This window comes from Uranotaenia lowii, chromosome 3 (genome assembly GCF_029784155.1).
Source record: "Uranotaenia lowii strain MFRU-FL chromosome 3, ASM2978415v1, whole genome shotgun sequence".
Taxonomy (NCBI): domain Eukaryota; kingdom Metazoa; phylum Arthropoda; class Insecta; order Diptera; family Culicidae; genus Uranotaenia; species Uranotaenia lowii.
The window spans coordinates 189040894-189266933 of NC_073693.1; the positions used below are offsets into that span (position 1 = coordinate 189040894).

Sequence of the window (226040 nt, forward strand, 5' to 3'; positions counted from 1 at the left end):
TTTTTTACCAAATGTTTTTGTCACCGATGATCTGTAGGTACCCTCTTTATTATAGACTTCGTGAGCTTCGAATCCGACAAGACTGCACTAAACCGCTTTTGTGCCTTGCCATTTTTTTACACAAAAATTGCAACAAAATGAATTTTAACAACACTTCCATCTTAAGTTGACATCAATTGTTTACTGTTTTTGTGGTACTTGCATCATTTTCAGCCAACTAATACACATACACAAAATAAACAAAAGAAAAAACATTACCCGGGTCGATGTATCACTCACCCACATGCTGTCAACTTCTACGATTTGCCACTGCTAGCTTTCAGTGCAAAACTCGTACAAAAACTGGTGGCTTATAGAATAGATAAACAAACGCGATGACAGAAGTTAGTGCAAAACTCGGAACAAAAAAGTAGGTTGCTACCATAGTACATGGAAATAACAGGTAGGCCATTGCGCTTATGTACACAGCATGCTTGCATACCAACAAAAATAGTTATGAATATTTGGCAGTTTTATATTGCTTATTTTCATAGCACTTCGTCTCACGACTTAACTTGACGAATATAATCACTCTAAAAATCACTCGGTCTATGGTAAGGTTGCCAGAATATTTTCCACTCCCATCCGGGCCTAGCAATTCCGGGCATTTTTTTCAAAAAAACCTGGCAAAATCCGGGCATGGATTTCAATTTTTCAAATCCAAAAACCGGGCAAAAACCGGCCAAAATTTAGGTGTTATTGGCGATTTGCAGCTCGAAACGACACTCAGAAGGCGCTGCGATCAAAATGATGATGTTATGGGTGAAAATGTCATTGTGCGTACAACTTTTCCAAAACAAAACGGAAAATTTTAAAATTTCAGTGTTTATTGGAATATTATTCAAGGTTTTATTGGCGAATATGGTAAGAAAAAGTGAACTTCACAATCGACTATGTTTATAAAACCCGTTTATGGCTCAATGTATATTACTTTTTAGTTTTGCGGAAAAGCTGTGTTTTGCTAACATGCAACAGCGCGAAAGAACTATTCGGAGTTAACGTTACGCTGAAACCAAATCCATCAAAATAGACTCTCTTCGAAATCTGGAGGGCCAAGGTGTTTATCCAGCTACTTCGGAACATCTTGTAGAGGAACCCAGATCCAGAACTCGGAATCAATCATTTTTTCGGATACAAATGTACTTAGTTGGGAAATTTCGTCAGTGATTCCACAAATCACCTAGTATTCCAACTCCAGGAGCTGAAGCATATCAATGTTACCAATCTTTGAGGATCAGAAAAACCCCAGTGCGATATGAGCAATGTCAGATAAAAAAAACGGGAAGATTTGGTTCGAACGAAGGTGCTTTCAACGATCAACTGATGGCTTTCCATGTAACGGAAGTTATTCAATTAGACCAAAAATGCATGTTAAAAAACTTCATTTCTGATCGATATTTGAAATAAATATTGATTGAATATCCAAAGAATTTGCGTCTGAATATTTAGATATTTAGCCATTTTACAAGAACAAATAGTTTCGGACAGGAGTTTCAAAGAAAATTTCCTATTTGAAGGGAACCATAGAAAATTCTCTCCCCAGAAATAAACGATTAGTCGTTCAACTTAGAAAACTGATATCGATAAAAAGTTTAATGAATAAAACAATTAAACTACTATCTAAAAATTTATTAACTACATATCTTGGAAGCAAATTTCGGTTTTAGAATATGCCTACCAGATTTTTTTGATACATTTCCTTCAATTTTAGTTTTCTTCCAGCTTTAGAATTGGTGATTCAATTTTTTTTAAATAAGTTTTTATCAGAAGAAAACCATAAAAATTGTATTCGCTTTTGCGAAAATCATTAAAATTAGTAGAAAGGTGATTTTCTAACCCAACTTAGTAATTGTTACTGTCCGAAATTAAACACTTTCTGCAAAAAACTTAATTTTAAAACATTTTCATATTCATCGCCATGTTAAAAAGCAGCTATCATCACCCTTTTGTTAGTTCCGAATGTGAAAGATAGTTGGCACTGCATGTCAAAAAGTTTTGCTGCAAATCGCCAATTATATATAAAAGCAAAGAAAAAATGCAAAAAAAAATTAAATTAATATTTTATTAATGTAATTGCAAACTTCCAAAAACTTTTTGGAACAATTAAATATTTAAAGGTTTATAAAAGTAAATCAGCGAAATTATTTGAAACAACCGTTGAAAATTTCCATACTGTCAATCGATTTTGCTGAAATTTACTCAAAAATTTTGATTTTTTTGGTTTCTTGGTGAAAATTGTGAAAAAATCCGGGCAATATCCGGACTTTTTTCACGATATCCGGGCAACCGGGCCGGACCGGACTTTCTCGAAATTTTGCATCGAATATCCGGGCAAACCCGGATAAAACCGGGCAATCTGGCAAGCTTAGTCTATGGCAACCGCTCTCCAATTTCTCGGACATCTAACATTTGCCAGATATCACTCCACTTGGTCTAACCACCTCGCTCGTTGCGCCCCTGCTCGCCTCGTTCCTACTGGATTCATACCGAGCACCTGTTTTGCAGGACAGTTGTCCGGCATTTTCGCAACATGTCCTACCCAGCGTATCCGGCCAGCCTTCACCACCTTCTGGATACTAGGTTCGCCGTAGAGTCGCGCGAGCTAGTGGTTCATCCTTTGCCTCTACAATCCATTCTTCAGCAGTATTATATAGAATGGGAATCCAAATTATTAATTTCTTCGTCGACAGCTATGCGATTCGTTTGTAAAGGGCTTCAGATTAAAGATTGATTTTTCAAGTCTCGTCGGAATTATTTTCGGATCTGGATAGGATTTTTTTCATCGTCGTCCCTCTTTGTTGAAAGCAAACAACGTAAATAATATTTTCTTCTGTCTATGTTGATAAATGGTCTAACCTAGTTAATATTTCTGTGATGGAAAGTCATTTTTTTTAAATCGCCCAAGAAAAAAGTCACACAAATCAAAAGTATCGCTAAATTTTGATTTCAAATCCCTAAAAATTATAGCTGTTTTGAAAAGTTAAATATGGTTCGTTGCATTAAAATGCATATTTTTTCATAATTTGAATGCTTGTGTATTTTTAGAATAAAAAAAGTTTTTCTGATAAGTTCTTTAGATTTTCCATAAGTATTTTTCGGGGTCAGTCTGGTCAGCTTCCTGGAGAAGCCGTTCTCGTCCATGATTTTATATAGCTAGTCACGGTCGATTAATTAAGTCGATAAGTAGATGATGCGTAGAGACTTGGTGTTCACGGCATTTTTGGAGGATTTGCCGTAGTGTGGAGGTTAAGTCCGTCGTAGACCGCCCCTCTATGAAGCCGGCCTGAATCTGTTTGCTTGTGGCGTTAGGCGGCGGAGTAGGATTCGGGACTGTGGTAACTCTTCTTTGAAAGTGCCGTTTACAAAACGTTTCAATGTAAACAAGTGACGTCATTACTATCTTCGAATAGCGAGCCAAGCAAAAAGTTTTGCGCGTGTAAGATAATGCTGCATACACCGAGGATCACTAGATGGATAGTAATGACGACATTATCGGGAAGATATCACCTTATTATATTGTACACCGTGACCTACCCAAGCAACCAAAAGTCTCATATGTACTTAAACTCGTTCCTCCAAAGTTCGAATTTCGCTGAACAAAGGTTTCAAAGGGAATTGGTACCGAATTTCTCGAATGTGAGCATGAAAGTTACAAAAGTTTCCTCAAATAGCCTTCTATGGACTTGAAGTTCCAAAAAGTTCCTCAAATAGCCTTTTTTGTGTCAATCGCATCCATACAGTATAAAATTTACAAATTAGGTCTCAAATAGCCTTCTGTGGACTTCAAGTTTAAAGAAGTTCCTCAAAAAACCTCCAGCGAACTTCAAGCTCCAAGAAGTTTCTCAATTACCCTATGTTGTGACATGTCAATAGCATCCACACGGTATAAAAGTTACAAATTAGGTCTCGAATAGCCTTCTGATAACTTCAAGTTCCAAGAAGTTCCTCAAATAGCCTTTTCTGTGACATGTCAATCGCATCATTCAGAATAAAAGTTACAAATTGGGTCTCAAATAGCCTTCTATGGACTCGAAGTTCCAAAATGTTCCTCATATAGCCTTCTTTGAGACATGTCCACCATTTCATGAATATGTAATGTGAACGAACATCACAAAAGGGCATATAATAAATAAATCATTTTTTGGAGCTTGGAAATTGTTGAAATGTATAATTTATATTGTAACTTCAACTCAGAACAAAAAAAAGAGTAAATACTTTGACTTTATAAAATTTCGTACAACTGTATTTACTAACCACGAATTTATCACACATTGACAGTCAGTTGAAGCAATTCATTATTTATATATCAAGATAAAATCCAGAATTTGTATAATTTTATGCTGAACAGTTATAAACATGGAATTTAATTTTTTTTTAAACCGATGTTATTTTAACGGATGATTGATTTATATGCCGTTTCGTAATGATTCTTAGTAATAATCAACATGCGTCTTTGCTGCTGGCCGCTGGCTGCCTTTGCGGGTATTCTAGGAAGCTAGAACCACTTCGAATTTTAGCTGCCGGTAAGGCAACATCTAGGCGTGGCGTCGTGGCAGCGTTTTCGGCTATCATCTCGGAGAATCGGGTTCAAATCTGGTACCAGTACTAATTTTTTCGATTAGGTTGTTTGATTGCTTGAGTAAAGCAAATCAAATAATTGTGTAGCAGAACTGGCGTGCGTGCTGGCGTGTATCGAACAAAGTTAAAAACAAAGCAATTAAGTAAGATCAATTGAGGGAGGTGATGGGAGGAATAAAGATGGATGCCGAGAAACCGGCAGCACCACATGGGCTTGGTGGTGACCAAAGTAAGAGAGGAGAGGAAAATTATTTTTTTTTGTTTTCGCTGATTAAGCGTTTACTTGTGGGCTGATTAGAAGGCCGTTCAAATCTGTCTTGGAACTTCAAAGTTTCAATAAGAACTTAAATTTCGGGCTGAATAAAAGGAATTTTAGCACATTGATTATGCTGATTAAGCTGTGTTCGACCTTTTTAACGAGACTTTTGGTTGCTTGGGTATCCTCTTCAAATTTGGATCAGAGAATCATTATCATTCACCAATCTAATCCCGTCAATTGACTCTCCTTTTCTCTCTCTCTTCTCTTTTTTTCGTTTGAAAGCTGTTCTGAAAACCTTATATTAATTCTAGAGCAAACTTTCTGAAATCTCGCGAGCACACACAAGAGACAGTGAGCATTGCGCCTTTGTTCTCTTTTCTCTCCCAGCCGCGACGAGCTGCGTACCGTGTACGGACGAGAAAAAAATTAGCCGAGTGAGACGTGTATTAAGGCATTAGGATTTCTGTTGCGATGCGAAAATCGGTTGCTCGTCCCTTGTTACGTTGTGCGAGGTACATGAGATACATGTACATGCGACAGCTCGTGCGCATTTTCTCGCGAGACGTCTCGTGTAGGGGAAAACTGTACAAGACGCACCAGTTAAGCATAATTTGCTTTTTACAGCGATACCAATCATTTAAGAACCAAGTTGAAAGTTGATGACGATTCAGGGATCAGATTTACGTATTATCGTAGAGAAAAAGTATGATGAAAACACGATTTTGACTGTATTTTTGAAAAAAACTAAAACAGCCAGAAAACAAACCGCGGGGTAGAACGCCAAAGCTAGTGGACAGAACGCACCAAACATGAAGGGTGGTAAGAAATGGAACAACGATTATACGGAATGTAATTATTGAAACATCAAATGTTTGATTACATGTTCATCGTATTTTTGTAAACTAACTATTCTTTGGCTAAAAATCATTAAGTATTGCTAAACTCTACGAAAATTGCGCTTTTCAAAATACACTTTTTAATACCCTTATTTATAAAACGCCTTAAAGTAGGCAATGAAATTCAATTTTTTAGACTGATATAGTGATATCGCGGCAAACATGGCGGCCGATAATTTTTTCGAGTCGAAATTGGTGCACCGTTTTAACTCAAACAAGGACGAAATTTGTTATAATTATGCATTGTTATCGTAATTTGGGAGTCAGCAAATAATAAGAATGGCATTTTGTTTTGATATTCGGGTTTTCTCAAAAGTTAACAGCATTCCAAATGTGAGCGTAAAACACGTGGTCTTGTGGGCATTCTGCCCCAGTTTCCGTATGAACGATTTTTGATAAAATTTTGTAGGAAGTTAATAAAATACAACAAAAATTTTATAGTCTTCCGAAAGTGCACATGAGTGGATAAACGATAAGCTGTAGTTTTATCAGATTGCGCAGGCTGTTTTACCATAAAACCTTATTTGTTACTTATAAAAAATAACAAGTTTCACGCTGATTCCATTAATTCTTCTGTTTCTAAGAGCTGAAGTAGTTTTTGTGAACTTTTCATCAATTGAATGATGAAAAAGCTTGTTTGCTGCAATATAAATGAAGAAAAACACAATTCGAAGCCGTTGTTTAGTGTATATTTGAGAAATAATGGCATCGGCCATCTGACCCCGCTGGTGCGTCTTGTACAGTTTTACCCTACTTTTCTCGTTTAGTAGAAAATTTGATTCTGTTCGCGGCGCTGCGTTTAAAGCCACGGCTTGCTCGTCAAACTGGTTAAACCAAAAGGTCGATGTCGTGTGGCGCATGGCAAACAATCAATGCATCTGACGGTGACATCCAACAGATGCCGCTGCCCTGCAGCTGATAGTAAAGAGAATTTTATAGTGTGAGATGAATCAGAAAAACGAAAATATTTTCAAAATACTCAGCTTTTTTGGAAATATGAGATTTCAAAAAGCCCTAATGCATTTCAAGATAGTTTACAACCAGCCCCATATAAACGAAAGCTGCTCGCTATCTAGTGCGAAGTTTTTATTATATTTTTGTGCTGTCTTAGATATTTGATTGAAGGGTTCTAACGATATACAGTTGTCCGAGAAGCAATCGTAGCGTATTTTAATCTGATTATCCAACATAGTTTTAAGTTCACTCATAAAAAAACGTCTTTCACTTGGTGTCATTGTAAATATTTATCAGTAATGACAATAAAGAGCCATGATCCTGAATCGACTTTTAATTTAAATAACAACTTAGCGCTAATTATTTTCTCTGGCCTTCTATTCATTCATTCAATTCTTCTCACTCAGCATAAGAAACATGTCATTAAACGTGTTTAAAAAACCGTGGTGCTTAACTGATTTAAAAAAAAACTATAAATCACTGGTTTTACTAAAAATACTCGCTTGTTCACCAAATTCATTTTCTGTCATCCTCCAACAGCATAGTGCTAGGTTCAGACAACAGCGTTGTCGTAATATAGGAAAACTTGATGAAATAGTAATGAATCCAATGTACACTGAAAATCATGCATTATTTTAAACACGATTCATGCTATGTGATGTTGACTGTATTCTTTACGCAGTATTGCATGAGGTTGAATTGCAAGTGTATTTTTCGGATTTCATAGAAAAATAGTTATTTGCTCGAATTGATAAATGCGAAATTCATTTATTTTATTTCAGTCAAACAATAACTGCAGAAACAAGTACAAAAATATCCATGTTAAAATCAAATTTAGGGGGGGGGGGGGGGGGGGGATTCAATTTAACATCATTTATTCAAACTGTTGAACAATTAAGAATTCATTACTTTTACTTTGTAAGTAGTTGAAAATAATAAAATGTAAATACAAAAACAAAATGAGTCAAATTTTCTTTTCAGGTTTTACAAAAATCAACTTTCTTTAGCAGTTCCTGGTTGAGTCGAATAAACAAAATGTTCTGTAGATTTTCCTCGCCAAGCAACGTCCGATGTTTAGTCAGGATTAGGGCCAATTGACTAAACGAGCGCTCCACGCTGACCTGAGTGCATGGTATAGCCAGAATAGCCGCATCTAACTTATACAATTCTGGTTTTGAGTTTTTGAGGGCGTACCACCATTCTAGGATCGATTGTTCTTGCTTCCGCAGAACTTTCACCATCTTCCGTATCTCCGTAAGCTTTTCTTTTATATTGGCCTCTTTTAGGGTATCACTTACTGCTAATTGCAGCGTGTGTTCGGCACAGCGTACACCTTTCAGGATGGGTTCAATCTGGGTCTTCGTGGGTTTCCACTTCATTTCCACCATCATCGTCATTCTCGTTATCATTGACCTCGCCAAACAAACCGGAATCGTTCAAATCCAGTTCTTGGGTCATCCTGAGGCGGTCAATAGTAGCTCGCATATTTGTTGCGTTATCCGTCGTTACGGTCAGCAGTCAGCGGATGCCTATCCCATAGGGGTCCAAAAGTTTCAGCACCTCTTCTGTCAAGTTTAGAGCTGTATGCCGGTCGTGTAGCTCAATAATTTTCAGTGTACGAATTTTAATTATCTTTTTGTCGACGAATTGTATATTGACACCCAGGAACTCGCGCTCCATCCGGGTGGCCGCGTCTATTTTGAGGCAGATCAATTTGTTGGCAATTTCGGACTTTATTATAAGCTGTATTTGGGCCGCCACCTTCGTAAGAACTCCACGAATTGAGTCCGGATCCAAATGCTTCAGTTTTAGACCTTCCTCGATGGGTCTGGCAATCCGTTGAAAAGCGGGATACTTCAGCAGATTGAGAGGCAGACCGTTAACCGTAATCAGCTCGACTATCGATGAAGTAAACGTTTTTTGGTCCATTCTCACCTCAATCTTGGCAAGTTTCCTGGAGGGACCAGGCTCTGGTTCCCCATCCTCCTCCAGAAGTCCATGTTGCCTGGCAAAATCCTTGTGGAGCGTTTTATAATGTCGATGGTAGCTGAACTTTCGTAGATCTGTTATTTTTTTATTGCACAGCAAGCAAATGGCAACTTTTGCTGCAATGTTTATATTAAACAATTCGTCATCATTTATGATTTTATGCGCCATTTTTCAAGAGAAAATCACTGATCACTACAAAAAAAAAACAACTTCTTTCTACAGAACGAATGTTGCACTGATTTATTCCGTTTGCTTTGCACGTCTCACGTGCATTGTCTCGCGAGCTCTCTCGTGTACATCCAGTACACAGAGCTCGCTCGTGTCAGAAAGAGACGATATATTCCTGAACGCATCGCATTATTTTCCGAATGAGAAGAAAACAAGCAAGCAACAAATCTCATGTGACATGCACAGTCGCAACGCTTGCGAATAAAAAAGCTGTGAGCGAGAGCAAACATTTTCTCGTCACACGAAAAAGCAGCGCGCGTACAGAAAGACTGTTCTAGAGTTTGTTTTGATTAGGTCGTATGAGCCACTTTTAATTCTTATTTCGGGAATACTGGTCTAATTCATCTGTAAATTTTAAAGTCAAAGTAGAACTGTGAGGAGAACATGTTGATGTACTTGAAACTTGCATTAGTTGAGTAATGAGTTATTATCAATGAAAATGTACTTACGACTCAAGAGAATAATGAGATGAAATAAAAAAGAACAAACATATTTCAAAAACCTAAGGATTGAGCATTTGAACAGACCTGTTCTGAGTCACGATACATACTTTTTAGTATTTGAAAGAAAAAGAGAAATAAATCTCTCTCTGGTTCATAGCCTTGAGCCGAGAGTGTAAGGAATTTTCAATTCAACGGCAACGGCATTCGGGTTAGGACTTTTGTCTAGAACGGATGTTCGAGCAAGTTTGAGTTCAGTAAATAACTCATAATAGAAAAATTAAATAAAATCCACTACAACGACCTGTTGCATTTTCCATTTGGTGCAAACGTCCTTCACTTCAATCGATAAGTTTGATTGAAAAATCTTATTCCTTGAGCCCGAATCTTTGCTATTTTCTTTCAGAGTTGCTTGAAGAAATGTTTTAACAAGATATCTCCAATGAATACGTAGAAATTACCGCTGAAGCGCATCCGAATTTATGTCTTTGTGAGACTCACCATTTGATATTTACCTGGAACTTCCAGACTGGAAGTTTCCGGTCATCATTGGCCGTTCCACGAGTGCAAAAAGATATCCAGCGCTTTTCATTATTTTAGCTGCCTCTGTAAATTACAAAATAATACTGGTTATTCACATAATGAAAAATTAAGCTTCGTTGTACACACTCAACAACAATTTGGAGCCATTAATCATGGATGCTTAACATCGTACAAACCAACCCGCCGAAATGTTTTTTTTTGTGACCAGTTGCATCACGGCAATACACGGCAACGCAAAACGACGCAATAACACTCGAAAATGAGAAAGTCATCATACGTCCTGAATTCAAATCAACTAAATAAAGTTATTCATTGATCAAATGAAAACCAGTTTCTACCTAACAAGGAATGTATCTTTATCAATCATTTGCCGTCAATAACTTAGTTTTGGTCATGTTGGTTCATACGACCTAATCAAAACAAACTCTAGAATTATTTTAATTAAATTCTTTCTCCTAACTAACACAGGGACAACACTTTGTAGGCGGCATTGAGGACAGTAGTTCTCACAGTCCAATTTGTCGATAGAACTTTCGGGTTTCCTGGGAACAATGCAACTACTACAGCTCCTTGAGCTCCTCTTCCTCCAGGCGGCGCTTTTTCTCCTTCGCCCATTAGTCCCTACACTCCTGGCGAACCAGTTGTTCTGACGTGTTCGTTCCATATGCCCGATGACGTTCTCCGCAACGTTGTTGATGCCTGTCTTGATGCGCGCAGTCTGCTGCGACCTCAGGCTTCAGTCATGCGATATTTAATCGAGGCAGGCGTCAGTCGCGTATGTTGTTCACTACGGAGAGTTCTGGGCGTATCTGCACCATTAACAGGTCTGACTCGATGTTGGCGCCCCAACAGAATGTGACACCGATGAAGTCCGAGAAGTGTCGATCTGTAATTGCGTTTGGTACGGGGATCTCCAGGAGTACTTGTGTGGAAGGCGAAGCTGGCAATAGGTACTTCGTACGGTCATTCGTTTGGAGGCGGTGAAATATATGAGCTGTAGGCCGTTTTCGTTGGTCAGCTCGTGCGCGCTGAACCTTTCAATTGTCGGTTTGGATTCCTCCTCCTGGCCGACCATAGCGTTAAAACTACGATGGCGATCTTGATATCATGTTTTGAACAGCGGTAGAATTCGTCTTACTTCCGAGGTGAGGGCTGTGCACGTTTATGATGCTGATGTTGAAGAAGTGGCCCTTGATTCTCAACCGGCACACGTGGGTCGATCGGCCACCACCCGATCACGCGCTCTTGCATCTTCCCCATCACTATGAAAGCTGCTCCAACGCGTATAAAATTGTTCCAGCTTGTCATATGTTTACTGATTTTGTATGGGAAAAGGCATTCTGTTTAATAAATCAATCTCTTTAAAAAAACTACTTGTGAGTTGAACCAGTTCAAAGTATGTTTTGAACTGAATTTTGAAAAAAAGTCTTTGGGTAAAGTCTTTCAATGAAATGAATACCCAAGCAACCAAAATTCACTTATTTACTTGAATATAGGCATTGGAAGTTACATTTTGGCTGACAAAGAGAATAAACTGCCTAATTTCCGTAAGTGAACTTTATGTACTCATTAATGAACTTGAAAGTTGCAAAAGTGATTAATATGTACGTTGTATGTGACTTGTTTTGCCAAATTCCCATGAGTGAACTATATGTACTCATTAACGAACTTGAAAGCTACAAAAGTGATCTATGCGTACGTTATACGGGACTAAGTCACATAAAGGGCACACAAGTGCTCAATACGGGATTTGGTAAGTCACATAAAGGGCACAAAAGTGTTCAAAACGGGATTTGGTAATTCACAAAAAGTGCGTTGAAGTGCTTTCAAAATTAAATCACCACTTCAAGTTTTGGTTTCAGTTAGAACAACATCTAGGCGTGGTCTTGTGGTAGCGTGTTCGATTCTCACCACGAAGGTCGGGGTTTGATCCCCAAGCCGGGCAAGTTTTTTTTTCAATAAGTGATTTAGTAATTGAGTGACCATTCTGATGGGATATATGTAGGAAATGTAGAAAAGAAGCAATTGAGCAATTTGTCGAGTTTGGAATCCGGCGCGTGGCATCATGGCGGAACCAGTACAGAACACAGTAAATAATCAAGGCTGAGTAAGCGTTTTTGTACCTGTTTTATGGGACTTTTGGATGCTTGAGTTGTCGTTAAGTCAAAGTCCACTTGTGTCGTTTTTTATATTGATAATGTATGTTAACCTATTCCATTTCAAATGAGAACCACTTTTGTATAATAAATAGAGGTGGATATATAATGCTTTGAATATTTCATTGAGTTTCTATGAAAATCACTGGAATATTGCTTTAGTCGTATTACAAATAGATTTTGTATGGGATCTCCTATAAGAGCGGAAGAGCTCTTTCAATGTTAAAAATCAGCTCGTTATGTTAAAACTTTCTTGCGTTCCGAACTCAATATTTTACATATGTACATGCTGAGTTCTGTTTTTTTTTTTTTGGGAGAGACCAGTTGTTTGATCCTTTTTAGCATAACCAGCACACTTATACGTTTAATCCTACGTGTAACCTTACGTTCCCTTCGTTCACACTTATTAGATCCTAATTACAACTTTTTGTTCCCTTAGGTCGCTAGCTAATCTGACTTGTTTGTGTTCTAAATTTAATGTGAATTATCTGTTAATTAATTGTTTTTTTTGTTGATTTATGTGACACCCTTTCAAAAAAGGGAGGTTGCTTAGAAAAATGATGATTCCATCATGTTTTTTAAAACTAATTTAATTTCTTTTTTTTCAAAACAAGTGTGAAAAATTTAATTTAATTAATTTGAAATAAATCAGTTTTTGTCGAATTTCATATTGATTTTGTAAGGGACCCCCTTTTTTGTTAGTGGGAGGAGTTGTTTGGTACAATCATCTTTTTAAGTCTAAATATACATGTGTACCAAGTTTAACGAATATTACATGAAAATTGTAAGAGTTATGTCGTTTTTTCTATAATTTTGTATGGACCTCTACCGTTATAGTATAGTACAGTAGAAGAGGTCCGTCATCAAAGTTAATCATCTCGTTTTGCCAAATCTTGGTTATGTGCTAATTTTCAATCCAAAATTGTTCGAGTTGTCTCGCCTTATACGTTGGTTTTGTACGGGAGTTCCCTCCCATTTGAGTCGGAGGGTCCTAAGGCTATTACACAGATCATTCTTGCCTAAAAAAAAAATTCTCGGGTACCAAATTTCAAGTCATTCTCACCACCCTTCTAAAGGGGATGATGCTATTCACTAAGAATACGCCTCCAAAGATTTATATTGGCATACAGATAGATGACATGGTTAAAGTTTTGCATCGTCCATAGCACGTTTAAGTAGATTGATTCTCAATGAACTTATCTATTAATGGGTTTCATCCTTTTTCTCAAGGTTGATTACTTTTTTTAATTGCCTTTACTAGGATTCAGTTTTGTATAATATTTATACATATTCCATGCATGTGTTGTTCCATCCGTCTAGTTTAGTCTGACAATTGTTTATTCCATCGTTGAGCGTTTCTTGTTAAGGCATGTGCGGCAAACTTGGCGGTCGAAAGATCATTAAATTATCAAACTCGGATGTCAACGATGGTGACTTTTTAATCTCTTGAAATTATTCCGAGAGTCTTTTGAGATTTTTCTGAGGAACTTTTGAATGTTTTTTTTATATTTTTTTGAATGTCTCTTAAGTCTTTTCAGAGTTATTAGAGTCTTTTGAACACGTTTGTGAACATTTTAGATTTTCTAGAGATTCTATTGAAAGTCTTTTGAAAATGTTTTTAAAAGTTTTGTAAAAGTTTCTGTGAAAATTTATACAGTCTTTTGTGGGTGTTTTGAAAGCCTTCTGAACGTCTTTCGTAAGATTGTCGTAGAAAATGTCAAATTTATAGCGAATCAATTACTTTTTCATTCTCTGCCGAATGATAAAGTCTGCTTCATTTAATATTGGAACAAATTCTTTTGCTCATTGTGGCGCTCCTAGTGGACGGATTTGGAAACTTTTTTCACCCACGTGTCGGGAAATTCATTACCTTTCACCATGTATTTATGTCATAACACCAAACGATAGCATTTTGTAAACAACCGCCATGGAATCCGAACGGAGAAATCAAATTGTGCACAGTTTTCTTGAAAATCCATTGTTGTCGGCATCGAAGCTAGCTAAACAGCTTAAAATGCCCAGAAATACCGTATGGCGTGTTATCAAGCAGTACAAGGAAACATTGACGACGGCTCGGAAGCCGCATTCGAAGCGTCGGAGTGGAACTGTCGACCGGAAACTGCGTGGGAAAGTCATCAAGGTCGTCAAGAGGAATCCCAATCTTTCAGACCGCGATTTGGCCAATAAGTTCCAGGCCGCTCACAGTACGGTGCGACGAATTCGTCTCCGGGAAGGAATAAGGTCATTCCGAGCCAGCAAACAGCCAAATCGGACGCTGAAGCAGAACAATGTGGCCAGAATCCGTGCTCAAAAGCTGTACGACCAAGTGCTGACCAAGTTCGACGGATGTAAAGTCTGCTTCATTTAATATTGGAACACAAACAATTGCGTGTAGTTCAGTCATTTATTAACGAATTCATAATTTGTTTTTCATACAAATGTAGCATTTTCTTTACTCTTTCATAAAAAAAATTAAAAAAATTATTCATTGCTGTTTCGAAGAAATTCTCGTACTCGTACTCGTAAGAAAACTGTGCACAATTTGATCTCTCCGTTCGGCTTCCATGGCGGTTGTTTACAAAATGCTATCGTTTGGTGTTATGACATAAATACATGGTGAAAGGTAATGAATTTCCCGACACGTGGGTGAAAAAAGTTTCCAAATCCGTCCACTAGGAGCGCCAGAATGAGCAAAAGAATTTGTTCCAATATTAAATGAAGCAGACTTTATTTTAAAAGACCTTCGCACACTGTACAAACTTTTCAACCTTTTTCGAAGCACCCTAGGGTGTGCTCCATTCATGTATGCCTGAATGAAGATTTAGCCTCAATGTTCTCGGAAAGCATACTGCACTTAATGCCGAAAAATCGTCCACCTATCGCCTCATCAAATCGGGTGTTTTTTCCACTCAGATCAAGAGAATGAAGGTTGGCTCTTTCGATTTCGCTTAAACGGCCGGTTTTTAAAACCCAATAATTTTGCCAATTTTTTTTCCTGTACCGTACGACACGGAATTTCGCACTATACAACTAGATTTTAGAGCCTCTTACAGAAACGTCCGCAGTTCAACATCGTACGGTGCTCGAGGTATGCATGGCTTAAACATTGTTCTTTTCGCAGCATAAATGCAAGCGATATGTTTATGTTTCTTTTCCTCCAGTTTCCCGTCGTGAATGGGCAATCGAAGCTGTATACGTCGAAGATCGGCGCATTGATATGCGCGATGTTGCCCGTCCGTAGTCGATAGGTTTTAAGGCGTTTTATTGTAGAGCTCAGTCATATCATAAAACCAAAAAAAAAAATTGAGCGGGAAAATTGTGCTCTTTTGACTTAACACACACGCATCAGTTAAGCCCAGAGGACGCTTTTTCTCTCTCTTTTGTCGCGTTCCTAAATTCCGTTCAGCCAGACACGCCGCGATCCAACGGGTTCTGTAACACGCGTCCATACATTTCTTTCTTCTTGTCTCGCCCTATCTGAGCGATGCACCGGATTGATCTTTTCTGCGCTGCTGCAACTGCAATGGGAAACTTTTTGTGAGAAGAGCCAATGCAACAGGATCGCAACATTCTGCTTATTTATTCGGGCTTATGTTTTGCAGTCTGCTTCTCGACTATCGGAAGGAGTGGGAACATTCACGTGGGTTCGTTCTTCTTCGTTTCGGCGATCGAGAGCTGGTACTTTTCCACTACACATGTTACGCAAGAAAAGGTTCTGAGAAAAAATATCTTCAGCGATTCTTCAACCACATATCAATGCCCGTTGCCTAGCAGGGAGAAAGATTATGGAAACAGATTTTGGGCTATCAAAATCAGCGAATGGCACTGATTACCATTAGATGACTGAATGAATGTTATCTTGTACGGCCGAGCCGATTTTATTGTCCTCATATGATGTCAGTGCCATCGTTCATGCATTGATTTTTACGATGAATTGGCCTAACTTTTGGAATAAACTGATAATAGATGCCATGACTGAAGATAGGTAGTAATTCCATGTTTGGTGATAATACTAACGAGCGGGAGGTTCGTGTTTTGAAGATTTGTTTTATTGCTGACGAGAATAATACGAAATAGAACGTTTCTGAATGAAAAATTACAGATTAGATGAACTTATTTTAAAGGATTTAATCTAAATTTCAGTTATTTTAAGTAACGTGTTCACATGTTTTAAGTCTTTACATGTTCTTACCAGTGATGATTCCTGTACAGAAAAAAATTATTGACTCATTCGATGTTAACAAAATATCTGGAAATACCAAAGATCACCGTGGAATTTAGCTTAGCTTGATTAACTACTCACATCCACCTTTAATCATTGAACCCGAAACACAGAGAACAGACGTACAAGCTAGCCCACGAAACTTGTGTAAAAATCCCAACACCCTTTTTGAACTAATTTTAGTTTTTTGCCTACAATTACGCCTTTTCGAAAACTGGGCACTTTAAAGCTGATTTGTAACTCCAATTCTTTTTTCCATTTTTATTAACGACTTACCGTCAGTCTTAAAAAACTGTAGCATTCAGATGTTTGTAGATGATGTGCAAATTTATTTCTGTTCTGAAAAATCGTTGCCAACGAACGTTGTTAGTGACAAAATAAATTATGACTTACGAAAAATTGATGAATGGTCCCTTCTGAATCTTTTGCCTATTAACCCAGTTAAAACCAAAGCATTATTATTTAGCAGATCAAATAGGATTATCGAAGTTCCATCACTATTCTTAGCAAATTCGGAAATTGCTTTTACAGATCATGCTGAAAGCCTTGGTGTAATTTTTGACCGTGAATTATCATGGAGCAGACAGGTTAATAGACAATGTGGCAAAATCTATGGTTCATTGAAAAGGTTGAACCTTACCACAAGACACCTTGACATTGACACTAAGTTAAAACTATTCAAAACCTGTATAGGTATACCCCTTGTTTATTTACGGAGATTTCGCTTATTCAAATTGTTCTGTTAGGTCCATGAACAGACTTCGTGTAGCACTGAACTCATGCGTTCGATATGTTTACAACTTGTCAAGGTTTTAAAGCGTTTCTCACCTCCAAAAAATGCTAATCGGTTGTCCGTTTGATAGTTTTTATAAATATAGATCTTGCGTTATTATCCACAGAATACTTACTAGAGGAGGCCCAGATTATATAAAAAGCTTATTTGTTCTTGTGAGAAACCCAAGAACTATCAATTTCGTTATCCCACCGCATGTTTCCGTCTATTATAACAATTCGTTCCTCGTTAGAGGCATCTCAATTTGGAATAATCTTCCTACCCAATTAAAATCCATCAAAACGAAATCAGAGTTCAAGAAAGCTTCACTAATAAGATTTGCATAAATAATGTAACAATCGGATATAAGTAGTTGAGTTGATATGAAAGTCATCAGAAACTTTTTGTAGTAGTTAAGTAGTTGAAATTGAAATCAAAACTTGCCCTAAATGTAACAAATTAAAAAGATTTTGTCTTAAGTTACATGAATAAACAAACAAAAGAAATAAACAAAAGAAATAACTCTTGAACGGCGCAATAGATGGCACTGTTGAATCCGGTAGGAACAAGACGAGCGGGGGCGCAACGAGCGAGGTGGTTAGACCAAGTGGAGCGTGATCTGGCGAACGTGGGGTGCCCGAGAAATTGGAGAACGGTTGCCATGGACCGAGTGAATTATAGGAATTATGTTCGTCAAGTTATGTCGTGAGACGGAATACTATGTAAATAAAATAATAGATAGCACAGTTTGCAGTCAGTTTCTAACGTATTTTTTGGGTGATAGCATTTGAAATTTTACACACTTTTTTGACGGTTTTTTGTTCGAGCTTGTACGTCTGTTTTCTGTGCCCGAAATGCTTCATTGAGTAAATATGAATGAAAGTGTATTGATTTTTTAAAAGATCGCTATGCACAAGTTTTTAATGAAATTTTTGTTACTATGAAAGCATTCCAAATCCCACAATAGCAGGCGTGGCTCAGTAGAACGAATTCCACATCGCTAATGGTTGATCGAGGCCATCAGTGTTGTTCGAAGGTAAAAAAAATGGTGCCTGGGATTGACAACACATTCAAAATGCTCAAAACTGATGCTCTCTTTTTAAGCATCAATAACGGCGCCAGCCACGTCCTAGTAGTTAAAAGATAGATGGAAAAGAGAGAGTAGGGATTTCAAGATTCAAATTTCATGATTTAGGACCGAAGTTACTTCTCATTCTAGCAAAACCATTTTTTGTTGGGAAATGGGTCAAGGGATTTGATCAGTGGACACTTTTGATTGTGATCTTGAAATAAGCATTATCTTCTATTTTTTGTTTTGTACATCAGTTCAAAAGAGCTCAAAATGTTTTATACGTCAATCACCAATTATTCTTTTTATTTTTTCTCGAATATCTAGTTATTCGTAACTTAAAATCAAAGATCATCATGAAATTTTTGTACAAATTCACATTACCACCAAGACAAAAGAACCTCGAATTTTAAAATTTTGTTTTTAGAATTTTTCAATTATGTCGAACATTTCTTCTAAGCTTTAAGTAGTTCATCTTTCAGATATATTTTTTTTATCTTTTTGCTTATACTAATTTATATGGAAAATTGTAGAACTTGAAATGTCTTAAGAGTATTGAAAGTCGCGCTTAAGCAGCTTTGGCTCTGAGGAATTTCTTTCCTACGGAGTGTTGTGGAGTCTTTCTTACCCTCCATTAACTCAAAATTAAACGCACAGAATGGAATGATTTTTCTTCAAAATAACTGCGTCCGATGATTTTAAGACGATCTGTTGCATTGACACTATCAAACTGACGTACCAAGTATCAACTCCTTAGGCCCATTAGTTGCTGAGTCTTTCGGAAACTTGTAAGATGTGCACAAAAAAAATGGAAAAACATCAAATTTACGTTTGCCAATATTGAACACAGACAACCTTTGTTTTATCGATTTCTTTTTATATCAATCATTTCGAACAATAGCAATTATAGCCAATTCGATCGATATGAGTAATCAAGGGTATGCAACGATTGTCAAATCCCCCTACAGAACAGATTGGCGTGAAAAATGGCATGAGATAGTTTTTGAGGCCAAGAGTTGTTCTTGTGAAGTTTGGAGCCCCATTTATTTCTAAAAATGAGGACTCCATACGGATTTAAGGAGGGTTTGAGTAAAACATATAAGCTAACTTCATGTTTTATTAGGAAAGATTGAAATGATTAAAAACCACAAACTGTTAATGATAATGACTGGATGGAGTGCCTTTATCAAAATATGTCCAATATTTGGTTTGGCATTGAGTCAATTGGATTATCCACGGTTTTTTGAGACTTTTTGTTCTAGCCGACTAAAAAATTGCTAATCTCTAAGCTCCTTCGTATCTTTCACATGTTTGCAACTCATAAAATGATCCAAATTTCTGATAATCATTTTAGACACATCTGGCAAAGATATTCCTGAGATCTAAAATGGAATTTAGATCTAGATTAGAGCTCCGGAAAATGATTCTTTTTTTGGAGATCCCTACCACTTTTTTCATGGGGCCATGAATTATGACATTATTTAGCGAAATATAAAGTTTTTATCCATAATTTCGGTAAATAGGATCAGAAGAGGAGGCCATGATTTGTTGGCAACGGACGCGTTTTATTTTCACTCCGTCGGGGAAAATGTTTTTTTTTAAATTTGAGTGGTTAAATAAATTTTCAAAACTTGAAAAAAAAGAATTGAAATATCGTACTTCCAAATGTGTCAATCGTTAAATGTGATCGTCAGGAAGGCAACAGTCTTCCTCGGCGAAGTAAAGGCTTTGAGCATCGTTTTCCTTAGACGCTGTGTAGAGCGGGAATCCGTCAAGAGCTGACTGGAAAGTCGAATCAATCAACGACTATCAGGGGCCCAAAGATTATTTGGTGAGTTCGTTCCATGATAATTTTTAAACGTTAATTCAAAGAAGTGAATGTTTTTGGGAAATTTCTCATGGAAATCTCCTAATTTTTAATACATTTTATCGTCTCAGTTTTTCGAAAATAGTTAGCTGAGAAAAGGTTGTAAGTTTCAGCATTACGCTTTTTTTTTTCTTCAACCAAATTGAAAACCATTCAATTTCAATTTTTTTGTGTTTTTAAAGTAAATTTTCTATTTCTGGTGGCTTTTCGTTTAATTCATGTTTATCACTTGTTTGTGATCCACCTGCGCTTGTATGAAATCTTTTCGGAGTGCTGTGATTGAAAAAAATCTGCGATAGTAGGGCAACGAACTTAACGCATTTATTATTAAGGTTGTAGTATAGGAAAGTGAGCTTTCAAAGAAATTTTTGGTTCCGTTATACGTACCTAAGTATAAAAGTTTGTCTGATAAATTCTTTTATATTTACCATCAAATCTTTGGAAAAGGTAAAGTTCCAAAGATTGCATGGATTTTACAATAACGTTCTTTATGTTTATTTTTTTCTTAACAAGAGCGAGCAAAGGCGCTATGTCGATGTCCAGGGGCCAGGGATGGAGAGCAAAAAAAAACAACAAAATTAATATGTTCTAAAATTTGGAATTTCTTTGTTAAATAACCCCTTTCTCATCCATATGAGAAATATTTGTCGGGGATCCGAGACTAGGAGAACACTACTTTCTATCATTTGTGCTCCCAACCTAAAAATTATTAAATTATGGGAACGCATGATACTGTTCTAAGTTTCTTCCTCCCTGTGTTCCAATTGTTTTTGCGTCCAATACTGCTCAGTGATGGGTAGTAAATGTACTTTTCCTCTGACTAAGATGCTGACAAGATCTGGCTGTATCATAAGCATATTTAAGCACAGTTTCGGTAAATGGGATCAGCTTTGAAAACTTGTATGCAAGACTCAAATTTTAGTCCCTTTTAATGGTCTATCTTATCCGATTGAGTTATAATCTTGACATAATGCTATGAAGAGGCAATGTTATAGTTATTCTTGCAAAGACTTTTGTTATAATTTGAGATATTTTAACATCCTACGAGTACTAAATTATATCCCATATTGATATGAAAAAAAAATATTAATATATGTCATCTGGATATAATTGTGTTTTTCTCCTTTGCTCCGCAGCTGTATATTTCTTGCCAAATCATAATTTTTCCGCAAATTTATCAATAAAAGCAAAATTAAACCATTTCATGCCGTTAACATGAAGAAATTTTTTACTCTGAAGCTTTCCGAAATGCATCTTGACAAACAGTAAAGTTGAAAAAAAGATTGAAATCACGCGGAGCAACAAACATCCTTCAACATTGACAACATTTCTTACACAGGTCAACTTTCTCATGAAACACAAGCTCGTTTAACTTATAAATTGATCGATTATTGAATTTTGAACATTTGGCATGCACTTGAAAGACAAATAAAGCTATTTTTGTTTAAAAATGGAAACCTTGAGATTGCTTCACTAAATTAGCTGTAACGTTTCTTAATTTTATCGGCCTTATCGGTGAAAAGTGATGTCCTTTTTATTAAGGGCTTCTTAAGATTTTGAAATTTTCATAGACGGAAAGAAGGTTAGAAGAAATGATGGTTGGTGAAAAATCAGCGGGTACAATTTATTTAAAAGCATTATCATCACATACCGAATTCTCGTTCAACTTCAAATTACGATGATTTATCTCTTCATAAAATTAGCTGTAACTTAGCTGTAGCTTAACTGTAAATTAGCAAATTTAATCTCAAAATTTTGTGAAACTATGTTAAAAAGTATATTCTACCCCCTGGCCAAATTTTATCAAAATCGATCAACGTTTTCAATGTTATTGTGGTTTTTATCGCAGATTATCAACGTCGGTTACAAAAGATGAATTAAATATTTGTGCCGGCCTAATAGGATTTGGCAAAATATTTATATCTATATCGTAATCACGAAGGTCGCTGAATGACATCATGCATCGAACAAAATTTTAATGATTCATATGCCTGTGGATCCTTTGGAGACACTCTTTTAATAAATCAATTAAAAAAATTGAGGTCACTACAAATATTAAAAAAAAAACTTAATCGCTTTTAAATAGAATTAACAGCCTATTCGCAGGCAGTTAATTTTAACTTCTTATTATCATACTGAGTACGACAAAAAAAAACCCTACAATGACAGGTTCCTGGAAGGTTCGAAGTCAAATTATACACTGAAGGTCCCTTTTTATGGTCAACAATAATGCCCAGCATTCCATAAGTTTGCCAAGCTGGAGAAGGGCTGTCAAGGTTTATTCTTTGCTTTTATTTATGTCTCGGTGCTTTCTTGAAACTGAATAGCACCATTAAAGGTACTTAACAGCGATGCCACATGCCTGTGGGAAAAGACAGTGGCAAATTCCTTGTGGTAGGATCCCGCTGCGAGAAAAAGATAAATTCCGAAGGTAGTAGCAAGTTCCTACCAAAAAATATGTATATATTCGGAAGATACCAGACGTCCCACTTCCAGAGATTCTTCGGTTGATTTATATGTGGCTGAGACAAATTGTAAAAGTATTCAAAAGACAGTTTTTTTCCCAATACAAATATGTTGTAGGTATGCAGTTGCTATTCATTTATAAAATTGTTTAACAGTTAACATTCTGCGGTCACAGCTGATAACAGACGATAAAAATGTTTACGATTCAATAATATGTTTTCGTGAAGTTGCTCTTGGCATGATGTTGAAATTTGGTTTCTTCTATGAATTCAAGCTAGAGTTAGCCGTAAGTAAGTCAACTTGTCCTCTCTGTCTGCAATGCAATTGGCTATTTTTAAACGTGGCATTCTCTAACATGCCCCCAACATGCGGCGCGACGCATCTCACAAGTAGGTTCAGCTTCGTGCATATGTTGGATCTTCACAACCAGTTAGCTGCCTGCCGGTGCAAATTCTGTTCTGCTTTCAGAAACTTATGCTAATCTACACCTAGCAAGCAAATCGGCTTGGTTTGGTTTAGTTTGGTTTCACCACGCAATGACAAGACGAAACTGAATCATCTGGGGCCGCAAAAGAACCACAACAAAGCCGGGGGAATATGTTAGTTTATTCAACCTGTTTTGAGAGCGTGTTTGCTACTTTTCAATATTTGAATTATAATGACGATGTACCCTGAATGAATAAGTAAGTCATCCCGGGTGCCAAGTGTTTGGATCAGTAGTGCCGGGAAACAGACACAGAATTCAGCTGTTCTCATTTGATTATGGCAACTGATTTGGCGTCGCTCGTCGGAGAATTGCTGACCCTTGAACTGATAAGACAGCATTTGCTGGAATAGCTATTCCATTATCAATTTGTTCGAAAATTTGAAACATCAGTTTTATGATTTGCTTGTTCTTCCGTTTTAATGTTGATACTATAGAGTTTAGTACCATCTTTCTAGTCACAAAATATGAAGTTTCAAAACAAGGGTTGTTTATTCTATCGGGAAGTTATTTCTGTTTAGGTAACATTTGGGAAAGAATCAGAATTTTCTAAGTCGTTTCCAGGATTTGAAGGTTGGTAGAATATGGCAATGAATTTGTTACATTTAATTCTATGTTTAGAAATTTTGATACGATGTTAGGAGCAAATACGCAAACAACTACTTGAAATGCACACTAGACTGAGTCGATTTGGGGTCATTTTTGAATTTCTCAAACCCTGGGGTCTTAAAAGCTTCGTTTTGGTCCAAAACTCATCCATGATTTTTTGCAGAATTTTTAAGTAACGTTTACATGAGTAAATTTGAACTTTCAGGTTTGTATGGGAAAATTGAATATTTTGTACTGAAAAATCAACATCATTCTTGTTTCTTCTGTGGAACCGAGCCGGCTGATGGTTTTTGTGCCAATTTATAAATTTCTTACAGGAAATTTTCCGCTGAACAACTTTGTCGAATATCATAACTTCGTATCTTTTTCGACAAAAAAGTTATTAGCTGTTTAACAGGTGTATGTCTTTTTGGATTGATAAACCATGAATTCAATTGACACCACTGCTGGGTGCCTAGCGAAGTATTGCAAGACCACTTTTCATGCCATACTTCGTGGGGCACAAGCAGTGGTGTTAATTTAATTCATGGTTTATCAATCCAAAAAGACATACACCTGTTAAACAGCTAATAACTTTTTTGTCTAAAAAGATACGAAGTTATGATATTCGATAAAGTTGTTCAGCGGAAAATTTCCTATAAGAAATTTATAAATTGGCACAAAAACCATTAGCAGGCTCGGTTCTACAGAAGAAACAAAAATTATGTTGATTTTTTTTGTAGAGAAATGAATCCAACTTAGATGAAATTTCAGGGACTAGATAAGAGAAAATCGATGTTGAAAAACATGCGAAAAAAATTCGCCTTGTCTCCCGGTGAGACTTGAACCCACATCTTGCGCCTCTCCGGGGCCCATGTATTAACATTCTACTACAGGAGACCAACCTGGCGTATGAATATTATACTGGTTGAGTGTCGATGTCTATCGGAATGAAGGGAATAGTTCTCCCATGTGATCATAATCATTTTTCTTGGTCTATTTCTATTCCCATCATTTCATCTCACGGTAGTTGGAATCAAGTTTGGACATTTTTAGGCACGGCAAGATTTGCATTGCCTTCTCATATCCTGCACGGGTTGTCAGTTATGATGAGAAATGATGCGTTTGCCGTATTTGGATATCCAGCCAATTTCGGTGTTTGGTACCGCCTTATTTCTATTTTTAGAGGCGCAAGATGTGGGTTCAAGTCTCACCGGGAGACAAGGCGAATTTTTTTCGCATGTTTTTCAACATCGATTTTCTCTTATCTAGTCCCTGAAATTTCATCTAAGTTGGATTCATTTCTCTACAAAAAAAAAAAAAAAGTTTCGCTGACTGAATGTTTGAGTCAAGACCCATCTCTGGGTCGCAATTTAAAAAAAAAAAGATTATGTTGATTTTTCAGTACAAAATATTTAATTTTCCCATACAAACCTGAAAGTTCAAATTTACTCATTTAAACATTACTTAAAAATTCTGCAAAAAATCATGGATGAGTTTTGGACCAAAAAGAAGCTTTTAAGACCCCAGGGTTTGAGAAATTCAAAAATGACCCCAAATCGACTCAGTCTAATGCACACCCAAGTAAAAGCCGTTAAAATTGGCCCTACTTCAGCCTTATAGTCGAAGATATAACCTGCTTACAAAGCCTATCAAGCTCTTTATTCTACTATAGGGCTGCCCAAAGGCCACTTTTGGCGTGTATTTCGGCCGATATACTGCTTGTCAAAATATTTTTCCAGTGGGTACAACCCACAGTACAAAACACCAAAAAATAAAAAAAAGTTATTTATGTTTTTGTCCTTTTCTACCTTATGCTATTTGTTTCTTTAGTCCTTTCATCCCTTCTTTCCCCATCTGCTGATTTTTTTTAGAATGGAACATTGTTGCTCCAGGCACAGGAATCGAACTCTTGTCGTGGCAGTTGCTAGTATTTATCAGCAATTCTGCTCCTTGGTCTAATCCAGCAATGTTGTCAACCTGGAAAAAAAGTTGTATTTAAATTGTAATGCTTTATGGGTACCCTGAACTCATATTATTTTATCTGTTTCATACAATACAAAAATGATAAATTAACAAATTCGTAGAGCTTATTGATCGAAGAAAAGAAACTTCAGTATATGACTGTTTAATTTTAAGAATTCTTTATTTTGAACGAGCATATGACTGTTATAACATTTTTTTTATTCATTCTCATAAACTACGTTGACCTACATCGCTTTCGACCTCGCCTATGTGGTTGCTTATTGCCTTTTTCGATTGCAACCTATCTGGTTGTCCGCCTTTGTCCGATAGTGGTCTGGATGCATGCCTGATAGCTTGGGAAAGGAAGTATCACTTTTCTAGTATGTTAGAGGAGTTCCAAAATACTTAGCTTGGAATGTTGGATGCTGATCTGATGCTCCTAACCACGATCAGCGCCCTGATGCCGATTCTTTTGCTGTTTGCGTCCGAAATATCCCCGGACCTCCAAATTCTGAGCCCTCCAAGCTCTCTGACTTCCAGCAACTGACTTGAGCCGAACATGCTAGTTCCCAAGCTCTTCCGACACATATCAGACCAAAACACAAACACATAAAATACTGACTCAAACATAAATTTCATTACGACTCAATTCTGACTTTTTGACCAACTGTATTACTGACTTTTTCTCAAAATGTTTTCCCAACAACCAATTCTGAGTAATTTTCCAACAATGTTCTCAGACTGTTTTTCTGACCAGTTTTTTGAATGATTTTCCGAATGTTTTTCTGACCGTGTTTCTGAATGGGTTTCCGACTTGCTTTCTGAAAAAGTTTCACAGACAAAAAATCTGACTCCGAAAAAAACTGACACATGCCCAAGTGACTTCTCTCCAATAGTCAAACCGTATCATAACTGACTCAGATTCCGATAGCTTCATTCCGATTGATTTGTGTGAGTGTATGTGTGTGTGTGATGCAGAGTTGCGTTAGAGAGTCCTGGTACTTAATCCAGGATGATGCTTGATGAGAAACCGCCAAATGCTAGTCCTGATCCCGTCGATCAGAGTATCCGAAAACCGAAATCCAACGCAACTCTGAAGTGTACCGAACCGAATATTTGAATCTCAAAGTTTCCCGAAAACTCCTGATGGCGGAGTGACTGCACAAAAAACTTCCGGAAGTAATTTTTGTGTTCGGAGGCGCACTGGAAAGCCCTGGTATTGCCATGCCCGATTGCAGCAGAAAAGACACAGCAGAAAAAAAACCGTCACATGAATGTCCTGATCCCGCGATCAGGTTAACCGAAAAACGAATTCCAACGCCTACTCCGAACATTTCCGAATGTTAATACAAATGATTGATTTTCCGAATTGAATTTTTACCGAATAAAACCCCTTTATGATTTTGTATAGTGTATTGTACAAGTGTGTTGAAGTTAATCTGAATGATTCGCTGGCCGATTTCCGAATGACTGGTGGACTGACTGTGACCCCAAATGATTTTTGGACCGATTTGAACCCAACTGGTTCCCGAAAAATATCAATGGTTTGCCGATTGATACCGAATATGAATCCAATTGATTCACGTAAAACTAAATGATTTGCTGACATTTTCGAGGCGCACCTGGTCCGCTCCAGGCCCCTCTACACTGAATGGTTACTGACTTTTTCCCGACTCAAAAGCTGACAAATTACCGACTGATTATCAACATAATCCAGACCTCAACGATTCCGACTTGAGTGAGTTCCGCCAGTAGGTAGCATGTTCCCGAACTTGAATGATAATACAAATGAAAATCCAATTACCTATGCAAGTATGTATGAAATTCCAAAAATAATCACAGTACAAGGCAATATAATAATAAACACAAAAAAAAGACTTCAATCAAATTTTTAAAACAACTTTGACAAGCTATGAATGTGTCTCTGATCAATCTTCATCATAAAAATGACTGAAGTACCGGCAATACTTGATTCAGCTTCAACCTGAATCCTGACCTGATCGCCATTCACTATGAACAAATTACCATTAACAAACTTTCCATGAAATACCGCAATCAACATAGGGTAATTAACAATGCATTAATTAGTGCGATTGGGATTTGTTTCCTTTAGATTTGAGTTTTGTAGTAACAGATGTCAACCAACACAAGGTTTTTTCAATTGAATTTTGGCAATATTCAAATCATCCGAATAATGATCGTTTGTAAATCAACGTACCTTTAATGTTTTGAGCTTCATCAATTGACCCTCAATCGTGCTCTTGCCAATCCCAATGTAAGATTTTTCCAGATCGTGTAAGTTGTGTCCATGTTGACGAAATATGCACCACATAGTCAGTGTCAGGTCCAACTTCTTTTTCACAATCACTAAATACAATTCTCAAAACCGAACTGATGCACATAAATACTATGCTTATCAATATAAACGACAGCATTTTTGTACATAAACCACTCTCTTTTTGTGGAAAAAACTAGTCAACTTGGGAAGAAAATCCAATCCGACCGAAACCACAGATTGATGTTTTTTACATTTGCCTTCTTTGTCCATCTTCTGACAGTTCGAATTCGTTTCATTTTTCGATTGTTCCCTCAGTTTTATAGAAGCGTGTTGAATTTAGCAAAGACGGTGGATTCTTAAGACTGGACTGCAAAACTGTTTTCACGAAATTCACTTGGAGGGTGGGATTGAACCCGGATGTAGTTTTTGAAGTATTACCGTTGACATTGATTTGCGTAACAAATATGTTAAAACCAGAAAATTATTCGTCGGGTATAGGTCAGACATATCTATCACAAAAACATGTTATCGCAAAGTTTTTATGCACATAGAGGATAACATTAAGTGGACCAACCATGGTATTTGAATCGTTCAGAATTATGGCAAAAGGTGGTGAATTGTGGAGTTGTCAACCTCTTTAACACTTTGTTATTATTTGTAACATAAAATGCGTCTTGGAATTAACTTTTGATTCGTTGTAGATTTTTCACTAAATGAAGATGAGTTTCCGACTGACAGCATGACAAGTATCGGGAGTTCAACGAAAAGGTAAAGTATACACATTGAATGGAAGATTGAGGTGGAATCGGCTACTTATTTATGATGTTGATAACTGTGGACGCAATCGCATAATAGTTGTCGGAATTTTTTTTCTTATATGCTGAACGAATGAAGGTACAGGTTTGAGATGTTTTTGGACATATTTTGTGGTGGATAAATAAGTAGCTTGGAGTTGGCAGGCACTCGAATGCAATTTTCTGGACTGTGATTTTAGGTATACTACACGCATGATATGATTCAATTGACTATGGTAGGTCGAACAAGATCTTCCGATTAATGACTTGGTTGACTCAAGTGGACAATGCTTTCACACGCTTGAACACATACATTTTACAGGACTAACGACTTTAACGACTTTCACATTAACTTCCTTGATAGATGATGCAGTTTTTTTTTTTTTTTTTTTATTAAGGACCTTTTTAACTTTCGGTCCATACAGTTTGAAATCCTCACACACGCTCATACATACCGTACCGTACATACCGTCTGATGCTTCGATTTGGTTTATGATCTGGCTCGATAGGACCATGTTCAGGATCGCCCCTGATGGCAGGATCGATAGCATCAGATTTTCTTTACCGAATAAAAACGCACTCATTCTCAAAACATTACAACAACTTTAGTGGACTGTATTTTACTTCGATAGACTAAGACTTTTAACAATTATGGACTTCTCACAAACTATGGTCCCCTTGGACCTCTGACACTGGCCATTCCGGCCTCTGACTCTGGCCACTTAGGCCTCTGATTTCGTTACCGTCTCCGCTGGTGGTTGGCTGGGAAAAGAGACCGAGCCTTGGGCTGGATTTGGTTGGACCCTTCGGAAAACCCGAGGCCCGAGGAAAACCGATGATAATTTGGCGCGCAATGCCAACCGTTAATGCTAGCAGCATGGCGATGCTGCTACTGAGCCTTTTCTGGTATTAGGGTGGTTCAATGAAACTCGTTCGTTCCAGAACAGAAGGGTACGTAGAAGTTTGTTATGATTTTGGATAATGTTGATTTTTGTTTTTTTTTGGTAAATGACACCCACAAAGGCACTGACGTTTACTATCTAAGCTCATATAGAGCTTAGTTGAAGTTTGAATGTCACAGGGCCAATTAGCATTTGTAAACGTTTTTTACGGATAATAGACACTGAAATGCTGATATACTGCCCATACGCGGCTTGTAACAGTGCTTGATGGTTTGTTGGGCATGATCACCCCAAGGTTGCTGATCTTCGCTCAGAATGGTTTTTCACCCCGATCCTAGTCGCCAACGAGTTTACTCCTCAACATAGAAAGTGTGTTTTCTTTAGAAACGACGCTTTTCAGCATCGAACGGCGCAAACCTAGTTTGTTTTTCTTCCCCTCTTTAGTGATCCGTTATTTTCTGAGTTACTATCGGTAACCACCAAACAATCATCATTCGATTCTGATGAAAATATAGCGCGTAGACGGCGTCGAATACTCCACATCTACTCGACTCGCTGACGATCATGCTTCGCCGCGAACGCTTCATGAAGGAAAACGAGTTAATTCTTGGAACGCAAGAGATGCCCAAAAACCAAATTTATGCCTAAATTGCCTTTTTTTCCTCTCAAGGTGTGTTAATTATCTTATTAAATATCGGCCTTAGTTTTTATCCCAGGAATTGATCCCTTGTAGCATTCTTCCTTAAAGGCCTGATTTTGGGCATGAATCGTCATCAACTCGCGCCGAATCAACTCGCAAAGAAATCATTCAGTAGCGAAGCGAATGATTGCTGGAGTAAACAATGACTGAAAATCGGAAGGAGAAAATCAACAAGGAACGCTAGGCAACACAAACAGAACGAAAATTCATAGTACATGGTTCACTAGGACGGCGTTCTTATGTTGTATGTTTTGATTCGTTCGCGAGTCAATGTTGCAGCGTCGTTACTGTGGTTGCGTCGGTAACGATTAGAAATTTTGAAGCAAACGAAGCGATTATCAGTAACCCTGGATCACCCCTAGGGGATGATAAACAAACATTCAAACACTGGGCCAAAACAGCTGAGAGAAATTCAGAAGGATGAGGGCTTGTCAGCCAAACATCGGAACACTGTTGAATTGAACAAAACGAATATCGGCCATATCCCAGCAAACATTTTTGCAGGTATATTTCTCAACAACTTTGTTATACGTTTCATATACATTATAGAATGATCGTATGAAACACGAAAAAACAGCCTTTACCTACCAAAGTGGAGGCAATATACATATATAGAAAGAATGCAAGAGAGTACAAGTTTTTTCTCTCATCGCATGCGAACCGTTGCCAGCGACAATATTTGCTGTTTCTGTCGTTGGGCAATTCTTGCAAATACACCATCCGATTTTCATCAATCTGGTTGCACTGCTGGACGCAGAGAGAACAAAGAAGGTGTTCTCTCACTTAACCCACGCGGGAGAAAAAAAAGTAACGAAATCGTCTTTATAATCTGCAAACATGGCAGACTTTTTATCATATCCGATTTAAACCATTTAATACGAGTTCAAGTAACTGTCGTAACCGGTGGTCTCAGGACATCACATCCGATTCAATTTTCAACCTCTAAATCACGAAACATCCAGAACATATGTCCTATCTCTTGTACAATCTAGTTCAAACTGATCTTTCATCTAATTTTCTTTTACATGAACGGAACCTATTTGAATAGCTCTCTCTTTCTCTCAACTTGAAAGCGGACTCTCGAATTCATGCTCGAATTGCATGAATGCTGGAACTCTATTCCTCTCTTTCTAACACCGGTGTATCTTTATTTTTACACTGATGCAAATCACCAGATATTTCCTATTTCTACAAAACACATAAAATTTATTTATTTTCTTTAATTACTCATTATTACCCATACTCACTACATTCATCTCCTCCTCTACTCCCAATACAAAAATTAGGATCCAAGAAAAAAATTGTTTACTAAAACAAAATTATAATTTGTCATCTAGGCAACGATCAGTGCTATTCTTAAGAAGTATAAGTAGCCTTTGATCTACTTTGTTATAGATCTACATTAGAAATCCACATTATAAATCTTGCTAATTTTGCTCTTCATTTGCCATACACCATTTGCTGTTCTGTCCTATTCATAATAAACGAAGGTAGTTCAAGTCACAGATCTACAAAACACAGTTTTTTTACGAAGGGAAATAACTTCTAGACGTCCCAGGAGCTTAATTTGGATTATCCAACGGCTGTTCTGCCTTCAATTTATTCTACATAGTCGCAGATTGCCATTTTCATAACGAATTTTCAGGTGGCATTGCCTACCAGCGCAATTCGATTTTTTTTACTTGCAAATACATTTACTACATTAATCCAATCATTGTGAACTTAACGGACTTATCATTGCTTAGAATTGATTCGAATTTAACGGACTTATCATTGAACAAAATTGAATACAATTATTTCTGCATCACCGTGAGGATCATTTACTCATATTTGTAGATTTGCAGCTAATCGTGTATTTAAATATGTAACGCAAATAACGGTTGTTTGACACTTGCAAGCTCGAGCCAAAATTCATGACAATAACAGGACATAACAACAAGTAACATATTGATAGTGATATGCGATATTTGCTTCATTCGTCAATCAACAGGTTAAAAATCGGATTCGGATGCCTTAAATATTTATCAGGAAGGTTTCATAGTTTAGTGCTTCAGGCAGCAGAGAAACTGAACACCGATAGAAACCAAGTCGGGCCGAAACAAAATACCTATGCTTAAAGAAAGGAACCGGACAACGGGATGTTTCATTGTTCTGTCATTACGAACGGACAGATAGACTTCCAACATGATTCTCATTTTCTTCATTTTCGTTCCTAGCAAGCTTGAACAACTGTGAAATGTATTCGTCCTTTACAATAAACCAGGACACAGGATCCTGTAGGAATCTCTTCGATATCGTCATATCGTGGAATTAGCGTTGGTTCCATGCCAACGCTAAATTAGCGCTGAACAACCTGCTTTTATATTTCTGTATCTTCAACTAATCAAACCAAACAGTTTTCTATGAGTAAGTACCTATATTATCATTAGATAAGGATGTTTATCTGCATTGCATTTAACACAGGGTTATTACGTGCCGAAAAAACACCCAGCCCATCAAGATTCAACTTGACGACTCCAATGTTGATGTTATATCAGTTTCAGATTATGATTTATTTATTTGTTTAAGAGTTGAACAGATTTAATCTTTCAGACAAATGACTACTCAAATTCAGATTTATGTCTCGAATAGAGAAACCATCACTCCGTTTGTGACTCAGATTCAGATTAGCAAATGATTGATTACAACACTTACTAAGAAAAATTTCAATGAACTTGTCAACTCAAATTTTAATTTTTCAAGATTACAAGATTACAACACTGACTTTAGCCACAATTAAATAGAATTCAATTCTAGTGAACTCTTTAACTTCTGAACAATAAATATTTTCAGATTTGGTTTGATCTCTGCATTCAGGTTTAGATTGAATAATCAGTTGTTTTAAAATAAGATTTTAAATGAAATTTTGGATTTCACACTGAGATCATAGAAAATCTTTTCTCAGAACGTAATTATAAAGAACCCTTTCTCCGAAACAAATTTTACTGTATTGTATTGTAAACTTGGACTCACGAGTACATTTTCAAAAAGTTCAGTTTCTATTTTCTGATGTTGCACTCAAGCTTCAAATATTACTTAAGGGTAATTTTTCAGGTACAAATTATATACAACATTTTCATAACCCTTATTTCAAGTGAAATATCAGAGCTTACACCGATTTCAATAACAAAACTATCTTCTGAATAAATTCAAACAATAGATCCAATCCTAGAGTGACGTTCAATGTTAATAACCATTCAAATTACAAATTTAGACTCAGACTTTAATTCCTCGTATAAAGGCCAACTCGAATTTCTGATCTGAATTTAGTGCTCAAACTGCAGTATGAAGCATATAAAGTTTCTATTTTCTGTACCTACTACATTTTTTATACTTCAGAGTTCAGCTCCATAGTAAGGTTTTCGATTCCAATCTCGGACTTAGGCTTCAGATTCAGATTTTAAACTACTATTCGAAATGTTTACTCAGATTTTTCACAACCTTTAAAAATTAATGTTCAAGATGAATTTCTGATCTCTAAATCAATCTTTAAATAGTCCATTAAGGAATGTATTCGCTGTACGTACTTCAATGCACAATTACTATCAATTAGAAGCTTTAGAGTTTATATTTTTCCAATTCATAGCAATCGAATTTATCTGGTCATTAGCTCTTGTCATCCAAATATGATCACGTTTGTCTTTTTCTGTTTTGCAAATAGTCATCTCCAGCAAAACTTTCATTATTTACCGTCATCTTCCTGGAGCTATTCAGCTCATGATGATTTCTTCCGACTTACTTCTCGTACAGTTTTGTGAAGAAGTTTCAAAAAAAAATTTCATATCTCACACTGATTTCAAAACCAGTTCTTAGGGTCAAATTACAGAATTTATTTTTGAGTTGCTTCTTTATTATGATTTATTTATAAGGACTATACTCAGACTCACTTTTGATGTTTTTTTTTTAAATTTCTAACACAATGTTTTTTCTGCTAACATTATAAATTCAGATTCGGGATTTAATTCTATATATAAATGCAAATTTGACCTGAATTTTGTTCTCAGAATGAAATTTGAAGATTCCACATTTCTTACCACATTTCATATTCAAACCGCACAATTTAGTTTTATATTTATGTCTCAAATTCAAATCTTCAAATTTGGCTTCAGATCCAGATTTTAAACTTCAATTCGATTGTTTTTTTTAACGATTTTTCACAACACTGAAAACTGATTGTTCAGGCAAAATTGTTCATATCTTAAACGCAATCTTTAGATAGCCATTCAAGGAAGACGTTTCAAATTCAGATCTTATTTGATTTAATCAAAGAAAAGATGGATTATGATCTAACATAGATTCAAGCCAAATTTAACGATACCGATTCATACATCGAAATCATTTTATTCATCATTAAACTTTTTTTTTTTACTAGTAGTGTATGCATGTAAAGAATCAACGATCAGACCGAAAATATTACAATACAGATTCAAACATTACAATCATTTCGAGCGCATCAATATATTATTTCTATCAATACTATAAATAAGTTGCACCTGGCTTTAATTCTCTGACTGAAGTATGAAGATCCAGATTTAGATTTCTAATCTAAATGATGTTTTGATGCTTAATCAATTTTCTGATACAGAGGCCGCAGTGGAATTTCAGATCTCACTCCGATATTATATCAAGTTCTCAGATTCAAATTACAATTTCTTAATAAAACTTATATCATGATTAATTTATTCAAATTGTAGTCAGACTCACATTCAATGTCATGTTTCTAACACAATGTTTGAACAATCGAAGTTTACGAATTTAGACTTAGAGTTCAGTTCTATCCACTAATGCCAATTTAAATTTCTGACCTTGAAGTTTTGAAGTTCTGGTTCAATTTTCCGATCTCTAATTCAATCTGGTGGTTATTATTTAAGGCATTTATTCCGAATTTCAATTTTCCTTTTTAAAAGTCAAACCAAGGATGGGCTTAGATCTAAGACAGATTCAGACCGAAAATTTTACGATACCGATTTTATTATCAAAACAATTTTTAGTGCTGCAAAGATTTACAGTTAACTGTCGGAGCTACTTTGCTAAGTAAGACTTGCTTCTCTTCAGCCTCATAATCTATACTTGGGCAACATAGTCAGTACGCGAATAAATAAGTAAAAAATCAGATTTCAATTCTGTTTTGAAAATCGATTTCAGGTTCATATAAACATTCATAGGGTACCTTATACGTTTCAATTTCATATCAAACTACCGATATAAACTCCTTTTTTTTTTAAGCTTCAATTCACTTTAATAGTAATCAATGGAATTTTTTCGTCTAATTTTCTCAGCTTTTTTTTGCTATATTGGTTATATTTATTCACTATCAGGTATTTTAATCGTCCTGTGGAACTTAAGAAAATTACTTCAATTTTGATAAGAGATCCTCGCAGGGGAATTACTATCATTCTCACAAGGGAACGACTTTCATCCTCCCAGGGGGTGACTAATCTTCACAGGGATATTGTTTCAAGTATTCTTATAGAAGAACTGGTATTATCTTCACAAGGGAATGATTTTCATCATCTTAAGGAGATTACTCTTATCCTCACAGTGGAATTACTATTATTCTTTCTGGAGAATTTCTATTAACCTCACAAGGAAATTACTTTCAGCTTCATAGGGGAATGCTATTATTCTTGCAAGGGAATTACTCTAACTCTCTTTACTATCCTCACAATTTTTTTTTTTTTTTTTTTTTGGCGATCCTAACAGATGATTACTAATATTCTCATCATCCTCATAATGAAATTACTATTTTCCTCTCGGGGGTATTTTAATTGTCGGAACAAGGGCATTAGTTTAATCTTCACAGAGGGAATGTCAATTATCCTCATAATGGAATTTCTATTATCCTCTTTGGTGTTTACTATCATTCTCGCGGGATTTCTCCATCCTCACAGGGATTGGGTAATCCTCTCAGGGATTGATCTAATCCTCTCAGGGATTGGTCTAATCCTCCCAGGGATTGGTCTCATCCTCTCAGGGATTGGTCTTATCCTCACAGGAATTGGTCAAATCCTCTCAGGGATTGGTCGAATCCTCACAGGGATTGGTTTCATCTTCTCAGGGATTGGTCTTATCCTCCCAGGGATTGGTTCCATCCTCTCAGGGATTGATCTAATCCTCACGGGGATTGGTCTAATCCTCACAGGGATTTGTCTAACCCTCACAGGGATTGGTCTAATCCTCTCAGGGATGTCTAATCCTCACAGGGATTGGTCTAGTCCTCACAGGGATTGGTCTAGTCCTCACAGGGATTGGTCTTATCATAACAAGGGTCACTATCATTTTTATAAGAATTACTATAATTCGCAATTATCTTTTCAATAAATCAAAAATAACAGAAGCTTTGCCAGAGCTGTTAATCCTCCCAGAGATTACTGATAACTTCCCAGATTTTTCTGCTTTCACTGAAAAAAATTCACAAGAACATCACTTTGAAAAATTTCACCATTTCACCATTTAAAAAAAAAAATATTTTCAGTCTTGGCAAGTCAGATGAAAGAATTTTAAAATGTTTCTGAATAAAGTACAGTTAATTATATTAACATCTCTGAATTTTCTCAATTTCTCCATGGCGTCCTTTCTGTACCGCCATTTTTCAATTTTCAAGCAATCTAGTTTAATCATATTCCCAGGTGATCTTCCTTTCAACGCATATTTACCTTCTTTTAAGATATTTGGGAGGCTCAACCACGCCATTTTGTTTGTCGTAACCGGTGGTCTCAGGACATCACATCCGATTCAATTTTCAACCTCTAAATCACGAAACATCCAGAACATATGTCCTATCTCTTGTACAATCTAGTTCAAACTGATCTTTCATCTAATTTTCTTTTACATGAACGGAACCTATTTGAATAGCTCTCTCTTTCTCTCAACTTGAAAGCGGACTCTCGAATTCATGCTCGAATTGCATGAATGCTGGAACTCTATTCCTCTCTTTCTAACACCGGTGTATCTTTATTTTTACACTGATGCAAATCACCAGATATTTCCTATTTCTACAAAACACATAAAATTTATTTATTTTCTTTAATTACTCATTATTACCCATACTCACTACAGTAACGATTATTACGACCTTTTACTTGAGTTAGTTGGAGTTACGATTCGCAGTAATGTTTTTAATGACTTGAGTTATCATTTTTAATGCGATTTCATGTTTGCTGGGATGAAGAAGGGGAGGAAAATTTTACCCGTGGAGGAATTTGGTTTCTTCAGTTGGCAAAACTGACGCGTCGGTCACAGAAGTGCCGGGATCGAACCGCGGAAAAAGCCATCCGTAGTGGCAATGTGAAAGGGCCATAGTCCCACCAAGCTAGCCATCCAGGGCTCGAGAAATTCCCCGACGGGAAAAGGGCCAATAGGAGCCATACGGAGACAGGTAAGCGGCCGAAAATTAAAAGCCCCGGCATATACTACAGCAGCCCTCAATTCCAGACAGACTACCACGTTGGCTACTCAGGGATCGAGCAAATTCCCCGAGGGAAAAAGACCCAGTAAGCAGCATACGAAGAAGGACAGGGCTACCACGCTAGCTACCCAGGTCATTCAAATCTCAAATTTCCCGAAAGGAAAAGGGCCAAAAAGCACCATCCGATAAAAGGTAAGCGGCAAAAGTGTGAAGCCCCAGCGCATCCTATAACAGCCCTCACACGTTAGCCCCCAGGGCTCAAGCAAATTTCTTAAAGGGAGAAGTGCCGAAAAGCACCACACGCTAGAAGGCTCCGGCGACAACATTCGGCCACATTCCGCCAACATATCAGCATCCAAAAGGGGTCGGAAGTAAGCTGAGGTTTGATTCCCGTGTTTTTCTAACCCCACTTATCCGTCCGACTAGGACCCCTTTTTTTTTCTTTTTGTCACCCTTTGGTGATATTTCCGCTTCTCGGATTAAACACTTGGTGCCCTATCATCCTCGTCAGTCGTGGGAGCGTTTGTTGGTGCAAACAGCCACTTTTCCGGACATTCTGCAGCAAGTTTTTGCTGTACTTGCAGTTTCCGCACACAAGGCGACGAGTAGCGCCAAAGTTACCCCCAAGGGAAGGTGCGTGCGAGAGGGCGAGTGGCATCGAGGGATCGGCAAAATCAGGAAAACCACGTGCGGGAAGCGGAAGGCGTTCCCGGTTGCAACCGGGGAAAACATCTTTTGTCATCGGATGACAACCCAGCAAGAGCACATCTTCCGGAGAATATCCGGAACAACAGGATTGTCGTCTAGAACGAGGATCTGCGCGTTCAGCGGCCCAAACCGGAACGTGCAGAGTCGCCAGCACAGGCTAGCAAACCAGGAGTTGCGTGGCATGAGCGTGGGTGTGCAGCGGCTCTGGCACAGAGTGCACCAAGGCTTCGCTCGTCAACAATCTTCAGCAAGCCAAAAGGGCATTATTGACTTTGTTTTGGACAGCCTCCAGATGGCAAGGCACTCGGAGATGTGCATCGATAAAAGGTAGGGGAAAAGTTCATATAACGCCCCATGTGACGATCTAAATTTTAAAACACTTTTAATAAGGTGTCACCAAGCAGAGAAAAACGAATAAGACAATATTTTCTGACACATCGATAGAGGAGAATCTAAATTACGATTTTATGCTAAAAAATCATACTGAACTCGCTAAGGTATGCTTCTCATGGGTGTGTTCTATCACGTCCCATGCGCTCTTTATAACGCGCCAATCGTAGTAGGCTGAAATAGCATTAATTTTTCAAAAAAGCCAATTTTCATTGAAAATGCACAAAAAGTCTAAAACCATATTTTGAGCGTAAATTCAGCTCAAAAAATCTATTTTTCAATTTTTGTTAAATTTTTATTAGTCCATTTTGATTTTCTTTTCAGTCAAAGTGTCTGTAAGTAGGGGAACATGCCCTATTATGCGCCACCTAAGCGAATCGCTGATTTCCTATGTATCCCACGTACAAATTGTGGTAAAAATGGGTGTAATCGTTGAAGAAAAGTGTTTTCTACAAATGCCTTTGATTTTTTAATACTCAAATTGCTATAGTTGCTTCAAAAACTTGATTTTTAAAAAGCATATTAAAAGCCACAGAACAAAACTGTGTTACAAATACGCGCCGCTGTGTATTCAATACGCGCCTACCAGCCGAACGCACCCGAAAGCAGCCGAAGACCGAAAACACACCAATACTTACAGACACTTTGACTGAAAAGAAAATCAAAATGGACTAATCAAAAATTAAAAAAAATGAAAAGTAGATTTTTTCAGGTGAATAACGCTCAAAATATGGTTTTAGACTTTTTGTTCATTTTTATTGAAAATTGGCCTTTTTGAAAAATTTATGCTATTTTCAGCCTACTACGATTGGCGCGACATAACGAGCGCATGGGCCGTGATAGAACATACCCATAAAAAGCATACCTTAGCAAGTTCAGTATGATTTTTTAGCATAAAATCATAGTTTAGATTCTCCTCTATCCATGTGTCAGAAAATATTGTCTTATTCGTGTTTCTCTACTTGTTGACACCTTATTGAAAGTGTTTTAAAATTTAGATCCAAATGAAGAAAAACGTAAATTGTGAAATTATCACGACACAGGGGCATGTTAAGGAAAAATTCATACTTGCCATGACCAATCACAACATTCAAAACAAATTGGTAATATTTTGCAGGCTTTAAATGTTTCAGATTCTTCAAAACAAGGGTGGCGCGTATTAGCCACATGGGGCGTTATATGAACTTTTCCCCTATTGGTGTGTTTTCGGTGTTCGGCTGCTCTCGGGTGTGTTCGGCTGCTAGGCGCGTATTGAATACACAGCGGCGCGTATTCGCAACACAGTTTTGTTCTGTGGCTTTGAATATGGTTTTTAAAAATCATGTTTTTGAAGAAACTATAGCAATTTGAGTAATGAAAAATCATAGGAATTTGTAGAAAACACTTTTCTTCAACGATTTACACCCATTTTTAACACAATTTCTACGTGGAATACTTAGAAAATCAGCGATTCGCTTAGGTGGCGCATAATAGGGCATGTTCCCCAACCCGGAATTTGGGTCAGCAGCACGCAGCAAGGAACTGATGTAAGTCGCTCTTTTAAATCATTATATTTGAGGAAAATAAAGTGGGTCTTTTCCTATAGTAGCAACGCATTAGTGTTGCACAAATGTTTATGTTTGCGTTTATTTATTTTGTGGCACCAAAGCCATTACGTCACAAATTTTTGTCCTTCAAACTTCTATGAGTGTTAATTTGCCACTCCTGACTAAAACCGCTCTGAGTATTTCTTTTGTTTCACATCAGATTTTTTTTTACTATATTAATAGTTAACAGAAGATAGAAACCTTGTAGTCTAACTGAAATATGATTCTTTTACAATTTTCAGCTAGTATAATTTATTCTCCCGTCATTCGAAGTAGAATTTTAGTTTTCAAAAATATTCTTCCAATCATGGGGGATATAATTCGCTTTCCAAACGGATACTATGAGATGATTTAACTCTTTTAGGGTGTCTTCGTCACAATATTTGGAATACTCCGCATTAATGTGATCTATTCCTGGAGTTTTGCCGTTTTTATATTTTGAAGAATAGATCCAATCGCTCCAAGTGTTGGTGAAAGTGGTGAAGAGTCATGCGTCTCCGGTATTAATTCGAGCACATAGCTTCCAGAACAGGTGGATTGGGATGACCAATCCGAGAGATTAATAAAAATATATCTCGATTGTTTCTTTCCAAACCTCTTTAGGTAGCGGTGGGTTCTATTAACACCTTCTCCAACAGGATAACGGTGGAAATTTTTGAATAAATCCAAGATTTTTTTTTCTTTGGATTGCCTTAAACGTTTTTTAAGCTCATCTTTTGCTTTTAATAGTTTATACCTCCATTTGGGGTGGTCCGAACGCTTCACTCAGAACGATTTTTTTAAGGCGAGCCATTAGGATTCGACTCTCACGATCTGTGGTTGTTATTACAGAAGATCTTCCTGAAACTCTTTTTGCGGTAGAGAGTATCCGCTCATTGAGCCGGCTACACTGAGCATACACAGGAGTCATTTCCAACACGACTTGTGAACAAATCCTTTTAAAACCGGTTACTTATCTTCTCGTTTAATAATAATTTAGGATCGACACGTTCGGTCGATCTGATTGATTAATCCACGGAATGGCTAATGGGGCACATCGGTTCCTCATAATATTACAGAAGAGAATCCTGTGGATAGTTTTAGGGGGACACACTTGTATCTTCGCAGGTTTATTTGACTACATTTGTTCCCATTAGTCCATGTCACCTTGAAAAGGGGTGTGGGGATACACAAAGTTGTGCATAGAGTGTACATTCAAAAACGTTCTCATTTGTAATACATTTTCGTTAAAGCTCTCGTATGCAGCGTTCTTTCCGATCAGTATTTGTTCTTCCTTGGTCAAATTGTTGCAGATAAATGGAAATTAAAATCTCTTGCAATGATCCGATCCAACCATCGCTTTTCCCAACCTGCCAAAGAATCTCGTAACAATTTTATTCGGAGCATGAACGTTTATTTCTTGCAAAAATTGCCGCTACTTCCAAACCTAAAAATTAAAAGCCTTATAGTAATAGAACAGTTTCAACATTTATAATAATTAATTACATTGTACTCCAAGTCCGTCAGTATGATGTCAGAGCTGAAGGATCTTTGCTCTGTTATGTCGAAGTTTACCCCCTGTCGAACCAGTAAAGCTAAACCTCGTTTTTCATTCCCTTTCATGGATCCCATGTGCCAAATGTAATTGGATGTTGTCTCTTGCAATACAACTAACTGAACTCCATGGTGTGGTAAACGCAAAGTATTTCTTTCGCGATCGATTTATGTATATATTTTTAAAACGTGCTATGAATAACCACAACTTTTGTTCCCAAACATCGTTGAGAGAATGACGATATCCAGCTTGACATCATAACACGCACATCCGTTTGCACGTAAACTGTTAAATAATATTCACACGATTGGAAACAATCACTTGAGTTTTAATTAATTTTCAATCGTTCAAAAGTTTCGCGTTAGAAAATTAGACATAACCGGAAAGGAAAGCTTAGTTATTAATTTAATGGTTAATAAACCATTTGTCAAAAAATAATTTTATAGTTTCATAGATTTCAATGATTCTAACTTTTGTCCACCTCACATGGGAATAAAAATACATGTTACAATCCTGGAATGGACGTTTTAGATGGGGCCTGAAACAATGCCTATGACGCTGCCATAACCTGGAGGATGCACAGTGTAGTCATACAGCTGTAAAGTTATGACCACAGGTCGATTCTGCCCACTACGAAAACGTCGACTAACGAAACAACGACTATGTAAGATCATATCCACCCTAAATATTTCGGACAAGGCAGCGACTATCTCAATAGGTGAAGAATTTGCAAGTCTTCCGGTAACATGATTGGAGGCTAAATTCCAAAAACTTTGTATCTGGATAAAAGTTGCATCTCCCGCGTCGAGTTGATGTTTGAAGGCCCGTAGTAAAAGTCCACTCCCGCAACCTTTGAAACTTATTGTCCGTCTAACTAGATTGTCCATCAGTTGTTTATTTGTATTTCCTCGGTTTCGGATGCATTTAAGACCCAATCGTTTGGGCGAAAAACAGCCACACTATCATAATGGCAATTGTTGCTATAGAACAGGGCATAATGAGAAGCAAATTCTGGTTTCCCTACAAAGGCGGGTGCATAATTCAGTAGCATGGTGAAGCAGATAGGGAAACTACTCAACTGATTTCCCCAAGATCTCCTATATCCCGCCGCAATGTCGCGCAAGAACTTAAATAGTCAACGTCTGTGGATGCCACTCCATACAATTAACGGACAAGTGAGCTAAAAAGACAATTTTCATCGCCTAGAATTGCCTGGATCCAAAATGTGTTCCCTAAATAATCTTGAATGAGATCCAAGGCTAGGAACGGATGCGATAATGCTAAAAATCTTTTTGGTCTTATTTGTTTAATTGTCTACTTATTTTGCTATGACAAAAGTCCTAAAATTTGCAGCTACCTAAGTTGCTCGAGAAGACCGGAGACGCAATCAGCACTAGACGTATTGACAGAATGAAAGAAATGATATTGGGGAAAGGTTTCCTAAATGGGCCTATCGGGTTAAATGACCATACGGCTGTTTGATGAAATGGCTGACTAGACAGCTTATCTGACCAATGCATTTTGAGGGTGATATGCTTAGAACATAAGGCAAGAAAGAGTTTTATGAATTTACAAACTCAAAAAAATTTAAAAAATCATACAAGGTTTTGAAACATTTTGATGTAATATTTCGACTTTTCAAAATAATACGTAAAGAAGCTTAAAACTAAAACTAGGATGGTTTTTGTTTCTTACTCAAATGAACTTAAGAAATTAAACATATTTCAGCTTTTGTGGAGGTTTAATAATGATTATATAGTGGAATGATAGAGTGTTTTTGTATGCCCCCATCATGTTTGTAAAATGCCTCCATCGTAAAATAACAGGTTGAATAGAATAAATAAATGATTTTTATCATTGAACCTTCAAATCTTAGCTCTGAATAACATCTTAAGAGAGAATTGAAGATCTAAAAACAGATTTGATAAAGTTTTCCTCATGGATGAACTGCCTCCATAGTATGGCAACCCTAACTTTTGTTTTATTCCATATAATTATAATATACATAGATTTTTATAAAACTTCAGCTTTGTCGTACGAAAATTATTACTTTCTAGCAGTTTCAATGAAATTATACGGAAATATTGCCCAAAATACAAAAATTTTGTTCAAAACATAAATAGGCGCATTTAGCCCGCACGGTTAGAAGGTTCGGCATTTTAGACAACATTTATAATAAAATCATTTTCTTGTAAACAGAAGAAAATTTAAACATAAAATTTACTCCAATGTATAGAAAACAAATGCCTGCACACGTCTATATAGTTTTTGTACACGTGTTCGATGTGATATTTAATTAAATCAGTGTTCTGCTTAGTAGGCGCATATAGCCCGCTCCTCCCCTTCTTCGGGAGCGAAAGAACCCGATTCTGAATCGTCATGGCAACGAGCATTGCGGATTGCTTTGATCAAAATTTGAAAATAACTTTCATCTGTCGGGTAACGGAGGTAGGCTCATCGACTGACGTATGCGGTTAGCCTAGGGTTACCATATCCCGCAATGTTAAAAAGAGTACAATTAAAAAAAATCCAAAAGAGTAAGGGAAACTCTATTTTAATAAAAACAGTGTTATTCGAATACTGCCAATTTGTTGGGAGCAATAGGTATAACTAAGCATTCCAGATTGCCTGCTATTTCAAGAAAAAGAAAATGAGGAAAACTGTCCCGGTTGCCCAGTTATCGAGTACAAATGCCGAGATTTGTCCAAAATTTAAGCAAAATCCAAAACAAAACTACAGACCTTGCTGCAGACCACTGAACTAAATTTGAGCAACCGCAGTCTCTATGGATAAATTGAGCAAATTGCACCCACCATGATTCAAAACGAGCGTTTGATACTTGAAAGAAATCGAGTTTGAAGATTTCGTGTATGGAAAAAAATTAGATACAAATTGTTGTTTGGATAAATTTACGTTTTATTTGAATAGTCCATGTCATATAACTTTGGGGAATTTAATTTTCAGTGTTGTTATGAATTCATACTTTTGGTGTGACCAAAAAAAAGTGCAAAATTACATCACTTATGATGTAATTAAAAAGAAGCATCATATATGACGGAATTTTACATTTAGAAACCGTGTTCTGTGTAATGTAAAATTAGTGTGATTCAATTTCAGTGCTGTTAATGGTTCAAATATTTTTCATTGTGTAATTTTACATTACAATATCGCGTTCTATGCCTTGTAATATCACGGGTTTTCAATTTCAGTGCTTTGAGGGATTCAGATTTTTTTGCTGTGTAGGTAAACCCAGAGTAAATATAAGGAAAATAATATGCATTGCGGTAAAAGAAGTAGAATATCTATTTTTTGCAATGTTTTGTTCTGTTTTTTGTTGTTATTTGTTTCATGGTTGTTTACACTCGGTTACAGAGAAACAGTTTAGATTCCTTAGAGTTAAAATGTGATTAAAGTTCAATCATATAGTTTAATAATTCATTATTCATGTTCATGTGAATTCATTAGAAGGCCTCAATAGGAGCAAATAGGAATTTCAATTGAATACGTAGGAAGTTTAGGAGACTAGGAGCATAGGTTCAAAGTGGTTACTTTACCTACTAAGGTAATTTCCCATGCCTCATTACCCTTACCCCCAAACACTCAATCTATTGAACAACCCATCCAATCATCTCAAATGACATGATTATGACAATGAACTATTGCTGGATTGGTCGAGAGGTTGGTAGTTTCATTGCAATCTAGAGAGAACCGGTTCAATTCTCTAAGCGTAAGTAGCGTTAGCAATCAAAACTATTGGTCGGAATGAATCATCCCTAAGGATGAAAATCCCAAAAAAAGGTAATCGTAACTATTTAATCAAATTCAAATCAATGAGATAGACCATGATAGACCGGCAATCTAGCAATTTGTCATCTAGTTGTCAGTGCAATCCATCAACCGGATTTTTTCGGCGTGAAGAAGTTTTTTGACATTCTCTTAGAGGCTGATTAGCATTCTCTTCAGCCACATAAACGAGCTTCAAAGTAGCTTTAAGAACTTAAAATTTAGGCTCATTAGTATTCTCTTCAGACAGAAACAAGAGCTGATTACGCATGATTAAGCTGAACCCTTTTTATGAAAATTCGGGTTGCTTGGGATGATACGGTATCATTTCGACGAGGAGCACTGTCAACAATATAAACAGCCGACGGAGAAGTATGATTCGTAAGCCGATCGGTTCGATGTTCTGTATCCTACATCGGGCAACCTTCTACTTTGTACCCAATCCCTTCTAAAATTGTCATACAACTGCAAGGAATAGTTATTTTTACAAAATAAATCGCTAAATGATTCAAAGATGTTGTTCCAAGATTTCGTAATGGTGACAACAGTTCGACATGCACGTGGCATTCGCTATAGCTAAGAGAAGCTTCAAAACCAATAAAAACGAGAAAATATCCCATTTCAGCAAAAGTCATAATATTCGAAGTCTCTGAAAAAATAGTTTCATATAGTTTATCGTTCTGAAAAAAAAAAACATAAATATAGCCCTAAATGAATCAAAGAGAATATATTTTGGAAATTATTCAACCGTTGTTGAATCAAAGAATTTGTTTTGATTCTTTGAAATAAAGGAAAATAGATTAGAAACAAAGGATTTTTTATTTGTCCCAGAATCAAATTAATTTTCCTTTGTTTGGATACTAAACAAAGGAAAATTCCTTTGTCCTTAAAAACTTTTTCGCTGCGTGTAATTTAAAAGTTAAACTATCCGACGTTATTTTTATTTCTCAATAAATCATATCGTAAAAATTAAGAATAGTTTAGAATTTTCTTTCAGTATGTTTAACGGAGAAATTTTCCTATATTGGATTCTTCTGTTCTCGTACAAGTATGTGCATTTGTTTACAGTTTCCGGTCCAAAATGACACAAGAAACTTCTGGACAATCGATTCAGCACATTCTTCAGATGCTTTCACGTTCACGTTTGGACTGCAAAGCGGGTTGGTCTAGAAGAAATGTGGTAAAAAGGGGTTTAAACACATGTAACATTTTGATAAATTTTTGGAAATTCTTAAGAATTATCAAATTTCTGTTCATTCCCGGAGAGATAACCGTTGAGAAACCAAAAAATGCGCTAAAATCAGTTCACAAAATGAGACTTGGTTTTTTTGCTATCCTTAAACTGAGTTTTGAGTTAAATTTCTTGACCGTGCAGCTACAAGAAAAATTTCGCCGCACTCCATTTCTTCTTCGTAAAATTCTGTAAAAAGGACGTGCGTACTGTCACCACAAAAGGGAACATACGTCATTGTGAATTTTCCCATATGTATAAAGCTCAGCCGTCTTAAGACCTAGAGAGCTGAAATTTGGCATAGGTGCTCATGATACTAGGAATGATGATAAATATTTACAGATTTTCGAGTGACCTCTTTCAAATGGAGGGGGTCAGGGATCGGCCAAAGGGATCACCCATATAAGCTATTAACTGGTTTTGCTTTATTGACGTTATTATGCATTTGATCGAGATGAAAATTTGGACCCATGGATTTTAAAAGACGGCTAATCGATTCCAGTTATCAAATTTGTATGAGGGGTCGGCAAAAGGGGTCATCCATATTCACAGTTCACTGTTTTTGAGATATTGACGTTATTATGCATTGTATTGAGATGAAAAAGTTTTAAAAGGCTTCAAATTATCGAGCAATCGATTTCAGGTATCCTATTTTTACTAAAGAGTTTTGCTCTATTATGGAAAGAGATTGATATGAAAATTTACACATGTAGAATAGAGTGCCCCAAATGACCCGACTTTTGAAAAAGTTATGCGCTGCAGGCTAAAATTGATCCTAGGCCTAGTACAAGATCTCATGCCAAATTTGGGCCAGATCGAATTTTTCATCAATAACTTTGGTTCCCGTCGGCCGATTTCTTTCAAAAACGGGTTTTCTTAAAGCCTAAATTATGAAAAACATTTCATCCGAAGACTGCATATCGATAAGAGTTAGGACAAAAAAGTTATTGGACTTCCAAAATGGGCTAACTTTTTTTACGGTGGTATTCATCACTGCTAATGAGGCGTCAATAAGTTCGACCGCCCCGACTCATTTACAGTGATGAATACCATCCTTAAAAAAGTTAGCCCATTTTGGAAGCCTAATAACTTTTTTGTCTTTGAGATTTGGCATGAGATCTAGTACTAGGCCTAGGATCAATTTCAGCCTGCAGCGCATAACATTTCACAGGTTTTTTTTTTTTTTTTTTATAATTTTTTATTTGAAACGGCTCATACGTTTAAGTTTTAAGGAGCCACACTCGTTTTTTGTTTTTCACAATCATTTTCTTAGTCTAGCACTTTTTTTTAAAGAAAAAAGAAGATAGAAAGGGAAATATGAAAATAAAATAGGGTTATAGACGGAGATCGATAGCTTTTAGATAGAAGTAGATTTCGAACATGTAGTCCAAATCTAGCACAGCTAGCACGTCTCTCACTGGAACGTTAGGTGGTTTTCCTCGGGCCCGAAGGGAATCTATGAAAGTCGTTCTGGCGACAAGATGGACCTCACACGACCAAACAATATGCTCGATGTCGTGATAACCTTGGCCGCAACTGCACAAATTGCTGCCAGCAATACCCAAACGAAAGAGTACCGCGTCTAAGGGATAATGATTGGACATGAGACGGGAAAATATACGAATAAAATCCCGACTCAGGTCCAACCTATTAAACCAGGGTTTGAGGCTTACCTTTGGGATAATCGAGTGAAGCCACCGACCCAACTCATCCTCGTCCCATTTGCGCTGCCAGTTGACAAGAGAGTTTCTTCGAACCAAAAAGTAAAATTCGTTGAAGACGATTTCACGCTGAAACGTGTCGCCTTCCATTGCCCCCACCTTTGCTAGCGAGTCTGCTCTCTCATTGCCCACTATCGAACAATGTGAGGGGACCCAAACAAAGGTGACGACAAAGCATCGACTTGATAAAGCACTCAAAACATCCCGTATCTTCCCGAGGAAATACGGTGAGTGCTTTCCTGGTCTTATCGAACGGATAGCTTCAACAGAGCTGAGACTGTCAGTTACAATATAGTAATGTTCAACGGGTCGTGAGGCTACATTTTCTAGTGCCCAATAAATCGCTGCTAACTCCGCAATGTATACTGAGCATGGAGATTGAAGACAGTACGAAGCACTAGTAATCTGGTTGAACACTCCAAATCCCGTTGATTCTTCGATAAGGGACCCGTCGGTAAAGTACATTTTGTCAGCATCGACGTGTCTATATTTAGCATCGAAAATTCTTGGAATCATAAGTGGACGATGCGAATCAGGGATTCCACGAATTTCTTGCTGCATAGACAAATCAAACTGGACAGAAGAGTTGTCGTAGTTTGGGATGTAAACACGAGTTGGAGAATACAAAGAAGGATTTACCTGCATGGACATGAAGACATGGTATATAGACATAAATCTGGTTTGAAGATTTTGCTCAAGTAGCCTTTCAAAATTAGCGATCACCAATGGATTCATGACCTCACATCTGGTGAGGAACCGGAGTGATAATAAGCTGAATCGATCTTTTAATGGGAGTATGCCTGCCAAAACTTCAAGGCTCATGTTATGCGTTGAGGGCATGCAACCCAAAGCAATGCGGAGGCAACGATATTGAATACGTTCGAGTTTTATCAGGTGTGTTTTGGCAGCCGATTGGAAACAAAAACTGCCATACTCCATCACTGAGAGAACAGTGGTTCTATATAACCTTATTAAATCTTCCGGATGAGCTCCCCACCAGGTGCCGGTAATTGAACGTAGAAAATTGATTCTTTGCTGGCATTTTCCTTTCAGATACTCAATGTGAGCTCGCCAAGTGCCTTTGGAATCAAACCAAACTCCAAGATACTTGAAACATCTCGATTGAGTGATCGTTCTGCCTAGGAGTTGAAGCTTAGGTTGAGCAGGTCGGCGTTTCTTGGAGAAAACAACCATCTCCGTTTTCTGTGGGGAAAACTCAATCCCAAGTCCCAACGCCCAGGAAGATAATCTGTCTAAAGTATCTTGTAAAGGTCTGTGCAGATGCGACTCAGTAGATCCTGTGACAGACACCACGCTGTCATCTGCAAGTTGTCTTAGAGTGCAGCCTTCAGAGAGACAACAATCGATGTCACTTACGTAAAAGTTGTACAAAAGTGGGCTCAAACATGAACCCTGCGGGAGGCCCATGTAAGAGGTTCTTCTGATTGCAATATCTCCGTGAGCAAAGTTCAGATGTTTCTCACAAAGCAAGCTGTATAAGATGTTGTTCAAAAGAGGAGGCAGACCCCGGGAGTGCAACTTGTCTGCCAAAACCTCTATTGAAACTGCATCAAAAGCTCCCTTTATGTCTAGAAACACTGAAGCCATTTGCTCACGTTTCGCGTACGCCATTTGTATCTCTGAAGACAGCAAAGCCAGGCAATCGTTTGTCCCTTTGCCCCTGCGAAACCCAAATTGAGTATCTGAAAGGAGACCATTTGTTTCCACCCACTTATCCAAACGGAACAAAATCATTTTCTCCATCAATTTCCGAATGCAAGACAACATCGCTATTGGTCGGTACGAATTAAAATCGGACGCAGGTTTCCCAGGCTTTTGAATAGCAATAACTCTCACTTGTCTCCAATCTTCGGGAACAATGTTAAGCTCCAAGAATTGATTAAATAAATTCAACAAGCGAAATTTGGCAGCATCCGGAAGGTTTTTCAACAAGTTGAATTTTATTTTATCAACTCCCGGAGCTGAATTGTTACAAGAAAGGAGAGCAAGTGAGAATTCCACCATTGAAAAGCTAGAATCCAGATCGCATCTATTCGGAGGCACACTTCGGACAATTTTTTGCACAGGTGTGGAATCTGGACAGATTTTCCGTGCGAAATTGAAAATCCATTTATGCGAATGTTCTTCACTTTCGTTCGTGGAAGAACGATTACGCATGCTCCGTGCCACATTCCACAAAGTGCCTAAGGACGTTTCCCGCGACAAACCTTCAACAAAATTTCGCCAATGCGCACGTTTTTTCCCCTTGATTAGGTTTTTGAATTGCTGCTCAAGAGAAAAATACGTGTTGAAATTATCAAGGGTACCGTGTTTCCGAAATATTTTGAAAGCATTCGATTTGTCCACGTATAGTTTAGTACATTGACTATCCCACCATGGATTGGGAGGCCTTCGACGAACAGATGGATCTGGGATGGGTTTCGTTTGAGATTGAACTGCACTTTCATAAATCAAGCGAGCAAGAAAGGTATATTCCTCCATCGGAGGTAAAATATCAACGGAATGGATGGCTGAGACAATTGTGTCTGAGTACTTTTTCCAGTCGATGTGTCTAGTGAGGTCATATGCTATATTTGTTGAGTTTGAAGAGTTGACTCCATTGGTGATTGTAATTTTGATAGGCAAGTGGTCACTACCATTGGGATCAGGAATTACCTTCCACTGGCAATCCAATGATAGTGAGTTTGAGCAGAGTGAGAGGTCAATTGCACTTGGTCTTGCAGGAGGTTTGGGTACTCGTGTTTTTTCACCCGTGTTCAAAATTGTTAAATTGAAACTGTCACAAATGTCATAGATAAGAGAAGAACGACTATCGTCAATTTGTTCTCCCCAGACAGTTCCATGAGAATTGAAGTCACCCAGGATCAACCTTGGCTCAGGGAGCACTGAGCACAGGTCCTCTAGGTGACTTCGATCCACTGCAACTCTCTGAGGCCAGTACAAACTGACAATGCTTAAGTCCTTACCTCTTATAGTTGTATGACAAGCAACAGCTTCAATTCCGCCTGATAATGGAAGGTGAATTCTATAAAAGGAGTGGCGCTTATTGATCCCCAAAAGCACCCCTCCGTAAGAATCGTCACGATCCAGACGGATGATATTAAAATCGTGGAAAGAGATGATAGAATGAGAAGCAAGCCAAGTTTCGGATAACGCAAAAATATCGCAATTTGTTTCATGAAGAAGAAATTTGAACGGATCCAATTTAGGGATTATACTACGACAATTCCACTGTAGAACAGTGATATCTCCGACCTCTCGGCTTAAATTAGCCATCGAGAGAGATAAACACTGAAAGAAGGGGCCAAGTTTGCATCAATTGCTTTAAAAATGTCTTTACTACAGGAAGCAACGCGGAAACGATGCCTCTTATCGATTCAGATACGTTGAAGAACGATAATATTCCATTTAAGATGTCGCTCAACTTAAAAATTCCCGATTGAGTTGATGGCTCAGCCGAAACTGTGTTAGATTTTGGGGGTTCCGAAGTCTCCGCTGGTTTTGGTTTATTTCGGGTAACAAAATTAATGGGAAATCCTGGCGGAATTGATTTTTCTTTTCCCGAAGTAGATGGTTTTTGTCCATCATCGATTGAAGAGCTAAATGTAGGAATTTTTTTTGGAATTTGCCGGTTCTTCGGAGCTGGTTTAGAACGTTTTCGAGAGTTCGCAACAAAAACAATAGGATGTTCTTCATCAGTCGTGTCAGTATCTCCATTGTCAACTGGCAGCACTGAGAAAATGTTACTTATCGGAGGCTGAATCGGGGGAGAAGCGCTCTTTAAAATAGCGGCGTAAGAGCGATTGGATCGTTCTTTCAAAGAGCGCCTCTCCTTATCCCAGCGACTCTTAAATGCCTCGCACACAGAGATATCATGAGGAGAGCCCCCGCAATAGATACATTTCTGCTCTATTGCTGAGCACGCTCCTTCCTCATGATCCTCTCCGCAACGAGAGCACCGTGCTTTATTGCAACAATGGGACTCGGTATGGCCCAATTTGATGCACCTTTTGCAACTCATTGGGCGAGGCACAAAGAGTCGCACAGGAAGCCTCAACATTCCGTCAATCAAGACGTAGTGAGGGAGGGCGGTTCCCGCGAAGGTAACACGAAATGAGGCTGAAGGCGAATACCCTTTAACTCCATTTATGACGTTGGCAGTTTTAAGTTGACGACAATCCAAGATTTCGACCGAAGCCGAATCAAGGCCTTTAAACTTACCAACGCCCTTGGATTTAATGTAGTCTTCCTCCAGACTCATTTCCGTTATCACGCCCTCGATCTCTACGTTTCGAGACGGAATGAAAATGTTGTACTCTAGCCTAAAGAAATTGCTGACAACAATTTCATTGGCAGCTTTCCGGTCAGCCACAACAACGCGCAACTTGTCTGGTCGCACCTTAGTTATGCTGGTCACGGAGGTCCATCTCGCCAGATCTTTAGTTATCTGAATCAAATTAAGTCGTTTTCCACCGGTTTTGGGCCGGATGAAAACCACCCAAGGCCCATTGAAAGTTGAACCATCTGTGTAGGTTCGGAGCCGGGTGGGTCTACTATTAACTGTGGGTGATATAAGATTATCCTCCATCAGAGCATGGGAAGCATTTGATGGACCAGCAACAGCCGATTCCTCCAAATACTCCTCATCCTCGTAGGTGACACTTTCGTCATCCACAGTTAACGGGTAAAGCCCCCCGCCTTCGCTCATATTTTCCAACGGGGACACGAATGCCTTCCGTGTGGAAAATATAAGCAAAGCTTACAACTGTTGAAATCAACTAAAGGGAAAAAGATAGAGGAGAAAAAGATAAAAAAGAATAAAAAGAACTCACAGTTATTTTTTTTAGACTTAAGCGAGTGTTTTTCTTCAGTTTCGGCACCGGCTCTACCACGTTGTCGTCCTTCGTTGGTTGAAGGTGGCGACGATCAATCAATTGCTGGGTCCTCCCTGTATCCCGATTACGGCAATCAGAACCAGAATCCTCGGTACGCCCTCCTCGGTATGCAAACCCGTATGTTCAGAGCGAACAAAGAGCACCCTTTTGATGATGATGATGATGGCCTTGGCGATGTTGGTGACAATGGCGAAAAACAATCCGCAGCTTCCGACCAAATTGGCGACTGCACCCTCGCACCGGTTGTTTGTTGGCGGTGTACGGCAATTGACAACCGTACCAGCAGGAAAAACTCTGTGGCAAACTGCAGGAAAACCACCGTTCGTGGCAAATTCAGCCAAATTTCGATTTTGCGATAGAAAAAATTCACTTCGAGACGGTCGTGAAAAAATGACATCCGCACTAGTCGAGCTACTTGGATGGAATGATTTCACAGGTTTTGAATTTCCCATACAAATTTGGGGCAGTCTAATGTAGAATCATGAATTCAAAGTTTATGAAAATGGGTCATCCATATCAACCGTTTATTGCTTTTGCAAAAATAACTTGAAAATTCAACGCATCGATATGAAAATTTGTACACAAGAATCAAGTGAGAAAATCAATTTGTTTTGAGTACTGAACTTTGGATTATGGTTAAACACATTTTTTATGCCCCGTTCTCGCTAAATTGTCATCAAAATGAAACTAGTCAATGTGCGAATTGAAGAACGGATTTTGGAAAAAATCTGAATAAAAATACTCTTCAGTGAAAGAAATATCGAGATTTTACATTCATTAAAATAATAACATCTTATAATATCAAATTTTCCCAGTTGCCAGCGAAACGAAGTTCGTACGGGATCAGCAAGTTTTACATAAAATCAACGAAATCCTAGTACTTATAATTATATAATTATATAATCATCAATCGTAAAATGAAGTTCCTCATTGTTGAATCAACCTCATGATGGCAAATTTTTCAAAAGTTAGTTCAGATTCAGTTCAGATAGCGGTCGATCACGATCAGCATGTCATCAGTCACTTCTGAGTTTTGCGAATTCTATGATTTGTTCATTTCTTTGAGTTTTGATAATATTCAGAAATGTTTATTTCCATAGAACGCGCTCCTAATTAGTCTGCTTGTTCCGAATTTCTGCAGGGAATGACCATGAGCCCGAGCCCGAGCCCGATCCTGAATGCAATGAATCAAACCCATTGAAATATATTTCCACTGACCTTTACTCATGTAGGACTACATAAAATAGAAAAAGGCATTCGATTAACGCCCATTGATCAGTGATTATATAATTAATATTGAATGAGGAATCGGTTGGAAAATTACAATCGGAGAAAATGAGAACAAAAATGTTTATAATGATGAAGTTCATCCAAACAATTTTATTGCTGACAAAGGCAAAACAAAGGCAAGTCTTCTGCATCTAGCTATTGAAACAAATCAACCAAATTCTATTTGATGAATCCTTATATTTAACCCATTAATGCATGACTTTTTTCAAATGATAATTGCAGTTATTGATTCAGTGAAATAATAATATTTAAATTCGAAAAACAAAACTCAACAGGTTTGGATTCGCTATTTTGAGTATTATAAAAGTTATGACCCATCATAGTTAAAAAATATTTTTCGAAATTCTTAGTTTATTTCAAAACGGTTTTACTAATTTCTTCAAAACCTTGTAAATTGGGTGCAGGAAGGTGTTTGTGATTGATTGAGATTAAAAAAAATGTTAGAATTTGCAAATCTGCAGAAATAACAGCAATTTTCCAAAAACTATTTTTTTCAAAAAAATAAATAAATTCAATTTTTGCAATTTTTTGGCATACTTTGTCCGATATCTCACACACACAATTAAATATTGTAATAAAAATACCATGGGCTAATTTCTTTTAATCTCTAGGATATTTTTTGTGAATATATCACTCAAAAATATTAACGCGTTTTCGAGGTATTTGGATTTGGATTAGTGTTGTTTTAAAACAACACTATGCATTAAAAGGTTAACGACTCAAAAAGGTTAGTTAAAAAGGCAAAAATATTGCACAGGAGATGGAAATCTGACTGGGGGTAAGACTGTTGAATTTCATCTCACATGATCCCCAAGATTTCACCTGTTATCTTCAGAATTGTGCAAACGCTGGTGGCCCCCGTGTGTTGACAAGCACCATCAGCGGTTGACTTTTTTTTTGTTCTTCCCAACGCGATAGCTGGACTCATACTTTAATCCACCAATATGTACCTAATGGCTTTTTAACAATGCCATATGAACTGGACTGTATCTTGCTCTTCCCATGTAGTAGCTGATAATGAAAAGCTAGCGTCTCATCTGTTTTGGGAGGATGTGTTGCTGAATGGACGACTTACTTAGTAGCATCTTGTTATTCCGATCTGAGAGAATGAGGAGACCAAGCGCTGATAACGTCAAGATCGTCAAATAGCAACACAGCTGTTTGTAAGCGTTCTGTTCTCGTATTATTTGGCTTTAATTTACGAAGTTCATGTGAACCAAACAGAGGTATGGGAAGGGGATGGGATTCGAAATGGCGTTCACAGATTTCATGAAATTATCACGTTTTTAACAAGAAATTGTCTTGAAAGTCTTAAGACTGGAGATTGATTTTTTTATGTTTATCAAACACGCAAAAATTCTAGATGATTTGAAACCTGTGGTTATATCAGACATTCGATCGTTACAGAAAATTATGTTTTTAACGTTTTAAATCAAATCAATATTTTCATCAAACTGGGAAACTCTGAAAAAAAAAACACCTAAAAAAGCGGTGTGTGCATTCGTATACCCTTGCATACCTTTAGGCGTTTTCTAGCGACGGAGGCAATGATCTGATGAAAGAAACATTCCAATTCTCAGCAGAGCGTAGTCAAAATGCAATTATCATCCGAAATTTGTTTTGTAATGAAGTTCAAATTTCAAACATTTTAATTAAATGTAATGTTCAGAATCCATTTTTTGGAACACTTTTTTGCAAACTTGTAATTTGAATTATTGATAATGATAACATGAACTCATAAACTGTGTTTTTCTTCTTCTCAAATTAAGAAGCAAATACTGTGGGAATCTTTTGAAATCATACTTGAGAACGGAGATCAGGGCTTTGTTCTGAAAGGAGATAGACTTTTGTTCTTGGTTTCGATTTTATTTTCAACAAACTAATTCTGCCTTCATATGTAGCGTTTATTAGGAGTGTTTTTCTTCATTAGGTTTTGTTGTTTGGTTTCCAATTTGAGTGTAGCATCGGGTCATAGGATAATTAACTACAGTCCATAGCTCGAACTGATCGTCACCGTGCACAAGTACGCGCCTTGATGTATCTATAAGCGATAGCTTAACGAATGGTGATGAATGAAATAACTGGATATGTTTCAATCAACAATTTAAGAACCAAACAGGAAAATCATAAATGAGCAACATAGAAAACTAAAACTTAACGATGTGAATAAACGAAACACGATTTAAAATCATGCGCATGACTATGAATGAATTTTTAAAACTAACGACAGTTATTCAGCGTGCAGAATCGGTGACGATACCAGCTGAAATGTTAGCGCATCACGTTGTTAGCATAACTAGCTATTATTATTTGTTTGAATTTGTTACAGTGTCTATGGATCAACTACTTGGTATAATCCGATAACTTTGTATCCTAATATCAAAATAATGTTACAATAGTTTCTCTGTTACCTTACACAAAAGTATCTTCTTTGTAGGTGTATAAACCATTCAAGATTTCTGCGACCGAGCGTGATTCACTTGAGTGCTATCGGATTTTGTTTCGCTATAGAATCTCCATAGCCACTATCGAAGTTAAAACCTTTGTTAAATCCTATCATCACCTAACTTGAATCGACTTTTGGATCTCATTTTCACATTTCCTTCCGCTATGTACAGCTTAGAAACAACTAATACTCGTTTTCCACTTGAGAAAGCTTTAGTTACCGATTCAAACTATTAAAAATTGGCTTCAGATTTTTCAATGGCATTACGTGAACTAGCTTGGTAATTTGTTTTCCGAATCTTTTCGATCACTAGTAAGTTTCTTAACCAAAATTAAAACGAAAAAAAATACTAAAATTAAGAAACATCGCTCACAAAGGCTAACAATCTTACACACATACAACACAGTCGTACACAATACACAATAAACGCGGATTCGCACAATCTCAGGTTCTATTCGATCCTAATAAACTCTGATTGATAACCTCACAGACATTTACTTTACAACTTTGTATGACACTGTTCTCTTTTTAGTTTCTTTTTAGATGGAACAAAATTCCTTTCATTCGAAGGTTCTTTGCAGAGCACAAAGCACAAAAGCGCACGAGAAAAAAAAACTAGTGCATTTGCTCAGTATGTATAAGAGGTTCGTGTGCTACCCACTACATATTATTGGTGGCGGCCTTTTGGTGCGCGATCAGGAATCGAAGATGCGTTGATGATTTGTATAAAGAATCAATCTAGAGCACAGATTCCATCTGACTAATTTCCTTTCCGTTGCTTCCGTTGGCAGGAGGATGTTTGCTGCTGCTATTATTGTTGTTGACCGTGGACGATGATGTGAGTATCGAGGAGCTGATCGGTTGTTCCGTTGATGGACTCGGTGCCGTTTGGACGATCTTCGGCACCATCGTAATCGGTTTGTCGTCATCATCAGCCATGTCATCCTCCTGGCCCTCGTCGATCGGGGTCAGCACTTCGACGTGGACCGGAGTTTCGTCTGTTTTGCGGAATCTGGGGACGGAAAAAAAATTAAAATATTTACTTTAATTGCATAACAACAGGGGTTAAAAGCACTTAATTTTCGATTGCAGTTACTGCCAATATTATTTTCAGATCGAAAAACACACGGAAGAATTATATTCCCTTTTGGATGCTCCTCTTGACAAGCTTAATATTTCATTTTGTCCATTGAGAACGAGGTTAAACGGAAAAATTTAATTCCTAGTCCCTGGTTACAGTTTTACGTCGAGAATCGGACAAACATCACAACGAAGTTATTCCCGAAGAATGAAAATGGTTATTACGGGAATTTCAATTCAGTAATTCCATTTTCGCTCAAGAAAAATACAATTGAGGCTCTTGGGATCAGAGGGGTGCAAGTGCCTGAATGATAGTTTCGAGAAAACGCGCTTCAAAGTTGTGAAGGTGCTCGATTTTCCATATATTTTTCGAATTCGAGCAGTTTAATTCAATCAAAAAAACTGTTCAAAAAATTATAAAAAAATCTGAGGTTTGCACCAGATGTACATTGAAACATGAAGAATCGTTAGGTATACTTAACTCAAAATTTATGATTTTGGCACTTGCACCCCTCTGATCCTGAGGGCCTCAATTGTATCATTAGTGGATTGAACAATCAAGCTGATTGAAAATATAGCGAAAATATCATCAAAACAGTAAAAAAGACATGCTTAACATAATTGAGGCTCTCAGGATCAGAGGGGTGCAAGTGCCAAAATCATCAATTTTGAGTTAAGTATACCTAACGATTCTTCATGTTTCAATGTACATCTGGTGCAAAACTCAGATTTTTTATAATTTCTTTGGAAATGTCCACGCTTGTCCACGGAGAGGGGGGTAGGGGTTTGGGTCATGTCCACCTGGACATTTTTTTTTCCTTGTAGGGGAGAGCCCACTGCGACCAGTAGTTGATCTATTGTGGTAATAACCCCGCGTTACTGTATGCTATCAGGCTCACCTGCACTATGGGTTGAAGTGACAGTTGATTGCTGACTAAGCATTTTATCCCAATCAGGTATGATATCAAAGATGTATGATATAACCTTCTTAGGGCTGATATGCAACCATATGTCTTGTGCGCTTATTAACTTTGCCCCAAGAACACGCTCTCTTCCTTAAGGAGGGCGCAGCAGTTGCATAAGAGATGCTCTGCAGTTTCTTTTTCGAACCCGCAGAACCGACATTCGTCGTTTTGAATAATGTTTATCCTTTTGAGATGCTGTTTTGTTGGACAGTGTCCTGTAAATAGACCAGTGTAAGTACTTAACTCGTGCTTACTTAAGTTCAACATGTTTTTGGAGAGTCGTGCGCTTGGTTCAATGAATCTTTTCGCCTGAGTTGCTCCCTCTGCTGTTCTCCAGTTGGAGACAATAGTGGTGCTTTCCCAGTTCTTGAGTTCCATATTCAAGGCACTCCTAGATACTCCGCAGAAAGGTTCAGGTCCAATTAACAGGCCCTGAGATCCTTCCCTAGCCACAGGGACATACTTACTTTTAAAATATTTTCTAAAGGTGAATAAATATTAAGATGTTTAAATCAAAATCTTCAAATGGCATACCTTTCTAGTTTAAGTTTAAACAATAAGAAGCTACTTGAAAGCAAGTGATAAATATAATAATAAAGAATTTTAAAATTTTCATTTTGTTTTTATATCAGTAAATTCTTATTCGGTTTTACAAAATCAGCAAAAAACGAAACAAACTGTTTAAATCATAGTAGTTTAGACAGTGGCCAGTAATTTGTAAGTTCTAATTAATATGTGTCTTTTAGACTGTCCCAAATTTGTATGAGAAATTTCAAGCTTGTGAAATGTTTTGCGCTGCAGGCTTAAATTGATCCTAGGCCTAGTACAAGGTCTCATGCCAAATTTGGGCCAGATTGAGATCGGATCACGGGAAGGGGTCGCTCGAGGAGCCTAAAGTTTGTATGGGATTTTGGGACATTTTGTTCGGCAGGATCACGAAAATCCAGTTTTTTATGAATAACGTTGGTCCCCTTCGGCCGATTCCTTTTGAAAACGGTGTTTCTTAAAGCCTAAACAATGACCAATATTTCATCCGAAGACTGCATTTCGATTCCACTTATGATAAAAAACTTATTAAACTTAAAAAATGGGGTATCTTTTTTCAGGGTGGTATTCATCACTAATTATGCTGCGTAAAAATGTTTGAAGCAGTGTCTCTCATGAATAGTGATGAATATCACCCTTAAAAAAGATAACTACTTTTTGAAACTTAATAACTTTTAAGTCTTCACTTTAATCGAAATGCAGTTTTCGGATGAAATATTTGTCATAGTTTAGGCTTTAAGAAAAAAAAACCATTTTCAAAAGAAATCGGCCGAAGGGGACCAAAGTTATGTATGAAAAACTGGATTTTCGTGTTCTTCCCGAACAAAATGTCCCAAAATCCCATACAAACTTTTGGCTCGTTGAGCAACCTCTTCCCGTGATCCGATCTGGCCCAAATTTGGCATGAGACCTTGTACTAGGCCTAGGATCAATTTAGGCCTGCAGCGCATAACTTTTTCAAATGTCGGGTCATTTGGGGCACTCTAGTGTCTGTATAGGTGATCATACATTATTGATTGTTTGATAGTACCATGACTAGTTTGGTTTTTATACTGTTTCAACCCAATATTTGTACGTTTAGTGAATTTCTACAATTACGTGCAACAAAACCTGCGTCGAGGAATTGTTCGAGTTTTGCCAACAAATATATTAGGTGGTATGAATAAGAAAATAGCCATTGCTTCGATAACTTTACTTAGCTCTAACATTAGAATGGCAAATTTGAAAGCATTTGCTCAACTAGAAAAGCAGAGTAGAATTTACTTTCATCCAGTTCCGTATAAAAAATATGCATGCCATTCGAAGTATTTGGTTCACAAAACTGCTCGAAAATGGCAAAAGCAATTAGGTACTACAGCTTTATTCATATCAGCCATTGTCAAATCATATTTTGCCTCTCGAGTCTCAACATCTCCAGATAGAATTATTTACACACTTTGTCCGGTAAATTGGCGGCATCGTCTATCTGTTTTTTTTTTCTGTGCGAACGACTTTAAGAAAGAAGACTAAGTGATCAGTCTTCGTTGAGATTCGGAAACGAGCACACGTTTTAAAGCTGAGCTCCGTTTTAACAAACACGTTGCGTTATCGCGTGGTGATCAATTTTTTTTGCTTTCAAACGGAAACTTCTAGTGCCGAAGTTAAAATGGATTCTACTCGCAAGAATACTTTGAAAATAGTGTTTTCTGATGTGATAAAGGTTCCAGCCCGTTTGGTTGTGTTGCAATTTGTTACAATTAATCTTTTCTGTTATATTTAAGATACGATATGAGCGCATTAGCAAACACTTTTTATTTTTAAACCCATTCCCTCATAAATGATTTGAAGCTTGCTTACACGAAGCAAGCAAATAATTCATATTTGCAATCATCAAACCGTTTAACACTGGAAAAAAACGGAACAACCTGCCTGGCATAGAACAACCTGGTCTTAAAAAGGTCGAAAAAACAAATTGGCACCGAAAAGTTGGCAGCATTTTTTTTCACTTGTCAATTGGAGGGAAGTTTCCGGAAAAAAGAGGACAAGTGCGGTGGCTCGTGCGTCGTGGGCCGGAAAGATTGGGTTGTTCCCCGAGCACCCCGAGTGTTGATTGGCCGTCGAAGATAAAGTTGCAAAAGTCCGGAATTCGCGATTTGTTGCACGCGATTTCATTTTGCCGGGCCGTTTTCGGGAAAAGTAATACGCGCAGAACGAAGCGGGCATAAGCAACCGAGCCGAGACGGGCCGAATCTGGAGGAAATTTTTTTCTCTTGAAGCCCGGAGTGTGGTGTGTTTGCTTGCCAGGGAAATAGTATTTCCCAATGGGAAAAGTGTTGCTGGCCACGTCGTTCAAGTTGGATCCTCGGTGATTTCGACCATCTCAGGGCAGGAGTGTCGTCTGCGTCGGAAAATTGAATTTCAACTCGCACGTTTTGCTTCGCCAACATTCCTCATCGTCCGGAAGGAGGAGCCTCTCGGATAGCGGCTCTCATTGGTGTTCTCCGTCAACCGGAGGGCACACCCATCAACTTTCCAGCCCATTGTGCGGCAGTTCCGGGAAGCGCGCCGGATCTCAGCGTTTCTTTTGGTACTGATGACAAGTCATCAGCAAGGTGCTATGACGGGATTGTCCGAAGCGAAGCTGTCGGCGAAGCGCGAAGACAGAAGGAGGTTCGGTCCGGAATGGCAAGGAGCCAAGAAACGAGCGTTGGGTGCGGCACGGGTGAGGTCATCCGAAGCGTGTCGCACAGCCCGGGAGAGACAAATCGCAGCCTGGCAAATACGGCGCAAGTCGGTGCTGGCAGCCCGAATCAAGCATGCCGCATCATCAAAGGAATCTTCGTGGGAGGCGTGATAGAAATACACGTAAGTCGCTAAAATCTTTAATTTTATGGGGGGAACTACAAAATGGGTTCATTCAAAATGCAACTAAATTGAAGTTTCCCACAAGATGTTTGCTATTATGTCATTTTTATTTTTGTGGCATCGACCACAGAAAGCCTCCGTCACAAATTTACAATGAACGAACTTAAATTTCCTGCAACTTGTGTACATACGATATATAAAGACGAGTACGATCATAGTTTCTTTATAAAATTTTTGGATGACCTTGGTTTCAACTAATTTACGGCCAACATGGAAGAAGAATATTTATTCTTGTACAGCGATGGTCAGAGTGCACCTGTAAAATTGGAAGTAGCTAGTCGTTTGTTTCGATACGTCAGGATATTCAATCTGCCGCCAGAAACTGACGACGAGGAAATAGCAGCTGTTATGAGCAGGTTTGGCGTGGTACGACAGCAGGTAAGGAAACGTTACCAATTGGAATACGTCTATCCGGTGTACAGCGGAATACCAGGGGTGCATATCGAAATAGCGAAGGAGATCCCAGCTAACCTACACATAGGGCATTTCAAAGTGCGGGTATACTTTGACGGCCTTAAGAATAAATGCTTCATATGTAGGCAAGAGGGGCACATGAAAGCCGAGTGTCCAAAGTTAACAGCAACATGACATCAACCAGGCGTCGACTCAAGCTCTAGTACCTCCAGTACCAGCACAACGAACGTAGATAAAACACCCAATCCTGCATCGTACCGTAGCATTGTGGCCGCAGCCTTAAGGAATAACCAACCAGAGGAATCGATATTGGCGTCGAAAATGACTCCCATGATCAAAAAAACCGAACGAACCGATGGAAGCTCTTCGAAAAAACCAGATCAGCGAATCAAGATCCGAACCCAAACGGATTCAAGATGAGACGGCACATGAAGCGGCAACACCGGAAGAATCAGCGACAATTCGCATCGCCGAACGGCTCGACGAAATGAACACCGACGATTTTCTGTTAGTTACGAAAAAACGTGGGAAGCAGTCTTCATCGGAAAGAAGCACCGGCTTGGAAGAATCTCCTAGTGGACGGTCAAAAACGAAGAAAGCGCTCACAAATACTACCAGAGCAGCGCGAACAAAATCTAGTTTCGAATCACGCACTCTAACGATAATAAGTTGTATTATAAAATTATTCTGCTTTTTCCTCATGAAAGAGCGTTTTACAAAGTGATCTAAAAGTAATTAGCATGTAGCAGTATTTGGTAAAAAAACAACGAAAAAATAATATGTTGAAATGAAAAAACGACGTTTAAGACATTTTATTTCTATTATTTAGAAATAATCAGCGCACTTATTTTTGATAAGTTCGTTAGAGCAGTAATAGAATACTTTATCAGCTTTGCCTATATATTTGTAAATTTGAGTTATTGTAAAGTAAGGTCTATTTTGTCGTAACCAAAAATGTAATTCTTGAAAAAAACAAAAGTGATAGCCCGCCAGGATTTCTTCTTCTTCTTCTTCCTTCTACTTGAACTGCTTGCAGCATCGATGATCTGCCGCAGTTCTGGATTAAGCGCCAGTAACTTAGACTATATATCCTTGGTGGATCCTTGGTGGAATACTGAACTGAGGAATTGCCGTAACCGGCTACGGAAAATCAGGAAAATCTTTTTTGCTTTTCGAAATAAACCAAATAATCTTCTACTGCACGAGCGTACAAGGAGCTGAACTCGAGCAAATTCAACGAGTACCTACATACAACGCAAGAATCAACACCTTAAACCGATCCGAAATCGTGTTAATAATTCATTGATCAACAGAAATCGAGCAACGGGATTCCAGCTACCGTGTCCTACCATGACAAGATCGCCACCGATCCGAAGGATGCGGCAAACCTATTCAAGACGTTCTCCCGAAGCGTGTTAAGAAACAATTTACCACCTTCGGAGGAAGCGTACTTGAGTAGTTTGCCAGTGTACAACATGAACCTACCGCAGTTTCAAATCACCGAGAACTATGTGTTAACCGAACTTGAAGCATTGGACACATCTAAAGGAGCAGGGCCTGATCAACTACCCCGCCTTTAGCTGAGCTTAGCTTGATTGACTACTCACATCCACCTTAAGTCATTGAACCCGAAATGCCGTTAAAAATTCTGAATTATATTTTTAAAATGATATAAAGTTCTTGTTTTCAATAGTTTATTCCATCATAATAGTAATAAAGCATTTCGAATTCCATAACCGCAGGTGTGGCTCAGTAGAATGAATTCTACATCACCAATTCGCTTCAGTCCAGCTGCACTGCTGCCAGCTGTGAAATTTACGAACAGAGTGAGCTCAAGTGTACACAAAGTGAGTATATTTATGAGGTTTTTCAAACAGTTTTTCAATAGTTTAAAAAGGTTTTTTTGGTACGTTTCTTCTACAAGTTCGTTGTTTAACGTAAGTAGATTCAAATTTCGTATAGTTTGTAAATTTTTTTCCAACGATATAGTTACAGATGATTAAAATAAAATGCATGTTTAATTCATCGCTTTATGGAACCCCACAGAAAACATTATTTTATGGGGAATTTTTGCTTGGACCCTCCCCGTTTTTTTCACTAAAAGTTAATAGAGATATAACTAGTTGCAAAACGATTTTTGGTAGAATTTTGAAATTTGAAACTACCTAATTTTTTTACATATAAAAATCACTGATTTTATTGACCAAAACAAGCATATAAGAACAAAACGAATTCTCTATGGGAACTGCTTTGATCGTTCTGGAATGTAAATAAAGATGAAACGACCTAGAGTGTATTCTAATTTATTTACTTTAACAGTTTTGCAGAAGCCAAAAAAAAAATCAATAAAGTGTTTTTAAGCTTAAAGATACATGCAGTTCGAGTAAGCGAATAACGACTATATGCAAATGGAAGGCTACAGTTTGTGTTGTCTATGCACTAAGTTCATTCGGTTACAATTTGGTTATTTATTAAGATCTCATTTCCGAACACTTAATAAGTTTAGAAAAAGTTATAATAGTTATCAGGAATGAATGGAAAAAAAGTTAAGAAATTAAACATACTTTTATTTGAGAACGTTATTTCATCACATCTGATAATCAATTTAATAAGGCCTCACAATATGTTGGGCAAAAAAATTATGAAAAAAAAATCAAACAATCGGTTCAATATTAAATTACTTATAAATGAGATTCGTTTTTAAATTTGACATCAAGTATAACAAATAAGCATGTCTAAAATTTGTTGATATTATGGTTTTAAAATTATTTAATAATTTAGACATGAAAAGTACATTGTTTGAGTGAAGTATATAGTTTAATATTAAAGTAATAATAATTTTGTATGATGAATGCTGATTTTTTTTTATTAATTAACTTACCTTTGTGCATTTTTTCAATTGAATCAATCCAAAAATAACAAAGAAAACCAAAAAAAAAAAAAAGTCAACTTTCAAGTCGATTTGCCATACCTTGACGGCTTAACACAACCAAAACTCGCTCATATGTGATTATTCAACTATTTTTTATGAATGTTAAGTTGAAAAAAATTTAAAACTGACCATTTTTTATTGATAAATTCACTTTTAAAAAAAGCTTGTTTTTCAATACCATTTGAAAGCACTGACTTCAATCACATAATACTCACCTTGAGAACACATTTAAAAAAATAAAAAAGCAAAAAAAGAATCTTGAATAGTTTTTCGATCTTTCCCTTTCATCAGTTTTTGTGAAAATTCGGCAGGTGTTTCAAAATTTCACTTTTAAAAGTGTTGATTCCATGCATCATTTGTTTACATTTTCCTACACTCTGTTCAGCTGTCAAAATCCAGTGCGCCCGACCCCCATGGTTGCTACTCCGTGATTGGCCGAGGCCATCAATTTTGCCCAGAGGTCAAAAGAATGGTGTCTGGGATTGACAGCACATTCACAATGAACAAAACTGATGCCTGATCAACTACCCCGCCTTTCTTCAAAAACTGCGCTCGCAGTATCAGCCGTCCTGCACAAATGCATTTCAACCGCTCTCTGGCCGAAAGCACCTTCCCAACACAATGGAAATCAGTGAACTCCCATTCATAAATCAGGTAACATCAATAAGGTCGAAAATTACCGAGGAATTTATTGGAATGTCCACGAAATAATTTCCCCTCAGCAACACGGATTTATTCGCAATCGCTCTACAACCACTAACTTAATGTCGTTCGTCTCGTCTCTAATTGATACCATGGCTATCTTTGAACAAAATGACGCCCTGTACATCGACTTAAGCAAGGCATTTGATAAAGTTCCACATGCCCTGGCAATCGAAAAACTCATAAGGATGGGTTGCCCAACTGGTTAACGCAACAGTTATTTTCCCATTGAGGCGGCCACTACGCACACGTTAAAGTAAAGGAAAGTCGATCTGAACCGTTCGAAATCTCATCTGGAGTTCCTCAAGGGAGCATCTTAGGACCTTTGATTATCGTTTTATTTGTTAACGACCTCGCCACTGCACTAACGTCATCCAAACTGTTTTATGCTGACGATCTTAAGATTTTTGAAGTTGTGAAAAACGATTTTGATAGCTCGTTGCTTCAAAGGGACATCAATGCTTTTCTGAGCTGGTGTCACGGCAATAGCATGGAAGTCAATGTAGATAAATGCTGCGCAATAGGGGAGAATGGGGATGTTTGATCCCCTTTTCTTGTTTTCATCATATCTTTTTGGGAATATTTAGCAACTTGCCGTCTTTTGCATTTTCTGACAGCGTGTAATTTCAAGTTTCTATGCTTCGGAAGTTAGAACGATACACGAACTCGTTGATTAACTAGAAGCATTTTCGTGAGATTAAAAAAATGTTGATATTTCATTAAGTTACAGGAGACTTGATCCTTTACTAAAGGAGACTTGATCCTCAATTCAGGGTTCCCAAACCCTAGGCAAAATTCTTGTAAAATCCAAAGATTAAAGGTCCGTTGATTATTTTTGCCATATTAGTTCTCATTTCACAGTTTGTAAGCATCAGACAAAAAGAGTTCTAAAAGTTTGTCTACTACCCTATTGCACACTATACTTTATGGCGCCATTTAATTGTACAGTATATTATGTCTTTTTTATCAAATAATTACTGGATAAACATTAGTTTTTGAACAGATATTTATAATTTCATGATAAGCAACGATCAAGATCCATTCAGAAGAAAAATATATCTTTTAGACTATAGGGATCAACTATACCCGTAACATACATTTTGGAAAACTTTTTTTTTTAAATTGGGAGTTTACTGTTGTTTTGGAAATATGGCATTATGAAGTTCAAATTATATTCGAACTATTGGTATATTGGAATAAATATTTTTATCATATTTTTTTTCTTGTGGGGAGCATTTTAAAAAGATAAAAAAGATCTTAAAGTAACGTTTTGTTAGATTTTTTAAACAAAGTGCAATAACTCAAAAATGAATTTTCAAAAAAAAAAAATGGAAAACAAATTTGTTTTTTTTTGTTCTATTTGGCAAAATTTTCTAGAACATAATTTGATCTATGTAAGACATTCCAGTTTCGAGATATAGCTAAGGAATCAAGTATCCCCAGGGATCAAGTATCCACTTTCATCCCTATATATTAAAAATTTCAATCATTATTGACTCACCTCTTCATAAACGGAGCAGCAAAGCTGAAAATGGCCGAAACGCCGAACAGTGCTCCGGCTACGTAGAACGGAATCGAATAGGTTTGGGTAGCATCGTACAGAGCTCCGGCCAGGGGCGATCCGACAATCGTTGCTGCTCCTCTGAACAGAATCAACAGTCCGAAGGCGTTGGTCAGTTTGTCCAGTCCTAGAAGATCTACCAATATAATTGACGTCAGCGAAATGTAGCCGGCTAGAGGAAGAAAGTTTGGTTAGCATCCGGAAGCAATGAGGTTGGATTCTCTATCGCTTACCAACAGCAATACCGAACGAAATGGCCATTGCAACGTACGAGGCATAGCTGTGGCAGAATGGAGTCAATCCGACGGAAAACGTTGAGATTAGCAGACAGATATTGTTCATGAATAAGGCATCAACTTTGGGAAAATCCGCCACATAACCACACACGATCCTAGCAACGGTGTTCGTGATACCGATGATCGAAATTAGGAACGAAGCCGAGTTTTGTTCGATACCCTGGAATGTTTTAACGTGATTAGAACATCATATCTGAGATCCCTGTAATCAACAACTTACATCTAGTTTAGCTGCATCGACTAAGTACACAAAGGGCACGTAAAGACCGGCCATGCCGAAAATATTGGAAATGCCGATCATCATAAAAACGGGATCCTTGAGCAGGCTGACGTCCATCATCGCGCCGAGGGCGTTTTTGAACGATTGAGGAAGGGCTAGGCATGGACATAAATCATACTCTGCAAAGGAGATAACCATTCATTAAACTCAGAAAGATTCGATCAGGTGACGATATATCAACTTACGTTCAGCACCTTTCTCCAGATCAGCCGGAACATCCTTGGCATGGTCGCGTTCGAACTTGGTCAGCGAGATCACCGAGTTGCGGTAGTTGGTGAGAGACTTCTGCGACTGGAACTCCTTCAGGTTTGTTACCGAGCCCGAGTAGAAGATATCCTTACGGGACAGTGGCCTCACCATGGCCGGCCGATCAGCCTTCAGCGACGCCTTAGAGGTGTACATGTTCTCGTTCTAAAAGTGGGGTTTGTATTTCATGTGTTTTTGTTTTTGTAGGGTGAGAGAGAGAGAGAGATAGGGAATGAAAGTGAAGCGTAAGTATTTTGTTGTTCGATTGGGAAATGGATGTTAAAGGCATGCAAAAAACGTGTTTAGTGCTGTGCAATGCTTTCTAATGGGGAAGATGGAGCGATAAAGATCATGCTCTGAACGGTTATATGGCAACATGCGTGGTAATTTTAATGCGATTGATGAGTTTGTTTTGTTTGAAATATCTTTGGACACGTCTCAAGGTATTCCAGCCCTAGTTTTAGTTTTATTGATTAGATCCTAGGCTTCAGCCCTTTATCTTATTCTATAATATAAATGACTCTTAATAACTACAGTAATTGTTAATTTGTAAAAGAGCACTGCACAATTCTACTTTTGATTTGTTCTCTGGACATGCTTAGTTGAATAATATCGACATTTGTGTTGTAAAATGCCATCATTCGGTACATTGGTTCGTTTCTGGCGTAATTCTGGATGCGATTAGCTAGTTGAAACGGCCTTACGCTTCGTAAACTGCTGCGGCCTTCGTACGGAGATATACAAGATAATAAATACGGCGAGTAATATCTTCCACAGATTAAGTCCTTTAGAAACAGTGCGTCGATCGATTTTCTTCGGGTTTGCAGCGTTTCCAAACCTACCAGCATGCACAAGACTCGATACTCCGGCATTTCTGCTTGCCACCCAAGGTTTCTCAAAGCGTATTTCAAGAACTTCTTCTGAACTCTCTCTAGTCTGTTGTTGTGTATGTTGTAGTACGGTCGCCACACAATGCCAGCATATTCAATGACGGTCCTAACTAATCCAGTGTAGATAGAAACAATCGTGTAGGGATTATCCAGCTCGTGACAGATTCTACTAACCATTCCGAACATAGAATTGGCCTTAGCTACAACTTTTTCGATGTGTTTTGAAAAAATTAACTCCGCGTCCAACTCCACTCCTAAGTCTTTTACTGAGCTTTGCCGAGCAATGATGAAATCGTTTTCTAAGCGGTATTCATAAGTGATATTGCTTATTTTCCGGGAAAATGTTATCACGTTGCATTTCGAGGAATTGATCTTTAGGCCGAATCTACTGCAACACTCTGTGAATCTGTGCAAGGCGTTTTGCAGAGTCACGCAATCCTTCGGGTGACGAATAGGTAAAAACATTTTCAAATCATCGGCATAAACCAGCGCGAACACATCAGTCAGCACTTCAGGAAATTCGTTCATAACAGCGATGAAAAGAAGGGGTCCCAAGTGACTCCCTTGTGGAACACCACTGTTGACCGAGAAAGTACTAGATCTCACGTTCTCCAGTTTGACGTATTGCGTTCTTTCGATCAGGTACGAACGAATCCATTGGAGACAGGATCCGGTTATTCCATTCTTGCATAATACCGACAGTAGAGCGTTTATATTGATTACATCAAAGGCTTTGGACATGTCAGTGTATATTGCGTCAACTTGAAAACCTTGCATCATCCACTGCGAGGTTCTCGATACAAACTCTGTTAGGTTCGTTACGGTTGAGCGTTTCTTGAGAAAACCATGTTGAACATCCGAAGTCTTCGTTTCAATCCACGGGTAAATCTTATCGTATACAATACTCTCGAAAAGTTTGGGTATTGCAGAGAGAATTGCAACACCACGATAGTTTTCTACGGTGAGCCTGGAACCGTTCTTGTGTATCGGTATAACATGCGAGATTTTCCAAAACTTCGGGAATAAACCGGCACGAATCGATGAAGTGAAGAGGAATTGTAAGGGCTCTTCGATTCCACTCACACATTTCTTTAAAAATGAATTTGGTATTCCATCAGGGCCACAACTTTTCGATTCGTCGAGCGATAAAATCTTTCGTCGTATATCAGATGCCGCTATGGTGAATTCGGGTAAGATTTCTACTGGTGATTGGCGTTCTTGTTCTATTTCTGCGTTGCTCAAACGATACACGCTGTGAAAGTATTCGGCAAAGAGCTCGGAAGCATCTTCCAAAGATTCTGCTTTGTTGTTGTTGTAAGAAACATTTTTTGGTATCAAGTTAGACTTACGTTTCGAGTTGACATACTTCCAAAATCGTTTTGGTTCAGATTGTATATTTTGTTGAAGTTCGTTCAAATAGCTGCATCGTTGGGCTCTATGCAAACTATTGAATAAATTAGCCGCTGTTCGGTATGCTGTTTTATCATGCTCAGATTTACTTCTGCGGAATTTGTTATGCTTCTTTCCCTTCCTATATACATATGTATCACTCCAGTATTATTAAGGTCGTAATGGGTCGTAATCCAGACTAATAAGGATTTAATTTGTGACTAATCCCGGAAATCATTCTTTAGTTCCAGAATCAAATCCAATCTACTATTGTAAATATCTACTTTCAAAGACTCTGCTAAGGTTCAACTGTAAACAAGAGGACTTGGTTACACAAAGAACTAACTGCGCTATGCGGAGTTCGTGCCGATGGCGTCATCGTTCAGCTTAGCATAGGTCCGTACAACTGCAGAACACAAGTGGCGCTAGTCTAACTGATGGTCGATACGCCGCGTAATGTGAAGAGCTGCCGTTGCATGGAGTTTGGACATAGGTCGTTGAATTTCGAGCTGTCGACAGACGCTGTGTCGTAAGTTTATGGTCACGTTTCGGGCAGTGTGGTGTGTCCCGTTTCCCAGGAGGCACAACCGAAGTAGAATGATCCTACTCTGTCAGAGAACATTCGATAAGAGTGCATCCAACCCTAAGATTAAAACTACAATGATAAGACTTTAACTATTGAATTTTAAGTAGATTTCAGGGATACGTCAGGTCGCGTACAATAGCTCCATTGCACAGTTGTGCAGAACATCAATCTAGCTGTACGAAATTAATAGCGCCCAGGGATGAAGTGATGGACATTTGATGTCTTCAGCAACATTGTTCAATTTTACATGGAGTATATTCTGGTATAAAATTTTTTGACAAGGTGTCCACCGATAGCGAGATAAAAATGTTAACTTTTTTGTTTTTCAAATAAGGCGTTTGATGTCTTTAACAAAGTTGTTTATCTGACTAAAATACATAATTTAGTCAGAAATGTCAAAGTTCTATTATATTACCCTTATGAGTTACAATCAAAGTAAAAAATACCTTGAAAAACCAGTTGTCTAAATCTCACACGTTGTAGATTGGATAAAATGGTTCGCTGTCTTCGAAACAAAGCTGTAACAAGCCAAGTTCTACAATTGTCTCATACATCAATATGGTTTTAAAAGTTGCTGAAGCTCTATAGATAGCATTTAGTTTATTTGGAAGGCTCGTCCATCAGAAAGTGCACATTTTCACATCACCACCTTTTTGTGATTATTCTTGATGATGAGCGGGACCGTTTCTTTTTTAAAATAGCGGGTGGAACTCGGTGGAACTAGCAGAGTTTTGAATGATTGAAAATACTTTTTTTCTATATCTAAATTATCTATTTTAATCGGTGGAACTAGCAGAGTTTTGAATAATTGAAAATACTTTTTTCTATATCCAAATTATCTATTTTAATTATAGAAAAAACGCTGAAAACATTTAATTTATTGATAAAGCACGATTAAGTATTCCATTTTTTTTTAAATATATTTTGAATTTTTAATCCAAATTTATATTCATTTCTTCAAATAATTCTAGCTCCAAAAAACAATGGAACTAATGTGTCAGATTTGATAGAGCACAGAATTTGTATTTGATAACAGATAATTGAGTAGTAGAACCGACTTTGCCAGTACAATTCAAGTGGTTCCAAGTAATTTGTATAGAAACTATCTAATTGTCGATTCATTTTTGTCTTTTCGTTGAATCTTAAGTTTCCTATCGTGGACGTAAGAGTGCCTGGAACTCCATTTGAACCTTTTTAAAATCTTTGGAAGTTTTCGAGGTTAAATTGTTCTTCAATTAATTTCATAATACTGCAAGGTAACTCAAAAGAGTGAATAATTTATGAAACTATGTCTATTTTGTTTCCTCTAATCAATCAATCAGTTTCATATCGCAATATCGTGAATGATTTTTTTTGGAAAAATCACCAAGTGATGTTGCATCGAAATTAGAACGTTCTTTAAAGTTCTTAGAAGGTTCTTTTTTGAAAACTGTAAGAAAAAATAAATTAATTAAATGTTTTCACCGTGTTTTATTCTATCCTTTAAAGAAAAAAGAGTATTTTCAATCATTATAAACTTTGCTGGTTCCACCGATTTTTCCGCTGATTTTAAATGGAAATGGTTCCGCTTATTATCAAGAATAATCACAAAAAAGGTGGTGATGCGAAAATGTGCACTTTTTGATGGACGATAAACAACTATAGAGCTTTAGCAACTTTTGTATGATAGGTACCTTGGCTTGTTACAACTTTGTTTCCAAGACAGCGAACTATTTTATCCAATCTACAACGTGTCAGAATAAAAAAATAAAGTGATTTTTCAAGGTATATTTTTACTTTGACTTTAACTCCTGAGGGTGATGTAATAGAACTTTGACAAATTCGACAAATTTTTGTATTTTGGTCAGATGAACAATTTTGTCGAAGACATCAAAGGCCTAATTTGATTAGCAAAAAAGTTAGCATTTTTATCTCGCTATTGGTGGACCCCTTTGGCAAAATTTTTTATACCAGTATCCCAAGCAATCAAAAGTTTGGATAACATTTCTCTATCAGGTTTGATCAGCTTAATCGTGTAAAGTAAAACAACTTCTTTTCAGCTCAATTTCTAGGTAGCTAATCAAGCTTGAAAGTTGACAAAAAGTTCGCAGAAATTTCTTAACAACTTCTAACTTCAAAAAGCTCTTTTATAAGCAGTACAAAAAATCGAAAAATTACTTCTTAAATCCTTTATCTGCCTTCAACCATATTTGTTATTAACTGTGGAGTGTGGATGCCAAGGATGAACCACGAGCTCGCGCGACTCTACGGCGAACCCAGTATCCAGAAGGATGTTGCGAGAATGCCAGACGACTGTCCTGCAAAACAGGTGTTCGCTACGATCCGGTAGGAACAAGACGAGCGGGGCGCAACGAGCGAGGTGGTTAGACCAAGTGGAGCGTGATCTGGCGAACGTGGGGTGCCCGAGAAATTGGAGAACGGTTGCCATGGACCGAGTGAATTTTAGGAGTTATGTTCGTCAAGTTATGTCATGTCGTGAGACGGAATACTATGTAAATAAAATAATTGTTACCAACTCACATTTAAATAACATGTTGAAAATCGAGCTACTTATTTGCTGCTCTGTATGAACATCTAAGTAGGCAACGATTTTACTTGATTTGATGATTTTCTTTAAAACAATTTTCCAGTTCATAATTTTTACTTTATTCACACTTTCAAGTTGTTAAAAAGTTCTTCCAGAGCTAAATATGTACTTGACATTCTCGTTTCTTAAATAACGATGTATTTGTTTATGCAAACACGGGTTGAAGTTTGAAACAAGTAGAATTAAGCCTTTAAATCTACTTCAAAATTCCTACATTGCGAAGTTGCTTTTTAGTTCCAACGGGCGCACACAGGGGAAAATGATGTAAAAAGGTGATAAAAATTGTTTACGCCAAAACGGAGCGTTTTAGACCCATAGTGTCTTCGGGACATTTTGCTTACATTCAAAGCGCTTTAAAATAAGTTTTTGACAAAAAAATGATTAAATCACCTAGCAGTGAAATAGAAAAATTGATTTTTGTATTTCTCATTTTAGAGCACTTATGTCTTTGGCAAGTTTTTAGATTGTAAAAAATGTAGCATTTTTGTAAAAGACGTCAACATCGTAGAAGCTCACCCAAAAGAGTTATAAGGCTTCAAAATAAAAAAAAACATTTTTTAATCAAAATTTTCAGTATTTTAACGATATCTTTTCAGGTCAAGCTTATTCAAGCAAAGTATGTTTGAAAGAGTTTTGAGTCACTCAAAATCGAACAGTTTTGTCGAACACACTTAATAAAAATATTCAGACTGAAACGAGTTAGATTGAAAAAACTAAGAAAAAATAGCTGTTTTCGAACACCTGTATCTTTTAGTTCGGATGAGTTCGGTTCATTTATTTTTTGATTGCATAAGAATCAGGCAGGTTTCAACGTTATAAAAACATGGAGTTCACATCTTTCTATCTCACTGCCAGGTGATTTAATCATTTTTATTAAAAGCTTATTTTAAAGTGCTTTGAATTTAAGGAAAATTTCCCGAAGACACTATGGGTCTAAAACGCTCCGTTTTGGCATAAACAATTTTGATCACCTTTTTACATCGTTTTCCCCTGTGTGGGGCGGAACTAATTAAAAACTAAAAAGTTTTCAAAAGAGTACAAAAGAGATTTTTACGAACTATTCAGCTGTACAAAAAGAATTGCAACCCTTTGATAGCTACTTGAAGTTGAAAAAATGAGAAGTACGAAACAAGTAGATTGTTTTCCTTCATACCAACTTTAAAGTTTCCAAAAAGTAGAAACAGAAACCAAAACTGTGAACTTCTGAGTTCGTTTCTAAAGTGATATCCCAACTTTTGGTTGCTTGGATTGGATATGCTCCATTAGACTGAGTCGATTTGGGGTCATTTTTGAATTTCTCAAACACTGGGGTCTTAAAAGCTTCGTCTTGGTCCAAAACTCATCTATGATTTTTTGCAGAATTTTTAAGTAACGTTTACATGAGTAAATTTGAACTTTTAGGTTTGTATGGGAAAACTGAATATTTTGTATCATTTTTGTTTCTTCTGTGGAACCAAGCCAGCTGACAGTTTTGGTGCCAATTTATAAAATTCCTTAAGGAAATTTTCCGCTGAACAACTTTGTCAAAGACCGTAATTTCGTATCTTATTAGGCAAAAAAGTTATTAGCTGTTTAACAGAGGTATGTCTTTTCGTATTGATAAACAATAAATTCAATTGACATCCCTGCAGGGTGCCTAGCGAGGTATTGCATGGCTACTTTTCATGCAATACTTTGCGAGGTTCCAGCAGTGATGTCTATTGAATTTATTGTTTATCAATGTGAAAAGACATACCTCTGTTAAACAGTTAATAACTTTTTTACCAAATTAGTTACGAAGTTTCCATCTACAACAAAGCTGTTCAGCGGAAAATTTCTTTAAGGAATTTTATAAATTGGCACAAAAACTGTCAGCTGGCTCGGTTTCACAGAAGAAACAAAAATGATGTTGATTTTTCAATACAAAATATTCAATTTTCCCATACAAACCTAAAAGTTCAAATTTACTCATGTAAAGTTACTTAAAAATTCTGCAAAAAATCATGGATGAGTTTTGGACCAAGACGAAGCTTTTTAGACCCCAGGGTTTGAGAAATTTATAAATGACCCCAAATTGACTCAGTCTAATGCTCCATATAAAATTGAACAATGTTGCTGAAAACATTAAGTGTCTGTCTCATCATCCTTGGGCGCTATTTATTTCATACAGCTAGATCGATGTTCATATTCAAAAAGACGTTTGATCAGAGCACGAATTGCAGAAGTGTGGACTTCGACTACTTCGAGTCACCACGAGGGGAGGTCGAATCTTGAGTCGCTGAGAGGAGAGGTCGTAAAGTAAGTATACGCTGGAACAGTTAAATTGTGTACCAAAGTTCTTCGAAATAACAGGTTAACTCATCCGCCATTTTGGTTGACAGATTTCCAGAATGATGACGTAGTTGTTATGAAAAATAGCGAGCATTGTATTAAATTCTTCAGTTTTCATAAAAATTATTTTTCACGCCAATAACTTGTAATCCACTGTCCTCAAATTCATAAATTCGACTTCCCAGATTTATAAGCTTCCTTCAAAATACGATTTTATTTGCGGTTCTGCCTTAAATGCGAATTTGCTGCGGAGATGTCTAAAATTTCGTGGAAATTGTAATTATTTTAAACTATTTCCTAGGATATAATACACTTTAAAATTGAAAATATCGCGAAAGACACATCAGACAGTGCTTATGAATCATTTCATGCAAGTTTCGAGTTCTTTAACAGTGAAATATTAAATTGGTAAATCATCTTTTCTAGTAACTATTTTCTTATTCGTGTTTTGGAATGATTCTAAGCTTTTTATTCAATATGTTTCATACTGAAATCAACTGTTCTATCACCAAGTTTAGTTCTTTTATACTAATTACTGATTTTTTTTATGCAAGTGACGAAAAACGAAAATTTAAGTTTGTTTCCTTCCTATGTATTGTATAAAAAAATCTTATAACAACTACATCACCATACTTTGAGTGGGCTAATTTCACGCTTGATGTACAGTACCCTATAAAGTCATCTACACTATACCACATTTTTGTCGATGTCAAACAAATTAAATTTGTAGAAGTTCCATTATAGCCTATATGTGTTATATGAGTGTTATATGAGGAAGATTAAATAATATGTTTTCGGTTGTCATATAAAAAATGATTAAATATTTACATGAAGATGAAAGTATCAAAAATGATTTAAGGACTTATTCTACAATATACAACTGTGAAATCTTCCATGGAGTGAGCGTGAGTTGATTGCGATAGAATGTTCAATGGTCATGATTTGATCAGAATAAATAACAGCGCTGAAGAAATATAAACCTAGCTTGTGTCTAATTGGAAAGAAATCTCAAATTACGTAACACCAATCATATCTGGAAAATCTATCATACAGAATCAAAACAATACCAAGCTAAAGAAAAATAATCCAGCCAGTGTTAAATAACTATTCTATTCGGTAAAACAGTTAGGGTTCGTGTACCAAGATTTGTATTTGTATAATTTTTTGTGCAAGAAACCAGAATGTGATACTTGCAAAAAATTATGCAAAATTGGTACACCAACCTCCATTAACATTACAGTAAAAAATAAGCGCAAGAGCGAAGCATCAAAGCCAAACCTCTAGAGCAAACCAATAGAATAGTCCGATTTCCATTTCAGTTTTGTGTGTGTGTAAGAATATTTGTGCATATTGGAAGGGATAAAATTTTGATTACAGTGTTTTCCCGTTTTAAATGCCACCTTGGAGTTTTGCAGTTAAAAACCAATTCTCAAAACTGAAAAGCACTGCGTGGTGAGTATACGGTTAAGGGAATCAGCAATTTTACTGTTAAAAAGTCAACCAATCATTAAACGGGATCTTTTTAGGAAGGGTAAACATCACACTCTAAACCAATACTGTTATATGTAGAAGAAAAAAAAAACGTTTTACGAGTACAACAAACTTTCTCTCAATTTTGTAGAAAATAAATTTGGTAAAAAGTGGCTGCTACTAACAAAATCGTCAGCGTTATTATTTTTGCTTCCGGTGACAGAGCCGCGTGACACTTTTAAATGCATAGTTTTACGTACATCTCCGTTACTATCAACATCACCTCTAGAGCTTGCTTTTATAGCAGCTAAGGATGGTTTAAATCTTTCACCTGTTGAGTGCTTACGCACACGATCGAACGTGGGTACGGATCCGTTCTTCGGAATACCTGTTAGGGGAGATAGAGGGAAGGAGCTCGTCAGTTTCTTATTCTAGTTTAAATGCCTTTTAATTTCATTTAACATCTCAGCTTCCAAACTCACCTGACTGATGACTAGTGAAAGCCGGTTGAGAGGCATTGCGTGGCAGATTGTTGGAACCGTATTCATTGGCATCGGATTCAGAATGGTTATTCCTTGGCTTCTGTAGGGGTTTCTTCATTTCAATCTGGCTGGATTCGGACGATGAGTTGCTGGAACCGTTCTGTTCTTGGACTTTGGATTCGGTAATGGTGGGCAAGGTGGCCACGGCATGCATGCCACCCTGTTGTGCGGCCAGTTGATCTAACGCCAAGCTCGAGTGTACACCCGGATCGGCATTTAGGGGAGCCTTCAGTCTTTTTTCCATTGTACCATCGGGTAATTGCACCATGAAGTAGGAACCTCCGATCGAACCTCGTTCCATTTGCATACGTTTCTCTTCATACATGCGTTGCATCAGGGGCTTCATCTTATCTTTATCCTCCTTAGGATACCTAAAAGAAAACAAATCATAGACCAATCAGTTGGCTGCTCTGGCCGGAGCTTAGGCTTAGCCTCATAAATTCACTTACGTGAGCGGTCTCATCATAGCACCAAATACTGCGCAGTTCAAAATAATACCAGCTAATATGAGAGTTGAGTTCTTCCAGTCGAAGTTTGCCAGCAGCCAATTGGCCAAAGGCGCAAAGACAAACGTTCCGAACCCGGACCCACAGACCGCAATACCGGTGGCCAGGGAACGCTTCGTTTCAAAGTAATAGCCGACTGCCACGACCGCGGGCAGATAGATGAAACCGAATCCGATGCCACCCATCACGCCGTAGGTCAGCATCATCATGGTCACGTTTGTGCTTAAGGTACTCAGAGCAAATGCCGCGCTGGAGATTATGCTTCCGGCTATACACACCGTCCGGCAGCCGTACTTGTTGGCGAGGGCCGATACGACGGGACCGGCGCTTAAGTACATTCCGCTAAGTAAGCTGCCCACCCACGCGACCGTTCCCTTGCCCTCGCCGAAGTACACCACGAAATCATTCAGAAACACGCCGAAGGTATACGCGATACCGTCCACAATCATATTACACATAAACGACGCAAATACAATCACCCATCCGTAGCTGGAAATAGAAAGAAGAGAGAGCAGATTTTAGAATTTATGCAAAACTTAGGAATTTCAAGAAAACTTAATCAACATTAACACGAGTTTCGAAAAATACATCCTTTGGAATTCATTTAAAAGTGTAGGGTAAGTGTAGGGTAACTGAAAAATATGCTTGCTTGAAATAAACATCTTCCAAAAACTAATAACGGACTAAGCTGCTGCGGTTTTATCCGAGTTTGCCCTGATATTTAATACAAAATTTGGGAAAAGTTCGGTCTGGCTCGGTTTTCCGGATTTCATTGGAAAATGCTGGGATCTATTCACCATTTTTACCAAATCGAACAAAAAAATCAAATTGTATGATAAAATGTTTAAACTTATGCATCCAAAACGAGAATTTTAGAGTAAGTTTTGAAAAAATAATCATGAAAGGTTTTGTGGAATCCTAAAATACGATTTAAAATCTGCTGATAACCTTCCATGAACGTTTTTTAAAAGTTTTTTTTTTGCAATTGATTTGCTATTGATATTGCCTGGAATCATCGTAACAAGTTGTTTTTGTTAATTGCATATTTTTACAAATTTTGCTCCATTTGAAAAATAGTGTGAATATTACGCAATACGAAATGAGTTATCCCTCTCAAGTTACGTCAATCTTTTTAAGACATTTAAAACCTCATCGGTTTATTCATCCTAGAAATGTCAAATGGGTTGATTACAATGAACATAAAGTCAATTTTATGGTCTCCAAATGTAATAAAAATTACCGCCCATTTTCCAAAGTTTTCAAGTTCACCGTTTTCCTAAGAAAAATTTGACAGACAAATTAAAAAACCGCAAAATGGTATTGTTGAAAAAAGTAGCGTTAACAAGCTTTTGACAATAAAAAGAATAATTTTTTCAACGAACTCTAGTTATATCATAAACAATATTGATTTTTCGAAGTACGGACCTCAACCTCGACTCAATCCAACTTTTTCCAAAATTTACAATATCTCGATTTGCAAGTGGAATTGACAAGTTTTATAATGATTGCACCTCTTTCAAGTCAAATTTTTGCTAGAAAAAAAAGTCTTTCTTCTGAGTGATTTGTCAGTATTAAACCGGTTCTAGTTAAATTTTACTACCCAATAATACAATTAGATTGGGTTTAATTTTCATAAATATACCCTTTTCTGTTAAAGCTTAGCAAACAATAACAAATTGGAAAACAATTACAGAGCAAACATTCGATATTTTTCATAATTTGCAAAAGCTATTAACTTTAGATGGATGAAAGAAGTTGTTGTAATAAAATTCGTGTTACAAATGGTTGAAGTTGTTGTAAAAGTAGAATTTTGATAATGATTATTTTGACTTTTTACGATTTTCAATCTTACTATCTTCCAGAGGCTATCCAAGCTCTCAATATTAAAACTAGAGTACCGTAAAACGGGGTAAGATTGATCACTGTTTTTAATATTTCTCGATTATTTTTTCCGTTAAGGGGAATGTAGCATGTTTCATATTTTTAAGACGTACTGGACTCCAATGAACGTAAAACATGGATGCAGAAATTTATTAACCTTCTTTAAATTTAATTTAAAAATCGATTTCGTCTTTGGCCGAATATGTCGAATAGGGCCTATTTTCATTTATTAAATTTATATAATCAGAGACTTGTCAAATTCTTCAAATCATTTTGGATAATTTATAAAATATCCAAATGTAATGTTGAACATGTTAGGTGTATTAGTGTATCTATCATGGTAGATGTACAGGAGAATGCTGACAAGTATCGCTATATACTTCAATACTCGATTATTCCAGATTTTCTTCATATATATATAAATAAATCCAATCAAGCGTTAGAGATAAGTCAAATCAGGCCGGGATGCCCGGCTTTATTCAAATTAGTTGCTAAATCAAATTAAAAACTCCAATTCAATATTTTGTATTTATGAACGATTTTTAAACTACAGACCCCGTTCGATTTTGGCAACACTCCCGTACATTTTGTGCTGCCAAAATCGAATGTTGCCAAAATCGAACGGTTTTTTTCCTCAACTTTTCTTCAGATATTTTTACAAATCAAATCAAAAACGTTATTTTCAGTCAATTTCCGACCATTTGCAGACATTTGTTTATTTTTATCATCATGTTTTTGATGCATTTGGCACTTTTCTTGTTTTGTTTATCATGTTTGTTTTCATTTGTCATATTTGCTGTTTTTGTCATTCTTTATCATTTTTTAGTTGTTTTTTTTTGTCATTTTCAGTCTTTTGTTTGAATTTGTTTTTTAAGTTTTTGAATTTTTCATCTTTTTGTAATTTTTGAGTACTTTATAAAATTTTTAAAAAAATTTTGTAATTATAGTTGCATTTTATCACCATTTCAGAGCATAAAAACGTATTTATGGTGTTTGTCTAAATTAAATTGGTCCTGTTATAACGAAAACAAAAAAGATAATGTTGTTTCTAAAAACCGTTCGATTTTGGCACGTGTGCCAAAATCGGATGTTGCCAAAATTGAATGTTGCCAAAATCGAGTGTTGTCAAAAACGAACGGGGTCTATAATTCAAAATGAACATAAATTTTTGTTTGATCTCTAGATACGATTTTAATACTGCTGCTATGATTCAATGATAACTTTATATTCAAGTTATTTTTTTCACTTTCCTCTTGTATGTTTTTGGCATAGATTTTGTTAAAATTTGCCTTTTTTATAAAATTAAAAAAAAAACCTCCTAAATTGCCTGACCGTGTGGTTTGAAGTATGGTATGCTTAAGGTTAAAGATCATCGTTCTTTTAAACAACTATTTTGAAGATGTCTTGCTCGTATTCGACTTTCATCTTCGATATCAAATACCTAAAAAATTTCAAATTGGTTGGCACCTGTTTCGGCGTGTTTTGCCCAGATTTCACAGGAACCCATTCTCTTTGGTGATAAAGGCCCTAGAAGCGGCAAGTCCCCTGATGTACTTTCAGTTTTGGTGACATTTTTTAAATCTCAGATACCCCTACTTGAAAAAGATCTTGCATCATCTGATTTAAAAAATCAACTCAAAAACATGAGGGGCCTTAAGATGGAAGAAATAGAAGGAAATTGAAATAATTAATTTTGTATTTTTATTAAATACCTAACAAAATATATAACCGAATATTTGGTCGAATATTCGTTTGGCCGAATAGTTGAAAAGGCCAATATTCGGTATTCGGCCGTTCGCTGAATACCACTATTCGGTACATCTATAGTTTCGAATAACCTTTTGTCATAGACTTGCTAACTCTAGGAAAATGTCCCTATTTTTTAAATATCAAAAATTGACCTCAAATTACAACAAAAACTACACCAAAACTATACACTCAAACCTAAAAGATGAGTTTAAAATAGGGAAAACTTGGTTTGTTTTTTAAAATTTCAAATGTAAGTAACGATTTAATTTCATAATCTTGAAATATCATTTTTTTCGAAGTCTCGCAAACAAACACCCTTCCTGATAAAAATCAAAGCGTATAGAAGCAGCAGGTTGATTTATGTGACAGTTAAACTTTTTTCCTTAGTAAATTTATAGTTTTCGTGTAGTTTTTGTTTTAATTTTTTGATATTTAAACAATAGGAACATTTTCCAAGAGTAAGCCAGTCTAGGACAAAAGGCTAGAAACCCTATCAAATGGAAAAGTTTAAAGGAAAAAAATAAAGGAGAATAGTGCGAGGGTCTCGATAATTGGAAGAAGGCAATATTTCATTTTTTTTAGATAAATTTTATAAGTAATGTTAAAAAATTAGCCCCTTAATTTATGCAACATCATGGTCCATCTTTCGATTTTAATTGTTGTTCGGCCTAAACACACGAACTGCCTTAGTTTATCAATTATTAGCATTTGTAAATATTATGAAGGTGTTTTGTTTTCTTTATGGTCAAGAAAACTCGTTAAAACCGTCAACATAGAGACTGATCAATGTTACCCCAAAGCATCAAATTCTAAACCAAGACGAAATCGATTTTCAAATCAAATTTAAAGTAGGTAGTCTAAGAAATTTCTGAGTCCAGTGTTGGTTTTAAAAATATGAAACATGCACATTTCCCTTAACAGAAAAAATAATCGAGAAATATTGAAACAAATGATCAATCTTACCCCGTTTTACGGTACGTCATTTTTTGTAATATTGATGCTTTGTTTTGATTTAAGAAAGTCATATCAATAAAATAAAAGTTCATAAAATCGCACATATAATATACGGCGTATAACAGGACACAACACTTGATGTTCTTACTAACATAAAAGGATTTAAAATTACCTTTCTTGTGTTCATAAAATCGATTTAAAAATCATAAATTCCAATCGATTTAAAAATCATAAATAATAAATCGGAGTTTAAGAAGAGGTTGCTTGAAGAATTCATGGAGTAAAACGACATGTTAGATAAATTATACTAGAACAAACAGACGGAACGATTAATCATTAGTTATTAAAAGAAGAAATTGAAATGAAATATTTATGCCAGATTGTAACAAATTAAAAGATTGTCATCTTACGTTGCAAGAATAAACATTATAAATAAATAAAAATAAATAAAAAATATCTATGGAATTTATTGGAATTCAAAACAAGTTCAAGGGCGTTTTTTTCAAAAAATCAGCTTGTATGCAGTTATACCCCTTTGACTCCAAGGACCTCAAATATTAATTTATGTGTATTTTGTCTTGGTAGAGAATCATGTTTATATTTTGTTATAAATTCTTCATCAAGTTTTTGTCTGATTGATTTTGTCCTCATCGCAGAGAAAGAAACTAATTGCAAACAACAAACAGAATGTAAGTAAACAATGAGTCTTAAATAGACGCATGTACATTGCTTATCGCTTTCTCCAAGATGCAACAGTATAAACATTCATACAATTTTCCTTAAGCTTATTCATCAGGTTTAACATTTAGTCTAATGGATCATAAATGTCAAAAATATAATTTAACATGATTGAAAGAGTTAAAATAGTCACATGCATATTTGTATTATAAAAAAATCTTCGGAAAATACTCAAATTTCCATTGCTTATGAATCACCCTGACAAAAACATTGACACATTTCGCCGATAACTACACTTACCCGCCATCCGGTGGAGGCGGCATGTCGTGATATTCACACCCATCGTCATCCTCTGGCGCATCCTCCTGCAGTTCGGCCGTTAACCTCGACGCCTCCTCGCAAGCTATATCACTATCAGTCTGCGGGGGAGAAAGAAGAAAAAAATGGTCAATTTAAGAACTATGTGCGAGAAAATTGTCTAATTAGGTATTATTGAGTGAGAAAGAAATTATCATACGATACGGTCAAACGAAAACTACAATGAGAAGCGGAAATAAATGTCGTAATAGACAAAAGAGCATAACTAATAGTTTTGTCGATGATTTTTACTCTGCATAGCATGGCATAAACTAATCTGTAGACCTCCCTCGCCTGCCTCTGGACTCGAATTACCGAACATGCTTAGTTCGGTTCGGAGGGGAAGTTAAACGAAGCAGAACAGACAGTCGGTACACAAATTGATATAATCAGCCTTAATGAATTTGAGTGTCAACAAGTCGTAAGTTTAAATTTATTTATCACTTTCAAACGCCCGAGACGGACATTTCACTGAGCACTAACATCTCATCGCTCTTTTAAGGGAATTGCTAAGAAAGCTTGTTTTGGAGTTGTTGCTTAGCTTAAATGTCTAATTCTAAAAGTTTCAAAAGACCTTTTACACAATCCGCAACAAATATTTTACGCTTAAAAGCCAAATTGAAACAAGTGAAGCTACCCACTAACATTCCACTGTGCTGAAAAAATCTCTTCTAGGCTCAGCGTACCACACACGTTTCTGTTTTTTTTTCCAATTCGTTTTCGGATTGACGAGATATAGGTCATGTGACAATTAAAATCATTTTCCCAAAACCACCAAGATGACGCATCGGGTAATTTGCGGTTGCCGAAAATAGAACGTGTAGGTCTAGTATTGAAGAAATGTCTCATAAATCTAATATTTGTCATGTGGGTCCTTTGTCACTAGAAAATTCCAGTCTGACCAGTGAAGTGTTTTATATTTCAGACTTTTTGATAGTTTTGATTCACAATGAAACGCACAATGAAACCGTTTGAAAAACAATGAAATGGTGTTCTGAAGTATAAATATCAATTAATAATCCGTTTTGTAGAAAACCGCTTGAATTTTTTAATACATTAATCGATTTTCATGAAATTTGGCCAGATACTAGAATGTATTTTTTTTACATAATATCACACAATTTTGAGATAAAACCATGAAATGTGACAAAATTGCAACTTATTGTGTGAGGCAATTTCAATTTTCACTACTTCTACTAATAAAACTGTATCTCTATTCATAGTGCTCGCAGAATGTTCAAAACTCAATGATGTAACAATTGATAAGTTAAACTAGCTTGTGTGAAAGTTTCGTGAAAAAAGAAGAGAGATGGAGAAATGTCAGAGAAATGGAAGCCTGTCAAAGTTGGAAGTTTGTGCGCGGCTCTACGCAGTTCCATTCTTTTTTTAATGCAACTGTAAGTGGTTCAAAACTCATCCATGATTTTTTACAGAATTTTTAAGTACCGTCAACTGAGGCATCATGCAACACTTTCCAACTTCAATGGCTTCTAAAAACTTGATGTCCACAGCAGGGCCGTAGAAAGAACCAACTCATGGGGGGGGGGGGGGGGATATTTTGATGAAAAATTTGTTCGTAGAACAGTTTTGCTTAAATAATGCATGTAGGGGAGATAAGGGCATAACGAGCACCCAGGGCATAATGAGCACTCCTTTTTTCTACATAAGTACGTATTTTCTTAAACAAATTTTCATAAGGACTTGTTTCGTACTACCTATAGTATTAATTTTTCACCAAAAAAGAAATATCCTTTTGATATTAACAGAAATATTAAATAATAACCAGCTAGGTTCACAAGTGACGAAAATATTATAATTTTTGAGCACCACCAAATAAGCCTTGACCTTTAAATCATCTTGATCTAAAATGTACGCATTGTTTCTCAATTTTCAACATCATAATTTTTTTTTATTTTTCACTTTAATCAATTTTAAAACGCTTTTTAACTTTAATTTGTTCACTAGAGGCGAACAGAGCACTATCAATAAAGGCATAATGAGCATTTTCTGCCGTATAATCTAGCAGCGAATTCAACTCGATGAAGTCAACTGTCGATTTGGCCTATTGGTAAGGTGTCGGAGAGGTAATCAGTAGATTCGAGTTCGATTCCTGTTCGAGGGGATTTTTTTTGCACATACCATTTATGATTGATTTTTTTTTATTGTTACATTAGACGGCTAATAGCACCAAAGCATCATCCGTCAAACAAAACACCAGAAACATAATTTATGAGCATATGTTTATTCTTTGAATTCTACAAACAGACATAGATTATTTTGTTATTGCTTTCTTTGATGAATCTACGCCTTTTAGTGCAATCATGATCATGAATGATAAATGAAAAAAAAATCACCTCGACCAGGAATCAAACTCGAGCCTACTGATTACCTCTCCGACATCCAACCAATAGGCCAAATCGTCAGACGATACAGGTTAAGCTGTAGCTCTATTACTCAGTTGACTTCATCGAGTCGAATTCGCTACTAGATTCCCCGGCAGAAAACGCTCATTATGCCTTCATTAATGGTGCTCATACTGCCTAGGGGGGTTTCTCATTATGCCTTCACAGTGACTGGTTTTCAGCTTTCGGCTAAAATTTTTATAATGCATTTTTAAACGTTTTTATCTACTTTTTCAAGTTTCATCCAATTAGGCCACAGACTATTTGAGTGTCTGAACACGAAACAATGATGTAATTCACATATTACAGCTGTTCTCTATGGTTAAATAAGCGTTTTCCTTAAGGTGGCCATTATGCCCTCATCTCCCCTACAAGTGAAAGAAATGTATATTTACTAAGTATAAATCGTTCGGATTGAAGTTATTTTGCTTTAAAAGTAATTTATTTTTGAAAACGAGTCCTAGGAGTTACCAATTTTATTTTCATGAAGCTTTAAAAAATATGTCAGTTGCCTCCAGGAAAGTTTATTAATGACAGGTGTGCCAACTGCATCGTTGATAAAAGTCGCAAATGATACAATGATATAGAAACGACTATAATCGAAACATAGTAAAGGATTTTGAACGCTTCATTTACAAAGAAACTTTTTTTACTCATTTTAATTAGCAAGCTAATTTTTTCGAGCCACGAGCATAACGATTGTAAGCATGGGTGAAAATGTATAAAATATTCTGAAATAAAAGTAAAATAAGATTTATTTTCTACTCTTGTAAACTTCATTAAAATTTAAAATTTTAGTAATAATCTTTGATGTTGAATCTGAAATATATGTGAATAATGTTAAATAGAATTTCCAGCAGAAATTTAAATCTGAAGATTAAAAACAAGTTCAAAATTATCATTTATTATTTCATATTTGGTAATTTAAATCCTGTGATTAAAGTTTCCAAAATCAAAATCTAGATTTTTCAAAATAGAAACTCTTTGCAATGAATCTAGATCTTATCTTTCATAGGTCTGAGGGATGAATCATCCTTCGGGATGAAAATCCCGAGAAAAAGAAAAAAAAATCTTTCATAGGTGATTTTCACCAAGTTTGTGTTTCTAAACTAATTTTGATTAAATTCAAAATGTTAATTTAATTTAATTTTAAATTTAATAATTTCCTCCAATTGAAATCCTTAATAAAATTCTTACATTGCTTTTTTAATATTGATTATAAAACTTAAATTTGAGCTAAATCGAATGCCAATCTTGAATTTTTGTTCCAAGTCTGAATTCTGCATTTTGAACCTATATTCAAAACTTTAATCTTATTTCTAGATGAGAAATCCTATGAATTTAAAACCAAAAAGCGAAATTTGTATCAGAATCCTTAACTAGAAATTTCTTATTTGATTCTGAATTTATGGTTTTCAATATGATTTTTTTTTTCTATTAATAATTCGTAATTGAACTTGTAAATTAAAATAAACTTGTAAATGATGACATTTTTTCACATTTTTCAATTCTGGACTCATGAATTTTCTTATGTTTCATCTCCGCATATAAATTGAGGAATAAATTTCCGATCCAAATCTTTGGTTTGAGTTTTGAATATCGAAACTGATCCAAACTTATAAACAAGAACAATAAACTGGATACTTAATAGATATTTTTTCACGTGTTTCCGGGCTGGGAAAATCCAGGCAATTTTATCTTAAAACCTGGCGAATTATTAAATTTTCCCCAAAATCCAGCCAATATGCAGGCAAATTTTGGAATTATTTTATTGTAATCAAGATGGAAAAACACGTGGAAAACTGTTTTAATTTTATCGAAACACATCAGCCGATTTAGAATCATATTAGGTCTACCAAAAATTTGTTTATGTTTATTTTGATAAAATTGGTTTAAAAAAATGATTTGGATGCTAGATACATAATTTTAAGGACTCAACAGAAATTTTCGTACGATTTTGCAAATAAATAGAATGAGAAAATCTGGTTAAAATCCGGATAATCTGGTAGGCTAAGTCTAATTTTATTGGGATTCAATATTTGGGACTCAATTACTATCAACAAGTGAGAAAATTTTTGAAAAACTGTTGTAGAATTGTGGTCCTGGAATGAGATTTCGAGGTTTCGGAGTTGAGATTGTTACACTTTTGTTCATCAAAATTTGATTTGAAATGTCAAATTATATGCTTAGTAAAAAAAAATGCATTTTTGGACCTTCATGGGGGGTGTTTAACCCCCAAAACAAACAAGTGAATTTGTTATTATTTTTCAAATAAGGTTCAAGTTTAAGGGTTCTGGTTTGCAGTTTTTTGTGAGCAATATTTCGTATGGAGAAAGTCGTTTTTGAGTTCTTCTAAAATATTTTCTTCTTATGCAATACAACAAAACTAGAAAAAAACAATCTCTGGCAACAACTTTGGCGAAAACTGCAAAGCTTTTTTGCATTTCTGGCGAATTAAAGCATTTGTTATCAATTAAAAAAACATTCGTTAATGATAAACTATTCTATGTAGATCAATTTATATGAACACTAGCTGACCCGGTGTGCTTTGCTACACCTTTCAATATCAAATGATATTTTTAGGAATTATTTAAATTTTTATTGTTTTGTTGGGATTATTTGAAATCATATTGTAACGTAATTCATAAGCAACCGCTATCAAATCAGAGCTGCAGCTGGAGTTTCGATTTGCAACACAAAGATAACTTAAACTTATATTTTGAATCTTGATCTATAAATTTGTGTTAAAGATCTGATAATTTTTATCTGTTTCCTTAAGCTTCGCCCTAAAAAAGCAGGGTCAATCTAACTTATAAAATACGGATGTTTTTGCTTGATATGTTCTGGATTTATGCTAAAAAACTGATAAGAGAGCCTCCCCTGTCCTTTCCTTCACCCCTTGCTGTATGGAGATCGTGATCTTTAATAATCATACCCATTTTTTTTCGTTCCCAAAAATCCTCTTATATCAGATATAATTCCATTGGTTGATAAGTTTTTAATGTTTACAAAAAAATTATATGGAGCCCCTTCCTTTCTTCCTCTCTCTACACTGTAAAACGTAAGGGTCTATAACAATCGTAGAAACATATCTCGTAACCAAGTACTGAGAACTTATGCTAATTAAATTGTGTTATGCTCACCTCCCTACTCCTATGTACCTACTCACTGAAAGGAGGATGGTGTGTCAGATGATCAAAGAATCATACCCAATTGATTTTCCATGTTAAGTTTTGTCCATTTCTCGGATTTTGTAAAAAAAAAAGTTAAATGTAAGCTTTCCTCTTCCCTTCCTATATTCCCAATTCTATCATCCAACTGCAAGAAACGAATTGTTTCACACAGAAAAAATTGTCGTGTTGAAATACCATTTCATGCCGAATCTGGTTTTATTTGCGTAGTTAATTCTTGAGTTGTGCATAAACTTGAAAGAGAGTACCATCCCTCCTTCTGTTCTCCCCATTGAATGGAGGGGTGAGAACTTAATATTCATAAAAGTATTTTTCGTACTCAAACACTTTTTGATGCAAAATTTTGTTTCATTTGCTCGATTAATTCTCGAGTTATGCAAAAAATTGTATGGAAGCCCCGTTTCCCCCTTTATATCTTTCCGCTGAAAAGGTGGGGCTTCAATTTAAAATAGAAACATTTCTCGTATCCAAATACTCTCACATGCCGAATATGGTTCAATTTCGATCAACTCTCTAGTTATATTAAAAATTGTAAGGGAAACCTCTCCTCCTTCTTTTCATCCTCCTCTTTGAAGAAGTGAAGGATACCAAATATTCATAGAAGCATTTCTCGTACCCAAATATTGTTCCGTGAAAAATTTGGTTCCATTTGCTGTTGTAGTTCTGAAGTTATACAGATAAAAAATTGTATGAAACTTCCTACTCTTTCCTTTCTCCCCGCTGGAAGTAGAAAGGGGTCTCAAACAATCATTAGAACATGTCACGTTCCCAAATACCCGCCCTTGCCAAGTTTGGTTTCAATTGCTTAATTAGTTTTTGAGTTATGTAAAAAACTTTAAAAGAGGTCCCCTCCCCCCTTTATATCTCCCAACTGGAAAGAGGAAGGGGTCTCAAATAATCATAGAAATATTTTTCGTATCCAAATACCTTCCCATGCCAAATTTGGATCCAATATCTTGATGAGTTCTCGAGTTATAAGAAAAATTGTAAGGTAGCCCCCCTCCCCCCTTCCTATCACACCGCTGAGAGGAGGGAGGGGTACCTAATATTCATACAAATATTCTTCGTTCCCGAATACTATCCCATGCCAAATATAATACCATTTGCTTGATTGGTTCTCGAGTTATGCAAAAAATTGTCTTTTGTTTGGGAGGCCCCTCCCCCCCCCCCTTCATGAGAGCGGGAGGGGTCTCAAACCACAATAGGAACCTTCCTTTGTCTCTAATACTCTCACCTGCCAAGTTTCACGCAAATCGGTTCAGTAGTTTCCGAGTCTATCGGGAACAGACAGACAGACAGACAGAAATTCATTTTTATATACATATATAGATTTTGGGATACTGAAGTCAATAGGTCACTTTTTGTTACAACAATACATTTAAACATAGCTCAACTTTTCTCCACAGTGTTGCTAGATTGTTTCAAAGAACATAGACTTAAGTTATAACTTATAACTTTTTTCTCTCTGTTTTAAAATTGAAAGCAGATAATTTTCTCAGAATCCAACGAAATTTGGCTTTAAATTTTGAAATGTTAAGAAACTGCAGACTCCAGTGTACGGACAATTTGTTGGCACAATTTTTGGGCTCACTGTAGTTCATTTTAAGCATAAGATCAGATATATTTAGAGCAAGTTCATTGGTGTTGGGAGAAAGTGGTAGAAATTTTAACACTTTTAGCACATTTTGAAAACTTTACCATGCGAAAACATTTCAAGATCCGTGGCCTTCAAGAGTTTCTACAACACGTGTTGTATTCTACCATGCTGTGATGCAAAAATAGCAATATTTCTATCACATACGGCTGGAATAGGAACAGTGCTGTAAAAAATACAACGCCCAAAAAACATTTGTGCATGGTAAAGTTTTCAAAATGTGCTACAAGTGTCAAAATTTCTACCACTTTCTCCCAACACCAGTGAACTTGCTCTTATGAACAAGATAGTTGTTGATTTTAAAAACAGATCAAAGTAACCGTCCGTAATGAAAGGACGTAACTAAGGAATATTTTCCAAAAATTCATAACGTAACGATTCAAATAAATTGAAAATGAATGGGTCTGCCAAAGTTGTTCGAAAGATATCCGTTCAAATTTATTTCTTACTTCAAAAGAAGATATTCATTTTTCACTCTGATTCGCTGGATCTTATTTTGAAGGAATCGATTCTCTAAGCTCAAGTTATAGTTTTTTACCTCAAAAATTCAATTCTATTCTATATTTGAATGATTATTTAAATGTGCACGCATTTATTTCCCAAACCGATTTCCATGAGTTCAAGCTCAAGTGTAAACATTAAACACAAGGGAATCGGTTTCAGTACCAGGCCACCAATTGAATCGTTGTGTATTATAAAAAAGCTGATCCGGTGTGCTTTGCTATACTTGGTAAAATTGGAAAAAAATTGTGTTAAAATAATTTGAAGTTTTGTTTATTAATATATGTATTGTTTTCAATTGGAATTTCAACATCAAGAACAAACTTTTTGAAGAAACCTGCTTCTTAAAGTTCGCAATGAAGATTGATTGTAATGCTGAAATTATGACTCTACCTTCATTGGCTTCATAAGTTCTCGAATTATGCAAAAAAATATGTATGAAAGCCTTCCTCCTCCTTTCGGTTTTCCCTCTGAAAGAAAGAATCAAAAGCAATTCTTGTACACCTAAAAGTTAAACTTTTTGTGTGCCTGGCTTGGTACGTTGTGACCCCAATTAAAGTAATTTTTTTCTATTCGAACTAAATTTTACATCTTTTCTGACTCTAAAGCTGAAATAATAAGAAAAGGACAAAGATGCTGCATACATTCAGGGGTAAATAAATTGTGTGTGAGACATAAGCCAACGCACCTAGAGGTTTATTTAGGATGTTATGTAGTAGTTCCGCTCAGGATAAAACAAAGTTCCTCTCAAGATTATATTTAAGTTTTAAAAACTATTTGATATTTTGATGGAAAACTTGTAACAAAAACCCGAATATTGCTTTTTATGAGTTCATAACGGTCAAGGGTTACATAAATTGACGTTCAAAGTCAGCCTTAATTGGTGAAAATTGCAGCAGAAAAGGCGTATGTTATTAGAAACATTATTTCATTTCATAAATCTTAGCAAAAATGCCAAAGCTTGTAAGAAAAGATTTTGAAAAGTGTTTTTTCAACATTACGATAAGATTTATAAATGATCATTGCCTAGATCTTAGGAAAAGTAAATAGTTCCGCTGAAGATCAGTTTTCGGCTAGTTTCTCCCTATTAGGATTTTGATTTGAAAAGCTCCTGGCGCCAACTAGCTCATCATTCCCTAAGCTTCGCTTCGCTATTATGTAACGATACCAATAACTAAATTTCGACTTTTTTCGTAAATCATTTAATTTTCAATTATTAATTCATTAATATTTTTCATGAAGAGTTTTGTATCTCAGTTAGTTTAAATTTAATTTCCAATATATCGGATCAATTCCATTCTTATTGAAGGAGAGTGTTTTGAACTTTTGAAAATGTTATCCAAAGGGGGGAAATTGAAGAAAATTCAGATGATCTAAAGAGTATATTCTCTGACAAAAATGCCTAGTTTAAATCGTTCACCCGTAGATCCTTTTTTAAGAACTGCAAATCTCTTTTCTTAATAAAATTAGGAAAATTTTCGCTACGAAAATCTTTAATTCTATGCTTATACATTTGCTAAAAGAAATTCTTAAAAAAAATAATTTTAATTTCAACTCTAATAAGTCTTTTTTAAATTTTTACTTTAATAATGATAAGAATTTTTTTTTAATATGAAAAGTTGTTTTCCATATATTTGTTCCTCAAATTTTAAAACTCAATAAATCTAGTACATTTCAACCATCGCACACAGGAGTACGTAGAAGAAAAAGTTCGCCAAAAGTATTTTTTAGTTTTGAAATCAATAAAAAAGTTTATTTTGACTTATCAAACGTTTTATAGATCATTTAAATATTTTTTACCGTTTTTGTAATTTGTCATAATTTTCTCTTAGAAATTTTCTAACAGTTATATGACATGATAGATAATTCAGGTTAGATAAGTTGATCTTGTAATGGGGGTCTGTGGTTTGCTGGTAAAGAATGAACTTGTACACAACAGGGGTTTGAGTAGTTAAGGTTACTCAGTCCTTTGTAACGTGAAGACAGGCAGGCTACCCTGTAAGTGTAAGTTGTAAAATTCAAAAAAAAACTTAGATTTTTTTTATTTGTTGGCGCGAGTTTTTTCTTTTGCACATGATTATTGAAGTTATTATAAGTTATTATGAATATTTTGCCGGGACTTGCTGGGAACATAAACAAAAACACTAATTTGTAAAAAAAAATCAACGTTTAAAACAAAAAATAAATAGAAGAATTTTCAAAGCACTGCGTACTGTCTCTACAGTCATCAAATTTTGTCTATTATACATAAAATTATTAAACACCCTTCCGTTGAAGTTTTCCATTTCAAATTTTCATTTTAAGTCACTTAAGAAAGTTTTATTCATTGATATGACGTAGTCGCGCTGATTCAACGATTTGTAGAAAAATTCTATCTCATAAAAATAGTAAAGTTTCGACAGCTGCTACAGCTTATAAACAAATCAGATGTCAAAAAACTGACCGGTACTTGGTGCTAAATTTATTCAAGAATCAAATAAACATTGACATAAAAGTAACCAATAAAATTTAAATTTTGAGTTTTTGCCAGGTTTTTGGGTGAAATACTCCTGTGTGCATCGGGTCCTTTTTCACTCGAAAGAAAACAAAACACGAATTGAACACCATAGCAACTTAGGGGAGAATGAGGATACTTGATCCCTGGGGATAACTGATTCCTTAGCTATATCTCCAAACTGGAATGTCGTACAAAGATCAAATGTTCTATAAAAATGTGTCAAATGGAACAAAACAGCTATGGTTGAAGCTCAAAAATTTTTAACAAAATAAGTTTTTGGGTTATTGAACTTTGTTTGAAAATTTCACAAAATGTGACTTTAAGATCTTTTTTTATCATTTTAAAATGTTCCTAACATGGAAATATTATAACAAAAATATTTATTCCAATACATCAATCTTTCGAGTGTAAAATAAACTTTAAAATACAATATTTTCAAAGCGATGGAAAACTCTCAACTTTTTTCAGAAAAAGTTTTCTAAAATGTTGATTTTGGGTACAATTGATCCCTAATATATGGGTACAAATGATCCCGGTATATTCTTCTTCTCAATGGATCGTGCTCATTGCTGATAACGAGATTACTTATATTTATCCAATAGCTAATATTCATCCATCAATTATCTGAAGGAAAGGGCTAAAATGATTGATTTTCTCTTGTTTATAAAAAAATGCGCCCGTTAGTATGCAATGTCATAAGGGTTGAGAATAAGCTATAGATTTTTTTTTCAGACAATTATAGATTGTGAAATGAGAACAAACATGACCAAAATAGTCAATTGACTATCTATCTTGGGGTTTGTTTGATTTTTTCCATGGATTAGGGCTTCCTGAATAAAGGATCAAGTCTCCCTTAACTTCAAAAATATCGCATTTTTTTTACTCCCTAGAACATGCTTCTAGTTCATCTCCGGGTTCAAGTATCGTTCTAATTTTAGGAGCATAGAAACTTGAAGTTACACGCTGTCAGAAAATGTAAAAGAGTGCGAGTTGCTAAATTTTTCCAAAAAGATATGGTGATAATAAGAAAAGGGGATCAAGTAACCCCACTCTCCCCTATACTTTTGCACGGAGAAAAAATGAAGCAGGCTGTAAATGCTTGGTAGAGCAAATGTGTGATTGTTCGCTGTGGTGGATTAGTTATTAGGTTCAAATTCATTTTAATTGTTCAAGAGAGCCGCTTTTTGAACTTATAGAATCAAAATAAGAAAAAAATGAAGAACAAAAATATTGGATAATCAAAATCTAATCTTTGAAGTTTTTTCTGGCAGTACAAAGACTACGAACGAAGCGCTTCAGAACCTTAAGAACAGCCGTTGCACAATTCAATTAAAACTGATCAACGCATGGGGAACAATTTAATTGTTGGCCACCATCGCGTATCGTTCGTTTTCCTACCACCAGTGAAGCTTCACAGATGGACTGCACCCGAGAATGATGAAAAATGTTGCCAATCTGTCGCTTTCTATAGGTACCAACGTACAATTTGAAGAAAGTAGATGTGACAGAGTGATTCCTCGTGCCAAAAATGATGGAAGTAACGTCTATACCTAAGTCATTCGTTTGATTTCACTTTTGTTGCCGAGTTGTCTGCCTGATTGTCTACTGCCGACAGTACACCTACTACTTAAGCTAAATGAGTTTGTATGAGTGGGTTTTTGTTAGTAGAAATATTAACTTTTTATAGCGGAAATCTATTTAAAAGACATCGGGCATTCATATATGGTTGAGCAAAGTTCTCGAATAAAAATAAATTGAATATATTCATGTAGCATGCACTAGCTCTGATACTTTGTATACTTGTTATAAGCACTAAAACATTCGAAAATGTTTTTTTTTAAATTGACCATAAATCTTATGGCTATAGTTTTCATACACTTATTCAAGCTTATCCTGTTCCAAATTTAATCAACATACAAATATCGACTTTGGCGGATTGTCAATAGTATATTTTTCAGTTTTTTTGCTATCAACTTCTGACTCACTCGGCATATTTTGCATAACAAGAAGCAGAAAATGTCCTGCGAAAGCTTCTCTAACGTCAAAACACATCCATAGGTCTCAACTTGTCTCGATATTTTGCTCTCATAATCATGGGCATTATTCGTTCCCCGATAGACGTCCTGATATATGATACCTTCAGGGGCCATCAATCATATCACACGAAGCAACAGGGTCGACCACATGATGACGACGACGGCTTTGCCGGTGATAAGTATGCCATCGATGGGGCCACTTGGAGATTCATTTGGATGATAATTTAATATGCTGCTAATCGCCTGCTATCGGGCCTGGCAACCCAAGTGCAATAATAATGGCACAACAATGATGCACGAGTATTGAGGAGGTATTGGGCGTTTTTCAATTTTGATTGGACAACTCAAGAGCGTTCAATAATAAAAGCGCGTTATCATACACTAGGTATAGGTATCTGTCACAACAGAACTCATTCAAGCATCACCATCTTATCAGTTGGATTTCCATTCCTTTGGAAGCCGTATCAAAATCGTTGAGTAAGTTACAGTGCATTCCACAGAAAAAAAGGTTGTTGTTGAAATAATTGTTCAATGCGTTCGATAATTTCAAGGATTATCTGTCGCCGATTGGGCACTTGTTTTTGATGGTTTATTTAGGGAATCCGGACTGTGAACCCTTGACTTAATTTTGGAGTAGCGAAATAGTATATTTGAAGCGTAAGATTATTTGTACAGAAATAAAATTGGGGAATCCTTAAATTTGATGATTTGCTTAAGCAATATTTTGCAGCTATCATATCAACAAAATTCACATTTTTCCGAGCTGCAAAGAGTTTAGGAATCAATTCTGACTAATTTGGGGGCGCTGATTCCAAATATCCTATAAATTGTTTTCTATCAGCATTTGTTTCTAAGAAAACTTTTACAAATAAGGTGAAGTTGTAAGTGTAAGAATAATTAATTATGAAAGAAACGAATTTTACAACCCATTAGACATATCTTCAAAATTGTATAATAAAACTTTTTTTTCAATTTAATATACAGTATCGTTCATAATTGTATATTAATTGGAAACGCGCGTAGATATATCAACTATCACACTATTGTCTCACGAAATTTGAGCTTTCAAAATTTGTGCGGCCTAAGATACAGTAATTCTACGAAAATCGGACTTTTTGGACTTTTGCCATTCAAACTTCAATATCTCAGAAACTATGAAATGCCTATAAGTGAAATTTTTGCAGAGTAATTGTTGAAATCTAAAGCTAGCATGCCTGATGTTTTTGAAAAGTTCTATTGATGGAATAAAAAGTTACGTGAGGTACAATATTTCAGGGTTGGACCGAAAAATGCAATTTCTATAGAATTTTCAATATCTTAATTTGTCTGTACGATATTAATTTGTCAAAGGCCGTGAAAGACAACAAAAAATTAATGAATAAAAATACTGAACTCTGTATAAAAAATTAAACAAGTTATTATTGAATTGGTTTTTGTTTCATTATTTTCCCATTTTATCAACACGAACAAATTTCAACAAAAATCGTTATTACAAAAATCAATCGGATGGAAATGGATGTAATCGTTAAAACCCCACATTTTCGCAGCAATACTTGGCAAGATTCATTCTAAAAATTTCCAAAATTTCCTGTATAAGTTCAATTAATTCTTCAAATTTGATTGATTCATAGTTTCCACGAAGCCCCACATTACTTGTATTATTCTAACGGGTGGCAACTGAAATTTGGGATTTTTTTCGAGGCCCCAATACTCAAAAATAAATGAGCTCAGAGAAAAAATGGCAAACCAGTGAAAATTATGGACGCCAAAGAGCTTCGTTCTCTTTCTCGTGCTTTCAACAACAACTAAACCAACAATTTACTGACCCAACGGAATGCCGCCAAAAAGTTCAATTTCTCTCACCAGTAGCGGAAAACTGTACAAGACGCACCAGTGGGGTAACATGGCGCATGCCATTATTTTTCAAAACTACGACAAATTATGGCTCAAATTGCGTTTTTCTTTATTTATGTTGTGGTAAACAAGCTTCTCTAGCTTAGGTAGACATATTAGCGAATTAAAGCGAATTCAATTCTTAGAAACAGAAGGATAAATCGAATCTGCATGAAACTTGTAATTTTTCATGATTAACTTTTAAGGTTTTATGGCAAACCAGACTGCACAGACTAATAAAATTTCAGCTTTTCTCGTTTCCAAACGTATGCCCCTTCGGATGACTATAATATTTTTTTTAATTTCGTTTAATTTTCACAAATTTTAACTAAAACAATCATATTCAAATTGGGGAAGAATACGCACCAGACCACGTGTTCTCGCTCAAATTTAGAATGCGGTTAACTTTAGAGAATAACTGGGTATCACAGCGAAATGATTATTTGCTGACTCCAAAATTACGAAAAGAATGCATAATTATATCAAATTTCTGCCTTTTAAAAGTTTAATTTAATATCAGTCAAGAAATTGAGTTTTGTTGCCTACTTGAAGGCGTTTTACCTATAAAGATATCAAAAAGTGTACATTAGACTGCCTCAAATGACCCGACTTTTGAAAAAGTTATACGCTGCAGGCTAAAATTGATCCTGGGCCTAGTACAAGATCTCATGCCAAATTTGGGCCAGATCGGACCACGGGAAGGGGTCGCTCAACGAGCCTGAAGTTTGTATGGGATTTTGAGACATTTTGTTCGAGAGGAACATGAAAAACCAGTTTTTCGTCAATAACTTTTGTCTCCTTCGACCGATTTCTTTCAAAAACGGGTTTTCTTAAAGCCTAAATTATGACAGGCATTTCATTCGAAGATTTTATTTCAATTAGAGTTAAGATAAAAAAGTTATTAAGCCTCAAAAATTGGCCAAATTTTATAAGGGTGATATTCATCAGTGTTCTAATGAGGCGACTAAATGTCCGACCAGAACACTCAATGTGAAATGCATGCCGTTTCGTCAAATAATGACCGATTTTAAACATTGTTGTTGTGCTCGATTGCAATTTTTGATGTTTTTCAAATATTTGAGTTTGGATGATATTCACTTGATAGTTCGGAAAGAAGTAAGGGCGGAAAAATGCTTGACAATTTAAAAAAAATTGCATAACCACAGGGGCTTAGGAACATGACTGGACGATTTTCGATGCCAATATTTAGAGTTGTATGGGAAATTAAAAAAATATTGGCATCGAAAATCGTCCAGTCATGTTCCTAAGGCCCTGTGGTTATGCAATTTTTTTTAAATTGTCAAGCATTTTTCCGCCCTTACTTCTTTCCGAACTATCAAGTGAATATCATCCAAACTCAAATATTTGAAAAACATCAAAAATTGCAATCGAGCACAACAACAATGTTTAAAATCGGTCATTATTTGACGAAACGGCAAACATTTCACATTGAGTGTTCTGGTCGGACATTTAGTCGCCTCATTAGAACACTGATGAATATCACCCTTAAAAAAGTTGGCCAATTTTTGAGGCTTAATAACTTTTTTATCTTAACTCTAATTGAAATAAAATCTTCGAATGAAATGCCTGTCATAATTTAGGCTTTAAGAAAACCCGTTTTTGAAAGAAATCGGTCGAAGGAAACAAAACTTATTGACGAAAAACTGGTTTTTCATGTTTCTCTCGAACAAAATGTCTCAAAATCCCATACAAACTTCAGGCTCGTTGAGCGACCCCTTCCCGTGGTCCGATCTGGCCCAAATTTGGCATGAGATCTTGTACTAGGCCCAGGATCAATTTTAGCCTGCAGCGTATAACTTTTTCAAAAGTCGGGTCATTTGGGGCAGTCTAGTGTACATGTTACTAAACATTTGATTTAACAATCATTTTGTTCCATATAATAACTATTCTATTTCTGACCACCCTTCCGGTGGCGTTCTACCCCACGGTGTGTTCTCTAGCTTGTTGAGTTTTAAACAAAAATATCATTAAAATTGAGTTTTGATCGTTATTTTACTTTCTCGTAATTTACGTCTGAAATCCCTGAATCGTCGCATACGTTCAATTCGGGTCTTACATGATTTTTAGCGCTGAAAATAGCGTTAGTGTTTAACTGGTACGTTATGTACAGTTTTCCCCTACATTGGCAAGACAGTGAAAAAAGTCGGAATAAGGTGTCTAAAAAGACAAGACACTCAGATTACACTGAGGATCAGATTTCGACTCTTAAATCCCAATGCCGCTGGATGATACAAAATTGTTCCGGAAAATGTTTTGTTTTGGACGACGAAAGTTATTTCCCTCGCACATCCCTGGAAACGATCGATACTATTCCAAGGATTCGATACAATCAAGATGAAACACAAACACAAACATCATGCGGATGAACAATACGTGTTTTGGTCGGATAAAGCGTCATCGCATTATGCCAAAAAACACAATCCTTCCTGAATACTGAATACCCATTCGATCCCAATCGTACCGAAGAACCACAGCCCGACAAATCTGCCTCAGTGTCGCCCAATCGAAGATTATTTCGGAACTTTAAGTTCGTTGGTGTGCAAAAATAATTGAAAAGCCAAGATCTGCAACCATCATGAGATATATTCACAAAATTCATGACACATATTCACAAAGTTGACGTGAAGACCGTACAACGCTCCTGTTCCGACACCAAACGGGAGCTTCGCCGAACAGCCGATTATGGATCAGTTTCAACTGTTCACTAATCTTTTCAACAATGTACTTTTAATTCCAGTAAATCAAATCTTCTTCTAGTACACTTGACTTTATTTCACAGCTTGAAAGAGAAATTCCCAAATTTTAGTTGCCACCCGTTATAATATTGTATTTTGCCAGATTATATGGTCTTAGTCTTGACAGTCGATTTTCTCAAAAAATTGAACATTATTGCTAAATGAAATAAATTTAGCATGGTATGTGATGTACCGTAATCCGGGGTAATATTGATCACTTTTTTTTCAAAGTTTTTCGATTTTTTTTTCTGTAAAGGGGAATGTGGCATGTTTCATATTTTAAAACCAGTTCTGGAATCCTATGAAAGTAAAACATGGTTACAGAAGTTTATTAGACTACATTAAATTTGATTTAAGAATCAATTTCTTATCTGTTTTGAATTTGATGCTTTGGGGTGACATTTATCAGTCTCTATTTTGACGGTTTTAACGAGTTTTCTTTATCATAAAGGATACAAAACACCTTCATAATATTTACAAATGCTATCAATTTTACCTTGCTTTACCTCTTTAAAAAAAAATATAATCGAAAGTAGAGCAATTATGGTGCATACATTCAGGGGCAAAAATTAAAATATTTGCTGAATAGTTCGAGCTAAAAAATACAAATAAAATTTTACCTTCACACATTCCTTTAGGCCCTCCCACTATTTCCATTTCTTCAAAATTAACCATTCGATAGGGTTCCTATCTATTTGTCCAATACGGGCTTAGTCTTGGAAAATGTACTTATTTTTTAAATATAAAAAAAATATCACTAAATGACTGTAAAAATAGCACTATAACTATGCATATACAAAGAAAAAAAGTAGTTCTTTCACATTTAGCAACCCTATTGCTTCTAAATACTTTTTGGTATCATCAGGAGAGCAGTTTGTTTGTGAGCCTTGGAAAAATAGATATTTTATGATTTTGAAGTTACATTTTTACTAACAGAAAACAGGTTTTTGTTTTGGAGAAAGACCCCCATATATTGATGTGGCTTCCTAAAAGACCGAATCGCCTAAAAGGCGACACTACAAAGTTCAAAATGTTTTGCTGACAGCTTTATTTAGGGTAAACCCAAAATAAGAAGTAAGACAGCAGAACCGAGAACGACATTCGATGGCTGCGATCACTCTATTCAAAACGACTAAAAGTAAAGTTTAAGCAAAGTTCTTGCCGGAGAAACTAAAATCGCGTCTATGACTTTATGAACTTGATTGATTGTTAGATTTTTGAAAATATTAATAAAAAAAAACCAACAGAGCCCAACTTTTAAAAGATTCTTTCCAGTTTCGTGGAAAGCTTAAGAAAAGTTTCTGTGAAATCATCATTCTCCAGTGCATCATACTTAAAGCACCATTCTGAATTAAAAATTTCATCATTTTCATGACACATTCTTTGTTCAGAAGAAATTGATCATGGTGTCAATTCATCACCGAAAGTTTTTTACTTTAGGAAAATTCTTAATCAACCAGTTTATACTTGTTAAATTAGTTTCACTGTTAAATTCCAAGAGCGCGATTTTAAGAATCCTTAAGTCTTTGTGGGGCAAATAACACAATTTCAGTGAACTTTTGTAACATTTGACCATATCGATGCATTAACCCTCTAGAACCCAATGTCTTTTTTTCGCTAAAAAATTGACAGAAGCTAAGTTTCTTTTATTACATACAACTTTTTTTACGTAAAACTTCTTAGATGATTAAATTTTATGAACAATTTTTACAAAAATTGCATAAGCACAGGGGCTAAGAAACTTGAATTTCAGTATTTTTTAGTTGTAATTTCTACATACTTCAACCAAGCTTTCTTAAATTTTGGAACATATTAACACTGATACATCGCTATATTTCATGAAGTTTTCTGTTAAAATTGGTCCACAAATAACTGCGATATTTCAACTTATATGAAAAGTAAATATTGTTAATATTTTTTTGAATTGTTGTCGTACTTTCCCAACCTCGCCATTAAGCGCGGTTTATGTTCCATCTTTCCTTCCTAACTTAGGATATTTTTTCTCACAAGCCAATCCAGGATGGTGGTAACTTTTTTACTTAACTGTTTATCACTCTTTTAGATCGAAAAACACATTGACCAAGGTTTTACGAGGCTATCAAATTGATCATTTTTTGAAAAATAGATCCTTTTACAGTTTTCTAATGTTTTTAGGCTTCTCTTTGAGGTTACTTTGTACAACTGGTAGTCTAACAGTTTTCAGTTACATGGTTTGATAGATTAACATATTTTTAAAAATTTAACGAAAAAATTGAAAACTCAATAATTCGATGCGGTTTTGATTGTACCCGTCTAAATGCAGGGTTGAGCACTAGAGGTTTAAGATACCCTATACCTAGTTCAAATGTTTCTATTTTTATGAAATTATGCGAATGAAAAAAGGTGCTCTTTTTGGACTGGAAACAAAAATTGCTTCTGGTACTTTATGTACCTTTTCCGATAGATTTTAGAGAAATCAATCATGGTCATGAAATTTATTCCAATTGCTGTACCACTCTGTGACATAATTCTCTCATTCCCGTTTTTTATATGCGTTAACCCTTACTAAGGGGCACCCCTCTGCTTTCCCCTGCTTTATCTTAAATTCAAACTCTTACCACTTTATCGGTCATTTTTTACCCGCAAGACACTTTATCGGAGTAACACTCAACAGCAGCAGCAGCTAGTTAATCACAATCTATTGATTGTAACAATATATTAATTCTAGGCACTAGGATCACACATGTTCCAGACAGCTTCGGAAATCGCGACTACTCAGCTCGGAACCGACTGGAAAACTGCGTTGTTCCCGATAACGCGACTTTTGCAACGGCCAGCCAGCCACCCTCCTCCAATGTATTTCGCCAATCAACTGAAGTGGCTGACGAGGATCGGCCTCAGCTCCCGAAAGAAACTTTGAGAAATTCCAGAGTAGGTTACTATTGCTGCTGCTGGTGGTGGACCAATTAAATTGTTCTCATTCGGGATGGGTAGTAGTATTCCATCCGCCGAAGTGTGTTTGAGGCTTCTGCTGTTGTTGTTTTCGCCTTTTCCTGTCAACCGTGTGTTTACATGTGTTTTCCTCCGCTTGATCTTTACAAACGATGGCCTATCAGCTCAACACTCCCTATAGTCCTACTACACACGAGAATGAATTGGACAGCTGATAGCACGCCAGTTAACAGTATACAACACAGTGAGTAATCAGCAAATTAACCAAGGCACGTTCGCGCCTCGTAGTATATCTGGGAAAGCCGATGAATTAACACATCAAGCCGATGAACGACGCTCTCAGGTTACGACAGAGGTCGTTTTGTGTTAAGATAACCGATCTTAGAACTTTAAAAGTTCAATTGAAAATTGAACTTTAAAATTTTTTCTTTCACAAACACACTAAAACACAACGTTTTGAATGTCATATCATTGATTTGTATTCAATTTTTTTACTATGCCAGAATATTTTTTGGCTAAGAAATTATTCTCTAAAATTTGGGAAATAAAATTCTAATTGAATAACTTAAGGTAACACATTTTGTCAGTGTTCTCTTAATTGACCATCGTAATGATAGCTGGGAATGTTTCGTGGTTTAGCTTACATTAGTCGAATTACTATAAACCATTCGCTTTACTCATTCGCGTGGGGTTTTATGATGGGTAGCAATTTGAATGGAATAGCTGGGAGGAAATCATGGCTCATTGACAAAGATATTAATTGATTTATTTTTATTCCGCAAATGGCCTACTCTTCTTTTTAAATGTTTCGTTTTGGCTTGGAATGAATCCAATGTACAACAGCATCGTTACAAAGTATTGATATGACCATATTTGATTTTTTTAATGAAGACCGAAAATGGTCTTATGAAAGACTTTCATTTAAAATAATTGTAGCCCAACTCCGTCAAAAAAGTTTTCAATAAAACTTCATCGAACGTTCTTCCAAAGCTAACCTCAAGATCTACAGTTCAAGATAAATGGGAAACTGAATGTTCCGGGAAAATCTAAACGGTTTATCTTAATTATCAAACAACAACATGAAAAATTGAAATTTCCTAACTTCATCAAATTGCAAACGCTGGAGAAAATCATACATTGGGTATTAGAGATTGTTGAAAATATTTTACATTGTAAAGTTTCTTTTGTCAGTATTTTGAAAGTTCAAATGGTGTCATTCGAAAAGCAACGATGCAATAACTTTTTCAACGGGACGTTGGAAAACAACTTAAAATTGTGCAGGTTTGTGATTAAAATTCACTTCGCCATTTAGAAAATCGAGAATAATAAAGGTTTGCATGGTTGTTCTATTATAAAACGGAACCTAGAAGCATTTGAGGCACTGTATGGGTCAATTCCATACAAAGTGGTGACAAAACTGTTTTCCAATGTTTTTGCATTTTTGAAATGGTATTTAATTAAGTTAACATATAATGGCTGAAACAAATATAAATTTCTTTCCTTCGAAATTTCCAAAAACCCCGAAGGGGAGTAAATAAAGTTTGAAGTGTTATATGTAAGTTTAAAAAAAAAATCAAATTTCCGAGAGATTACAAGACCAAAAAAACAAATTTTGGAAGATAAGAGTTCTTTCACCTTTGGTATTCTTGATATTTTTGAATTTTTAGATAAAAAATTAATTGACTTATAGGTTTTGTGCGATGAAACAGTATGCAGTTTTGTTGCATACAAGCTTTCGTACAATGTATCCCAATTTATTTGTTTTTCGCATTATTTTTTATTCTATCCGCCTCCCCACCAAGGTTGCCGAAATCACAGAGAAATCCGTAGTTTCACAGAATTTTGAGCAATTTTTCATCACAGAATCTGTGTCACAGAACACGAAATTTTGAAATTTTCACAGATTTCACATAATTTTTTTAATTTAGATCAAATTTTAGATCAAATTTAGATTTCTTACTTTGAATTAGAAAAGTATGATAAGATTGGTAATGGTAATTGATTTTGTCCAACTAAGTTGTGAAAAAGACTTAATTTATCATGAATTTTCTATAAATTCAAGGAAATAGCATCACAGAAATCCATCTCAGAATTTTTGGGTAACATCACAGAAAGTCAGAATTATTTTTCTCAAAAAACACACAATTTTTTTTCGGCAACCTTGCTCCCCACGCGATGTTCCAACTCCAAGTGACAAAAGAAGGATTTGAAATTTGTTCCAGCATAATGATATAATAAAAGTTTATAAAGGATAGAGATGTACCGAATATTGACGTTTTCAACTATTCGGCCAAACGAATATTCGGCCGAATATTCGGTCTGTTCTTGAGTTGAACAATTTACTTTTGTTCATATCTAGGCAAGGGTTATTTATAAATCTTGTCGAATTTTTGAAAAAAACCCTGTTTTCAAGATTCATCATTGCAAACTTTGTCATTTTTGCTTAAATTTATGAAATGAAATAATACTAGTATGTATATTGAAAAAATACGCCTTTTCTGCTGCAATACTCAATAATCTATGCTGACATAGGTTTTTAAAATTAAAATATGATCTTTAGTGTAACTATTTTTGATCTTAAGTGGGACTACTGGCTTCCAAAATCAATCGCTAGGTGCGCTGCCTTACGCTGTATGTTTCGCATGCAGTTTTTACCCCTGAATGTATGCAGCATCATTATGTTTTTCTTACATGTATCAGCTTTAGGGACAGAAAATATGTTAAATTGAGTTTGAATAGAAACAAAAATTACTGTGATTGGTGTCACAGCGTACCAGACCAGGCAGACACATGTGAACGGTAGAACAAATGTTTTTTTAATTTATTTCTTTCAGAGAGAAGACGGGAAGAAGGAGGAAGGCTTTAATACATGTTTTTTTGCATTATTCGAGAACTTATGAAAGCCAATAAAGGCAGAGGCATAAGGCGGCATCCATTTATTACGTAACGAAAACAATGCACCTTTTTTGATCCCCTCCCCCCGTATGTCACAAATCGTATCACTGTGACGTACTAGCCCCCCCCCCCCCCTCCCCCGCTTTAAAAATTGCGTAACGCTGATCAAAACACTCTCCCCCTTCTCATATTTTTGAGTGGTCTTTTTTTGATTTATTTTGTTGATAGCTTGTAATGCATAACAAGTTATGCAAAATATACTTTACTTAGTAAAATTAGTCAGAATTAATAAACCTTGAATTTTGTGAATCCATAATGTGGAATTGATTTCTTGAGTTGTAGTTCTATCTAATTATCTGTTTTTAAACGGTTATTTCATGGATATTCATAACAGATCTTCTCAAAATCTTTACCCGGACTTCCCCAGATATTTGATACAAAATTCTGAAAAAGTCTGGTCCGGCCAGGATGCCCAAGTTTTGTTAAAAAAAAGTTCGGATTTATTCACATTGTTTGCAAAATCAAACAAAAACTCAAACTGAATTTATATAATTTTTGATATTTACGGCTAAAAAAGATTTTTTGAGCAAGTTTTATAAAAAAAATATTTGAAAATAAGATTCAAAATCTCCTGATGTGTTTCGATGCAAAAATAATCTTTTTATTTTCTTTTTAATTTTGTTGAATAGTTTCATGGTTTTACCTAAATTGACCCGAATATTTTAGGTTGAAAATTCTGAAATTTAATGCCCGCCCAAGTAACCATTAAGCCGTAATAAATGGCCCTTGGTTGGCATTATAGTAGAATACAAAAAATGCCATAAAGAGCCTACCCAACAAACCAATAAGCACTGATATAAGCCGCGTAAGGACAGCATAAAAGCATTTCAGTGCCAATTGGCTGTTTAGAATTATTACATATGCCAATAAGCCTCGTGACGCTTAAAAGTCAAATGGGCCCTGTCAAAGCTCAGTTAGTTAAATATCTGGCCATTAACCGGCTTACGTATGACATTTTCGAAAAACGTAAACAATGTTGGGTAAAACTTCAAACAAAAAATTTAATGATCTCCAATTAAGTTTCCTTTTTGCGGTTCGGAAGCGAATTTCACCGGCGCGGCGACGAATGTTGTTCGAAATAGAAGTGAAAACGAGAAACCGCCAAATCTACGAAGTTGGACCACAGGATTTCTCTCGTAGATATGGATAATGTCGCCATGCATACCAAGTGGAAGAATCAGCGGAAATCTTCGAAGATTGGAGCCAGGAGTACGAACCATTGGATCTGCACCAGAAGAAATCCTGCACCGTATTTCCGAACGAAACCACCCGATCGGTCGTGTCGGGGTGGAGTCAATGTACAAGTGCCCCAAGCGGGGGAAGTTTTTTGCTTCTAGTGAAAAATTTGCTTTTGAAAAGATGTGTGAAAAAAATTGTCAAAGTAAAAAGAAATTCAAACAAAACCTTGTGAAAAACTATTAAAAACTGTTAAAATAAATATAAGATTTTCAAACTCAGCCGTTCTGTTTGTTTTAGTAAATATCACGAAATATCCTTTTTGTGCTATATCAGCGTAGTGATAATTGGGGAATTCATCGAATGGAATCCATAGTTTAAATATGTGAAATTTAGCTCCACTGATGCGTGGATGAGATGGTGCATCAAGCAAAGGCGCTGATAATAGCTAGGCCAAGAGTAGTCTAGAGTTCGATTCTTCGGTCATATTCCATTCGGCAAAAAATCAACAGCTGGAAAAGTGGCTAATGGAGATGGGAGAGAAAAAAAAGCCTTGGGTGGAAAAAGACAAAACATAAACAATATTTTTGATTTTTTTTTGTGCATTGGGTTGTATTGGTTGTACCCACTGGATTTTTTTGACACTTTTTGACAAGCAGTATACCAGCCGAATTGCAGGCCAAAACCGGCTTTTAATCTGCCCTTAAGAGGAATGCAAAGCTAATCGGTTCTGTTGGGCATATTCTATATTCAACTATAATGCCAAATAAAAGCCACTTCTTACGGCTTAATGGTTACTTGGGTAGTGTCTCTGTATTCCACTCAAGGGCTGTTTAAATGCCGGTTTTGGCCTGTAAATCGGCTTGTATAAGGCTTAGAAAGAAATGTCAAAATATTTTTCCTGTGGGTACAACCCACCGGAAAAAAATGAAAAAAGAAAAAAAAATATTTTTGTTTTGCTTTTCTCTTCCTGCAGTTAGTTGTTTTCCTTTCCTCTCCATCTCTTCATCCCTAGCTGGTGTTTTTTTTTGCAGGATTTAATTATGTATGTTGAGGGAACGGGGAATTGAACTCATAACATCTTCGGCTCAACATTTGTCGGCAACGATACTGCATGGTCCATCAAGCCAACGCATATATCGTGCAAAATTTGACTTATTTAAACAAATTGAAAATCATTACCATCACCCGGAATCATTTCAGCATGCACCATTTAGTTGTATTTAGCAAGCAGAGATTTTAAAATACTTAACAAATGAAACATTCAGATTCATGAAAGAAAATTTCACTTTCAATATTTATAAATTTCGTTTATTTACGATAAAGAGAAGAAAAAGCACTTTAACATCACATAATTTTTCTTATTCCACTTCACTTTTTTTCTCACTTTCCTGGGAGTTTATGTATGGTGGACAATCAATCGGAGGCGGCATTAGAGGATCTTTCCAGCGGAGAAATTTCATTTGGAGATCTGGATTGAAATATTTTCTTAGGTGGATGTCCCAACTTCCGCAGCTCTTCCTGGATATTGTCGAATGCATCGACAATAAATTTTGCTGCAAGAGAGTATAATTGAAGAATCATATACGGCTCTACATTGTTTAAAGTAGAATACTTACATTTAATTTTCTTTATTCAGTTTTGAAGATTATAATAAATTAATTTTTGTTGCCCTTCTCTATATCTTTCTTTTTCTGCTATAAAATGACGTTTATACACAGCAGCAGATGACGACATTGAAATTCAACCCACTCAGATAATTTCTACAGCTACAGGGCTTAAAAGCTTTAAAGTATTATTGCGTATCGATATAAGGCTAACTTTGAGGCTTCATTTCCAAAACAAACCAGTACCTATAAGCATTAGAAAACATTCTGTATGGCTTATGGGCACTCAAGTGCTATTATTCAATCATTATCCGGCTTATGACAGTGCCTAATGGTTTGTTGGGCGGATTTTGAGACAAAATAGCCTACACTCAGGCAAATTCTTATTATAATTTTCATAAGATGCATCTTATGAACCGCTTTTTAGAGTGTAAAATAATGTTTCATAAGAGTCTTATGAAATTCTTTCAATTTTCATACGATGTTCTTATGAAAAATAGAAGAAACGGCATTGTTAAAAAATAATGAAAACATTCATTCATAGCATCAGTTTTTTTATCATCTAACAGTACGAAGCAATCATCATTTCATAGTTATTATAGTTTTTCTTCAATGTTAAATGTTATTTGTTATCTCCGGAATGGTAAGTTCGGTTTGATGTTTTTGGTGTGAACGTTTAATATATTAGTAAACTAAAATACATTATTTGTTTACTTTTCAGCAAGCTGATCGTCAAAAAACGAAAGGTCCAGATTAAGATGCAGCAAAAAAACTTTGATGGAGCCGTCTGTTGATGCGCTGCTGATGATGACCATGAAGGATTTAATCTTAAACAAATTTGGCAAACAATAAAGTGAATGTTTTTAGCATGAAATATCTAGAATTTTTCTTATTAGAAAGTGATTGACTGTTTCCATAAGAATCTCTTATGAAAAGCAACCACCTCTCATTGAAGTAGGCGTTCATCTTCAGAATTCATTCGCGTCATAAGGCAATCTTATGAATTTAATTAATTTTTTTTATGGCGCCACTTCATAAGAGAATTTTATGGCATACATAATAGTATTTTTCTGAGCGTAGATTTGCGCGGCCCGCATAAGTGCGGCAAAAATACCTCTCCTATGTCACAATTTGTAACGCTCGATCTTACTTCTTTCCCCCTAGGAGAGTTACGTAGTTTATGCATGCCCCCTCCTGATATCAGATTAAAAACACTGATAAATTAGAAGAATCAATATTAAATGTCATTATTATTCAAATATTAAAAAACAGCTTTTATTTAAAGAGGTTGTTCTTGAAGTTGAAATAACAATTAAACGGTATATTACCGTACGAAAAATCAAATAATTAGGTGAAGTTGGAGAGAAAAAAAATGAAATAGTCAGAGGCCTAATGGAATACCATGAAGGTATAGTTTCAATTATTTTTTTTTAAAGACATGCACCGTCTTAGCCGATTTAGGCTTTACAGACTGTATAAATGACGTGGACAACTTAAGATTAACATTTAACACCCAGTAGATGGGAATCGAACCCATGCCATCAGTGCACTAGCGATTACCGTCTTATCACTCGACCACCGAGACGTACAAATTTTTGTTAGTAATTTTTTTTAAGAAGTTTAAAATTTTTGCCCCTAGATGTATGCGGCATTATTGTCCATCTTTAGATTTAGATGTTTTTGAAAAAAGTAGTTTGGTCTCAGCAAAAATAACTGCAGATAATTGATGTTTTGGCGTTGTTTTTATAAATGTTGGGATACGTTAGAACCATGCTGATCAATGTTATTCTTAAACATGAAATCTGAATATCTGTTATACATTTATTTGTCGTTTAAATATTCTGCAATCAATGATCCGCTTTATACATAGTCCTTTCTTCAGGAATTATTTAAAAAATTTTAGGTGTTGCAGCCTTTTCCAGAATAATTGAAAGCGAATGAAAAAAGTGATCGATTCTCCATGTGTATGGTACCTATCGATTGCTCTTTTCGAAATTGTTGAACAGCTTACTCTTAGAAATAAAATTTGATCAATACACGATAAACATTAGTATTTGAATAATCTTATAATTTAGGGTTACTAGGTATATCCTGCAACACCAAAAAAGAGTACATTGAGATCATTTATCCAAAAAGTCAGAAGAACGTTAGAATCCCGCTTATCCGAACTCCAGTTTTCTGAGCTCCGCGTTATCCCAGTCATCAAGTTGACACGAGATCCATATATTTACCGAGCTTTGCGCCAGGATGGTATGCAAAAGGATGTACAGTAGAACCCCGCTTACCCGAGGTAGTCGGGGAAGGACCACTTCAGATAAATGAAACCTCGGATTAAACGAAATACATTGACAAACTGTATCCTTTTGCGCGTAGCTCGGTTCTAACATGGATTTTATTTTTCTATTTAATCGACGTGGTAAAAATTCACAAAAAAGGGATGTTCATTTTTCGTTCGAAAAAGTGTACATGTACTCATAAAAGAGTACGTATGGTATCCCATTTTTAATTGAATATGTCATATTTGAAACATCTAGCTTAGCGGAAACTAGCAATATTGTGGACAGATTTCGCAGAGCCAATTTTGGGAATGACTGTTCTGTCTGAAAAAATGTCCATGAAATCTCGGAAAGTTATGCAACTTACAATTGTCTAATTTTGTGTTTTTTGTGTTTCATCTTGAATGTTTTTCGCGTGTTTTCTATTATCGTTATCGTGATAAAATACGTTTCAGGAGGTAATGACTATAAACTTATTTGTTGTTATTTTTTGCTTTAAAATTTTATTTTATCAGCTTTAAATTGTTTATGATCATTATATGATTCTTTTCGCAGATTAATCTGATATTGTTTCTTTAAAGAATTCAAACAATTAGAATCATTACTGAAATGAAAGACGAGGAAATGTTTTGTTTATTTACTTCAGAACGTGCTTTGGTGCATCCTTTTTTTTTCAAGCATTTTACATTTCCCGGAATCATCTTGGTTGAGTCAGATAGTCAGTGGAAAATTAGGAGAAGGCTTGGTTTCCCGGAAATCGTAAAATTAAATTCGAATTCTTGTCTTCTCTGGTTCACTTTAAGCATAGAATCAAGTAGTACCCTGCTTAACCAAGCTCCAGTAATCCGAACTTCCGAGTTATCCGGGCCACCATATTCATACAAGATCTATGTATTTACCGAGCTATGCGCCTGGATGGTATGCAAAACCAGAGCAAAAGATTTAAAAAATAAAATCAAATGTATAGGTTTTCTCAAAAATCGCTCGCATTTGTCCAACCCAGATAAGTCCTACAAAAAATTCTGGGTTGCTTGCACTATCAGTACCTTTTCAAACTTTTTCAAAACTTGTAGCAATAAAAAGATTCCTCCTTTACCAAATTTACTAACCACATCTGAACTCAAAGTATTTATATCTTTATTTATTGTCTGTAAACTTTTATACCACTAATAAAAATTATCAGATATTTTTCATTCGAAGAAAACAATCATTTATCATTCACTCATAAAAGCCCTCGAAAATCGAACTGCATGAACAAACTGCTATAATTGCATTACGATTAATATCCAGTTTTCATTGTCCCGTCGAATACTAACCTTATTCGACTCATACTGCACCACAAAAGATAAATAATGAACTCGAAAAGAAAGAAAAGGCGGTCAATGTCAACGACAACACAACCCCAACAGTCCCAAGAATGCCAGACGCTACCAAGCGAGGCGTGGGTGCTCTTTTTTTTGCAACAATATTCTTCTTCACAAAAGATTACCGGTCAATCAAACCGATTCGGGTAAAAACGGAACGGATTAAGGCACAATCGATAAACAAAAACTTTGTTAGTATTTAAACCGAAAGTATGATTTTTCTTACCCGCGTAACCTTCCGTGGCTTTCTGTTGGACATTTTGACACGATTTTTTTCTATCTACAGCTACTGGTTTTGCCACAAATGGGGGATCAGGGAGGTAATGCACAGCCTTTTTGTTCGAATTATCGATTAGATCAATTTTTCTTCACTGAGGGTTCCAGAGCACTGCACTTAGTATTGTCTGAAGGCGTTCATGATTTCAGGTTTGCAACAGGTTAGAGGTTGGTTCAGTTTTCCGCCTCTCACACCATCAGAACCGCACCCCGGCCGAAACTAGAATGAGCTTTTTTCTATTAGAACGGATCCAACAATGTACTTGACGAATTGGAACGGTGCTGCTGTTTCGATCTTGTCGTACTCGTCGCTCATCAGCTGTGCTGCATTTGCTGCAGTTCACATTATTTTACATATCACCAAACACCCATCTAAGCTGGTACTAGTTTTGTTACTGTTAAACAGCACTGTTTAGTGCGATTTACTCATGCAATTCTCATTGAAGGGAACGCGCTTTGGCCGAACATATCTATCAGTCATTCTGTTTAATTATCCTCACTTGCTCGGTTATTTGACGACTTGAACACCAACGGTCGAGGTTATATCAAATCGTTCATTTACGATACAACTTTTTTTTTTGTAATTTTTTATCGGCAGAAGAATTCATTTGCTTGTGAAAATAATATTTCTGAAGTGATGTTTATTTTTTTTTCGAAATAACACTAAATCTCGACGTTTCATGCATTTTTAAGTCATTTGGCATCAAAATTGAAATTTAGATTTTTCCGATTTCTTTTGGTCCCCCCCCCCCTTGGTGGTTTTTGAGAATTAAAAAAACCGAACCTGTGTTGCGCTTTGAGACAACCCTAATTCAAGGCTGGTTAGCAGTAATTTTGTACAGGTCAGTTATCTATGTTTTAAGGCTCGCAAACAAAAGCCTTTCCTAATAAAAGCAAAGCGTTTAGAAGCAACAGGTTGATTTATGTGAGAGTTCAGTTGTGTATTTTGTGTTGTATTTTGAGATAAATTTTTTATATTTAAAAAATAGGGTCCTTTTCTTATCTAAGAGTAAGCCAGTCTAGGACAAAAGGCTAGAAACTTTATCAAATGGTAAATGAAACTGAAAACCAGAAACAACGATCTCGCAAATTTTCGTTGAATTCTGTCGACAAACAGAGCAGAAATCTTCGATACTGTAATTTTGAAAAGCTTAAAAATGGCTCGATGGCATCGAAGGTAGAGTGTCCGTACCGGAAAATTCCGAACAGGATTTCTGGGGATTAAAAAAAATTGTGAACTTCCCGGGAAACGCTAAAAAATCCCGGTAATTCCCGAAGCCAATAAAAAGTGGTAAATTACTAAAAAATTTTAGAATCGAAATTGGAAAATTGGATCAGATTAAGAAGGGAAAATGAGAGTTCTACCTCGATATATGGCTTGAACTTAATTTTTTTTTATAAAAACTGTTTAATACGTTGCATTTAACAAAAAATGTTTTTTCGTTCGAAAACTTAGTGTAGAAGTAAAAAACGACAAAGAATCTATAAAATCAAACAATTCCAATTTAAAAAAAAACGCTACGCAGGGCTAGAAGTTGGTCACTTTTTAGTAACTTTGTCACTTTTTTCAAGCTGGTCACTCACCAGTTACTTTTTTGGAAATTTGGTCACTAAAGTTACTATTTTTAATCATTTTCGTACAAATTATGTACTGAAATTAACTGGATTTTGATTTTTTAAAAATTTTATTCTTCGGGTCGGACTTGATTATTCGTTGACTCGATAATTCGTATTTTTAGGGCATAATTTATATCATGAAAACGTGTTTTTATCAATGTTTATTTTTCAATGAAGCTCTATTACAGTTTGCTTTGGTTTTTAAATTATCATAAAGTGGAATAACTAAAATAAAATGAATTTGAGCCTTATTTATTTCTTTGTGTTTTCATAAATAACGTTTTCGGATCATGAATGAAAGATTACGAGCTTACACATGAAAATGTGAAATTTAATGTGCAAGAGAATGAATTGATACATCATTTTTTTTTTAAATAAAAAGATTTGATTTTTTTTGAGCAGTCAATTGTTCTCAAAGGTTTTCTCGAAAGCCTCAAGTGAGGCCCTTGGAGCTAAAGGGGTAGGGGAGAATGAGGATACTTGATCCCTGGGGATACTTGATTCCTTAGCTATATCTCCAAACTGGAATGTCGTACAAAGATCAAATGTTCTAGAAAAACCTGCCAAATGGAACAAAACAGTAATGGTTGAAGCTCAAAAAATTTTAACAAAATAAGTTTTTAGGATATTGAACTTTGTTTGAAAAATTTCACAAAATGTGACTTGAAGATCTTATTTCATCATTTTAAAATGTTCCTAACATGGAAATATTATAACAAAAATCTTTATTCCAATACATCAATCTTTCGAGTGTAAAATGAACTTCAAAATACAATATTTTCAAAGCGATGGAAAACTCCTAACTTTTTTCAGAAATAGTTTTCCAAAATGTTGATTTCGGGTACAATTGATCCCTAATATATGGGTACAAATGATTCCGGTAGATATATTCTTCTTCTCAATGGATCGTGGTCATTGCTGATTACGAGATTACTAATATTTATCCTATAGCTAATATTCATCCACCAATTATCTGAAGAAAAGGGCTAAAATAATTGATTTTCTCTTGTTTATAAAAAATTGCGCCCGTAAGTATGCAATGGCATAAGGGTTGAGAATAAGCTATAGAATTTTTTTCTGACAATTATAGATTGTGAAATGAGAACAAACATGACCAAAATAGTCAATAAACATTCTATCTTGGGGATTTGTTTAATTTTTTCCATGGATTAGTGCTTCCTGAATAAAGGATCAAGTCTCCCGTAACTTCAATAATATCGCAATTTTTTTACTCTCACGAAAATGCTTCTAGTTCATCAACGGGTTCAAGTATCGTTCTAATTTTTGGAGCATAGATTTTACCAAAAAGATATGGTGAAAATAGGAAAAGGGATCAAGTATCCCCACTCTCCCCTATTTAATGAAATGTTAACTTTGATGCATACATTCAGGGGTAAAAAAGTTAACATTCAAGACAAATGTTTAAAGTCAAAGTCACTTATCCCATTCAAAGCGCCTGTGCATCACAAAGTATTTTTTATTTTTGGTTGAAATTCATAAACAAAATTTGAAAGCTGCATCCAGCTTTGTTTTATTGATAACGAGATGTAAATAATTCTGTAAGTTCATATTTAAAAACAAAACCGTGATCAATATAATCAATGTTATTTACGTTCTTGACCCAAAAACATGGCACAGTCAACTACTTTTCAAGGCGTTTGGAGTTAATTTTGATAATTTTGAATTTATAGAGGATTGAAAAAAGAGTAGTTATCTATCTTTATTCTTATGGCAATGGATGTATGGGGAAAATTTCATGATCGAATTTAAACAACCGACAATTTTTTTGAGATAACACCGTAATAATAATGCATTTTTAAGTCATTTGACATCAAAATTAAAATTTCGATTCTGCCTATTTTCTTTGGTCCCCTTTTTGATGATTTTTGAGGATAAAAAAACCGAAACTTCGAGCTCTTTGAGGCACCTCTAAAACAAGTCATATTGAGCTGAAGGTTAGCCCATTTCAGTATTTTTTGGTTACATTTGTATACCACAACATTTATTCCTATTTTTTATATAATGCAATAAAGTTGTTATTTAATAATAAAAAAATGATGATGACATAGTTTCTCGCATCGTGCGAAAGTTTTTTTTATAGTTTTTTATTCTCATAGAAAATTTGAAAATCGAGCAATCGATATACAGATGTAGGGGAGATGAGAGCATAATGAGCACCCAGGGCATAATGAGCACTACTCTTTTCTACGAAAGTACGTATTTTCTTAAATAAATTTTCATGAGGATTTGTTTCGTACTTCCTTTAGCATTAATTTTTCACAAAAACAGGAATATCCTTATCATCTTTACAGAGATATTTAAAAAAAACGGCTATGTTCTCAAGTAACGATAAAATTATAATTTTTGAGCATCACGAAATAAGTTCTTATGATCTTAAAATCACCTTGATCTATAATGTACGCACTGCAACATGATGTACACATTGTTTCTCAATTTTTACCATCATAAAAATTTTGATTTTAAACTTTTATCAATTTTAAAACATGTTTTTACTTAAATTAATAATAAAGGCATAATGAGCATTTTCTGCCGTAGAATCTAGCAGCGAATTAAAATTGATTTATAGAGCTGCACCTTGACTAGTTTTCATCCGACGATTTAGCCTATTGGTAAGGTGTCGGAGAGGTAATCAAAAGACTAGAGTTCGATGTCTGTTCGAGGTGATTTTTTTCCATTCACAATTCATGATTGATTTTTTTATTGTTACATTATACGGCTAGTAGCATCATCCTTCAGACAAAGCACATAATGTATGAGCGTGCGTGAATTGTTTGTATTCTACAAACAGACCTAGATTATTTTGTTATTGCTTTGTTTGATGAATCTAACACGACTCAACTGATTTCATCGAGTTGAATTCGCTGTTAGATTCCCCGGCAGAAAACGCACATCTTGGCCTGATTAATGGTGCTCATACTGCCTCAGGGGGGGTTCTCATTATGCCTCTACAGTGGCTGGTTTTCAGCTTTTGGCAAATTTTTTTAAAATGCATTATTTAACATTTTCATCTAGTTTTTCACGTTTCAGCCCGTTAGAAAATAGGCTTTTCAAATATCTGAACACGAAACAATAATGTTACCTCCAAATTATAGCTATTTTCTATGGTTAAATAAGCGTTTTCCTTAAGGTGGCCATTATACCCCCATCTCCCCTATGTTCATTTTTCAATGACGTAAACACATTACCCAGTATGCGTGATCGGCTTAATGACATCACCTACAAACTTTAAATTGCTTTTATTATCTTATTATCTTATAAATAAATTTTCAAAGAATTCTGATTGTCCCAAAAATATTTTTACACACTGTTGGTGTAAAAATATTTTTCGGACAATCAGAATTTTTTTTCAAATAAATTTATTTATAATTCACCTTGCAAATCTCGATACCATTTGCTGATATATGATTGTTTTGCATCACGCGTTTGTTAATTTCAAGATTTCATCAATCAAAACATCATTTTTTATGATTTACTACATGAATATTTTGTAGTATTTTTGACCCCTAAATGTATGCAGTACCCTTTTTGTTTGTCTTTGAAATTGTAATTGCAATTGCTTTTGTGATTTTGAATTACGAGAACCTTCAAATTACAAAATAAATTAGTAACTAGGTCAAAAGTGAAAGCATTTTTGCCAGACAAAATGTGTAATTTAATTCGAATAATACCGTAAACTGGGGTAACTTTGATTATCATGAAATTTTTGCATATAATCATCATTAACTAAGTAAAAAGTTAAAATATCTGAAAATTGTTTACTTCGTTTGAAGGCCTATAAATTGAGTTACAAATAAGCTTAATTTGGTTTTTATTAGAAGATATTTAATATAATTTAAAATGTAATTTTAAAATCTTAAAATATCTGTTTTTTTAAAGGCTCACAAACAAACATCTCTTTTGATCAAATTTAAGCATTGAGGAGCAAAGGGTTGTACTATGTGAAAGTTCAACTTTTTCTTTGTTTAGGTTAAGTTTAAGTGTTATTTTTATGGTCATTTGATGATAATTTTTGGATATTGACAAAAAACGGTGATTTTCCATGAGAAAGCTCGTATAGTAAAAATGTTTAAAACCCTATCAAACAGTTAAATTTGGAGAAGAAAAGGGGAATTTGAGGTCAAAAAAAATTGAGGCATTCTTTTAATTTTACCCCTAGATGTATGCAGCAACATTGTCCATCATTTGATTATAAATGTTTTTGAAAAAAAAATGTTGAAAAAATAGTTTAACAATAATTTTGAAGATGTTGAGGTACGTTAAAACCATAGTGATCAAAGTTACCCCGAAACTCGAAATCTGGTTTTGTAATATACATTTTATTATAACCCCCAATGTCGTTTGAATCTACTGTAATCAATGATCATGTTTTATACTCCTTACCTCAGTAAGTGTTTTAAAACTTTTAGGTATAACGAAAAAGCAACCCCTTCCTAAATATTCAAAAATGAATGAACAAAGTGATCAAAGTTTCCCCAGTTTACGGAACCAAAAATTACTGCAATTGATGCTCTGTGCGTTACCGTCGACGGGGGGCATCATGCAACGGCGAGGTTAGATGCAACATTTGTGTACTACAGCACAGCAATTTTTTTTAATAAATATTTTTATAATTCCTGCCTGGGGTAAGATGAGACAAAATGCAAATCAAAGAGACACCTTATTAATCTCGTTTCCATGTGCGGGAATATGATTGTTTTGCATCACGGGTTTGTCAACATTGAAATTTTCAGCTAGTGGAATTTTTTGTAGTATTTTTTTACCCCTAAATGTATGCAATACCATCATGTTCAGAAAAAGTGTAAAAATTAGTTTCAACAGAACCAGAAATTTGGTGTTTTTATGCTTTATGGCTTTTATGGCATCAAAAATTCCTTTTTCTAAATATAGTGTAAATTGCATGTTTTAAAAAAATTCAAAATAACTGAATAAACCTATAATTTTTCTGACTACGTCAGTTTCATGTCCCACTCATTTTAAAAATATTGATGCATGATACCCTTTAGCTGTGGATGTGAGTTTTTTCGAAGCCATTGAAGTTGAAATGTGTTGCATGTTGACCCAGTTGACGGTTTAAAAAAAAGAATTCTCTTCAAACTTTTGAAGTCACGTTTAATGCTTTGCACAGAATCAAAATCGGGAAACATTGAAATAACATCGGGATAAATGAAGTGTGTGGTGAAGCGAATTTGTAGTTCGTTTTACGTATTTGTATTACGTAATAAGCGAATATTTTTGTGCAAGGAATTTTTAAAACGTTTTAACTTTTTCAACATCGTTCTAATCAAGTTGCAATTTCAAGTGAAATGTTTGTCATAATCTAAGCTTTAACCATATTCACATAAAAAAATCGGTCTGCATTGAAAGAGCTATCGTTGCAGAAAAAAAATCTTGTGTTGTGCCAACGAAACAAGATCGTTCGTGAAATTCTTATTTGAAATGAAACTGAAAACCGAAAATCACAAATCTTTTGTCAGTCTTGAATAAACGATCTCGCAAATTTTGGTTGAATTCTGTCAACGAACAGAGCAGAAACTTCAAGACTGTTATTTTGAAAAGATTAAAAATGGCCTGGTGTTACGCATCGGAGGTAAAAGCATCATCTTGAAAACCACTGCATAGGAAAAATTTTTATTGGTTGTAAATTATAGATAATCTTACACGATATTGTACATATAATTTGACTTAAAAGATTCTAACACCCAAAAGTTATTACCGAAACCAGTCAAAAAGTTCGTCCAAACGATGTGACGCTGAAATGAGTCACTTTAATTCTAAATTTTGAGTTGCTAAACTGTTAAATAATCTTTAAGTTGAATTGACTTAAAACTCTTAAAGTTCTGAGTTCTAAAATATTTGTTTTCATCCTTCCTGCATCAATATAGTTTGATCGCTACTGTTGCCGCTTATTGACTGTCGAGGCAAACTCTGGCTCATATCAATATGTATATAGAGCATATCATATGACCACTCCACAAAGCATCGCAATCATGTGTCTAGTCCTACAGACGGCAGAAGAAGCTTTGTTGATAATAAATACAATCAATATGCTGCATTTGCCCTATGACGGGAATTGTGCTAATACACACGATTTGATGAGCGCAAACCCCGGCTCATTGTCAACAGATGACGGAACACGTGACGAAATTGAATACCGATTGGCCCGAACAATCTGATACAGAACCGGCCGAGGAAAATAAAAACACATTCAAAACCAATTCTCAATTGTTTGCAGACGAATGGAATCAATTCTGTGACGCCTAAGTTCAACTTCTACCCATGGCCCGATCACCAGCCAAAAGAAAGCTTCGAGAACGAGAGACTTTATCTTATCGGTTACATTCGCCATCTTGCTGTACATATTTATATGTTAAAATGTACCTACTTACTATTGAAATTACTCGCCCTAAGTTCAGGCAATCATTCAAATCAGTTGGTTTTTGTGGGCGGTTTGAAAGTAAACCGAGTAAGTATCAGCTAATATGAATTGTTGTAAGAATTATAACCACCTAGCCGTTAATTTCACGTCACATGAACGAGATTCTAGCCACTCGCAGCTCGTTTGTCAACATGAACGGGACGGAGGGGGTTTAGCTCAATTCAGAAAAAAGCAACGTGTCAATCGAAGCCATGATGAATTCCAATCACGTGGCAGGCAGGAGAATCGAGTCTAACATGCATCTGACTGCATACCTGTAGGCACTTTTCAAATCAGATGAATGAATTTTCTATGAAAGTGCAACTCGGTTTCAAGTTAAATACACTTTTCCGATTCCATGCAATAGATTTTTCCAATAATCCTTTGCTTGGTGATGTTGAAATCGCTTCAGTATAAATGCACTATTTTTTTTCGGTTGTTGTTTCAGTTGAGCAGAAGAATCAATCCACGTAATCAGAGAGATCAGTTCCAAATTTATTATTAAACTCTTTTGAGGAGATTTTGATTTAAATCTACAGCAGGAATTTCGATTACAATAAATAGAGAATATTTCCAAATATTTCAGATCCTACAAGAGAACGAATTGTCTTTGTGACTCAATCCAAAAATATCTCTTTATTCGTCATAAAGAAACGTCAACGTAAAAATAAAAGCGATATAAATATAATGATTATGAAATGGCCATCCGTTTACCTTGGCCTTTTGAATCGTAAAATTGTCAACCATCAACTGCCAATATTCTCATTTAGCTCACTGCTCCCATGAAATGACTCGCATGATGGATACATTTTTAATGTTACTCAATAACTGTTTAATATGTTTGTTTTATTAATTTCTCTTTAATTTATTAGCGACAACCAAGATGACGTTCTTAGAACAAAACACAGTTTATTTGTTGGGAATATGAAAGCGGCTGTTGCGTTTGCCGTATCTCGAAAGTAATTAGTGACCGAGATTAAGGAAGTACACTCACATCTATTTATTTGCAGTAACCTTAAATCAGTTAGATTGAATGAGTGACAAAATTTTAGAAGGCAAACAGGCCAGAACTGTTTTATTTAACGTAGGTAATTTGAAAATTAATAATAAAATAACTTATTTTGGTATAAAACATCATATATTTTCGAAACACCCTTGAAATCCCTAAAATTTTTAGAGTCTTCAATGTATTTTTTTACTCAACTCTCTAGTGATCAACCCCGTTTTGTGTGTAAAAACTACAACCGAATAAGTACTGAGAGTCAAGTTCATTAGCCCCTGTAGTTATGCAATTTTAGGAAAATATGTCAATTTTTTTTCTCATTTATAAAATTTTTCGAAGAACCCAAGTTGTTTGCAATCATGAAACTAAGCTTTAAAAAGAAATCAAAACTCAATTATAAAATAAATTTAAAAATTAACCATGATTAATAATTGTTCAGCAAAATGATAATAATTGTTGATTATTGATTATCTTCATTTAAAATTCTTTTTCATTTTTCATTGAAGGGTTTATAAAACAACATGTTCTATGCATCATTGAAAGCCTGAACTGACAATGTACAGGTTGGATAATGGGTGATATTTTGAATGATGAAAAAGAAACTGATAGAAATATGAAAAAGGAATTCCAAGTTTTGTTATTAATATTGAAAACACGAATCATGTATTAGTATATTTATCATTGCGCATTAAAATAAAGCTTTACAGATGCTTCGAGTCATTTTTCAAACTTTAAATAGATTAATTTAAAAAATATTATCGATTCAAGAAAGATGATTCAAAATAATGAAAAACAGTGAAACATTTTCAATTTTTGAGCGTGCTGTTTTGTAGTCTAAAATTTTAAGCTCTGAATATTTTGTCGCCGTCTTTCGGAATATTGGCCTAATATTATTGGGTTCTGGAAAGGACAAATTGTAGAACTGATTTTCTTATAAAAAATTTGGGCCTCTAGGCAAGGTTGCCGAAATCACAGAAACATCTGTAATTTTACAGAATTTTGAGAAAATTTTCACCACATAATCTGTGTCACAGAACACAGAATTTTAAAAAATTCACGGATTTCACAGAAATTGTGAATTTTAAATGGATTGCCAATATAAAATTTAAGATCTTACTTAGAATTTGAAAAGTATCTTAAAACTGGTTATGTTAATTGATTTTTTCCAACTAAAATGTATTAAAAATCCAATTTATCATGAATTTTTAATGAAATTTAAGAAAATAGCATCACAGAAAACTATCACAGAATTTTGAGGTAAAATCACAGAAAATCAGAATTTTTTTTTCTCAAAAACACAGAATTTTTTTTCGGCAACCTTGCTTATAGGATATTTTTTTTTATTTGAGACACTTTACCATCTCTGCGGCATTCGTGTCTACTTATAGGATATATTTTAAGAACACAAAACTGAGAATTGAAAAACAAAGACAAACTACCGTGAAGGCACCAATGGCCGCGCATTTTAGCTATGATGAATGTTCTCTGTGCGGTACAAAAAATATTTTTTGTGCGATTCTGAAAAGAAAAGCCCTGACACGTAGTAAAACTTAAGTTTTTTAAGGGGAAAAAAACGCAAATTTGTAAAGAGTGTCGGTGTACCAATATGGCCGGTACCAATGTTGTTTGCATGGCTCTCAGGCTCATTGTGTGTATTCTCAGGTAAGGATTTTTATGATTCACACATCAAACACCGATTTTTCTCCATTGTTTGTGAAACTAGTCCAGTATGAGATGCCATTTTCACAAAGCATTATTTTGCCGTAAGATATTTTGGAACAATGTTTTCGGCCCCGATTTTGATAAATCATCACACATCCGGCTAGTAGTCTGAAAATCCACGAGGACCACCTATCAACTAAAACTAAACAGATCCGAATTGCTATCTAACCTCAAATTTCCAACACTCAGTAGCAATTTTCATTAGATAATCGTTTCTTCCGATATTTTTTCTAAAAATGATTTTTTCAGTCGGTTATATGATGGGAAATATTAATTAGAAGGCCTGCCTGTTAATTGTCATTTTTCGCAACAGAACCTTCAAACTGTTCACTCTTCTTCACAAATGATTCATTATAAAGATACAAATAACTTACGTTCGAAAAATTTTACCGAGGTGCTCGAATTCAACCCAAAAACTGAATTTCAAAAAGAGACCCGCTTAGCTCGCTTGCTAAGGACAAAAAAATATTGCATCTGGCAATATTGATATTATTTTTTTTATTTTTTCCTGATCTCAAAAAACAGAATAAATTTATTTATAGTATGGGAAGAGAAAAATACTTAGCGTAGGTATCAGAAAATGCGAAACATTGAAATTTTTGTTGTTAAATTTCGGAGAAAATAAAGATTAAAGTTGAAAGTGCGAGGACATTGGTTCTCTCACGGTAATTAAAAATATTACAAAAAGTTAAAAAGTTTGATTTAAAAAGTCGGTATAAAAAAAAAGATTGAATAAAATTTGGCAATAAATTTAAACAAAATATGGAAATGAAAAAGATAAGTTTTTTTAAAAATTTAGATGGGAATTTTTCAATAAAAATATCTTAACATTTTTAAATCTTATTTACAGAATTTTATTGATTACTCGCATTATGAAGACTACCGTCAACTGGGGCAACATGCAACAATTTTCAATTCCAAAGGCTTCTAAAAAACTTATGTTCACAGTCAGGCCTACTTATGCATCAAAAGTTATTAGGATGATGTGACATCAAATTGTCGTAGTTATAAAAATTATTGGTTTCTTCAGTTATTTTCAATTTTCTAAAAACATGCGATTTCCACTCTCCTTAGAAAATGGGCTAACTTTCAACAAACTTTGTTTTTAATGAAAAATCTTATGAACACGTTTGAAAATTTATGTTTTTTTTTAATTTGCGATGCCTTAAAGACCATTACGCATGAAAACACCAATTGCAGTAATTTTTTGGTCTGTAAATGCAACTTATTTTCACATTTTTCTGAAAATAAAGAGTTTGCATACATTTAGGGGTTAAATAATACTACGAAAAACTCTACAAGCTGAAATCATAAAAATAAATGTTTCGATGAATGAAAATTCAATGTTTACAAACGCGTGATGCAAAACATTCATATTCCAGCACATGGAAACGAGATTTACAAGGTCTTTCTTTGATTTGCATTTTTGTTGCATTTTACCCCAGACACCTAACCGAATTATAAAAATATTTATCTAAAAAAATTGGGTGATTGTTCGAAAAATATTTTTACACCAACAGTGTTGGCATAGCATGAGGAAACCAGTAAAAAATTTGTAGGTGATATTATCAAGCCAATCCGTCATACTGGGTGAAGTTTGGTGTTTGTTTTTAAAGATATCTAAGTTTCAATGTGGTTTAAAACTCTATAAAAAGTCGTTAAAATTTTCTTATTTTACAAAATGGGGTAAAGGAAACAAATAGAAACTCTCTATAACTTTTTCACAGAAGTTGAAAGTACTTGCGGCCTTTAGGAAATTTGATAATTAGTTTGAAACCTTCATTTTAAATTTTTAAGGATTTTTGAAAAAATGCAGACATTTCTTAAATGATTTTACCCTATTTCCAAAAGTTATTTAAAAAACCAAAACTGATAGAAAAAAATTGAATATTTGGATTCAGGGCACCCAATTTATTCAAAACAAGTTCCTAAATTCTTCGCACCTTGGGAAAATATAAATTTTGTGACCTTGTGTAATTTATCAACCCCCTTCTGAAGGTGAAGTTGAACATTGAAAAGAAAAAGAATAAAAATTCATCGAGTCTGAAATTTGTTTCTTTTGACTATTGTGAGAATTGAACATGTGTCATATTCACTTTCACGTCTGTCACAATAATTTTCGGGAGTTGTCCATATCCATATCTGAATGCTATTCAAAATCTTATTCCTTGCCAGATGTATCTAAATATGGTGATAATTACAAGTTTGGATCAATCCATTACCGGCAAACATGAGGAAGACTGATTAAGATTACACTAGTTTACGGCATTTTCGAACTAAGTAAACTAAAGATCATTTTTAATGTGAAATCGGGCGCTGAATCCGAACATGCAATCTAAAAACATCTCAGTAGAACAGTTTTTGAATTATGCTCCAAATATGAAAATTCGGAAAATTAAAAAAAAGTACTTGTACTTAGATTAAAATATTTCGGACTCCTAAACAATAATTTGAAATCTTTTTCTTTTGCATATTGAAGGTAAATAAATTCTCTATTGATAATTCCACCACTAATTTTACGTATGATCAACAGTATTGTTGATATTAGTGAAAAAACGCATTTTTAGAGAAAATTATGTTTAAGCGAAAGTTTTAGACTCGATGGTAACATTCAAAAATCTGATTTTCTATTGCCCTTAAATGTCAATTCAAAACAAAGATTTCAAGCGGTTATTTATCAAAATCGATTGAAAATTGAAGAAGTTATGGTTACTTTATCATTACATTAAATTTTGCAATTTTTAATAATTTAACGAGCCGCAGTACACTTACCATAGTATAGGAAGAAATAAACAAAGTAAATCTTACTCGCTACAAGTCAAAATTATTTATTAGCTTACCAGAAAATCACTTGCAAATTTCAGGAAGATATGACCATCGGGAGGGTTTGCTTGAGTTTCAAACGTGAATAAGATTTTAAGGTATTTTTCCCAGAGAGAACAAAAAATACTGTTTCTTCACTAGCCGATTGTTTTTGATGGTTAATTTTCTTAAAGCCTAAGTTGAAACAAATATTTTACTCGAAGACTATAACACGGGTAGTGTAATATCAACTGTAGTCACTAATATCAACAATACTGTTGATCATACACAAAAAATTTATTCACCATCAATATGCAAAAAAAGGATTCAAAATTACTGTTGTGTAGTCCGAGATATTTTAATCTAAGTATAAGTACTTTTTTTTATTTTCTCGAATTTTCGCATTTGGAGCATGACTCAAAAACTGTTCTACTGCGATTTTTTTTAATTTTTATTTTCGGTTCATCGCCCGATTACGCTTTAAAAATAAAGGTCGGTTAATAAAGTTTACGATTTTGCTTTAATTTTGTAAACTAGTGTTATCATTTTTTTTTATGTCGGGTGGAACAAAAAGCCCCAAAAACCTTTCATAAACCAAGATATTTTCATAACAAAACGTGAAATGCGCTTGCAGGAATTTCCACCACAAAAATTTATGTGTTTTTTTGCTTTTGCTCAGCTGGCGACAATAGATTTGTGTTGTGTTTTGGTTAAATAAGTGTAGTTTTGAAATATGAAATTATATATTTTATTGGTGATATTCAATTCCTGATGGAAATAATCCTAAAAAATGAATGTGCGCGTATATGAATTTTTACCACTGACTGAAAGTAATAAAAGGAAGAAAATCTAAAAAAATATGTGAACAAACAATGAATCTAACTTGTATTTAAAAAAATTGATGTTTTACAAAAAATGCAAAAAAAATATTTTTCTCTGACTACATATTTAAAATACAGTAAACCATAGGATGAAAATTTAAAAAAAAACCTAATAAATAAGTTTAATCGTATAGCCAATGAGTTCGTTTGTTTATAGAACCATAGAAAATACATGACATGATATTATTTAAACGCGCGTTGGTTAGCAACTGTCAATAGATACAAACAAAAATTAGCGAAAAAAATATATTACGTAACGTGCTCAGGCGAAAAGGCAACAGCTTGATACGTTTTGTGAATTTTGGATAGAAAATTCGAATGTGTTTCGTAGGGGAAGGTGGGTCGAATATGATCAATTATTGCGTTACGTTATATTTGAACGGCACCGAAAAGAATATTGTTTTACTACGAATTTTCGGGATGAATTAGTATACGAAAAATTCTTCCTCCATACAAATTAAAAATACGATGCGCAGACTCAGAAATTTATCAAATCATCTTACATTTAAACTACTCATAACTAGTAAACATCATTTAACATTTAACGAAAAAATAAACCATTTCGATAAATACATTTAAACTAAATGATATTAAATATCAGGATCACGAGTTTCAAACTGTCCAAATATTATGTTATAATCGTCATAAAAATGTGTTTGGCATTAAGCATCGTTGTTTTGGTTCATATATATATATATGTATGTACATAACTATTTCAATTTTTTTAAAATAAACACATCCAAGCATAAATTATTCCAACTTATAGAGACGAGATATTAAAAAATATCGTTATTCACCAGGATTATATTTGAAAAATTAAAGTTTCTTAAATAGCTAAGTGACAAAAATTCAGAAGTGAAGTTTGAATCCTGAGTTTGATAACTTGATGACATTATAGGTATCAGTTATGAACATTTTCCTGGATGACGAACGTTTTCTCTTTCCGATTTCGTTCCGTCAGTCAGAAGTGTGTCATTCGGATTAATTGTCACCCGGCTTGTTATTTCATTATCGGCTCAACGCGGCTTGATGATAACTGGTAATCGTATTCACAAAATTAACCTTCACCAGCATCCGATCTTACAATTGCAGTCTTGCAAAAAAAAGAAACAAGCGAAATAAAACCTAATGAAGGTGAGCATTATCGGCGCATTTACTGAATGAATGCAATATACGAATGATTTTAATCGAGTATATTTACCATTAAGCTAGATCTACCATTTCCAAGGCACGATCTCGCCAACCAGTCGCGAGATATATTTATATTCATAGCGTATAGAAAAAAAAACAACACGACAGCTGTTGCATTGCAAGGAAGAACAGCCGTATCAAAACAGAAAAATAAAACTAATAACATAATTTATATGCAGCCAATACAGTCTGCGTGAAGCTCTAGCTCTAGCTTCCACCTACAAAGTTGACAATATCGCGTGGAACTCGTATTGATATTTGAACCTTTCAAGGTTTTGGACTTGAACTTGAAAACTTGAAGATATTCGCGACTCGTGTTGAGTTCACCCATGAAATATTCTACTTTACAATGAGGTTGTTTTCAATGATTTTTTTTCTTCAGTTGACTTCCGAATATCAACCCCAAAAGGTCAATTTTCTGGGTGGAATGCACCGGAATAGCAAGGTTTAAAAAAAGTGGAACATTGTAATTTACCAGATTACAATTTATGATGGAATATTGACAATTATTAATAGTAAGAGGGCTTGTGATATAGCTTAGCTGGCAAGTCACGTGCCTCCTGAGCTGATGTCCGTGAGCTCGAGCCCAAGAGTAAATATCGTTGTACCGGATAAGTTTTTCAATAACTGTCCGCCAACTGCAACTTTGATATAAATTCGCAAATGCCATAAAGATGATAAAACGGCTATAATCGAAACAAAAAAAATAAATTAGAAAACGAATATTTTGAAATAATTACAAACGAGATCCAAAATTATGCCTAAGAACCAAGTTGAAAGAACCAAATGAAAATGCGAATAAAATAATAACAAACTTAGGATCAATGTTCGGAAACATATTCAAAAATAGTGTGCCTCCATAATTTTAAACGCAGATTTCAGAATCATAATCCAGCATCAGAATTATTCAGAATTGAGCATTTCGAGTGGGAAACCATAATCATCATTTGAAAGCCAGGATGATTATACACTGAATTCTTTTTTTAAACGATCTTATTTTACACGGTTTTATTTTAAACGATTTTTTTTAAACGATTTTCTCGAAATAAGACGATTTCCGAACATGTCGAAAACAAGTTCTATAAACTCCAGCTTTTTTTCAAACCACTTTTGGGTGCTAAATTGATTCGGACGTTGCTCTCCGACAGAAACATGGGCCGGAACGGCCACTTAGATGACTTTGCGGAAGTTCCGGAACAACCGTGGCTTGAAAATCAAAACAAATCAATTCAAAACAAACCTTTGAGCGTCTCGATTTCACTCAAATCACTTCAGAATAGTCTACTTGATTGGAAATGGACGATTTATAGTCCAAGTAGGCCACTTTACTCGAAATGAGCGTGAAATTTTGCCCGGTTGATTTGACTTTTTTTACACGATTTCTTTTTTTGCACGTACACAACAATCGTTTAAAAAAAGAATCCAGTGTAGTATAAATAACTTCGCAAGTATGTACTATTGATTGAAAAATTTGATTTCTTTCATAAAATTTTAATGGGGATAAATACAAAGTACCCCGTGACAACACTCCAAGTGAGCTCAAAATAATGATGATTTAATCGATGATTATGATGATTATAGGCTGAGGATTCAAAAATTTTAAAAATTCAAAAAAATAGGTACCGTGTGCAAAATAATAGTTTTGTCGCACACTTCCGCACAGCATCTACCCTTTTCATATGCAAATGCTCAGCCAGGAAGACATAAAGCGCTCATCTTGTCAGCGAAAGTGACGTCCCATTAATTGCCTGCATCAGGCCAAAATGCTGCAATGTGTATAAACACCATTATGCTAATCATGGAAATGAAACTGATATCAGATCACACCTACCTAGCTACCATACCAGCAGCAGGTTACTGTATCAAAACAAAACTCCGTGGAGAGGGATTTCTGTCTAAGACCGGGCATGGTGCGCCCTTATCACTGTTTCGAGAGTATCATTTGAAAAAGATATAATGATAATCGTTGGCTGGGTTATTAATAAAGTAGTTGATAACATTTTCAGAAAATACATTTTTGAATTCTCTGTTTTTTTAAGCCGCGTGCGTTAAAAAATGCTCTAGATAATGTTTGCTTCCCTCCCAATTCAACTTCGATGAGCTGCAGGTACTGACACCCGATATCTGAAACAGTAGGTAGTCAGTCACGTAGTATTTATAGCAAGGAAACGCACAGTCAAGAATGCTTCCCTCGTCCATTATGTAGGGAAGCGCGTATTCGAACAGATTTTAAGGTCACTTCTAATTAATATTCAAAAAATAAAATCGATACGCTACTGATGAGTCTAGGAGCAGATCGTACTTGACCTCAGTGTAGTGTTTTCGATAAAAAGTTGATGGCCCGCCCGCAGTCATTGCACGGTTCTATTTGTGCCGATTTGATTATTTTTCGCGGCTTGAATGGCAGGTGATTAAAGCGCGAAATTAAACAGCTGTTCCCAGCGAAGCGCTGTCAATGTGCTGGTGAGTCTTTCTGTGTTACTACCAGTACAGTAGTGGAAAATCACACAGAGACGTTGTCAAACTCGTACCATCGAGGAAGATTCATATTATTATTATGAAAACTTTTCCAATTTAACGTGCATAGTTTGGGGGAGTATCAGTAATTGATAAGTTCGCTTGCCATTAGGGTGGAACAGAAAAACCTGGGTAAAATATTTCAGCAGTAGCCAGCGGCTTCGGCGTAGTGGTTAGAGTTCAAGTCATCTACGCCAAAGTTCATGAGATCGAATCCCGGTCATGGCATACATAGTACACTTTCTGTGGTCTGGTGGTTTTAGCATTTGTGAGATGCTAGCCATCATTACTTCGAAAGATGTGCGCTTAGAAAGAGACGAACCAGCCCAAGGCTGAAAGTCTCTATAATAAGAAAAATAAAAAAAATAATAATAATATTTCAGCAGTAGCTTCGGATGTTGACTGTCAAAAACCAGTGAATAATTGGGAAATCGGAACCGGCATCCCAAAAACAAAAAAAAAAGAAAGCCGATTGTTGATAAATGCTTGGAGTTTTAAAAGAAACTAAGAGCAAGTTCACTCGTGTTGGGAAAAGTGGTAGAAATTTTGACACTTGTATGTAGCACATTTCGAAAACTTTACCTTGCAAAAATGTTTTCAAGTTCTGCGGCTTCAAGTTTTTTTACAGTTATTAAAAAAAATTTTAATCAGTGGCCCTTGAATCAATGAAATGCATCAATACCTATAGCATATTGTTGGCTGGAAGAACTGAGCTTGACACAACCAATACCAAAACATCTAGAAAACTGTCATGATTTACGCCGGTATTTAAAAGTCAGATACAGAATACATTTATTTCTTTTTGGACTCATATAGAGTATACGATTTATTGTCTCAATTAATTTTAACAGTTTTACATTAGGGAAATTAAAATTACCGTCATGATTTAATATTTTACTTATCGATGACGCAAGAAGAATATTGCCACAATATTATGGTTCACGACGAAACCTACAGAACATCTACGAAAGCTGTTGATAATGCTACAAGCGGAGCATTGCCAGGGTATAACAGTGTTTTTCGATTTCGGTCGCCGAAAAAATAGTGAGTGAAGTTGGGAATCTTGATCGGGACGCACGAAGGAATCTTTTGTCAAAATATCATTAACCCTAATCCGCTCTTGAGTGTCAATATGACACTTTCGGAAGTTTGGCGGCTTGTAACTTTATTCGAATGCATCCAAATAAAAAAAATCTCGGAATCCTCATAAATTCTTAAAATCTTTAATTTTGCATCATTACTTATTGTATGGACGCACCCTGAAAGCCCAGGAAAAAACTCTCTGATCAGACTTTGAGTATCAATTTGAACTCCTCGCTCAAAACCGCTATATCTCTCATTTTTCCGAACCGATTTTTACAAAATTTATAGCTTTTGAAACCTCATTATGTAACTCAAATATATTTTTCAGACAATATTCACCTACACAGCAAAAAAAATCTGAATCCTTAAAAGCACTGAAATCGGAAACCCTTAATATTACATGACATAGAACGCGATTTTGTAATGTAAATTTAAATAACCAAAAATAATCGAACCGTGAACAGCACTGAAATTGAATCACAGTAATATTATATGACCCAGAACACGATTTCGTCATGTAAAATTCCGTCATTTATGATGCTTCTTTTCTTTTACATCATATGTGATGTAATTTTAAAGGTAATTTTCGTACACACAAAATCGTTTGAATCCTTAAAAGCACTGAACAAGAAATTTCCTAAAATTACACGACATGCAACGTTATAATGACAATGAATTTAATTTATACATGACGTGGAATGCCATGTAAACCAAAAAACGATGAATCTCAAACAACACTGAAACTGAAAATTTCTAGTATCAAACGACATGGAATGTTTTAAGAAGAAGAAAAAAGAATCATAAAAATCGATTTAATAATGCGCTCGTTTTTATAATGCGTTCTCATCGCAGTTGAATCAATTTAAATTAAAAAAAAAATCGTTTGCTCAAATTTAAGTACAGTGAAACATGCGATAACTAGGGGTGTTTTGAAAGTTGAGTTTGGTGCAATATTTTCATAGTGTTGTTTTTGTTTAAAGTGCTGAATCTGCTGAAGAAAATTGTTCGCGCATCAATACAAAAAGTTTGTTCAGCCAGTGAGCAGATTAAATTTATCAACTTGACCAGGCTAGTGTAAGTAACATACTTGTGTTTTTGATTGAATACTTATCGTGACAAAACATTTTTCTAGCCATTTCCTACTTTATCTTGGAAAACTTTTACCCGGGGAATGTGAAAAATGAGTTGTGGCAGCTTCCGTCAGATGATGACTGGTTCTCACGGCTTCATGAAGTTGTCCCAAAAAGCAGCACCGCAACCTCAACTTTAGTTCAGAGCCGCAGAAAAAATAGCCCAGCTGGAGAACCTGTGCTGTTTAGATGACAGCGGAATGCTACTGCTGGTGTAAATGTGAGTTTATTTTCGTTGATTTTCAGAACAGTCATTGAATTACTTTTACATTCTTACAGTGAAGTTGGCCCAGGCGTACGATCCGGTACTAAGTGGACGAAATGTTTGCCGATAGACAATGTTTTCCTGAATCGAACGCATCCTGCGCGAGAAAGCCAAAAGAACGGTTTCAAATCCCAGTTTAGGTGACCGTGGGACTGCGCTACCGGACTGTACATTATTGCTAGCAAATATTTTAGGAATTTAGTTAATGGTAAGTCTAGATACGATGTTCAATTATGTTGGCTGAGGGTGAGTTAAGATGAAAAGTTTTTTATAATTCAATCTAAAAAGCAAACCAAAATTTAGCAGTGTAGTGAAATTTTTTAGCTAGCTTTATTGTCATTATGACGAATAAATTATTTTCATTTAAATGAACGGATTTTTTTAATTAAGAAAACAATGAAAGAAAATAGTAAAATATCATCTTTATGATGTGAACAAAAAAAAGCATCATATGACGGAATTTTCAGTGCAACTAATATTACACGCCTGTAAAGAATCACACGCCTTAAAATTTTACACGTCTTTGAAATTTACAGGCTTGTAATTTTTACTCGCACTGAATATTCCGTCATATATGATGCTTCTTTTTCTTTACATCATATGTGATGTAATTTTACAGATTTTTTTCGTAGTGTGTACAGCACTTCAGTTTTCCGTTATTCAAAGTCTAAAAAAATCGAAAAAACATGCATAGGAAAAAAGATAGCAGATCCGCTATGGAGCGCTAAAAAAATAACTTTGGTGTCCAAAAAAAATGCAAAAATGTGCCAAACTACGTCAACTTTCCAAGAGAGATATATTGGGTTTAGCCAGGAGTGTCAAATTGACAGGTTGCCGAAGTTAAAAAAAAATCCGGTTTGGTAAACATGATCTGATGGAACAGGAAAACCCGAATAAAATATCCCATTAGACTGCGTCGATTAAGGGTCATTTTTAATTTCTCATTTGCCATTTCCAAATATAATATTGACCATATAGAATAAGATTTGAAATGATTCATAATAAAAAAAAATTTTTTTTTCTTTTAATTCCGGTCAATTTTTACTTTTTCGACCATGCTTGAAAAATAACCATTATTCAAGTTCCCTGTGGAATCTCATTCTATGAGTTTACGCTGAAAACTCATAAAACGACTTAATCCACAAAACTGTCATTATGGTTATTTTTCAAACATTAATGGTTCAACATGGCCGAGCCTGTACCTCTGTGAATCGTCTCATAACTATTTTGCCTGATATGATACGAAATTACGGTCTTCAAAAGAGTAATTCAGCGGAAAATTTCTTTTAAAGAATTTATAAATTGGCACAAAAACCATCAGCAGGCTCGGTTCCACAGAAAAAACAAAAATGATATTCAAATTTTCCCATACAAACCTTAAAGTTCAAATTTACTGACGAAACTTAACGTTACTCAAAAATTCTGAAAAACATCATGGATGAGTTTAAAACCGAATCAAAGCTGAGAAATCCAAAAATGACCCCAACACCCCGACACAGTCTAACATCCTATTTTAAAAACGAACACAAACACATACAGGATCTCAATGAAACTTAATGTTTCCTCGAAGAGATTCCTTTCACTTAACTCTAAGCGTACATCTTTCGAGGATATGATGGCTAGCATCTTACAAATGCTAAAACCACCAACCCACAGAAAGTGTACTATGTATACCGTGACCGGGATTTGATCTCATAACCGTTGGCTTAGAAGACTGGAAGGCTATCCTCTACGCCACGGGCTGCGGTAGTTTGCAGCTTAAGTGATTGAAATTTTTCTGCAGTTGTCTCCGGTTGAAGAATTTTTTTTGGGAAAATTCAATAGAAAATTTTATGCAAATTTTGATATGATATTCGCGTTGTCCGTTTTGTTAACTTACTTTTAAACAGCATTTCTAACAACAATAAATATTTTTATCAAACGCTGGATGTTGTCGGCCAAAAACCAAAACACAGTGGGGAGAATCGAAATCGATTTCCCAATACCTACACAGTGGGGAGAATCAAAATCAATGTCCCAGAGTCGTTGGTTGAGGGCCTGAAAATATCTGGAGTTCTGAGAGTAATCAATCGTACGAGGCGTTGTCCAGCTCTAACTACCTAACTATTCGATCTTCGAAAAAATGCATTTTAACCAAAACTTTGATGTGGATATGAGTAGTGAATCAAGCTGAGCTAAATCAATCACACGAAGTGATATTCAGCTCTAACCACCGATCTTCGTAAAATGTATTTTAACCAAAACTTATTCTATCGAAAAGGTTTTTAGAAAACATTTTCTGATGCAAAGTTTCGTAGCTGTTAATAAAAAATCTGATTGAATATAAATTTTATGTATCTATTGTCGTTGCACTGTCAGCTTCAATTTGATCTGCAGTTTGTAAAAATCACTCAAGCAGAAGGATACAAAACTATATAAGGTAGATGTCTGGATTTAATGGACACTGTGTAAATTAGAAGTTTTTCAAGTCCAATTTTTTCACAATATCTAAAGCATGAATCACTACAAATCTGGACGCACTATTTATTTTACCATAGTGCTCCTAGTTGTCGGATCTGGAATGTTTTGGCAGCACTTTGTAGAGGAATGTATCTTCTACCAGTGCTGAAAATTTCATTACGATTCGTTTTGTTTCAAAAAAGTTACACGTGATGGAAGCCGCGAGATGAAAATAAATTTTGAACACCCACGTCAAAGACCCGACGTGGTCGGGTTCAAAAATCGCGAAATCAAAAAATTGTCAAATCAACCGTGTGTAGCGTTCTCAAACGTTTCCGTGAGATGCGTACTATAGATCGGCAGGTTCATAGTGGACCTAAGAATCAGAAACTGCATTTGAAGGTGTTGAGAACGATCAAGGAAAACACAGGATAGTCGGACTATGACATTGCCAAGAAATTCAACGCCGACCGGTGCACCGTCAGCAGAATTCGTCTACGCGAAGGAATACGATCCTACCGGACCAGTAAGCAACCAAACCGGACATTGAAGCAGAATTGAGTAGCCAAAGGACGTGCCCGCAAGTTATACAAGAAGATTCCAACGAAGTTCGACGGATGCATCCTCATGGATGACGCAGGGGGTGGGCAGCTTTCTGACCAAAAATTATGTAAATCCACTGCAGTGGTGCACTGCACTGGTCATGGTGATGTCCCCGGCAACTTCAAATTCGTTTTTGCTGATAAGTGTGCAAGAAAGTGTTTGATCTGGCAAGGTATTTGCAGCTGCGGACGAAAAATTCCGGTTTTTGTGAAAAACAAGACCATGGACTCCGAAATTTACAAGGAGGAATGCCTGAAATATTTTTTTTCCGTACATTAGATCTCACAAAGGACTAGTTAAATTTTCGCCAGATTTGGCAAGCTGCCACTACAGCTAGGAGGTTCTATAGTGGCATTAGGCCAACGGGTGGATTTTGTCGGAAAGGATATCAACCCACCCAACTGCCCTCAATTCCGCCCTATCGAAAAATTTTGGGCAATTGTCAAGCAGAAGATGAAGAAGAATGGTAGGACGACTCGGGAAGCAACAGAGATGAAGAGATTGTGGAACAAAATGGCCGCTGAGGTCAGCGAATAGGGTGTTCAAACTATAATGAGTTCAAAAATTCATCAAAACAACATCGGAATAATTTTTTTATTATTTTTCCTTTAAAGTGCAATAAAAACCCTACATTTCAAGTACAAAACATTTTTATTTCGTTTACATAGCTCCGAGATAGACCCGTTTTAATGCGTCCAGATTTGTAGTGATCCATGCTTTATATTACTGACAATCAAACACAGGTTTTTTGTTGACAACATATGTATGTTTGGGAACAATTGACAAAGAAATTATTGTGTAGAAAATATGAGTAAATTGTAGCATGTAACGTTTCCCACATCCTCATTTGTTAAAAAAAAAAGAACGAAAATTTATCAAAATTGCTTTAAATGGGGAGTTTATCATGGAATGAAGCGGTGCACGTTCGAAAAGGGTCCAAATCTTCCGAGAAACGTAGTCAAACAGTGTCAATTGGAAGAAAATGAATTTATCATTACTCCTGAATGTAGGAAATAGGCCATTGTAGTGACCGGACGTCCCTTCTCCAGACGTTTTATTCGTTTCAAATTTTGAACTTAACAGAACTGAAAACCAAACGTCTGTTCCCGCGAAATTACTTTTTTTACTCACTACACTGAAGATTATGGCTTCGTGCTTGCGATGTATTTCCTAGAAAAAATTAACGAATCGACTTTTTTTTTAACCCTTAATGTATGCAACACCTCGAACATTTCTTCGAATATCAGCAAAGTGTTGAATATATGGAACAAATAAAAAAATAAACATCCAATGATTCACATTCAAAATCATAGAGCTTTAACACTAGAAGGACCGGCAAATTGAATATACCGTAAACTGGGGGAACTTTGATCACTTTTTTCATTCATTTTAGAATATTTTGGAAGGGGTTGCTTTTTCGTAAAACCTAAAAGCTTTAAAACCCTTACTGAGGTGAGGAGTTTTAAACATGATCATGGATTGCAGTAAATTCAAACGACATTTGTGGTCATAATTAAATGTTTGTTACAAAACCAGATTTCGAGTTTCGGGGTAACTTTGATCACTATGGTTTTCACGTATCTCAACATCTCCAAATTTATTGTTTTGATGCCATGATACACAGAAGGCTCAAAACATCGATACCAGTAATTTTTTGTTTGGACTCAATTGAATTTTTCAACGTTTTCTATCAAAAACAAATATACTCGAAAGATGGATAATGTTGCTGCATACATTTAGGGGCAAAAATTGTAAACATTTCTCAATATTTTTTGACCTCGAAATCAAATAAAATTTTACTTTCATGCAATTCCCGAAGTCCTCGTACTGTTCCCACGTTATTTTTCCCTTCAAACTATACCATTATTTAGGGTTTTTAGCCATTTTTTCTATACAGGCTTTTTCATGGAAAATGACTGTTTTTTTTCCAAATCCAAAAACTATCATCAAATGACCATAACAATAACACTTAAACTTAACCTAAACCAAGAAAAATAGTTGAACTTTCACATCGAACAACCCATTTGCTCCTAAATGCTTAAATTTGATCAGGAGAGATGTTTGTTTGTGAGCCTTCGAAAAACCGGATATTTTATGATTTTAAAAATATATATTAAGTGATATTAAAAATCTCCAAATTAAAACCAAATTTAGCTTATTTGTAACTCAGTTTACAGGCTTTCAAACGCAGTAAACAATTTTCAGATATTTTAACTCTATAGTTAGTTAATGATGATTATCTGCAAAAATTTCATGTTGATCAAAGTTACCCCGCTGATCAAAGTTCCCCCAGTTTACGGTACCTATTCGGACCGTGACCAGTCAAAATGACTGGTAAAGGGGAAATTTTTTATATCATAATATTTTTAACTTTTTTCTTTTAAAATTATTTTGTTATTCATTCGATAACATTTTTGTTATAAAATGGAAATATTTTTTCACCATGGATGCACGGAATCACCTCATTTTTGCAGAGTTGACGAATGCATGTATGTCATAAAATGAATATTTCAAATCATTATCAAAAAATCAAAACACATTATCAATTTAATTATAAAATCATGTTAGATGGCTATGGGTATTGATCATGGGTGCACGGTTTCACTTCAATTTTGTTTTAGTAGATATTTTCTAGCACCCATCGCTCTGAAATTTTTCAACACGTTGCCTATAAATTATACCTGATATTGTAGATTTTGAAACATATTTTTTCTTAAAGTAGAGCAATTTACCATGGGTGCACGGATTCACCGCTATTCATCCAAAATCTATTTTTTTTGCATGCTAGAGGTAAAGAATAAAGACTTTTACCGATGAAAATGAAAATTTGTATTATATACATGGTTTTTTACTATAGGTGCACGGATTCACCGCGTTTTAATCAAATATTTTTGAAAAATTTTAAAAAGCATTTTTACAAATTTTAACTAAACCAAAGTCGAAACCATGTTTTTCATGTTGAGACATAATGATTTAAATAACGATTTTTATTCAAAGCTACGTTTTTTTCATTTCTGGAAAAGAAATATTTCAATTATATCTTGTAGTATTAAATTTAATCATTTATTATTCAAAAACAGGTTGCATACGTATATTTATCTGATAAGATCTGATCAACATCCAAGAAATTTGAAAACGGTTACCATGGACCGAGTGAATTTTATAAATTATATGCATCAAGTTATGTCATGCGACGGAAAACAGAGAAAATAAAAATAATGAACCAACATTGTCAAATGTGCACGTTGATTTGTTTTTCCTTTAAAGTTTTTCGATTGACTAATATTGCATTTAAAATAACTATCATATCTAATTCAAAAATATTTTGTGTTCTGAAGCAAATTGAAAACTATTTATTTCTATATAATTTACAACAGCGAATTAACAGCCATTCCGTGCACCCATGTTGAAATATCTTAGCGCCGATGTGGTCTATAAGATAGGTTGGCTCGAGTCTGGTCTAGGTATGCCAGGCGTACTGGGTTCGATTCCCGGTATCAGCAAGAAAACACTTAGGTTCAAACCCCATAAGACGCCGACAGGTAAGATGTGTTTCCTTTTATGATAAGCATGTTCAATAAGAATGTTCAATCAGTTGCCAGCTGGCCAGGTATATACACGGGTACCGGAATACCTGTAAGTGAACTTGCATTGGAAATTTGTCGAACCTAATAATCTAAGAATGCATGTGAATACATACTTGGGCAGAAACTGCGGTGAATCCGTGCACCCATGGTGGATAACCAACGTATAAAAAATATTCCGTGCACCCATGTTGAAATATTATTTAAATTATTCAGTTTCATAGCTGATATCTTCAAATTTGAATAAATGAGTATACAATTCATATTTATTTTACTCATTCTAGTTTAGTATAAAACATATTTATCACCTAAAACTACTCGATTACTCATAACTTTTACAAATCTTGATGAAATTTCGCCAAATTTTGACAGAAAGTTCGATTATAGTTGAGCAACAAAACAGACCAAAAAAATGGGAGTCAAGTCTTTGAAGCGCCACACAGCAGCCAATCCGAGAACTTTTTCTACAAATCTTCATGACTTAACATCGAAAATCAATAATTTAATAACGAATGACACACTTCTGCCCACCATAAATCAACTAAGGCTCATTGTCTTGAATGAAGATTGCAAATGAAACCAAAAGCAAGCGAAAAAATTTTATCTTATTTGAGTTATGGAGTTGTGAATTCTACCAGTCATTTTGACTGGTCACGTTCCGAGTGCCCATGGCGAAATTTTTCTCGCTTATTAAAAGAGCTAGTGAAATAAAAAATACACAGTTTTGTAGAGATTCAAAATTCATGAAAAGTCGTATTTTTTGCGAATTTTTTAAGCGAAGTACTTAAAAGATATTCAACAAACAAAGTGTCCAACCAGTCATTTTGACTGGTGCGGTCTTTCTAGTGTTAATAAACCATTTTTGTTTTTTTTACGGAAATTGGTTCTATGTTATAGGATTTTAGGATCTTGAGGTCAAACAATTAACTCAGGATGTTACACATATTTGTCGCTGATTTAATTTTATCAACTGCTTAGTCAGTGATGTTTCAATCCACAAAAGGCACCATAACAGCAAATAATGATCTGGAAGAGCTAAGCTTAACACAATCATTACTCGCTTTTACGGTATAGAAAAGTTTAAACAAAAGAATTGCTAGATTTTTTCTGAAATATAAGCCTACTTATTTTCAGTTTTCGGTTTAAAAGTTAAATCAACTTTTATAAGTTTAATATAAATTGACACGAATGCCACATGGATGGTAAAATGTCACAAACAAAACCTAAAAAAAAGATTGACATTAAACAAATATTAATTCTAAACTAAAAATTCTATCAGCCGGCATGCTTTGCAAACATAGGCAAACAAAATCATCTCAAAAATTAGAAGTTCTCAATCCAACGCCAACCACTGTTCGGTTCCGGAATTGTGTTGTTGTTTTGACTAGACTTGCATGCATATGTCTGTATGTATTACGAGAAAATTTGTCGATGAGCTACGTAAGGAAAATGCAACATTTGATTTTGACCCATCGTTTAAATGGAAAACGACGAGTTCATGGAGTTACCTAGTAGGGATCAAAGACTTCAACCTTCATATTCAAATCAGATATCGTTAAAGGTGTCTTCAAATAATTTTCGCAATTGAACATCAAAATTCAAGTAAAGTTGAGTTTGTTAGAATGACTATGGTGTCAAATTCCTAGATCTGTCTAAGTGAAAAACTTGTATTTTATCCTCAGAAATGTATCGGCCAAGCGCGTTTCGTAATGAGTTGGTGTTGTATGGCTTCCATACTAACTGCAATGTTTTTGTTTGTTAGATTGGACCATCGCCGTCGATCTACAACCAAACACAGCAACTACACAGATGTGAAAATGTGGAACCAGAAAGAACAAAAACAAAATCACTTTTCCGTCAGACAGCGGCAGCAGCATGAATCTAGAGCAAACTAAATTTAATATATGCTAGATACTGTTGTTGGTGTGGTGCTCTCCCTCTCATTAATTGCGGCTTAAGGATGCGTGTTGCTCACTGGGAAAAATGCTTCACACCTACAACCTGACAGAGGAAAACTGCTTTTCACTAAATTTCCCATCACACCATTCACTCGCTATTTGTATTTTCTTCATTGAGTCATTCCCGAGCTTCGGTGATTTGCTTCGCTACTTTGAATCACTTTTAGAACAGCACAAAGGAACTCGATTTACACGCTTCGTCATTATCAAATTCAAATATCCTCATTCGATTACATGACCCCACTATCGGAATAAGTGAATAAACAAACTGTTCTAGTGTTCTAATTTCTGCTTACGCCAGAGCGTACTTGAGTGATGTCGCACAAAGAATCTCAACTGCTCAATATGCACCAAAACAAAGCGTAAAATAACACTTTAGCCACACATGCCACATTTGGACACTTTGTTCTGTCTGGGGCTAGGGGGATGCGTTGCGTCCAATTCCGTAACTTGAGAACCCCCAACGTGCCGCGAAATACGGATATCAGCTATCACGAGAAAAAAAAAGCGCGACTCTACTACCTCAGCGGAGGAAGGCAAAATAGCTAGCTAGCCTAGCAGCCTTCGCACGGTTTCGTCTCGACCTAGAACTGAAAAAACTGAATCGAGGGATCTAGTCGATCGTAAACACCGCCGTGTTGCCGCCGAACTGCCAGTAAGAACTGCTCGAATCAAACTGATGCGCTTTCTCGCGGTCGGCTCGAGAGATTCCCACAAAGTGCGGCTATACTATCTTGTGCTAGCGCTAGCGTAGTGGACTAGTGTATATAAGGCAAAAAGAGGTGTGCGCGATCTTCGTTCGAATTTCCTCCACAACACAGCGATGAACGATGAACAACCGTGAGCTCGAGAGAATATTTGCAATCTTATTCTTCGATCAGGTATCGACAAACAGATAAATTGAACGAGAAAATTAAATCACATGGAAGCTGGTAGGTATATTTACTTAGCGAGTGACTGTGTGGAAGACTGAACATCGAGTTTTCATAACCTTGGCGGTACTTAATAAGGATACATTTCCTAGCGAAAATATGATAATGATCAGAAATCTCTTACAATAAAAAAAAAAACACAAGCTTAATAAAACTTAAGAGTTACGGAAGCTTCAAAAATGTAAGTATGTTATTCAAATTAACGTTAAGGACCAAAGTTATTATTGAAATATATTCTGTTAACACATGTTACTGAGAAGTTTGCCCTTGTTGTTTCTTATATCTATCAATCTGAACATCGAAAAATACTTTCACATCAGTCGATCGAAATGAGCTCCTCGTTCTGTTTGCATTCTAAAAGGGTCAAGTTCATTATCAGTTAAGCGAAAACACGTCTAATGTCTGGGTTGCGAGAACTAGTTCACCAGATAAAAGAACAAAATAATCCCAACACACCCGAGCTTAAGTAGAACGCGTGCCAACAAAGCCGCAGCTCATCGAACTGCTCCTGTAAACTGTTAGGTTTTTCTCTCAGAAGTAAAAAAAAATGATGACATATCAGCTGTTTATATTTTGCGGTGGTTAAAAATATAAAAATGAGAGAAATAATGAAAATCAATGTATTTCGGGGAAAAGCGGCTGCTCAGTGAACATGTCCACCAACACACATGTGATCGGATTTCCATCTGTTAAATGTTCTGTTACTTTGTAACCAACTGCTTCTGAAGCCAACGTTCTCATAATCGGTGTAAAATTCTTCCCGTTCACTGGGGGGCTAGCAGACAAAATGTCCCGATTTAGGATGATGGAATGTTTGAATCAAAACATAAGAGACAGCATCAACAAGAAATGAGACTCCCAATTGCATAAACTCCGTGATTCTGAGGGCTCAATCGCTAAACGATATTTAGTTCTGCTTTATCATAACACGTTCGTCAATCCGTCAAACTAGATCGGTGACAAGATTCTGGTACAGGTTAAAAGGTTTAACAATTCAATAATTTGAAAAAGATTTCTTTTCATTTGTAAAATTATTGTAGTAGTGTTTTATTAGTGTGTCCAGATTTTATTTTGGCAAATGTTTTTCATCAAAAGTTTTAAAGTTGATGGGACATCAAATTGACGTAGTCAGAAAAATTATTGGTTTCACCACCTATTTTTTAGTTTTTCAAGAACATGCGATTTCCACTCTACTTAGAAAAAGCAGTAAGTTGCACGAACCTTGTTTTCAATGAAAAATCAAAAGAAAACGTTTTAAAATTTATAGTTTTCGATATATTTAACGCATAAAACACCAATTTCAGTAATTTTTGGTTTTGTTCGGATAAAATTTTACATTTTTTCTTTCAAAAATGTTTTCAAAGAAAAAGCATAAGGGTACTGCATACATTTAGGGGTAAAAAATACTACAAAAAATCTACTGTCCGAAGACATAAAATTTAATGTTTGGATGGTTAAAATTTGGGAATTAAGAAACCCGTGATGCAAAAATTATATTCCAGCATATGGAAAAGTGATTTAAAAGGTAAATCTTTGATTTGCATGTTGATGCATTTTAACCCAGACTGGTAACTGAATCATAAAAATTTTAATTTAACAAAATATGGCGATTGTCCGAAACAGATTTTTACACCGACAGTATTGGTATAGGATAATAAAAACAACACAAAGTTTGAAGATGATATCGTTAAGCACATTTTCACATTAAATATCATATTAACACCTTCATTTCCTCCATAGAAAGTTTTTCGATCAAATGAATAGTTTTTAAAATACACACGTTTGTAACTTCCCAGATTCTAAATTATCATAGCCTTACAGCGCAGACACCATATACCCAGACTGATCAGTGGCGGTTGAGCCCATACAACTACAAATCGCCCAGAACCATACGCCATCTATCGGGGCATCGTGAAACCATTGTGCTTCATCAAGAAAAAAAAAATGCACTTGATAATTAACAAGCCAAATGAAAACTTGTTTGATTGAATCACCTATGAGTATTTGAAATTCTTTTTAGAATATTTTCAATTTGGTTTTTGTCTTCAATGTTGAACTGTTTACTCTAATTTACTGTAGCATGATAAGAAATGAATGTTGTACACACCATGCCCGTTGATCGATTTAGATGAAAAAATACAAAACTTACGTTGTATCGGTCCTTAGTTTAGAGCCAATTATTTTGGTATTCAGCTTTGATTTCGAAATTTATCCGGCTGAGTGACAGTTTGAAATTTATAATGTCCGCATTAAATAATTCATTGAGTTCTGAATTGTTCATCTTATTATTTTTATTTATAGTTTACTACGACAAAAAAAAACAAACTTCATAATATGATTTATTATATCCTTGAAAAACTTGAATTCCAATCAATCTTAGCTGTTTTGGCTAATATCTAGATTGGTTTGAGGAGTGAAATACATTATCGTTGGAATGATTAGAACTTGTTTAGACAATTTGCAAAAAAAAAATTAAGTAGAATAATAAATATGACGAATGTATTGGCCAGCGCTTTAATCATATTTACTTTTTGTTTTTGTTTCAATTATAGTCGTTTTACAATCTTTATAGCATTCGCGACTTTATCAACGTTGCAGTTGGCGGATTGTTATTGAAAAACTATCCGGTACAACTGTGTTCGATGTTTACTCTTGGGCTCGAACTCGCGGACATCGGCTCAGGAGGCAACAGACTTGCCAACTGAGCTATATCACAAGCCTCAACCATATTTACTGCTGGTAGTGTTCGTGATATAATGCTGGTTGTTTCAATAAAATTTATATTTCGATTTAGAAATATAACCTCAGAAACTTTTTTAGCCTTATTCTGGACTAGGGGAAAATTAGCCTAAAAAGCCTAATTTTTTAGACAATTTTTCCATCTTTTTCCGTTCAACTTTTTCTCTAAGAAATTTTTGGAAAACAAGGTCAAATATCCACTGAATTTGAGACATTTAAAAATGTCTGTTTCAAATCCATTTCTCCTTGTTTCTAAAAAACTTTCACGGTTGAAATTTAACCAAATGTTTTAATTCAAAGTTATGTTTAAATCATAGTCTTTTAGTAATTAGTATACAAAATGAATCCATTCTTCAAAAAATTATAATTTTGAATGAAGTTTATTTCATGTGAATAAGCAATAATTTCACTGTATTATTTATCGAATTCAATACTTTTCCACACAGCCGAAACGAATTTTGAATGGTAAAAGAACATTACTCTCTTGATGCAAACGAAGATGATTTTTATTTTCTTGTCGTTGCATGAAATGTCAAATAGCGTATGCCTGTGTGAGTGAATTCGTTTTATGTTTTGATTTTGATGTGACGAGCTCACGTTTGTTTTTTTATACCCATTGATAGCATCGATTACACGTGCGATATTCAATAAATGGTTCGAAATTTGACCAACAAAAATAATGAAAACGGGTAAAACACTTTGTCAGTGTTGTTTATCTTCGAGAAGTATACCGGCCGGAAAACTCGATCGCTAAGATCCAACGATTGAAGGATAAGGCTAAGGCAAGGCCGCTGGCAAGGAGGAACCTCCGGCAAAGAAAACCAACCGCCTGCGGCAGGGCGCCAACACCGTCGTCAAACTAGTCGAGCAGAAGAAGGCTCAGCTGGTGATGATCGTTCACGATGCTGACTCCATTGAGCTGGTCATCTACCTACCGGCTCTGTGCCGAAAGATGGGTATTCAGTTCTGCATCATCAAGGACAAGTTCAGACTGGGAACGTTGGTGTTCCATCAAGATCTGCACCTGTGTTGCTCTGACCCAAGTGGACAACTCCGACCGTGCCAATCTGTCCAATTAAACCATCTATACCAATTCTTTATTCTTTAATTCTTTATTCTTTAATTCTTTATTGGAGGGGAAAAAGCCCATATAAGTTGGATTGGATCCCTCTCATATGCGCGTAAAAACCCTCATCTTTTGCATCAACAGATTACAATTTAAATCCAAATGATACATCGAGTACTTAAAATTAACACACCTTACAATCTAGCAATGTTTACACAATTAAGTATAGATAAGCCTAAATTACAAAAGCTCTCTGCGAAATTTACGTTTTAATGTGTTTCGGGATAAATGAAAATCAAAAGCTGACGATACGCGATTGAATGTTCTAGATATTCTAGCAAGTGGTGCATTTTGACCGTAATTAGTAGAAGCATGTGGAAGGACCAGGAAAGATTGAGAACGAAGGTTTCTGGGCCTTACATTAAAATTTAAACTTTCAAAAATTTGAGGACAATCAACATTACCGAGAATGATGTCGGATGTGAAGGATGCATCTAAGACAGCTCGACGAGAAGACAGAGTATCAAGTCCTATAAGATTGCATCTGTCTTCATATGCAGGAAGGTTGATGGGATCGTTCCAAGGTAAGTTGCGGAGAGCGAAGCGCAAAAATTTGCGTTGGATCTTCTCGATACGTTCAATTGAGTTGTTATAATAGGGATTCCAAACGATTGAGCAGTACTCTAAATTAGAGCGAACCAGTGCGCAGAAAAGGGTTTTAAGGCATTGAATATCTCTGAAATGCTAGGTTATTCTGAAAAGGAATCCTAGACATTTGGAGGCTTTGGTGACGACATAAGAGATATGGTCTCTAAATGATAGTTGTTGATCGAACATAACACCTAGATCTTTAACGACGCCGACGCGTGCGAGAGGTGTCTGTTGAATGCAATAGTCGAATTGAAATGTTGTGTGTTTGCGTGTGAACGATATGACCGAACATTTTGTAGCATTGAGGACCATACGGTTGTCATGACACCAATTTGAGAAGGCGTCTAGTTGGATTTGTAGGAATTCGGCATCTTTGGGAGAGCGTATGGTGTAGTAGAGTTTAAAATCATCCGCGTAAGAAATGTGCATGCATTTCAGTAGAAGATTCACGTCGTTTAGGTACATCAAAAATATAAAGGGCCCTAAATGAGAGCCTTGGGGGACACCAGATGCAACGATCTCTACGAGGAGATCAAGCACTGGGTAGGTGGTCTGCTCGGGCCGAAGAGTATGGCCTGCATCGCCAAGCGGATCAGATTATAAACACATGAAGATTATTGCACCTGTCGGTTGGTTGTCTGTACCTTTATCTAACAGCTTAGAATTTCGAAGCTTCCAATTCGATACCTTCCTTAGAATGAATTGTCGTTGAATAGTTAACCTCAAACAAATTTAAAACTTTAATAATTCATTAAGGATAAATTAAAAGAAAACTAACTAAAAAACCTTCACGATATTTAGAATTTCCCGCTTTAATTTTCTCCCTCGTTTTTGTTGTTTTTAATTAAATCAAAATTAAAGAATTGATTCATTAATTTTTGCACGAATCTGTTGTCTTTTGGTTTCAAAAACAGTAAATGAATTCAATATTTTTAAACATCAACTTGAAATAATTTTCTTTCATTTTGATAGAAATAAATTTAAACCAAAAAATAAGGTTTAGATAAAAAAAAATACTAGAACATTGATTTAAAAAGGTATTTCTTTTGTTTCAATGACAATCGATTTCTCTGCGTGAAACAATAAAGTGTAAGCTTAATTAGTTTTATTGGTATCTTCAACTTATCAACAGAACATGAAAAGCTAAGCTATTATCACTAAACTCGGATGGGTGAGACTGTTTGTCAAGACTCATCATTTTGTCAACCAACTCACTTGATTAGAAATTGTTCTAAATTTGCGAGAAAATGTTTACAAATGCATCATCTCGAGGTCCAAAATATTGTTTCGAAAACCGCTGGGCTGTAAAAGGGCTCGTTTCGTATCCAAGTTTAAATAGATATTTGGAAAAGCAGACATTTTTCGAGTGTAACACAATTTTTTCAGAGAAAGGAAAATTTTAGAATTTATTGGAGAAAAAAAGTGAATAAAAACCTGACATCGGTTTTTTGTTGTAGATGAAGACTTGATGGTATATTTCGTTGTTGCGATTTTCATTCATTTCTTCTGTGAACAAAACATTGTTTTTCAAATTTTGTAAATATAGCCCCTACTTTTGTTTTATTCAGTTTTTGCAAACATTTGCATATGCGACGTTTCGGCTAGGAGAAGGTTTATGAAACTTTAGATTAAACAGTTTATTCATCAAAACTTTGTAGTTTAAGTTTATTATTCGAAACTACAGTTACATATAATCTCGTCCATTCTTCTGATTTAAGAGTTCTAAACCAGTAACATAATTTAAAGCCATATTCAATGTACTGAATTCACAGTGTGTGGTTTTCAACCTGGACCACAATGGAGTTGTCAGAAAATGGTTGTTTTTCAACCACAACGCAATAAGGCTTAATTCTTTTTTTGATCTCATGGATTCTTCTTGTGAATTCACAGTGTGTGGTTTTCAACCAGGACCACAATGGAGTTGTCAGAAAATGGTTGTTTTTCAACCACAACGCAATAAGGCTTAATTCATTTTTTGATCTCATGGATTCTTCTTGTGAATTCACAGTGTGTGGTTTTCAACCAGGACCACACTGGAGTTGTCAGAAAATGTTTGTTTTTCAACCACAACTCAATAAGGAAGTGGAGCGCCCGAATAGCAAAGACCATGGTTTTAAGATAACTGAACAATGATTTTCAATTTAACAATCAATTTCATCGTAGTTTCTAAATATCTTTCAACCGCATTTTATTATGAAATCACCATAATTTTCACCGTCACCGTGAAGTATATCTTAAATTCAAAATATTTCATAGTGACAGAAGTACGGTTCCACAATAACTTTCTTGTGATTATTATTGTTACAGTGTACTTCATGGTAAAATGCAAATCCAAACGTAATTTAACTTTTGCTATTTCTACACGTTCACAATTAACCGTGTAGAAGCCATTGTTTACGCGCGCATTTTCTGCGACCGATCTCGTGAGCTGGTTATTTTTTTTATCGGAACTACTTAATCCGGGCAAATTTGGAACTTTTTCGTGGATCGGAACATGATGGGCCCATCTGCGGTGGTGATGGTAAGTACTTTTATTGCATATATTGCATTAATGAAAAGACTGATAAAATTCCTTTCTTTTTAGACGTTATTCCGCAGTTCCAAATTCCGACGAGGGCAGCTGACTAAGGTTAAACTGGTGGATGCCGGGAGTCGCTATGGAATGGAAGTGCGATTGCGAGTCTCGGAATTGCCGTGATTTAGTGTGTGAATAAGTGTTATGAGTAAGTGTTGAATAAAAATTTGAAACAAATTATTTGTTTTTTATTCAATTAATCTACGGAATGACAAATAAAAAAAACAGGAAAAAAAATCTCAACATGAGCAAAGATTTTTATTTCAGTGGACAAACCATGAAAATCATCGGATTTCTATGGTTTTATTGTGAAAAACTGGAAGCTGAAAGAACCATGAACTTTATATTTTTCAGCTTTCCAATGTATGGAAAATCGCCATTTTTTTCATGGTCACGCTGCATAACAATACCCCTTTTTCATGGTTATTTTCGTCAAAACTATGAAATGTATGGTCGAAAAATATGAATTTCAATGTGAATTCACGGTATCGAGGACGATAATATTAATGGTCTGTGAATATGGAATTCATGGTTTTTTCACGGTACAATCCTATTCGGGCGAAAAATCTCAAGTTTTCATTCGCTCAAAAATAAAATTGGTTTGATTTAATCATCGACTAGTAAGTCAACCAGGGACTGAAAACAGCATGAACACAGTGTTGCAGGATATGTACTGTGGTGTGTTTGAGATATGAGTTTCTTCACACATCGTTCTAAGTGAGTTTCCTAATGTCAAACATACCACCAATGTAACATAAATTATGAAAGTAATTGTAACGTTGTAACGCTAAAGTAAATAAATGTCAAATTACAAATGCTGTTGAAGTCGATGTATTTTTTATAAGCTTTATGGTTGAATTTTAACCACATTCGGTTAATGCGCTCTAATTCGAAAATGGTTTTTAGTGGTTTTTTAACCATACCGTGTTTTTTTTTTTTAATCAAAAGTAGGTAATCAAAAACAACCGTGTTCATCTCTAGATTAAAAAAACAAATAGCACAATGCAAATGTGTGCGTGATATATTAATAGCGTTTCAATATATACACAATAATAGTTATGTTTGTGTAAAAAAAAATCCTTTTGTGTAAGTGGCCGTTAGTTTCACGATAACCCGTAGATAGCGCTGCGGAAAACGCGCCAAAATCAGCCTTCAGTGGTCAGTCTGGGTATATGGTGTCTGCGCTTACAGGCATTTTCGTGCAAGGTCCTGCTCGACGGTGTCTTGGCTCAAGGACCCAACGAATATAAGTCGAATTTCGCTGTCCGACGCTATCTTGAACTCCAAGATGGCGACTATCGCTCAACATGAAAATACTGCAAATGACTGAAAATCCTATAAAAATCCCACGATATGGGAATTAGTCAATGATATGATTTAGACAAACACCAATAATATGTTCTACGTTTTCTAATAGTGATAAAATACAAGAAAAAAACTTTTTTTTTTAAATGTAAAGTACTCAAAAATGACAGAAAAATGAAAATTTCATAAAAAAAAAACAAAACAAAGACTAAAAATGACAAAAAATAACTAAAAATGATGAAGGATGACATAAACATCAAATATGGAAAAAACCAAAAATATATACAAAGCAAGAAAAGTGCTAAATGCATCGGAAATATGATTAAAAATGACCAAAAATTATCGGAAATTGACTACAAATTACGTTGATGATAATGATAGTAAATTTTATGTAGTCATAATTGAAAAAAGTTGAGAAATAAACCGTTCGATTTTAGCAACACATGAAAGGCATAAAAAATAACAAGTAAAATATATTTATTGAAAAAGTAAGCCTTAAAAAGTAAACAGAAGCCTTTATTTTGGACTGACCTAGTTTATTTTTATCATTTTTACACCTACATTTATCTTCTTTTTTAGTTTTTATATTGTTTTGTTTTGTTTTGTTTTACTTCTTCTATCATTTTATTTTTTTTTTTCTGATAGGTCTTTTTCATCTTGTTTTATCTTGCTTTGTATTATTTTATCTTCTTACGTATTTTGAACATTGTTCGAACTTGTTTCGTCTACTTTGATATTGATTTATTAAGTTCTATTGTTTTGTCTTGTTAACTTTTGTTCCTTGTTTTATTTAACATCGTGTTTTTTTTATTGTTTTTGGATGTTTTATCTTGTTCCATTTTGTTCAATTTGTAAAAATCCTGTTTTATTTTGTTTCATGATATTCTGTTCTGCATTTTCTAGTTTTCTATTGTTTGTATTGTTTTATATTATTCTTTTTTCACTATGTTTCATTTTGTTTTATCTGTTTTTGTCTTTTTTTTCCTTGTTTTATTATATTGTATCTTGTTTTTTTTTTATGGTAAGTCTTCATTCTTTAGAGAAGATTTAAATCTTATTTACTTTCTTCGTGTTTAACCTCCTTAACCTTTTATAACCGCGTCTTAATCTTACTAGCTCTGTTTTGTCTTGTTTTTATTTATTTAATCTTGTTTTTTTTTACATCTATGCATTATATTCGTTTTCTCCCAATTTATTTAGTTTGATTTTTTTCTTAATTATAATTTATTTTTGATTTTTTCTTGTTTTCCTTTGTGTCAAATTTTTTTGAATAGTTTATTTAATTTTTATGAGATTCGAGACAATTTACAGCGTTTAAAAGATTAGCGGAAGTCGCCATCTTAGGTTGCGTCTAATAGCGAAATTGGAAGTCAAATTCGTTTAGCTCTTTCACCAAATACCCATATTTTGAAGTGTCATGCGATATTCAGTGATATTTACCATTTTGAAGCTAAACGTCTTGGATTTCAATATGCAATCGGATAGCGAAATTCGACTTCTTCTAGTTTAGCCCTTTAATCCACTTTCAATTTTGTGGGGGTTTAATGTAATTTCAGTCATTCAGATACAGCATTTTTAGTTGAGCGAAAGCTGCCATGTTGGATATAAAGAAGGCTTCAGAAAATGAAATTCGTTTTCTTCTAGTTTAGCCCTTTCATCCAATATCAATGCATTGTAATGCATTCGTGCGATTTTTAGTCACATAAAGAAAAGTTCAGTGGAAGCTACCATCTTGGACTTCAAGATGGTGTTCAATAAAGGAATTCAACACTGACTGGTTTAGCCCTTTAACCCAATAATATTGTGTGAGTTTCATGCATTTTTTCAGTGATTACCAGCATTTTAAACTTATGCGGAATCAGCCTTCTTGGATTCCAAGATGGCGACTGATAGTGAAGTTCGGTTTGTCTTAGTTTAGCCCTTTACCCGATACCTATATTGTGGAGATTCTATGCGATTTTAAGTCATCTCCAGCATTTTCAAGTTCAGCGTAAACCGCCATCTTTGATTTTAAGATGGCGTCAGACAACGATATTTAACTTCTTCTAGTTTAGCCTTCTCGCCCAATACCCATATTGTGTATTTCATGCGATTTAGAATCGTTTACAGCGTTTAAAGTAGAACGGAAGCCGCCATCTTGGATTTCAAGATGGGTTCAGAAAGGAAAAAAATCGACTTCTTCTAGTTTAGCCCTTTACCCAATACTCATGCTGTGCGGCTTTGTGTGTTTTCATGGATTAAAAGCGTTTTAAAGTTAAGCTGTTGCTGCCATCTTGGATTTCAAGATGCCCAGATGGTCGAGTCAGATGACAAAAGGGCCAAATTCAGTATTGTGTCGAAGTCCACTAGTTCATCGCTATCGCAGAAGCCTTCAGGGGTGATCCTGAACACCATCTCTCAAGCTTATAGTGAGGATTTGGGGCACTCAGGTATGTCGTGTATTGACAAAGCGGTAATATTTTATGAATTGGATTCTGGTACCTGTAGATTTGCACCACCCGCCTGTCGCATTCGATTTACCAGCTGCTGTGTTGGCAAGTAACTCCTCGCCAAACACTTCGGAAGACGGACTTTTCGCTGCTTTTACAGTACTTGAACAGCATTGACTGGGATGCAGTTTTCGGCAACGCATCAGTAGACGTTATGACTGAAACTTTCTGCAATTTGATTAGTACTTGGTTGAATTCGCATGTTCCCAGATTTAAACGTCCTGTTACACCTGCTTGGAGCACGCCCAGTTTGCGACAACTTCGACGCGAAAAAAATGCATGTTTACGAAGGCTTCGGAAAAATCGAACGGTTGACTCTCAACAACAGTTCAAAGCAGCAAGCACAGCCTACCGCAGACTCAATGCATTACTGTACAAACACCATGTTCTGCGTGTACAATCTGGTTTACGTAAGAACCCTCGAAGTTCCTGGACTTTCGTAAATTCGAAACGAAAATCGAGCTCCCTACCTACCTCAGTCTTTTACAACGATGCCGTTGCTGATTCTCCAGATACGTGTTGCCATTTATTTGCTGAGCATTTTCGGGTGGTCTTCCTAGACACTGCCTCTTCCGAAACTGAGTGCTCTGATGCCACGTTTCACGTCCCGGCGGATTCTGTAGATTTCAACACCTTCGAGATAGATCAAAGGCTCATCGAAAATGCCGCAAGGAAACTGAAAAGCTCTTTTGCTCCTGGACCTGATGAAATTCCGGCTGTTATTTACAGTCGATGCATCGAAGCTCTCTCGTTGCCGCTAGCCAAAATCTATAACCGATCATTTCAACAACGTAAATTCCCGGGCTATTGGAAAAATTCCTTCATGTTTCCTGTCTTCAAAAATGGCGAACGACGAAATGTGAAGCAATATCGAGGCATTACTGAGTTTATCGGCAGGATCCAAGCTTTTCGAAATTGTTGTAAGTCAAGCCCTCTTACGCGCTTCCTTACATTATATTGCTGCTGAACAGCATGGGTTTATGCCTGGCAGATCAGTGAGTAACAATCTTTTAGAGTACACTTCGTTTTGTCTGAACCAAATGGAAAGAAAAAAACAAGTCGATGCTACATATATACACCGATATCAAAGCGGCATTTGTAAGACCTTTTGTTAGCCAATCGGTAGATTTGCGGTGAACCCCTAATTATCCCTAGGGTCGGCAAGCTTACGCAAAACTAAGTTGCAGGGAAATTCGGGAGAGCTAAAGAAAACTCCTCGGATAAAATTCGGTACCGTTTAATGATCTGCAGTTTTGTTCACCCACCACTTTCTTAACCTAGCTAACCTTTATTTTGCGCACTGGTTTTCCTTGCTCGGGCTCGGGTTCGGTGAGGTCGGCTTGGAAGCTGGCTGGCTCTAGCGGGTCGTGTTGTTGTACCCGGTCCCACCTTGGGTGCTGAACCGGGCACTGATGGTCCCTTGACGGCAAGCAAGCGGCGTGGATGCTGAGTACCTGACCCCACCTTGGGTGCTGAATCAGGTACGAGGGTAAGTAGCACCGGTGGCGGTCGGTCGATGTTATCGGTGGCGCACTAGGTCCTTCGACGATGAACGGAGCGCGTGGCGACGTCGTACCTGGCCCCACCTTGGGTGCTGAACCAGGTACGGGATTGAGTAACACCGACGGCGATCGGTTGAGGTGGTAGAGCGCTGTGGCGCTCTCAGGGCTCGGTAGATTAAAAATCAATCCGAAACAGCGGGGTCCTGGTAAAATTCAGGAGCGTATTAGGGACACAATTTGGGCATGGGCAAAATGGCGTGGGGTTACCTGGAGTTCCAATCTATTCCAGCTTTAGACTGGATTTTCCTTTCTGTGGAATCTTTCAATGACGATGATTCCTGTTCCGTTTTTATATGGATGGAACAAAGCACCAAACTTTGGCAAACGATCGTTGAATTTTGGGATCGCTGTGATGCGTTCGCGAACTAATGGCAGAGTAAAATGGTCATTTTTTCTGCAATCTGCTCTGACCCCATTGCCGTTCATTGCCCCCGTCCCGCGCTCGTTTTCGCCTCGCCTTATCGCACGCTTTGCCTCTTCGCTTGAAGACAACGGCTCACATCTCTGCACAGCGCTCTGGTGGTGGGTTGTTGAACGACCATCTTTCGCCCGGTCGTTCGCCTGGTTAGCGTGGCTTGGTGAACTGCTTCACCAAGGAGAACCCCTTAACCCCCACAAACAACACTGCAACATTTATTTAATTTTACTACAACAAGATCACCGCGGCCTCCTTCGACTGACTAGCAACGCTTACACATTCGATACGATTGATCACGGAATCTTACTCGCTAAGCTAGCTAAGCTCGGTATTCATGACAACATGATCTCTTGGTTGAAATCATTCCTCACTGAGCGGTGTATTAGGATTAAATTTGGTGATAGCATATCATTTCCATTTACTAACCGATCTGGCGTGCCGCAAGGGAGCAATTTGGGACCTTTACTGTTTGTTCTGTTTTTCAACGACTTGATCCTTGACTTGGAAATTGGAACCAAAATAGGATATGCTGATGATCTGAAACTATTCGTTCCAGTTGAATCCACTGTCGATTGTGCACACCTTCAATCTTTACTAGATCACTTTGGTGAATGGTGTAGACTTAATAAGCTATCAGTCAGCGTCTCCAAGTGCTCCGTTATAACATTCCATAGAAAGAAAACGCCAATTTTATATGATTATAACATCGATAACCAGCGCCTTGACAGGGTATTTGAACTTGAGGACCTTGGAGTTATCCTCGATGCTCAGCTTACGTTCGATAGTCAACGAACTTCAGTTATAAGAAAGGCGAATCGTCAGCTTGGCTTCATCTCCAAAGTAGCACGAGAGTTCAGAGACCCATTGTGCTTGAAGTCACTCTACTGCGCACTTGTCCGGTCAGTTACAGAACATGCTGCATCAGTTATGTTGGACTTTGCGAATCGAGCGTGTACAAAAGCGTTTTGTTAGATTCGCTCTACGACATCTACCCTGGCGTAATCCTGAAAACCTTCCCGCATATTCCGACCGGTGCCAGCTTCTGGGATTAGAAACATTGGAACGCCGCCGAAAAACTCAACAGGCATCATTCATCGCAAAAATACTGAATGGAGAAATTCAGTCGCCAAACCTACTAGGAATGATCAACTTTAATGCTCCTTCGAGGACTTTACGTCATCACTCTTTGCTATCGAATCGAACCCACCGAACATTCTACGGCCATAATGAACCAGTGAGTGCAATGATGCGTACGTTTCTGATTGCTGAGCATCTACATCAGGCATGTCAAACTCGTTTAGGTGTGCGGGCCGTATTAAAAATTTTCTATTACGTAGAGGGCCGCAGCCAAAATCAGTTAAATCGGTACATTCAGCTTTAGTTTTTTTGCAGTAATATTTAACATAAAAATCAGTGGTGTTTTTTTTGTGACAATTTAAGACAAGGATACGCGGGCCGCATTGACCTAGGCCGCGGGCCGCATGCGGCCCGCGAATCCCCAGTTTGACATGCCTGATCTACATCAATTGGGGGAGCCATCTAGCCAATTCATCAACCGAGTACGCCAGTCTTCATTGTTTCGTGTTATCTAATTGTTTTGTATAGATCCTTAGTATAGATAATTCATTAAAACTAAATGTTCGATGAATAAAATTATAATATAATATAAATTTATATGCCTGATTTGTGACATTATTATATGTATAGTAATACCAGCCCAGATTAGCGAATTTCGTTGTAGTTGTTGTTTGAATGACATGTAACCTGGAGACAGAATTTATCAACTTACAAAATTAAAGTGTAAACTGCATTATAAAATGTCAAGAAATTATAAGGAGAATTTTTTTCTCAACTTTTTTCGAAAGCTACAAAAATTGCAAACCAATACTTTACGAACCAGTGTTAAATTTATCTGTTTTCTCAATTCATCATTTCTTTTGACGTTACTCGAGCTCGAAAATATGTACACAAGTCATGATCATGTCGAAAAATTGAATTAACAGAATTTCTCTAAATAGTTGCCATTCGATCGCTATTGAAACATTCCACCACTAGGTAGCTCAATTTGAGTTCATCTCTCTCGTTAGAGGTACATATGTAGATTTGCATCGTGTGATTGGGATGTGATAAGGTATGAATTCCAATTTAAACAAATCATTCGTCCAGGAACGATCCATTTCGTCACAGAGGGTTCTAATTAACGGTGAAAACATGGAAGGTATCGAATATAGCTTTTCTCAGATTTGTCAAAACAAGAATATCTATAAAGAGACTTTATCTTTATGTAAATAGCTGCAAATCGCTTCAACCTTATCGAAGGACCTATTATGGCAACAAATGGACAAGATCTTCGGCTAAAACTCTGCATGGGTAGATTGAGATGCAAATGTTGAAATTGTGCAGATAACTTACATCTTAAGTATCTGTTTGTTTGAAATAACAATTATGGCACTGAAGTTAGCTTGACTGCTTTAAAAAACATTATCTGCAATACGTAACGACGCGGTTAACAAAGAGCTGAATGCATCTCATCCCACACGCTGTACCAATAAAATGTCTACTGGTTCCGCAAATAGAGACAGAAACTCAATATTTCCACCTATAAATTATTGTGACATCTTTTGAATCTTTCGCTCGAACCGATCAATTCGATAATATTTGGAAAATCTATTTGCAGTTCATACGTCTTCAGCGATCGACAAAGGCTCGTTTCGATCAATATTTGATCACACCACCGACTGGCAACTCGAGGACTCGAGTGAGTGCGAATCGGGCTGATTTCAAACGAAAAACGTCAAACGTTATCGTATATTAATAAAACTGTAACGAGCTGCTATAAGAATCTTCTGTGTTAACATGAATGTATTCGGTATCTGAATGATTTCACTAAAATAGCTTTCAAAGCACTTTTAATCAGAGTTGAAAACTGATAATTCAGATTATAAAAATTCAATTAATCTTGGTTGTATGTATATTTAATTTTAATGTTTTGATGTTAACAAACATTTTTATGTAGCGGTTCATGCACAAACGCAACCAATTTGCAAATCATAGCTTGTGAGGAATCGTGGGCCACATTTTGGGGACTACCTATATTATTATGTTTTAATACACATTCAGAACTTAAAATACATTTTCCCTAACCGTCAAGTTTTCTTATGCCAAATGAAGAGTTATAAAAAATATGTTGTCCATTCTATATAAGGAATTTCGCCAAAACGTTCGCGAGCAAGGTTTTTGAATCTATTCGATCATACACATGACTCTTTTTATTTCATCATCTGAAATTGCTTTTAAATAACGAAATGAATTTTAAAACTACAGTTTTGGGTCAACTTATAAACTTGCGTGTTATTTGGTCAATTTGGAATGAGTGGCCCATGATTCCCCACCATATTTCAAAATCCAAAAGAATATTGCTTTTTTTAAAATCAGTCAGAACTTGGGGAAAAAAGCTTATCTATATATGTATATAAAAAGCAATTTCTGTGGGTTTGTTTGTTTGTTTGTTTGTCCACTATAGGCTCAGCCATCTTAAGAGCTAGAGAGCTAAAATTTGGCATGGAGACTCATTAGAACCAGGAATTATGAAAAATGTTTTCAGATTTTCGGATGACCCCTTTTAAAGGGGGTCGTCCATACAAGACAAATATTGTTTTGCGATATTGACGTTATTTTTCGTCGGATTGTAAAAAAAAATTGCACGTAGAGGTTTTGATAGATGGAGAATTGATGCCAGGTATTGATTTTTGTGTCAGGGGTCGGCAAAAGGGGTCGTCCATATGTACTTTTCAGTGTTTTTACTATATTGATGTTATTATGCATTGGATTGATATGAAAATTGGCACATGAGTGTTTTGAGGAATGATCAATCGATTCCAGGTATTAATGTTTTTACGATATGGACGATATTATGCATTGGATTGAGGTGAAAATTTGCAGACAGGGATTTAAGGAACGGGCAATCGATTCCAGTTATCAAATTTTATAGAAGGAATCGGCAAAAGGGGTCATCCATATAAATTGTTCAATGTTTTTGCGATATTGGCGTTATTATAGTTTTGGTTTTGATGAAAATTTGCATAAGAGTATTTTGAGAAACGATCAATCGATTCCAGGTTTCAAATTCAGGGTCAAGGGTTGGTCAAAAGATTTGTCCATATTAACACTGTTTTTGCGATATTAAAGCTTAAATACATTGGATTAAGATGGAAACTTAGTACGTGAGAGTTTCAAGGAACGAGTAATTGATTTCAGAAGTCTAATTTTAATTCAGAGTTCTGCGAAAGGGGTCGTCCATATAAACTGTTCAATGTTTTTGCGGTATTGACGTAACTATGCATTAGATTGAGATGAAAATTTCCATATAGAAGTTTTGAGGAACGCTCAATTTTTTCAGGTTTCAAATCTCGAGTCAGGCGTCGGCAAAAATGGTCGTCCATATTATCTGTTCAATATTTTTGCTATATTGGGGGTTATTCTGTGAGTCGAGTGACGTTACTCACAAAATTTAACTCCTTTATCCTGACTCCAGGAAATGTTTCAGTGAAGAAACTTCAGTATGAATGAGCTCCAAAAATCGATCACAGGACATTTGAGCTAAAACTTCTAGCCTTGAGTGGTTTCTGGAGTCGGCACAACGATGTGAAATTTCGCACATCACGTCACGTGACTCTCAGAATAAGCTCCATTTTCTTGATTATACATCGGATTATAATGAAAATTTGCACATGGGAGTTTTACTGCACATGTTATTGATTTAATGTGTAAAATACTGACAAAGAATCAGTAAAAGGGGTCGTCCATAATATTTTCGATTTTTTTTTTGCAATGACTGCGTTGTTAGGCATTATCAATTTCTTATTTTAAATTACCGTTTGGTAGACAAGGAAATAGGTCACTTGCAAATTCTGTTTAGGTTTGAGCAATTTTTTCGTGAAAATGCGTCTCTATTACCAGCCAAATAACAAATCATCAGCTTTAAAGTTAAAAGCGAAACGAAGTTCGTACGGGATCAGCTAGTTAAAAATAAAAAAAGTCTAATGATGCCTTGAAAAAGTTGAAAACCATACCATTTTTATTTTCATTTTATCTTTTATAATAAAGAAGAAATGGAACAAAGAAAAAAAAAGTGGCCCATGATTCCCCACTTCCCCATACTTAAAACTAACTGTGTTTGACTTTTTTTTAACGACTTGATTTGCTTTCGAATATTTAGAGTTATTTATTTTTGAACGTGGATCGAGAATTGATTTCTTATAATTTCGTTAGGTATCGAAAACTGGGGGAACTTTGATCAACATGAAATTTTTGCGTAATTTTAAAATCCTAAAAGATTTGGTTTTTCGAAGGCTCACAAACAAACATCTCTCCTGATCCAATTTAAACATTTAGGAGCAATCGAGTAGTTTTATGTGAAAGTCCAAAAAAATGAGAAATGTTTATAATTTTCACCCCTAGATGTATGCAGCAACGTTGTTTTGAGTATATTTGTTTTCGATAGAAAACGTAAAAAAATTCAATTGAGTCCAAACAAAAAATACTGTTATTGATGTTTTAAGCCTTTTGTGCTAATTAGCATTAAAACAATAATTTTGAAGATGTTGAGGTACGTAAAAACCATAGTGATCAAAGTTACCCCGAAACTCGAAATCTGGTTTAGTAACAAACATTTAATTTTAACCACGCTAACCGCTCGGCCACCGAGACGAATCGAAAGAAGAAAATGTGCAATTACGTTCATGCAGTTTCATTTCAATTTTGAATTTCAATAATATACAATCCCATTATTGTCAGCCTAATATGTTATAACTTTGATTCGTCACGGTCAACGTGACACTCTCCTTCATTAGCTTGATTTTAATATTGTGGTCACAAGATCGATTGAATTTTTAGCTTTCGTCCTTGCCAAAGGATGAATTCTTTGTTCAACTTTATTTTTTAAGGACGATAAAATCAAAATAATTGAGTCAATTTTAAAATAGTGATTATTCAACGCACGAATGAAAGCTCTAATTTAGCAGCTTAGTAATTTGAAATATCTAGAATGGGGTAGAAAACATGAATGAAAAGCTCACCAGAAAGTGATCCGCTCGCATAGGAATGATTTCCTCGTCCTCCTGGTCGGGATCCGCATCGTCGTTTTGACTTGCTGCTTGGCCCATTTTATGGTAGGTTCTGCACTTCCCAGAGGATTGCTCCCTGTGTTCACTTTTCAGCAACCGAAAATAATATGAGTTTCGATTTTAAGCAATCCACTTGCAGATTTTCAGCAATTTTCGACCATTTTGCTACTTTGAAAAACACCAAAAAGGAGCACCTTTAATGGAGACGATTCCTGCACCTAAAAACCGATCCCTGCACGATGGATGGAAAGTCCTGTCACACTGCCGATTGCTGACAAGGAAGGACAATACTGGGGAAAACCACTACTCTATTGCAAGGATATTTCATACACCAACACACGTGCAACTGGAGCACCCCCTTTTTCCCGTTTTCCCACCCGTCGCAACACACAGATAAAATCGATTCGAACGGGAATGTTGCACTGCATTGAAAAGCTACAGGAAAGCTTCCATTTGTGACGATTGGACGCACTGGTTGAAGAGAGCTATTGCATGAATCGGCCTACATTTAGGCGTTTTTCAAACCCCATAGTCGTCATCTTTGCTTGTTTTATTCAAACTTTATTTATTCCACGTTTTTATCTCTGGTTCACCTTTGATGAATTAAACATCGGTCGACACGAGTATGAATTATAGGCAGCAATGTTCCGATTGAGTCACAAACAATTATGCCAGATAGCTCGTTCATTTAGGAGACCTTCAAAAGGCATCCCTTAAAATTGCACCCTTCATACAGGAACACCTTTAATAGTGGCATCCTTCACCGTACAAAAATTCAAGAGACCTTCAGATTAATAGATCCAAAACACGAAACATGCTCGACGAAAATATGTTCTACTACGTCTTCAGCGCTACGGAGTGTAAACAAAACTGCATTGCACTGTTCGCAACGACCACGAAACTTTTTGCTGGCGCTTCCAGTTTGGTACGACGAGACGGTCGCGAGTTTTGACGTTTATATTATTTTGTTTGCGCGGTTTGTAAAAGTATGCGTTAGTCCAGCTGGTATTCCACAACATGTTACATGTGATACGCAAATAGCGCATACATGGTTCTGCCGAATTCTTCAGCTATGCTGTGCGATTTCATAAAAAAAAACGATCGGTTGATGGTCGACAATGATGTTCTGCCACATGTGCGGTGAATTTGTTGTCACTCTTCTTGAGCGGTACAGTTGGATCTCATTTCTCGCGTTTATGGATATAATTTTTCATATAATACTACCTCTCTGGCCGAATATACCGCGGAAAGCGAAATTTACTGAAATAAAAAGAACTTATGACGTAAATTAATTTGATTCGGAATTTGGAACTTGAAATTTGGAATTTTGCATTTTGAACTGGCATTGAATTTTGAATTCTGAATTTTGAATTTTGAATTTTGAATTTTAAATTTTGAATTTTGAATTTTGAATTTTGAATTTAGAATTTAGAATTTAGAATTTAGAATTTAGAATTTAGAATTTAGAATTAAGAATTTAGAATTTTGAATTTTGAATTTTGAATTTTGAATTTTGAATTTGAATTTTGAATTTTGAATTTTGAATTTTGAATTTTGAATTTTGAATTTTGAATTTTGAATTTTGAATTTCGAATTTTGAATTTTGAATTTTGAATTTTGAATTTTGAATTTTGAATTTTGAATTTTGAATTTTGAATTTTGAATTTTGAATTTTGAATTTTGAATTTTGAATTTTGAATTTTGAATTTTGAATTTTGAATTTTGAATTTTGAATTTTGAATTTTGAATTTTGAATTTTGAATTTTGAATTTTGAATTTTGAATTTTGAATTTTGAATTTTGAATTTTGAATTTTGAATTTTGAATTTTGAATTTTGAATTTTGAATTGTGAATTTTGAATTTTGAATTTTGATTTTTGATTTTTGAATTTTGAATTTTAAATTTTGAATTTTAAACTTTGAATTTTGAATTTTAAATTTTAAATTTCGAATTATGAATTTTGAATTTTAAATTTTGAATTTAAAATTTTGATTTTTTATTTTTGGAATTTTGAACGATTATGAGTTTTGGATTTTGAGTTTGGAATTTGGAATTTAAAATTTTGAATTTAGAATTCTGAATTTTGAATTTAGAAATTAGAGTTTGAATTGTTTACCTTTCATGTTTCCTTTCCATTAACGCTCATAAATATTTTCATAAAATTTTTAAAAAAATCTATGCAAGTTTTTCATATGATTCCGGCGGAATTGGTATCAATAATCTTCAGGAACAAAGGTAAAGAACAAAAGTGATTCCGTTTAACTTCATTTGTATCGGTTCTAGGAGTTGGTGTTCTCTTATTTAATATGGTTTAGTGAATCGTGAAACGTTTTGTTGAAATATCGCACCATGTCACTGTGGGAGATCAGGCGAACACAACTCGACAGATTTATTGTCCACAATATTTTTTTACATATTTTTATTGTTATCTTATTTTGATCGTCGCTGGGATATATTCTTATCTAAGTTTACGGCATATCGGCAAATTGAAATTCTAATTAGAGAGCAATTAGGACAGAAATGAAAATTGACAGGTGGAAAGGTCAAAGCTAGAGCGCTTTGGGTAGAAGAAACGAATAGATGGTGAAAATGTGAGCTAGGGCATTGTGTTATCGACAGCTTTAAACTACTTGTGTGATTCTTTGCCCAAGCATCAGCTGGTTGTTTGTAGTAAGTGACGAAGAAGCCACATTGCTACCCACAACCAGCTACGGATGGGTCGAACACATGAGGTTGCGTCCGACCGGGCTGATATGGCTGATCGGACGCAAATTTTATACGGTTCTAGTTAGATTTTACTAATAAACTGTAAATTCTGTCTAGTTTCTCATTATTGGTATCCTTAAATACAGAGCAAGATGTCAGTTAAAATATATTTGGATTTGGTTTAATTTTTATAAATATACTGTTTTCTGTTAAAGCTTATCAAACAATATCAAATAGTAAGAATTTACATAGCAAACTTTCGTTATTTTGCATTGTTTGCAAAACATATTAAATTTGGATAGATGAACGACGTTGCTGAAAGAGAATTCATGTTAAGAATGGTTAAAGTTGTAAATGAATAATTTTAGTTATGATGTTGATATGCTTCGGTGATTTTTTACGATTTTTAAACGATATTTAAACGATTTTGATACGATCTTACTATTTTTCAGAGGCTTTGCAAACTCCTCAATATGAAATCTAGAGTCCGCTTGAATGCTCTTCATACCAATGATATATCAACTCTGTTGTGTCGTGAGCCTACTTGGTTGAATGATTCCACTGAATCAAAGCAATCGAAAGATTCCTTTTAAATCAACCACGGTAAATGAAAATACCGGTATATGAGCTTTTCATTTACCGTGGTTGAATTAAAAGGAACCTTTCAATTGCTTTGATTCAATGATATATCACCAAAACCCCAAATCAAGAAACATTGAAACATGTGCGATGGAATTTACAGATCATGTGTCATGTATCGTACTGCTTTGATAATTTATAAATTAAAGTAATTGTAATTGATTTTTTCATACATTGACGGTAGCCTTTTTTGTAAAATTGTAAAGGGTGATACAGTGAAAATTTGGTCAATATCAACTGACGTATTTCTTTCAATTTTGCATTTAAAAAACCTGAACACCCCTCATTTTGAAAGTGTGTTTGTGTAGACTGTTGCTTAGACTGCCCCAAATTTGTATGGGAAATTCAAAACCTGTAAAATGTTATGCGCTGCAGGTTAAAATTGATCCTAGGCCTAGTACAAGATCTCATGCCAAATTTGGGCCAGATCGGATCACGTTTAGGGGTCGCTCAACGAGCCTGAAGTTTGTATGGGATTTTGAGACATTTTGTTCGGGAGAAACATGAAAATCCAGTTTTTCATTAATAACTTTGGTTCCCGTCGGCCAATTTCAATTTCAAAAACGGGTTTTCTTAAAGCCTAAATTATGACAAATATTTCATCCGAAGACTGCATTTCAATTAGAGTTTAGATAAGAAAGTTATAAGGCTTCAAAAATGGGTTAACTTTTTTAAGGATGGTATTCATCACTGTTGATGAGTCGAGGCGGTCGAACATATTGACTCCTCATTAACAGTGCTGAATACCACCGTTAAAAAAGTTAGCCCATTTTTGAAGCCTAATAACTTTTTTATTTTAACTTTTATCGAAATGCAGTCTTCGGATGAAATATTTTTCATAATTTAGGCTTTAAGAAAACCCGTTTTTGGAAGAATTCGGCCGACGGGAACCAAAGTTATTGATGAAAAACTGGTTTTTCATGTTTCTCCCGAACAAAATGTCTCAAAATCCCATACAAACTTCAGGCTCGTTGAGCGACCCCTAAACGGGATCCGATATGGCCCAAATTTGGCATGAGATCTTGTACTAGGCCAAGGATCAATTTTAGCCTGCAGCGTATAACTTTTTCAAAAGTCGGGTCATTTGGGGCACTCTACTGTTGTTGCTATTTTGATTTTGGAATTCACTCTTCAGTTGTCAAAATGCTGTCCAAGGAAGAAGAGCAGCGTATCAAAATTTTGCTCGCGCATCGCGAAATTCCGAGCTACTCGCACGCAAAGCTGGCAAAATGTAATTAAAGTGTTTGGGGAAGTTTTTTCGACAGCCAGGAAGTCTGGATCGGGGAGAAATCGAAAACCGGAAGCCGCTGAGACGACAAAGAGAGTTGCCGGTAGTTTCAAGCGAAACCCTAACCTCTCTCACCGAGATGCCGCAAATAAGCTGGGTGTATCGTCTACAAACGTGCATCGAGCAAAAAAACTAGCCGGACTATCGACTTACAAGAAGGTAGTGACTCCAAATCGCGATGATAAACAAAATACGACGGCCATAGCGCGATCCCGGAGGCTGTACACGACGATGCTGACGAAGTTTGACTGCGTGGTAATGGACGACGAAACCTACGTCAAAGCCGAATACAAGCAGCTTCCGGGACAGGAGTTTTATACGGAAAAAGGAAGGGGAAAGGTAGCAGATATTTTCAAGCACATGAAACTGTCAAAGTTCACGAAGAAATATCTGGTTTGGCAAGCCATCTGTACCTGTAGCTTGAAAAGCAGCATTTTCATAGCTTCCGTGACTGTCAACCAAGAAATTTACGTGAAAGAGTGTTTGAATAAACGTCTGCTGCCTTTCCTGAAGAAACACGGTTGTTCCGTACTGTTTTGGCCAGATTTGGTATCTTGCCATTGTGGTAAAAAGGCCATGGAGTGGTACGCCGCCAACAACGTTCAGGTGGTTCCCAAGGACAAGAACTCTCCCAACACGCCAGAGCTCCGCCCAATTAAGAAATACTGGGCTATTGTCAAGCGGAACCTAAAGAAGACCAAAAAAACTGCTAAGGACGAGCAGCAGTTCAAGGCAAACTGAGTTTCTGCGAAAAAATGATTGATTTTGAGTAAATAATGCCAAACGGTTCCATGTTGAATTTTTAGATTTTCAAAATAATATTCGAATACTTTTACTTTCGAAAGAAAATTGCAAATGTTCGAAAAATGTATGGAAAATGGCCAAACACAACAATTTCTAGAAATTAGTTTTTATGCACTTTTACTCCTTTGGCTTATATCACTTCAAAGAGATTTTCAGCTCTTTGTGTTGAATTTAGTTAGAACAGATTCAGATATATTTTTCCAAATGACATACGTAGACCAAGAAAACTAATCAATTCATAGAACATGGCTTTTCCAAAATGAGCTTCGCCTGCCACAAAAAGTTGATCGCGGGCAACATGTGACAATAAAATTCCCGTACTTATTAAAAATGCTTCCAAACCGTTACCCGGCTTACTAGTTAATCAAATCGTACCACCAGAGCAAGTGACATTCTATGGAAACTTGGCAATACGGAGGACCCAGTGCTGAATGGTTAGAAGCTGTTAGAAGCATACACTAAAAAAAATTTCGGTTTTCTCCTTCAAAAAAAAAATCGAATACAAATTTTTGAGGATATTTTTGCTGTAGAATTCTTTTGCTGACTCTCCTTGAGCAACTGGTGGTAGTGAAGTGGCTCAGTTGTCAAAATATTGGAGAAGAAGAAATTTTAGAAGCGAGCATTGCCGAATACATGTTCCACATACTGAAAAATATTAGGGAAATCTAAGAAGGGCGTTTAAGCTATTCATTCATTTTTTTTTTCTTCGGTTTGACCTGATAGCCATGATTCGAAAGAATGTTATAGTTGTTTGGTTGATTCGATTTATACAAGTTTGAGACGAGTTAAGACATTTTTTAAGCGTACAAGCATTTTCAAAAAGTACGTCACTCTGCATTTACTGAGCTTCGCGCCTGGTGATAGTATTATACGTTTCATAGATCGTTATAAACGTTTTAAATCAAACTTTCTAAAACTTATGCTTTTGTGCAAAATAAAGATTTAAGAAAAAGAAGATAACGCATAAACAAAGAACATCGAAATTTCATTTTTTTTTTTTTGGTCCAAGGAAAACATGCCATAGTCAATATTTGATCATGTTAAAATAAAAAATAATAGCGTCCAAAATCCATGTAGAAATGTGTTTTATCATCGCCATAAGTTAAGCTATTAAATTGACGTTTTTGGCAAGTTTGATATCTAAACTTGCCAGAAACGGCGATTAAATAGAAAAATAAAACCAAGATCCGAGCTAGGCGCCTGAGTTATATGAAATACCAGAGGAAAAGTATAGAGTTTTTATAATTAGACGTTTAAACCAATTTTTGTTTATTCGTGTCTTTAAGTATAGGGTTTTACAATGTATTTCGTTTAATCCGAGGTTTCACTTATTCGAGGTTATCTCAAGTATGCGGGGTTCTATTGTACATCCTTTTGTATACCATCCGGGCGCAGAGATGGATGAATATATTGATCTTGTGCCTACCTGATGGCTGGAATAATGCGGGAGCCCAGCAAACTGAAATTCGGATAAGCGGGGTTCTACTGTTTGACGTTTCTCCTTACTTTTTGGAAAAATGATCTGAATGTACTCTTTTTGGTGTCGCGGATATGGTAACCCTACTCTAGTCCAAATTATCCGAACATCGAGCTTCCGGACATTCTTCGCCACGAATTGGAACACAGAAAGCTTCTGGATTTTGAAACAGCAAATCTCTGTCGTCTGTTGATCTAACATGCAAATACATATTTCACTGTAAGGTAATCATGAAGCAATAATTTTCAAACATTAAGGCGGCTTTCGAGGCCCTCTTATGTTATTCTTTTCAGTCGCGTTCTTTTGAAGCGCATGGACTATGACTGCCGGCCTTCCAGGCACCCTTTTTTATCAGACCGCTCACCAGGGTAGTTGGGAACAATGACAGCTTGCTGTTAAATTCCTTGAAAACAAAAAATCAGACCGCTCACCACTTTGTCAAGCCGTAGTTTCTTGCAGCCTTCCAGGCGCACATCTTCCATGTTACCAGGTTGCAGATTCTTTTTGTGGCAACTGGTAGATTGTGATGATCGAAAATAATGTGATAGGAAAAAGATCTGATAGATTTTAATAGTAATAAGGAACTAAATCTATTTTCGCTAAACTTAAAGTCTACGATTGACTTGATCTTCTTTCAGCATATCTGAATTACTTCGACTCCAACAGTTTTTGTAGATCTAAAAAAAATAGTAGGTATGGAGAATATTTCGCTATTAAAATTATATAAATGTGAAGGGCTCAACTTTAAATACATATTTCGGTTTTCGATCACGTGTTATGTAGAGTGTTTAATACTCAGCGCCAATTATATTTTTCCAAAGCTAATAAATCTCTGTCGATTTAACATGCACAAATTTCACTGTAAAATTATTTATTAACCATTCATTTTCAAACAATAATACGACTATCGAGGTACGCTTTTAAATATGTATTTCTTGCCACTTTTCAGTAATCGCATGCTTTCGTAGTGTTTGTTAAACCTCTATCGGCCTTCCAGGCGCCCCTTTCCATCAGGTCAATTCATCAACCCATACTTTTTTGCAGCTTTCCAGGCGCACATCTTCCCTTTTCCTATTTTGAAAACCCACCTGCTCTTGTGGAAGTTTCGCGTTTGCTTCAGACTTCAGGCCTGAATTTCTATGACACCATTTTTGATGAATAATAATATTTCAATTCGGTGAGAAAAAATCAGAAATAACTGTAAATTTTTGTTTTGTCTGAATTTATAGCCTGTGCTAGTAGACAAAAGATTGTTTATATTATTTATTTCGACTTTCTTGTCGGATACCGATAAGTCCCGTCAGTTTTGTTTAATTCGTAAAATTTTCGGAAGTGGTTACGTGAGTTTTACTTGATTGTTGAAATTTTTAGCTTTATCTCGTGATTCACTAAATTCTTCTCTATTTAGCGCTCCACAAAAAGCAATGGCAGCAAGTGCGCAAGCTAGCCGTGGACTCACAGCTCTGTTCAAGCGTGGCTGGAACGAAATCCCGGAAGTAGTTGGAACTACTGTTATTGCTTTCATAGGACTTGGCCTGAGTGGAATCGGTCTGCTGAACTACTACCGCAAAGATTGCGACAACCGACGTTATAAGCTGAACTACGTTGTTATGCGCCCCGATGATCCCCGGGCAGCCAAAATTCGTAATGATTGAATAATATAAAATATGTGACATATTAGATGAATAAAAGGAGAATTAGAAACTAATTTTCATATTTATTGCCGTTTGGCTATTTTGGCTTTATTTATGTTATCTAGGGTTTCAATAAGTATTTGCTGTGACTCTAGATCCGTTCGATCCAGTTCCTTTCTTTGAGCTTCCAGATCCGTCATAAATTTTTCCCTAAAACGAAATATTGATGATTATTAATTTCTCCTTTTGGTATGTCAGATGACTGCCTCACCGATGGTAAAATGCCAAGCCAAATCCTGCCAATATTCCTCCAAATATTAGCGGAAATCGAAGCAACGTTCCCGTTGAATATCTTCTCATTGTGTTATAAATAAACTCGAAACTGAGGTTCTTGAAAAAAACAAACTAGAAATCGGCACGCTTAATCACTGTGCCGCATTCTGATACTGCTTTGTTTTGATTGCATAATTCCAGCTGACGGAAAATGTAAAATATTAATGGAACAGCCTCCTGTGCGCATTTTGCAAACAACGAACGCCGTAGCAGCTAGTGCTAGCGTGCATTAATAATTCGGTAAAAGGTGCTTTTCGACCATTTTGCTAAGTACCTTTCGGTGTAGCGGTTCCTCAAAAATTTCTAAAATGACAGCGGCAAGTTTGTTTTAGTTTTCTTTTTCGAAATTTTTCTAGTTTTCACCAATTTATGCTTAAAAATATCTGTAAAAATGGCTTCATCCTCAAACGGAAATGGTAATTTAGTGGACGAACTAGAAGAAGCTTTTCAGGTATGTCTATTTGACGTGATTTCTTGAATTATAACTCAACCAATTATTTCGGCACTCCAGTCATGCATTCACGCTCTCACGAAAGAAGAATCGGCTACGGGAGTGGACAAGGATGAAATTAAATTGGAGGTGGATCAAACAACACTAAAATTTATTGATCTGGCCCGCCAGATGGAAGCGTTTTTCCTACAAAAGCGATTTCTGCTGTCAGCCCTCAAGCCGGATCTTTTACTTAAAGAGGAAAACTTCGACCTGAAGCAGGAAATTGCACGGAAAGACGAGCTCATCAAGAAACACTACGAAAAAATTGAATCATGGAAGAATCTGCTCTCCGATCCACCGTACAACAAACCAGTACAATCGATGCCACCGGAAATGCGAGGCAATATGGCCGGCGGAATGATGCCGGGCATGGGAATGCCAATTCAGGTACAATCTTCATCAAATTAAAGAACCCTTGTTGTTAAATTTCCAAAATTAGAAAAAAAAAAGTAGAATTTGTTGCAGACTCGAAAAAATGATCATTGTAGGGTTGTTGAAATGTTTAATTACTTGGACTTGCTGAAATTACAGATTTCAGTTTTCACTAATCAAAAATTACGAAGATTAATTTAAGCCCCACAGAATTGAGTCAAACATCCTATGTCAATTTTTGTTATGTAGAATTGTCTTGTAGCACCAGTAAGAGGTCTAAACTTGTATTTTTCTTCTGCAGAATCCCATGCAAGCTCAGCAATTGGCACAGCAGCAACAGCAAATGCAGATGCTCCAGGCCCAACAGATGCAGCAGCAAATGCAATCAATGCCACTGGGGGCCAATCCGCAAATGTTCCCACAACCGGGTGGTGGTCGAGGCGTAGGCGGAGTTGCTGGTGCCGGCTTCCAATCAGGACCGAACCTTCAAGGCCCTCTAGCCTATCTGGAGAAAACGGCTAGCAATATAGGTGAGCCAGCAGCAGTCGGTGAATCGCTCCAGCGATCTTTTAATCAAGGATCAGTACAGAAAACATTGCCAATGATCGAAAAATGTTTTTCCTTTTTTTCATCTCGTAACAGATCTAGTCGGAATGGGGGATGGTCGAAGGTGACGCGGGCGGGGTAGGGGGCGAGGAAGAGGTCGTGGTCGCGGCAGAGGCCGTGGACGTGGCAATGCTCCCGAGTTTCGCAGCAGTGCGTTATCTTGAAAGCGGATCATTCTTTTGCCACGTTAGTCGATATTACAATATACAACAAAACAAAAAAGACAACACCCAGCAAAACTACTACTCTAAAAGCAGCAAAAAATTAATCTAAGCAAAATCAATGCCCCTTCAATTGCTATAGACACAGCTATCATTTTTGGCATCTAAATCCAAAAAAAAAATAATTCAAAATTTCCAACAAGATATCAACCATGTAACTCATATAAACCAAAATGAACAAACGGTCGGATTGAAAAAAATGTCCCGGTTCGTAAAATCTAAAACCTTCTCCCTAAATCTTGCAGTTCGATTTTACCTTCCCCCAATTGTGTATTGTAGTGTGCGTCTAATATCACTTGATCTGATCGATTTTCGAAGAAAAGATAATCTAACGTATTGCTGTGGGGCGCTTTGATCCCCGATCGTAAATTTCCTATACTTCCTGTGAAAATATTTCCACAGCTTCAACGAACCGTTTCCATTGTGTATAAAACTTACCTTTAAAATTGTGAATTGTGGTTAAATTGAACAAAAAAAAATCATTCTGTTTGTACCTCCTACTGAAGGTTTCTATTCCGAAATTAGCAATATTTGTCGGAAAACAACGGTTTAATTAGTACTCGATACGAATACATTAGTAAAAAACTATCTCTTAAGTTTTGAAAAAAATATATCTATGCTTTGTCTAGGTTCAAACGTAATTTGATATTTTCCTTTTAAGTTTTTTTTATCGTTCGCTAGTTTTGGGCTAATAATTTTTTCCTGCTTTTAAAAACATCAGGCAAAAAGGTAGCTCTTGCCCGGAAAGCGAGAGTTCGATTTTGCCCTTAAATAAAATATGTCGTGAGAAAAACACGGGTTTTTTTTACTGAAAGAATATTCTTTCCTAGGTCTAACTCGACTCCATAAGTCGTTTTTAGAAAATTAGTTGCCTTTAAGAATAATGATGAATTTTGTTCTTTCTCACATTAAAAATCATTTAAATTTGTTATATAACTGTGATCATTTATTTGTGATAGTATTTTGAAACAATAACAATGTTTTTAATAATGGCATGCATTCCGTTATTAACGGACACGGAACGGCTTCGATTAGTGTAACTAAATATTGCGCTAACGTTCCCATCTGAATCATGAAGACATTGACTTTTTTACCTGATCTTTGGAATAGTTAGTTCATGATAATAGATGATGGATTAGTTCGCTGGGTTGAAATGCGTTTTTTCCAAGCAGGTAGAATTTCTCCTACACACTGGCTTTTGTGACGAATTCAACGAGGGTGCGCATTGGCCGTCCGGTCATCCCTTTAGCGCCGGTGTAGCTCTGATCGCTACATTCACCCATTACACCGGCCATATCAACATGCAACCAGGGAATGTCCTTCGGAACAAACTCACGCAAAAACGCTGCGGCAGTACACGAGCCTCCGCCTTTGCCCTTGCCAAGGTTGTTCAAGTCATACCCATTATGGTCACACATCTGATCCGAATAGTGTTTGAACAGAGGCATACGCCATACGCGATCACCACTCTCTGATCCGGCATCGTGGATTTGTTCCCAGAGTTTCTTGTTGGTTGAAAAAACTCCAGCTACACAGTCTCCGAGGGCAACCTTGATGGCACCCGTTAAAGTTGCGATGTCCAAAATAAACTTCGGATTGAATCTGTAGGTAGAATAATCAAGTGAATATACCTTCCAATGTTGCTAAGATTTAGAAGATCTTACGTGGAAGCGTAGCATAATGCATCAGCCAAAATAAGTCGCCCTTCTGCATCGGTGTTATCCACGCAAATACTTTTGCCATTCATTGCAAACACGATATCCCCAGGCTTGGTAGCCGTTCCACTCGGCATATTCTCACAAAGTGGAATGAAACCTGTGAAAACAGAAACTTATAAAACCTTTTTCTACATGCACGTTTTAATAAATGCAACCTTTCACAGATACTGGAGCTTTCAATGCAGCCAAGGCATAGATGGTAGCCGCAACATTGGCTGCTCCCCCCATGTCAGCTCTCATTTGATCCATGCTTGCCGATGGCTTAATGCTGATACCACCTGAATCGAAAGTAACTCCTTTGCCAACCAAAGCAACGTATTTCTCATCCGAACCGACTCCTTTATAGGTAAGTTCCAAAAACTTTGCCGGTTCGTTTGTTCCATTCGTCACGGACAAAAAGGATCCCATCTTTTTCTCCTTGGCCCAAGCTTCATCATGGATTTGCACATCCACGTTCAACGGAGTAAGTTTAGCTTTCACATTTTCGGAAAAGATAGTTGGAGTCATCAGATTTGCCGGGGTATCCATGAGCCTGGAAAAAAGTTAACATATTTTGTTTGAGTTGCTGCCGACAATTGCAGAATAGGTACACTTACAGTCGAGCCCAATTCTGGGCACTAGCCAGAATACTACCACGTTCCCATTCGTCTGAACCGGGAGAACATTCAGCCAAAGACACATTGGGAAGCATGGACTGCTTTTCCTTACAGCGGAATTGTTGAAATTTATAGTTCGCTAGCAGGGCACCTTCAGCCGCTGCCTGGGCATCATCTAGTGATTCGACCTCAATTTGCCCAACCTTGCAAGCAGTTAGGGCTTTCACACCACTCGAAGCAGCAATGCGGACGTTCTCCTTGGCGCCGTTGATTTCATCTTGTTCATCCCATTTGGTGGAGTCGCCTAAACCAGCCACAGCAACTGCGGGGTACTTGCCTAGATCCCAATAGATGCGGGTCTCTCCACATTTCAACGGACCGCAGCTGAAAGAAAAGTTATATTTAACACACAATGCTTCTGATCTACAAAATGATTGTGGAAGGACGAATATGGTTAAAGATAGAAACCCCCTTCATACGTAAGATATTCAAAAAACCTGGAACAGGAACGTACATTGCTTTCTTTTAATATTGATGGTATTGAAGAGTCGAGTTATTTTTAAGGGATGTCGAACGAAACAGAGCAATGTCATCGATTCTACTTTATCAAACATATTTAGCAAGTTACGATTTATAACAAGGATTTTTGTGAAAAAAGAAATAAAATACAACTTCTTCAGAGCAAGACAAGTTTAATAAAGAATCAAAATTAACGAGGTGCATTGGGATTTGTATGTTCTGTTTCTTCACATTGATGTATATGAACTACATACAACTGTTTTAATCTTTCGTTTTTTTGAAATATTTATTTGTTCCTTGTTTTTTTTTATCAATCAGTGCATATCGTTTATTTTAGTTGATGTCTTCCACATTGAAGAATGTTAGATATAGTAATATTACCTACTTTTATATTTTTCTTTCTCTTGGAGAGGCTTAGCACATAGACACTACTATTCGGCCGGTACATTGCTTTTGTGACGTAACAGTTGTCTGTTCTAGTTGTATCCGTACATGGGATTTTGTAAATAACCTTACACATTCGACTAGGTACATCAAATCTACCCAATTGCGTCCTGCCTCATTGTAGTGTTAACTAGTTTTTATATCAACTCTTTTTTGGCCGTACAGTAATTGACTCCTTTCTCGCCTTGAGCTCTAACATCAAACTACTGTAAACCTCTAACTACAAAATGTACGGATTTAAAGTTCCACCTTAAATGGACAACATTGGTTAATTTTGTCTCTAAATTGTATCTCTTTTTTATAGTTCAGTTCCTCCTCGTCAATGAGGGAATGCCGCGACAAGTGGCGCTATAAAGTTGTTACTCTACTATTACTTATTTTGAAAAATCTTATAACAAAATAAAGCGCTTTATCTCTATCGTAAGTCTATCACTTTATTTTAACACCGTTTAAAACGTTTAGGGGTTTCTTTTTCACTCGTTCAGTATGTGTATCTGTGTGCTTGTTTTTGTTTCGATTTTGTGAGTTTGTGTAGAATAAAGTAAGAAACAACAAATTAACGAGAGATAAAAAACATGAACAGTTTCATCTAATCAGGCTTAGACGATCTCCAAAATCTTGATGATTCCTTCACTGTTCCCGGCAATGATAATGTTGCTCTGCTTTCGCCAGCATACGGCCGATACGAAATCTGTTCCTTCGGTGGCGCGGTCGGTTTCTGTCATCGATCGATTTGATCCACTTGAGGAGAACTTTAGATTGAACAGCTGTTTCGACAGTCCTTTGTAGTACACACAGAGCGAATTGTCTTCGCTACCGCAAGCCAAATAATCGTTGTTAGTAGCTAACCCCGCAAAGTTCTTTTCGTTGATGTGGCCAGTGAACGATCGTAGGCAATATGGTGGTGAATTAATGTTCCATAACTTCAACTGACCGTCGGTTCCTGCCGAAACAATTTCAGTCGTGTTAAGGAATTTCACGTAAGAAACTGCCTTTTTGTGACCTTTGAAAACACATAGTGGTTCCTTGATATTCCGGAGATCATAGTAATGTACACAGTGATCTGCGGAACCGAACGCCAAATGACAAGAGCTTTTCGGATTGAATTTAACACAACACACGTTAGCACGTGCTTCGATAGTAGCGACAGAGTGATCCACGTTGAGAGACCACAGTTTAACGCGGGCATCATCCGAACCGGATGCCAACAGACGGGTGTCTACTTCGTTGAAATCAACACACCAACAACGTTTGTCATGTTCTTCGTAGGTTTTGGTTCTTGTCTTTGTGCTGACATCCCAAACAGTGACGATACCTTCGTAATCGCTTGATGCCAACACTTCCTTGAAATAGTTGTTCCAGATTACACAAGATATTTTACTATTGCACATCATTTCGTTGATGGGATAATTGATATCAACTGCTGCGTCCCTTATGGCTGTGTAGTAATCAAAAATCTTTATCCTCTTGGTGACACCAGCAATTGCAAAATACTCGCTGTCTTTGTCAAACTCGATGCTTGAAACAATAGTAGACACGTAGCTCGATTCACAGGAATAGTTGAGCGTAGCTAATGGACGAAGCGAACTGTATTTGGAAAACTTAATCAGGTTCTCCCGGAACGTATCCAACGACTTGGTTGATCGAGTCGTGTCCACAGATCGGGACTGTGCTGAGGAATCAAGTGATGTCGAACTGAACGAGCGATCTTTACCGAAGTAAAGTTCTTCACTTCTGGCGGCAAAGTAACACTGAACAAAGTCATCAAAATGCTGGTACATTCGTTGTTTGCGTGCCATGAAGGAAGCAGAGTTCGGATCATTCTTATACAAATTGAAGCCTTCACTTGAATTTTCGCTTCTGTGCGACGGTACTGTGATGGTGTCAATTTTGTCTATGATTTGTATAATCTCCCGCTTGATCGCGACGACATGCTCGTCTTTCTCGTCCTTTACACTGTTTTCTACTTCTTCTACGGTAGGGCAGCTACTTTGTACTTCTTTTAATATTTTCTCCACATCCATGATGTCATTCTTTATGAGGGAAATTTCATTCGCCACCTGCAACTGCTGTTGTTCCTTTTGCTGAAGCAAGTGCTTCAAAAACTCATGCAAAAGTCGATTCTGAGCAGCGCATGACTCAGCTTCCAACAGGACCTTCCTCTGGTTAAGTATCTCCAGCATAACGTTCACGTCTGAGAGAGACAGTTTCTTTGATTCCGAGGCTAGGAAATTTTTCAAAGTATCTGCCGAATCGCCCGAATGAGTATTGCTTGCATCGTTGCGTTTGCTCTTCAGTTTGAATTTGGTTATCAACTCGTTGAGCAAATAATTCGGCACTATTGATTCATGTGAGGAAAGAGTGAAATTACATTTTGGACACTTTTTCGTCATTTCAATCGACTTTACTATACAGTGGTAGCAGAAAGTGTGACCGCATTTGGTTATGTGCGCTTCACTAATGACATCGAAACAAATGGGGCAGAGGAAATCGTTGCTCTTGTCATCGGTACTGCTCGGTATACCATTCAGGGTCGCTATTCGTTTCTTTCCCGAAGACGAATGGCTGGAATCATTCAACAATAACGGCGCGCCTCCTCCACCTCCTCCTCCTACCCCTCCGCCAGCAGGTCTTCCGTCTCCACCAATGCTACTGCTTAGACCACCAGAAAACGATCCTCCGACACCTCCACTGGATGAGGACGACTGCATATCCGACAGCTGCCTGCGGCTTGCCATTTCGATTCCAATATTCTATCACTAACCTCCTTGAAGCAAATTCTCTTTTTTTGCAGATTTGTGCTGTTAGTACAATGTCTTTTCAAACTGCTGTGCGTCCTTTCTGCTTCCTGTTGCTGTCGATGACGACGTATACTTTATAGTGTTTATACTTGATTTTATCGTGTTTATCTGATAATTACAACATAACAGCAGCGGGGCTGAAACGAAAATAATGCCAAACATGAGCGATTTATTTCAAGAAAAACAATAAAAAAAATAGTAAGAATATGACTGATTCAAATAAAAATTAAATCAATTAAACACAGTAGGTATTTGTGCTTTTCACAAAAAACATCATCTTTGAACTGAATTATGAATACTAACGGAAGCTCATACAAGGCAAACATTTTCGATTCGTTTCACATCTACTGTTATGAAGTATTCAAAAATAAATATACGAAAAAAGGACATACACAATACAGAAATAAATCATATTTAAATAAAAATTGCTTTCAAAATATCTACCTAGAAACTGTGTATCAGATATGGTGATTTCATTTATCTATCTTATTTATGAACTTCCTATGATTCAGATGAAAAGTCGCAATGAAACAAAACACGAATTCTTTTTGGTAATGATGGCTTATTTTTTATGAAGCGTGAAATGATGATTTATTTAAAAAAAATTGAGTGGACAAGTTACTTGATCCACGAATTTAAAAATGCGCCATTAAAGTATGAGTACGTGTGAGGCTCGCGAAGATTTTTTAAACTAGCACTCATCAACCAAGGCAGGTCAAACTCATTGAGGTATAACGGCCGCATACAAACTTTCAATGACTTGAAAGGCCGCAGCCAAACTCTATTAGAAAACTTAACATATATTCAAGTAGTATTTAAATAAGGTAGCGCCGAGAGCCATATTGTTTTTTTTGTGACGTCCCAAAAACTATTGTATCGAAAATTATAATTATGAATTAAAATTATAATCGAAACAAAAAAAAGTTGTATCGATAATTTATATGAGAACGGCAGCATTTTCAAAAAAAAAACACACTTTTCAGAGAGAAAACGAGTTCCAATTTCATTTTGATTGTGTTGTATGGCCTCTATTTCACTGTGTTAAGGAGGTTTTTAAACCCTTGAAAATTGTATTTTGGGTTTTTTTTTTCTTTTTTTTATTAATGAATGCAATGTCACCTTGAAGCTAAAACGTGCAAAAATGAAGAAAAATTCAGCTCTAAAAAGGTCTAGCTGGTAGTTATTAAGTGTTCAACTGATTTTCATGATTTTAATCCAACCGGTTCACCGTATAAAATTTTTATGTAGAAAAATTAACGTCAATTAATGATTGTTGACTCAGTTTACTTAAATGCCAATAAAAGATTGTGGTTCTGATTACTTTATTGTAATGAGAAGCTTAAACTGCACTTATTTGAACATTTTCATTTTCATTGAACTAATTTTAAAATTTTGCAAATTTTAGTGGGTAAAATCCACCATTTCTGGATCTTCGATGGTCTATTTAAAATATTTTTTTTCGAAAATGCATCTTTTTTTGTACCGATCTTGAAGAGAAAGAATCCTTCTAGAAAAATATGTTTTCAAAATGGAAAATTCCCAGCAGATTCTTCGAATTATCAACGAAAAAGGCAAGTTTCCTAGAAAATTAATAGATTTTCCGTGATTGTGAGGTCACAGTCTGTACCAATACTAGAGCAGGGCTGCCTTGGCACTAGCTTCTTTAAATATTCCTTGACATATATTTTAGTTTTAAGTGGATTAGAAACAATACATAATAATACAAGAGTTATAAGTATAGGTGTCTTAGGAATAAAATAGTTCATTGACATTTTCATCAAAAAATGGTTTCATGTTCTTACGATAATGTATTATTTTTGTTGTCCTGATGTTTGAAATCTTTTCCGAGATACTCATTTGTTAATATCTGGGCTATGTGACAAAAACTCCTCACTTTGCGAGATTATCAGATAAGACACTTTCATTAAATAATTGATGATAAATAACAGATAATCTCGCAAAGTAAGAGTTTTTGTCACATGATCGAAAAAAAAACTGCTCCACGAAAAATAATAAGGTAAAATTTACTAAAATAAAAAGGTGTATTCTTGTGAAAACCAAAAAGGTAACTTTTACCTCACAACGAGGTGAAGTTTAACTGAATTGAGAAGACAAGAAAGGTAGAATTCACCTAAAAAAACCAAAAAAGGTACTTTCTATCTCTTCGAGGTAAAGCTTACCTCGTAGCGAGGTGAAGTTGACCTGGATTGCGCAGAACAAAACGGTACAATTCACCTCGAAATAAAGGTTATTATTTTCGAACCCGTTTGTTGACGTTAAGTTGTTTTTTCAATCAGGATTAATATAAGTTTTGTTTCGTGCGCAGGAACAGAAATGTAAATTTAGCATTGGATTTAATTTTGTAGCGCTAGTTTTTATCGTAAAACTATGTTACTGATTGGCCTACAGTACCGAGATGAGAATCGAACCCATGCTATATTTCGTACATGTTTTAAATGTCTATCAAGAATTTAAAAAAATAGACATTGATTATCCCCCAAAAAGGTTGCATCAGAATTCAACAATCAAAATGAAAGGCAAATCAAAAATACAATAAAAAAATGCACTTTTGAAGTTTACGTCTCGGAAATCGAAGTCGAGAGTCAGAGATTAGTCTATATTTTCACAATTGTTATTTAAAAAATAGTTAGTTTTATTCTTTTCTAATGTATTGTATCTTGTATTTGGGAAATTAAACCACGATTACGATTAAGAAAACAAATTTCAATTATCATTTTACATTTGAACTTATTTTATCTAAACACTTATTAGATAATTTCATTTGAAAAGAGGCAAATAGAAAGTAATTTTTTTTCACGAGTGTTTATTGTTTATTGATTTGAAATTAATTGATGCACTTTATTTTTTGCTAATTTTTTTCACTATTGTGTTGCAAAAAGAAAGCATTTGGCTGCTACCTTATCGATGTTAAGCTAGGATATATTGAATGAATTGTTGAAGCTAAACTTGATTACAGGTCTTAAGTAAAACACCTTTTAAGTCAGGGGTGAAAAACAGAAGAAAAAAACTAAACAAAAAACGCTCAAATGTCAAAATGATCTGAACAAATCACCGACCAGTCAGCAGGTACCAAATTTTGTTTCGATAGAATGATCATTCTTAAAACATTTTTTAAATCTTTGAGAGAGTTTTGCGTTGGATAAGTTAAAAAGTTTCACCAAACTGAGCATGCCTCACCTATAAAACAATGGCTTTTGTTGATTTTGTTTGGTTCCGGCACGAATTTTCATCATAAACGATTACAAATCTTTTCAAAAAGTGCTCATTTTTCTGTCGAAAAGTTGAAAATGCTGCAGCGAATTTCTATTTTCCTGACCTAGCTTCTAAGTATGATCAGTGTTCTAAGGCAGGGAGGGTTGGTTCAAGAATGTTATGATTTGAGTTCGAATGAAATAGTTTTATTAAATTCAGCAGAAACATGTGAAAAGGGTATAAAAGACTGTTGGATGGACCCCTCATCCGAGCCATGGTTACCCATCGGTGACTCATCATGTGACAGACGTCACACTGAAGGAAGTCGCCATCTCTGTCGTGTAGGAGTACTGTCATCGAGACACGTTTTAGAAGCACATTATTATACACCAGTTTATCGGCATGAGTCCACTTAAAGTTTTTATAATTGTTCGTTTTTAATAAAGTTTATTTTGTATCTCTTGTTGCGTAAAACCTGCTTTTCATTTCGCAACAAAGTGGCGACGAGTATTTGCAAGTCGGTTTTTTTGCATAATCGGTCGAGTTTCGGGAAAATAACGTTTTTCTCCGGGAGTGATTCTTCGAGGTTAGAATGACGGACAATCAACCACCACCAGTGCCGGGATCAAGCGCTTTTTCGTTCCAACAAGCGCTGGCCCAAATCCTCCAGCAACAGCAACAACTGTTTTCAAAGTTGTCCGAACAGCTGGATGCCACTCAGCGCTGTTTTAAGGAATTGTCCCGTGATGATGTTGCCCTAGAATCACTAGCGAGTAACATCACAGAGTTCAACTACGATCCAGACCAGGGTTGTACCTTCGACGCCTGGTTCTGCCGTTACTCCGAGCTGTTCGACAAAGATGCAGCGAAACTCGACGACGCTGCAAAAGTGCGGCTTTTAATGAAGAAGCTAAGCCCCGCCGCGCATGAGCGGTACACTTCGTTCGTCCTTCCAAAACTGTCGAAAGAGTTCAGCTTTGCGGAAACCACCGAAACGCTGAAAAAGCTATTCGGATCTCCTGTCTCCGTATTTCATCGGCGATTCCAGTGCCTTCAAACGGCAAAAGAAGATTCGGAGGACATTTTGGCGTATTCCTGTAAAGTGAACAGAATGTGTGTGGATTTTAAGTTATCAGACATCTCTGAAGAACATTTTAAATGTCTGATATTTGTTTGTGGACTCAAATCGCCCAAAGACACTGACATCCGGATGCGCTTAATAAATAAATTAAACGAATCTGCTGATGTGACGTTGGCGAAAATTGTGGAAGAAAGCCGGAATCTCATGAACCTTAAAAGTGATAATGTGATGGTCGAGAAACTCTCACAACCGGCAGTGAACTCAGTGAATAAAAGTGATAGCAAGTTTCCGAAACAACACCGAAAGTCATCCAGTGATTTCGGAAACAAAACTACCACCGATCAACCGCGGAGTCCCTGCTGGGCATGTGGAGGCATGCACTTCGCGAAGGAGTGCCATTTTCGGGATCACCAGTGTCGTGAGTGCGGGAAAAGAGGCCACAGGGAAGGCTACTGTGCCTGCTTTCTCGGGAAATCGGCTGGAAAACAAAAAAAGTGCAAAACACAAGAAGTCAACAAAAGTGGTGTCGATAAACGCAGTCAACCGCAGTAGGAAATATGCGGAGGTGTTGATTAATAATGTCCCAGTTCGGCTGCAGGTCGACTCTGCCTCGGACATAAGTGTAATCACCGAGGCATTGTGGAAGCAGATCGGCAAACCTGCCGCCCACCCACCATCATGCCAGGCAATAACAGCATCGGGCGATCCTCTACCGCTCGCTTCGGAATTCTGGTGTGATGTAAACATAAACGGCACTTCCAAACGAGGTTTATGTTACGTCGCTTCTCCGAAAGTGAACCTATCCGTACTGGGCACCGATTGGATAGAGATGTTTGGCTTGTGGGACGTCCCGTTTAACACGTTCTGCAACCAAGTAACCAGCAGCACAGATCCCTCGTCCAAAATCGTGGCAGATTTGCAAACAAAGTTCTCCGAAGTGTTCACCAGTCGTATGGGTCTGTGCACCAAGACCAAAGTGCAGTTGTCGCTCCGTGGAAATCCAAAACCAGTGTTCCGTGGTAAACGCCCCGTATCCTACAGCATGGAAGGTGTTGTTGAGGATGAAATCCAGCGCTTAGTCAATCTCGGCGTTCTACAACCGGTCGATTTTTCGGACTGGGCCGCGCCGATTGTGGTCGTTCGCAAACCAAACGGTACCGTTCGCATCTGTGCCGACTTCTCCACAGGGCTCAACAGTGTGCTGGAAGCAAATCAAAATCCACTTCCTCTGCCAGAGGATATTTTCACCAGCATGTCCGGGTGTCGATTTTTCACTCACATCGACCTCTCGGACGCCTATCTCCAGGTCCAGGTGGACGAAAATAGCCAGCATCTCCTCACCATAAACACCCACAAAGGTTTGTTCCGCTTCACACGACTTTCTCCGGGTATCAAATCTGCCCCGGGAGCATTCCAGCAAATAGTCGATGCTATGCTAAGCGGACTTCAGTGCACTCGTGGCTACTTGGATGATCTTCTGGTTGGAGGAAAATCGGAGGACGAACTGAACCGGAACGTACACCAGGTTCTAAGCCGACTCCAGGACTACGGTTTCACGGTTCGCATTGAAAAGTGCCGGTTCAATATGCGACAAATCAAATATCTGGGACAAATCCTCGACACCGATGGTATTCGGCCCGACCCGGATAAGGTTTCCGCCATTGCAGCAATGCCAGCACCGCACGACGTACCGACACTCCGCTCATACCTGGGGGCGGTAAATTATTATTCCAAGTACATCCCCGAAATGCGCCAGCTGAGATTTCCCATGGACCAACTTCTGAAAACAGGAGTCAAGTGGGAGTGGAGTGGCGCGTGTCAACAAGCGTTCGACCGATTTAAAAAGCTTCTACAATCGCCGCTCGCTCTCACCCACTACGACCCGAAGCAGGAAATAATAGTCTCGGCCGACGCATCATCAGTGGGCATTGGTGCACGAATCGCTCACCGTTTCCCCGACGGGACTATTAAAGCTGTTTGTCACGCTTCCCGCAGTTTGACCCCGGCTGAAACCAATTACAGCCAGATCGAAAAAGAGGGTCTAGCTTTGATTTTCGCCGTGACACGCTTTCATCGAATGCTGTTTGGGAGGCACTTTACTCTCGAGACGGATCACAAACCACTGTTGGCCATCTTCGGATCCAAAAAAGGAATCCCTATCTACACAGCCAACAGACTGCAGAGGTGGGCGTTGACATTGTTGTTGTACGACTTCACCATACAGTACGTTTCGACTGATAGCTTCGGGCATGCAGACGTTTTGTCTCGGTTGATCAACACACACATTCGACCAGACGAAGAGTTTGTTATTGCGTCAATTGAGCTGGAGAAGACCATCCGTTCCGTCGTTCAACAATCTTTGGAGGTGTTACCGTTGACTTTCAAGGCTATTCAAGCGGAAACACAATCCGATCCGATACTCAAGCAAGTTCTACGTTTCGTCCAGCAGGGCTGGCCGAAAAGCAAATCGGATCTCAGCGACACACAACTACAGCAATTCTACTTACGTCGCGACGGTCTGTCTTCTTCTTCGGGGTGCCTGACCTATGGAGAAAGATTAGTTATTCCAGCGAAATTCCACAAGAAAATTCTCCACCAGCTGCACAAAGGCCACCCAGGTGTGGATCGAATGCGTTCGATCTCCAGAAACTACGTGTATTGGCCTGGTATCGACGACAGCATCGCTCAACTTGTTCGCGCCTGCACCGAGTGCGCTAGTGTAGCCAAAACCAACAGAAAAACAACTCTTGAATCCTGGCCAGCTCCCACCAAACCCTGGCAAAGGATTCACATCGACTATGCTGGCCCAGTCGATGGTATGTATTATTTGATTCTCGTCGACGCATTCAGCAAGTGGCCCGAGGTAGTCCCAACAAAACGGATCACTACGGCTGATACTTTAATCATCCTCCGTAGTATTTTCGCCAGATTTGGCATGCCGGAAACCCTGGTAAGCGACAACGGTCGGCAATTGGTCAGCGAAGAATTCGAGCGATACTGTGAAGTGAATGGAATTTTGCATCTTAAAACACCACCATTCCACCCACAGTCTAACGGACTTGCTGAACGTTTTGTCGACACGTTCAAAAGGACACTGAAGAAAATTACAGCAGGGGGAGAGGTCCTAGCAGAAGCCATAGACACTTTTCTTCTTTGTTATCGCTCCACCCCGTGTCGCGGTGCACCGGATGGAAAAACGCCAGCTGAATTTCTTTTAGGTAGGCCAGTGCGCACGTCTCTCGACTTACTCAAACCACCGTCCCAGTACTTTTCGAAAACCACCAAGCAAGATCAGCAGTTTAATCGAAAACACGGTGCCAAGGCCAGAAGCTATGAACGTCAGGACCTGGTCTGGGCAAAAGTCTACGAAAACAACTCCTGGTGCTGGGAACCGGGTCAAATTTTAGAACGAGTAGGAAATGTAATCTACAACGTATGGCTCCCACAGAAATCAAAACTAATTCGATCGCACTGCAACCAGATGAGGCAACGGTGCGAGTCTGCAGAAGAATCAATTAAGTCCAAGTCCTCGGCCAGAATCCCACTATCTATTTTACTCGATTCTTGGGGTTTGTCCGAGTCGAATTCGGTTCCAGAAGACAACAACGAAATTCGAACTAACTCTAGTTTAATACCTGCGCTCGTACAACAGGAAATGGAATCAACTACCAGACCACATCGTAGGCAGCCTCACCCAGCTAATCCGCTCATACCTCGCCACTCTTCGAGGACCAGAAGAGCGCCAGTGCGTTATGAGCCGTATCACCTGTATTAAAAGGGGGAGGTGTTGGATGGACCCCTCATCCGAGCCATGGTTACCCATCGGTGACTCATCATGTGACAGACGTCACACTGAAGGAAGTCGCCATCTCTGTCGTGTAGGAGTACTGTCATCGAGACACGTTTTAGAAGCACATTATTATACACCAGTTTATCGGCATGAGTCCACTTAAAGTTTTTATAATTGTTCGTTTTTAATAAAGTTTATTTTGTATCTCTTGTTGCGTAAAACCTGCTTTTCATTTCGCAACAAAGACAAAGTAAACAAAACCGGTTTTCAGTGGATTCAAATAGCCCAATACAAGCTCTACTTAACATAAAAACCGTTTTTAGTTTTTCAGTTTTCGTAAGATTTATAATGCAGTTTGAGTAAAGGATCTAAAAAATTTAGAGCCATAAAATGACATTATCCTCCCACAGATTGCTTTTTACACCCTTTACTCCACAACAAAGCAAACGGTCTAGATGCAAAACATTAAAAGTGGAAGAATGCGGAAAGCTATTCACTCACTCCTATAGCGAGAACCATAAGCCTTTGTCAAAAAATAGGGGAAATTTTATCTCCATCTCACTCACACGCATGAGATATACAGTACAAAGCGAAGGGTGTATAAAACATTTAGACGAATTTCATACTCCAGTAGGGTCTATAAACAATTACGAGCTATTTTTAAATGATAAAACCGTCGTATCGATAAAAACATATTTAGAATGATCCTACGCATCGTTTTGACCCTAAAGACTTGGGAGATTCCTCGTGAATTTTAATTAGCGATTTAAAAAATATTGCAAAATTTTCAAACGCATTTTTCTCGAAACGTCATAAATGAACATAGACCCTTTTCACGTGTTGGTGCTGAATTGCAATTCAGAATTTACCAACATTGCCAATCGAACTCACACCCAGCTCCACCCCCCTCCCCCAACCCACTTCACCCGCTCTTATATTCCTTAATTCCAGTACATTTCATGTGAACAAACCATAAACCTTACTAGTTCCCCAGAAAAGATATTAGATTTTTTCTTCAATAAATTATGGTTTTATTTTGCTGAAACTTATGTTGAAGATGAAATCTAAGTAGCGGTTGCTTTAGTCCTTCTATTATAAAACTATGTTCCTAGTGTTACTAAGTTAGTCCTAAATAAACCTTCGTCCAAGCAACAACCTTCTTTAGGTTATGGACCCAGCAACGTAACCAGGACAACAAAAATAACAGCTCGTGAAAATTTTCCCGAAACCCGTTAGGAGTTGTAAAACTTTTCCTCATCAGAATGACCACCAGTGCGAAGAAGGCTGGAATCGTGCAGTTTGCGGGGGAAGGATTTGATACGTGGAAATTCCGCGTCGAATCGCAACTGGCAGCTCAAGGCGTCAAGGATGTTCTTACGGCTAATGTACCAGCGGAAACGGCGACTCGGGAGGTCAAGAGAGCTTTCATCGAGAAAGACGACAAGGCGAAGGCGTTGCTCGTCACCTACGTTGCGGACAGTCACTTGGAATACGTCCGAGAAAAGCCAACGGCAAAGGTTATGTGGAGGTCCCTGTGTGACACGTTTTCCAAGAAGGGATTTGCGTCTCAAACGTATATTCGTAGATCCCTGGCGTTACTGAGGATGGACGAAGGAACTGCGCTGACGGACCATTTCCGGCGTTTTGATGAACTGATGCGGCAACTAAAGGAAGCCGGGGCAACAGTGTCGGAACTCGATCAAGTGAGTCAATTGTTTATTTCGTTGCCTAGTTCATACGACGCAGTTACAACGGCAATGGAAAATCTGGCAGATGAGGAGATCAACTTGGATCTCGTAAAGGCACGTTTACTGGCGGAAGAACGTAAGCGGTCAGGAAGAAATACCGACATCAGCAGTGAATCTGGAGGTATGGTGTTTGCGGCAAGATTTAAGGAAAGGAAATCGAAGTTTCCAGGAAAATGTTACGGGTGTGGAGCTTTTGGGCACATGAAAGCTGATTGTCTGAAAATGAGTGAGGACCATGTTAGTGCGCAAACGACAGGTATTCCGATTGATCGAGAGGTGGCCCTTGTTAGCCGGAGTGAATTGCGAACGGCAGCAAAACTCAAGATTGAATGGATCCTCGAATCAGGAGCTAGCAGACACATGATGAAAGATGAAAAATTCTTCACATCTTGTGTCAAGTTGACCACTCCCGTTATTATCGATAGTGCGAAGAACAGAGAAAGCTTGAAAGGAGTTAAAGAAGGAATCGTTAAGGGAAGGTCGTTGGTGGAAAATGGACCATTGGCATTGAAGATAAGCAAGGTTCTGTTCGTGCCAAGCCTGCAATTTAATATTCTGTCGGTAGCAGCTTTACTCAAGGTTGGCGTCGATGTGGAGTTCAAACGAGATCGGGCGATTTTGAGAAAGTTTGGAGAAACCATTGGAGAGGCGGATATGAAAGGAAATCTTTTCTACCTTTCAATGGAAGTTGAAAAGAGTGCAACGTTAGCAACACAAGCGAAGTGCATGTCTGAAATGAACTTGCGTCCTCGTCGACTTGCTGATTCACCGGTAACGTTTTCTCGAGTACATCAGCCAGAGGGGGAAGGTGCTGTTCTGGAGATTCCGGTTGGTTCCGATGGAAAAACAGCAACTTTGAATGAGAATGTGAAATCAAGTAATGAAAAAGTATTGATGGCGAAGTCAACAAAGGCAGTCGATTCCACAGAGGGCGTTGTGGTACTTCCACCACAAATTGAAAGAAGTAACTCCCAGAACGACACTACTTCGAGGCACAGTGGTCGGAAATGCATGAACCGTATTTCCCAGGTTGCTGAGTTCTGGATTGATAGTGGTGGTCAATCAGATCAGAAGCGAGCATATTCCGAAGATTTCAATGCATCGAAAAATACCAAGGCTGGATTTCGGAGAAGTCCAAATGGCGCAAAAGGAAATTCAAAAGGAAGGCAGATTTCTATGGACAACCAACCCGTGGAAAGGCTAGATCGGTTGCGATAGCACGTGAACAGAAGACAAACATCGATCGCATGAGAACCGATAGACAATCTCAAAATTTCTACTGTGGGAGGTGTGGGTTTCAAACAGCAAAATGTGGCCGTTTTTTCAAGTTTCCAAGCAATTTATATAAGGAATAAGCAACTGAGAGGGGGTGTTGAAGATGAAATCTAAGTAGCAGTTGCTTTAGTCCTCCTATTGTAAAACTATGTTCCTAGTGTTACTAAGTTAGTCCTAAATAAACCTTCGTCCAAGCAACAACCTTCTTTAACTTATATGTCTAAATTCATGTGGAAATCTAAAGCATTGATGTCTACACTAGATGACAAACAAAAAAAGTCATTTTTTAGTTTCTGGCTGCCTATTTGAAAGCTGTGGTGAACATAAAAAAAATTTTCTTCCAGACAAATTCCTATACAAAATTTGAAAACATTGCGTTAATGCAGGATTTTATGAAATGCGGCCCCGCCAGCTAAGTCCAAGATGGCAGCCCCATCGCGGGATAGGGACCTTAGGCAAACAACCAACTGCTCCCAATTCATAAAATTGTCACAGAATCTGAAAGAAATTACTGATCTGGAACTATGGCGACGACTTTTAGCATTAAAACATGGACACGAATTGGAACTTGATACGTGTTAACCATTGCCCAACAAGGCAAGCTGGCTCAACTTGCTAGAGAAGCTAGCCGCCTCAAGCTTGAAATTCTGAGACTGAGCGAAGTCCGTTGGCCTAATACTGGAGAACACAAGACACAATCCGGGCAAGTCCTGCTTTACTCTGGCATACGAGGAAACATGCTACTCGGGAACCAGGAGTTGGTTTCCTGTTAAGCCCGCAGGCCTACGCGGCCCTCATTAGATGAGAAACGATAAACGAAAGAATAATCATAGCCAGATTCAGAACACGGGTTAGAAAGCTTACAATGGTCCAGTGTTATGCGGCAACTGACGTTGCCAATTTGCAGGAAAAACAACAGTTTTACAGTCAATTGAACAGCGTGGTTGAGACGGTGACATTCAAATCCACTTAGGCGACTTGAACGCAAAGATTGGCTCGATAATCAGGACTTTGGGCGCATCATGGGGCACCATGGTCTAGGACAGATGAACGAACACGGAAAGCTGTTTGTAGAATTGGCAACAACGACATGGTGATCGGTGGATCGCTCTTCCCCCTTCGATCAGCACATTAGGTCCTTGGGTATCCCAAGATGGCCGAACAGAAAATCAAATTGTCAACATCTGCATCTGCCGAAAATGGAGGAGGAGCCTTCTTGATGTCCGCAACAAGCGAAGCGCAGACATTGCATCTGATCATCACCTCGTTCTTGGTGAGATACGACTGAAAGTTTCCCGTGTCTAAGGGCGAGAGGAGCAAGTCGGATGTCGATACGACGTCCGCCGAATGGAGAAGCCAGAGGTGAAAAGGGTATACGTTGAACAGTTTTAATCCCAAGCTTCGGAACTGCTAACAGACGGAACAGTCAAAGAACAGTGGTGTGGAATCAAGAATGATTTTATCACGACGAGCCATGGTACTCTCGGTAAAGATTGGTAATAATTATTTATACAATGAAACACATCTTACCTGCCGGCTAACTTATGGGTTTCGAACCCAAAAGTTTTTCTTGCCGATACCGGGAATCGAACCCAGTACGGCTGGGTTACCAGACTCGCGCCAGCCTATCCACTAGATCACATCAGCGCTTCAAGAAAGCCGACCCTGCCTTGTCAGCACAAATGTTGCACTGTCTTTTCGCCGGGAATGTTACAGTATCTGGGATACTGCAACATTCCCGGCCGACTGAATGCAAGGTATCCTCTTTAAGGTCCCGGAAAAAGGAGACCTGACAGAGTGCGGTAAATGGCGAGGCATAACGTTGATCTGTACAACCATCAAAGTACTCTGCAAAGTGATCCTGAACATGATCCAGGAAAAAATCGACGCTACACTCCGACGGCAACAAGCTGGATTCCGATCCGGACGATCATGTGTGGACCACATCACAACACTACGAATAATACTGGCACAAATCAACGAATTCCAGGACTCTCTTTTGCTGGTGTTCGTTGATTTCGAAAAAGCATTCGACCGACTTAACCACGAAAATATATGGACGGCTCTAAGGCGACGAGGAGTCCCAGAAAAACTAGTCCATCTCGAGGCATTTTTGTGCAAGGTCCTGCACGACGGTGTCTTGTCTGATCCAATCTCGGTAACTGCTGGAGCGAGACAAGAATGTATCTTATCACCGCTATCGTAATGGATGAGATCTTGACTGGATCGATTGACTGTAGACCGAACCGAGGGTTGCCGCGACAACGGAGCAACTGAACGACCTTGAGCTGGCTGACGATATTGTTTTACTCGCCCGAAGACAACAAGACATGCAGAGCAAACTCGACGACCTCACTGAAAGCTCCAAGGCAGCAGGTCTCAAAATCAATGTCGGAAAGACCAAGTCGAAGTGGAACTACATCGCCGGTGTCATCAAAGGCGCTAGAAATCGAGATTCGGGAACGTAAGTCGAGATGGATTGGGCACACGCTGCGAAGAGCTAAAAACGAGATTTGCAGAGAGGCGCTTCACTGAAATCCAGATGGGCATCGAAGAAGAGGCAGGCCCAGAAGCTCGTAGCGGCGTAGTTTAGCCGCTGAAATCCGCACTGTTGACGAGAACCTTGGCTGGCAACAAGTGAAGACGCTGGCTTCGGATCGCCAGCAGCAGAGATCTTTTATCTCAGTCCTATGCGTCGGTCAATCGGCACCGAACCCCTAGGTAGGTTAGGTATATTTCGCTTCTCTCGAGCAAAATATTTCGAAAATCCTATTCACGCTCGAGGTTTCTAAGACAGTTTTTAAAATGTTAGCATTGAAACTAAAACTGTCGATCAAAATGTTTCTTTTCAAAATATGCGTTTTTATCGTTTTTTATCATGAAAAAGAAATTTTAAATTAATCTAATGCTGTCCGAGATATTTGGATCAGTACAAATACTTTTTTTCCAAAATTTAATGTTTTGAGCATAACCTCAAAACTGTTCTAAACGAGTTTTTTCATTTCATTTTCGGAATCAGTGCCCGATTTTACGTTTAAAATTACCATCAGTTTATTGAGTTAAAAAAAATGCTGTGAACTACACAGCAAAAACATTCTAAAAGTACACGGAATCTAAAAAAAGAGTGATCTATTTTTTCTTCAGTATAATTGCAAAAAGATGTAATTTTAAACTCCTTTTGATGTAATATTAGACTTTTTTCAAAAAAAGGATAGAAATAAACAGTTTTGATGTAATTTTACATTGCGTCATGCAAAAATCAACCGGTCAATGAAATTTATGTCACAAACAGTGTAAAGTTAGATCTGTTTGATTTAAAATTGAATGCAAATATTTATCTTCTGCCTTTTTATATTTCGTTAGTTTGCGCACAAAGTAAACAAGTCGAAAAATTATTCGGAAACGAGTCGATCAAAGGCGTAGCTACCTACAGCAGCACTTTTAGAGTCTTTTAAAGTCGTAAGTATATGTGAAATGAAGAATGCAGTTGAAACTGACTAGTTTTTTCTCCATTACAGCAAGGTCAGATTTTTTCGCAGAGGCTGATATCCGGACAGTTATTATCCGGAGAAACTTTTGTCAGATCAATTCAAGTGTCCAAGTGCTAAGCGAAAGATCATGATTTTCCGGAACCATTCGAGGATACTGATGACGCTGAACTGCAGTAGAAACATCCCCGTGCTGGGAATCCGGATGCAACAACAATTCCAGCTTGAAACTTTCCGTGATGATGTTTTAATTTTCAGTTTTGTAAATAAATGTGAATTAAAAATAATACATGTGGGCGTATTCATTTAAAGACAAAAGCAAAAACCTGAATATTAAGCAAAAATATCAATATTTACGATAATAAATTTAAAAATTTACATCCCTGTGTATTTTTACACGACGGCTTTTGTGATCCGATCTCGTGCATTGTTTTCAATCTAAATTTACACGCCTCAAAAATTACATCCTGGAAAAAAATAAACCGTGATAGAATTTTACATCGAAATCGATGTTCCGTTTTCGTGCATCGTTTTCGATCTAAATTTACACGAATTTTTCTTGCTGTGTAGTGTAATCGAAACAAAAAAAAAGATTCATGATCGCTTTAAGATCTACGTGTAACAATTTAATTTTGTTCAACGCTTCAGATTGTGTTGTCCTTATCCAAGGACCTTTGTACTTAGTTTAAACGTGTTGTAAGCAATTTTTTCCAAAACTTTTTCATCGACAAAAATATTACACAGTTGCTTCCGCATCAGTCTCTAACAAATCAGTGGGATTGATTAAGAAGTAACGGCTAACGGCAACTATGAATGAATACGGGAAGGGCGAGCACCCAAAGTAAAAAAAACTACGCTAGATTTCCATACAGATCCGGTGGCACATAAAACGGCACGAATGCACTCGTGAACTTGAACTTTATTGGCAGGATGATGGTGAGCTACAAGCATGGAGGACTACAACAAGCACTATAGGAGTATATCACGCCGCCCGTGCATAAGCCTTTCTCGTTTGTGCCAGGAATTTCAAATGAGCAAGAATACGAATGATGCTTCCTTTGGCTGTATATATTCTCTTATGCTCGATTTCCTTACTTTTAAATCAGCCCTCGTAAACTGTTTGATTTGGATAACTGCCTACCTAACTACATATATAATATTAGCAGTACAGAGAAGCACTCTAAACGCTGCTAAAAATCCCTCTTCCATGCTTTCCTTTATTCAATGAGTGTGGAACTATTTTGCATGAGTTGAGTTGTGCTGGCGGAATCATTCTTGCTCTATCTATAAACCTATGTAGGTGTGCAGCAATCGTTTATTGGTCTAGCTTTCATTGTCGGATAGGAAGTTTTCTTTTGAATATCAAGAAGGATATAACAAAATGAAAAAAAAAAGCTAAACTAGGCCACAAATATATGCAGATGAACTTAATTTGGCAATAAAACGAGCAATGTGACTTGCACCTGCTGTCGGCATTCTTGACCAGGAGATTTTCTCAAAAACCTCCAAACAAATCTGAGCTCCAATGCAAATAACTTTATATTTTCTTTCGGGCAGTTTAAGCGCTGTAAATTTGTCGGGATGCCAACAGCATATCCAGCAGGCTTTCATTTCAAATTGGAGAGGAATTGCATTGAGAGGGGATAAATACAAGCTCACAGGATTAGAAACGAAACGGTAACTCTGGTTATATCCTGGTATCATTGTTTCCAAACAATTTTTTCACAAAAGTGTTGTTACATTTTGCTAATATTTTTGTAAAAACGCTGAAGTCATATCAAGCTCAAAATCTGAGTACGAGTTTAATGTTGGAGTTTAAAAACATGAGAAAGTGAAGAGTGAAAAACAGATTGGAATCAAAACATTCAAAATGTCGCTTCGGTAAAAACGGTGCACTTTTTTTTTTTATTTTGTGGTCATGATCACGGAAAAGATGAAAAAAACTGTTAGGAAACAAGAGAGATACAAATAGTAACAATTAAATAAATGTATATTTAATTGTTACTATTTGTGTCTCTCTTGTTTCCTAACAGATTTTTTTTCATCTTTTCCGTGATCATGACCACAAAATTAAAAAAAGGGTACGCTTCAGAAACAACATTCCTTCATCCGAACATAGTGTTCATTTAAAACATCACTTATCAAAATCCATATATCTTGGAAACACGTGAATGCTTTTGAGTGATATATTCACAAAAATTATTCTGTATGTATGCATGTTGGTTATCCACCATGGGTGCACGGATTCACCACAATTTCTGCCTAAGTATGTGCTCACATGCATTCTTATATTATTAAGTTCGACAAATCTCCAATGCAGCGCGTACACCATATTGTAGGTTTATATTGGAAGAACGAGTCAATCAGGTGGGCTAGTTTACTTACACTTACAGGGCATCCGTGTATATACCTGGCCAACTGACAACTGTTCAATCTGGAATCGAACTCGAGTCTACTGATTACCTCTCCGACACTTGATTGATCTACATTTTTTTTTTACAACCTGGAAGTTATAGCCGAAAATGCATTCGGATACGAGTTTCTACGCAAAACTTTCACATGACTATGCTTTTTCTTCCTTTAAAATCTCTGCTTTGAAGATTTTAGTGAAGAATTCTAACTTCTCTTTGGAGTAATAGCAGGGCTGGTAGCGGTTTGACTATGAAAAAGTAGTGACTTTAGTGACCAAAACTTGAAAAAAAGTGACCAAATAGTGACTTTGAGGACCGAAAAAAGTGACCAAATACTGACTATGTAGAACGAAAAACGTAACTTTGAAGTACAAAAAATGTGACCAAATCAGGCCCGAACGAAGGATCCGTTCATGGGAGGGTGGGTTTCGAAATTCAAATTTAGATAAAAATAATAACAATACCAAAAATAAAAAATTGAAAAGGAAAGGGTTTTCTTACACCATTTGTAACTCATGTTCAACACACGAACTGAAAAAATGACTGATAAACCCAATTTTGGAAACATATTACAATGAATGTTTCAAATTTTCGATAAGTCAAGAAAGTAAGAAATAAATTAGTTTCAAAAGAATTTCTTAGTAAATTTAAAATTAAAAAATCTGAATTATAAAATAATTGTCCATTCTTGTACAAAACTTACCATGAATAGATGTTAGGAAAATGATAATAATTGTTAATTTTTATTCATCTAAATTTGGAATTCTTTTCTTCATTTTCAACTAGAAGTTTAGTGAGAAATTCCGCTGTAATTTTTTAATTTAAACAAAAAATATTTAATCACGATTTAAAATGTGAATTACCGATTACTGAATAAAAAATGAATTTTGAACAGAATTTATTCAATGTTCGATGGTTTAATTTAATTTGATAAAAAGAAGAATATATTTATAATTTTTTTAAAAGTGCCAGTTATATAAGCCAGACATAAAACCTTTAATAAAGTAAAATCCTCCAGTTATCAAAATTTCATTTTTATGTATGTATGTATGTATGGTTCCCCCATCGGTAGCAAGGTCCTGCCTATGTCTGTGTGGCTTGGCCTTCGAATTGCTTCTAGGGCTTCCACGGCCGATGGTTCGTCGAAGGAAGGCATCCAACCCTCAGAAACCTACAATGGTTGGCAACCCACTCCGCTTGCAATGGTTTCTTCGGATTAACCCCAGATGCATTCCTTCTAAAAATTTATGAAATGATTTGGTGATAGTAAGGAAAATTACAAAATATAGAGGTAATATATAAAATAATATTGCATGAAATATGGAACGAATATAATATATACATAATACAAATCAAATATGTAAACCATATTTTGTTAAATATTTTCAAAAGGATACTGATCTAAGGTGGAAACTTTTTTTTTCTTTTTTTTCCACAGGGTTGGTGCCCACTTTTGTCTTTAAGTTTATTTAGAGTTTCAATAGTCAAGCCATCTCCTTGCTTTGGTAAAAAGCTATTCTAAATCGAATTTGAGAAACTGAGAAATAATTTTATGTGAAGTTATGGTTGATCCTCAAACCCTGGTTTAATAGATTGGACCTGAGTCGAGATTTTATTCGTATATTTTCCCGTCTCATGTCCAATCATTATTCCTTAGACGCGGTACTCTATCGTTTGAATATTGCTAGCAGCAATTTGTGTAGTTGCGGCCAAGGTTACCATGACATCGAGCATATTGTTTGGTCGTGCGAGGTCCATCTTGTCGCTAGAACGAATTTGATAGACTCCCTTCGGGCCCGAGGAAAACCACCCTATGTTCCAGTGAGAGATGTGCTGGGTGTGAGAGACTTGGACTACATGTTCGAAATATATCTTTTCCTAAAAGCTATTGATCTTCGTCTATAATTTCTTCTTATTTTCATATTTCCCTATCTATCTTCTTTTTTCTTTAAAAGTGATCTAGATATAAGCACACAATTGTTATCAAACAAAACGAGTTTGGCTCCTTAAAGCCTAAAGGTATGAGCCGTTTCAAATAAAGAATTTACAAAAAAAAAAAAAAAAAAAAAGTTATGGTTGATCAATTTAAAACAATGTATATCAATATGAATAACTCCAAATTTTGATTTTAATAATCAAAAAAAAGGTCTTACCTTATTTTGGAGCGAATACACCTGAAAATCAATATGGGTTAGAAACAGTAATAAAAGTCGTGAAATTGATTATGAATTGAATCAACTACCTAGTTGAAAATTGATTTCTTGTAGAGGTTATGAAAATGTAAAGCTGTAAAAATATGTTTAAATTATATTATATAATGGAAAGTAGGCTGAAAATAAAACCATTAGTATCCCCCTTATTCTGCGCCGCGCGTGAGGTGACGACAGTCGAGTCACCCGATTCCAGTAGTCGCTTTAGGTGAGAAACGTCTTTTAGAATAAACTTTTTGAGTTCTCATCCTAATCTAGTAGTCACCGTGAGGTACAAAATTATCAAAATTTCATTTTTGAAGCTTAAATAATAACTTCATGTTCAACTACACTGACAAAGAAATGTTAGAAAATGAGTAATAACGTGAATGATAAAAAATGATGAAAAATTGAAAATAATGAGTTCAAAACTTTTGTTATTAATATTGGAAGCACAAATCAAATACAATAAGTTAGTTAACACTGCGTATTAAAATTTATTTTTAAAGTTGCTACTTAGAACAATTTTTCAAACCTTTTAGATTAATTTAAAAATCATGATCGATCCAAAATATATGATTTCATATAAAAAATATTAATCAAAAGTTTTAAAATTTTCAATCGCTGGTTTTTAAGCTTTAAATTACAAGCTCTGAGTTTTTTGTCACTTTTGATTAAAACATTGGGTCCTAGAAAAAGAACAGAAGGTTGAAATTATGTTTTATTATTAAAAATTTGGAGTTAAAGGCTTATGGTTGAAGAACACGAAAATTCAGAATTTAAAAACAAGGAAACAATTTTAAAAAATATGTCTTAAAAATTTGAAAAGTTTGATTAAAAAATCCGGCAAGTTGATTAGAAAATTGAAAAAAAAACTGTACAATAAAATTCGGTAAATTTATTTGAAAATTGAAAAAACAATATGGAAACAAAAAATATTAGTTTTTAAAAACATTTCAGGAAGAGTTTTTTCAATAAACATGTTTCACCATAACCATTTTGGTGCTTATTTTTTTTTAAACTATTGATTTGGTAAATAGTGTCCTAAACTAGAAATTTTGTCAAATTCAGCTGAACACATTTAGTTTTGGTGATAAAGAGTTTATTACTAGTAAAAACAAACATTGATAGATAACTGATTATGGGAAAATATCATTACAAGTATTTTTGACATTACAGCAGAAAGTGTAAAAAAACTTGATTCATATAAAACTTTTATTTTTAAATAATATGTTTTTGATTTGAGTTTTTGTAAAAAAAAGTGCAGAAACTTCTCTAAAGATTTTTACTTATTTTCAAAAGTCATTTCAATAACAAAAGCTGATAGAAATATAAATAGTGACTTTTGGTGATAAAAGTGACCATTTTTCAGAAAATAGTGACTTTAGTGACCAAATGATGAAAAAAGCGACTTTTTAGTGACTGACCCAAAAAAAGTGACCAAGTCACTAAAAAGTGACTCGCTACCAGCCCTGTAATAGGTATAATCGAATTAGAGCTTCACCATTTCTTTTAAAGTATGTTTTGTTCATTAAAAGGACATAAAATTCAAATAAAAACACGCATTAAATGGTCCGCTCTTCTTTAATACCTACTTTTGTCTGAGTCATCACCATTGGATAACATTAAATTCAACAATCCAAATCTACAGATTTTCAGAAAATGGCATTTTTTATTAAAATTTGTCCAGTGTGACATCTTTGTTTAGAGAAGTCAACAATTTACCCGATCAGAAGGAAAAAACAAAATTATATCAAGATGAGATATTTTGATACTCATTTTTTTCTATCTAAATGAGTTATAATTCAGTACTCGTAGGATGTTAAAATATCTCAAATTATATCAAAAAATCTATACGATCATAGCTAAATTATATCAGTTTTTGATATGCTCCTATCAAGATTATATCTGGTTCAGATAGCATAGTTTGATATTAGACAGAACAAATCCTATCAAAATTATAGCTTATCAAGATATGAATGCTTCGAGAAAAATTTCTAGTCGAATATCAGTAACCCACACTATTTGCTAAAATCATGCTCCATTTTTTGGTATCCCAGAAATTTGATTCAATTTTATGAATCTGCTGAGCGAAACTCATTAAGGGGGGGGTAGGGTCTAACGGGTATAAAAAAACACCATTTTCACGATTTTTTTCTGGAGCTATCGTTCAAACAAATGTATTCAAATTTTTTGCATTATACAAAGCATTGTTAAAAGAACATTTAGTAATTTTTTCGTAGAAAAATATTGAAAAATGAGCCGGTGACGAAGCATTTTCGAGGATGCCTTTTAGAAAACAGGATTTGCGGTGGACACTATATCTCAGCACAGAATCATCTGAAGTCAAAAAACCAGAGCAAAATATTTTTAATAGATGTTTTTCTGGACCCCAACGTTTTTATTTAACTTAAAAATATTTTTATGAAATTTTTGTGGCTGTTTGAAGTAAAAACTACGATTTTTCACTTAAAAATCCGCCATTTTTCACCTGTAAAATCTCCCCAAAATGAAAAAATCAAAAAATAAAAACGTTGGGGTCTGGTATTTTATATATAGAAAATATGTTCCAAATTTGAAAAGAATCGGATAAGTAGTTTTCAAATGACGATGTCCACGGACTTTTAAAATGTGCTTTCGAGAAAAACGCGTTTGAAGTTTCTGCTCTTGCTTTCTTGCAGTATTAGATAGGGGGAGATAAAGGCCTATAACTTCTACAGTTTTGCTTCAATTGACTTGAAAATTTGACACAACATTCTTGAAATGTTTTACAATAAGAAAATAAAAAAATAAAAAAATCGATTTTTTGAAAATGTTAGACCCTACCCCCCCCCCTTAATGCACGGTTTGGGCCGTTGACTTCGATGTCCGTGTTTCATAAAAAGTTGCACGTATATCAAAATATGATATAATCATTTTATTTTAGGACAATCCGAAAAAAATCTTTATCATTGAAAACCCATTCAAGTCTGTCAATCAGAATAAGATATAATTCAGATCGGAGAAACTTAAAATCGAAAATTTAGAGTACTTAATTATAACTGAATCAGATGTAAATATCTTGGTGAGATACGTTTGAGTTATTATTTTGATATGCTCTCCTGATCGGGAATTTACATTAGTTCAGAACAAAGAACATAAACAGCAGTACCGTTCATAATTGTATAGAAATTGGAACAACTCACACTGTCACTTCGACTTTAAACTTCCATAACTTTTACTCTGAAGATATTTTTTTTATCAAATTTCCTGCGTGAGATAGATCAACTATCACACTATAATGATGTATCACAAAATTTGTGTGTCCTGAGATACAGTAATTCTACGAAAATCGGCCTTTTTGGACTTTTACCATTCAAACTGCAAAATCTCAGAAACTATGCTACGTTTTTTTATTGAAATTCTGGAAACGATATTGTTCTCATGAGTCGTCCAAAATTAGCATTTTTAAGGCTCATGCCCGAAATATTGTACTTCGCGTAACTTTTGATCCTTTCGATAGAACTTTTCAAAAACTTCAGACATACTAACTTTTGTTGAAGTAGCTATTGGTTTCCATGTCACTCTGGTGAAACTGTTTTTCACTTTTTAGTCACTAATAAACCGTCTTCCAAACCGTAAGACATGCTCACTTCTTCAGGTTAAGGGCCCGGACATGCTGAAAATTTTTATCGAACTTCAAGAAGTTTTGAGTAGTCAACTGGAAATGACAAGCAGTGCAAGGAAATTCGGGATTGCTCAGCTGGCAGCTCATGGCGTGCAGGCGATAACGGAAAACGGTCCAAAGGCTGGCGCAACTATTATTTCTTACGTTTCCGACGATTTCCTGGAATACGTGAGAGATAGAGAATCTGCCAAGCTGATGTGGGAATCTTTGAGGTCGACTTTCGGCAAGGTTGGTTTTGCGGCGTTGAATTGCATTCGGAGAAGCCTGTATAATCTCACTGTCACAACGGCATTTGAAAATTTTAAAGAAGAATAATTGCGAATGGATACTGTCAAGGCAAGGTTAAGGAACTTAAACGAGCTGGCAGAACTCGTTTATTAAAGCAGATTTCAAAGGTGAAGCTCTAGTATCCAGAATCAACAAAAAGAGTTTGCCTAGAGAATGTTACCAATTTGGACACAGGCGGATCGAATTCTCGAGAAACAGGAGATTCAGGAACCGTGATGATGAAGCGGAAATAATAATTGATCGGGAGGTAGCTTTGACGATGCAAGATGGTGAATGGATCCAAAATGTAGGCTGCAATGATTGGGTGAACACCGATAGAAATAGAGTTAACGAAGGCTGGATAAACCATGGTGGCGAGAAAATCGGGCGTTATTAGAGGAAGTTTAGAGAATAACGGATTGCAGATACCGGAAGTCATGAAAGAAGTTCTGTTCGTTCTTGGTTTGAAGAACAATTCATTATCAATCAGACAACTTTTGGAGAAAGGTATTAAGATAGTTCTGGAGGAAGATTCAGGAGATTTCAGTAACGATCAAGATGGTGGAAATTTTTGTGGAGAACGAAGTGATAGTTGTTTTGGAGGCGTTGCAATTGATGCCGGTAGTGACCATCATGAACCTCATAGTCAAGAATTGGATGATCCTGCTGTGGTGACCTGTGGTAGTTTCGAGAAAGAAAGAATCTTCGGAAGTCATGTTGATCCTGGAGATTTCATTGACGATCGTTATTGTGGAGTTCACGGAGATTGTTATGGAGATCGAGATAGTTTTAGCGGCATTGCAGGTGACGGCGAAGCCTGTCTCGACGTTGTTAAGGAAGGTGAGCATACCTGGAATAACGAGTGGAATCACTGCAAGGCTCTCTGTAGTAATGGTGACACCGGCGGTGGTGGTGTTGACTATGGACTCAATAGACGGGGTAGAGGTAGCAACAGATATTCACCCAGAGGCAGTTATGATCTTGGACATTGTGGATGCAAGAGTAAAACTTTCAAATGTTGTACCGAGTGTAATCGCTTCAAGATTGGTGCTAGCTATAGCAGGCATAAGCGCAGAAGCGGTGATTGCGGCAGAGGCTCATTCAGAGGTTGAGGTTGTGATTTTGGACGTTTAGACGGAAAGCGAGTCGACTGCATTGTGTTGCGAAAAGATAACCGGGATTGCGGAAATCGTCATCCATCGTTCCTACAGAAAAATAAATTCAACTGGCCGAAATATTTTGATACCTTGAAAAAATCCCTGATCAAAACGCATCAATGAGAGGGAGTGTTGAAGTAGCCATTGGTTTCTATAGGTGGTATGAAAAAAAACCTAACAATTGCTTTTGCTAAACCAAATCGAGCAGTCGAGTAGTCACTTGAAGCAATTGCTTCGGTTGCTATGAAAAAGATTGTTTTGACAGCTGTTTTCTCTGACAGAAACTTTTACTTTTAGAACAAGCTAGTTTGGTATGAATAAAGCCCAAATCTGAAGCAATTGCTCGACCAATCTTCAAGCAATAGCTTTATTTTCTAAGCATGCTCGGTAGCAGGCTTTTCGAATAAAAAAATCTTTTATAACGTCATATATTTATAAAAATTGGTAATCTTGCACTTCAAAACAATTCAAATACCTAGGCATTTTCAACATGGATAAACAAAAATAGAAGAGAAAACCAATTTTTTTTTCATATTCTTGGCGTTGTATGGAATGATTCGTCTTACATGAAATTGAACAAATCGAATAGCAAACATTTCAGATTACCGGGAATAGTGGAAGAACTCCCAACTGGCCCTAACTTGGAATAACACTTTAATAATTTTTAACGATTTTTTTAAGTTTTAACAAAACAAACATTTTTTATTGATTAAAGTAGCTAATTTTAATTAGCAAAACATTTTGTTATTCAGGTGAACTAACTGTTTCTTGCTTGCTAGAACAATTGGAATGGTCCTATCAACAAACGAACATTTCAACCGGCGCTTTTCAGAGATTGTCATGCATTGCCTAAAACACTTTTCGATCGTTCTTACCCGTACCGCTGAAATCGTGGCTGTTTTAGCCGTAATTTTCAATTTTATGATCGTTTTATTTTAATTTACTTAAGAAAACTACAGATTCTGCTTGTTGGATAGCTCCATTTTTCAAAGCAAAAACTATGTTCTAAAGTTTTAGTACACATCCGCTAAGCAAATGTTTATTCATACCAAACTAAACAAATGCTTTGAGCTTTTCCTTCGCTTGATTTCGAGCTAAGTACATGCCACCGAAGCAATTGCTAAACCTTATGCTTACCACTATATGTCACCCTGGTGATAAACTGTTTTTCACTTTTTAATCACTAATAAACAGTCTCCCAAACCGATAAGACCTGCTTACTTCTTCAACTTTATATTTCAACAATCATTCTGAAAAATTTCAAGAAGAAGTGTAAGGTAGTTTCTGAGTTATTGAAGTTTGAATGGTAATAAAAGTCCGATTTTCGTAGAATAACCGTATCTCAGGACACACAAACTTTAGAAAACTCAAATTTTTTATATAATAGCGTGAGAGTAGATCTATCTTACCAAGAAAATTTGATCAAAAAATATAATAGTAAAAAGATATGAAAGTTCTAAGTCGAAATAGCAGTGTGCGTGCCTCCAATTTCTATACAGTTATGAACGGTACTGTAGGTAGTTCCCCCTAAGAACAACAAGTAATTTTAACAAAAAAAAATCTTTTAGGAAAACGCTAAAATTATGTGAATGAGGAATTAAATTTTAGAAAATATGTAAGCCATAAGACAAAAAATTTGATAAATTTCGCATCTGCAGATACGGGAAAAAAAAAATCATATTTGCAAAAAAGTACGAGATGTTTTGATCGTGGATAGCTCATATCAACCTTGAAAAAAAAACTCAAGGTAAAGCTATGGTCTAAAGAACGAGATTATTTTTCATTCCACGCCAAATGCCACAGGTTACGACTGCCGATTTCTCTTGCACTCTCTAGCCCTACCGAATGGGATAGCGGTCAAATGGAATGGAAAGTCGATTGCTTAACGTGATATATGTGACAATATCAGAACTTATTTATGCTTGGTACATCAATCCACGGTGCAAAAGGATACATGGCACGATGAGAATGTACTTTAAAGCCTATTTTTAGTGAAAGCAGTTCTTTGCTCAACACTATCGCTAGCGATTTATCGATCGATAAAGCCCGCTCATATTGTGGAGAATGTGATGTCTCGATAGCTACCGTTCCCTGGCGAAATTTTGTTGCTTGGTTTTAACAGATTATTTGAAATTAAAAGCTTATGAGTTCCAAACTTATCACATGATCCAAATAGGGTGATAGTAATAATTACTTTAGATAAGATAATGGACACAACTTGCATACCTTCATTGCAGCTGTAAGCCTATATTCGCCGTTTACTGGCATTGCAGCTATTATTCGTCACCTCCAGCATTAATTGCTTCCGTGCTAAATCATTTCACTATCACTGTCTCTGTGGAAAAATTAAGCACTCTTCACATCACAAGGTACCTCTTGGGAAAATCAAACAACAGAAATTGTGGCTAGCTTCCGAGACGTTAGAACGGTGAAAAGGAGAATAGTCAAACACCAGGAGTACACGGCTTGTCTCATAACGTGTCCCGAGGCAACTAACAGCCGACAAACTGATCTGAATTGGAACGAGCTAACGAGACACTTTTCATTAGCCCAGTTCTGTGCTGCCGAGTCGATGGGCCAAAGCGTCGTATGAAAGAAAAGCATGGAAATGGGAAAACAAACCGGATTTCGGTGACGACCGCGCACGAGGAGCACAACCGAGCCGGCCCATCGCGGGTCTCTGTCAAGGATTGCCAAGGTTTCCGTGGATGGCGTTGTTGGCAATGCAACAAACAAACCTATGCAGGAGGCGCGGGTAATCGGCGGGGTTGTTTCGCTATTATAATTGTATTATAGGTCCGCCTTCCTCGCGGTGCCGGTGCGAGGATATGGACGAACATAATACATATAGAATGCAAGGATGCGATAATTTAGAGCAGCAAACTAGCGTCCTCTGACAGTGGGCCATGCATAGAAACAAACACGCATTTCATTTCTAAAAGGAAATGATTATTGATATTTGGGATTCTGTATATCTAAAATTAAAATTGGATAAGGTACACCGGGGTAAGTGTGGACGCGGGGTAAGTGTGGACGCGGGGTAAGTGTGGACGATGGCTATAAAAACAATACTGTGCACTATTTTTTCAAACTTTTGATGCAGAATGTTCAATTCACTTGTAATCTATCCAATAACTGTGAAAAAGATACGATTCAGACAATAACGGTTGTTTACAGCGACTTTTTCGGAATTTTCTATTTTCAACTACGATGTCGAGTTGATGTGCATCTTTTTCAATTGCAAATTTCTCCTAAACTAGCTGGCTCTCGATGAAAAACTCTACATTGAAACAATCCTTACATTCCAAACAACCAGTTAGAAAAAGAAACGGCGGTTAAAAATTAAGAAAAAAGAGTTTATTTACAAAAAACTAAAATTTTGTCTCCAACCCCTACCTGGGGTAAGTGTGGACGGCTTTAAAAAGACTTGATGTTTACACATTTTTTCAATTTTTTGTCCTTCATCCTTTATGAGTTGTATTATTTAGCTATATTAAGCATTCGGATCATGAAAATTTGAGTAAAGTACTTATTTATTCTGTGTTTTTGATGAAATCGGATCTCGTGTGTTGTAACATAAATTACACACTATAATTATAGTATCATGAACTTTTTTCAAAATTTTGGACGGTTCAAGCAATAAAGTAACGTATTCAACCAAGAAAACACAATTTTTTTGAAAATTTCCTGAGAAATCAAAGGGAAAATCTACCGTCCACACTTACCCCATAAAGCGGGGTAAGTGAAGACACCAGCCGTCCATAACGATTTGCGTGATAACTTTTTTCGCTTTGCTTCTGTCGAGCTCATCTCTTCAGCTTTTGTAAAAAACATGTTCTGCATCACATTGAACGTCAATTTATCAAAATTGCTCCAATGCTGATTTTTTTATGATTTTTTAAAGTTGAACTATACGAAAACCCGTCCACACTTACCCCGGTGTACCTTATCATTTGAATTGTACTTATAAGTAAAAGATATTTGAATTTGTACAAATAATCATGTCTAGATTTAGCTTAGTTTATTGTAAAAACATTATTGATTTCCTGCATTGTATTTATTTAAAATCGCGTTTTTTATATGTTTGTAAATTGTATCAAATTCGGTTTTCATTGCGGTGATATCCTTTCAATTTAGGTTTTCTGGAGTTGGAACGTTTAGGCATGGATTATTTTGCATTTCAAATAGGTAGTGTAGTTTATTTAAGCAAAGTTCACCCTTGTCCACGGAGATCGTGGTAGGGGTTTGGTCAATTAAGAGAATATTGGCATAGATAAGGGATGAATGGTTGATCCGATAGATGTTGAAATCCCAATGATAAAAAATAAAAAAGACAAACATTAATCATTACTTTCAAGTCTCGATGCTTATTTAGCATACCCTCGAGATGGACATACCTCACTTCTACCCTTAATTACTTTTTCATCTTACGGTTTTAGAAGGAATTATGTGTAATTTCACAATGTAATAGGTTATGAAAACTTGTAGAACAATCGATGCATGTGCATAAAAGTTAGAGCCTAAAAAGCTATATAAATCATAGCTATACACTTTCTTCTGCAAAGTTGCACATCATAACGTCGCGCATCTTTTGAATTCAATATTGATGAAAAATCTTAATCCAAAGTACACTTTTTTGTTAATTTTAATAATTTTTTTTACAAAAAATCATAGTATTGCGTAATTTAAAAAATCATACATACAAATTGAGAGTCCAAAACAGTCCCAATAAATTTTTAGTTTAAAACTTTCATTACAAAGAAAATTTAAAAAATATTAGAGACACATGTTTAATACTTCTTCAAGATCTGAAAATGTTCTTAGGACAAAATGACGAAAAAATGGCCTTTTTCCAAAAATCGAACCAGTGCGACCTCTAAACATCATTTTTCTGAGTCGCCGCCATATAAAATATTGTTTCTTACACCCAAAGCTATCATTTGAAGCTTGAGCCCCCAAAATCCCAGACATAGTACAATTTTGGGCCACCCTAATGTGCATAAAAGTTAGTGCCTAAAAAGCGGTTAAGATTAAGAACAAATGGTGTCAAATTTCCATAAACACTTTAGCGACCCTTAAAGTTAATCATCAAATGAGCTGAAATTTGGCATTCTGTCAGACCAACGAACAATTTAAGACCCAAGGTTTTGAATAGGGATAGGGTTGACAAACCCATATTTTTGCACCACCCTAATGTGTGTATGTAAGAAAAAAGGTCGGTAATAAGCTTTTAAGAAAAGCCGTATTCAAAAGAAATTGGCTGGTAATAAAAAAAAATTGATAATGCAATACCAGTTATTTTACCATCCTCCAAATGAAATATGTATCTTAAAATCTCATACAAAATTCAGACTCGTTGCGCGACCCCTTTTCGTTGTCCGATCGGGCTCAAATTTTGCGGGTCACCCGCACTGCACTGCCAATGATTATTTTTAGCATGCAATGTGAGGGATAATGTATCAAATTAACATCAGTTTTAATCCATTTGATGCAGGACTTAAGGTGCTTTTTACGAACAGTGTATTTTTGTTATTTAATTTAAGAAAAAAAAATGACATTGTAACCTCTGAATAAGTTATCTGATACGCATGGCAGTGCGATGAGTGGGGTTTCCACTATACTTGAAAGATAGAAGATGCCATTCATCATGGGAGTTGTTCAGCCAGGTTGAATATGCATCATTTAACCTTTTTTTTTCTTGTCAACGAATTAGTCGAGCGATATGATATGAAAATGTATTGTTCAAATTAGCCAAACTTTATCGCTGTCGTTTTACATGCTTCACAACAGTATCTTAATTTCCATGATGGACATAAAAGGTTAAAGTGATGATAAGTACGTACATCCAATAATGGTGTCGCATCAAGAGCGACAAGAAAAGAAAGCGGTACTTACATCTTAATCTGCTCAAGCAGCTTCCCGGCGGTGGATTCGTTGTATTTTTCGGCAAATTTGGTGAACTTCACATCGTCATTACCTTCAGAAGAATACACGCCAAGCACTAGACCTCGCTATCGGATTGATTATATTCGAATGAGGTGTTCCATTTTGCAAGCACAATTGGCGGTATATTGGAAAAAAAAGTTACGTTTCGCGATGGGAAGCCAATTTACATGGTTGGCAGGGAAAACATGAAGAAAACGAAGACACCGTCCGCGATGTGAAAAATGTTGCACAAGTCGGAAGAGCGTTACGAGAGGAATAAAAATCAAGAATAAATGATTAATTTCGTTATTACCACGACTGATTCTTACAATAGGTCGGAAATACTTACTTTGTTGGACATTGAAGAGAAGAACCTTTGCGCTAGCACTGAATTTCTGTATCTAACCAGCAGATAAGAGCGGACGATTGCCATTATACTTTTTCTGACATGACAGAAGAGAAAAAATCGAGGAAAAAGACGAAATATACACCAGAGGTGCCAGGTGTCCTGATTTATCAGGATTTGTCCTGATTTTCGAGAGACCGTCCTGATTTTTCAAAAACTTTCGAGTTGTCCTGATTTGTGAAAATTTGTCAATAAAATGTCCTGATTTGTCCTGATTTTCATTAAACTTCTTAAATATGATCGAATTTACAGCTAAAGTATGAGAAAATTGAATGAATAGGTTATAAAATAGTTAAACCCACTTAACAGATGGTTATCTTCGGATCAGATGCTATTTAAATGGTGTTTTTCGATATGAACTACCGGCCGGCCAACAAGCTGCGTTCTGTTGTTGCATAAATCAAGGCGTTAACAGCACCTGTATTGCGCCTTTATTTATGCAATCTAAGCAGAAATTCTTATTATTTTCATGAATCACGAGGTGTCCTGAAAAATCCTGATTTTTAACTTCGCGTTGTCCTGATTTTTGACGAAACCACCTGGCACCCCTGATATACACGCTCAAAATATGGTGAGTGAAAAGATTGGAATGCTCGAAATCGATCAAAAATAAGGCTGGGCGGTTTTCTTGATTTATGAATAAACTCAATGATGAAAGGATTTTGTAAATATAACAGTTCCAAATCATTTTTGGTTTCACCATACTATAAATCATTCTTCTTCTTCTTCTTTGTGATGTTTATTGACGATTTGCAATCAACTTGCTATTAATTATTAAAACTGAAAGCTTAGATAATAATCAAATCATGGAATTATTTTATAAATAAACAACTCTTGAAAATATGATTTTGAGCAGTTTATCTTTCTGTTTTTTTTGTTTCGATTATAGTATTTAACATATTAAATGACATTCGCTACTTATCCGGTACAACTTTGTCCGATGTTTATTCGCTTTGAGCTCTTACTCACGGACATCGGAAAACAGGAATAGGCTTTCTTAGAATTTTTATAGAATCCTATTGAAATCTTATTGAATCCTATTAAAATTTTATAGAATCCTAATGAAAATTTTTAAAATCTTAATTTCAAGAAAAATTAAACTTATGGAATGTTTTTTTTGTACCAGAAAATGTGTAAAAAATGAAATTTGAAGAAAACTTCTTCATTAATTTGTGTATGAGAAACGCCGAAATTCGTTTTGATTATTTTTAACCAATTATAGCTATGAAAATCTTAGTGTGTATGACGATCATTGGATTGACAGGTAAACAATCATCAAAAAAAGTTTTTCATCGCGGCATTTGCTGTTTTATTTCCCTCGAGCATCCGACTTTTAGTTTGTAATAAAGTGATTAAAATTGTAATAATTTCTACAGTAAAACTTATCGTTAGGTCAAGGCAACAAACCTTTTATCATGTCTGACGGTGAGCTTACTTCGTATCAATATTTGTAGCAGTGTATTAAGTTTTTATAATTTTGTTTTCAGAGGAAGTTATTCGGCGTCGCCTGCAAATTGATGGCGATGGAACAGGTGATGATCGCAGATTGAATGATCTGCTCAAAACATTCGTAAAATGGTGCAATTCCACGGATACGACAGAGAACAGGTAAATTTCATGATACTTGGTAAAGAAATTAGTTTTAAAGTGGTTCACATTTTCAGTCAAGCTATTCATGATCGACTTTTGGCTCAGCTAGCTCAATGCGAATTTGCTATGAAAAAAACGGACTTTTGTGCCAAGGTGATGCAGCAAGAACTAAAAAACTACGCCACCATATCGGACACCATTGAATCTGGAATCGAGACCGCCAAAACTCAAATAGTTCAGAGCAAACAAAATCTAGTGTTGGCCAAAAAGATTCGCAAAAATCGTATGGAGTACGATGTGTTGGCGAAGATTATCAACCAACAACCTGATCGCAAAAATACCATCAAAGAACTGGATACACTTCGCAAAGAGCTCGATGAACTACAAGGACAAAAAGCCTCCCTGGAGCGGAAATTGCAAACGAAAAAGAAAGACTTTACCGTTCTTATGCGATCGATTGTGGAGCTTCAAAACAAACTAGATGCAATCGAAGACGACGTACATGAGCAGTTAGAAGAAAAGATGTCATGTGACGAAGAACCGGTATTGAGCGTAGATGATTTGATGAGTCCGGAAAACGATCACATTGTACTTTTATCGCCGGAAAAGATAAGCTAGACAATAAAACATTTTTGCAACCAGGAAAAAATGAGTATGAGTTTGTCAATGTACGTAAAGAAAAAACTTTTTCAAATAATGAAGAATCCGATGTAGTAATATCTGTGAACAATGAAAGATAACGCAAACTTTTTAATAGCGTAAGAATTATCTAATTGAATCATAGCAAAAAAAAACATGATTTTCGAAAGACTGAGAACACAATCAGGTACCTAATGTACTTATTACGATAATTTGCCATTGGATCGATAAATTGTAGTATTGCGGTTACTGGGAAAATTTCTAATCGCGCGACGGTAGCCTTCCGTGCGGTAGGCTAGCCGGAGCAGTAAACACAGTTAAAAAATTCACTTTTACTCACTAATTTCATTGAAAAGTTAAGAAGTAAATTCTTGAATCAATCTTCAAATCATTATTTTGCAAGAGAGGACAAAACATTAAGTCATCGGAATGAAATATTATTATTCTTAGAATTCATTGAGATTGAATTAATTACGAGTGTTAAAATCCCAGACAAAACAAAAAACAATCTACGTTATTGAAAACACATTTTTCCATAGCCCGAGAATTAACGAATTTGGCATGAAGAAGATTTTTGATGCGATAAATGCGCCTTTGATACTTTATATGCTGGTCGAATTCAATTATGTTGTCGTTAAAATGTAACAAATCGTATATGAGAAGTTAAAAAAAGGAGTTGTGTACGGTGAAAAATATATTATAGGAAATAATACCATTCGCATCGCAAAAAATTGAACTGCGCACTCATAACTGCGAAATTTGTGCGATTTGTCAGGTTTTCATTTTTTTTCGTGATTTTGTCCGCTGATTGACCCCATCGCAAACAGGTTTTTTTTTATTATTCATTTTTCCGTGATTTTGACCGCTGATTGACCAAGCTCAAGGCAAACACATTTTTTTGTTTTATAAACAATAGGTAATCCGATAATAATATTTGGTGTACATGTTCGTTTGACAACTTTTTATTAAATCATCTTTCAATGTTTTCCGCTTGTTCATCCGATTTAATTTCAGTCGATAAATAATCCTTATGTAGAACAATGCTCATTTTTTTCATGAATACTGTAATTTTTTTTTACAGTGGTACCCTACGGGAGCCCAAATCAGCTATCGCAGAAATAGAAAAAAAGAGTGGATCAGCAATACCTAGGTAGTTTCTTAATCACAATACGAAATAGCTGAACTGTATGCAAAAAAGATACAACATTTTCGGCGCCTTGAGGTCTGCAATCGGTAAAAGGATAATCAACTCTAGAATCTTACGCCTGCCGCAGAAATGCTCGAAGAAATTGCTTGTAGTCAATTTTTGGTTGTTTTGACATAGAGAATTTACTTATCATTTCAATGTACCTAGTTTTTTATTTGTCCAGGGAAATCAGTCTTGGAAAGATTGACAATATATACGAATAAAGACCGCAATTGATTTCAAAACAGTTTAAGCTTCATTTTCGTTGTTTTTGGAACATGTCTAATGGTGAGGGATATTCTGGTTTTTCTTGGCAACACATCGCCGAGCTGAACTCCCTCGCAGTGTTTCAAATTGTTCAAACTGCCATCAACTGCATCGGTATCCGTTTCGGCAATTGAGTGCAAATATTTGTGGTACATGTCGTCCTTCAGGATCAGAAGACTTCTCGGTTCCACCAACAATTTTGCAACCGGACGCCGTTCGTCGCTTTGGTCTTCAAATTGCAAAACTGTATGTGATCCACAAGAAATGGTCGTTATCGTAGGATAAAACAAAGGTCCATCCAGATGCGGCATTATACCCTGACCGGGTTGATATTCGTTGATAAGCACGTGGTTGGCCTTCCGATCACTCTCGAAAACATTCGGTTGAAGTTGGTTCACTCGGTCAACATAATTAGCAAGCCAAGTTGGAATTTCTTCTGCAATCATGCCTTTAGGGTGGGGGACACCTCCATAGTTGATAAGCCGTCTGTGGGCCAATTGTGTCCACCGAGGTTTGGGAGTTCTTTCCACCATTGAAAGAATGTAAGATTCTTCTTGTGAAGTTAGGAAATCAGGAATGTAGTATACATTGGGCGGACACTAAAATTAGTAACATTATATTATAAAATGTAATAGAATTATATACAGGTATAGGTAATTACATTTGAAATCCGAAACTGATGGAAATCCATTTGAAAACTTTGAATTTTAAAATTATTTACCGCGACTCACAAAAATAACAAAATTAGTGTCAAAACAAAGAATGCACACGAACAGCAGTATTGGCACAAATGTTAGACCAGTTCAAATGCCTTTTTTCTTGAATAGTTTTTAGACAAGAGAATTTATATAAATTCGAAAACAAAGTTAAAACAAACGAAATAGAAATATCATCTGGTTCAGGTTTGTTCGAAGGTGTTTGATTTGCTGAAAATTCATGAGTTTTTATTTTCGTTTGTTTCAGAGCAAGTCCAATGGTGTTGGGAAAAAGTGGTAGGAAATTTGACGTCTGTAGCACAGATGGGAATTTTTCTATCGTGAAATATAGACCAAAAATGTTGGCAGTCCACCGGTGTGATAGAATACGAAGGTATAAAATCGAAAGCAACCAGCGATGCCAAGAGAATTTGCTTTTCAGTAATTCTACTGACTTTTTGTATTTTGAATTCACCGTTTGAAAATTGAAATCAAATTCATTTTACTTTATCATCAACTTGAACAGTAGTGTCAATATGAAAATTTTATTATTTACATATATGCATAAATAAGTATTTCTTAAGTTATAATGCATTCCAATATTAAACTGTATTCTGCAGAATTAGGAGTTTTTAATTGGAGTGCATTTGATTACACGAGTTGATAAAGTTTTTGAACTCTTCCTAAAACTTTCATTTTCAAAGTGATAATTAAGTATGTGACAAATGAAAAGTATAGGTATTTCAGACACAAGCCAAATTTTACTTCCGATACGACGCGACGCCTACGTTTGATCTAATTGACACTTGTCGAATTAACAGCGAGGGTTCCGTTTTCTTAAGATGATGGATCCATTAAAGACGGCGTTCCGAACTTGTTACCGGACATTCCGACGGAATATCTTTTTCAAATAAAAAAGCGAAACAATTTCCTACTCCCGAAAATCGCTCAAGCAAAACAAACAGAATTTATTTTTCACCCAGCTATCTGGCATCTCTGCGCCTCAAAATGTATTCGATTGGCAAGGGCATGAAAAAAATTGGCCGTAAGTTTTAAAGAGTTTATTTACTTTCTTGCAATTCGTATCAATTCAAGTGATAAAATATTTAAGAAAAAAAGAAAATATCACTTTATGTTAAAATCCTGAAATTGCTCAATTTCCTATATTTTCCCCTCAACTGAGGTTTTGAGCATAAGATAGATGGCAGTACCGAAGCGTTTCATGCACGAATACTGTATTGCAACGCCGACTCTATCACTCGGTTCGGTGCTGCAAAACATCGTGTTTTTATATCACCCTCAGCCAAAAAGTGTTATACGATACAAATTTTGCAGCGCGAAACTGTTTGAATATCAGATTTTCCCAACACCGGTGTACGGCAAATGTGTTGTGATGTGTTGTAAACCTTCGAAATTTCCATCTTCATCTCAACCAGTGAACTTGCTCTTAGGGTACGAACACAGTGAGCGCGAAGCGAACTGCGAAGCGAAATATTCATTCACCGGATGAATTTCGCAAGTTCATTTTTGAAGGCCGGCCACAGTGTACGCGAATTGCGAAGCGGTTCAACACTGAAAAAAAAACCTTCTGTTTTGCAAAAATTAATCACTTGTGAAAAAATCTTTGCAAATTAATTTGCAGAATCAAAACTGTGAGCGAGGGATACGTACCGCGCCAAAAAAAAAAATCCGCGTTAATTCCGAAAAACCACGTTAACTCGGAAAAACCTTGCGCGTTCTAGGACCGCGGGGATTATGAAAAGGAATCTCAAGGTCATGAATTGCCTGGACTTTATGAGTACGTCGGAGAATAGATTTTTGACACCCAAATCCTGTATGACGGCTTCAGCCTAACACCAACATGCTTTAAATGACTGAAAATCGCATAAAACAAGCATAATGTGGATATTAGGTGAGAAGAATTAATTAGAAAAAGTCGAAATTTGCAGTCTGACGCTATGAAACGCCATTTCAAAATACAATACGGCAGCTTTCGCTCAACTTTTAAATATTTTAAATGACTTAAAATCGCAAGAAAAAAAATCTACCAAAACTATGACAAAAATATAACAAAATAATGAAAAAAAAATTACAATATAATAACAACAAATATTACGAAACGCTGACAAAACTTTGATAGAAATATGACAAAGGTGACACAAATATTACAATATGATAAAAATATACCAAATCTATGATAAATTTGACATCAAAATGGCAAAGCCTTGACCAAATTTTCAAAAAATCTGACAAAAATTAATAAAGTTGACTAAATAATAACAAAAAATTAACAATAATTCCAAAATTCGAAATAAGAACTTTAACAAATACTTGACAACATTATGGAAAATATGAAAATTGAAATAACAATATGAAAAATATTATAACTAATCAAAATTTACAAATATGACAAAATTTTGCAATAAAATTAAGGTACACCGGGGCAAGTGCAAACTCGGGGCAAGTGCAAACGATCAACTTTCCTCCGTTACAAAAAAATTAAAAAATATTTCTTCTTCTAGAAGTTGTTGTTGTTGTCCAAACCAACAATCTGACATAGATAAACTAAACTTTCTTTAAATTTTTCACTAAAAACACGGCACTGTTTGATTACACACGAATTCAAGTACGTACTAGACATGAAAAGTGTGTTTTTGTTTTGCTTTTTTTGGCTACAAAAAAGGGCATTCAAATCCGATTTTTCGCCGAAAGGTGAGTGTTTGGGACTGATATTCAGGTGAAAGCAGAAAATTTATGATAAATTTTCAGTAGACTCTAAAAATTGTGAAAATAATATTCACTCCTGCCAACCCACACTGCGGGGCAAGTGCAAACGACACTACCGGGGTAAGTGCAAACGCACCTTTAAGCCGTGTAACATCAGACATTAAAAAAAAATCATCTCAAAAATGGTTCATCATTATATTAGAGTGGTCAGAAAGGGTATCCAAAGTGTTGTATCTGAAGCGGATATTCAAAATTCCGTAATGCCTTGGCAAATGAAGGTCTTTTGCTTCAAACAACAGTCAGCAAAACTGAAGTTCTAAAAAGTAATTAATATAGCACAAAAACAGCAAATACATCAAAAAAAAGTTGATAAAACTTACCGGAACATGTATTAAATTCGTTTTAGTAACGATACACTGACGCATCTTTGAATAAGTTTGGAAAAAGCATTGCGTTTGCACTTGCCCCCATAAACGGGGCAAGTGCAAACTTAGAAATTTTTTCACAAAAGTGCCGTTTCTTTTTACCAAAATTTTTTAATTTTTCACTTTCTACGGGAATTTGTTGAGAACCATTTTAATGATGCAACGAACGATAATTGATAATTTTTGAAGATTTACATATTTTTCTAGGACATGTGAAAGTTGAACTATGGTGAAAACCGTTTGCACTTGCCCCGGTGTACCTTACATAAATCTGGCGATACTATGAAAAAAATCTTACAAATGTAATAAACATATATGTAACAAAGCTATGAAAAAATATGATAAAAATTTAACAAAACAACGATAAGAAAACAAAATTATGACAAACAGTTGACAAAGGTTGTTATAGTACTGTAAGATTTTTGTCATTTTATTTTAATTTTTGTAATAATTTTGTCATGTTTTCATTTGTCGTATTTTTGTCATAGTTCTGTCAGATTTTTTGTTCATTTGATTGTGAGTTTTGTCTTTTTTCGTTCGATTTTAATCGATTTAACATCTTCTCTTCATACTGAAAGCACTGACCATACTGACTGGACACTCGATTTCGTTTTCTGGATAAGTTTTCCAGAAAAAAAAACAAAAAAAAAATCATTTTTCCAACAGTACGCAATGTCGATTCCAGAGTGCGCATGGATCGATTTGAAGAAATGCTACCCCAGTTAGGAAATGCCACCCAACTTTAAAAATAAAACACGCAATTTCTACGATAAAATCGGGCTGAACAGGACCATTTTTCCTACAGGGCATTTTTTTGTCAAATTTTTCAGGTTCGCCACCTGCCGTCGGTATTGCGAACCTGCAAAATCTGACAACAAAAAATTAGACAGAAAATGGTTGAATTTTTGTTCTAAGAGTCAAGTCAGTGTGGTCAGTGCTGAAAGTCTTACCCAGTACAACTGCATTCGATGATTACTCTTGTATTTGAACTCACGGACATTTGCTTAGGATGGTTTTTTAACATATTCAACATTATGTCATTTTTTTTTAATTTTGTGTTTATTTTTTGTCAGATTTTTGAGATTTTATTGTAAATTTGTTGTTATTATTTTGTCATTTTTGTAAATTTGTTGACAAATATTGGTCCTTATATTAGTTCTGTCAGGTCATATTGTCAAATTTTGATTATAATTTTGCCATACATTATTTTTCTCATTTGTCATAGTTTTGCTGCTTTTCTGTGAATTTTTCCTCATATTTTGTCTATTTTTTTAAATTTGTCATATTTTTGGCATAATTATTTTACCACATTTGTCGTGTTTTATTCAAAGTTTTGTCATTTGTCTTTATTTTTTTTGTCATATTTTTTAATTTTAGTAATAGTTATTCATATTTTCCCACAGTTTTGTTATATTTTTGTCAATATTACTTTAGTTTTATAACACTTGTCATATTTTTGTTTATTCATTTCATGCTTTTTTAAATTTTGTTAAATTTTTGTCAGTAATTTTTCATCAAATTTTTTATCCCTTTCACTCATTTCTTATATTGTGGATGGACCATACGATTTTCAGTTCTTTATTGCATTTTGAATTAAGCGGGAACCGCCATCTTTTATTTCAAAATGGCGTCGGACAGCCAAATTCGACTTCTACTTATTGAGTACTTTAATTCAATACCCATATTGTGGGAGTTTCGTGTGCTTTTCAGTCACTTCCAGCATTTTAAAGTTGAGTGGAAGGGGCCATATTGGATTTCAAAATGGCGTCGGATAACAAATTCCAACTTCTATCCGTTCAGCCTCTTCACCCTATACACATATTGTGGGGCTTTCATGCCACCGGTCGTTTATTGCCAGTTATAATTTGTTTCAATTGAAAAAGAATGAAGCCGCGTTTTTTTTTTCGAAAAGCCGCGCTTAAAAACCGCGCATTTTTCATTACCAACACAGAAACGGCAATGATAATTAAATAAATAAACTTTTGAAAAAGATTTTTTTGATAAATCATTTTACGATAAAAAATATCCGAGAAAATATTTTCAGTGTATGTCCGGATGAACAGGATGAATTCGCGCGATCCAGCCGGGTCTTCGCACGAAAATTCGCTTGCACTGTGGCCGGTCGATGTTTTTTCAACGTGTTTCAATGAGAAGCGGTTTTTCGCGCGAATTGGAAATTCGCTTCGCACTTCGCACCGCGCTCACTGTGAATTCGACCTTAGTGTACGTGAAATCTGCGAAAACGAGTTATAGCGATTTCAATTAGGAACACTATAAATTATGAAATTTTTTTTTATTTTGTAAAATGTTTGTCATTTCCGTAATATTTGTAATTTTTATTCTTTTTTTTTTGTAATTTTTTAGACGTTGAGGAGTCCCAGAGAAAATAATCCATCTCATCGAAGCACAGTACGAGACATTTTCGTGCACGGTTATGCACGATGGTGTCTTGTCCGATCCAATTCCGGTAACTGCTGGAGTGAGACAAGGTTGTATTTGATCACCGTTGCTTTGTCTCATCGTAATGGATGAGATCTTGACTGGATCGATTAACTGTAGATAATTTAATATTTTAATCTTATAATATTTTAACGTTTTTTTAATAAGGTTTTAAGGGCACTATTAAACTTGAAATATGAGAAGTGTTCGGATAGAAATTAGTTGGATGTTTTTCGCTTCACAGACTGGACTCGAATGAGCCCCTTTTATTGAGACTTAATTCGTCATGCCTGAACACTCTCTCGATAGAGATATGTCGACTGCATAATGCAATTACAGTGAAACACTGTTATACAACAGATAAACCGAAGATTGTCGTGGAATCGTTCGACAATGGAGCTGGACAACAAGTTGAGAAAGTCGAGTGCTTCCAGTATCTTGGTAGCCAGATAACGCCTGGTGGGGTTGCAATGAAAGACAACGAAACCCGGATCAGAAAGGAGGCCTGATTTGCATTTGCGAGTCTCCGGAACTCCGGAAGTCAACTTAAATGTCGAATCCGTATTGTTGAACGAGTGTGAAACTGGATCTCAAACGAGGAACTACATTCCCGGTGTCATCAAAAGGCGCTAGAAATTGAGATTCGAGAGCGTAAATGGGAGATGGATTGGGCACATACTGCCACTTGAATGGAATCCAGAAGGGCAGCGAGGGAGAGGCAGACCCAGAAACTCGTGGCGGCGAAGCCTAGCCGCCAAAATCCGAACTGTCAACGAAATTCTTGACTGGGACAAGGATTTTTCATTTTTGAAATTTTTGTTCTGTTTGTTTTTATTTTTTCATTTTTGTAACTTTTGTACTTATTTTTTATTTTTTTGTGATTTTTGTTATTGTAATTTTTAAAATTTTGATTTTTTTTAATTTGGTTATTTTTGTGTTTTTTGAATTTTTTTTTTAATTTTTATGATTTTTACAATTTTAGTAGATTTCTTTATTTTGCAAATTTTGTAATTTTTGTAATTTCTATTTATTTTGTAAATTTTGTATTTTTTGTCATTTTTTGTAATTTTTCTTAGTTTTGTAATTTTTGTATTTGTTGTAATTTCTAATTTTTCTCATTTTTGTTTGTAATTTTTGTAGTTTTTGTTATTTTTGTAATTTTTGAAATAAGGTATAATAATAATTATTGTAAGTTTCAGTTTGTTCCGTGGGATAGTAAATATGTGACATCATGATCAGAGCCTGTCGAAAAATGTGAATCCTCTGAACTTTCATCCGAGAGATTTTTCTTAGATATATTTGCCAAAAAATTGTTGTTAACGCGCTTCGTGTCTGCTTTTTATCCTTATTAACGTAAGCTAAATTTGCCATAAAAAAAATAATAATTTTAGAATTTTTCGTATACATAACAATGAGATTTTTCATGTTTATAAACCTGTCGACGAAGTTTCACCTGAATCTATTTTCATCATTTCTCTATCTGGGGACTTTGGATTATCCTGGTCAAGTCAGTAGAAAACCCTTAAAAGTCGGAGCTAGATGATGATTCCATGTTTGTTTTTCCACTACCTACTTGTTTTCAACTGGCAAAAATGTAAACGTTCTAATGGATTCAGCCTAAAAGTTTGATCCTTCGGCACCAAACGAAACAGGATTTTCATTAACACGTTATTTTATAAATAGCTTACAAATATCGATATTTTTTTTACCTGTGTCTTCTACAGAATGTTAATCTTTGCTTTAAATTTCGAAAATACAGTTTATCTCAGCTTTGATAAAAATTGTAATTGTTGATTTTTTTTGTGTAATACTTGTAATTAGTTGAAGTAATTGTAATTTTTGTAGTTTTTGTTATTTTTGTAATAATTTTTTTTTTAAATTTCTTTAAATATTTGTAATTTTTTTTGTTACTTTTGGTAATATTTGTAATTGCTGCGGTTTTCTTATTTTTTGTAATAAGTTATAATGATTGTAATATTTGAAGTTGTTTGTTCTTTTTTGTAATTTGTATTTTTTTTTGTAATTTTTGTCTTTTTTGTGGTTTTTGTTATTTTTGTAATTTCTGAAATTAGGCATAACAATAGTAGATATTGTAATTTGGAAGTTTTTTGTTATTTTTGTAATTAGTTATAGTGATAGTATTTTTTTGTAATTTTTGTAGTTTATGTAATTTAAAAAAAAATTGTAATTTTTCAAGATTTTTGTTATTTTCTATTTTTTGTAACTTTTGGTGATAGGTATTTGTATTTTTTGTAATTGCAGTAATTTTTCGTAATTTTTGTAATTGGTTATAATTATTTTTGTAATTTTTTGTAACATTTGTTATTTTTTTAAATTTTTGTAATTTTTGTAATCTTTTAATTTTTGTAATTTTTGTAATCTTTTAATTTCTGTAAGCTTTGTTATTTTATAAATTTTTTTAGTTTATGTAATTTTAAATTTATTTAATTTTTTTTTATATTTTTCAATTTTTGTAGATTTTGTTATTTTCGTGATTTTTTTTTTTGATTTTTTGTAGGTTTTGAAATTTTTGTAATTTATTTTAAATTTTGTTATCTTTATTATTTTGAAATTTTTGTAATTTTTGTATTTTTTTTAATTTTTATAATTTTTGTAATTTTGTATTTTTTTTTAAATTTTGGTATTTTTGTTACATTTATAATTTTTGTATATTTTGTAGTTTATATAAGTTTTGTAATTTTTGTGTTTTTTGTAATTCTTCTATCGATACACTCCACGCTTTCTATTGCTTCTCTGTAAGCCTTTTGTATTTTCTTTCGAAAAATTCATGTTATTCAAGCCTTATGTTCTTCCTTTCTTTGATAGCTCATATTTTTGTAGTACTGTCCATCACTTTTGAAAATGTGATAATTCCATAAAATTCTTCTTTTTTTATTACACACACACACCCATATTACTTTAAAAGTTCAATAAATAAATAATCAAGCTTACATGGGTTGGAAGCATCTTGCTTAGAATTTAGTGGCGTTGTTATTTTTTTGCACACCACTCTACATAGAAATCACCATTTATCTACTCTTTGTATTGAAGCTTATCTTTGGTTCAATTTGTTATACAATTTTTATCAAAGATTTGTGGGCTGATCTCATAATTAAATCATGTAGCTACTTAAGTATTTAATATTTTTAAGTTTATTCTGGTCAACTTCTGATGCATTAAAATGTATACTATAGCTGACTATTTTATTTGATTTATGATATTCATGATGCGGTTCACCCAAAGCTTTGAGGTGTCCCGCAAAACAGAACGTAGCCGGAGTTTCCCCAAACGGATGAGATCATTGAAATCCCGCCCAGTCGATACTTCAGGATATGCTTTTCGGTGATACTTACATTGGTTAACACACTTTTGAGCATGCCCGGTTCATTAAAAGTTGAAGAGATTTTGCTCAGGGAGTTTCAAACGAGCCGACCAAACAATTCCACGAAGCTCTTGACACGTACTTAAACGTAAGCGTTTATGTTAATTTTCTACCTGTAGCCGAGCAGTTTCCATTGAAGCTATCATAGTTACCCCAAGAAGCCCCGGGTCAGACCAAACCTACAACACTCATGAAGCTCGATCTAGAAGCCGACCTCACTTGATAGATCTCATCTTGAGTCTGTTAAGCCAGCATCTAAACATATTTGAAAAAGCACTTGCCAGTTGGAAAACACCATAATCCATTTTTAACTACTGTTCCGAAGAGCATGAGGCTCAATGAACCAAATCATTGCTGTATTTGAAAGGTTGCACGATTTAAGCGGCATTTTTACTGAATAATAATCTCTTTAGTGGAAGCGGTTTGGCTTTGATTTTTATTTGATATCTGTGATAGTTGCGCATTCTCTATGGTGGCAGTAGGTAAGTCGTGAGATATTGATTTCTATAACTATTGTTTTAGTAGAAAAATTTTCCTTTATAAATATGATATCTTTGAATTAAATGTTGCTTGTTGGACAACTAGGTTTAAGTGGGATAATTATGAAGAAAATTACTCAGTTCTTTATACTACCAGCTCAAACAAGTATTTCTTCAATGTTGCAATTTTTTGGAAAGAAACAAAAAATGAATGACTTTCATTTCAATTTTATGTTTGTTATTTTCAAGTTGCTGCTTGTGGATTTTAACGCTTGTTAATAACTCCCTTATATATGGGTTAATTATTAAAGGAAACGTAATAACACACTAGCATCAGCGCATAATTTGTGGATATATTTTCAGACAAATATTTATCACATTTTTGTCAAGCATTGCACCGCCAATGTAATTTTTTGAATCTTTAAGTTGAGCTGAATAAAATAGCCAAATCCACCATATGTTAGCTATATTAGCGATGAGCTGATGAGAAATCCTCGATAGCCAAAACAACTTTACAGCAACGCTGATTTGTTCGTAGATATCAATGTTGATCAAGTAAAATGGCACGTTGAATTGAAAATCATTGCCATGGAAAAGGCAACCATACGAATTTTTTTAACAACTAGTAGACTTTTTTATCCGTGTAGGAGAACATCTTGTAATGTCAAAAAAATAGCAATAATAAACCAAAAACTAAAAACTATCCTAAAATTAAACTAATTGTAGAGAGAGCGAATGTCTGCAATGGAAGACTGCATTGATTTGCCTCTGAAGTTAGAGTTGATTCTGTTGGCCCTCTCTTCGATCGATTCAATGCCCGCAATCCAATGAAGATTTTTGGTACTGTGCCAAGGTGGAATCCCCAAAATCATCTTCAGAACTTTGTTCTGAATCCTCTGGATGGCTTTCTTCCTCGTCACGCAGCAGCTAGACCAAATCGGAACTGTATACATTATCGCTGGTCGGAACAGCTGTTGTAGATAAGCATCTTATTTCGCAGGCATAATTTGGATTTCCTGTTGATGAGAGAATAAAGAGATTTAGTATATTTATTACATTTAGATTGAATATCTTCAATGTGATATTTGAAAGTAAGATTCCGATCAAGTAGTAAGCTCCAGCGCACACAGGAGTATTTCACCCAAAAACCTGGCCAAAACTCAAAATTGAAATTTCATCGGTTACTTTTATGTCAATGTTTATTTGATTCTTGAATAAATTTAGCACCATGTGCCGGTCAGTTTTTTTTAAATCTGATTTGTTTATAAG

General features: G+C 35.9%; 6 protein-coding genes and 1 long non-coding RNA gene across 16 annotated transcripts; 3 read left to right on the top strand and 4 right to left on the bottom strand.

Annotated features, from left to right (window-relative positions):
* Positions 1-56641: 56641 nt before the first annotated feature.
* Positions 56642-164548, bottom strand: LOC129751075 (uncharacterized). Of its 7 annotated transcripts, none has more exons than XM_055746352.1 (11): positions 144335-144511; positions 114532-114801; positions 85010-85128; positions 79391-79936; positions 78882-79312; positions 78585-78787; positions 69107-69332; positions 68862-69040; positions 68579-68801; positions 68286-68517; positions 56642-58253 (listed from the first exon to the last, which is right to left on the bottom strand). In XM_055746352.1, exons 2-11 carry the CDS (start codon positions 114562-114564, stop codon positions 57980-57982), a joined length of 2466 nt encoding a protein of 821 aa, XP_055602327.1. In that variant the 5' UTR covers positions 114565-114801; positions 144335-144511; the 3' UTR covers positions 56642-57979. The 7 variants fall into 7 exon arrangements, with proteins under 7 accessions (XP_055602327.1, XP_055602325.1, XP_055602328.1 ...); XM_055746350.1 differs by having other exon boundaries at positions 114532-114811; XM_055746353.1 differs by having other exon boundaries at positions 144121-144511.
* Positions 164549-171812: 7264 nt separating this feature from the next.
* LOC129758659 (uncharacterized) lies at positions 171813-172296 on the top strand. The gene is made up of 2 exons (XM_055756225.1): positions 171813-171928; positions 171997-172296. The coding sequence occupies exon 2, from the start codon at positions 172013-172015 to the stop codon at positions 172241-172243; it is 231 nt and encodes a 76-aa protein (XP_055612200.1). The 5' UTR covers positions 171813-171928; positions 171997-172012; the 3' UTR covers positions 172244-172296.
* On the bottom strand, positions 172297-172752 carry LOC129758660 (uncharacterized). Its single transcript, XR_008740038.1, has 2 exons — positions 172494-172752; positions 172297-172432 (listed from the first exon to the last, which is right to left on the bottom strand). It is a non-coding gene; the product is annotated as an uncharacterized LOC129758660 (long non-coding RNA).
* A 62-nt stretch (positions 172753-172814) lies between these two features.
* Positions 172815-174883, top strand: LOC129758658 (mediator of RNA polymerase II transcription subunit 28). The gene is made up of 4 exons (XM_055756224.1): positions 172815-173006; positions 173067-173435; positions 173722-173950; positions 174063-174883. Exons 1-4 carry the CDS (start codon positions 172947-172949, stop codon positions 174092-174094), a joined length of 690 nt encoding a protein of 229 aa, XP_055612199.1. The 5' UTR covers positions 172815-172946; the 3' UTR covers positions 174095-174883.
* A 288-nt stretch (positions 174884-175171) lies between these two features.
* On the bottom strand, positions 175172-211032 carry LOC129758656 (cytosol aminopeptidase-like). Of its 4 annotated transcripts, XM_055756223.1 has the most exons (6): positions 210886-211032; positions 210507-210622; positions 176562-176945; positions 176121-176497; positions 175912-176062; positions 175172-175849 (listed from the first exon to the last, which is right to left on the bottom strand). In XM_055756223.1, the coding sequence occupies exons 1-6, from the start codon at positions 210967-210969 to the stop codon at positions 175432-175434; spliced, it is 1530 nt and encodes a 509-aa protein (XP_055612198.1). In that variant the 5' UTR covers positions 210970-211032; the 3' UTR covers positions 175172-175431. The 4 variants fall into 4 exon arrangements, with proteins under 4 accessions (XP_055612198.1, XP_055612195.1, XP_055612197.1 ...); XM_055756220.1 differs by lacking the exons at positions 175172-175849; positions 175912-176062; positions 176121-176497; positions 176562-176945 and adding an exon at positions 177234-180462 and having other exon boundaries at positions 210886-210910; XM_055756222.1 differs by lacking the exons at positions 175172-175849; positions 175912-176062; positions 176121-176497; ... (1 more) ...; positions 210507-210622; positions 210886-211032 and adding exons at positions 177234-180462; positions 199485-199505; positions 206838-207257.
* Positions 211033-212207: 1175 nt separating this feature from the next.
* Positions 212208-213196, top strand: LOC129756373 (THO complex subunit 7 homolog). The gene is made up of 3 exons (XM_055753229.1): positions 212208-212367; positions 212430-212550; positions 212607-213196. The coding sequence occupies exons 1-3, from the start codon at positions 212358-212360 to the stop codon at positions 213148-213150; spliced, it is 675 nt and encodes a 224-aa protein (XP_055609204.1). The 5' UTR covers positions 212208-212357; the 3' UTR covers positions 213151-213196.
* A 1314-nt stretch (positions 213197-214510) lies between these two features.
* Positions 214511-215393, bottom strand: LOC129755970 (alpha-ketoglutarate-dependent dioxygenase alkB homolog 6). The gene is made up of 2 exons (XM_055752697.1): positions 215286-215393; positions 214511-215223 (listed from the first exon to the last, which is right to left on the bottom strand). The coding sequence occupies exons 1-2, from the start codon at positions 215313-215315 to the stop codon at positions 214597-214599; spliced, it is 657 nt and encodes a 218-aa protein (XP_055608672.1). The 5' UTR covers positions 215316-215393; the 3' UTR covers positions 214511-214596.
* Positions 215394-226040: the final 10647 nt, after the last annotated feature.

Excerpts from the sequence above, each read along its gene's own strand:
- LOC129751075 (XM_055746349.1), bottom strand. The coding sequence starts at position 163,713 with ATGGGCCAAGCAGCAAGTCAAAACGACGATGCGGATCCCGACCAGGAG. Across the intron at positions 85,129-163,626 it reads TGCGAGCGGATCACTTTCTG|ACTGATAGTGATATAGCTTG; the intron begins GTGAGCTTTTCA and ends TCTCCCCCGCAG. Across the intron at positions 79,937-85,009 it reads CCGCCTCCACCGGATGGCGG|CTACGGATGGGTGATTGTAT; the intron begins GTAAGTGTAGTT and ends TTCTATTTCCAG.
- LOC129758659 (XM_055756225.1), top strand. The coding sequence starts at position 172,013 with ATGGCAGCAAGTGCGCAAGCTAGCCGTGGACTCACAGCTCTGTTCAAG.
- LOC129758658 (XM_055756224.1), top strand. The coding sequence starts at position 172,947 with ATGGCTTCATCCTCAAACGGAAATGGTAATTTAGTGGACGAACTAGAA. Across the intron at positions 173,007-173,066 it reads AACTAGAAGAAGCTTTTCAG|TCATGCATTCACGCTCTCAC; the intron begins GTATGTCTATTT and ends TCGGCACTCCAG. Across the intron at positions 173,951-174,062 it reads GAAAACGGCTAGCAATATAG|ATCTAGTCGGAATGGGGGAT; the intron begins GTGAGCCAGCAG and ends ATCTCGTAACAG.
- LOC129758656 (XM_055756220.1), bottom strand. The coding sequence starts at position 180,262 with ATGGCAAGCCGCAGGCAGCTGTCGGATATGCAGTCGTCCTCATCCAGT.
- LOC129756373 (XM_055753229.1), top strand. Across the intron at positions 212,551-212,606 it reads ACGGATACGACAGAGAACAG|TCAAGCTATTCATGATCGAC; the intron begins GTAAATTTCATG and ends TCACATTTTCAG.
- LOC129755970 (XM_055752697.1), bottom strand. The coding sequence starts at position 215,315 with ATGGATTTCCATCAGTTTCGGATTTCAAAT. Across the intron at positions 215,224-215,285 it reads ATCAGTTTCGGATTTCAAAT|TGTCCGCCCAATGTATACTA; the intron begins GTAATTACCTAT and ends TACTAATTTTAG.